The following is a 221,207-nucleotide window of genomic DNA, read 5'->3' on the forward strand; positions in this document are numbered from 1 at the left end:
AAACTATACTAAAATATAATTATAAGATATTTCCAAATAAATGCATGATATTCCTCTTTATTAACGCAAAAATAAGGCAATGTATTTCAAACACAGGTAAGCTTCATGTATTATTATTTTAAAATATCAGTGTAAAGGCTTATTCAAGTTATTTATTAACTTGTATAAGAACATTAAGTTGTGAGATGGTATTCAACAGGACAACATATATACATCATCTATACATGGTATGTTGGACATTCCATCAATTTCAATTTTTTGTTTTAATGGTTGCAAGTATTGAAACTCTTGATTGGTTAAGATATATATATTTTTGCAAATGGAGTTAAAGCTTCTTTACCTTACTCTGCAAGCCCAAAAATCTTATCTCAAAGAACACCAGAATTCTCAAAGGCTTTTTGCGTTTAACTCTAATAAGATTTGGTTCTAAGATCAAAGGTCATAAGCTAGGACAAAATCTTTTTTAAAAAATTAATTAATTTATTTATTTTTGCTGTGTTGGGTCTTCGTTTCTGTGCGAGGGCTTTCTCTAGTTGGCGGCGAGCGGGGGCCACTCTTCATCGCGGTGCGCGGGCCTCTCACTGTCGCGGCCTCTCTTGTTGCGGAGCACAAGCTCCAGAAGCGCAGGCTCAGCAGTTGTGGCTCACGGGCCTAGCTGCTCCGTGGCCTGTGGGATCTTCCCAGACCAGGGCTCGAACCCGTGTCCCCTGCATTGGCAGGCAGATCCTCAACCACTGTGCCACCTGGGAAGCCCCAAAATCTTTGATAGAGTTTATATCAGGAAGAAAAGGGTTATAGATCTGTGGTTCAGCTTTAATACAATCAAGATAGAAGTAACTTCTGAAGGAGTCCTCAGTAGTTCCTAGGTGTCCATAGATTTCTTTTTTTAGAAAAATTGATAGCCATCTCAGGGTAAAGCACCTTCTCCAGCATTTCAAAGTTTGGAAAGGATGTCAGTCTCTGTTCTGGTGTTCCCAATCAGCTGCTAATCCTAGAGAGCTTACAATTTTTTATTTTAAAGTAGAAACCATAATGGGCTTGAAATGAATGCTATATCTCATTCATCTGATTAAAAACTGCCAGGTGAGTCAGCACAAGGATAAATCATTCTTTTCAAGGTATTGAGTGTGGAATTTCTTTTCTTTCAGAAAAACTAAAGCAACTGTCTTTAATTCAAACAAGCCCTTAGGTCTTGTTCTCTGGGAAAGCCAGTGAACTATTTGGTAAAGATGGACTTCCTAACCCGGTCCTCTTATTGACACTCTTAAAAATGCAATGATTCAGAGGAATTATCAGAGGATGATGTTGATGACTTTTCTGATGGTTGGCAAAGCTTCTCCCAAGATTAGAAGAAAAGTTTTAATTCCTGGTGCATGTCTGTGTAAAAAAACAAGAAGTGATGACATCATGAGGTGCTTCCTATTCCATTAAGGTGGCAGTACCAGATATATTACCAAGCATTGCTGGGACCAGTCATGTAAGGAGTATAATGCTTTTTTTCCAGTTGAAGTTTTGTTTGGAAAAATAATTTTTAAAAAATAGAGCAATAAAACAACTTTTCACCATTTCCAACATGTCAACAGCCTTGATAGTTTCCAAAGAAACTCACAAAATAAGAATTCTTCTTCCAGGTGCATACTCAAGGGGAATGGTGAGGCTGTTAATTCCTCCATTGCTTGTTTCAAAATGTTAAGATATTTCCATAATTCTACAATGTATCAAAACATTTGACATTAGAACCTTTCCTAGATTTCTGTTGGTTTGAAACCTTGGAAGCTAACCAGGTGAAATTTGAAACTGGCCCCCATACATGGAGGGCAAGGAGAGACTAAACAAAGAGGCAGATGACTCCAGATTGGTAGGTGGAAGGTTTAATAAATAAGGGAACTTTACATGTGAGGCTTATCTTGGGTGGCTTCAAGACAAGTAGATTTCTGCACCTGCCTCCCCCCACCCCCTTTTTTTAAAGTGTATATGGAGGCCTTAACGGGGTGCAGTCACGTATTCAGTCCAGATGGTCTCAACAACACCTTACTTCTCAAGGCTGCATCCTTGAAAATGGCTCCCACTGTGGGAACAGTGGGCAGAATATATATTCCAAGGACAGGGGTGGGGTTGAGGAGCCTCTGATTGCTTGGGTCCATCTTGAGGGTCAACCAATGGTCATATTCTTGATTCATTGACCTCTTCCAACAATTTCTCTTCTGTTCCAGTCCAAAAACCAACTTGAACATTTTCAGTGCACATGGTTGAACTAAAGTCTCTCTTTAGTTTATAGGATGTTAGAGAAAAGAAATTTGTTAAATGGCAAATCCAAGTTTGGGGAGTATCCTAGCTCTTTGTCTTGAGATTTTCTTGCATGAAAAAGCCTGCTGTTTGCAAGAATTTTTAAAAATAAAAACACTGTGTTGGCACACAAACTATAAAAGAACTAATCGATAAACTGGACTTCATTCAGATTTAAAATTTCTGCCCTGCAAAAGACACTGTCAAGAGAATGAAAAGTTAAGCCACAAACTGGGAGAAAATATTTGCAAAAAAATATTTCCAGTAAAGGATTATAATCCAAAATATACAGGGAACCCCTAAAATTCCACAATAAGAAAACAAACAACCTGATTTTAAAATGGGCCAAAATCCTTAATAGACACCCCACCAGAGATCTATAGATGGCAAATAACATGTGAAAAGATGTTCTACATCATGTGTCATCAGGGAAATGCAGATTAAGACAATAATGACATACCATTACATACCTATTAGAATGGCCAAAATCCAGAACACTGACAATACCAAATGCTGGGGAAGGTGTGGAGCAACAACAGGAGCCCTCACTCATTCCCGGTAGGAATGCAAAATGGTAGAGCCACTCTGGAAGATAGTTTGATGGTTTCCTACAAAACCAAACATACTCTTACCACATGATCCAGCAATCACACTCCTTGGTATCTACCCAAGGAGAAGAAAATTATATTCTTATAAAAATCTGCACACAAGGGCTTCCCTGGTGGTGCAGTGGTTAAGAATCCGCCTGCCAATGCAGGGGACACGGGTTTGAGCCCTGGTCCGGGAAGATCCCACATGCTGCGGAGCAACTAAGCCCGTGCGCCACAACTACTAAGCCTGTGCTCTAGAGCCCGTGAGCCACAACTACTGAAGCCCACACGCCTAGAGCCCATGCTCCGCAACAAGAGAAGCCACCGCAAGGAGAAGCCCGCGCACCACAACAAAGAGTAGCCCCCGCTCGCCGCAACTAGAGAAAGCCTGCGCGCAACAACGAAGACCCAACGCAGCCAAAAATAAATAAATAAGTTAATTAATTAATTTAAAAAATCTGCACCCAATGTTTACAGCAACTTTATTCATAACTGCCAAAACTTGGAAGCAACCATGATGTCCTTCAGTAGGTGAATGGATAAATAAACCATGATACATCCAGACAACAGAAGATTATTCGGTGCTCAAAAGAAATGAGCTATCAAGCCATGAAAAGACATAGAAGAAACTTAAATCCATATTACTAAGTGAGAGAAAACAATCTGAAAAGACTGAATACTGTATGATTCAAACTAAATGATACTCTGGAAACGGCAAAACTATAGAGACAGTAAAATGGTCAGTGGTTGTCACGGATTTGGGGGAGGGAGGGATGAATAGGAGTGCAGAGGATTTTTAGGGCAGTGAAACTACTCTGTATGAAACTTTAGTGGTGTATACATGTCATTATAAATTTGTCCAAACCCATAGAATGTACAAGGGTGAACCCTGAACTATGGACTTCAGGTGATAATGTATCAATGTAGATTCATCAGTTGTAACAAATGTACCACTCTGATGCGGAATGTTGATAACGGGGCAGGCTTTGCATGTGGAGGGGCAGTGAGTATATGGGAAACTTCTGTACCTTCCATTCTATTTTGTGAACTTAAAACTACTCTAAAAATAGTCTATTAAAAAATAACACCACTGTAGCCTTTGTGTACCAACACATTAACTAATGCACAAGTGTCTGAGACAGGAACAGTATAGTCATGTGTGGTCTTATTGTGGGTCTAATAATTCCCTTAAGTAGCGATGAGCGTAAATGATGTTTTAAGATACCTCCAACAACTGTAATATCATATGAAAATATCTGTGCTTTCCTTGGGTGATACTGATGTTGCAGATACTGAATAACAATACTGTGGTTTGTTGTCTACATTAATAATTAAAGGAAATGGAAATTTTCACTTAGAGGAAAGTGAAAATAAAGCTGTAGTTTTTTCCCATCTAAGTTCATGAACATCTGCCCTCAGGGATCTCAGCCATTTTTGTGTTTTTAAATTCCATCTATATGCTGATGAATAACTCCCACATTTGTTCACTTACTTGACATTTACACTTGGTTTGTAAGAATAGTTAGCATTTGTTGAGAGCTTACGATATGCTAGGGACTATTCTAAACATTTTACACTTACTAAGTCATTTACTTCTCAAAACAACACTAATCAGGTAAGTTCTGTTATTCTCATTTTACATAAAAATGTTCAATAGCTTGTCCAGGGTTTCCCGGCTACTGAGTGGCTGTGTGAAGAATGGAGCCCAGGCACTCTGCCTCCCAAACACGTACTCTTAGTCTCTAAGCAACCCTTCTCCTCATTGGCACCTTGAGCTCAAGTTGGGCAAATCAGGAGTATGGACCTTCTACCCCAGAGCAGAACCTCCTCCAGCCTTTCCACATCATAGTTAAGTGGCACCACCATCCACCAGGCACTAACACCCAAAACCTAGAGCATCCCAGACTTCCCTTACCCCGTGAATCCATTCCAAAAGTTAATAGCAGTGCTATCTCCAACCCATATCCAGGAATCTGCCCCTTTTTTAACAATTCCAGTACTGCCATTCTAGTTCCATCTTCACTATCTCCAGTCTAGACCACCACAATAGCATCCTAAACTGATCTTATTTCCATTCTTGTCTCCAATTTAATCCCTTAACATGTAGCAGCAACAGAGCATTTTCTGAAACATGAATCAGTCAAGTCACCCACCTCCACTTAAAGTTGGACAACTCCTTACTTGAGTCCTAAAAGCTTTTCTGATTTGCCCCTGCCTCTCTCTCCAAACTCATCTCGCGCCACCTTCCCCCCAATTTGCTATCACCAGCTACACTGGATTTTTGTTCCTTCCCAGTGTTTTTTTTCCTCACTCAACCTTCTTTGCTATTTATTTTCAAAGGGAGGGAAGAGGGCAATAGCGACAAATTACAAACCATCAGCACTTACTTGATCAGGAAATACTGTGGAATGTTTCATAATATAAAGTCAAGATTAACGGCTTTTTGTCTACTTTGAAGCATTTGTTTATTACCCTTTGGCAAAAGCTCAAAGGAGGCTGACTTGTTCTCAGTTCTGTACTAGAAAAAGTTTTCTCAGCTAGGATTACCCTACCATGTAGATAGTTATTTGAGGAAGGGAGGCTTAATAACTTTGTGTCTAAAAAAACCTGGGGGTTAATATAGCTTCCATATGTAAATTTATGTAGGGTTTTGGAAAAAAGAAGAATTACCAAGTGATTCAGCCCTCTGAGAACGCTGCTACCTTATTAAATCATTTTACCCAGTGCTGTGTTTTTCAAAATGGGCTGTCTCATTTTCCAGGGCTTTTAAACAAGTTATACTAAAAAAAACTGGGGGTCAATATAGCTTCCATATGTAAATTTATGTAGGGTTTTGGAAAAAAGAAGAATTACCAAGTGATTCAGCCCTCTGAGAACATTGCTACCTTATTAAATCATTTTACTCAGTGCTGTGTTTTTCAAAATGGTCTGTCTCATTTTCCAGGGCTTTTAAACAAGTTATACTTGTAAAAAGTTTATTTGTTTCTTTCAACTCATATATAATAAAAAGAAATAAGCATGCACAAGAAACTTCTGAGCCACGATACAGGGCTAATTTCTACTATCAGTCCATGTAGCTAGGTACCAATGTGGCTCATTCACTATTACTAATGTTATATTTTTCCAAAATTTGTTCAAGAAAAAGGTACTTGTACTGCTTGCTACAACTATCTAGAGTTCTTCTTTTACATGCCTTTTAATCAAATATTGCATAGTGGTTATAATGTCAGATCTTTTCCATCCTGTCAAATAACGAAATATGAAAATAAGAGAAATAAAGAGAAGAGAATACAAAACTCCCCTCCCTCCCTCTAAAAGCATGATTTACTGATAAAAATGTTTTCTTAATTAGAATTTTGGGGGGTTGCAAACAACCGTAACTGACTGGCAAACTACAGAGCTATGGAAATTTATAGGAAGAATATCTAAAACTTACATTATCATTGGGAAACCTGGGAAATCAAAATGTGGAAAACAGGAAGGAACTAAGGCATTTTCTAGGACTGCAAGGAAAGAACCTCTGAAACAGTGCTTGTGTGAACAATCTGGTCAGGTCACTTCCAAGGCAATAAACAAACTCCAGCATTCACACTCCTTTGTTCCTCTGCTTGAGATTCAAGTTCCAGGGAGAATCTGATTGGTCTACTCTAGGTCACCTCCCCCAACACCACACACACACACCTTGACTCAACAGACTATATCCAATTGGGAAGAGATCATTCCACAAAGGAGAAATTGGGATGATATAAAAAAGGGAGAAATAAGAGTGCCCCCCAAATAACAACTGCCTACTTCAAACAATGGACACAAAAATTCCCAAGGCAGCAATAACCAAAACCAAACCCACAGGCTTGCTCGAGAACAGAGGTTTAATTCTATCAGTAGGTTTTAGAGCCTCTTTACGCCTTAACATCTTTCTAGTTTCCTGACTTTTTATCTGAGAATGCTGCTGCTGACAGTGTCATCTTAATATAGGAAAGCGATTTTCAAGTCTAGTGAGTAAAGCCACTAGCTTTCCCAAAGCTGCCTACTCACTTGCTTGTACCTGCACATTTCAAGTAGCTGGAGAAAAAAATGCTACCATTCTCATTGATTGCACTTCAATTCAAGACCACCACCCTTGGCTCCCTGCAGTGACGATTTTTCCCTGGGCTATTGATTTTCCACCTCTTCTAGCTTATCTTGGCAGGCAGCCTCTGAAACGATCCGCAATTATCCCTATTCTTTCAGGAATCCACTCCAATCGGGATTTCACCCCCACCACTTTAACTAAAACCACTCTTATCAGTTTCCAATAAGCTCCACATTGTTCAATCCAAAGGTGATTCTCCCGTGCTCTTCTTGCTTGACATGGCAGGAACAATCGATGGTTATTACTTCTTCCCACAATACTCTCAAGTGATTTTTCTGCTGCCTCTGATCACTCCTCCCCAGTCAGCTTTGCTTGTTTTTCCTTATCTTTCCCATTACTAAATATTGGAGTTTCCCAAGGCGCAGGCTTCTGATGTTTTCATGTTTCCATCTATATTCTACTCTCTAGGTGATTGCATTTGGTCTCACTGTTTTTAAAATATATGCTCATCATTCTCAGATTGATATCTCCAACCTGGATTTCCCCTTGAACTTCAGATTCAAAACCAAACTTGCTATTTTACATCTCACTTGATGTCTAATAGGTCTTAAACTTGATATGTCCAAAATGAGCTCTTCATACGCTCACCCAAACCCACCCCTTCAACATTCTTCCCCTGCAGTTGACGGCCCCCGTACTTCTGGCTGTTGAGGCCCAAACCCTTGCAGTCATGTTAGACTCCTATTTTTCCTCTTACCCTCCATACTCCTTGTCAGCAAATCCTGTTAACTCAGCTCTCAAATATATCCATAATCTGACCACTTCCCACTACCAACACTGTTCCCATCCTGGTCCAAGTGACAATTATTCTTGCCTAGATCATTTGCACTAGCCATTTAATTGATCTTGCTGCGTTTGCCCTTGCCCCAGTGCAACAAAATAGCAGTTGGTGTTTCTTTGAAACCATAAGTTAAAGCATGCCACATTTCAGCTCAATATTCTACAGTGAATTCCCATCTCACTCAGAGTCAAATCCGTGATCCTCCATGACCTGCCCCTCTTCTCATTACTTCTCTGACCTCACATCTTATAGCACCTAGCTTGTTCTGGCCACTCCGGCCACTCTGGTTTTCCTGCCCCTTACACACCAGACACACTCCTTCCTCACTCATTGGCATTTGTTCTCCCAGTTGCCTAGAATGCTCTTCTCCCAGATGTCCACGTGGCTAAGCTACTCACTTCAGACATTCAGAACTTTACTCAAAATTCACTTTCTCCACGACAACTTCCTGTTCATCCTATCTAAAACTCCGTCACACCCTACACACACACATACACACACTATTCTTCCCTGCTTTATTTTTTTCTCTCTAGCATGTATTACTTCCTAAAATACTGTATATTTTACTCATTTATTTTGTTCATTGTCTGTTTCCACTAAAAATATAACAGAGAACAGAGATTTTTTTAAAAAAATTACTGCCATATTCTTAATGCCTAGTATACTGAATAATTGTTGAAGGCAAACTATTGTTTTGTAGGTACTTCATTGTGTTCACCATCTCTCACAATTAGGTGTAGGTTCAAAATCAGGCTCCAGCACACAGCTCATTTTCCAAGTCACTGAATTCCTTATTCATTCTAGTTCTGCAAGAATTATCACTTTTTCTTATGTTTAAATCGAAGGATCAACAAGTTAAAAACCTGTCTTGTTTTTCGTCATAAGGGCAGGCAGGACCATCTATATAATTGTGAGATCCCAAACAAAATGAAAATAGAGATTCCCCGTCATTCAAAAAGTATTAAGGATTTCAGGATGGTGACAGCAGAGGACTAAACCAAATGTGGGGCCCTATGAGACTACACAAGTCATATTCCCATGATGCTGGCCCTATAGGCAGGTTTTTGTTAGAGCTAGATTTTTTAAAAACTTACAAAAGAAGCACATAGATTGGTAGTTAGGATTCTCTTTTCATGTTTCCCCATGTCCATGTTCCATGATAAGTCTGTATTGCAAAGGTTTAAAGATTCTAAAGATGAATACAATTTAAATCATTAGTCACGTAAGCTATGTAACCACTTTTTGTGGTTCCAAGTTGATGTTTTAGTTATACAAATTTCCATCTAGTTATAATTATTTACTGTCACTTATGTTAATTTAAGATTAAAAATCTCACTGCTGCATTTTTCAGGACATCGATTTATCATATAAATACACACTATAATAGAAATGTTAAAGATCCTCATTCATTCAAGAAGAATTGAGTAAAAATCTATAAATGTAAATTACAGTGATTGGCTCTTTAAGAAATTTACGCATTACATGACAGGAAAGCAGGCTATTTGTTGAAATATCAGTTTTCCTAAAGCCAATTAGCCAAATGATCAGTTTGTTGAATGACTAATTTGCCAAGTTTGCTAAATTAAATGAATGCAGTTTAACATAAATATTTAGCACCTTGAACAAGACTATTTGATTTTGGTTACTGATGGTGAAATATATAGAAAAACTATACACACATTTTTCATATTACAATATGTACTATTCATATGTCATATTATATATGGATATGTGTATATATTATGTACATATACACATATATAAACGTATGTTTGTATATATATTTGTACATACGTACATATATAGCTAACTTGTTACAAGACCAGGTGTACAGGAAGTAAAAATATCTGGAAGGGACCATTTTAATCTAGAAGGGACCGTGTGGTTAGTACAAGTTAAGTAGAAAAATGAAATAAAACACAATAGGAATAACCATCTTATATATTATGCCATTTGCTGGTGGATGCCATTTGCTGATGGATATACTCGAAGAATTTTGTGAAACAATCTTAAAAATATCAAAAGTTTGGCAAAACAGAAATCAACATAAAAAGGTCCCTAATCGGGCTTCCCTGGTGGCGCAGTGGTCCGCCTGCCGATGCAGGGGACACGGGTTCGTGCCCTGGTCCGGGAAGATGCCACATGCCGCGGAGCGGCTGGGCCCGTGAGCCATGGCCACTGAGCCTGCGCGTCCGGAGCCTGTGCTCCGCAACGGGAGAGGCCACAACAGTGAGAGGCCCGTGTACTGCAAAAAAAAAAAAAAAAGGTCCCTAATCACTTTATTGATATATCCAAAACTTAAGGAAAGTTTTCCTTTTTGTTATAAATAATATAGATCCTTTCTTTAAAGAAAGTCTACCTATTTCAATAATTCCTGATTAGAAATCATAACTTCAGTATATGTCTGACAAGATTTTTCACCTACTTCTTTTCCATAATACTTTTGAATGACATTTTCTACTTTAATACTAAAAGAATCCTAAATATTCTTTTTAGTATCATTTAGCTTATGTCTTATATTCAATTTAAATTTATAAATTTAAAAGCATGTGCAAAAATCAGGATTTTGAATAAAATTGAATTCACTTTTTAGTGAAGTCATCTAAAATTTAATTTAGATTAATTTAACTTTAATTTGAAAGCACCAGAAATAAATCAAAATTAACCAAACAATTCCATATAGAAATTCCCACATTAATTTTTATTTTGATTATTGATATTGAAATATATACTTCTACATATTTCGCAGCTAATAACCTAAAGTGAATATTTTTGTTAAAGCTGCTTATTATTTCTCTACAACATTGCAATCTTTAAATTTAGTAAATTTGGCAAATAATGAGCAAATTGGCATTCAATTAGCTGATTTTCTGCTAATTGGTCTGCTTCTAGATAGCAGAGATCGGGAAGGGTGAAAAAAAAACCCTGCAGGTATACCAATTTCCAAAATAAGATGGAAGAGTAAAATATTAGAAGTGACTGGAGAAGCAGGAAGAAACCCAAGGCTATTAGGAGGGATGGAATATCAAGAAAGATGTCGACAGTGTCACATGCTACAGAGAGTTCCAAAAGAAGTAAGGAAGGTCAGGGTACCTTCGCTGGCACTGCGTTCAGTAGAGTGGTGACAGTCCGTTTGCACAAAATTATAAGACGACTATAATTAACTAAATCTAACAAAAAAAATTTAACCCCAATGAGGTAGATAAAACTTCTGAAGAGCAAGGACTTAATTTTATTTATTTCACTGATTTTAAGTTCTCTCTTTTATTTCTTCTCTCTTCCCGCCCAACCAGAGTTGTCAGACTTAGGAAATAAAAATACAGAATGCCGAATTAAATACGAATTTCAGATAAATAATGAATAGTTTTTAGTGTAAGGATGTCCTAAGCATTGCAAGCGTTCGCTAGAAGTCTGCCAAATAGGGGCCAGTGGCGGGCATAAGAGCCCTGGCTCTAGAGTCATTCTGCTTGAGTCCTCGCTGTACACTTAGGTATACAGCCTCGGGCAAGTTACTTAACCTTCGCCTCAGTCTACGGCTTGTAACGATGGGAATCATAATAATAGTAATAGTCATTTTGGAACTATTGTGGGTTGAAGTCTCTAAGGCGCGTGTTTGCGGACGTGCCCAGAGACCAATAAACCTTAGTATGATTGTCAATAAAAGGGAGAGCACGAAATTATATGAATGGGAAGGGGGAAACTGTGTGGGGTTTGCGTATTAGGTGGACTTTGAGGCTCACCTGGGGATGATTAATAACCAAGGCAGACCGGCAGAGGAAAGTGTACAGGTCCAGAAATGGCCGGGGAAGGGGAGGAGGGAAGAAGAAGAGAGAATGGAAGGAAGGAAGGAAGGGGGTGAGAGAAGGGGAAGGACGGGAGGGAGGATAGAAAAGACGAGATTGTCGGCAAACTTGCCTGTTGACCTCTCTCGCCAAGAAAGTGGGGCTCTTACACCTGCGGAGGCAGCCGTGGGGCGTTAGCAACCAACTCTGAGTGTGGAGGTTCCATGGTTACTGACGGGCCGGGGCCGGCTGCGTTCCCGGGTGAGGGGGGCGTGCGTCTGCGCGTAAAGCCAGGGGGCGCCCGGGCGGGCGGGGGCGGGGCAGCCCTGGGGCGGCCGAGTCCGCCTGCGCGCGTGGGACGCGGCGTGCGCGCTAGCCAGCAGAGCCGGGGCGCTGGCTGCGGCTGCGAGCGAGCGGCGGGCGTAGGCTCTGCGGAACTGGCGCCGCGATGGGACACCTGTGGCTCTGGGGGACGTGGGCCCTCTGGGGGCTGCTCCTGTGCGTCGCAGACCCCCGTACAGGTAACCCAGTTGGGACTCCAGGGAGGCAAGCCGGAGAGGTCCCTGTAGACACAACCCCCGCTGCCGGGGTCGCGGGAGAGGCTGCACCGTCTGGCACTGGCCCTGGGACGAGGCTGAGCGTGCGGCTGCATGGAGATCCTGGGGACTAGGTTAAGCTCTTGCCACGAGGGTTGCTGCTTGAATTATGGAACCTCACCCCCTCCATCCCTGGTCACTCAGTTGAAAAAGAGACGGAAATTTGGCTGGGGCTTGGGGACGCAACCCAACTCCTCCCTTTTCTCACTCTTCTTGGGTCCCTTCCCCTTTGAAGGGAGGACAGGGTCTCCCAGTAAGATAGGAATGGGTCTTTGTGGCGGGTGTCAGTCATTTCCAAGGGCAGCTGCCCAGGGCCTTCAAAGTAATACCCAAGAGAGGGCTGGGAAGAGACTGATAAGATAAGAAATTGGAGTTGTCCGTGGAGATAACGGGGAGGATGAACCTGAGATAGGTGAGGAACCGCGCTTCTACGAGATAGGATCCAGCTCCCTCGCTGGAGTTTCCTACTCTTGGCCGTGGGCTGCTCGAAGTTACAAATGTGCCTGCAGCATGAGCAGCCTTGCCAAAGACAGGCCCACAGCGCAGAGTCATTGGGTCTGGGGGGGGGTAGCCATCTTTATGCTGGAGAGCTTTTGCTATTGTAGGTGAAGTCCACACTAAACTTTTCTCAGGCAGGAATGAACTCAATCATAATTTCTTTACCTTTTTCTCATTCATCCGTTTCAAACAATTTAGGTGGCTTTTCTTTGTGTTCCCACTTAAATTTTTCCACCTATCCTGAGAATTTGTTACTGGATCTAATAATTACCAGATCTGTACAGTTTAAGCAGAAAATAAATCCTTTTAGCCATGATGTAACTTTGAGTTATTTTGAAGCATTAATTTCAGTTCACCAAAGAAGCTGCTCACTCACCCCTGTTTGCAGAGGCGCCTCTTTGTCTAGAAGTCTAGAGGTCTGTCTTTCCCGTAGTTGGTCCAGTCTAGCTAATTCATGTTTGCTCTCCCAGATGCAGCAGGAACACCCTTCTTTCAAGAAGCAGTGTGGATGAAATGCCCTTTCTTAGTCACGTGGCCCCTGTGCTCTCTTCTGTCACTCTGGGCTCCCTAAGCTGAGCTTTTGGAAAGTTGGGACTGTCACAGATTTTTAAATGCCCAGGAACCTAACACTGTTTGTTGAATGAATTAGTGACCTTTACATTAAGAACTCACTGTCATCAGAAGGCTAAAAAGGTCCCAGAACTGATCTTCCCTGAAGTCTTACTCTGTCACAGAAAACAATTACTTCTTAAAACACAACATTCCTTTTTTGTACCTGGACTATTCTTTCAATTTACCTGGCTTTGCATTTCTTATGGGCTTTGATAATGACCTATTTCTCCACAGAGCTATTTCTCCAGCGCTGTCTGCTGCTGTGTGGGCTGATAGCTGTAGTTACGGAACTGCAGCTAGCAGAGCACTACATGAAATTAAGGGTCTAATAAATGTTTTATAATATGATAGGTAAGAATAATGAAAATGATCATGTATTATTCCTCTTCTTTGTAGCATGTAAGACAGTGCTTTGCATAAAGCCAGTGAGTATTAACTAAGTTAATGACTGAACTCCCTGTCAAGTCACTGGTTAGTAATAGAACCAAAAATAAAACCTAGGTGTATTTACTTTCTGTCCTATAATCTCCATGATGTTTTTCTTACACCATAGTAATTTGTGGTGCAAAATTTGGTGCTTGAAATGAAGTACTTGATGCTTTTACTTCTATTGTACTTTAATATCTTTCAGATGGCTCTAAAATAATTCCCAAAGTCACAGAAATAATACCTAAATATGGCAGCATAAATGGAGCAACAAGACTGACTATCAAAGGAGAAGGTATTGTTGCCTCTTTTTTTTTCATCAGGGTTGAGGTATTTCAAAGGCTGTTTTACATTTAGAGATTTACAGTTTTTTTAAAAAATCCACTAGAGTTGCTTCTCCATTTGGCCAGAGGAGTGAAACTATCCTCTTTGACACCTAACAAAACCCCTGAAAGTCTCTATCAACCTGACCATCTGAATTTGTATCATAATTACTTGCTGAACTCCAAGGTCTGGAATATAATGATTGAATTGAAAGAAACATCTTTAACCCAACTCTGCAGTTACTTACTTTGTTCTTCATGGATCTAATAACATTTATCTTTATATTAAATATAACATTTTGGGGGGTTCTGGGAGTAGGATGTTAGTAGGAGGGTATGATAGAGAAATAGAATGGTAATGAATGGAGAAAGACAACTGAAAGCAAAGCTTTAGATCCCTTCTTCTGCCACCCAATCCTTATCATATGCTTCATCAAAACATGGGTTATGTATAACTCTCCTTCCCTCGTCTTGGGATGAAAACAAAGTAGGCAATTAGGGAATATATTTAATAAGCAACTGTTCCTAGGATTAAATAGAAATATGTGGTTCTTTTAGCCATTAGACCTTTACGATCTAAATGATAGTAGTATTCAGATGCTTACAAATTTTTGAAGGATGGGAAAGAAAAATTTTTTAAGAATATTAATAAAAACTATTATTTAGTCTTTAAAATAAGAAGAACAGTGAGAAGTTTTTGGAATCAGAAAATTGACAAAGCAAGATATTTAATAATTCTGTTGTATGTATTGAAATGTCTTTCAATACTTCTAAGTAAAATTTCTGTAGAATTTAATCTCAGTGATATACTTGAAATGGTTTGTGCCTCTAAATTGTGAACAGTATGTTTTGGATTAAAGTGTGTTTTTGTTTTTTTAGAGTTAGACACCTGGAGACAATGTGTTTGTTAAAGACTTTTTAAAATGTCTTTATCCATAGCTCCCTTATATTGTATATTGCTGTTAACATTTGGTTAGATAGTGTGTTTGAAAGCTATTGGGTTTCTAACAGAGATTTAAATGCCATGAGAGAAATGTCCAAAACAAACAAACAAACAAAAAAAGCAATAAAATTGCTCAGCTATTTCCTTCTGCCTCAAGACCTGCACTTTTTCTGATCCAGGAACCATGGCTTGAGTTTAGGTATATAAACTCAGAGCATCCCTAGTTAGAAATAGGAAAAAACAAAACAAACCATTCCATTCGTAAGGCATTTTGGAAGAACGTCCTTATTAACCTAGCTATAATCTTTGCTCTTTGGTAGACTTTCTGAGGCTCAGGAGTAATCCTCTTACTTAGGAAGCACAAAGTGTCACAGTGAATTTCTAGTTTTCCCATCAGTTTGTATTTCTGGATGCTTTTGGCAAAGAATTATAGAATAGTTAAATCCTATTTGAATTGCAGGTACCTGCACCCCACCCTGATGTGTCTTCCCTCTCCTTGCTTTAACCACACACTATAGGGACTGAAATTGTGATACCTTATGTCTTTCTAAGAGGCTGAGTCTAAATACTGTTTGGGGGGCCCATGATATATACAGAATGTGTGTAAAGTAATGATAATGAATTTACAAAACACACCAGACCTCCAAAGCTACATGAATGTGGTACTTGAACAAAGTTTATTTGGAGGAACTACATTCACATCATCCATCAGTGCTGTGTCTCACCCATACTCCATGTTTAGAATTGAATACAGAGATAATTTATTAATCACAGAAGAACACTTTCTAAATGGAATTGTAAATGCTAGATCACCTAAATGTTGGTCCCCTATGACTTTAAAATTTTTTATTTTTGTAAAGGCCACGATGAAAATGTAAAATAAATATTTGACTTGAGTTCTCTGAAATTCCACCCTCTGAAAGATCTATTGTTAATGTTTTTGTGTATTCAAATGACTTTTGTCTATTTTCACACCTAATGAAACTTTACAGGCAAAAATTTGCTACTGCATTACTTTGTTCTAAAGGCTATCTTCAGGAGCCAAAGGTAAAATTTTACAATTATGTAAATATTATGTATTATGTATAATTTTACAATTATGCTGCCCAAGTAAAAGTGTTTTGAGGGCTTCCCTGGTGGCGCAGTGGTTGAGAGTCCGCTTGCCGATGCAGGGGACACGGGTTCGTGCCCCGGTCCGGGAAGATCCCACATGCCACAGAGCGGCTGGGCCCGTGAGCCATGGCCGCTGAGCCTGCGCGTCCGGAGCCTGTGCTCCGCAACGGGAGACGCCACAACAGTGAGGGGCCCACGTACCGTAAAAACAAAAAACAAAAAAAAAGCGTTTTGAGCAGTGGCATGACCGTGGAAATCATTGTATTTCCTTCTAAGATGACTGATTGGATGAGGAGTGTTATCATTTTGATAAGTTCTGGAGTGTTTCTAACTTTATTGTGTTTATTACTTTATATTCATACTTTGTATTTCTCAATTGTCTTCTTTGATATTTATCTTTGTTAAAAAAAATCTGTGAGCCGGAAGGAATAACTTTTTACTTTTGGTTCTTTTTTTTCTAGCTATTTCCCTATTACAATGTCTAGCACATATATTGTTGTTTAACTGAAGTGGTGAGTTATGTAATTTTTACAATATTATGGAAAGCATATAGACTTTAGTCGGGTCCGACTGGCTTTCAGCTCCAACTTTGCCACTCCCACTAGGGGACTGGGACAAGTTTCTTCTCTAAGCCTCAGCTTCCTCATCCGTGAAATGGGATATTAATTCCTACCTGTTGGGTCTATTATGAATATTGAAAAGGATGATGTATCCAAGGCACCTATACATAATATCTGCTCCATAATTTAGAGCTATTTTATATTTATTATTCTTTTGCATTTATCTTATACAGATGGTTTCATTCTTTAGAAGTTATGCTCCATCACACTGCACCATCTTTTCCCATTGTTTTGAATGTTATAGCTTTTAAGTAGGTTTATACACTCTCAACCCTGCTTTTTTTTTTTTTTTTTTTTTTAACCAGAGAAACCCAAAACAGCCTGCATTGTACATGGCAACTGCTGGCTTTGACAACACATGCATTTTTCGTGATAGCAGCACAGGCTGCTATCAGGAGACCCAGGTTTGGGTGCCTGGCAAATTCTGTCTGCAGTTTTTCTGCAAAAGGAAAAAAATACATCAACATGTCAGGAATTTCCATCTGAAGCCTCGACCTTTTCTGTTTCCAGGGTACACCCATCCCTTCCTGTAATCTTTGTGCTTTGGAGTACTTCCAGAGTTATCTTCTTTATACCCAATTATTTATTTAGAATTATACTTTTAAATTAAAATTATTTTTTTAAAGGTGATTCCTTTCTATTGCTTTTTAACTCTTTGGAGCTAGCTGCAAAATTAGAAATACTTCTGTAGTTTTTTTTTTTTCACTAAAATTTATAATGAGAATATTTACAAATCTTATTGATTTGGTTCATATTTTCCTGTATATTTTACTCCCAGGAAATATATATATATATATGACATATATATCACGTATATATGAGACATATATATGTGTGTGTATATATACATACATACACATATAATATTAAAACAATTCCTAAGCTAAAAACAATATATATCATCTTTTGTTGGCATTATTTTTTTTAATTGGTTTTTTCTTAGGAATGCTGAAGAACAGATCTGCTGTTACCATATCACTGATGTGACATATGCCTAATAGGAAAACAAACACATGTATCACTTCCTGAGCCACGCTACAAGTAAAACTTTCTATTCTTTAGTTAGTTGCCAGCAGCCCTTCTGTGTATTCCAAACTCAACATGAACGCCAAAGATAAGCAGAAATTGGCAAAAGGAAAGAGTGGTTTTACAAATAGCTTGCTTTTCTGTGTTTTCATGTATCTTTTCACAATTCCATTTCAGCAGTAACTGCCTTCCTATATTCAATACAGCAAACTCAATGCAAATATGTTTCACATGTTAAATTGATATGTTTGTACTTTAGCCTATGCTGGATGAGTCCTGTTCGGTTAAGTTTTAAGCTTAGAATAAGAGAGCAGTGTTTATTAAAATCCCTATCTTTTGTTGAGTTTCTGCTTACTTCTTCTATGTATAAAGAATAGGAGAGGAGCTAAGGACATAGGGTCTGGAGGAAGTTACGTTGGATAACTGGAAATAGCTTTGTAATGTGCATTTTTAAATATTACTTTTCTCTGAATATCACAGGGGTGCCAAGCTGGCATCTACAACCTGGGTTCGAATCCTGGCCACCCACTTATTTGTTCTGTTATTTTTTAAAAAGCGATATTAATACTAATAATAACTATTTTGTGACTTATTATATAATAAGGATATATATTAATTGAGCTTTTAACCTGTGAGCCAGGTACCCTGTTAAGTACTATATATAAATTCTCATTTAGTCTTCCTGATAATTCCTGCTAAGTAGATTATTATGGTCATTTTCCTGGTGAGGAGACTAAGACTGAGAGAATTTATGTCTAAAACTAATGCTCAAGTTCATACAGCAAGGAATTCACTGGAGCTGGGATTCCAACCCAGGATGTCAGGGTCCAAATGCCCTTTCTTGTACACAACACTGTCACCTAACATGCAGTGTTAATCAGAGCTGTGGCACAGGGCTATGGCATTTGATGAACATTTGGCATAGCGAAGCCCTACTTCCAGTCCTGTGTTAATCCAGGCAGTATTCATGTTGTCTCATAGACTTTTGTAGAACACTGAAAATGTTCAGTAATTTAAAAAGCCACACCACAAACCTTTGGCAACCCCAGTTCAGCCACTTTAACTAGTAAAGGTTAATGTGAGCACGTGTTGTAGTGGTGATTGTTTTGTTGAAACATACTTGAAAACTACTGACAATTTAAGGTAAATACCTAATATTTATTTTTTTCTAACATTAATAATATAAATACTTAGGATTTAGAGTTTAGTGTACCTCTCTGGGTTAACCTTTTTTTCCTGCTGATTTTATTATTGTACTGTGGGACAATGTGATCTGTAGCTAATTAAGTTATGACAGTTACATAGCTTATACATTTACACTAATGACATGGATGCAGATCTTTTAGTGTAAAAGAAAATGTTTCATAATTTCAAAAATATTTTAGTCATCAATATGGCTATATTGGTTTCTTAATCTTTAGAATTTGTGATATTCAGAGAAAAATAGTATGTAAAAATGCACATATTTTTAGAACTCAGAATTTAGGGATTTTAGATTTTGAAGTAATCTGGGCAAAACATGTTTATTTACTAATTTGACTTTATTCAAAAAATATGTTATAACCTAGACAACTTTGTAGATTCACTGTGCATACTAGAATAGTATTAAGTACCTTTTTAACATTTTCATTAGAATACTTAATTTTAGGATTTAATCAATAGAACATTATCCGATTATCTTACTCATAGGTTTTATTTCTTGGGTTTATTTCAGAATTGAATGTGGTTTCAGCAATATAAAATACTTTAAAAATTATTTTATTGAAGTATAGCTGATTTATAATGTTGTGTTAATTTCTGCTGTGCAGTAGAGTGATGCAGTTATACATATATATGTATATATACATTGTTTTTCATATTCTTTTCCATTATGGTTTATCACAGCATATTGAATATAGTTCCCTGTGCTGTATGGTAGGACCTTGTTGTTAAAATACTTTTATGTGGCATAAAAATAATTGATGTTTACTTCCAAATCTAGTTTGAATTTTCATATATTTATAGTAAGATTAAAATAATCTTCTGCTCTGTTTCACATCATCCATTTCTCAGTTTCTGTTGGATCATACCCATCAGCATGCAAACATACTATTTCACCCACCTGAAAAAAAGCAAAAGCAAGATCATCAACTGTCCCCTTGGTCCACACCGCCCCCTTCAGCTACCCCATTTCTCTGCTCCCCTTTACAGTAAAACTCTTTTAAAGGTTACCAGTATTGGTACTCTTTACTTATTTTCCTCTGTCTTCTCTTGAACCCATGCCAAGCAGTCATTTGTACATTGCTCACTGAAACAGCACCTTCACCCCTGCCCCCAGTCTATTCTCACCCTGCCCCATTCTATTTTTGGAGCAGCAGCTTGTGAATCTTGAAAAGTATATAAGTTAGCTAATACCACTTCTCTGTTTTAAAGCCTCCAATGTTTCCACACTCATAAAGACAATCTAAATGCCTCCATTTCTAATCTCATCTCCTACTGTTTCTCCTGACTCATACTAATGCAACTACACTTGTTAAGTCTTGAATCCACAAACATGCTCCCACCACAGGGACTTGGAACACCCTGTTCTAACTAAAATGTATTTCCCATAGATATTCTCATGGCTTACTCCTTCTGAAAAGCTTCCATGACCATCTATGACAAGCGCCTTCTTGGCATCACCTCTGATATCATAAATGTTGCAAAGTATTCCCTGGGCTTTTAATTTACTTTCAATGTCAGCCTCCCTGGTAGGCAGAGCTGTGAGTAGTATACATCGTCAGTAACTTTATAAGGAGGAAAAGGTGGTCCAAGGTAAAGATATATATCAGCTCCTGGGCTGCGGCAGATGACTTGACTAGTACAAGATTGGAAAATCAGAAATGAGAAAGTCTTGGAAAGAGACTGGTGAATGCGCTCACGATAGCATGCAAATATATAGGTCTCAAGTTAATTTCCACAAGAGAGTATCCCCAGCAGAGTAAATGGAACAACTAGGTCGATTGGATGACTTGTTCAGGAGCTTCTCTCCTTGGCCACCTGAGTGCTTGTGCAATGGGCCTCTGAACAGAGGGCCATTGGTGAAGGCTGTGCATGGACCAACACCAGGGACTCCCTTTTACCAACACTAAGCTACCTACCGCTGTTGCGTAGCAGAGACCAATACTGACTCTCAATGGGGACTGTCCCTCAAGAAGTACACCCAGCCACTCAGAGACCAATACTGACTCTCAATGGGGACTGTCCCTCAAGAAGTACACCCAGCCACTCAGTGACAAGTCGACTGCATCACTCTCCTTCCCTCATTGACAAGCAGAGATTCACTGTTTCTGGAACTGACACCTATTCCAGATATGGGTTTTGCCTTCTCTTTCCACCATGCCTCTGCCAGCCTCATCTCCTGAGAGCACACAGAGTCTGAATTACTGCCATGAGATGCCATAAAACAGGGCCTCAGAACAAGGAACATATTTTATAGTGAAAAAGTAGTGATAATGGACACATGACCATGAACCCTGCATCACCCTGAAACATGTGGCCTAATAGAATGGTGGAACAGCCTACAAAAGGCAAGACTAAGAACCCAGCTTGGGAACAACATCCTGTGGAGTGGGACGCTGTGCTCCATCGTGTGCCACATGCACTGAGCCAATGGCAGATCCACACTGTTGTCTCCCAACAGATAGAATACATGGAGCTGGGAGTGAAGGGTTATTCCCTGTCATTGTCACCCAGTGATCCAAAAATTGAATCTGTGCTTTCTGTCCTTGCAATTTTAGGTTCTGCTGGATTCTGGGTCTGAGTTTCCAGATAGAGGATGATTCTGCCAGGGGTCCCAATATGGGTTCCACTGAACTGAAACTACCACTACTAACCGATCAGTTTGAATTGAGCAAACATAAGTAGTAGACTGGTAGAGATTGTCCATTCTGATGATTGTGAAGAGGGAGGGTTGCTTTCACCTAATGCAGTTAAGGAGAAGTATGTCTGGAATTCACGGTATTCCTGGAGCATCTCTTGGCTTCCATGTGCAGTGATAACTGAATAGGCATAGGTGGCAACCACAACCAAACACGGGCAAGGCAACTTTGGGCTCAGATCCTCAGGACAAAGGTTAGCATCATTCCATTAACTGAAGCGCTGGCTAATGGTTAGGGAAATTACAATGGGTGATAGAGAGGGGACATGCATATTAATTATAGCCTCAGGACCAGTTGTATTACTGTGGCCTGTTGCATGTCCCACTAACCCTCTTGTATTACATCTTTAGCAGAGCTCTTAGGTGGCCACTGCCTTGTAGACCTGACAATGGCTTGTACTTAAAAGTAGGGCCTGAGCATATCTGTATGGTACAAGGAATCAACTGTGTCAGATACCTTTCTTACTCAGCCTCATATCCTGGTTCCCACCTCTTATTCTAGCCACAGAAGTGGCAAAAAGTTCCCCATGTGCTTTGACTCCATCTGTGCTTCCAGCTCTAGCCTCCAGGTCCCACAGCATGTCTTTGTCCCAGGGCTTCTTTGATGCAGTGACTTGGGACGTTGGAACCCAGATGGCATATACCTATGTGCAGCCTGAAAGTGCAGGAAAAGCCATTTCCCCCACGGGGAGCTGTCAGCTAATGGGACAGGATTTGATGAATAAATGCTTCTTCCCATTGATTCTTTGCTTCTGAGAGGCAGTCTATATTTTCCTTAAAAGTCTTTTCCAGCAAGATTGAACCCCAGCTGTTTTCAGTGGTATCCAGGTTTTCTTCTTCAGGTTTTCTTCTTTCTTGTCCCTAAGAGATCACCACCCAAATAAACTATCTACTTGCAAGTCCTTACCTCACACTTTGCTTTATAGGTACTCAAGGTAAGGACCCCATGTCTTATAAAATTGTGTTCCCTTTGTCTCCTCTTTCTATGCCCTTTAGCCTGCTGTTTTCATAGTAGTTATCTCCACTAGACATAGCATCTGGTGGTATATATTTGTATATTGTCTGTTTCTCCACCCCTCCCCACCCTATTACTGGGATATAAGCCATTTGATTACAATGCACTTAACAACCTGACAAATAATAGGTTTTCAAGCATTGCTTTTATGAATAAATTAATTAAAGGCTAATTTTCATGTTTCCAAAGAGGATTACAATCATAGAGGTGAATATGAAATAGATTAATTGCTGACATCAGTACTATTTCTTATTATTTATTCAATGATTCAATACGAAATAAGTGTTGGATCTTTGAAAACAGAGTTCCATTAATAATAATTGAGTGCTTTCATTCTTCCAGGTTTTGCTCAAGCAAACCAGTTTAACTATGGAGTTGATAATGCTGAGTTGGGAAACACTGTGCAATTAGTTTCTTCTTTCCGATCAATTTCTTGTGATGTAGAAAAAGATTCAAGTCATTCAACTCAAATTACATGCTATACTAGGTATGTTTTAAAGTATCTTTAATAAAATCATTTTCATCATATCAGAACCACAGTTATGCATATTAGTATTATAATAGTTTTATCACTCTGGCTATTACAATAATGTTTTTCTGATTATCAGCTATTTTTTTCAACTATTATTTTTGATTTCATGATGTTTAGACTATTTTATACCTTTATTATATTCAGTTATAATACTCTTTCCATATATTGGCATGATCAAAATATATTCTAGGGCTTCCCTGGTGGCGCAGTGGTTGAGAGTCCGCCTGCCGATGCAGGGGACACGGGTTCGTGCCCCGGTTGGGGAAGATTCCACATGCCGCGGAGCGGCTGGGTCCGTGAGCCATGGCCGCTGAGCCTGTGCGTCCGGAGCCTCTGCTCCGCAACGGGAGAGGCCACAGCAGTGAGAGGCCCGCGTACCGCAAAAAAAAAAAAATACTATATCCTTTCCCAGGTTATTAGAGCTACTATCATTATTGATCTTTTTCAGAAGATAAATGGCCACTATTAAATTGTGATGATGCTCTTCAAAATATGAAAATTATGCCTTCCTGTCCAGTTTGATTAATTTTGTTCAGAATCTTGACATAGTCATTAAGATTAAAGATGATCATTTTGTAGATTGACATTTCAAGTTCTTTACTATCAGCTCAAATTGATGTTTGTTATTAGCAACTTAGGAGAAAAAAATTAATCATTGTAAATGGCAACTTTTAATACTGAGACGGGTAGCCCATATTTCAGAGGATTCCATCTACATTAGGGTGTTTTTCAGCTTACTTAGGGAGAAACATTATTAAAACTTTTTAAAAAGTAAAGCATAAAATAATTGTACCGAGATGATATGTTACTATTTTAAATGATTATTATTACACTTGTTTTCCTTTTCAGTAAGCACCAATGCATTAGTCAGAATAAGCATTAGCCTGAGGTCTATGATGTTAGAATTTGCAGTACAGAGTTCAGGATGGAGATCATCTTTCCATAATATAAAATTGAATTTAATTGTACAACAATTAGAATTTCAGATACTTTTGTTCAAAAATCACATATACATTAATGCTATACATTAAATAACAGAGCTTTGCATTCCTTATGAGTTCTTCATTTGCTTTCCAGAGCAATGCCAGAAGATTCCTACACTATTAGAGTCAGTGTGGATGGGGTTCCTATTGCAGAAAATAATATCTGCAAAGGTCACATCAACAGCTGGGCCTGCAGCTTCAATGTACGTGGCATCTCCTCTCTAACTTACGTATAATTGATCGTATGCTTTCTTTCTTGTGGAACTGGGTTTTTATTTTTTAATTTTACAGATTGTTATCTATTTCCACATTAAATAATTTACTAGCATGTAGCTAAGTTTAATTTCACCCACTGTTAATTATCTTCTATAGTAATGGAAGCTCTTTTATCATTTCGTGTTTACCTTTTTAAGTTAATTTTATTAATGAATTAAACTTGTATACTTCCAAACTATTTTCTTGTTCATACTATTTTTTCTCTTTCTCCATTTCTGCTCTTAGTCTGATTTTCCTTTTTCTGTTTTCATCAGACTCAGCTTCATTTTAAATAGAGACATAACTCTTTTCCCTTTCTTTGTACTTTCTAATGCAATGAGATAAGGTGTGACTGCATGCAGCACAGAGCCATTCAAAATTTAGTTACCCTAAATATAGGTGTTCACTATAATAAATTTTCTTCTAAGGACCATCGCATATATTTTAAAAAATTGTATTTATGCTTTAAGTTGTCAATTACCAAGTGCTGTAACGTTCCAATGTAAGATGAAATGCTGAGGAAATTAGTTATGACTTCTGTCCTCAAGAAGCGTCTACAGTTCCCAAATACATTGCCAAATATGAATCCCAAATATCTCTGGCTCCCTTCTCTCTCCTTAAATGTGGAGCCATCTTTCGTTTCCTAGAATAAAATGCCAAAATGGCTCCAAAGCAACCTAAATTCAACAAATCTCAAACTGGACTTCTCGTATTCCTCCTTAACCCTACTTTTTGTCTGGTATTTCTCACACATCTCAAGCTAGAAACCTGTTACATCCTTGGTTTCTCCCTTTCCTTCATCTTCAGCCCCAAACCATGATGATCCTACCCTGCAAATTAGCTCTAAAGTTCGTCGTCCCCTTATCTTCTTTCCTGACATGGCCTTGGTTTTGATTCTGGCCTTGTCATTTCTCACCCATTATCACTGTAGCCTGTTGGTCTCTCTGTCCTTCTTCATTACTGTTCACATGCAACATTCAAGACCATGCACGTTATTATTCCTTTCCCCTGTTCTAAAGAAGAAACATTATTTCTAATGTATGTACATATAATGTTTTATATGATTTATTGTGATATTTATAATAATAGTCTTCTTAATTAGAAATATATTTATAGCTATTTCTGAATAGTTAAAGTTTAACTATCAATATTCTCTATTTATTGATAATTCTTACAATGGAAGATGAGAATTTAGCACCTATATTCTTACATCTATTAACTTGTACTGTGTAACACAACTCGCAAGCTTAGCTTCAAGCAGCAATAATTTATATTGCTTATGTAGCCATGGATCAGCTGTGTGGTTCTTCTGTTCTGGGCAGAGCTAGACTGATCTCTGTTGGACTTGCTCGTGTGGCTGTGGTCAGCTGCGCATTAGGTAGGAGGCTTTGCTGCTCTCGGCTAGGTGCTTTCACATTTGGGAGGCCTCAGCTGGAACAGCTGAGCTGATTAGGCTTTGTTCTATATAGTGTCTGTACCCTCCAAAAGTAGCCCAGAGTTATTCATATGATGGAGGCAGGGATCCCTCAGGAGAGCAGAAGTATGCAGGGAGCCTTTAGCCCTAGGCTCAGAAATGCCACGCTCCTTGAACCACATTCTAATGGCTGAAACAAGTTCCAAGGCCAGTCCGTATTCAAGCCTCCATCTCTTGATGGGAAGAGCTGCAAAGACATTGCAGGTGAGGATACAGGGAGAGGAAAATTATAGCCATGTTTGAGATGAAACTGCTACCCCTTCCCACCTCCAACACACACAGATATCCTACCACTCCTTCTCTCAATTAGATTTGCCCCAGTTTTGGTTAGATCAATATTCATAACATGATTATGTCTGTATAAGTAATATTCATAGCTGAAACAAGTACTGTACTGTGACTACATTTCTCTCTCATACAGTATTTTGTTTTGCTTGGAGTTAATAACTGGGTTTTTATGTGTGTGTAGATATTTGCCTAGTTTTCTGTGTATCAAACTCTGCACCAGAAATATGACATTTTTTCAATGTATTTAAATCATTAGGTAATTTATCAAATCATCTTTGCCTAAAAGATATCACTCCTGAATTCTTCTGTGCTCCTTCTCCAGTCTGGACAGCCTGTTCTCTAGATGTGCTGCACAGCAGTCAATCATCATGGGGTCTCCCTTCACCAGCTTTCTGGGGACTTCCTGCCTCTCTCCCTCATGTCACTACTTGCTCCCTAAATCTTATGTCCTCCTTTTTCTTGATTTACTACTTCCTCATGTTAGTTGAGCAAAGTGTACTTAGAAAATAAACTCCTTCTACTAATAGGTTAAAATAAAATCCTTCCAATACTAAAACTTCCATGCTACTCTCACATTTGGTTGACAGTTTAGCTGGGTATAGAACTCTAGTTTGGAATTTTGAAATCATATCTCCATTATTTCTTGGTCCTGTGTCTTAAACAACCCATGGTGAAGGATCATCGTTTTAAAAATTTCCAGTCTGTTGTGGCTCAATATTATGTAAAATACAATAAAAATGTCACAGCAATGTCCAGTTGTTTTAAACGTCTCTAAGTGCTTACCCTTACTTATTGTTCTTATCAGGACCAATAACTTTTGCACACTTTTATTGGGTTGTTTAAAACCCTTTACAAAATTGCATACTTGTAGCATCTAATTCTCCTACTATCTTCTGATTTTATCTTTAATACTTTTTACCATTATCCTTGACTGCTGTTATTATTCAGGCTAATTATTCTTAATTTTCAGAACCTTCTCCCTCATTTTCTATTTTCTATAAAATCACTTGCTCTGCCATCTTCATTGATTCTTTTCTTTGTAGATGATGTATTAAATTGAAAATCTGTTTCTAATCTAGCTCCTCAAATAATAATAGTAACTAATATGTTGTTTAATATGCACTCTTCAGTTATTTTTTGCCACAGATGTAATTTATATGAGTACACTGTGGCTTAGAGAGATTGATTTACACACAACTTGGTAGTTCCTCTAGCTTTTCCCTTACTACCTCTAAAAATGATATTTTGCCCAAAGTCCATTTGACTAGGTATTATATTACTTATTACTTTTACATAGATTCTCCATTAACCATTTCTGAAGTGTGAAAGAATGAGTCTGAAGTCATTCTTAGCCTCAAATTTCAAAAATTTATCTCTTCTTGGAAGTCTGAAAGAAATCTGTCCTTTTACTTTAAGTATCTGGGCATCTTTCTTTTAGGTTATTCCTGAATGAGAATGGGGGGGGGACAACTGACATTTAGTGAGAGTCTAATTTGTGTTAGGTTATTTTGCTTATATAATTTTTGTATTCATGTAGAGGCCATCTTTTTCGCCACCAGCAACCTTCCTCCTCCAAAAAACTTCAGTTATTCCTTAAAAATACAGCCCATGTTTCTGTCCTCTTCTGTTTTTCTGAGGTACCCTTGTGTTTGTGCAGATGGACTGTTCTTGATCTATTTCTAGTTTGTTTTTCTCCTACATTATTTGTTTTTAGGTGTAGATGTTGATCTGCTTGTATCCCAGTTATTGAGGAAACTTTGTCTATCAGCTCTGCTTTTTGCCTGTTCAGAATTAATTTTGTTTTTCAAATTTCCCTTTTGTGGTAATTATTTCTCATTTTGTCTTTTAAAAAGAAGTTGGCATATGTTTACTTGAATAATAATAGCCAATGTGTCAGGTGGTGTTCTAAGTATATTTTGTATAACTCTAGAAAATTATCGTTAGCTTAGTTACTAAAGCTTACTCCGATGAACTCTTTCCAAGTTTTGCTTCTATGTTTTTGAAAAATGCTTTGTTATTTTTTCTTTATAATCTTAACCCAAAGTAGGCTTTCTTTAATTTTATTCCACCAAATTCTTAAAAGTCTTTACCAGAGAGCCTTATTACTGTGGTTTGACTTACACTGATAACAAAAGGATGATTGAATTTTAAAATTCCAAGTAGAAACACTTTGAAATGAAAGAGGATTTTTAGGGGGTAAGGAAAAGATTTTGAATAATCGGAGTAATATTCTGAACTTTATTTCTCATATATAAAAGGAATATTTTGACAGTCATATTATGGATATTGTTCAAATATAAATAATGTAAGAAGCCGAGATATTTCATAAAACTAGGACCAAAATAGAGATGACTGCTTATCAACAATATTATTTTACAGGCAAAAAGTTTCAGAACCCCAACAATAAGGAGCATCACACCTTTATCTGGAACTCCAGGTCTGTTATATGACAGCTGAAATATCTTTTTTGTTTATAATAGTTAATTAATTTTTAGTACATAAACTTATTATGATACCTAAAAATTTATAAATAGCATTTTCTGATTATAAAACAACTAAAAAAATTTTTTTAATGCTTTTTAATAGCTGCATCTGAATCTATTATAATGTATTAGACTTTCTCTCTATTGAGCATAAGTTTGCTTCCAGTGTTTATTATAATAGCTATAGTTATACCAGTTTATAATTCCAACAGGAATATATGAAAATGCCTTTTTCTATAACCTTAACAATTCGAGGTACTCATTTTATTTCAAGAATTTATGTGAAAAATTCTACTCCTATACCTTCTTCTAGGGCGCTGGCCCTGGCTCCACCCGCTCCAAGCCCAGTGGACACTGGGTGCTGGAAGGCAGGAGGCCTTTTCTCCTTTTCTTCTTTTTTTTAAAAAAGAATTTATGTGAAGAATATAGTTGGGTTTTTTTTGAATATTTCCAGTTCTTTGACTTGTGTAATTAATTTTGTATTTATTAACCATTTGTATCTCTTCTTTTTATAAATTATTGGTTCATCTCTCTTTTTAAGGCTAGTCATTTTTTTTCATATTAAGTTGCAAGAATTCTTTACATTTTAAGACTATTAACCATATATACGTCATATAGATGGGAAATATTTTTTGCATTTATTATTTGCTTTTAAAATTTATTAGTGATGTTTCTGTCATTCAGACACTTAATTTTTATTATCTAATCTGTAGATCTTAACCTTTGTTATTTCTCCCTTTATTTTTATGCTGTAGAAGATCCCACCATCCCGATTATACAAATATTATATAAATTTTCACTTATTTTTCAAGAGTTTGTATGGTTTTATTGTTTATATTTAATTTTTATTTCACCTAGAATTTATTTCACTTTTTGGCATAAGGTAGGGATCTTATTTACATTTTTTTCAAATAAATCACCCATGACCCAAGCAATATTTATTGAATAATTCATCCTATCTTCCACGAAACACCTCTTTAAGCTATAAATACTTATAGATATCTCTTTAATACTATAATTATTTGTTCATGGTTTATTGTATTAGAACTTTCAGAGCAATGCTAAACAATAGTAGTGAACACAAGATGTAAGGGTTTGGATACTTGTTTTATTGGGAAAACCTCTAAAGTTTTCATATTAAGTGTATGGGTATATGGATAGATAATCTTACACAGAGCTTTTTCTTTGTTTTGTTTTTAGGTACACTAATAACAATCCAGGGCAGAATCTTCACTGATGTCTATGGAAGTAATATAGCACTAAGCTCAAATGGGAAAAATGTTAGGATTTTAAGGTAAGTTTTCGATGTGGAAACGTATTCTTATAATTCATAAATGAGATATGATATCCCATGAATAATGGGTCCAATGATATTAAAAACCACTACAATGTGATGGGATTAACGAGTGGTTTTCAGCCATATTAGAGGAAGAAAAATAGACTGTTGTCATGATTCATTGACAAAGAAGCAATGGCCAGTATACCTTTCTCTTTTAGCATGACATAATTGCTTATTTTTCTATCATGGATTTTATTTATAGAAGGTACGTGGAAGCAAGTCCAATAGTAATTAAGCTAAAGTCACAGAACTTCATCACTGGAAAATTTTGTTACTTAATCTAACTGCCTCATTTTGTACCTATTAAACAAAAACCTCAGAAGCCTGGAAGTCCATCACTTAGTCAAGGTCAGGAGGAGAACACAAGTCTCCTAACAGGCAATTTGGCACTTTTTCTACTGCATGTCATGTATGGGACAGTGCTGAAATTAAAAACTGTCAATAGTTTATTAACAGGCTAGGATGTGAATCCTGGTTCCTCCATATACTAACTGTGGACCAGATGGTAACATTGGCTGGTTACCTAACATCAAAAAATACTAGTTTCCACCTTTTGGGTAGGAAACTAGCACTGTCACTAGAGTTAGCTTCCTCTAGCATAGGTGGGGTTATCTCAGTCCTGCCTTGAAAGACTGAAAGTCCTGTTCACTTCCTACAGAATCAGTATCATAGCTTTCAAGATGCTTCATGCTTACTGAATACATATGTAAAATGAATAAATGCATAAATAATAACTCAGACAGCACACATACACATACATATGCATATATAATTTTGTAAAACATGCAATTTGAAAGGTTTTACTAAATGAAATAAAGATAATTTATCTGGCATTCTGTGGAGTAGAACTCTCAGTTAAATCACATTTGTATGAATCTATAATATTCTAGAAATATTCATGTTGATCTTATAATAAAAGAACTACTAAAATAGAGAAACAAATATTTAACTTTTCATATGGACAGTTTAGTATAACTAAAGATTTTGTGTATTTCCATATAGTTGAGTGTTATGAATGTCTTTTTTAAAAATTGAAGTATAGTTGATTTATGTGTTAATTTCTGCTATACAGCAAAGGGACTCAGTTATACATATATATACATTCTTTTTTTATATTCTTTTCATTATGGTTTATCCCAGGACATTGAACATAGTTCCCTGTTACACAGTAGGACCTTGTTGTTCATTCATTCTATATGTAGTAGTTTGCATCTACTAACCCCAAACTCCCAGTCCATCCCTTCCCTACACCCCCTAGTGTTATGAATGTCTTATATTCCAATTCTTAATTTGGGTTCTCTAAGTCATCCTTTCCCTAATGATGGCAGAAAATAGAAAGTTTAACTTTCAAAGTGATTCCTTTTCTTTCTCTAATGTAGTTGAAATTTACTTCTGTTTAATACAAAGGAATGGATAAAAATTATTTCATGAAATCACAGCATCACAGTCAGAAGAGACCTCAGAGGAAGGCTACCCAGCCCCTATACTCTGGTAACCCTGAGATACTATATATAAATAGAAAAAAATTCACACACCTATTAATAGGAGGGACAAAGGTTTTAGAGCTGCATTTATCTCATTTCTACCACATTCATTGTGACACTGGGGCCCTCAAGGCATTTCACTGTGCCTGAATTCTGTTACTAGGAAACAATGGGCCGAGTCCTGGGCAGGACGTCAGGAGACCCAAGTACTCAAGCTGCTTTTGCTTCTCACAAGTCTTGTCAATTTGGCCAAATCTCCAAATTCAGACCGGGTGCAAATGATAGAGGACATACAAATGACTGAAGGACCTAGTGCCTACTAAGGCACTTTTGGTCTAAAAGATCAGATGAGAAAAAAAGTTAAATATATGTATTTAAGGCCAAATAGGTTAGTATTACCATAGAAAGGCAAACCCAGACCACTTTGGGAATTATGGGGTGCGGTTAAGAGCACACATTGGAGTAGGACTGTCTGGGTTTGAATTCCTGCTCTGTCCCTTACTGGCTGCAGGCTTGGGCAAACTACTTAACCTCCCTGCCTCAGTCTCTTCGTCTGTGAAATGGAAGGGTAATAGTTACTAACCCATAAGGTAGTTGCAAGGACTAAATGTGGTAAGTGCCTGTAAATGTTTGCTGCTAAATGTATTATTTAGTTGCAGTGAGGCAAGAAGTTAGAAAGAGAATATGAATTCATAAATCTCTAAAATGGTTACAGTAATTCAGTTTACTTCTTTACAACCTAATGTAATGATCAAATGAAAGAATTTGTGTGTATATTAAAAAGTTCAAAGTTCTCTGCAAATAGAAGTCCCTATTTTTTATAGTTGAGGTTTGTATCTGGCCTTATTTTGAGTATGGGATTTGCTGTCCCAGAAGCTGGGGGTTTGTTCTGATGGTGCAAAGAATGTGATAGCAGTCAGTTACCTGCAAGCCTCCGATCTCCTTGGGTTCTATCAGCCTTAAAGCAATGGGTCGACTTAGTCAGCTGGGGAAACGTGAAGGCAGATTTTCCTCTCAGCTTCTAATCCTTTGCAGCTTCTTGTTCCCATTTCATTGACACTGATGCTGTTAGACATCCTCTTCATCCAGTTACTTTGTGGGACCTCTGCTGTGGGCCTTGTTTAATTCTTATAGTATGAAACTTAACTAGAAAATTATATTTTGTATTTGAATAAATTGAACTTCAGGTGGAAGAGTCCCCATTATCTACATTTTCTATTCCCATAGTATTTATCACTTTCTAACACACCAAATATGTTATTATTATCATGTTTATTGTCATTCTCCCCAAGTTAGAATGTCAGTCCTATAAGGGCAGGGATCTTTGTTCTGTTCACTGATGTGTTCCAGTACCTAGAGCAAAAACTGTAGCATAATAAGTGGTCAAAAGATGTTTGTTGAGTGAATGAATGATGGATAATAATAAGTGATTGGGAAAAAAAATATAAGGTAGCAGTAAACTTGGTGGGAGGAGAGCATTTTGAAATAATGTATTAAACACAATTTGATCATTTCCAATAAAATATTTATACAGAGTTTATATTGGAGGAATGCCCTGTGAACTTCTCATACCACAATCTGATAATTTGTAAGTAATTCAAATAATTTTCTTTAGAAAAATAAATAGTAGATACAAACATACTAGATTTAAATAGTAATTTCTAGCAATATTGCATAGCTGAATGCTTTATAACAGTATAGATTGCAATATTTTTATAGTAAATTATCAATCATTTATATAGTTAGATGTAACCTGATATCTACTATCTCCCGTATAGTATGATATGAACTGCTTTTAGATTATTTTGAGAAAGATGTTTTGAGAAATACCTTTATCAAATAATTGTTTCACCTGGTAATGTTTTAAATTCTTTGAAAGGAATATCAATGGGGATAACCAAATTAATTACAAAATATTTAATTTTCAAATGAAGTTTTATTCAAATAACTTCAACCAAGACTGGGAACTATTTTCATTTTACAAAAATTTTTGTTGTAGCAACAGTTTCTATCCTGATATATATTCTGAAATTCGTAAGATGTTTTTAAGGGAAACACAATATTTTAAAACTTTAGTGTCAATATAATCTTTGAAATTAACATATATATTTTGTTAGGTATGGTCTAAAACTAGATCACCCAAATGGAGACGTGGGTTCTATGATTTGTAAGACGACTGGAACTTACATTGGTAAGTGTCAGTCGTCATTCTTCATTGTTCTCAGAAATGCCTATTTCCTTGTTTTGTATTCTCTTAGACCTCTCCTGTGGCCTCATCCCTTTTTTTTAAAATTAGCATTTCCTCTTTACCTTAGCTTCTTTTCAGTGTCATGTAAGCATGTATGAATTACCTTTTTCTAAGGTTGACATTGAAGTAAGCTTCTTCAAGTTTCTTTTTTCTTTTCTTCTGTCATCCAGATGATTCCATTACTAATTCACCTGTAGCTTTACTTTTACTCTGTTTTTTTCTCCTTGCTCTATGTACTTCAAACTCATAAACCTTTTAGTTATTGAATGAGCTTTATTCCTTCTGTCTCAGGACCTTTGCAAACTTCCCATCCTGAGAGTTTCAGATAAAATGTCATGTCTTCAAAAAACCCTGATCCCCAGCCTTACATTCTCAAAGTTCGTTCTCCTTCTGATTGATAGCTTTATCACAGTTTTTAGTTCTCTGTGTCATTGCTTTTGACTGACTGTATCCTCCACTTGGCAGTGTGCTCTTTGAGAAGAGCAAACTGTGTGCTCACCCTGCATCTCTCAACCCGAAGCTGAGTGTCTGACTCAATTAAGTAGCTGTTAAATGAATGAAAGAAAATTGAGGGCAATATGGTTACATATATATTCTTTTCTTCTCCTTCATTCATTATTATATTTTGTCAGGTTTTCCTGGTTATAACCTTGAGATATATTATTTTGTATATCTTAAAGTACTAGGTACTTTAAGATATTTCAGTTTTCATTTCTTTGAGGATTAGTAGACGGTTGCATAATTACAGTGTTAATTTTATATTTCTTTTCTTTGTTTTAAATCAGCTTTATAATACAGAGTTATTGTTCTCCTGTGATTGAGAATTTAATTGATTGCATATATTAATTAATTCCAGGTCATCACAATGTCAGCTTCATCTTGGATAGTGATTATGGAAGGTAGGTCATTTTGTAAATAATAATTTTCATAATTAATTCAACTGGGTAAATAAAATAAAAGTGTACGGGCTTCCCTGGTGGCGCAGTGGTTGAGAGTCCGCCTGCCGATGCAGGGGACGCGGGTTCGTGCCCTGGTCCGGGAGGATCCCACATGCCGCGGAGTGGCTGGGCCCGTGAGCCATGGCCGCTGAGCCTGCGCGTCCGGAGCCTGTGCTCCGCAACGGGAGAGGCCACAACAGTGAGAGGCCCACGTACCGCCAAAAAAAAAAAAAAAAAAAAGTGTACATTTACTTTGTGCTATATAGATCCCTAGATTAAAAAATTAATCACTTTCTTCCCCCAAATTAACATTTAAGGGATCTGTAACTCCTGTTCACTCATAATTTGTGCCTCAGACATGGCCTTCCAATTGTTGGGAAATCTAGCATTACCTAAAACAATAACTAAAAAAAATCTTTGATTGTGATATTATAAAGTATTATTTTATGTTTTGTCATCCTTCTTATTTAATTAAAATTGTTTTGATAGCTAAGTAATTAAATTTTGATTTGAACTAATGTAAGAATAAATAAAACCTCATGGTTAATATTACCTGATAATGGTTTTCTCTTAAAGTGTCAGGACAAATAGAGTTTTGAAAGATGGTAGTTATAGCTTTTAATTGTTCATTTTAACACCAATGTTAATAACTTATATTTATGATTTTTAGTAAAACTAGAACTTATTTCCAGATATCCTAATTTCAGTCAGAAAGACCATCACACGCTTACAGAAATATCAGAATATGCAAGTCTCAACACATGTTGCAAATGTCATATTATAGATAATAATAGTGAACATTTAGTAGCAGGCATGGTGTTAGGCACTTTACATATATTATCTAGTTTAATACTCCCAAAGAACCTATAAATTGAATGTTATCATCCACCCCATATTGCACACTGGGAAAATGAGGCTTAGGAACATTAAATAATTTGCCCAAGGATATTCAGCTGGTAGGAAGCAGAGCTAGAATGTGAACCCATGCAGTCTGACTCCAGGGCCTAAGCCTTTTATTCCAGTGCTCTGCCATGACTGATGGAGGGTTTCAGTCACAGAACCACATCTCATCAGTATTTAACATCCTGACTCAGGATTCTCTAACATGGTGGGATCACCCCACTCCTGGAGTATTTGCAAATGTGGGGGGGTGGCATTTGTTGGCAGTCCCACTAACTATAGCATGCTGATGGCCTTTTATGGGCAGGACCATGATGTGCCAAACCTAAATGAATTGTTCTTCCCAAAATGTCATAGCATCTTCCACTGGGAAAATGAGCTGGTTGATAGAAATCCAAATAAGTCACAGATTTAGCCATCCAGTCCTAATATGTCAGTAGTAGACCAATGATAAAATAGGTCTATTGATTTCTTTTTTGTCTCTGAAGAGAGACTCAGTGCTTAGAAGTTTGGAAAGAGTGGCAATATTGTAATCAGAGTAGATGTTATTCCTGTTCATTGTTTACAGACTGCAAGAGAAGGGTGAGATTTGGTCCCTGCATGTATGGAAATGCAGTTGAGTCGGTGAAACCAAATGCATTATCACTGTATTTAGGCATGAGCTAGTTCTAGACACCTAGAGGCAATGTGTTTATTACCAAGTTATAAACCTGGGCTGGACACTGTTTTTTTTAAATTGTGGGTCCCCAAAGCACAGGGACTGTATTTTCTTTTTAAAAAAAAATTTTAACAGTTTTTTGGGCTGTGCCACGCAGCTTGCAGGATCTTAATTCCACGACCAGGGATTGACCACAGGCCCTGGCAGTGAAAGCACCAAGTCCTAACCACTGGACCGCCAGAAAATTCCCACTGGACACTTCATTATAGAATAATATATACTGCTCTAAAACCGTGAAGAATATTATAATTCAAGATAAGCCAGAGTGGATGATATGTAAACGGTGCTAAGCTTTACCTTTATGATTTACATGGGGCAAATGACACAGTCCCATGACTTAACTGTGATTTGCTGCAAGGACATGGCCTACTTACATATAATTTGATAAGATTAGACAATAGGATTTTATTGAAAATACTAGAAAAATATGTCAGAAGCAACAATTACTCAGTTTTAAATTATTTCATGAACTATATATGGTTCTTTTATGCTCTCAATGTGTGACTTCTTAGTCCTGAGTCTGTATGAAAGGTACTAATTGCCAAATCCATCATGTCTCTCAGAGAAATAATTACCCAAAAATAGAACATTTGAGTGATCAAGCTTGAATGTGATTAATAAGTATACATAAGTCAATATGTGGCATTAACATGCCCCCAATTTTCAATTTTAAAAAGTCAGAAAATTTGCACATATATAGGCAAAAATATTGCATAAAATTGTTAATTCTGTGATCTTGACTTATAATCATTTTTTTCCTTTTTAAGCCAATGGATTTCCTTTTGTATTAGTGTCTCAGAATTTAAGAAATTGTGTTTCTATATAAAACAATCTTATGAATTTAAGATAACTGTTAAAAATATGACATTTACTACTTAGGAGCCTAGTTTTAAGATTACATGGCATTTAAAAACATTGTCATTTTATAAGTTATAAAATCCATATTTCACAAATTTCAGGAGTATTCCTGAATATCAGATGAACCAATTAGACAGTATTGTGGCACCCATTCTGTATTTCTTTTTTTTTTTGAAGTTTAGTTGATTTACAATGTTGTATGCATTCTGTATTTCTTTTAATAACCAACTTTCTCTCTTCTATTACCCCAAGTTCAAACAACAGCTGTTCCAAACTGATAAGGTTTAGATGAGGCTCGCTTAATTGAGAAATGCCTAGTCATTATCAATGAATTAGTGAAAATCACCTCAGTGTCATACCAAATAAATTACGTTCAAATTTTATTTCAGGAGGCAATTTTCCCACCAACTTAAAAAGCAGAGTTAATTTTTCAGATGCAGGATCTGACCCCAGACAACATTGTCGGAACTGGCATCATTTCAGATCTTTGAGAAATCAGCTGAAAAGCTCATAACATAAAATTATAAAATCTAGTATGAACTTCTTAAATAACTAATTTAGCATAAAATATTTTCAGGGACTCTTTAGCTTTGCAAATGCAAATTATAATGCCTGTGTTAGACTTATAGGGAGTTAACTCTTGGTCTCCACCACAAGATTTGCATTATCCTTTTAGATTCCAGTTCATTGTGTTATAATTAGGGTGAATGGGTTTAGGTCTTAATATTAGAATTTCTTAACTTTTCTAATTATGAATTTAACTGAGGTAATTAAGAGAACAGCATTTAATTTTAGGATCAGATTCCTTCCTTTCCTAATCCTCTAGACTATGGAAGTGCAAGTATGTATCTGTCAAAAATATAAATAGGTTCTGTGTTTATTAAGGGTGACTTAACTCTGGTGGACTGTTGTGAACTTGCTGTCATCCATTTGTATTCTCATGTAAGTTAGTGGCAAGAGAGGAGAACTGTGTAGTACCCAGGGCTCTGGACTCAAACTGCCTGAGCTCAAATTCTATTTCTGCTACTTACTGTCTTTGTGATCTTGACTAAGATAAAAATTCTCTGAGTTTTACCTACTTCATGGAATATGAAATTGAAAATTTAATAGCGTAATAAATTAAAAGCTTAAAAAATCTTAGCTTAAAAGCTTAAAAATCTTAGCATACCTGATAAGTGTTCAATAATGTTAGTTATTCTGACAGTAAATGGGTTATAAGAGCATAGAGCACTCTAGGGTGGTCATCAGTAGAGCCCAGCTTTTATGAAGGGCAGTCCTCCTGTCTGTTTATTTTTTATGTTAATATAAATTCTTACTTTATTGAAGTATAATTTGCATATAATAAATGTACATATTTTAAGTGTGCAGTTCAGTGAGTTCTGACAAATATATCTTCATGTATTTGTGTAATCAATAACTAAATCAGGATGTATAACAATTTTATCCTCCTGAAAAGTTCTTTCCTGCTCCTTTGTAAATTATATGATTTCTATCACTAAAGTAAAAAAAAAAAAAAAAGAAACAGTTTCCTAAAATAAAGGTCATTTTTAAAGCAAGAATTTTTACTTTTTTTAAACAGGAGTTTACCACAAAAAATGGCATATTTTGTTTCTTCTCTCAATAAAATTTCAATGTTTCAAACGTATGCAGGTATGTGACCTTTCTGTGTGTGGGGTGGGGGGCGGGAGAAGAGACATTTCATCAAATCAAATACAACAGTGACTGTAAAGTGTACTATGTTACGTAATTCTAAGAAAGGAAACACACCTAAGATGAGGAGTGAAATAGGAAGTCCTGACATTAAGCTACGATCCCGAAAACTACATTTCTGGTGTAAGGGTGATTGAGAAATACACTTATCACACTAAAAGAGACAGCAGGGAAACTTGTGCATCTCAACTTGGGCTGTTGATCAAGGGAGGAAAAAAAAATCTCTGCTGTCAATTGAAACCACAAACCAGCACTCTCTGAGATTTATGCTGTCAGTGTGGTCCAAAAGAATCCTCAAGCAGATCATAATTTATTTTAATTTAATGAGGTCTGAGGTTGGTAGTGCCCTTAGGCGAGTGTCAGAAGCAAACACAAACCCTTCTGGAAGAATTGTACTTCCTTCCAGGTCTGGGATGATTCAGATTTCAAAGATGTTCAAATGTGAAAAAAATGTATGTCTTGGAATCAATCAAATATGATCTATCAAAAAAAAATATGATCTATCCTGGCTTTTTCTAGAAACTTATTTAATGTGAAACTCCTATGTAAAAATACATAGAACTTTGATAGATTGAACTAATAAGGATAAATTTTAATAAGAATCTACCATATGTTATGCACTGGGCTATTTTACCAATATACCTAAGACTTCTATATATAAAGCCACAAGAATTCCAATCATAGTTAATATATTAGTATATGAAAAAAATATAAGATGTTGGCCCATAAATATAAGGATGATTCATTCTTCAAGAGCATAGAGAAGAGGCTGTTCTCTTTGCCTTCCTGTTTTCTTTTGGAACCAAACATCTACGCTCAGCCCAGGTTTTCCTTGTTCTCTGGATCCTTCTGTTACCAGTGTCTCTTTAGTACTAGTTACCACTAACGCCTGGTCCCCAGAAGATGTAGGTCTCTGTGAAAGCCATGTTTATAGTCCTCTTTGCAGGATTGCATCATTATTTTGTTTCAAAATAATGAAACACCTAATACTTTCATTTGGTAATCCAATACCTTCACTGTGTTATGTACTATGGCTAGGTAATTTGGAAAATTGGTAAAAATCAAACATTCGTGTTTATGTGTAATATTCATGACATTGTATTTCTTGTCCTTCCCCTCCCCCTCCCAGAGGTCACTAAGGTTTCACCTTCACAAGGAAGCATTCAAGGCGGCACCATGCTAACAATAAGTGGACGGTTCTTTGATGAGACAGATTTCCCAGTCCGAGTTTTTGTTGGAGGTAATTTTCATGATTTTTAATAAAAGAACCAATCCTTCCTTTTCTTTAATAACATCTAAGAAGAATAACAGTCTTTTCTTAATTAATGCTTAATTTAAAAGCTGTGTATTTTCAGATGGGCATTTGGTTCTGGGGCTTGATGCTTTTCCCACAGCAATTCTCCAGTGAGGACCACTCCTTGCAGCCTTTATATGACCAAGATTTGGGCTTTGAGGTCAGCACCGAAGGGCACTGCATGGCAGCATCATGGCTGCCATCAAAAAATTCCTCACCACACTTAGCGACACACGTACCCTCTATTTAATAGACTCTTAAATTACCTTTTTGAACTGTTATTATTTCTTAAAGGGTTAGGTAATTATGGGAAATTTAAAGTGGTATTTAGGGATACTCTCCTCATCCCCTTGTCATATACGGTGCCTTATCTGGACATCAGTAATTATAGATGATATTGGCCTTAGAAAGAGCATCAATTAATGTGTTATATGTTCACAGCTGCACATCAGGCTTGATTCTCTGGTTATGCATCACTTTTATATGTCTGGTCCAGATCTGTTCAGAGGTAGGGTGCTAGGCAGCTCAAATAGGAAGTTGGGGATGAATGTAACAGTGGGGGTCTTCCCACTCAGTTATAATGACCTTACCTACCTTGACGTGCAGGGGACAGGATGTCTGCCCATGCACCTGGCACGTAATTTTTCTGATAGAGCCCGCTGCTTAGGTACTTTCTGCTTTTAAGGAATCTGCTAATGAGCCAGCCAAGATGTGATTTCAAGAAAAGAAAGTCATAGAAAGCAACCTCGTGTAACATTCATATAATGTCTTTCCTATCCCCATGAATCCTTGCTGGCCACCTGCATAGGCCAAAAGATTTTAAACTTTCATATAATATGTTATTCTGATCAGATACTATATTTTAAATATTAGAAGCAGGGACATAAAATATTTTTAATATATATAATATGTTTTACGATCTGATATTATGATACAGCTGATATGCAAAGATAACATGTTAAATTTTTTTATATTTCATTGCCATTAATGTTACAGCCAGATTTGAGATTTTGAATCCTCAATAATTTCTTGAAAATAATGATCAGTTTTTGTATCTTTGCTCCAAACAAAATGGGTTAAGTTAGTTTAATACACTGTTAAAATGTACTGTTTTCTATTTCAATGATCTTGCATTCACAAAGCATTCAAAATAGTGAAAGGTTGTGTTGAAGTATCCATTTTCCAGGCCACCAAACAAAATGTGGCAAAGATACTTTCCTCCATTTCCCTTGCTTCACTGTGCATGGGTTATTTCCGTTTCAGTAAATAGTTAATGAGGGCTGACCTTACATGAGGCACTGTGAGGAATACATGGGGGTCTAAAACGTACACTCTTACTGAAGTCTAATTGTGCTTATGTGTAACAACTGTTATTTAGAATCTTGTCTGTTTTGGTTTCCATCTGTCTGTGGAAATACCACTTACAAGTTATTATTCCTTTTGTTTTCATTTGAAAAAGTTGGACAAAACCACCATTAACCTAAGAGGACCGGGATCATCTACTTTTGTAAATTCTGAACATCATTGATTTATTCAGAAACTTTCTCCAAGGAACAAAACATAAGGCTTTGCTTTGGACCCAGATAAAATATTTCACAGTGACATCATTTTATCAAATTTCGTATTTTGTTTCTCTGAAATTATGAAATATTCTAACTCAGACTTGTGAGATTTTGCCAGCAAAATGTAGCCTGTGGAAGTATGACAATTGATGAATGCTAAAGCTTTCATGGAGAATATGTAAAGGAAATTAAGACCCTTCAACTTTGCCTCTTGCTTTTGTAACTTAGCTTTAATTGAAAAAGCACTCCAAGATAGGCTGATGTGATTTTCATTCTGAAGCTCTGTAGTAACAGTTCTGCCCTTGCTTCTCTGTAGGTCAAGCCTGTGATATTTTGAATGTCACAGAAAACAGCATATGTTGCAAGACACCCCCTAAACCTGATATTCTTAAAACTGTATATCCAGGTAAGTCAACAAAAGAGAGAAGGACCATTTCTATATTTGCGTAAGAGGAATATTATTGACAGATATCTTTAGTGTCTTAGTCCGTTTAGGCTGTTATAACAGAATACCATAGACTGGGTAGCTTATAAACAACATTGATTTCTCACATTTCTGGAGGATAGGAGTCAAAGGTCAGAGCACTGGCAGATTGGGGATCTGGTGAGGACCTGCTTTCTCACAGATGAGGCCTTCTCAGGGCTAGGGAGAAGAGACCTCTGTGGGGTCTCTTTCATAAGGGCACTTATCCTATTCATTAGGCCCTACCTCCTAATACCGTCACATTGGGCATTAGGTTTCAACATCTGAGTTTTGAGGGGACCCAAACATTGAGCCCGTAACATAGTAACAAAAAATATTATTTGAATTTTTTAGAATTTGTAGTGAGAATTATAATAAATTTCTTTCTAGTTTTTTTCTTTATACTTTCTGGATTAGGAAATTTTTCTATTAATATAGCTGCATCAAGGCTGCACCAGTGTAGGTAAACCTGGCCTAAATTACTCAGATACCCTGTGAAAACTCTATTGATAGAGTATAAGGATGCCTTTATTTCAGATCAAATGATTATTACTACATTTTGGTACAGGCTACATGGAAAATTTTAAAATGCTTTATTCCTGGTTAAAAAATAAACGTCAGAGGTTAAATCCTTATTTGTCTAGAATGATTTAGGCATGATCACAGGGATGAGAGAAACGGAACACAAAATTCTTTTCAGATTTTCACCTGTGACCAGTGAAAGTGCACCTGATGGCCTTCATATCTGCAACTAGACCACCGTGATGCTGTGCATGTGTGTGCATGGATTCTGTATCTCATCCTGTGCACTCAGTGAAATCAGTTTATAATTGTGTCATTGATTGGTATTTGAAGCCAAGTAAATTCATTTTATTAACCTCTTAAATGTCCTTGTTTTGAACAATATTTAAAAATTGACCGGTTTAAGAGGAGAATTTTGATATTTATAATTGATTACTTTAAAGAAAGTTGTATATACCAGAGCATGCTGCTGCTATGAAAGGTTGAAGTGCTCAAGCTTTTCTCTCAGCAGACTCAGGGGAAGAGTAGTAGCCATTACTTTCCAGATTCAGGCACTCCAGACAAGCCTAAGGCTGCTGAACCAAGGCCTGAGCTGATTGTTGTTGTATTTTAAAGAAGAAAAATAAAAAGTGAGACGGCTCATTATGATTAGGAAAAAATTACACTGGCAAGTGTAAGTTCACTTTAATGAGAATGTTCTCTCTCTGATTCTGTCCAAGAAGGAGGAGAAATCCTAGAGCAAAAGTAATGTTGAAAAGAAGAAAAACAAATACTGACAGAAATGTTAAGGCCAATAGTGTCTGTTCTTTGAGCCATTAATTGAGTAACTTTTATTAGAGAGAATAATCAAGGTGAAGATTTTGTAATCAAATGGTCTGAATCTTGAAGTTTTGAGTCTTGACTATATAAAGCAACATCAGTCATATCAAAAATCATAATTATTATATTATTACTATCTTATGTAAAGCATTCACTAAGTACCAGGTATTTTACATATGTATGATATCTAATCCCTATAGTAGCCTTGTCAATCATAGTATTACTCTCATTTTACATATGTAGAATCTGAGGGACAGATATGTGAAACAATAAACTGCAGACTGTCGTAACAGCAGTCTATCCTCTGGGTACAGATACATGTAGAGATATGTGTAATTGTTTTGTTTACACACATGCTGTAAAAATGTGAATAGAAATAGAATACCTATAATCACCACCCAAGTAAAAGACATTGAGATACTGCATGAAAATTCTGATGAAAGCCTTCTTTTATTTTGTTATGTTCAGGTGGGAGAGGCCTAAAGCTTGAGGTATGGAATAGTAGCCGTCCAGTACATCTTGAAGAGATACTCGAATACAATGAAAAAACTCCAGGGTACATGGGTACCAGTTGGGTAGATTCAGCTTCCTATCTTTGGCCTATGGGACAAGATACATTTGTTGCACGCTTCAGTGGATTTTTGGTGGCTCCAGATTCTGATGTTTATAGATTCTACATCAAAGGTGATGACCGTTACGCTATCTATTTCAGCCAGACTGGACTTCCTGAAGATAAGGTAGGGAAGCCGCAGAACACTACTTGATATTATAGAAACACTATGATAACCTTTGTACATATCCCATTTATTCTACACCAAAACCAGTGCATATATTAACGAATTTATGTGGTGGGTTCTTGGCTATTTTAACACATGTGGTATTAACCATAAAGTTGTTAGAAAACCCATTGTCTAAAAGGAAATGCTTTACCATACCTAAGTTTTCTCTAACCAAAAAAGAAAACACATATGTTTCCTTTAAAATGGAAGATTATTTTTATTATGAAAGAATTATGGTCACACATAGGAAATTTGGAGAAGAGTACAAGTATTTCACTATCCTGCTAGATCTGTTTCACTATTACTTGGTCATGAGATTAAAGTCTATTATCTCCTTTTGTCTGTATTTTGTTTCTTACATAAATAGGATCACACATCCAATTTTATAGTCATTTTTGTCATGTATCAGTATTTTCACATAATATTAAATAATTTATATAACACCATTTTTGATGACTGAATAGTATGCTATTGCATGACTTTACTACCTTTCCCCATACTGATAAGTTTTTAACTTACTTCTGATTTTTTATGACCACAAATCTTACTCAATTGAACATTTGTGTTCATTAAATTATTCTGTATTTTATGTTATTTCTTTAGGACAGTTTCACAAATGTGAAACTAATGAATCAAATCATAAGAACATTTTATGAATCACTGTATATATGGCAAGGTTGTCTCCCAAACTGGATGAACAAGTTTAAATTCCTGCCTATAACACATGAATCCCAATTTTACCATAGCTTTTCAGCATGTTTCCTTTAAAGACAGTATAGTCATTTCTAATGGGAAGCCCAAAGTCTTCTCTTTCTAGTATGCAGACCCAATTAGTAATCTTTGGCATCTTTCAGACCTCCTTTTAATGATCTCATTTGGATTAAGTCCCTCAAAGTTCTCAGCAGAACAAAAGAATATTATATTTAACAATAACAACCTCCTCCCTGTATGGAACTTTAAATTTCCCATTTGCAGTTCTAATTGTGGAAAAGCTGTGTTCTGTGTGTGTTCATGGAATAGTGGAGTTGATGTTACTTAAGGGTGGAAGGGGTGAAGTGAGCTTTGATAATTTTTTAAAATACATTTCATCATGAAAAACAGATATTAGAAGAAAAATGTGAAATATTTTCACATTTTTCTGTTCATAAAAGTTCTAAGACTGACAGAAAAAATAAATGATAAATAAATGCTGAACAGGCTTATTAATAAGTTCTTTTCTCCCTCTCTCTCTCTCTCTCTGTCTCTCTCTGTCTTTTTGGGATAAGGTGAGGATTGCCTATCATTCTTCCAATGCCAACAGTTATTTTTCCAGCCCAACACAAAGATCAGATGACATTCATCTTCAAAAAGGAAAAGAGTAAGGTTTTTTCTTTTCTTTAAATTATTGTGTAATATTTAAAAACTATAATTTTATATATAAAAATATTTTCAATTTGTTTTATTGGTAGAAGTGATACTAGTTTATTGGTTTAATTTATAATTGGTCATTCTCTATAATTTGCTAAGTTTTGTTTCTATATTTTCAAGCATACTGGCATTCAGCTAACCAGGAAAATTTGAAATCTAAATTATTCCTGTTGCAGAAATTACAATTTTGTGAAATTTACTTAATCCTGCTTTAGTTTCTTATTAGGACCTTTCAGTCAATCCAGCCATCTAATTTCTCTTCTCCTATTTTCTGTATTGCTAGAGAAAAATCACAAAAACCACATGGATTTGTACCATAATTAATATATATTTAATATTCTCTTGATTTATTCCAGACCCTGGACCAGGTACTAGAAATTTAATACAAAGGATATTAAAATATATTCCCTGCCCTTAAGGAGTACTTATTTAGTGCTGAAAGGTCAATTCCAGGGAGAAAATGAGGATATTATTCAAATAGCTAATAATCCCATTCGAAAAGTCAATTCAGGATTCCTAGAAAACAGGGAGGTAAAAGACGATATATGCAAAATAGCTAAGTTACATGGAGAACATCAAAAGTTTCATTGAAATTTTCTTCCATTTACCATTTGTATCTGTTAGGTTTTGCTGCGTAAGAAACCATTCCCCCAAATTTAGTAGCTTAAAGCAACCCAGTTTTGTGATTAGCTAGGTAGTTCTTTTGATCCTGACTATTTAGTTGGTGATTAATGGTCCAGGATGGCCTCATTCACATATCAGGAGGCTCAGCTGTCCTGATGGGAACTGAGATATCTGGGATGTCTCACTTCACATGGTCTCTCATCTTCAAGGAGGCTAGCCCAGGCTTGTCACAGTGTCCCAGCAGTTAAGAGGGCAATTCCTAATGCACAGGTACTTTTTAAATTCTGCTTGTATCATATTTGCTAATATCCAATTGGCCAAAGCAAATGGCCAAACTTAGATTCAGTGGGTGAAGAAATGCACTTCACTTCTTGATGGGAGGAGTTGTTTTTTTTTTTTTTTCCATTTACCATGTCACCTTTACAGATATCGATTAGATTATGCTCATAGGCAGCACCATGAAGATGTGATGGAGCTGGACAGAGAGGGTTGGGATCAATGGTACCTGAGAGAAATCACACTAAGTGTTCTCACTAAAGTCTTAGGAATAATAAGCTTTCCATTGTTTTTCTCCTCCTCCTTCTATCACTTCTTTCTAAACTTAAGCATTTTCTTTTTTAACCAAGTTCCCTGGGCCAATTCAGAGTAAATGGAGTATCTCGTTAATACCTATTGCTCTTAAGTGTCAATACACCTTCAGGCTTTGCCTTGACCTTGGAAAATGAGTTCAGTTTACCTGCGTGGCAAGAGCACAGAGCTTGCATGAAGGTGACTTGTAATACATCTTGCCCCCGGTATCTGTGCGTCTGCAAACTAGCTTGAAATTTACACTGGCACTTATAATGATGGTTGTGTATTCTGAAATTGAGGCCACGCAGGATGGTTTATTGCACAGTGGTCCCTGGGACCTTTCCAAAGGTAGCTTGTCTTGCCAGTTCATTTTACTCAAATAATATAGCCTTATCTCTAAGTGCATATCGCTTTGGTCACCCCCTTTCTACTTTGAATCCTACCTCAGTGACTAACTTTTAAATAATTTTTCAATCTTTAAGTTCTTTTAGTCTCTGTTATTCATATGATCAAACAGAATAATAATATATATTTTATAGGATTTTGTGAATATTAAATATAATAATGTCTGTGAAGTGCTCAGTTTAGTGTCTAGCACATAGAAGGTGCCTTAAAATATTTTTAAGCTGCCAGTAAGGATACAGAATTTAATGGTTCTTCTCCGAATCCTGCTCCCTAATTAGTATTGCCCACCTTGATTTGACGGAGCTGGCAAACAGGTTCTCAGGGCAGCCAAAAGCCTGATGTAATCCTCCAGTATCAGTTCTATGAGGGAAATGACCCAGAGCCCCAGCATCCTTGCCAGATGGGAGGTAATAAATACCCCTCATTCACAGTCTTACATGAACTGTGGATACTTATTCTCCATTTACAAGAGTATCTGTTGAATGATGTGAGGCAATTTAAAGGAACTCCTAGCTGGCCTCTCCAACGATGGGAGCACTAGTTACACTGACAGAGATTTAGATAGGGAAGCAGTAGCTTTTCACTCACCTGTAACAGCTGATTAGTGAACACCTTATCCTGGATAGGCATTTGGATGATGGGCACGGGGCCTCAGGAATCAAGACTTCCAAAGTTAAGGTGTGAATCTCATCCAGCTTATTAGAGGGCCATCATCAATCTAATCAGTAAAAGTTTTCTGCGGCAGTGTGTTGTTTCCCAAGTTACAAGTGGAGGCAATATTTGAGGAACTTAGAGTAAGAACTTTCATCGATGACATACAACCACTCAGATACAAAATATATGGTATGTCTAGGTCTGCCTGACATTTTCTTACACACGTTAATGTATTTAACCTCTGTGTGTCCTCTGTTTTATGCCAGGAAGATTATGTTATAACCTACAATGTAATTTTGTTTTAAGATACTTGAAGATAGGGGATAGTATCTTTTTCAATAAATATTTATGGACAAAACTGAATGAATTCATCGTTCTCTTTATCTCTAATGCAGATATCTTACATAATTCATTTTCTTTTAGCAAACTGCTATGAAACTTAATATTTTAATAATTAAAATCAGGGATACTACAATATAAATCATTTAACAAGCAGATGTTTTATATCATATTGAAATTTTATTCATTGAAAGAAAAATTCATGACAAGTGCTCTGGAGAAAAAGTTACATTCTTTAGTTACACTATTTTCCAGATATTACATTGAAATCTTGCTGCAGGAGTACAGACTAAGTGCTTTTGTGGATGTTGGACTGTACCAGTATAGAAATGTCTATACTGAACAACAAACAGACGATGCAGTGAATGAAGAACAAGTGATCAAATCCCAGTCGACAATTGTCCAGGAAGTACAGGTTTGCTATGATTATAGATCCACTTTGTAGAAAGTAAATGCTCAAATATAGGAGCTCTATTTGGTTATTAATTTTACTAGGTAAGATACTGTTTTGGGGGAAAACAGTCATGGAAAATTACTGAATTGTGCCTTGGAATATCTGTAATTATAAACCAAAGAGTCTGTTATTTGATGACTTACACATTAAAATAGTTTATCATTTGCAATAAGATAGGGCAATGTAGAAGCATTGAATAGCTGACTTATGATGCTTTTAAAATGTATTTTTCCCTATAGTAAATATATGCTTTTTTAAATTGGGAAATAGGTTATAACATTGGAAAACTGGGAAACAACTAATGCAACCAATGAAGTGCAGAAGATCATGGTAACCGGCCCATGTGTGGAAGCTAATTTATGTTCACTTTACCAATATAGATTAATCTATAACAAGGAAAAAACTGGTAAGTTGTAAATAATAAGGGAGATTTTATTACTCTTCATGTATAGACAAAATTATAAAAAGGTATTTGCTCTAGTCAAATTCTACTGTCTGAAAAATATAGTTTTAATAGTATGCTAGACAAAGAGGCAAAAAAATATATCATGAAGAAAACTCTTCAGACTGGGATAGAAAATGGCATCAGTAAAAACAGCTTTCAGATATATACTATTATTTTCTTCTGTAAGGATCATGATAAATGCATATCTAAACACACATAAGGAATTTATGTATCCGTGACTCACAGGTGTTAAGTTAATAGGAATTAAGTTCATCATTATAGAGATAGGCATTTCAGTTTCTCAAAAGACCTATGAGACACTAATTTATCTGTTAATGAAGATATTGCATTTCTATATTTTATAAAAAACCCTGAAAAAATAATTTTGCTATTTCTGTTCATTGTTTCAATGAGTAAATATTGAAGAGTGCTTGCTGTTTGCCAAATACAATGCTTATTACTATGGGAATATTAAAACAAATATATTAAAATAAAATATGAGCCCTATCCTCAATAGATCACAGTCCAATTAAGCAGCCAATATTATTGAACTTGAATCAATTTCAGAATGTAATTTCGTTAAGTGATAACTGATGGTACAGACTATAGGTACTTAAAAAAATTCAAATATGAGACATCAGTGCTGGCTGTGATAGTGCAGAGATTTCAACTCTTTTTTTTTTTTTTTATTAAAACCCCTAATCATTTGACTTTAATTTTTTGTTAATTCATCGAAAAGTCTGGCTACCTGCTGACGCTTCTGACTTCATACTGCAATCAGCCTTGAATGACCTCTGGTCTATAAAACCGGATGCAGTTCAAGTAATAAGAACACAAAATCCTCAGAGCTATGTTTACATGGTAACCTTTATATCAACTAGAGGTAAGCATGTATTTCATTTTGCAATTCTGTAAAGTTTTTTCTAGGAAATAAGTTTGTATCCTGCGCAACTCCACTGAAAAAGGGAAAAGCTGCATAAAATGACGGGAAAGTAAATGCATATTCATAGCCCTGATCACCTCCAGGAGAAACAGAAATAAATGGTTAATTTTGTTCTACTGTAATTTAAATTCTAGTTGTACTTCAAGGAGTGTACCACTCCAGTGCATGAGGTATACACGCTATATACTACAAATACACTATAAGTATAGTAGCCTACTTTACATTTAGCAAAAATTAGTGAAGATATTAATTCTGGAAATGAAATTTAAGTGAATCAGTATTTCTCAGGAGACACTAGTCTGGCTAGATCTTGTTTGATAAAAGGATTCTCTGGTCATATCCCTGTGGGAAGCTCCTTGAAGGTTGATAGAGCTCATTATAGAATTTTAAAATCCCCAAGGACTCCGGCAATGAGCAACAAACAAAAACAACAATAAAAACAAAACAAGAAAAGCAGTGCACCTGTATTTAATACAGCATTTTCCAAAATTATTTGACTTCTTTATCCTTTTCAAGTAATGGCCATTAACTTCTTATTACGTTTTCAAGTCTTACAGTTTTTTTTCTTTTAAATTTTTCCAGTTTTTCTTCTGCAAATTTTATAGTTTATTTATTTATTTATTTATTTAATTTGTTTATTTTTGGCTGCGTTGGGTCTTTGTTGCTGTGTGCGGGCTTTCTCTAGTTGCGGTGAGCGGGGGCTACTCTTTGTTGCGGTGCGCGGGCTTCTCATTGCGGTGGCTTCTCCTGTTGCAGAGCACAGGCTCCAGGTGCACGGGCTTCAGCAGTTGTGGCTCGCAGGCTCCAGAGCGCAGGCTCAGTAGGTGGCACATTGGCTCAGTTGCTCTGCAGCATGTGGGATCTTCCCGGACCAGGGCTCGAACCCATGTCCCCTGCGTTGGCAGGCGGATTCTAAACACTGCACCACCAGGGAAGCCCTCAAGTCTTACAATTTCAAGTGTCACATTTTCAAGTCTTAAAGCCAAGTTTAGCAACCAATTTGGGTATTTGGGATATTTAGCTCATGAAATAGGTCCCTGAATATGTGTTTCCTTTCTTTGCACGGTCACTATTTTCCAATTCATATAAGTAAACTGTTACTTCAATGTTTGTGTCTCATTTTATGAAGTTGGTAATTTGATTGTTGAGCAGAGAGTAAAGAATTCTGTTTAACATGAATTGAAGTTCTAAAAATTTCCCAAAGGTTAGATTGTCAAAATGCTATCTAAAGAAGATATGGTTATCTTTGTTCTCTTAGAGAAAGTCAGTAGGATTCCACTGTTAAAGCATCCTCCCAAAGAAGAGAGACATGTGAGGACAAGGCCTTATTTCTTTCAGTGAGATTGTATAAACAAGGTTCGCAGGCATGGGGCTACTTCCTGGAATTCATCTTTGTACTCCATTTGTAACTAAAGAAAATAGCAATTTCCCAGGCTAGCCCTTTATACCAAGATGATGGTACCGGAAGAAAACTTAAATAATTCTTGGAATATTTTATTGCCCATTGATTTTTACCTCATGATCCCAATGGCAACTTTTGTTTATCTTACAAAACTTCTTTTTACGCTACAAAAACAGAACCTTAAATATATAGCACTTTATCTGCTGTTCTGCTGTTTCTACTATGGCTAAATATCAGATTCAAGGATCTGCATCTTCTCCATTCATCCTTTTTCTTGTGATAATACAATTCTAAATAAAACTAGTTTTGTTACCTCTGAGTTTCTATTATGGGTATATTGGTATTTAATTAATTAACTTCTTCAAATTCTGTTTGGTACTTCATTGCAGGAGACTTCGATCTGCTCAGTTATGAAGTATTTGAAGGGAACAATGTCACACTGGCTATTACAGAACAAACCAAAGGAAAACCCAGTTTGGACACATTCACACTGAATTGGGATGGGATCACTTCTAGGCCTCTTATGCCGCAGTCATCAGAAGCTGACGTACGCTCTGTGTTAGTTTTTTAAACAGAAAGCCACTTAAGCATCAGCCTTCTATAAAAACGCATTTTAAGGAGTAGTAATACATCTCCTCCTTGTCATGGTGGGTTGGAGCCAACTCATAGTGAGTGGAGAAGGGAGGAGATATCACAATGACAGAGGGAGTGAGAGGGGAGTTCTTGGATCTGTGCCAACAGCATCCAGGTGTCTGCATATGGGGCAGCTGCTCATGAGGAATGTTTGCTTGTGAATTACTGCATGTCAACAACTACCTGTGCAATGAGTTTGAGTTAATATTTGTTTGATGACTGAAGATTGTGCACTATTTCAAGTCCTTAATTCTAAATATCTGCGCGTTATCAGAGAAATATGGTATGGAAATTATGGACCTCATGAATGTGTGCCGGTTCCTATATAATCCAGTTATTATTTCTTAAATAATAGTAAGAGATTACAGTGTATGTATCTCTTCTTTTGAGAAACAATGCATTGGAGTATATATTTTTTCCAGTTAATTTTGCATTAATTGGGAAAACTATTCATTTGGAATCTGTTTAATTAGGTGCTAATTCATTTAGGTTTGCCTCATTGCTGTCTTTAAAAAGCTACTGAACCAATATGCCTCCCTTATGTAATAACTAAATAAGCTAAGATCAGCCAGTTGGATATAACTATTATCATTCTAAAATAAAAGTCTTGAAACAGTCATTGGATACTGAAATTATCACATATTAACTTGAAATTATTTAGGAAATGACCTCATAATTATGGCTAACATGGGAATTATGAAATTATTTTTTAATTAATTAGTAGAATTAGTAGTTAAATTAGTAATGTTCTAACTCTTCATAAAGAAGTTACTAAAGCTCATATTGTTAATTTAGTTTCAGGCAGCAGTGGAAGAAATGGTTAGCGCTAAGTGTCCACCACAAATTGCAAATTTTGAAGAAGGATTTGTTGTGAAATACTTCAGAGATTATGAAACTGATTTTAACCTGGTATGGAATATTTAATGAACTGTGAAATGGACCAGATAAGAAATCATATAAATGTTTGGAATTTTGTCATTTTTTGAATTAGCATTAATTCCTTTAACATTTAAAGTCAAGTTTCAAGTATAATTTTGTCATACATTTATTGGTAAGGTCTGTTCTAGCATCCTCCTGCATTATAAAATGACTCATTAGTAAAAGCACACCTGAATTTTCTTAATCAAGAGAAAGTAGGCAAGATGGGTAAATGTGAGATCTATAGGTTTTTTTGTTTGTTTTCTTCATTTAGATGCAGGGTATATTCTTTTTCCTCATTGGCTTCAGAGAATACCATTTGTAGTAGAGTGTTATACAGTAAATTGCTTCCCTTGCTTCTGGTCAGTTAGTACAATGCCTAGTCATTATTTACTTCTTGATGAAATACAAAGATTTTTCTTTGATGTACAATAAATTTAAAATATACTTAACTTCCTAATTCTTATTTTGAAGACTTGAGGAAGCCAGATATTCACCATTTCCAAATGAATACCATAGGAATAAGAAATATATAGGCTAGTTATTCAATTCAGATCAATACCCCAGAAATGAGTCCTTAAAAATATATATCATGTCATGCTTTATGCAAACAGATTTATTATTGAAGAAAAGGGAAAATCATTTAATGGGTTACGTTTTCAACCTGTTTCAATAAGTAGACATGTATTTGGGTTCTCCTATCCTGAATGTAGTACTTGCAGCCAAGGCAATTGAACAAGTAGTCTACATTATACTCCTTTTGTACTTCATCTCCCATCATCATCATCATCACAACACACATTCTTGGCTACACTTTACCTTGACTCTTTGAGTTTCCCAGCACCACTCTCTCACGTCCCCACTTCTCTGCACATATTTTACGCTCTCTCTGATGCCCCTTGGCTCCCTTTTCCTATTAAATTACTCCTGTTTATTCTTCAAGGCAATTCATTTGTTACTTCTGCGAGTCATCTGTTTTGATGCTTTTATGTGAGTTAGATGTCTCCTTTCAGCCTTGGTTTTATAATCCTTGGTTCCTTTGTCCCAAACTGGTAGGCTCCTGTGTGTAGGGATAGGGTTCTTCACTATTGGAACCCTGAAGATTAAACAAAAAACAAGCAAATGAACAAAGAAGTAAAACTGTGGCATGGAATGAACACAAAAAATCATTTGTGGAAGGAGTGAATAAATATCCTTAAGGAGTTCATAATATAAGGGGAAAGAGAGGACTTGGGAAATAGTCAAATACAGGTACGAGGGATTATATGAGTATGTATCTAAATGAGTGTTATAAGATGAGAGCCTTAGACTTTCAAAGAAGAGAGAAAACATTTCAAGTTAAAGCAGTTTGGGAAGCAGTGGGATCTGAGTTGAAACTTGAATGACTTAGGTGAAGATGTTGGGGAGTAAAGCAGGGCAATAAATCATGTTTTCATTTGAAATATTATTGTTTCTGTAGGAGCATATTAATAGAGGGCAAAAGACAGCTGAAACTGATGCTTACTGTGGTCGTTATTCCCTGAAAAACCCAGCTGTTCTTTTTGACTCAGCAGATGTTAAACCAAACAGACTACCATATGGAAACATTTTATTATTTCCTTATAATCAGGTAAGCTCAACAAAATTATATGCTAATTAAATTTGTAAAATACCTTGGTAATAAAATTTCATGAAGTTTTCAGAGAAGGAAAATTGCTTGTCATGTGAAGTCACATCACGTTGGGCAGGCACCATGCTTCAGTTCTGTGCTTGTGATTTCCTTGTCTGTTGATACTCAAAAAATGAAATTTTAAGAATATGTAGTACCGTGCACATGTATTCTGCTTTATCTTATAATTTCAGAAAAAAACATTATTTGCACACAAATGTAAATACTAAAACAATTTAAAATTATTATTATTATTATTCTCATTATTCCTTCATTAATTAAGAAGAAACAAATTAATTAATTAAGAAGAAACAAAAATAGATAGCCGTCATAAAGTGATCTAGGGTATCCAGTCATGGAAAAGTAAAGGAGGATCACGAGCAGAGGAGACGGCAGTTTTAGGATAGGTATCTAAGACTAGCAATCATAGATTTACCCTTTCTCTTGTTTTAAAATTCTCAACTTGTAGCACATGTTCTAAAGTTCTAAGTTCTAAATACATCTGGCATTTTAAAGGAGTTGTAGACCATTGAAATTAGTATTTAATAACTATTGTATGGTGACATCTCTAAATGTTCAGCTGCATTCACATCCTAGTTAATCTACCTGAATGTTTCTCTGTCTTCTCTGTGTGTAATGGAGTTTTAAATTCATTGAAGAGTTTAGTTAGAACTGGCCTTAATCCTTATATAGCTCCATGACTAGAGGGAGTGAATTATTTCCATTTTTTTAAGGAAATCATATCTAAGAAAACAATAAAAGAATTAATCATTAATTGTGAGGTCACATCAACTCCTTCCTCTTCTATAAAATCTTCCCCAGTTCTGCATCTCATTGTCTGAAATTAATCATTCCTTCCTCTGTGTTCTGATACATTTTGTATAAAAAATGCTCAATAGATATTTATTGGATTGGATTGAATTCATTTGAATTGCTACAAAACAATTTAATGGTAAAATATTGTTACTGATTTTTTTTAATATTTTCTGTGTAGTTATGTTTAGCATACAAAGGATTCTTGGCAAATTATATTGCTCTAAAATTTCAATACCAAGACACAAGCAAGATTACTAGAAGCACTGATACACAGTTTACATATAACTTTGCATATGGAAACAAGTAAGTTACACTATGAATTTGAAATTTTTAAATTATAGTATGTAACTATGAAGGTAAAATCTGTTTGTTTGTTTGTTTGTTTGTTTTTGAGAAATCGTGTGCACCATGGATCTAACTGCAATTTTTTCTGCCTTCTACATAAGCTTCCTAACAGAGACATTTGTGCCAAAAATAAATCTATAGATTATGAAAATAAAAATTGGTCTAGTGTCATCATCACCCATGACCATTTAAAAGATAAAACAGTGGTAAACTTTAGAATTTAAATTATATATTATTAAATCTAATAATGTTTCTAGATACTGAAGGAAGGTAGAAAGAAACTGCCTTAGCGCAAGATTATCATTAGACTTTGATCACTGAAAAACAAAATGAATGTGTAAATGGAGAAAATAAAATATTTTGATGAACATACCAAAGTTAAGGGAGAAAAGATATTCTTAAATACTTGGTTTGGTTGCCAAAAGTTAGACACATAAAAATGCAGATAGAGAAATATAATGCGAGAAACTAAATGAGTCTAGAGAAAGCTGTTTAATGACTGTGATTGTCATAACCTCAAGCACAATTTAGTTCTGCAAAATGATTTTTGGTTTCATTAATTATTATATCTTCTGAAATTTGTCAATCTTGACTTTGAATTTTCATGTACAATACACACAAAAATTTTACATACAATAAAACAATGACGACACATACACATACATACAACTTTTCTATTTTAAAAAGTATTCCTCGGGCTTCCCTGGTGGCACAGTGGTTGAGGGTCCGCCTGCCGATGCAGGGGACACGGGTTTGTGCCCTGATCCGGGAAGATCCCACATACCACGGAGTGGCTAGGCCCGTGAGCCATGGCCGCTGAGCCTGCACGTCCGGAGCCTGTGCTCCACAACAGGAGAGGCCACAACAGTGAGAGGCCCGTGTACCGCAAAGAAAAAAAAAAGAAAAAAAGTATTCCTCATAAATTTTAAAGTCATGCTTATTGAAGTGTAATTTACATAATGTCATAATTTACTCTAAGTGCATAATTCAGTAAGCATGACAGATGTATACAGTTATGTAATCATTACCCCAGTAAAGATATAGAACATTTCCTCTCCACAATTTTAGAAGGTTTTTTTTCATGTAAAGTTTATGTCATAAAATACCCATGGTATGATTTCCATGTCTTCAAAAATATTTCTAATACGTTTCTTGTGTGTTTTTTTTCTGTCATAGCTACATAAAAAATCTTCTGTATCCTGTATCAATCTATATAGTTTTCATTGTACTTTAATACATATCATTTAAGTTGCTGCCATTCTGTAATATAGAGAGAGGACTTTTCTATTCTCATCATAGGAGTGGGATTATGAACATTCAGAACTGCTGTGTATGGAGCAAGTGTGAGGCAGAGTCAGTGCCTCGGCTTAACTGTTCAGACAGAAGGGAAGAGAAAATGATCCAAAGTTAGAAATAGAACCAAATGATACCCATAAACAAAACAAAACAAAGACAAGAAATAACAGGTAAGATGATGAGGGAGATTAGAATAACTAGATGGAAAGAAAAGGCAGGTTTTTTCTTTTCTGGCTGCACTGCACGGCTTGTGGGATCTTAGTTCCCCAACCAGGGATCGAACCCGTGCTCTCTGCAGTGGAAGTACAAGTCCTAACCACTAGACCACCAGGGAATTCCTGAAAAGGTGGTGTTGATGGGGGAGTTTGCTTCTGGATGGAGAAACTACTTCCAACTCCGCAATTTCAAGCTTCCTGCTTTCTTGATCATCCCACCACTATTTTCAAAATGCAGGGACCAGCTTTCATTCCATACCTTTAGAAATGTGTATACTCCCAAACTCATAGAAATATGTTGGACTATAAGGGGAATCTTATTTGTTAAAGGTTTAAAAAACTTTTCAGATGGATCCCTCATGAGTTGGGGGAAAGGGGTAAAGTGGGGAGACAACCAGAGTTGGGGCCTGTAGATGCTCCCTCGGAGCTAGGTCCCTGAATTCCATCAGGAGAAAACAAGATGTGCCCACTGGGTCAGTGACAGAAGCAGTGACAGGCGATGGAACAGACAGGTGGGTGGGAGCACACAGAGCCTGTTGGAACTGTGGGACCTGGACGTGGATATCCTTAGATACATCCCCCTCCTGTGCCCCCAGCCCAGCTTTTTAACCTGAAATTTTAAAAGAAGTTTTGCCAGTGCTTATGACTTTCTCCCTGAAGAAGTGGAATGACCTCTTGTTAAGGGAAGAAGGGAAGTTATAGTCTTCAGCTTTCAAAATAAAATATTGTATTTGATGCATACCCCTCTGGCATCATACCCTGAACATGTGGCCCTAATGCCCTTCAGATTTTCTGATCAGTTGATAAAGTGAGGGCAACTGGGAACCGATTTTAAATATAGGTGTAGAATCTCTAACCATGAGGTAGGTAGCCATAGTTAAAATGTAGATACCCAAGAGATGTTTGTCAAAGAGAATATATTTAAGAAGAGTCTTTCCAAGAATTTTTCAGGACACATTAAAATTCTCCCACTGAATATTCCTTAGATTGTTGGAATAAGCATTAAAAGATACTTATTTGTGTTTTACCCCACGAATAAGATCTAGACATGCTTCCATAGGATGTAAAGAAAGAAAATTTTTTTACATACAGAGACAGAAAGTTCATCAGATACTGAAGTTTGGTAAACTTGGAGTGGACTTCAAAGGACAGAGAGCTGAGTGAGCTCTGTGTATGAAGTGGACAGTGTTGGCACGAACTATAAGAAGCTGCTCTCTGAGAAAGTTGCAGGACACTCTTGGGTTTTGTTTTCTAACAAAAACTTAAGAAGTCAAAACCGATTCCCCACCCACCGCCAATGAAAGAAAAGTAATCTTCCTGAATTAATGCTTTAAAAAAATGTCCTTTTCCTGGCAGTTCAGATTTCACCCTCCAGTGGCATCTGATTAAACAGTGTATGGCTCCTGTGTTTGCACTTTTGGCATGTTTTATACATTTGATCCATCTTTGTTTTCCACAGAAGATGAAGAGGAAGATAGGCAGAAAGAGAAGCAGAGACAGAGACAGAAAGAGACAGAGGAGTATTGAAGAAAGTGCTGATTCCCCCTCCCCATGCATAAATAGATCTTTTGAGGCTATTGCACAGTTTAATCCAATATATAAAATGGGATCGAAGTTAGCTCCTGGAATGAATGAAGTGAGTGGGAACAATTCTGCAATTCCCTAGGGTAATTGTTGACTCAGAAGAGGCCACAACTACTCTCTGTTGGCCATCACATAGGAAGAAACAATGCCAGGGGTTAAGACAGTCCTCTCCATGTTAATAGGCAAGGAGCATGGAAAGTCTATGCACAGAATGAACATATCCCACTGCCTCATACCCAGTTTGATTCAAATCGGGTAATCCCATGATGGATCATTATGAAGTGAAAGTCCTTCTTGAAGGGACATCCCTACGTGCCCAAATTGAACAATGGAATCACAATTTTAATTTTGATCACCACCACCTGTATGCATTTCACTCTTCTGTTGCAACAGGATTTTGGAAGATTTTACAGATCTCAATTCTTCCGTGTTAGTCAAACCATCACTTAACCATATCACTAAGTAGGTCCTTCCTTTAGCCTGCAGTTTTTCTGCTGTGCCGTAATTTGAAGATGCCCTACATTTGATGGAGCTAATGGGCTTCCTTTACCCTAAATGCTACAAGATCTTTCAACAAGAATATCATGAGTTTTAAAAGAGGTTGATTCTCTGATTAAAAACTATTACCAATCAAGGCAACGTAAACTCTCCTAGCTGGTATTTCTAGACCTGCTTTCATGTAGGTCAGACAGTCTACTTAGATCAACTAGGTGTGTTAGCATTAGTTTATTTTCAGTACATTGTTAGTGTCAAAAAGCATTGTTCTATAACCCTCCAGAACCAGTGATGTTTGTAGTTGTAAATCAAGCTTCAAAATCCCAGAAGTAAAATCTGGTTTTCCTTTGGAAAATGGAATTATCTAGCTACAAAAGCACCATGTGCTGTTTAAGTTTTGATATCATTTGTAGTCTCCATTTCTCTTATATAAAGGGTCCTGCTCAGTGTACCATTTTTTCTAAGTAGTTTTTAGAACTTCGGAATCATAATTAGTAGTAGAAGTGTACTTAGAGGCCCAAAATACTTTTTTTAATTTAAGGAGCACTTTAACTTACTGTAGTTATGCGTATAATTTTCTAAGATGCTGTCAGTCTAAGCTTTGATGCACTAGAGGTGGATCCCATGATGAGTTTGTAAACCATGAAGTTTCAAAATGAGAATAGAAGGTTCCCAAACTAGTCAGTTAATCAGTACAGTGGTAGCTGACGCAAAGATTATTGTTGAACTGTATTTAGTTATTTGAATGGCAGTATTTATCTCTTTATTGCAAACTCCTGTAACCAAATTGCTTATGTAATTTATGAGATTCCAATGCAGTTAATATTTAATGGAAACTCTGAATCTAAATTATACGTTTAAAAGGCACTCTGCAACCATTTGAATCTATAAATAACTTAGCACCTTTTGTCCCTTAGTTATAGGGGACAGTGCAACTCCACTGAGCTCTTCCAGAAGTATTATCAAGCTCCAGTTTTGCTTCTTAGTATTGGATTGAAATTGCTGCTCTGTCCCTGGCACCACTAAAATGGTTTGCTTCATTCTTGTGTCCTGTTTCTGTATGCTTTCCACCAAGGTGCATGCTCCTTAGCTTACTTACCTGTCACTACAGAATGTTATTTTACATGCCTATGTCTACTGCCAAGGTTACAAATAAAACCTATCTTTCACTGCCAATGTAAAGTTTCTGCTTGCTGTCCCTTGTGGCTGTTTTTTTGTGCTAATAAAGCTTGCTTATGGTCTTCTTGTGGGAAAAGAAAAACTTTTACTGTTCAAGATTTTAATGCTTTTTATAATGTATTTGTTTACATTGAACATTATAACTGATCTATACACCTAATTAAACAACCATATTTCAGCTGGACCTACACTTGTATAGACCTTCTGGATCTCATACAAACCAAATACACTGGGACCAGTTTTTCTCTTCAGAGGATTAGTTTGCAGAAAGCATCAGAATCACAGTCTTTCTATGTGGATATTGTATACATTGGACAGACATCTACAATTGCAGCATTGGATGGTATATTGTATCATTTCATATCTAAAACCTAAACCTTCTAAACCTACTTTGTACTAAAATCTTATTGTGGACGTTATTTATATTCTGTAGGTTAGATAGAAACATTAATCTCTAAATATTGTTATTCTTTCATCTCAATAATACTGTGGTTTAAATCATATTTTTTTTTAATGAATAGGACCAGGTGATTATTCTAAAGATAAATGCGTCCTTAATGTAAACTTTGTCATTAAAGCAGGAATTAGTTTTATAGTCCTGGATTCTGTTTACAGGTAAACTGTGGCAAACATTCTAATTTTGCCTTGTTTGATTTTTGAGAAATCAACTACCAAGATAGAGATCTGTTCCTGAAAGGCAACTGTTGACATTGACGTCTGTCTAGTAAGAATGAGCTGAAACTTTCCATGGACTTTATTATGATAATTAGTAAAACTGTAAATGAAAACTTTATTTCTCAGAGTTTTAGTATTTTTTCTAGTTATGTTAATAGACTCATATATGTGAGATATGCTAATAAAATAATAAAAATTAAACTGCAGTCTTTTTAAAAATCAGCCTAACTCCAAACAGTCACCTTAATAAGTGACTATTACCATATTTCAGAGGAGTTTTGGAATCCTTTCCTTTGGAACAGTTTTCAAGTGCAAGGTCATGATTCAACTGGCTAAAAACTAAATGTTACTGTACTTTGAGTCACTCTTTTTGAATCCGCTATCACCAGACCTACATTGTGATTGGTGGAGCACATAAGACAGCTGATCTGTGCTGAGATAAAGGTTGTAGTTCCTTAAGCAACATTCATTTAGCACCTACCATGTGGCAGGCAATATGTCTAGTACCAAAGAAAGAGCAGAGGACCAGGCAGTCCTGGTCCTGCCCTCATGGAACACACATCCTAGTGAGCACCACGTTCAGGGACCTACAACAGAGCAAAACTAACTGGCCCACAGAAGGCTGCATAGAACCCAGAGCTTGGTGGCTTTTCAGTATTTCGTTTTACCCAATGAGGCTCATATATCTAAAGACTTTAAAGCTTTATATTCTAGAAGTGAAGGTTTGCCAAGCTTCACAAACTACTTTCCTTAAGATCTTCTTTCTAAAATTTGATTTTAAACAGCTTATTCCATGACACATGGATATTATTTGATGCTTTTCTTTTTAGCAGCACAAGCTATGCAATTTTATCTCCCATTTACTTTGTTTATCTATGTTCTTTAGAAATGCCAAAGAGAAGACTTCCAGCATTAGCAAATAAAGGAATATTTTTAAAGCACTTTCAGGTGAATCAGACCAAAATTAATGGATCAAGTATGACCAACCAATATTCTGTCACCATGACATCATGTAATTGCAGTTATAATATACCCATGATGGCTGTGAGCTTTGGGCAGGTAAGCTTAGAATTTTATGAGTAGCTATTTTCAACTTACGAAACATTAGCCTTTACCTAGTAAACTTAAAACATTTTTTTTATGAAGAACTGACACACAGATTAGACATCTTTTAATAGAACAAGACAGTTATTCTAAGGATAAAATGAAGATTTAGAGGCTTGTTGAACTTGAGCATGAAAATTCACTTTAAACATTAAAAATTTTTTAACGAAATATATTGATGGGGAAAAAAGCAGGAGGAAATAGCCTTAAGAATCAGCTAGTCAGATTTAAGTAGAGTTTTCTCTGTTGAGGTAAAAGAAAAATTTGTGGGCTCTCCCAATAAAGATCTTTGAACAGAGATTATGAAAGAAAATTTGAGATTCTGCATATGTTTTAAAATTGTTTCTGTTATAAACACCATTTCTTTTTTATTTGTATGAAAATTGATACAAAGGGAAAGAGATGGTTTTCCATAATTCCAAAAGGATCTGGACAGTATTTTGTACTGTTTGGGTATAAGATCTGTATTAAATGTTACAATTATGAGGAGTATTCTTACATTTAATTTTTTACAAAAATATACAATTAGTTAATATAATTTCCTACAACAAACCAAAACCAAGTATAATAAGTTCAAGATTAAAGGTTAAATAATAATTAAATATTATAATTTGAGTCTCACAGAGAACTTTGTGTTAACAGTTTTATGATTAAAAAGACTGAAAAACTATAAGTGTTACACGAAAATTGCTTTTACCCTATCCAGGCCCAATGTTTTAGTCTTAGTATATTCAAGATAAATATCTTGTAAATGTTTTTCAGTCTCTTAGCTCTCTAACAAAATGTAATAACAAAATGTAATAACGTATGTGCACATATGTTAAATGTCCAGATTAATGAATTGTTTTAAAAACTGTAACTTTGAGATAATTGTAGATTTATGTGCAGTTGTAAGAAATAATACATAAATATTCCCATACCCTTCACCCATTATCCCCCAATGGTAACATTTATAACTATAGCATAATAGCACAGCCAGAAAATTGACATTGATACAATTTACCAAACTTATTCAGATGTTACCGGTTCTACATGCTTTCATTTGTGTGTGCCTGTGTATGTGTAGTTCTGTACAATTTTCATTGCGTGTGTAGATTCAGCTGACCACCACAGAACAGTTCCATCACAAGGATCCCTCATGATGCCCTTTTATGTAGCCACACCCACCTCCCTCCCTTCAGCACAGTCCTATGTCTGGCAACCACTAATGTCTCTATAATTTTGGCATTTAACAATGTTGTGGAAAAGGAATCAGACTTTGTATAATCATACTAGTATTTAGCCTTTTGAGATTGGCTTTTTTCACTCAGCATAATGCCCTTGAGACCCCTCCAAGTTGTTGTATGTATCAATAGTTTGTTCATTTTTGTTACTGAGTAACATTTAATGGGATGGATGCACCGTAGTCGATTAACCACTTACCCCTTGAAGGGCATCTGAGTTGTTTCCAGGTTTTGGGTGTTATGAATAAAGCTGCTATGAACATTTATCTGTAGGTTTCCATGTGATGTAAGTTTTCATTTTCTGGGTTAATTGCCCATCAGTGTAATTATGGGTTCATATGGTAAGCACATGTACAGATTTGTAAGAAACTATCGTACTCTTTACCAAAGTGGCCGCACCATTTTACATTCCCACCAGCAATGTATGAGTGACCCAGTGTCTGCACAAATTCGCCAGCATTTGGCGTTATCACTATTTTTTATTCTAGCCATTCTGATGGGGTATATACTGTTAGCTGATTTTGGTGTTAATGTGCATTTCCTAATGGCTAATGATGTTGAACACCCATATATCCTCTTCTGTGATATCTGTGATATCTTCTGCGCATTTTCTAATTGGACTATTTTCCTATTATTGAGTTTTTAAAGGTCTTTATATATCCTAGACATAAGTCCTTTGTCAGGTATGTGGTTTGCATATATTTTCTCCCAGTCTGTACCTTGCCTTTTCATCATCTTCATTAGGTCTTTCATAGAACAACACTCTTAATGAGATCCAGTTTATCAAGTTTTTCCTTTTGTGAATGGTGCTTTTGGTTTCAAGACAAAGAACTCTACTCTTATCCCTAAATCCTGAATATTTTTCTGTTTTTGTCCTGAAAGTTTTATAGTTACACATTTTACATTTAAGGCCGTGATCCATTCTGAGTTAACTTTTGTATAAGATGTGAAGTTTCAGGTCCAGGTTCATTTGTTTGCCTATCCCTCCAGTTGCTCTGGCACCATTTATTGAAAAAGGTATCCTTCCTCTGTTGAATTACCTTTGTACCTTTATCAAAAGTCAGTTGGGCATATTTGTGTGGATATATTTCTGGATTCTCAATTCTGTCCCATTGCTCTATGTGTCCATCCTTCCACCGATACCACACCCTTCTGGTCACTGTAGCTATGTAGTGAGCCTTAACATTCGGAAGAGTGATTCCTCTCACTTTACTCTTCTTGTGAAAAATTGTTTTAGCTATTCTAGGTCCTGTGTCTCTCCATAGAAATTTTGAAATAGGCTTGTTTATGTCTACAAAAATCTTGCTGACAATTTGATAAGAATTGCATTTAAACTTATAGATTGCATGCAGACCTATAGAGAGAATTGACACCTTTACCATGTTGAGTCTTCCAATCTATGAACACAGTATGTCTCTCCATTTATTTAGGTCTTCTTTGCTTTTTTCTTGTCCAACGTATTTTGGTCTTCTTTGATTACATCTTGCATTTTGCAATTTCAGGTCAGATTCAGTACATTTTGTTAGATTTGTATGTAAGTATTTCATTTTCTTTGAAGCCATTGTAATGGGTCTTGTATTAATTTCAGTTTCTGCATGCTTGTTGTTTATACATAAAAATGTGATTGGTTTTTGTCTATTGATCTTGTATCCTGCAATCTTGCTGAAGTCCATGAAGTTTTACAAAGTAAATGCACTCATGTAATCACTACCCAGATCAAGATAAAGAAAATCACTAGACACCCCCAAAGCTTTCTTTATGCCTTTTCTTTGTCATGAGATTACTTACCCCGCACCCTTAGATAACCACTATTTTGACTTCTACCACCATTAATTAGTTTTGCTTGTTTTTACTTTTTAAAAAATATTTATTAAATAGTAAAATATTCATTTATTTATTTATTTCCCTTATATTTTTGGCTGCATTGGGTCTTAGTTGCAGCACGCCAGATCTTTGTTGAGGCAGCAGGATCTTTGGTTACAGCATGAACTCTCTTCATTGTGGCACTCAGGCTTCTCTCTGGCTTCGGTGTGCGGATTTCTCTCTAGTTGTGGCGCAAGGGCTTCAGGGCACGTGAGCTCTGTAGTTTGTGGCTCGTGGGCTTTCTCTTTGAAGCGCACGAGCTCAATAGTTGTGGCGTGTGGGCTTAGTTGCCCAGTGTCATGTGGGATCCTAGTTCCCCGACTGGGATGGAACCCGCATCCCCTGCATTGGAAGGTGGATTCTTTACCACTGGACCACCAGGGAAGTCCCTGTTTTTACTCTTCATATTAATGAATAGTACAGTGTGTGCTCTTTTGCATCTTCTTTTATTTGATAATGTGAGGTTCATGCTGTTGCGTATAGCTAGCTATAGTTCGTTCTTTTTCATTGCTATACAATATTCCATGGTATTAATATACAACCATTTATCCTTTCTATTGATGGGCTTTTGCACTATTTCCAGTTTGGGGTTATTATAAATAAAGCTGCTCTGAACATTCTTGCATATGTCTTTTGGCACTTACGTTCACTCCTTTATGTGGGCAATAGAGCTTATAATTTTATTTTATTTTATTTTATTTATTTTAAATATTTACTTATTTGCTGCACCCGGTCTTAGTTGCTGCACATGGGATCTTCCTTGCCATGTGCAGGATCTTTCATTGGGCATGTGGTATCTAGTCTCCTGACTAGGGATCGAACCCAGGCCCCCTGCATTGAGAGCGCAGAGTCTTAACTGCCAGACCACCAGGGAAGTCCCCCAGAGCTTATAATTTTAAATTCCACAAAATTAGCAGGGATCAGAAGCAGGAGAATATCATCTTCACTCTTAGAGTTACAATCTATGAATTTTTATTGCACATGTTTCTTCTGTCAGTTGACTGACACTCAACATTAGACAGGTATTTCCTGAGTCTGGATCAGTCGCTGTATTGATCATATACTTCCTTTTATTGCTAGTTAGGTTTTCAAGCTTCCATATGTTATTTCTCCAAAAAGGTGTTTAATTTTTTGATAGCCAAGACCGTATCTCATGTTTCTTTGCCTTCCCATTGTGATTAGCATTGTACCTTGAACAGAATGCCTGCTCAATAAATATTTGTTCCTTGAGCGATGGTAGGTGCACTCTGAATTAGTGAGGTATTACTGTGGTTCCAGCTGACTGCTGCCCAGATGACTGAGTTGACTTGGGCCTCATTATCGCAGCTATATAGGTATAGCCTGTGTTGATTTATGTGACTCTCCTTAACGTTCTGAGGAGTCCTGAATACCTGAGGCTCATTTATGTCATGTCACAGGATTGTATGCCGGTGAAATAGAAATCTGGTTAGCCATTGTTACGTTTAATCATTTTATCAATATTTATTTTGGAAACTAGACAATCACAAACGAGACAGAGAATGAGTCTGTTTACAGAGGAAATAATTGGCCGGGGGAATCAAAGATTCGTATTCAAAGAGTTCAAGCAGCATCTCCACCTCTAAGTGGCAGCTTTGACATTCACGCTTACGGACATATTCTCAAAGGTATATGAAAAAAGTTCATAACTTTGGTCTATGTATCAGTGGGACTGTACTGATCTAGACAACCATCATAAACATTTTGGTGTATTTCTTTTTAATATTATTTCTCTATGTAATTTATAGAGCTGAGATTATGTCAGTAATGTAAAACTGAATTGTTCAGAAAAATGACATTTTCACATTTTCTTCATCACCTCACCAGATATACCAGGTTAAATTCCCAAAAGTTTGTTTCTGTTTTACGTCCATAGCTTACTGGTTATCTATAGAGTTAACTGATTTTTTTTTTTTAAATATTTGAGCCAAGGCTCAATGTCTGAGGTACATTACTCATGTAATTTTTGTTTCTCAGAAATATATAAATGTGTTGCCTAAGTAATATGCAGATTTCATTTTTTCTGTATTTGGAGGAGGACAGTTGGTTTACAAGTGATAAAACACATTTCATGTATGTTACGGGCGGCCATAGGTTTGTGAATTTTTGACTCCCGCTGTTTGCCGTCCTTCTGCGAGTGCAGGTATTCCCGCTGCTGCGTCAGCTGCAGATTTGCAGTTTGCTCTCCAGAGTCTAGAAGAAGTGGGACAAGTCTCAGTTACACGAGAGGGAAGCTGTGCTGGATACTCATGGCACGTCAAGTGGAGAAGCACATGTGGAAAGCAGAATCTGCTGCAGGTTCCCTTACTTTGCCTGGTTTCTGTTTTCTTCTATGTGTTCGTTGCTTATTTGCACCCTGCCTCATTCCAAAAAGAAATGGAGACTGTGTGTATTTTAAAACTGCAAGCTATAGCCTAAACAGTAATAAAAGGAAACAGAAGAAGATTGTTGTAAATTAAGTTGACCAGGCATTCTCTTTCATGGAGAGTAGCTGTTGGTGCTTTATTCCTGATCCCTTATGGGAGAATATGCCGGTTAGAAGACCTTTGACAGGGGCAGGAGGGGCACAGGCAGGGGCAGTCTCAGAACTAAATCTGGGTATATGTAAGAGGGGCCAAGCATAACCAGCGTCGCTGTCATTTAATTCTACCACTGTGCACTAGAGCTGTGTTCTAGGACCTTGGATACTTTTCTGGTTTCAAAGATGACCTTTTCAAGTTCGTAACAGAGCCACACCTTAAGAGCTCATCTAATTACTTTTGCTTAGAGTGTGGTTGGGGGCAGGGAGGGAAGTCAGGCTCAGAATATGTGACAGAGAAGGGTCTAGAAGAGACTGGGGGCTCAGATATCAAACATCAAAAATACGATGCTTTGTAGTGATGATGAGAGTGTGAGATGCACTCTCATCCTCATGCACTCTTGGTGAGACAGTAAATTAGTACGAGCTTTTGGAAGGATAATTTAATTGTATCTGAATATAGATACCTTATGATTCAGCAGTCTCAGCTGTGTTACTCTCTTCTACTGAAATAATAATACAAATATGAAATGAAATAGGCACAAAGTTAGTCACTGCAGCGTTATTTGTAATAGTAAAAAAACCTAGAAACCGAAATTCCCATCAATAGAAAAATGGTTGTTAAAATGATACAAACGGTGGAAATAAATACAGAACTCTACTTATAAAACCAATTTGGGTAAAACAGAGGTGCTGGGGGACAGGAGATTCAAAAAAAGGTATATAAACAATAAACATAGAATATAATGTACCATACATAGATTGTATAGATGTCATAAAGATATGGGGGTTATTTTAAGGAAACATATGGCCAGAAACTAGAATAAGAAAATTCTGCAACTGAGACAGCTCTAGTGACTGATCTCCTCTTGCTCCTCTGCTGATGCCTGCACACCTACTCCCTTCACTCTTTCCTGACCAGTCTCCTCTGCTTTATTCATCATTTCTGCTCCTGGTCACTTTGGCTCCCACAGGCCCAGCATGGAGACTCCTGTCTCTTTGCTAGACCCTGTATGCATCTGAGGGCTACCATATTGGCAGCATGATTTTGGAATGACCAAATTATACATATTGATCTGATTTGGTTTCATTTTTACCATTGGCAGAAAATATAACTCCGTGAGTGGATGAAAAACCAAGAGTAGTTTTGGTAGAGGCCAAAAATGCTAAAGGGGAGAAGTTGACTCTCGGGTGGAAAGCGGACTACATTTTTCAATTATTTAAGAACCATTTATCAAAATGGTCATATTCAGAAAGAGTATAGAATATTTTGAAAAAATCAAATTAAGTAAATTCATGTTCCTTAGACGTATTTTATCCTAAATATTCAAGTTAATTTTAGTCATTTAATTCAAGTTGTAATTGATGCAATATATGATACTGCAATGATGTTATCAGTTTTTTTCTTGGGTAGATTATGATCATTTTTGAATAGGCTTCTTTTTAAAAAATGTGATTAAATGGCTTTGAATTTTTTTCATCCTTTGGCTTTTCACTTTTAACCATGCTTAAACTTAAAAAGAAAAACTACTGTGATCATATTTATTATAACCTTTCTAGTAAAATAATCTCATCTAAAAATAGATCAATGATTCCAACATTTTTGGAGAAAAGGCTAACGTGATGGTTACAAGGATAAGGGAAGGTGGCTTATTCAGACGGCGCATACTGGGAGACCTACTTCGTACACCCAGCAAACGGCCACAGGTATTTTTGAAAGTTTCCTCGTGATGTAATTTTAAATGTATAACTATTTTGTAATACATTAAAGACCTGGTAAAAAGAAGAGATGACATCTTTATTTTTCATGTGACTATTTGTTAACAGATGATCAACTCAATGATATTATTTTGTGACTTTTGGGAAAATTATCTTCCTTATGATAAAAGATTTTAAGCTCTACTGTTAGTATTTGAAAATATATTCTTTCATTTAATCTTTATAGTAACTCTGTAATTATTAATGTTACCACTTACTGATGAGGAAATTAAATTGTATGGAGTTTAGGTGACTTTCCCAAGAGCAACCTTTATTTTTCTTCATAGCACTTATCACCCCCAGGGCATAATGTGCATTTTCTTTTTTTGTAAGTTTATAGCCTTATGCAAGGCTCTCTGTCCTACCTCCACTAGAATATAAGTTCAGTAACAGCAGGGATGTCATCTGTTTTGTTAAATGTGCTTGATACGTTTACAACTGTGCCTGACGTATAATGGACACATTCGCTGAATGAATCAATGAAGTGTCAAAACAGGAAAAGTATAAATAGAATAGACTAATTTTTGGAAACCAACAAACCAGCAAACAAGCAAATTTCCATTACTTTTTCTAAATCCTATGCATAGTCTATTTAAGCATGCTACTCTTGTTACCTCTGTGTTTCTTTATTTGAAGGTTGAAGTCTATGTTAATGAAATCCCAGCTAAATGTTCAGGTGACTGTGGGTTTACATGGGATCCCACAACTACTCCTCAAGTCTGGGCCATAAGCCCTTCCCAAGGTAATCTCTTGCTTTCAAACTTAGAGTATGGGGTGGAAGACAATTAGCAAAAATGTAAACTCTGATAATGATTTTTTTATATTCTAACTAAGGCAAGCAGACAGTTCTACATAGTGAAAAAAATCTATCAGATCAGAAAGCTATGGAAAGATCATTAATTATCTTTGCAAAAAATATCACTGTTGAAGTTGGACTCACTAGTATTCTGCTTCTCCAGTTTCACCAACTTCTAGGAGATATGGTACTAAAATGCCAGTAACAAGAGAGCTGCTGTTTAGTAAAAGAAAATAATTAGGTCCTAGATTTGAGAATAAGAGATAGAAAAATTATTGACAAGAACTCAGTCTAGGGGGACACATTTTAAAATACCCTCATAGTATGTGATTGCTTTAAAAAAAAAACAGATTATATTATGTCTGAACTCCCAAGGATTGAAATAAACAGCATGACCAAGGATTGTAAGGGGTGGCTTTTTTTCAGTCAGAAAGGTAAGCTCAGATACTATAATCATATATTTAGTCTTGTTGACTAGTATGAAAATTCACTTGCTAATTATAAATCAAACGAAAAGAAAAAACCCATTGAAATCTTTAAAATAGCACAACTTAGTGGTGAAAGAATATATTCTTCAGACTTTTTTATAATTCTAGTTCTCTCTAAGCACCATGCTCAGTGTTAGTCCCCTACGAACTTCCCCAGAGGCAATCACAATAATTAATTCTGTGTGTATTCTTCCATGCCATTTTATTTGTTTGATTTTTGTTTTGTTTTGTTTTGTTTTGTTTTTTGTGGTACGCGGGCCTCTCACTGTTGTGGCCTCTCTCGTTGTGGAGCACAGGCTCCGGACGCCCAGACTCAGCAGCCATGGCTCACAGGCCCAGCCACTCCATGGCATGTGGGATCTTCCCAGACCGGGGCATGAACCCATGTCCCCTGTATCGGCAGGCAGACTCTTAACCACTGCGCCACCAGGGAAGCCCCGTGCCATGTTAAATACCTTTTGTGTATAACACACATATGGTAATTTTGCTGGTTTTTTAAGTTTACAAATGAGCTATTACATTGTAAATATCATTTGCACCTTTTGTCATTCAGCATTCATTTTGAGAAATATTTATATGGTTTTATGTATATCTAATTCATCACTAAAATACTTCATGGATACACCAATTTATTTGTTCTTCTGTTGATGGACATTTACATCATTTACAAGTTTTTTGTTTTTACACATGACTCTATTGAGCTTTCTTGTACAAATCTACTATAACATACATGCTAGAGCTTTTTTAGGGTTTATACCTACATGTGAATTAATGGATATATGTGTATTCAGTTCATTAGGTGACCAAATTGCTCCCCAAAGTGGCTGTACCTCCAGGGGGTATGAGAGCACCATATTCCCCACATCTTTGCCAACACTTCATATGATGAGTTTCTAATTTTGGTCAATCTGACGAGTGTAAGAAGTTATCTCATCATTGCTTTAATGTTTTCTATTCCCTGATTAGTAATGCACAGGAATATCTTCTTGTTTGTTTCTTGGACATTTAGATTATTTCTTCTTCTGCAAATTGCTTGTTAACATCTTTTATCCACTTATCAGATTGTCATTTTTCTATCAACTTGCACTGTATATTGTATGTTATGTTTGCTGATCCTTTGCACACATATTCTCCCAGTATTTCACTTATGTTTTTTTTTAGTATCTTGTTCATGGATACATTTAAATCACTGATTTATTTTAATTTATATATCTTTTCCTTTATGGATAACCATGGCTTTTTGTATCTTATTTAAGAAATCCATCTCTACATTAACGTCATTAAGGTATTCGGTTATGTTTCTTCTAAAATTTTGAAGTTTTGTTTTTCATTCTTAGCTGTTTAAATCCATTTATAATCTGTGTTGTGTGTGATGTTATGGGGTCGGGTGACCGTGTCATTTATCGATCAAATCTGGATACCTTTAAGAGTGAATGGAGAACATTCAGTATAGGATGCTGGGCCAGCAAGTATAAACCTGGAATAGCCCAGGCACTTTAGGATGGGTATCATCCCAGATAAAGTAACCATATCCTATTTAAATTGGAAAGTGTCTACTACACTTATTGTACAGTTTATTCTCAGGAGTTTGTGATGGCGGTTCTGTCTTAGTCTAAGTTACCATATGGAAATGTCTGTTTAATTTCTTTGTCGTAAGAATGATTTTCCTTTCCTTACAACATTCTATACTTAGTCAGATAATTCTTTCCACTAATCCCTATAAACACACAGATTCAAAACACGAAGCACTGTGCAGTAATTCAATGGAAAAAATGTACCATTGCTAAATAAATGTCTTTTTTCCCTGCTTGTTTATAGGCATATTGTTTATATCTTTTAGAAGATAGGCTCACTTTTCTCTGAGAAATACCTGATTTCATAACAACAGATTCTATGTTTTGTCATTTTAATATTGTTATTTAAATTTGTCCTTTTCAGGGTCCTATGAAGAAAGCACAATTCTAACCGTATCAGGCTCGGGATTTTCTCCTAGTTCAACTGTATCGGTCTCAGTTGGACCAGCAGGTTGCTCTCTTCTTTCTGTGAATGGTAGATTCTTTTAAAATCATTATTTTTGAGTCTAATTGTTTTTCTCTAAGAGAAAGTAGAATCAAAGAGCAGTGTTATAATACTGATTTTCCTATAGAGTACCTTTGGGGTTATGAAATTGGCAAACTGCTCTGGATAAATACCTTACCTTTTTAATCTTTGGTTATGACTACAGACTAATTCTTTCACTGTGGTACAGTGTCTTTATCCCATAACAGTTGATTTTTGTTCTTTTTCCTCATAAAGTGATTACATGAAATCTTTCCTTCTTTAGTGTGTCTCTGGGACACAAAAATACATGAATTGCAGCTCTGATATTGCATGGTCCCCTCTGCCCATGCTTTGAAAATGCCTCATTAGTCATAGCAAGAGGACATAGCCATCTTCCTGGACTTCTAGTCCAAACTTCATAGTCCTCTATGTATTAATGTAGAATTTAAAGATCATATTTTCTATTTATGGAAAAATGAGGACCATAATTATTTGTCTCCCTAAAAATTCTCTTTCATAATCCTAGGTATTTTTATTAATTTTAATAAGTTGGAATTACATAAGCAAATTCACCTTCCATATCATTTTAGTTGTTTTTTGTTTTGTTTTATTTTGTTTGCGGTACGTGGGCCTCTCACCATTGTGGCCTCTCCCGTTGCGGAGCAGAGGCTCCGGACGCACAGGCTCAGCGGCCATGGCTCACGGGCCCAGCCGCTCCGCGGCATGTGGGATCTTCCCGGACCGGGGCACGAACCCGCGTCCCCTGCATCAGCAGGCGGACTCTCAACCACTGCGCCACCAGGGAAGCCCTAAGTTGTTTTTAATTTACATCTTCTATGCATTCTTGAGATCTAATAGTCAGTATTGCACCTGTATTATAAGTGCACATATGCTGTTCCAAATGAAGTGAAGACTGTTTTTCACTTAGTCTTTATCAGTTTTCTTGTTGAAACCTAATATTTTACTCAGTTTGGGACATAAACAATATATTGGACCAAAGTGTTTAGAATTATTCATATAAATGATCTTATAGGTTAGGATTTAAAATTCTTCTTATAGTAACTTTTTTGCCACAGTGTAGTACTCAGGAGCAAATTGTTTACTCCACTTTCATTATTATTTTACCTTACTCTTTTCTAGCCCTGTCTGATTCGTAACATGAGGTAGTTCGTAAAGGTTTTCCTCCCATTAATATATGAGTAGTCTTCCTTAGATATATTTCTTGGAGTATAAAAATGAAGGCCACTGTTTATATTTGAAAATATAAAATTTCAGTAATTTTATCTAACAAAAGCATTTCTTGACCATTTTCTTCTTCTTTTATCACAAGAAAATGAGATCAACTGCCAGATTCTGAATGGAAGTGCTGGACGTTTCCCAGTTGCTGTGTCCATAGCTGATGTTGGACTAGCACAGAATACAGAGGAGGAGGAATTACACTTCATTTATCAGAGTCAGATCTCACACATCTGGCCTGCTTCTGGAAGCCTAGCGGGTAATAGTTAATTGTTCCAAACAAAGAAAATTGCATACATTTCCATCATTTCATTGAACTGTTTCTAGAACAGGGTGAAGGGAGAGGACTCCAAACCTTCCTCATATAGAACAAAGGAGACTCCTCTTTTAGAAGGCACAGCGACTCAGTGGATGACTAATTCTTTCCTTATGAAGCACAAGTCAGGGTGACTGCTTCTACTTACGTCTTAGGTTATTGAATTAATATCATCAATTATTACGTGTCTATAACAAGCTCGTTAATTATGTCAAGATAAGATTTATTAGTTATTATTCTGCTTACCAGATGCTCCATTTATAATCACAGTCTCAGTGGAGCTACTAGACCCAGAAAAGGTTCCAGAAACAAATCAGGGAAAGGGATGCTGATGCAGAAGATGGAAAGAAAATAACACATTTTTCCTATCCTGCTTCATTTCCTTTGTGTTTGTTTGTTTGACCATGCTTAAGTGTGGATTTTGTGCTTTGGCCATGATCTTTTTGGTGTGTTCTGTTTATATATATTTATGTATATATATATATACATATACATATATATATATGTATATGTATATATATATGTTTTTTTTTGTTTGTTTGTTTGTTTGTTTTTTGCGGTACACTGGCCTCTCACTGCTATGGCCTCTCCCGTTGCGGAGCACAGGCTCCGGACACGCAGGCTCAGCGGCCATGGCTCACGGGCCCAGCCGCTCCGTGGCATGTGGAATCTTCCTTCCAGGACTGGGGCACGAACCCACGTCCCCTGCATCGGCAGGTGGACTCTCAACCACTGCGCCACCAGGGAAGCCCTGTTTTTATATTTTATGTTATTTTTATTTTGTTGGGATTTTTTCTTAGTTTTTCTTTTACTTAAAGGTATTAAAATTTGGGATTTTGTATGAGTCTTAATTCACTCTCATTTCCCACTGGTTGAGTAAATAGAAATAGCATAATTTCTCTTTAGGATGAAGACACAAAAACACATGTTAGTTGCAAATCTGTGTTATTTCATTAAATCACTTAGCGCAACCCCTTTACGGCTCCAGACTCCAGAGCTCAGACTCGGGTATGTGGTGATGATTCTATATATCTCGAGGCTGGTCCTTGATTTATTTGCCAACCTGTCTCTTGGATGATTAGACAATTCTTGAATGATGTTAGATGACTGCCAAAGTGTCTTTTTGTTATAGTTAATCTAATGTGTTTTTGTTGTCTGATTTTGTGTTTTTACTTATGAAGGTGGTACGCTTCTGACTCTATCTGGATTTGGCTTTAATGAAAATTCAAAGGTATTAGTCGGCAATGAAACCTGCAATGTAATTGAAGGGAATTTGAATAAGATAACCTGCAGAACACCAAAAGTAAGGCATCTGATTTCAGTCATTTTTCTTCTAAGTCGGAACTTGTATGAATTAAGGAACATCTCAGTAAAGGGTTAAACAAATGCCTTATTTACCTATAGCAAGTGCAGAGTTTCAGTTATGCTCTTTAACAATTATTTCGTCAACATTTTTTGCCGAGATCCAAATACCAAATATTATCTTCCACATTCTAGATACTTAACATCATTAAGGAAGACATACATATAAACCAATGTTAAATAGTGTGTTCCATTTGAAATGATAGAAGTAGACACAAAATGAAGATAAAATACAGCGGGGAGAGGGTGTCAGGAAGAGTTTCTTGGAAAAGTTGATGTCCTATCAGAGGTGGAAGGATGATGAATGGGAGTTGACAAGGTAAATCCAAGGATGAAAAAAATATAGCAGTAATAAATAGTCTAAAAAATTCAGGGAAGCCATTCTAGACATTTTGGGGTTTTTTTAAGGAATATATATTTTAAATATGTTAACGTTTCAGTTTGTTGGCAAAACACACACAGTATAAAGTTTCCCATGGAATATTACATCTCAGGACCAGTCATTGTTCTTTATTTTTTAAAATGGTGTTTAAATTTATACCAAGACTCTGTTTTACTTACTATGTGCAAAAGGAGTGAATTCAGTCACTAATATTTAAAAACATAGTAGATTAAGGGTGGGAATTATTATGTAGTTGATGTAGGAAAAGTGAATTTGAGCATGTGTTGGACTGAATGGTGGAGATGAGAATCTGGCGGATATAGTAAATTAAAGCTTTGTTTGAATTATGTCATTCAATTAAGCACTGAGTGTGCACTAAGTACTAGATGCTAGGAAAACGATTTTTCCTAATTGGGAATTGTATAGGTGCTATATTGGTGAAAGCACCAAATATTTTTCTTAGGTTTTAGTCTTGGATTCTGGAACTATGTCAGCAAAGTTTATAATAATGTCATTTGTCCATGAAGAGGAACAAAAATTACATTCAAGCCTATTTTAAGAGCAAAAAGCTCAAAACTTTAAGTATCGTATGCTTTATTAATTAGAGAATCACTTGTCCAGGGACTTCCCTGGTGGCGCAGCGGTTAAGAATCCACCTGCAAATGCAGGGGACACGGGTTCAAGCCCTGGTCCGGGAAGATCCCACATGCCGCGAAGCAACTAAGCCCATGTGCCACAACTACTGAGCCTGTGCTCTAGAGCCTGCAAGCCACAACTACTGAAGCCCGCACTCCTAGAACCCGTGCTCCACAACAAGAGAAGCCACTGCAATGAGAAGCCCGCGCACTGCAACAGAGAGTAGCCCCCCCTTGCTGCAACTAGAGAAAGCCTGCGTGCAGCAAGGAAGACCCAATGCAGCCATAAGTAAATAAATAAATAAATTTATTTTTTCAAAAAAAGAGAGAGAGGCTCACTTGTCCAGAATATCTGAACTATATTGCAGAACCCTGGGAAATCCGATACTATAAATGCATTTGAATTGATCATAAATACCCACAAAACCACTATATCATATAGCTTTATCTAAAGAATTCAAACATGCAACCTACATTTGACACCACAACTTTCTAAATATCTGATAGTTAACTCTGATTCATGACTTTGAGAAAAAAACATCTTTGGAAGTTTATTTTGAATAATTCTATTTGTTTTTAGCCATTGAATTTCTGTATCTCAACATTTAATATTTTCTAATTGTTTTATTGTTTTCCTCTTATTTCAGAGAATTGAGGGTACAGTTGATATATCAGTTATTACCAGTGGATTTCAAGCCATGGCAAAGAATGCTTATAGCTATAATTGTTTACAGACTCCAGTTATAACTGATTTTAGTCCCAAAGTACGGACAATACTGGGTAAGAAATTCTTCAATAAGATTAGTCATTTGATATATATGTATGTGTATACCATTTCTAAAAAAGCTTTTGAAGCAGTTTCTCTGCAGTTGTGTTTCTTAAAGCAAAACCTGTCACAGGTTTTCTTTTTTAACCATAAATTGGTCTGTTTATTATATCACTTTGAGCATGTGCAATAATAAGAAAAATATTAATTTTTAAAGTTCTTTGCCATATTTTTCCCTGTTAAACAATTAAACATGAATTTTATCTCCATGTGGCAGCTATCAACTCTTTCATTGATTTTCTTTTACCTCTGAAAGTGTTAGGATTTCCTAAATCCATTGAAACATAAGAGATGAGTTGCTTGACTTAATATTCAAATTTTGCGCTAGATAATACATTGACTCTTTTTGTAAAACTTTTCTTTTAAAATAATAGGAGAAGTTAATTTAACAATTAAGGGTTATAACTTTGGAAATGAACTCACACAAAACATGGAGGTCTATGTTGGAGGAAAATCCTGCCAGGTCCTTCACTGGAACTTCACAGATATTAGATGCCTTTTGCCCAAGTTGTCTCCTGGAAAACATGATATCTGTGTAGAAGTCAGAAACTGGGGTTTTGCGTCAACAAGGTATGGTAATGACCATAAACTTTGACAGAGCTGTGGAACACATGGTGCTAATATATTGAGATAGGAAGAGAAATAGTCATTAACCTTATAATATTTCAGTTGCTCTCTTCACCTTTCTACAATTCCTTTTGCAAAAGATTCTGAAAATTTCTCATAACATGCAGTATGATGCTTAGGTTTGAGACCAATACCATTCAGATTAGGTTGTAAGATTTCTCTGCAGAACTAGGTTTATGTATATGTCACATGACTTTCATTCATTCTGGAAATACTTATCAAGAAGTTACTGGGGGGCAGGCACTTTCTCAGTGCTGGATTTATAGTGGGGAATAAGAGGGTTGTGTCCCCCACCTTAATGGTGCCCACAATTTTGTTGGGGAGGCAGATTTCAAACATGATTACATCAATAACTGGATTATAAGTGAGAAAAAGGCTATGGATAAGAGGTCCCAGGTGCTACAAGAACATATAATAGAGCTAATTTTTCCTGAGGGACTGGGGACTGGAAAGAGTTCTCTGAAAAGGTGACAGGTAAGCCAAGAAACGGATGGGAGCTGCCAGGTGAAGGAGAGGGTGGAGAGAATCCTCCTCCAGCTCTGACTTTCCTTTAACTAGGTGTTTAGTATTTTCTTCCCTGAAGCTGCTTGTCAGCTGGTAAAATTTTAGTTCTGGCATAAGGAAGTTACTGGTTTAGAGCACTTAGAAAAAGAGAAAACTGGAATTTAGGGATTAAAAAAAAGGCAAGTAAAACTGATGACAGAGTAGAAGGAGAGATCATTGTAGAGGAGTCTTGTGGGAGGTGAAGAAAGAAGAGCAACAGTAAACATAAACTTCAGCACTACATCCCCTCTTAGATTCACAGGGCAGAGCTCACATGGTTCTAGAAGAGCTGTTGGCTTGTGCTTTGGCTTGATGATATAACGGGCAGAATTGACAGCATACAAAACTGGGTACTTGGGTGGTGGTTCAAAAACTACCAATTCAGTTATGATGAGGAAGTTAGATAAAAATTAACTCAAAGACTCATTTAAGTTATGGTGGGAGCTGGGATGTAGAAGTCAACTCTATATGTCGGGTCAGAAAAGCACTGTACATTTTGATGTCCTCCTAGCAGATACATTGTAACGAAGCAAAATAAATTAAAAACCCTCTCCTTGAAATAGTGGGAAGGGAGATCATGACAGGTTTTCAACAAATATAGAATGATAAATTCAAATTAATTGCACAAAACTTTACTTATATTAAATGTATGGAATTTCATTGCTATTCTTTTTTATAGATAATGCTGCCTTTATGGGGTTTTTTTGGGTTTTTTATGCCTTTATGTTTTATTCTAATAACTAGATAAAATATTTTAAAGGATTTCCTGTATTTCTTGTGACCTCAGTTCTCATAACCATATTTTTCCCACAGTATTTTAAGTTCTTCCATCTCAAATTCTCCTGCCATGGGATTTTCAGAAATGTTATTTTCATATTTAGGGAAACAACTATTATATATGTATATGATCCAACCAAATTGAGGTCATGATAATTATCAGATTATCTAGTTTGAGAAAGTAATGTTTTATTAAATATTCAAGTACTTCCTCTTAAATGAATTAGGTCCTAAGAAGAGTTTAACAACATGACCCCATGGAATGCTCATTGAAATATCTATTAATTTTTCTTTTACAGAGACAAATTAAATGCTTCTATACAGTATATTTTGCAAGTGACCAGCATGTTTCCACAGAAGGGCTCCTTATATGGTGGAACTGAAATCACTATAATGGGTTTGGGATTCAGCACAATACTAGCTGAGAACACTGTGCTTTTGGGTAAGAGTTTCATCCTCACAGGAGGGCTGTTATCATTTTTCTCATCTTAAATGATGTGCTGTAGGTGCTGTGTTATTACACAAATACTCTCAGTCATGGAAGCTTTGTTTTTCTATTAGCATGTAAAAGGTTAAGTATATTTGGTTAGGTGGTAAAAATAAACTAAATAACTGCTTTTGATTTCAATAAATAATTACCAAATGTTTAATGTGTATAAAACACTTTAAAAAAGGAGAGGTCTCTGTTCTAAAACTAGTCAGTACTCAAACATGATTGCTATCAGAAAAAAGTACCAAAGATCCTACTATGTAATGGGGAGCTTTTGTAGGGCCTTGACTATTTACTAATTATACTTCTTCTCTGTATTTCACAAAAACTATTTGAGAAAATGTTTTTTCCCCCATCCTTTTTCTTTCTAGGGTCCTTCCCTTGCAATGTGACAGCATCATCAGAAAATGTCATAAAATGTATTGTTCATTCAACAGGGAAAGTATTCAGGATTACCAACAGTGGGGAAGATTCAGGTATCAGACAACATTTATCTGCTGTAAATAATGGAGACATGTTACCTTGGAATTAATTTGATTTTTACTTATAATACTTCAAAGTATTCAGAGAATAATTATTGTTATTTCTTTGTATAAGTTGTTGATAGTCTGTCTAGAATTTATCCACTTGACATAGGGGGCCACATATAGAATGAATCAGCAAGCAGTAGACTTGAGTCTAGAAGGCTAGGCTTAGGATTTCCAAGTTCAGGAATTGCCACTTGGTTTTACTGCAGTATAGAACCTCCTGAATTACTATAGTTTGTTTTCCATTATGGGTTTCTAAATAAATATTCAAATAGAAATTATATAGATTTTTGCATGCCTCAATGCCTGAGAAAATTTTTGTGTTTAAAGAATTGATCAGAGGGCTTCCCTGGTGGCGCAGTGGTTGAGAGTCTGCCTGCCGATGCAGGGGACACAGGTTCGTGCCCCGGTCCGGGAAGATCCCACGTGCCGCGGAGCGGCTGGGCCCGTGAGCCACAACTACTGAGCCTGCGCATCTGGAGCCTGTGCTCCACAACGAGAGAGGCCGCGACAGTGAGAGGCCCGCGTATCACAAGAAAAAAAAAAAAAAAAAGAATTGATCAGAGCTTTTAAAAATATTCCATGTGACATTTCTGAACAACTTGTTTATTGACTCTGATTTTTTTCAAATTGCCTCTCGGTCATCAGTTTTGGAGTTGTGTGGTTTATCTTTTCCTTAGCTTCTCATTATGTTACTTTCCATTATTTCTGTTTATTTTTATTATGTGTTTAAAGTAGACATGTAAAAGTTTTACAATGTTAATTAAAAGGTTTTTTCACTCGTGGCTGTATAAAAAGGAAATATTTTCAAAGATAATTATTAAGAATTTGTACTCCTTTTCCTTTTTTCTTTAAAAATATGACTCAATTCTTGTTCCCAGTACACGGATTAGGTTATGCCTGGTCACCGTCCGTCTTAAATGTGTCTGTGGGAGACACAGTGACATGGCATTGGCAAGCACATCCATATCTCAGGGGAATAGGATATAGAGTTTTCTCTGTCTCCAGTCCTGGAAGTGTAATTTATGATGGCAAAGGATTTACCAATAGAAGAGAAAAATCTGCATCAGGTATGTTTCCGCTTTGTTGCGTTTTGCATCATGCTTCTTTTTCCCAGATATAATAAAAAGAAATTTGTTTAGATTTAAAATACTTTGGCATAAATAATATATACAAATACACAAAATGATTTAGCTGGCATTTTATTGCTATAGTAAAAATATTACAAATTTATAAAATATTCCAAATGAATGTCAGCAAGGTATTTTATACATCGGAGATGAGTTCTGATATCAGAAATATCTCTATTCATTCTGGAATAATCAACCAGAAAAATATATTGAAACAAGCAAAATACAAAGAAAATTGAAGTACGTGTTTTAATCATACCAATCTGATAGCAAGTATGAACTTCTGTTGATTGGAATCAGCTTTAAAATCAGTCTTTCTTCTAGGACAACTTAGCGTACAGTGTGCCTTTTAGACTGCCTGTTTTGTTCTACACATGTAGCAGTTTGAACTTTTTACTCATGAACACAAACTGTTTTTCATTGCATGTTGAGTTTTTCTTTAAGATTCTGTGAATTATGCCAGATTTAACATGGTTTCTCTAGAAAAATTAATGCTGGATCTTGCCTTCCTAGAATGTAATTTCATTATACAAGACAGTTCTTTTATAGACATTTTATAGTTGTTTTATAGTCATTTCCTTACTACTTCCTGTTGAAATATCACATGCATGAAAAATAAGAAACCTGTCGCCTGCATGCGCGTTTGAATGATTATTTCAAATTTCTTTTCAAAGATGCATTAATTGCTTGTATTTATTATGTGCAATCTCATTTTATGGTAGGTTCATTTTCTTACCAATTTACTTCACCTGGAATCCATTATTATAGCAGCGGGTATGTTGATGAGGCCCACTCCATTTTTCTCCAAGGAGTCATTAACGTTTTACCAGCTGAAACCAGGCACATTCCCCTGCACCTGTTTGTGGGTGGCACTGAAGCCACATATGCTCAGGGTAAGAAGGTTAAAGGTAGAAACCCTGTCACTTCGGTGACCCAGGGTATATGCAACCTTTCTGGAGTAGGAAGCAGATGACTGGAGCTAACTGTCTCTCACTAGCCGCATGACCCTGAATAGGTCGGGACTGCTCTGAGGCTAGAATTTATTCTATAAAATAAGGGGATCATGTTAATGTTGTCCTGTCAGTCTCCCAGAATCCTTATGTGCCTCAAATGAGATGTTAATGTGAAAAAGTTCTGATACTCTGTAAGTGCCTGAAAATATATTAAAATGTGAGATGATGTTGTTTTATTTTCCCCATAGGGTCTGGCCTTAGACAAATTGAAAAATAAATTAATTTTTTATTCACTCTTTACTGTATCATCTTTGTCCAGGTCTTTCTTTTAACTTTGAACCACCTGGGTCTCCTCTTGTTATTTGGGAAAAAAAGACTTACCAGAATATAAACCACCATCATCAAAATTAGAGTAATGCAGTCTGAAAACAATTCTTGTTTTAGAATTTTATCCATGACTTACAGGCAATTCTTTTGTCTAAAGGAGGACCCGTGAATTTGCACTTGGGAAGCTCTGTGACAGGCTGCCTGGCGACAGAACCCCTGTGTGGCCTGAACAGTACCGGGTTTGCACATTCAGATAGATTGCTCTTTGAGCTTTCAAGTTGTTTTTCACCATCTATAAGCAACATTAGTCCATCCATCGGAACACTAAATGAATTGATAACAATTACTGGACGTGGCTTCAGTAATCTCACATGTGCTGATAAGGTAAGAATATAAAGATCTCCTTTTTACCTCTGTCTACACAATAAAAGGAAGATGTTTCATCCGTAAACTCGTAGTTTAATTTATGACAGCTTAATTGTGATATAATTCACACACCATACAACTCGCCCATTTAACGTGTACAATTCAGAAGCTTTAGGTATGTTCGTAGACTTGTGCGTCCATCACCACAGTCAATTTTAGAACATTTTCTTTGCCCCAAAAAGGAACCCCACAGTCCTTAGATATTACCCCCAACCCCTCCGTACTTCCTGGCCCTAATCAACCACTAATTTTTCTGTCTCTGTGGATTTGCCTATTGTGAATATTCTTATAAATAGAATCATACAATATGTGGTCATTTGTGACTAGTTGTATTCACTAAGCATAATGTTTTCAAGGTTGATCCATGATGTACCATGTAGCAGTACTTCATTTCTTTTTATGACTGAATAATATTCCACTGCATAGTGTATACATTTTATTTATCCATTCATTAGTTCATGGACATTTGGGTTGCTTTCACCTTTTTGGCTATTATCAATAATGTAACTATGAACATTTGTGTATGATCATAATTTAGTTTAAGATTAATCCAAGATATGCCTTAATCAGCCCCCAAATTAATTTCATGAAAAAAAAAGTTTGCACTTGATCAATTTTTTTTTAATTGATTGATTGATTGATTGATTTTTTGGCTGCGTTGGGTCTTTGTTGCTGTGCACGGGCTTTTTCTAGTTGCGGAGAGCGGGGGCTACTCTTCGTTGCGGTGCACAGGCTTCTCATTGCGGTGGCCTCCCTTGTTGTGGAGCATGGGGCTCTAGGCATGCGGGCTTCAGTAGTTGTGGCTCGAGGGCTCTAGAGCTCAGGCTCAGTAGTTGTGGTACACAGGTTTAGTTACTCCACGGCATGTGGGGTCTTCCCGGACCAGGGCTCGAACCCATGTCCCCTCCATTGGCAGGCAGATTCTTAACCACTGCACCACCAGGGAAGTCCCCAATTTTTTAAATTTAGTTGTTGCTAATACAAAATTTAAGTTCACACTAGAGTAATGTATTGACTTGTTTTCATGTTCATTTTATTTTCAGGTTACAATTGGTAGCTATCCCTGTGTTGTAGAAGAAAGTAGTAATAATTCCATTGTGTGTCATATTGACCCTCAAAACTCAATGGATGTTGGCCTCAGGGAAATTGTCACAGTAACTGTCTACAATCTGGGCACTGCTATCAACACGCTGTCCAGTGAATTTGATAGGCGATTTGTACTTTTGCCAAACATCGACGTGGTATTACCAAATGCAGGGTCAACTACAGGAATGACAAAAGTGACCATAAAAGGCTCTGGATTTGCAGTTCCTTCTGCTGGTGTACAAGTCCTTATGGGTCATTTTCCATGTGAAGTTCTGTCAGTGAATTATACAGCCATTGAATGTGAAACATCTCCTGCTCCGCAGCAGCTTGTGAAAGTAAATCTTCTGATCCACGGAGTGCCTGCCCTGTGTCAAGGGAACTGCAGCTTTTCATACTTAGAAAGCATCACTGCTTTTGTAACAAGAATCTCCCCAAACACCATCAAAGGATCTGTAAAAGTTCTTATTGAAGGAGAAGGTTTTGGCACTATCTTGGAGGACGTTTCTGTTTTCATTGGAAACCAACAGTTTAGAGCAATCGATGTTAATGAAAATAACATCACTGTTCTTGTGACTCCTCTTCCGGCTGGAATTTATCCTCTTAGTGTTGTGGTGGGAATGAAAGGCTTAGCTCTGGGAAACCTTACTGTCAGCAGCCCCCCAGTAGCATCTGTCACACCAACTTCTGGAAGCATCGGTGGTGGCACTACTTTGATGATCACTGGAAATGGCTTCTATCCAGGCAACACCACAGTCACTGTTGGGGATGAACCTTGCCAAATTATTTCTGTCAATTCCAGTGAAGTCTACTGCCGTACCCCAGCAGGGACAGCTGGAAGGGTCAGTGTAAAGATCTCTGTGAATGCAGTCGCTTATCCACCTCTGTCATTTACGTATGCCTTGGAAGATACTCCACTTCTCAGAGGAGTTATCCCAAGTACAGGTAGGCCAATACCTGCTTTTTTGGTGTCTTGATATACTATGATCAGTAATATTTACTAGCATAGACTTGGAATAATGTTTACAAATGATTTTTAGGATGTGTTTTTAGACAAACCCTCTTAATCAATACATGGGATTTGAGTTCTGTGTAGTCTCTATTGTGTGATTATTTTTTGCACATTCTTGGGATAAAATTTTTGGCCAAATTCCCATTTCTGTTTTAAAACAAAATCCCCATTAACTTCACCTAAATTTCAAAATGAGGAAGAAATAGATGTATACCTGTGGACTAAAATTGGTCATTAATTTATGTCATTAATGTTAATATGACAGGAAATACCTGTTAAAATTCGTAAGTAGTTCATCTTATTAACATTGAGAATTTTTTAGAGTATCTTGTTTCCAGGAAACTACAATTGATTATTAACTTATTAACACAACAGAATTCCTTTTAAGGGGGTAATTGGCCCATTCAGGTGGAAAAAATATTATAAAATAGGATTTACTTAATTATTTAGTATGACTTGGTCTTCTGAGCTAAGAATAGATTGAGATGTCTTCCTGATCCTTTGTCATTATGTTATGCTGTTTCTGATCATCTTCAAGCTATTGGAATGCTTATCATCTATGTAATGATTTCTGAAGAGGCAGCTATAGTCTAATGGCTGAGAACATGGCCTTAATACCTGGATTCACACCTTGGTTCTTCTACTTTCCAGTGGTGAAACTTTGGACAAGTTTCTTAAAATATCAGTTTCCTTACACATGCACATACCTTCCTCATAAGGTTAAAAAATCTCATTCATATAATGCAACTTAAAAGTTTCCTTTAATAAAGAACTTATTAAGGGACTTCCCTGGTAGTGCAGTGGATAAGACTCCATGCTCCAATGCAGGGGGGCCCAGGTTTGATCCCTGGTCAGGGAACTAAATCCCACGTGCATGCCGCAACTAAGAGTTCATATGCCACAACCAAGGAGGCTGCCTGCCACAACTAAGGAGCCAGCGAGCTGCAACTAAGGAGGCTGTCGGCTGCAATTAAGACCCAGCGCAACCAAATAAATAAATAAATATTTCTTTAAAAATAAATAAAATAAAGAACTTATTAAGTGTTGGCCTTTTAAAAAAAGTCTTTGTTAATTGTTAATTTACAGTGCCAGGAAATGTATCAGGTTTGGGTAAGATGTATTCTGTGCCTTCAAGAAGTTTGCTATTGAAATTTTCTTTTAGACGTCAAGTTTTCTCATTTAGAATTTTAAAAAGCAAATATTAACAGTAGCAATGGCATACCTCCTCCCATATATTTGCAATCATTGCAAATGAAGAACATATTGGCATATGTTCCTTATTTCCATGAACCATTTCTGTCTCATCTCTCTTTGAATGTATCTTTCAAAACAGTGTATCTGAAGATAGATGAGACTTGTAGACAAGTGAGAACTGAGCTATTGGGTTGGCCAAAAAGTGCCTTCGGTTTTTAAGTAAAAATAAAAAGCACATTTTTCATTTTCACCAAGAACTTTATTGAACAACGTATTCACCCTTTTGTTCCAACTACTTTTGCCATTTTTCAGGCAACTCATAATTCCATCTTCCCAAAACGTTTTGTCTTTTTGAGCAAAGAACTGGTCCAGGTGCCTTTTACAGTCTTCCAGGGAATTGAAATTTTTTCCATTAAGAGAATTTTGTAAAGATCGAAATAAATGGAAATCCAAAGGTGCAATGTCTAGTGAATACAGCAGATGAATCAGAACTTCCCAGCCAAGCTGTAACAGTTTTTGCCTGGTCATCAAAGAAACATTTGGCCTTGCGTTATCCTGATGGAAAATTATGTGTTTTCTGTTGACTAATTCTGGATGCTTTTCATTGAGTGCTGCTTTCAGTTGGGCTAATTGGGAGCAGTACTTGTTGGAATTAATCGTTTGGTTTTCCAGAAGGAGCTCATAATAAAGGACTGCCTTCCATTCCAACCATATACACAACATCACCTTCTTTGGATGAAGACCGGCCTTTGGTGTGGTCGGTATTGGTTCATTTCACTTGCCCCACGATCTCTTCTGTTTCACATTATTGTACAGTATCCACTTTTCATCGCCCATCACAATTTGTTTTAAAAACAGAACGTTTCTGTGACGTTTCAGTAGACAACTGCATGTGCAAATATGGTCAAAAAGTTTTTTTTCGCTTAAGTGGAACCCAAACATCAAAGCGATGAACATAACCAAACTGGTGCAAATGATTTTCAACGCTTGATTTGGATATTTTGAGTATGTCGGCTGTCTATTTTGAGTATGTCGGCTGGTATAATGTTGATCTCAATTAATGTCTCAATTTGATCGCTATCAACTTCAACTGGTCTCCCCGACCACGGAGCGTTGTCCAGAGAGAAATCTCCAACACGAAACTTCGCAAACCACTTTTGACATGTTTGATCAGTCACAGCACCTTCTCCATACACTGCACAAATCTTTTTTTTGCGTTTCAGTTGGCATTTTTACCTTTCTTGAAATAATAAAGTATAATATGCCAAAAATGTTGCTTTTTTCTTCCATCTTCAATATTAAAATGGCTACACAAAAATTCACCAATTTTGATGTCTTTTTTAAAATGCACGCTGATATGACAGCTGTCACATACAGTCTAACAAAATTGTTTCAAATGAAGTTAAAGACAACTAAGTGCTACTAGAGCCATCTTACGGAAAAAAACATTCAAACCTTTTGGCCCACCCAATATTTTATTTACTGAAGAGGCAAGGTATACATCACACTTAGAACACTTCCATATGAAAGGTGAAAATACCAGAGAAGATTAAAAACTTCGGACCTGAAAACATTTTTTAATCTTGTATCTTAAAACTATTGGTAACATGAAAGATCTCAATATCTATGGTCTTTAAAATGGCAACTTACATTTCAGTGACACTTACTATGGTCAATTATGTAGTTATTTTTACTGTTACTACTTGAATTAAGAGCAAACTAATACGTGGTGACTCTGCATTTGTAACAAGTTATGTTGATTAATAACTATTCACTTATTATTTAGGTACGTAGGTCTGTGTTTGGATGCCCTGTGAAAAATTCCATGTGTGTAATGCCCTCAATGCTTTTTGTCAAAAGAAGGAAGGAAGAGAACAGAAGGATTGAGATACTTTATTCTATGTACATTTGTTCAAGGCATTAACATCAACATTCATCTTTAAGTCTTTAAATTAATTCCTTGTTTCTGTATTTACTATCTTATACCTAATTATTTATATATCATAATTTGTTTATCAAGTCATATATATTGAAAATATTTGAATTAAGAAAAATAGTCCATTCATCAGAAGAGTTGCAAATATCAGGAAAGTACCAAAAGTTTTAAAAAGTAAACCTCATCCCTAAATATGCTCTAACCCACCACCCACTGCTCAGGCATTCATTCATTCTCCAGACATTCTAGATCTTCTCTCTTTTCCATTAGCCTGAATTATTAGTAACTTACAACTTTCATCTGTAGAATGGACAGATGTGCTAGAAAATAATGAACATTGAGATAAATATCTTATAATCAAGATACCATAGGCTGCAATGAAATTATAGCCAAAATGTATGTGACATGACATGTACTGTTGGTATTTATATTAGTTTTAAAATACTGGATATTATTTTGTTTATGTAAGTACATGGGTATATCTTTAAATGCATGTGCAAGTATTGGAATTTAGGTATATATTTATATTTATATGGTTTGCTTTTTGTTTTTAAGGTCCTCCAGGGACTGAAATTCAGATCAATGGGTCAAATTTTGGTATTGATATCTTGGAAATTTCAGTGATGATAAATAACATTCAGTGTAATGTGACCATGGTCAATGATACTGTATTGCAATGCATTGCTGGAGATCATGCTGGTGGCACTTTTCCTGTTACGATGCATCATAAGACAAAAGGCTCTGCTGTGTCCACAGTTGTATTTGAGTACCCACTTACTATTCACAATATCCATCCAAGCCAAGGTAGGCATGAATGTACCAGAACCTAGAAATATTTTATATTGTTTCAGTAAGCATTTATTTAGAAAGAAACCTATTCTTCAAACCCTGCTAAAATGTGTAGTTCCTATAACACACTAACATATTTTTGTTTATGCATCAAATTAATAAGCATGCAAGGGTATCAATCATTTCAAAATATTTGTTTAATGCCTATATTTCTCTTGTGCTATATAATTTATTTAAAATTTAATATTATTGAAAATGTCCAGGTTTTATTTGGAAATTGTTTTTAAATCATGTTTAGATATCACTGGCCTGTAATTATGTCTATCTAAATAAGTATTTTTTTTCTGTTTGAAAATTATTTTAGTGGTTAAAAACCTTAAGCATAACCAATGTGCTTTTAACTAAAATGGTAACTTTACATTTGTGTTTTGACTACTCAAATTCTTTGTGACATTTCTTTTAAATAAAATTTTAGTTCCTGGAAGTAGTTCAAATAAATGACCAGATGTGACATTTACTCAGTGAAGGTTTTAAAAAACTACAATCAAAAGAGATTCTGTTGCACTAATATAATATAATATAATATAATATAAATAATTTCAGTTCTGCAAATCTTTTCATTTAATGAGACTTGCTTCCATTTCAGGTGTTAAAATAAAGTTAAATATATGTACAGAGGAGGTTATCTTTTCATTAACTTTGTCTTTCCCTTTTATATGTCTTCACTAGGGAGCTTCGGTGGTGGTCAAACCATGACTGTGACAGGCACTGGGTTTAATCCACAGAATTCAGTTGTATTAGTTTGTAGCTCCAAATGTGCAGTCAACAGACTGAAATCTAATCGCACAACATTATTATGTGAAGTTCCACCTAATAATGGTAAGTAGTCAGAAAAAAGAATGGAAGTCTTTGAGAACTGTCTAATTTTATAGAGATCAGTCTGAATTTCTTTTTTCAATTTTTTGTGTTCATTTGGGGCAATTGAATCACCTTTATGAATTTCCTGATTTTAAGCAATTGCTTCAGAATTTTGTTTTCTAGGCTTATAATATTTTCCAAGATTCATGACATTTGGGTTAAACTGAATTGTTTTTAGTAAACTGCAGTTTTTCAGTTTATCACATAAAGAGCATGCCAAATGGAGAACATGTTTTTAGTTCCTATTGGAGTATTAACTTTCCCTTAAAAGGGGGGATAGTATAATGGTTATGAGGGTGAACTCCGGTAATTCGTTGCCAAGATTCAAACGCAAGCTGTGTCTTTGGGCAAGTTATTCAAGCTCTCTGTGTCTTCGTTTCCTCTTCTGTAAAATGAAAATGATCACATTAGCCTACTTATTGTGAGGCTTGATAAGTTAATGTATGTGAAGTGGATAGAATGGTATCTGAAACATGATATGTGATTTGCTATTATTATTACTCTTATTTATTTTTACTTAGTGGTTAAAAGCCTGGGCTCTAAGGAGCCCCTAAATTTGTTTTGCCACTAACTGTCACCTCAGCTAAGTAACTTAACTCCTCTCTGTTTCAGTTTGTCCATCTATTGAATGGAGACAATATTAACCCTAGTTCAGTGGGTTACTGTGAAGTTTAAGTATCTGGTATTTTAAGTACACAGCAGATTTTCATTATCTAACAAAATTTAAGAAGAACTAAAGAGAATAATATAGATGAATAAAGGATACGGTTTATGGACAAACATTTTTTTAAAACATTAACAAAATGTGATGAAGCTTTTCTAAACATTTTTGCTTCTTCTGACTTCTTAAAGAATACTGAAGAAAATGTAACACTTTTGTGACTGGGCTTACTTATCATTTCAACATCAGAGTTGTATTCTGATTTTTTTTTAATGCAGTAATGCTATAAAGATTTGTCAAGGTTTGTTTACCTTAACAGTGGCTCCGCTTCTTTTTTCAGCGTTTTTGTATTGAGTTTTTGTAGCTTTTCTGTCTGTTACCTCGCTTTCAGCTGTCAGCGTGCTTGCTATTAGCCGTTCTTCCTTCCGTCCTCTCTAATTTGCAGTGTTGAATCCTCTAGCACTGGAAAACCAAACAGGCAGGTTTGTAGAATTGTCTACAATAAGAGGCTCTGAGGGAGGATCTAAGGGTTTTTCCCCTGTTGATAATGTGCGTGAATTTTGTGGTGTGTTTGACTATTGCTAGAGATCTTTATTACTTCACATAGAGCCTGTGAAAGTGACTTTGGGAAAAGGAAGATGTTATTAAAAATATTTGGGGGTTTTGGACGTGAATAAGGGCCTAATGGCAGAATCGAACTCAGTTTGATTCCTCTTATCATAGGCAGGGGACCCAAGCAAGCCTGTGAAGTGAGTGTGGTCAATGGGAAGAATTCATCTCAGTCCCCGACTCCTTTTATATACACCATGTCAATGACTCCACTCATCACTGAAATAGCTCCCAGGAGAGGCAGTACAGCAGGGGGCACCAGACTTACAGTCCTGGGATCAGGCTTCAGGTACTGTCTTCACGTGCATATACATCGGTGAATCTTTCCAGACTCCAGCCGTTATGCCTGCTTTCTCGTGCGCCAGGACAGTGTTTGAATATAGTCATGTAAAGTCCACCCACCTGCTCAAAAGCCACACTACATTTACTGACTACATACTCTGTGTCAGGAACCTTTCTACCCCATAGAAACTTCCTGCCTTACCTTCTTAGGAATTGTTTAATACCATTTTATGGCTAGAAGACTAAAATTAGAGAGGCTAAATAACTTTCCCCAGATCTTAGTAAGTAACATCACAAGTATAAGTCACCTTACTGTTAATGCTTTCCCCAGAATCTCATCTCCAACCATCATCTGCTTCATTGGCTCAATGAAACATCTCTTCATCCATTTCACTGTAACTGTTTAGGTTCCTTCTTCATAAACATATTCATTATTTTGGCTCAAATTTTATGTACTGCCCTATCATCATCCTTCAAGTACATTAAGTTTGACTTCAAAACCCCAGATCATTTAAATCATAGCGGGCAATGTTAATTCCTCAAGTACCCTATCTACCTTGGACTTGCATTTTTACATGGAGATTAAATTCCAAAGTCTGTGAATGTGACAAAAAATGTCACATAGGCAAGATAATCGCTGAAAGTGTCTTACATAGGTGCCTGTTTGGAGACCAATGTAGACTTTCTCAATAATTTGAACCCAAGCAGTTTTTCTCCAGCACTGCAGTACTTGCTAGTTTGTACAGTTTTATTTCCTGACCTCTTAATCTCTTTGTTTACTTTTTTCTCAACAAATATTTTGAAGTTTTACTACTGAAAAAAAGTGTCAGTCTGCACTTTGATAGCTCATAGGTAAGATCATTAGTTTTACAATAATGCGTATGAATAATAGGGTTTGACAATGGGACCTAGACATTTGAGAAAAACGCCAATGTTTTGTTTTCTTTTTTTTACTTTACAGTGAAAATATACAGGATGTTCTTGTTACCATAGCTGAAGCCAAATGTGATATTGAGTATTCCAACAAGACATATATCATCTGCATGACAAATGCCCACACTCCTTCAGGGTGGGCTCCAGTGCATGTCAACATCAGAAGCATCGGCATGGCCAAACTGGTAACAGTGCTGTTGGATAGAGTAGTCTCAGCAATAGAAAAACTAGCCTTATGGGAGGTGAAGTAATTGGTAATGGAGTTGCTGGGGTTTTTTTTGGCTGTGTTGGGTCTTTGTTGCTGCGCATGGGCTTTCTCTAGTTGTGGCAGGCGGGGGCTACTCTTCGTTGTGGCATGCGGGCTTCTCATTGTGGTGACTTCTCTTGTTGTGGAGCACAGGCTCTAGGCGTGTGGGCTTCAGTAGTTGTGGCACGTGGGCTCAGTAGTTGTGGCTCGTGGGCTCTAGAGCTCAGGCTCAGTAGTTGTGGTGCACGGGCTTAGTTGCTCCACGCCATGTGGGATCTTCCTGGTTCAGAGATTGAACCCGTGTCCCCTGCATTGGCAGGCGGATCCTTAACCACTGCGCCACCAGAGAAGTCCCATTAATGGACCCTTTACTTTGTTAATGTCTCCAAAAAATAACTAAGATGTGACTATAATAAATTTAAGGTAGGTTATTTTTTTTTTGCTTGTTACTAAAATTTTATTATTTCAGATTTCTAATTATTCTGGATTGCAGGGTAATTGGTAATAGCTTTTTTAGTTTTTTATTATTGTGAAATTAATCAACAGGCAGCTCTAACATATTTAAAGTAGGTTATACTTAATGAAAATGTTCATTGTTTTAGATTTCTTCATTTTGAGGAATTAAATGAAGAATTGTGATAAAACCTCTAAATTTTAAAGTCTCTCATTTCTATTACAGGATAATGCTGACTTCCTATATGTTGATGCTTGGTCCTCCAACTTCTCGTGGGGAGGAGCATCGCCCCCAGAGGAAGGCTCACTAGTTGTTATTACAAAAGGACAGACAATTTTGCTGGATCAGAATACCCCTATCCTGAAAATGTTGCTTATTCAGGGTAAATTTCTGAAAATCTGTTTATTAGACTCTGCCTGTGAAATGGTTCTGTGAAGTTAATTTAATCGAAATTCATGATTATGAACATCCATAGTTGTATCAGGTTTTGAATACAGAGTTTAGTACTGAGTTCTTTAAATTGAGTATTATTCCATTTGTGGTTATGAAATTTTTTATTGCGTTGCAACCAGAATCTTTTAATGAAATAGAATAGAAAATATCTGAGTGGGGGCTTCCCTGGTGGCGCAGTGGTTGAGAGTCTGCCTGCCGATGCAGGGGACACGGGTTCGTGCCCCGGTCAGGTAAGATCCCACATGCCGCGGAGCGGCTGGGCCCGTGAGCCATGGCCGCTGAGCCTGCGCGTCCAGAGCCTGTTTCTCCGCAATGGGAGAGGCCGCAGCAGTGAGAGACCCGCGTACCGCAAAAAAAAAAAAAAAAAAGAAAATATCTGAGTGTACTGCATCTTTTATATGGGTAAGCGTCTTTTAAAGTCAAGTGTTTCATGAAACTTTTGTTTCAATAACTGTGTGTGTGTGTGTGTGTGTGTGTGTGTGTGTATGTGTATGCCAATGAACATGGAGTGGATTACAACAGTAACAAGGTATTTCCCATTTAGAAAAACACTAGTATAGTGGGTCCTAGGGGTTATAAAAATCATAGAGCTTTGTTAAATTCTATACTAATGACCCCCCTGACTCCTCTTGGATGCCAGGTTGTGATTTAACCTTTGCCTGTGAACCTGCTTTCAACTGTTACACGAAGTTCTCTCTGCTTCTTAATATCCTATTTTTAATACAGCAAGCTAAATAACCAGAACTGTGACAATTGTGTGTAAAAGAAACAATAATTGGCGAGAGTAAAACACTTGAGGCTTTAGTATATAAACTTTGCCATAATGGTTTTAGCTGTTCATAGGCCTTTGCATTTTGTTTTTGTTTTAACTTCTGGGACGACAGCAGTGTTTCAGTTACTTGAAGTTATTAACTACTGAACCTTTGGACAGGTAAAGTTTCACTGTCCACAAATTTACATCAGTCTCTTAAAAAATGTATCTCAGCACATTCTTTAATAATGCTAATCAGGCTATAGCTGTTGCTAGTGCAAATTAGTGGATAAAAGTTCAGACCTAATGTTGGCATTACAATAGTTTATGAAAAGAGTTTTTCTTTTATTTTAATTTTTGATTCTTAATTTATATTTTGAGGTCCTGTGTTTATAGAACTAGAATTCATGTAGCTGCACTATTTAATAACATTTAAAATAACAAATGATCAAGGGGGAATAATCTGCCCTGGGGTTTGATTTCCTAGCAGCTCCCTGGGTCTTGTCTGAAGTTTTTTTTTTTTTTTTTTTTTTTTTTGCGGTGTGTGGGCCTCTCACTGCTGTGGCCTCTCCCGTTGCGGAGCACAGGCTCCGGATGCACAGGCTCAGCGGCCATGGCTCACGGGCCCAGCCGCTCCGCGGCATGTGGGATCTTCCCGGACCGGGGCACGAACCCGTGTCCCCTGCATCGGCAGGCGGACTCTCAACCACTGCGCCACCAGGGAAGCCTTTGTCTGAAGTTTTTATACTTCATGTTGCCAAAGAGCTGAAGTAAAGTGACATGCATGGTGACAGCAGATAGGAATAAGAAGTTAAATTTTAGTGTATAATTTAAGAAATAGCTTTTAATAAGACTATTCCTTGTGATATATTTCAAAATTGTATGGTTTTTAGGTGGAACTCTAATATTTGATGAAGCTGACATTGAACTTCAGGCAGAAAATATTCTAATTACAGATGGAGGCGTTCTTCAGGTATACGAGAGAACTTGATCTGTATTCATTGCTAACCTCTCCATTTCTTTTTAAAATATTATGTGTAAAATGGACAGTTAATTATGCTAAACTCTCACTAGTTTATCTTTGTGTAGGTCTCTGTTCTTAGCATAAAATCTTTTTTCTGGATTTTAAAAGTTCCCTAGAATACTTTTGTGCTTTTAATGGGAAGATAAAGCATATTTTCATAGAGCAGAATTGTAAATAGAGCAGAAAAAAAAATTAGCTCTGAGATGTGGCTAAAGTCAATCAGTGTACTTTCCAAAGGTCTGGCATCGTATATTTAGCTGACTGGAAAATGTAAGGTTTATCTTTTGGAGGAAAGATACTGAGAATGGAACAGTTGATTCTCAAAAGAGAGGGGAGAAAAGAAAACAATTTCCTTTTGAATGATTAGAGTTGTGGATAACGAGTTTCACTTTCTGAATGATGCTTGTGAAATCCCTTGCAGATTGGGACGGAAGCCTCCCCATTTCAGCACAAGGCGGTCATTACCTTGCATGGGCACCTGCGATCTCCTGAGCTCCCGGTATATGGCGCCAAGACGCTGGCTGTGCGGGAGGGAATCCTGGATCTGCATGGTATGGGCCGAAAGGATTCAAGGAACTGGTCCAGGAGAGACTAGCCAGGAAGCCAGAGATAATCCTCCTGATAACTCTCTTTAAATGAAACCTTGCCAAACTTCTCCTGTCTTTACGTGTTCCCTCTACCCCTCTTTATCTCTTCCCTCCTTTATCCAGGTTAGATCAACCCCTACAGACCACCAAGACTCACAACCAAGGTCACTCCTAGGACACCTTTCCTTCACATCCTTTGCCTAATTTAGCACTTGAAACAGTTCATACTGATTGTTTTCTTTATTCATCTATCTAAACAAAAAGGCATTAAGTCTAGAAGCAGAAATTATAACTTCTTATATTTGTATTTTAAAATGGGCTCTTTCTAAAATATAACTATAAATTTATATTTGCACTGTTCTATAACTATATGTACTGTGGAAAATTATCAGCAAATAAAAATGATTATGATCATGTTTGAGGTATCAGTGTAGCATTATTTAAAGGAAGCATGGTGTGAATCCTTTTTATATGAAGTCTTCTATATTGCAATAATCTACCTCTTTTATAAGTTTAGAATATATAAGGATGATACCCCATTATGATCATAAATGTCCTACATTATGCTAAATATATACACTAATAGAATTTTCAGAAATTTATACATTTCATTTGTCTCCAGATTATCAATTTAAGCAATTCCTATCAACAATGACAAAGATAATAGGCCTCTGCCCATTTTAACAGTAGTATCACACAATTTATATTGAGTTCATATAAAGATTATCATAAATGGGATATGTCATTGCAGAAGGATATTTAAAAACTTATAGACCTATACATGTTATTACAAACCTGATTATTACTTTTATAAAGCAAGCACTCTAAATGTTTCTTTTTTGAGAAAGGTATAAGATGCTAAGGTAAAGTGAACTTTCTCAAAATTGATTCAATCCAGGAAAAGATTAAAATGCATGAAACTCTCAATATCCAAGAAAACACATCTGAGGAAATTCTCGGTTTGTATGTTGGCTCCAGGTCTGCCTGTTCCTGTGATTTGGACTCATTTGGCTCATACTGCAAAGGCAGGGGAAAGGACTTTGATTTTACACGAAGCAGTAACGTGGAAACCAGGAGATGAGATTGTAATTGCAAGCACAGGACACAGGTATGATGTCTTCTGGACCCGCTAATTTTGATTTAGAATAGAGACTTTTTTAAACTATGTAAACAAGGGATGATTCAGAAGGTCCACAACTATTTAATTTAAATTTGAAACCTAGAATAAAGAAGCGTGAACAGCCAAATATGTATTTGACAAATATTAACATTGGGTTGACCCCCAGTGTGTTGAGTTTCCACTGACTGAATTTACCATGAGAAAAAGTATGAATATGTACTAATAAAAGATTTTAGTCATTTTCATGGTTAAGTTCCCATGTAAGATTTCGTTTGACAAAAGCATTCTGCTATTAAGTCAGTTGAAAACCTCTGAGTGAGAGCTTTAGCTAAGTGCATCAACGCATGCAAACATGTAAATGAGCTTCTTTGTTTGGCGCCACCAAATGACACGTTTGAAAGAAGCTAGTGAACTCTTTCTTATCTTACAGTCTTGGCAGTGGCTCCCATGGAGCAAAATTGTTAGTAATGATTGAATAAAAGGGAGGAAGGAAATTATAGTATGAGTGATGATTAACGTGACCTTTTACACGTCTGACATTTTACAATCGAGGCTGCTTATGACCCTTAATTTGTTTAATTATATATTTTAGCAAATAAGAAATAAAACGAACAAAACTAACACAGCTACACCAAGAATACTGGTGGGGAGAGGAAGCAAGAGGAGCCTTATTTTTGCTTTATTGTTCAAATTATAAGCAATAGCAAAATATAGTCGATGCTGATCAGGGAACAAATAGTAATTTATGACAAGAAACAGCTAAATTATGTTAAGGTCGTGACTCAGTATAGAATTAGAATTCAAGGTGGCATTTTGGGTTTGTCATTTTCCAAGTTAAAAATAGACTTGCAGACATTAGGAAGTGTTAAATATATACTTAGCTTTATAAGTGCCCTTTTTTTCTCTGCCCTTGGAATTGCATAATGGCAAAATTAAAGCAAAATGACAGGGCTTACAAATAGAATAGAAAGTCCTCATCTATAGCTTTTCTGGATGAAATAAAAGAGTAAGTTTAGAACTTAGTTTAGGGATATTTCATTTTAAGAAACAAGAATTGAGGAGTTTCCCATCAAATCTAACTCATTGTTCACTATTTAATTCATAAGTCCCATTTCAGAGTTTATAATGCAGGTGGTTAAGAATACTACTTCTAGGGACTTCCCTGGTGGCACAGTGGTTGAGAGTCCGCCTGCCGATGCAGGGGACGCGGGTTCGTGCCCCGGTCCGGGAAGATCCCACATGCCACAGAGCGGCTGGGCCCGTGAGCCATGGCCGCTGAGCCTGCGCGTCCGGAGCCTGTGCTCCGCAACGGGAGAGGCCACAACAGTGAGAGGCCCGCATACCGCAAAAAAAAAACAAAAAAAAAAACGAAAAGAGTACTACTTCTAAAGTCAGTCTGCCTGGGTCCAACCCCCGGCAATACCACTTACTAGGCCTGAGGTCATGTTATTTCACCTCTCTGTGCTTCTCTAAAATTGGAATGCTGTTAGTATGTATCTCAGAATTACTGTAAGGACTAAGTGAGTTAATATGTGTAAAACAGAGCAGAACTTGACTCAAAGTTAGTGCTAGATAAGTGTTAGATATTATTACAAAGGAAGAAAAGGTGCATTTAGGTGCATATAACATATAAAAATGCTTTTTTAGAACCTTCTTTTGTTTTTTCTGTTTTGTTTTTGTTTTTTTGGCTGCATTGGGTCTTCGTTGCTGCGTGCGGGCTTTCTCTAGTTGCAGCGAGGGGGGCTACTCTTCATTGCGGTGCACGGGCTTCTCATTGTGGTGGCTTCTCTTGTTGTGGAGCACGGGCTCTAGGCACACGGGCTTCAGTAGTTGTGGCACGTGGGCTCAGTAGTTGTCGCTCACGGGCCCTAGAGCTCAGGCTCAGTAGTTGAGGTGCACGGGCTTAGTTGCTCCACACCATGTGGGATCTTCCCGGACCAGGGATCGAACCCATGTCCCCTGCACTGGCAGGCAAATTCTAAACCACTGCACCATGAGGGAACTCCCTGGAACCTTCTTTTCTAAAGAAATCTCTGTTCATCTGAATTCAAGAGAATTCAGGAGAGGCCAGTCCAAATCACCTGAGGGATCTTGTACTATTGATACACCCTCTCTCAAGCATCCTTAACCTTCACCTCCCCCTGCCCTCTCACCCTACAATTCCTTCCCTGGGTCTTTTGGAATTATGGGTTTCCCCATCCACCCACCATCTTGGGAAAAAAAATAATAATAACTTTGGTCTCCTGTCTCTTGTAGCTTCTCTCTCTCTTTCTCTCTGTAAATTATTGAACTGCTTAAATATTATGCCCATTTCTTCCATTTCATTCTTGCTATCCATGTTTTCCCTTTAAATCCTACAGTCTAATTTTGATCCTCATAAAAACTTTCCTAGTGACCTTCTGACTATCATCATTCTTCACTTCCTGCACATCACCAGGTTCTTTTGGTCCTTCCCTTGAAATGCCTCTTCCACCAGCTTTCCATGCACTCAGTTTAATTTAGACTCTCAGCCCCTCACCCTGGAATATTCCACCATCTTCCTATTTGGGCTCCATTCCTCTACCTTCTTACCTCAGGAATTCATTCTGCATTGATTTATTCAGTCAGGGAAAAACTGTGATTGAATTGTGACACGTACTGGACCAAGTGCTCAGCATACAGAATGATTTAACGGGTGTCTTACCTAGAGGAGCAGACAGGTATGGGAAGGACAGAGAAGTAAATGGGTGGTAGGACTGCAGTGTGGTGACCGTGAGTGTTGATGGGGCCTCACGCAGAGCTTACTGGGAGTCCAGAAGAAGAGTTGGGAAAGGTGAGAGAGGTGCCTTTCAACGTGTTTCACATGCGACATTGTTATTTAAACTGGTAGTTAAAGGAGGAAAAAGATTTGCCAAGGGAGAGAGGAATCAAAAAGGAATGTCAGGAAGATACAGAGGTAACTCCTCTAAGGGCACCTCTGTCAACAGCACCAATGATGCTTTAGTAGATAATACACAATCAGCCATAGAAACACATGTCTCTCTGAAGTCAGGGGCACTTTCTGCTTGGTATCCCCAATACTTTGCTCTGTGCCTAGAAAACAGGATGGACACTCAATAAGTCTTTGTTGGAAGGACTCAGTACATGAATGTGTATATTATAGATTTGGCCAGTCCTTTTGCTGGAACTTGGTATGTGTTGAAGGAATTGGTAGAAATGAGAACTCCTGAGCTCACCTCAGTCATTTCTTTTCCCTGCTCAGGAACCTCCAATGGATTCCCTCTGTAAGGGTTTCTCAGTCTCAGCACTATTGACATTTTGGACCAGATAATTCTTTGTTGTGTATCATAGGACATTTGGGTACATCCTTGGCCACTACCTTCTAGTAGTAACATAGCACCCCGAACAAGTTGCGACAACCGAAAATGTGTCCAGGCATTACCAAATGTCCCCTGGAGGGATGAAAGCATCCCTGATTGACAACCACTGAGTGTGATCCTCAAAGTTATAAATGAATAGTACTTTTGAATACTTTATAGAATTAGTCCAGTTCTGTGAACAAGTATAGCACTTGGAAAATATTTATTTAATTGAAATGCATCTGTAAAATTTATTCAGTTACTCTAAGAAAGAGTAAAATACCGTCTTGGAATTCCTCTGCAGAATATTGTATGACATAAAAAGTTTTCCTGTTTTACAGATGAGTGTTCAGAATAGCATAAAACAAATACAGCAAAACACTGTTATGTTAATTTATATTAATTTTGAGAGTTTTTGGTTCAAATTTTTACAGACACAGCCAACAAGAGAATGAAAAAAGGACCATTGCATCTGTATCTGCTGGTGGCAGGAACATAACGCTAACTAATCCGCTGAATTACACACACTTAGGAATCACTGTCACCCTCCCTGATGGAACTCTGTTTGAAGCAAGGGCAGAAATTGGAATTCTTACAAGAAATATTTTAATAAGAGGATCTGACAACGTGGAGTGGAATAACAAAATTCCAGCATGCCCTGATGGATTTGACACAGGTAGTCTTAGCAGCCTTAGCGTGTCGCCTAAAATGTTTATAGACACTGCAAAAATATTCCCTGTGTGCAAAATCAGCCCCTGTTGACAACTAATGGACTTGGTTATGCTTTAGCAATAAATAATCCCCAAATCTTAGTGATTAAAAATGATAAAGGTTTATTTCTCATTGATGCTACACGTGTCCAATATGGGTCAACAGGGGGGCTCTGCTCATTGTTACTTTCCAGGGTCTAGGCTGATGGAGACTTAATCTCAACATGGGTTTCCATGATCTCTGAGACAGGAGGTGAGAAGGCTGGAGAGTTAAGCACCAGCAGTTTGTTACTTTGGTCCTGAAGTGACATGTGTCCCTTCTTCTCAGGTGTCAATAGTTGGAACTGGTTCCGTGGCTATAATTAACTTACAACAGTTCTCATATATATTATATACATATATGTATTTATAAAACTGTGTATAACCATATAAATGTATGTGTGTAGTTAAGAAGCACAGTGCATTTCACAAGTCTCTTTTAAATATTTTATGTAATCACCACTACCATTACAATCCCATAAGTACTTGAATAATAGCTGATACAGCTTAGATACAGCCTTTTCTTCGATGGGAAGCATAAGACAAAGCTTACTGATCAATGTCAAAAGACCTGCGTTCTGATTCCATTTCATCTGCGTGGTCTCACAATGTCCATTGTGAAACCTAGTTTCATCCTGTGTAAAATAAAAATACTTCCTGTTCTGCCAACCTACTATAGTTGTAAGAATTAAGTGAGATAATGCATGTTCTAATCTTGTACCAGTGTAAGATCGTATTAGCTATGTTAATCCCAAATCCTGGGGAAAATAAATTCAGCGATAATAAAACAAAATACCTGAGTACTTTAGGGGTTTCAAAGGTGAACAAGACAAGGCACTTACCTTCCTTACTATGCAGAGGAGGAGATAATGTGAACGCAAATAATTATGTTCCAGGGTGAGGTTAAAATTGTATGTGAATAAAAAGATATAATTAGGTATGAGAAACAGTCTTTATATAATTAGAGGATTTTGACACGGTTTTTCTTTACGATATCTTAAAAAATATTTTTAAAGGTGAATTTGCTACACAGACATGTGTCCAAGGAAGGTTTGGAGAAGAACTAGGAAGTGACCAGTTTGGTGGATGCATTATGTTTCATGCTCCGATACCTGGTGCTGACATGGTAACTGGAAGAATAGAATACGTAGAGGTAAGAGGCATTATCGTTAGCGCTTTGTCCAAAGTTTTCCATACAATGAATGTGAATTGAGCACCTGCTTTTTGCCAGATGCTACTTATAATCTGGTAGAGGAGACATAAACAGATGATTTTAATACATCCAATTATTCATTCACATAATCATGCCAAATTTTTGTTTCTCTGTTTTTATCACACCCCACATCAAATTCATTAACAAGGTCTATCCACTCTGCCCACAAAATACTGTATCCTGAATGTACTGTTTTTCTACCTTTTTCACCTGGTCCCTAACCCAAGCCACCATCACCTCTCACCTGGTCTACTGTGCCTTTCTCCTAACTGGTCTTCCTGCTTTCACCCTTTCTGCAGTGAAGTCTCCACACCACAGCCAAAGTCCAATTTTTAAATGTGAATCAGATCTTGCTACACACTGTTCAGAGCTCTTCAGTGGCTTCCTATTACACCTAAAACAAAAAGTCCAAGCCTTGGGCTTCCCTGGTGGCGCAGTGGTTGAAAGTCTGCCTGCCGATGCAGCGGACACGGGTTCGTGCCCCGGTACGGGAAGATCCCACATGCCGCGGAGCGGCTGGGCCCATGAGCCATGGCCGCTGAGCCTGCGCGTCCGGAGCCTATGCTCCACAACGGGAGAGGCCACAACAGTGAGAGGCCCACTTCAAATAAAAAAAAATTTAAAAAAATAAAAAAATAAAAAGTCCAAGCCTTTTCCAAAGGATCCACGTGATCTGACCCCCTGCTGGCCTCTATCTTGTGTGATCTACCCTTGGCGCCTGCCATGCCGGCCACATAGACCTCCCTGTGTCTCTTGCCCATGTCAGGCACACTCCTGTCTCAGGTTCTTTGCACTTGCTCTTCATCTTGCTTGGAATGCTCCTCCACCAGGTACTTAAATGGTTCACACTCATTTCAGTCAGGTCTCTTCTCAAATGTTATCTCTTCAGAGAGGATGTTCCTCACCACTTTTATTTGAAATAGCTGCCCAAACACCTGTTTTTCTTTATTAACTCATAACTCCTGATATATTTTTAATTTGTTTTTTATCTCTTCCTCTAGAACATAAACTCAGTTAGTTCAGATATCTTTGTCCTTCTGGTTTTCTGCTGATTCCTCTGTAGCTGGAACAGTACTTAGCCTATAGCAGATTCTCAATTGACTATTAACTGAACAAATAAAAGAATAAATATGCAAGTTATGCCCAAGAGATCAGGAGCTCCTCTGTATCTTATTCATATTCAGCCTATATAATCTGGGTTTAGCACAGTTTCTATCAAGTATTCAGTAAAAGGAAGGAATGGAGGAAGGATGGGAAGGAAGGTTAGTAAAATCCATAAATCCATTAAATTTGGAAGAGCTCACTCACCTGCAGTGAGGGTGGCAGAGTCAATGACTGCATACTGTAAAAAATAAACCTTCTCCTAGGTTATGTTACACACATGTAACATCTGGATATGGAGTGAGGTTGCCAGTGTCGATCTGTATAATAAATATTATTAATAGTTAATTTTTATTTTTAGATGAAGAATGAAAATAAATAAATGCCCTACCATTTATTTCCAAACCTTATGAGATCATATTACACACACACACACACACACACACACACACAGGCACACGCACATGCACACACACACACACACACAGAGGCATCTTCTGTATTAGCTTATTAGATCGTAGACCTATTGAAAATATAGCAGAGTGGTTAATAAGAGCACCAACTCTATAATTAGACCAGTGAGTTTAAATGAAACTTTGTGACCATGAACAAGATACTCTAAATTTCACTTTCTTCATCTGTAAAATGAAGCTTATGATAAGTGGCTACTTCCTAAGATTGTGGTAAAGACTGTGACCATGCATATAAGACATTTAGCAGAATATCTGGCACATGGTAAACATTCAAGAAATGTTTCTTCTTATTAAAAAAGAATCAAAGTGAAGGAGAAAAAGAAGTCTTTTACGAGGTATGTTGCTGAACACGAAAGTTTCATAACAGCAAGGTGAAAAGCAGAAGAGTCGAAGATGGTTTTTGTTCATTCATTCATTTGATAACAAGTATGGGCTGTTATAGATTGAATAGAACAAGGTGGGTTGGGGGTCAGACAACATTTTTAAATGATAAACAGGAATAATATGGGAGATATAAATGCATTAATAATAATTAATGTAAAAGTGGATATTCTTTTGAAACAAGAAGGTATGAGCCAGGCAAACTCTGAGTCTGTGTGTATCACTAAATAGCTGTGATTTCTGGGCTTGACAGATATTCCATGCTGGACAGGCATTCCGGTTGGGGCGATATCCAATACATTGGCACCTGCTTGGAGATTTACAGTTTAAATCTTATGTAAGAGGCTGTGCAATTCACCAGACCTATAACAGAGCTGTTGCTATCCATAACACACATCACCTTCTGGTTGAGAGGAATATTATATATGATATCAGGGGGGGAGCATTTTTTATAGAAGATGGTATTGAACATGGCAATATCCTGCAATACAACTTGGCAGTATTTGTACAGCAAAGTACTAGTCTTCTGAATGACGACGTGACTCCAGCTGCATTTTGGGTAACCAATCCAAACAACACCATACGACACAATGCAGCTGCTGGTGGCACTCACTTTGGCTTTTGGTACCGGATGAACAACCACCCTGATGGGCCATCTTATGACCGAAACATTTGCCAAAAAAGAGTTCCTCTTGGAGAATTCTTTAATAACACTGTTCATTCTCAAGGTTGGTTTGGACTGTGGATATTTGAAGACTATTTCCCCATGCAGACAGGATCTTGTACTTCCTCAGTGCCAGAGCCTGCAATATTTAATGCACTCACTACTTGGAATTGTCAAAAAGGAGCTGAATGGGTCAACGGGGGTGCACTTCAGTTTCATAACTTCGTGATGGTCAATAATTATGAGGCTGGAATTGAAACGAAGAGGATCCTGGCTCCTTACGTTGGAGGATGGGGTGAAGCCATTGGAGCAGTGATTAAAAATGCCAAAATAGTTGGTCATGTTGATGAACTGGGAATGGGGTCTGCATTTTGCACAATGAAAGGCCTGGTTCTCCCATTTAGTGAAGGGTTGACTGTATCTTCCGTACACTTCATGAACTTTGACCGTCCCAGCTGTGCAGCTTTGGGAGTGACGTCCATCACTGGCGTTTGTAATGAGAGATGTGGAGGCTGGAGTGCAAAATTCATTGACATCCAATATTCTCACACAACAAACAAGGCTGGCTTTCGATGGGAACATGAAGCGGTACTGATTGATGTTGATGGTTCACTTACAGGTAATGTGACGTTTTAATTTCTGATAAAATACTTTGGAAATATATTTTTTTGTTTGTGTTAACACAGAGAGTTGAATTGTCAAAGCAGACTCAGGTGAATCACAGATCTTAACTGGTGCCGAACTTTCCTAATGACTTAAGGATATAGGTCAACACTAGGCATAGATGAGATATCCTTTTCTAGCAAAGTCTCAAACGATCAGATGCAGCCTCCAAACATGTCCCTTTTCTCCTGCATTTGCACTTTGGTTTTGAATTAACAGCAAATTTTGAGCAGTATTTATGGAATATTGATCACAATAGGAAGCCATTTCATTTGAGAATGCCTCCATTTTGTACTCAGTTAATTACGCAGAGGAAACTGCTTTTACATGACTACCCAGATTCTCCAGCCAGTCATGCCCAATAAATGTATAAATTCCAGGTTTATTTACATAAGCAACAGACTGGCTGTATCCTGCTCAAGTACCTTAGAGGGAAGTAATAAGTCACAGGCCTGCTGTTGGCCTTTTTCTTTCCAATCTAAATTCTGAATTTGGAATTGATTCAAAGAATATGGGAACTCTAGTACAAAATTCAACATTCTTTGTAGGTTAAATCTTTTCTACCATTTTAAGTTCAGAGTAAGTCAAATCCTTTTGTAAATAATCATGGTTTCTAGAATTTAGCATTTTTATAAAATTTTAATGATAATGACTTGGCAAAATCAGATAGGAAGTGTGTGTGTGTGTGTGTGTGTGTGTGTGTATATATCATTCTGCATAATACTTTACAAGAGAGAGACAATTGACAAGTAAAGCTACAGATATTTGAAAGCCTTTGAAAGATGGAAGGTTCATCTCAATATTCAAACAGACTGAATTCTCAACTACAGTTGTTGACTTGTCTCCTGTTCTAACTGTGGCTTTAAGAGGGAGAACATTTAGATGGTTCTAATATTCAGAGCTTTGTGTGACCTTTATTCACTTACTTAATTCAGCTTAGATTCTTAAGTTTGTTGACAGTCCATTGGTTGAGAGCACAAGCTCTGTGGTCAAACTGCCTGGATTTGCATCCTTCCGTGTGTCCTTGACCAAGTTACTTATCCCACATCCCATCCCCTTCCTTGGCTCTCACGGGTGCTTCAGATCCCATTTTTCAGCTGCGTCCATGATAAGCTCCCTGACAGAAGAGTCCACTGCAAAGCCTTTGTAGAGGTCCCCTTACCCCATGCCAAAAAAAAACCCCAGGAACCTAGACTTTTAGATTGTATTTGTGGCACTATGGGTTATAGTAAATGTATGTTTTAGACAGTTTAGCTTTTTAGTTTTCTAACATGAAATAGGAAGTCAGCTGTTTGTGTTCATTTCCTAGGTCACAAAGGACACACCGTCATTCCACACAGCTCATTGCTGGACCCTTCTCACTGCAGTCAAGAAGCCGAGTGGAGCATAGGATTCCCTGGGTCTGTCTGTGACGCCTCGGTCAGCTTCCACCGGCTGGCATTCAACAAGCCTTCTCCGGTGTCTCTGCTTGAAAAGGATGTGGTTCTCTCAGACTCCTTCGGTAAGTAGAACACAGTCATTTAAACCACTCATTTAAATATGTTTTCCTCAATTTTCATCATCATCTTCTTGAGAACACTGGGAAAAGCATAATATTTATATCAGTCAGAAACCAGGCAGGAAACAAATATCACATCCCAAAATGGGCTTGTGAGGAGTATTGAATAAACGCCTGGACCAGCATGACATTCTGCTGATCAAGGAACCTCCAGCCAATGTTATGACAGACAGCAGGAAAGTTGACATAGCTTTAGGATCAAGACAGTAAAAATATACCATTTTTTCTGCCACTGAAAGCAAATTATTTTGATTATCTTTGCTGATTGAAATAGGATGGGGGGAGCATCTGCTAGGTCAATAGCTGCACAGAGACTGTTAATTTACTGATTTGTTTCAGTAAAGCTAATGTACCTGGAACACCAGATGGGCTTGACATCATTGCCTGACTAGATTGCATTAATTTACTGTCATTATTCATGATGCATCTGGCATATGCACCAGCCAGACAAGCAAGTCAAATGGGGATATAGTAGTAACCCTGATTCTCACATGTCTCAGATTTTTCACTGTGGCGTTAATATCTGCATTTTCCCCCCTCAAGGTTTTAGAATTGCTTTTCTTTTATCTTCGTAACAGAGTGGGGGAGCATGGTTCCTAGAGTGTTCACTCAGTCCTTCCTGCGTGATTTTCCCGCCCTCCATTAGGAATTCTTCCAGTTACTAAGTATAACTATTCTCATCACATCTGACCTGGCCTGCCCTGATTGGCTCAGATCTTTATATCATTCCATCCATCCATTCATCCACACATCCATCATCTGTCTGTGAATTATTAGTTAAAATATCTATCTACAATTAATCCACTCTCATATCACTGTTCTGACAGACTGCAGATTTTGGAAAATAGGAAAGGCATTGATGAACCAAACATTTGCTATCAGATGATTCTCAAATACAGTTTTCTACATTTTCTGCATAAATCTAAATGATGTAGCTTCTTGATGACAGCGTTCCCAAATTTCCACATTTAATCATATTTACAAGGTAGAAACTTGCAATTTGAAACTAAAATTATGTATCTCAATATAGGCCAAGTGAATTTTGAAAACGTGTAGCATAATTATACCAGCCATACTATAACTGCTAAAATTATAGCTGGGTCAAATCCATCAGGACATGCTGGGGTTTTGGTATTCCACTCCATGTCATCAGGTCCTCTTGGAAGGATATTTCTTGTGAGAATTTCAACTTCTGCCCTTCTTCCAAACAAAGTTCTATGCCTATTCCCACTATACATTTTGGAACTGGAGGAATAACCATAAGATGAGCCGGTGGCCTCAGTGGACCAGGCATGAGACTGAGGAAAGACTCATTCTAGGGCCTGGCCTTCATAAGCCGCCACTCCAGCTGGTAGACCATGGTGGCATTAGGGTGTCTGAGGGTTAGTATCAGTTCAGAGCCAGAAGCTAACAACTCTTGGAAGGTCTGGAGAGTCTCCTCTCCTTAGTATGCAGTAGCCTGATAAATGGCCACAGATTTCTCCCACTCAGTGGAGCTGCTTCCAGTCTGTGAATTGGCTTGGATCTAGGAAATAGGTAAGAGGTAGCAGATTTCCACTTGGGTAAGTTGAATTAGATTTCTGTCCTCCAAGATCTATATAACTTTTCCGTCTGCATATGCCAAAGGTCACCTTAGTATGCTACCCACTATTCTCCTGGCGGAGCCTCTTTGCATTGCAGTGACAGAGCCTCAAGAGGGCATGTTTCACCCAGCAAGCACTTTTAAGTCTTTGCAGTGTCAGTTCTGCCAATAGCAGAGGGACCAAAGAAATCACCCAGTATCCACAGAGCAGGGAAGTCTATACTGCCCTCAAGGAGGGGAGAGGAGTGGATATTTGCTGAATAATCCAAATTATCATGGTTCTTCTCATACTCTGCAGGTCTTTTTAAACTGTGAGTTTTTAGTGCCTCTGGTCATGGGCTTTTCAAAACTTAATGCTAATTCATAAGCCAAAGAATTTGTTCCTGGGCTTCCCTGGTGGCGCAGTGGTTGAGAGTCCGCCTGCCGATGCAGGGGACACGGGTTCGTGCCCCGGTCCGGGAAGATCCCACATGCCGCGGAGCGGCTAGGCCCGTGAGCCATGGCCGCTGAGCCTGCACGTCCGGAGCCTGTGCTCCGCAACGGGAGAGGCCACAACAGTGAGAGGCCCGCGAACCCAAAAAAAGAAAAAAAAAGAATTTGTTCCTCCTTTATATTGGAATTTGTTTTGCCTTATCCCCAAAGGAAAAGAATGACAGTTCATTTTGTAATCTTGCGCCTAGCTTCTTCCACCTAACTTTGTAAGGGAAGAGGTTGCAAATTTAACATAAAATTCAATCAGAGAAGAAAAGAAAGAGAGAAGGGAGAGGAAAGAACAGAAATAATTCATTAATCACAGATGTTTTTCTTTATATTGTGAGAGATCTTTTCAGATCTTCAACTGAAGTTGTCAGGCATTCTCTCAAATTAAATTTTTTTCCTATTACAGGTAGTTCAGGTTCCAAGTTCATCATTCACAAAATTTAGGGTATCATGGCCAGTGTTAGAGGTAGGTCTACTTTAGTCTAGTTCCTTAAGGGCTCTGAATCAAAGCTTTGTATTCATACTTGCTAGGCTGATTTTGATTAACACAACCCATATAGGAGAATCTAATAAAGTTCAGGACTTATATTTGCATATTTTGCAGATCAAGGATTCTGAAGAACTAAGTTCTTAAAAGAATAGAAATGGAATTATATTTTAGATCGATGTATTTTAAAAATTGCATTGATATATTTAAGCACTTTTGTCTTAGTGGTCATTATTGTCATCATAGTTCAGTTTTATTTTTCCCTAAGGAATAAAGGCTCCATCTCAATTCAGAACTCCAAGTGAGAAAGCATTTTATGTTTCAGTTAAGTGTGATATCGAACAGTGGGGCCTTCAGGTAAACAAAGACATTTAGAACATAAGTAATGAAATACTATACTGACCTCTTTAGAGACTTCCATAGACTAGAGTAATATTTACCTTTGCGCTTGTTCATAAGAGAAGGAATTTTCTACATGTAGAGATTACTGTGATTTGTTTTATGTTCTATAGGCACAAGCATTGTTCCCTTTCAGAAGAAACGACTGACTCATATGTCTGGATGGATGGCTCTGATTCCAAATGCAAAGCACATTAACTGGTATTTTAAAAGTGTAGATCACATAACCAACATTTCGTATACGTCAACATTCTATGGATTTAAGGTAAACAAAGAGTTGCATAATCCATCTTCTAATAATTTTGATTACATATTACTCTAAAGGAGCCCACACACTCATCCTTACACCAACTGTGAGGCCCAGAATGCCTTTGCCTCACATATTGACCTGGTAAAGTCTGCACACTTTCTATTACCCATCCTAAATCTCAGAAGCAAGCCAAAAAAAAAAAACCCCTCCTTTAAGAATCAGAAGTAAGCCATCTTTCTGCCACATCCCTGTAGTACTAAGCTTGTGCCCTGTTATTATTACCATGATAATAACTAACATTTATTCAGTGCTTATGATGTTTTGGGCACCAGTTAAAGGCTTTATTATTTGTATTCTGAAATATAGCAAATACAGAAAATAACAGGCCGAGTCCTATATTCCCACCACCTAGCTCTATCTGAATCTAACATTCTGTGACTATGTACTTCAGATTTTTTGAAGAAATAAACATTTTTAGGTGAAGTGGAAGTCCTCTGTATGGCTTACTCTGAAATCAATCTCCACTCTTCACTGCTAAGGGTCACCTGAATTGGGTGTTTTCATCCCTGTTCATATTCTTCTACTTGTACTATATATGGGCAGCAAAAAAAACAATACCTAGCACTGTTTCAAATGTTTTGAAACATTATAGAAATTAAATATTCTCTGAATGTATACATATATATATGTACGTGTATATATATATATATATATAGAGAGAGAGAGAGAGAGAGAGAGAGAGAGGGAAAGAAAGAAAGACTTTCATTGCCTTAGTGATAGAGTTAGCATTATTACCATAGACAGATAAAACGTTAATAAACAAAATACAAATGCAAGATGAAAACCAAACTAAAACCAAAAGTTAAGTTTTAATATGGGGTTAATTAATTAATGTCATCAAAATTAGCATATAAAACAAGTCACTTTTTTGCAAACTTTCATAGGAACAAGACTATGTAATCATATCTCATAACTTCACTCAAAATGCTGATACGTTTAATATCATTGATATGAGGAACGGCTCTTCAAATCCATTGAATTGGAATACTAGCAAGAATGGAGACTGGCACCTTGAAGCAAACACTAGTACTCTATATTACCTGGGTATGTATTCAATAGGCAAAAGTGATTGTTTTATCTATTGCTTCATCTAAAGGAGGAGAAAAATTGCTTAATGGGCAAATGTGTTATATAGTGCCTTGTATATAGCAGGATTCAATAACTGTTTGTTGAATTAAAGAATGGAGACTAAATTCACCCTGGAAGAGGCTTGAGTTGAATTAAGAACTTACATTTTATGTTTGGAGGTAGCACCAACACTCATAATTGGCCCCAACATTTATTTCACAAAATTAGAGGAAATGAGTACAATGAACTGTCATATATTTTGTTTCCATTTTTATTATTTAATTATTTTTGGAAAATAAAAATATTTAAGAGTACAGTTTAATCGAGTTCTAAAATATTTGTTTTTGTCAAGGTATTTTGACTCTGCTTCTTAATCAGACATGTGCATTTTGTCAGAATTTTTTCATACCTATTCCATACATTTGAATTATACCAAGTTACTCTCCAAAGAATATTTTCAAATTGCCATATTTTGTTTACATTCAAGTACTTTGATCATCATGTTAGTTTAAACTGCTTTTACTTCACTTTCAGTGTCAGGAAAAAATGACCTTCATCAGAGCCAGTCCATTTCTGGGACCCTGGATCCTGATGTGAAGGATGTTGTTATTAATTTCCAAGCTTACTGCTGTGTTCTCCAAGATTGCTTTCCTGTACATCCTCCATCAAGAAAACCAATTCCCAGGAAGCGACCAGCCACATATAAGTATACAGGCCTTTTGTTCGTTAATATACTTCAATAGTTCTTGACAGCATCCTTTTCATATGTCATCCTGGCTGAGACACTGGTGCCCTTCTCCTGCACAGTAGGTCCCAAAGTACTTCCACACTCATTGCTTCACTTGAGCCTTACAACCACCCTGATGACAAAATGGAAAAAAATCTCACAAAAATTATGTGTGAAAGTTACTGGGAATCTCATACTTGCAGAACGTTAGATCTGGATTTTTAGACCAACTCCCTTATTATATAGGTGAGAGAGCTGAAGCCTGAAGACATTAAGTGAATTACCTGAGATTGCAAACTTCCAACAGCACCAGAAACTATGTCCTCATTGATCCAATGCTTTCTTAGCAGGTGGCATCTCTTTCTCTAGAATAAGTAACTGTCTTTTTGTGTCTGTGTATGTGAGTGTTTTTATTTTTATTTATTTTTTTAAATAAATTTATTTATTTATGTTATTTATTTTTGGCTGTTTTGGGTCTTTGTTGCTGCATGGCAGGCTTTCTCTAGTTGTGGCAAGTGGGGGCTACTCTTCTTTGTGGTGTGCGGGCTTCTCATTGCAGTGGCTTCTCTTGTTGTGGAGCACGGGTTCTAGGCGCATGGGCTCAGTAGTTGTGGCTCACGGGCTCTAGAGTGCAGGCTCAGTAGTTGTGGCGCATGGACTTAGTTGCTTCGCAGCATGTGGGATCTTCCCGGACCAGGGATCGAACCCGGGCTGACTGCATTGGCAGGCAGATTCTTAACCACTGTGCCACCAGGGAAGTCCCTATTTTTTATTGAAGGATAGATGATTTACAGTGTTGTGTTAGTTTCTGGTGTACAGCAAAGTGATTCAGTTACATATACATACATTTTTCAGATTCTTTTCCATTATAGATTATTACAAGATATTGACTGGAGTTCCCTGTGCATACTTGTTTTTCTATTTTATATATGGTAGCTTGTATGTGACAATCCCAAACTCTTCACTTATCCCTCCCTACCCCCTTTCCCCTTTGGTAACCATAAGTTTGTTTTCTATGCCTGTGAGTCTGCTTCTGTTTTTTTTGTTTTCTTTTAATTTTTTAAAAATTTTGGCTGCGTGTGTCTTTGTTGCTGCACACAGGCTTTCCCTAGTTGCAGCAAGCGGGGGGCCACTCTTCGCTGCGGTGTGTAGGCTTCTCATTGCTGTGGCTTCTCTTGTTGCGGAGCACGGGCTTTAGGTGCACAGGCCTCAGCAGTTGTGGCACACGGGCTCAGTAGCTGTGGCTGGTGGGCTCTAGAGCGCAGGCTCAGCAGCTGTGGCACACGGGCCCAGCCGCTCCATGGCATGTGGGATCCTCCCAGACCAGGGCTCGAACCCGTGTCACCTGCATTGGCAGGCGGATTCTCCACCACTGTGCCACCAGGGAAGCCCTGCTTCTGTTTCATAAATAAGTTCATTTGTATCATATTTTAAATAGAATAACAGTCTTGGTCAAGTCTCATAATACAACTTATTTAATTTTATTTCAAATATTCAATTTCCTAAATATATATTAAGTCTTGTAGTTAAAAATAATTTTTCTGTCTTTGAAACTTATAAAGTCCTTTACCTTTATTTCTCATATGAAACATAACTTTCTACTTTATATTATAGTAATTACCATACATAATGGTACTAATACACAACAGTACTAGTCTTTAAGACCCTTAAAGGCATGATCCTGATTTGATGTATATTTGTGTCCCTTATGGGCAAATAATAACCATAAAAATAACGATGGTGATGATAAAAGTTAACAGTTAGTGGGCATGTAAGAGCCCACTCCTGTGCATCAAGTACAAATCAATATTATTTATTAAGTGAATTATGATTTCAGAATATACAGATTCTGCGATAACATTGCACAAAAGAATAATAATTGAATTTGTTTATATGTTCATTCAACCATTAAAAAATAACACCTGCTATGTGCCAGGCACTGTGCTGAGCTCTGAGATTCAGTTGTGAACAACATAGATGTGGTCCCTGCCCCCATAACACTCACATTCTGTCCGAAGAGACAGATGCCAACACAAGCAAACAAACAAAAAAGTAAACAGAAAATAAAGCACATGCGTTTGAGTTGTGATAGAGGTTGTACAGGGAATGGATAAGGGGCTGGGACAGAAGACAACATGGCAGGGGCCTCCTTTGGGTGGATGGTTAGGAAGAGCCTCTCAAAGGAGGGGATATTCTACCTGAGACCCAAAGGGTGAGTAAGAGCTGGCTGTGTGAAGGTTGGGTTCGAGGCCAAGGGGACAGCTTGGGCAGAGGCCCTGATGTGGGGACGAGTGCGGCATATCCAAGAACTGAGAGGAAATCTGCGTGGCTGGACCCTTGTGAGCAGGGGAGAGTGGCCTGGACATAGCATTGGAAATAGGTGGACATCAGACCATTCAGGTCATGCAGGCAGTTAGTGTTAAGAAATATGAGAAGCCTTTAAATGTTTCAGCTGATAAGTGACATTACATTTTGAAAAGGCCACTTTTACTACTCTGTGTAACAGAGGGACAGTAGAGAAAGCAGGGAGGCTCATAAAAAGAGTCTAGAGAACTTCAGAAGAAATATGGGCCATAAAGGTTATTGGCCAAAAAGCCCTAGATAGTCTAAGGTAGATAAAATTATTCAATATTTACTTAATAATTATTATGACTCATTAATAGATTTAGATTGGTCTAGACCAGGATGTGATAGAGGTATGTGTTGATACACTACATGTATATGTCATAGGATAGGTGTTTTTCCTCTCACAATATGAGCTCTGCTCGCTGGAAATAGCTATAATTGGAATTATTAATTGGTATTTTGCAAATAGCTATCAGTGAAAACAAACAGAATCTTGATCCAAAACTGGTACCTCAGGACTAGAATATACAGGTCTAGCTACACAACACACAAATGCCTAGTTTAAGAAGTACTGGGCTTTTTTGATCGTAACAGTGGGCAATTAGTAGAAGAATGTATAACATGTGGTATAGTGCTGCTGGGGATAAGAATGAAAGGCTTGAGAAAAGCTAGGTGAACTCAACTATTGAATCTGCACAATCCTGATCAATTTATTTATTTAGATAGTTACAACCTTTAAACAAACCTTCACTGAGATTGCATCATGAAAAATGTATTACTGTGAATCTAAATAATCCTAAATGATCGTTTAATTGCTAACCTCTCTTTTAAATCCATGAAGACAAAATTTTTGTGACAGGATTTTTGATCAACGGAGTTTTTAGTAATACAGCTCAGTAATTCAAATGTGTGATAAAAATATACTTTTAATGAAACAAACTGTATTGGTTATTTGTAAAATTCCTGCATTAGTATCATAGAATTTTGAAACATTTTTACTAGTTCAGGAGAGCAACCCCTGTGAACATTTGTAAATGGGAAAATGCAATCAACTTTATAATAACATTCTTTGTAACAATTTGCACTGAGATAGTTTCAAGCAGGCATAGTGATGGAAAGTGGAGACCGTCTCTCTTCCAACTGTGCTTTCCATATTTATTTCAATGTAACGTAACCTTCTTTCTGGTTATAGACCTGCCATCCTGCCCACAGCCCAGCGGCTTGCCCTCATTGACCCATCCTTGTCTATTCACAGACCATTCTTCCAGCCTTCCCTTCATAGAATCTAGGCAACTATATACCCTCCTGTCCCTTTCCCTATGAAATAGCGCCATATGTAAGGGTCTTTAAATGGACAAAGGATGCATTTTTCACTTTTCCACCATGTGAAATCTTATAAGGAAGTTAAGTTATTTACATTTTAGAGAAAATTAGGGTATCACAATAAGGATTTAGTAGGAGAAAATGTGATTCGGATTGTGGGTGGAAAGGAAGTTTTCTTCAATGGAGAAAAAACTATATATGTAATTGTGTGTGTTGAGTACCTTACTAATAGCGTACATTAGCTTGTCTATTTACTGAAATTACAAACTATCCAATTTGCATTCTGTCATCCCAAAAACATCTAGTATAGTGCTACACTCTAAGGAGATGCTCATTAAATATACAGAGATAAAACTTAATGGAAGTACTTCTTTTCTCTTTTCAGCTTATGGTCAAATGATTCTTTTTGGCAGTCATCTCGAGAAAATAATTACACCATACCTCACCCAGGAGCAAATGTTGTTATTCCTGAAGGTAAATGCATAAATGTAAATAAATAAAACGCTGTGTTTATACCACAATAGTTAGCAGTTAGGGTAGATACCTTTATGCAGCAAGAGAAAGAGAAAGAGAAAATGTGAAGAGATGGATTCAGTTGTTGTGTCCTGGATGTCAGACGTCGCTTCTGGGTTTTATGTGGATTTAAACCTGAATATTAAGAATAATGGATTTTCTGAGAGAGAGGAGAATTAGTCATTGTGTGGAAAAAGGCTCACCAACTTCAAAATTAGGACTCACTGATAGGGCTGTCAGTGTTTTATCTATAGGCTATAGTCTATGGATTATGTTATATTCCTTATATTAAAGTCTTGTTTTATAGGAACATGGATTGTGGCAGACACAGATATTCCACCAATGGAAAGACTCGTTATTTGGGGGGTTCTAGAATTGGAAGATAAACATAATGTGGGAGCTGCAGAGTCTTCTTATAGAAAAGTTGTTTTGAATGCTACCTACATATTACTGCAGGTAAGAGTGACAGTCTTATCATTTATACCCTTATTAGCCAAATGCTAAAATGTTGGAGATTTACTAAGCAAATTATAAGAAAGCATATGCACCTGCTGTGATTAAAACACAACTGGCTCTACCCCATGAAATGCAAGCCTAAGTTCAATATATTTCTGCTGTCCTTTAAATATTAATGACACATTCCTAAAGCAGTAATTATCATGCTACTTTTTAGTGTGAGGTTTGCTCCATTTCAATCCTTTAGAATATTTGTATTATTATTAGGTAAATTTAAACTCACAGCTTGCTGCAACTAACAGAGAATCCATTGGAGTTCTGAGGAAAAAAAATTAAAAGATTTCAAGCCTTTTTTTTAAGAAAGCAAACAGTATTTCTTAAAATGAATGGATGTAGGTGGGATTATGAAAACCAGGAGCAGACTAATAAAAATATTTCAGTTGTTTGGAATAATCACCTCATTCTCTCATAAATCTCAGATGGTCTTGAACATGTAATAGTTTAGTCAATTTAATTGTTCTGTCAGTCTTTTATTGGTGTTCATTTAAAAGAATAGCTTAACCAAAAAGGTATTAAGCACCACTAAAGAATAAGTGGGAGCCTTTCTTTCATAAAACTAGGCCTTTAATGCTTTAAAGGTGTTAGATACAGAGCTTAGAGGTAAATTAATGCTACAATTGAATCCTTACCTCACTGTTTAATAGTTTGGTAACAGGTTACGTTATCTGACTTCTTTCTGCATCAGTTTTCTCACCTATGAAATGAGAATAGTAATTCCAATTCATGGGTTTAGTGTAAAGGTTAAACGATATAAAATATGTAAAACCTTGCATGTTATGCCTGGCATAGAATCAGCAAGCATTTAGTAATAGCAATTTTTATTAATAGTGACGGCTCATGAATAACATAGCTTAGATATAAATAGGAGAGTATATTTTATATATGCCGCATTATTTTAAAGTACAGTGTGATCTGTTCAAACAGCACTAGTTTAGGTTTTAGGAGGTCTCAGTTTCAGGTCCAGTTCTGACAGTAAGTAGATGTTGAATTTGACCTTGGAAAAATCATTTAAACTGCCCATCCCAAAGTGGATGGGTTAAATTAAGGTCACTTCTAGTTACAGTACTGTTCTTTGTAAAACAAAAATTCATTCATTTTTACTAGGGGAGGCTGCCAGTCTTCCTAATTCCTTTCTTATGGGGAAATTTCTCCTGCTCAGTTTTGAAGTATTAACAATTTTCTGCTTCACTGCAGGGAGGTAGATTAATTGGTGGCTGGGAAGATAACCCTTTTAAAGGAGAATTACAGATTGTTCTTAGAGGGAATCATTCTACTCCAGAGTGGGCTCTTCCAGAAGGACCAAATCAAGGATCAAAGGTCCTAGGTATGTGTTTCCAGATACCAAAAGAGTCATATTAGTTTTGCAAATCTACTTTAAAACATGTAGCACTAAAAGACTTGTTATGAGTTCATGATGTTATGGTTTCAGAAGTTTTTACAGACATTGATTTGTAGTAACAGGTTATAAAAGTTGCTGAGGTTTTAAAAAATTAAATCATGTCACATTAAAATAGATACAGATGTGCATATTTCTAAAATGTAACTTATTGCAACACTAACATTAGTGAATCACTCCATATGTATATTGTTTCTCTAATCTGGTTTTCTTCGTAATCTTTCTTTTATATAAGCAAAAATATTTTTCATATTTTAGTACTTTTCCCCTAAAAGGTAACTTTCTTATGCATTATTCCTACACAGTATTAAAAATCTGTGGATCAGTTGGCTCTGCTGTTGATCTCGGGTGTTGAAGCAGGGTTTTGGTTCCCCGCCAGTGATAGAGGTCGTGTTGCAGTGGTGAGAGCACCAAATCCTAGCCACTACACCAGTGGTCAGTGACAAGGCCCTGGCCCTACGGCTTTACAGAAAAAGAATTCCCACAAAGACGGAAAGTAGTGAAACAAGTAAAGTGTTATTAAGAGAAAAAAAGAGTACAGTACTTTTGGATAGGCACACGGGTGAACTCAGAGAGAGAGTTGTACCCTCGTGGCAGTTTGAATCACTTTTATGGGGCATTTCTTCCCTGTTTCCTTTGACCAATCATTTTGATTTGCCTGGTTCAGAGTCCGTATTTGGTGTATCTCAGGATTTTCCCATGTGTGCGCGTGCATCTCTTAGCCAAGATGGATTCTACCAAAGAGGCCTATGGGTAGTAAGCATTAGTTGCCATCACTTAGAATCACTCCCTTTTGACCTCCAAGGAGCCTTTCTGCTCATGGGTAGTCGGGGAGGTCTCCTGACTTCAAGAATGAAGAATATGTGGTCTCTTATCTTCTATCTGGGCAGGACCCAGCCTCCTCTCTCAATTGTCCTGTTATTCCCACCGCGGAGTATCCGTCCACAAGGAATGAACTCAAACCATTTGTCCTGGGGGCCCTTATGTCTCCTGCCTCACTATCAGTTATCCAGGCACAACTGTTGCTAAGTTTTAATTTTCCGGTTGCATTTGTGTGGCTGTACATATTCCTATTCGAGCCTAGAAAGCAAAGGACCTGAGAGGGTTTAATTTGGTCCTAATAAATAACTGCTTTTATTAATACCACTGCACATTTATTTAAAAGACACATAAATGTGCTTCAGTTGCTCCGATGTACAATTTCTAAAACAGTGACAATAAAAAAGGGGATTAAAAAGTGGCTTAAAATTGAATTAGCTCCTGCGAGACAGACAAATTCAAATATTAAAGAAAAATTTCCTGAGGCAAACGAATTCAGTCTTAAAAAATTTTTGTTTGCTTTTATGTGTTTATTTTTTTATTTCAAAAATAACATTTCTAGCAACACAGAACCATATCAAGAGAAAACATACATCTTCTACTCTCCCCTTGAGGAAACTAACATTAGCAATTTTTACATGTGTTTTTCGTGCTTTTTATCTATGCCTGTATTCATATTACATAAAATGACTTGTGGTGCCTTATACAAAAACATGGTCAAACTAAATATATTACTGTGCAATTTTCTTAACATATTATGAATATCTTTCCAGATTGATACTTAACATGTAACACTCTTCATTTTTATAGCATATTACTACAGTATTAGTAATATATTCTAATTTACTCCTTCATTCTTATAATGATATACATTTGGATTAATTCTAGTTTTTCTAATATTTCCAAATATTGTTGTATTAAACATCCTCATTGATGTATCCTTGTATACTAATTCAATTTATAGAGACCAGATTCCTAGAAGTAGGGCAAAGGGCCAAAGCCTTCTTATATAGCCCTGAGCAGATAACCCCAATTCTTTCCATTCATTCTAAAATGTTCAGTCGCTTATTAAAATATATCTACTAACTGTTTCATTTTATACTAGCACGTAACTCAGTTCTATGCAGTGAATAAATAGGAGTGTGTTTTTCTCCGGTAGGGGTGTTTGGTGAGCTGGATCTTCATGGAATTCCACGTTCGATATATAAAACTAAGCTCTCAGAAACCGCAGAGGCAGGTTCCAAAGTCCTCTCTCTGATGGATGCTGTGGATTGGCAGGTAGAGGAATTACTATGTGGTGGAAAGTGAAAACACGCCATGGGTCAACTTAAGGTTTCTTCTTTATTCCAATGGACATTTATTTTGTCACATGATTAACCAGAAGAGAAATGTATGTTTTGCAATTAGCTTGCACTCAGAAAGCTGACTTGATAGCAGGCATTTAAAAATTGTGGTGTCAAAGGTTCTTCAGAACATATAAAGAACATTATGTATATATTAGTTATGAAAGGAAAATATGAAAGTTTGGGGGTAAAAAATAGTTATTTACAAATTCTTGCAAAACAGAAAAAAATTATTTTAAATACATTTTATTGTTATCTTGGTTATCTCTTTACTTCTAATTTGTGATTTTACATGTTAAGCATTTGGGAAGAAAACAAATCCTGATGCCCAGTGATATTCAAAACATGCCCAAGTTAAATAAGAGATTTTGGTAAAATATGAATGGTGGCAATTCCGATCTCTACTACACTCCCAGGCTTGCATAGGCCACAGACTCACATGTTTTACAAATACTCTTTTTAATGCAAAAGGGTCAAGGAAATGGATGGATTACTTTTCCGGGCTCTCAGATTTCAGCCAGTTCCTTTCTGCTGAGAATAAGCTATAAGGTCGCAGAACAAAGTGAGGCTTAGTCTGAGTAAATGAATACAAATCATCAAAACATATGGGGTTGGCTCTCTTAATGTAGTGTAAAATCAGTAAATAGAAGGAGGATTTATTGAGAGTTATTATAAGCTACTTACAATATATTCATATTTGTGATAGTTGAGGTGTGATTACTTTTTAAAAGGTGGTTAAATGATTTAAATATCCCTATTATTCATCCCATTATCATTTATTAGTATTTATCCAGTTAATATTTTCTGCATATTATTTATATAATTAATATTTAGCCTAATGTCAGACATTTTCTAGGCATAGAGGATTCATTTGTGAAGAAATTGGTCAAACTATAGGGGAAATTGCATTGAAGTGGGAGAGGCAAACACTAAATGAACAGATAAATGTGTGTTATTTCAGATTATAATCTTTGTGATGAAGGAAATAAAACAGGGATGATAGAGACTGTCATGGTAGAGGGTGGCAGATAACATTAAACAGAATAGCCAGAGAAAGCCTCTCTCAAGGGTATGACAGGGTTCAGGACATGCTATCCCAAAATATGAATAGTTTAAGGGAAGAAATTTCTGCACATGCAGGAAGGACTTTCTGGCTTTCCCCTGCAGCAGGTCACAAAACCTTCATGTGAGAGTTGCCCTCCTTATACCCAGAGGAAAGAGACATCCTCAGCTCTGAAGACAAAGTGACACAGAGAAGAATCTGAATGGCCAACCCTTGCTGTTTCTCCCAGTTTCCTACACTTAGCTCATACCCTATCACAATTTTCCTCTACTCTCCACTCTTCCATAAAAATGCTCAGGTTTAACCATTTCTTCAGGGCTTCATTTCCCGTGTCATGTAAAATTTATATTGAATAAATCTATATGCTTTTCTCTTGTTAATGACTTTTGTTACAGGGGTCCCAGCTGAGAACTTGGAAGGGTAGAGGAAAAAGTTCTTTTTCGTCCCCTGCAAGTACTTTTGAGCAGAGACTTGGTTGACAAAGAGGAGCTTGTCATATATGATATACAGAGATTCTAAGACTTGACCGTGCTCTGTCACTTATCTCTGCCTTTCTTACCCTTCAGGAATATCCAGTGATAGTTAACTGTGTAAAAAAAAAAAAAATCTGGGGGAAATTTTTTAAGTCTTAAGAGTATTATCCTGAGCAATTTTTAATAAAAATATGAATGTATTTGCTTTGATATATCTAATTTTAAAAATGTATATCACCTGTGATTTTATTAAGTGACTGAATTCAACTTAAGGAAATGTTGAGATAATTCAAAATATAGAATTCTTGCTATCAAACAAAAGCATATTTATTTTAGAGACCTAAATGTATGATTTGTTCTCGCTGATAATACCATGGTTGTAACCAATGTAAGTTAAATTAGAATTATTTAATAGTTATTAAGAAATATAAACCTATTTTTTAAAAATTGTTCTTGAATTTGGCACTTGAATTTTTCTAAGGAAGGAGAAGAGATTGTGATAACAACCACAAGCTATGATTTCCACCAGACTGAAATTAGAAGTATCGTTAAAATCCTGCATGATCACAAAATTCTCATTCTCAATGATACCCTTTCCTATACTCACTTTGGTAAGTGGCTGTTCTTTAACCAAATAGATATATAATTTAAATGTCTCGAAATATTCACAGTTTAGTGCTCTCCTCTGTAATTACAGTCATTTGATAAAACATCTCAGATTTTTAGAGGAGCATTTCACTTAGATTGGCACTGGTACCCAAAGGATGCTACTGTTTGTGTGTTGGCTGCAAAGAGTCCCTGCTGTGTGTATTAATTCATTCAGCAAATATTCAGCAGTGACCATTACATTCTATGGGATAAGGCTGACACTTTCTGTTTTAGGCAAGCTTCTAGAGATTCTTACGCACACTGAAATTTGAGCACCCTTGATCCAAGAGCATCTTTGTCCTGATTTGTTTCATTGACACAAGTGCGGTAACTGCACTTAGACAAGCTGCAGCAAAATGGTAAAACTCTTAATTCTCAAGGAAAGAAGGTATTAATCAGAATCAACTGAAGATGATCTTTCAACTTGTAGGATCAGGGCTTTCCCAGCACCCCAGCCTTTCCCCATTTCACATGCTACCTTCATCTGAATCCCAGGAAGTGGAAGCTGACAGGAGTGTAACGTTAGAAAAGCCATTCAGATACTTCTGATGCTCCTGAGAACTACAGCTAAGGTGGCATTATGCACTGGTGGATATCAGACCTGCATGAAAAAGAAACTTAAAAGAACTTTTTAAAGCAGTATTTTGATAGAAGCACGTGTCTGTCATTCTATATCACATATTTTTTCTTTAAATCAAAAGAAAAAGCTTTCTTTGAAGAACATTTTAATCGTAAAACAGTGTTTGAAGTTCAACAGTATAGATTCTTTCATTTAAAGTACCAAACACTTCTCTCTGCTTGAAATGTACCTGCTTGTCTTAAAGTTTTGGGTAAGACTTCTAGAAATGTAGAATGTAATTTAGGTTCTGTTTTTTTAATTTTTATTTATTTATTTTTGGCTGTGTTGGGTCTTTGCTGCTGCACGCTGGCTTTCTCCAGCTGCAGTGAGCAGGGGCCACTCTTCGTTGCGGCGTGCAGGCCTCTCACTACGGTGGCCTCTCCTGCTGCGGAGCACGGGCTCCAGGCATGTGGGCTTCAGTAGTTGTGGCACGGGGGCTCAGCAGCTGTGGCTCGCGGGCTCCAGAGCGCAGGCTCAGCCGCCGTGGCGCACTGGCCTAGTTGCTCCACAGCACGTGAGATCTTCCCGGAGCAGGGCTCAAACCCGCGTCCCCTGCATTGGCAGGCGGACTCCCAACCACTGCGCCATCAGGGAAGCCCCTAGGTTCTGTTTTAAAATTATTAAGATGTAAATGTACAGACTATGTTTGATATACTACTACATATTTATAAAGAATTGTAGTTGGTACAAAATATGTCACAGGAAAAGAGGAACAAACCAAGGTTTAGGCATCAGGAGAGGTAATACCTACGTATTGCTGACTGTCTACATGGCCCTGGGCAAGTTCATTTACTTCTCTATCTCATTTCCTCATCTGTTAAAATTACAGTAAGCTTCCCAACTTGTCTCAAAGAGTGTTTTTGTGTATAATTTGAAGTGTTTGCAAAATACCTATGAAGCAGTGAGTTTGTAAGTGCTGATTATAATAACCTTTTTGCTGTAAATAGGAGAAATACTTTTGATTATATTTATTTTATAAATAAAAAGGTATAATTTCCGACTGCCATCTGTGTACATTTAAGCGTGTAACTCTAATCAATTCATGTATTTGTGTTGACTTCTGGCATATTAGAAAGTTACGTGGTCTGTGAGCTGCAAAGAAACTAATAAAGACAGGTATTTCTTAGTGTTGGTAATAATCTAACTGTCCTTCCGCTGCAGCTGGAAGATACCTTGTTCCTGAAACCGGTCAGAGCTACACGTTAGCAGCTGATGTTGGGATACTGAATAGGAACATCAAAATACTTGGTGAGGATTATCCAGGTTGGCTGAAGGAATCTTTTGGTGCACGCATCCTAGTCAGCTCATTCACTGCAAATATGGTGACATTTAAAGGTTAGTACAAATTCAGTTTATTTTTCTAAATGAAATGTAGCAGGGTCTCTTCTGTGTTTAGTTCTTAAATAATCCTCACTCCTTTACAGGACCATTTGTGTTAAAAAACAAAATCCAACTGAGGAAATTTTAAAGATCTTACTGGCTTTATTCAAGGATTCATGAATCGGGCAGCATCCAATCTAGCTGATACAAAGGAGCGTCAAAGAGCTGTGCAAAATAAAAGACTTTTATAGGCAGAAGGGAGCGGGAACAAGGTAGTTCTACTAGGCAGAAAAGAGGATTGGTTATTGCAGGGTTACTTCCCGTGTGGGGGCAGAGTTTTATCAGGCAGATTACCTAACCAATGCTGATCAGGCAATTCGTGATGGACTGGTTTAAGGTTCCATTTCAGGAGAACTGAAACTGTAATTAAGTTTGTTTGATGATGGAGGGCTTAGCAAAAGTGACTCCATTTTGGGCCTGATGTCTTGTTTTTAACACATTGAAAAATAAAGGCTTGAGAGGGATTATGCAGTCAAGTACCACCCTCCAGAACCAAATTCCTAACATTATTCTACTAATTTTATCTTTATAGGCAAAATAATTATCAAATTAACAAGGACCTTAGGTAACAGCTAGCCCAACCTTGCCCTCAAACAGAAATCGTTTCATAACAAGCACACTGATCTGTTATTTTTGTTTGAAGGAAATTTTCAAATATATTTCAAAGATAGAGAAATGTATAATATAATGCTTATCATCACCAATTACCACAGGTATCAACTTTGGCCAGTCTTGTTTGATCTCTGAGCCCACCGACTTTCTTCAAGCCCACGGATTATTTTGAAGCAGCAAGCGTATATTTTTTAAGATACATTTGACATATAACATTGTGTAAGTTTAAGGTCTACAATGTGTTGATTTGATACACTTATATATTACAATATGATTACCACAGTAGCGTTAGCAACATCTCTATCATGTCATATAGTTATTATTTTTGTGTGTGTGTGGTGAAAACAATTAAGAGCTAGTCTCTTAGCAACTTTGAAGTTTATAATATGGTATTTTTACTGTATCCCTAAGTTGTACATTATATCTCCAGGACTTTTTATCTACTAGTTACAAGTTTATACCCTTAAACAGCTCCCTATTTCTCCCACCCCACAGGTCCTGATAACCACCTTTCTACTCTCTATTTTTATGAGTTCAGCTTTTTTAGATTCCACATATAAATGAGATCATACAGCATTTATCTTTCTGTCTCTGACTTATCTCACTTAGCATAATTCCTTCAAAGTCCATCCATGTTGTCCCAAATGACAGGATTTCCTTCTTTCTCACTCATGGCTGAATGATATGATATATGTATACACACAGTGGAATGTTTTAGATAGATAGATAGATAGGGAGGTATCTCACATCTTTATCCATTCATCCATTAATGGACATTTAGGTTGTTTCTATATCTTGGCTATTATGAATGAAGCAACCATGTATTACTTCATCTAGAAATATTTCAGTGTGTAAATCTAAAAGACTTCTTTAAAAACATCTCTAAGAATCAGATTTTAAAATGTTAGTAATAATGTCTAAACATCAAATGATTGTTCAGAATCCTCCAGTTCATTCCTTCTTTCCCTTCCTTCCTCCCTCCTTCCCGCCTCCCCTTTCCCCTCCCCCTCCTCTTTCCTTCTTTCTTTCCTTTCCTTCCTTCTTTCTCTTTCACTGTCTTTGTTCATCGGGGTCTAAATAAAATCCATGTTGCAATTGGTTATGAATCTTAAATCTCTAATTCATTTCTCTTTCCTTGCAATTTATTTATAAAAGAAGTTAAGTCATCTGTCCTATAGTGTTTCCAATAGTCTGAATTTAGTGATGCATCCCTAGAATTTAACTAGTCCCTGCCTCCCTTGTATTTTCTATGCATAAGTAGCAAATCTAGAACTGGCAAATTGACCAGACTGGGACTCAGTTTTTAGGCAATAATTCCTCATAGTTGGTTGTTATTTTTCCATTAATAGGCATATAATGTACGATTGTTTTTCCTTTTGTGATGTTAGCAGTTATTATCATTGCCTGGATCTATTGAATCACTGAGGTTCAAAATGGTGATATTTTAATTCTACTATTCCCTCCTCATTTATAATCTCAAATATTTCTCTAAAGAGAAGCTTCCCCAGACCACTGTTTGACTACCCTGAAGGATAGTTTAGATAGAAAAAATGTTTGATTCTTTCCTCTTATTAACTAGTTTTCAAAACAATGAGTTGGTTGCCAAGCATCCTCCAAAGGTAACAAGGGGTTTTTGTTTTGTTATGTTTTGTTATTAGTATCATTATTAGTTCCATGGATTTAAACATATTTGTTATGTTCTAATCCATTGTGAACGTTAACCTTATTGATACTGAAAATGCCCTCTCGTTGACCTTCAGAACCTTTTCATGTTGGTGCCTAAGCCCTCCTCCTTATGACGGTTTTTTTTAAATTACAAATTTATGTATGTATGTATTTATTTATTTATTTTTGGCCACGTTGGGTCTTCATTGCTGTGCACGGGGTTTCTCTAGTTGTGGCGAGCAGTGGCTACTCTTTGTTGCAGTGTGCGGGCTTCTCATTGTGGTGGCTTCTCTTGTTGTGGAGCATGGGCTCTAGGCACGTGGGCTTCAGTAGTTGTGGTGCGTGGGCTCAGTAGTGGTGGCACAGGGGCTTAGTTGCTCTGAGGCATGTGGGATCTTCCCAGACCAGGGATTGAACCCATGTCCCCTGCACTGGCAGGTGGATTCTTAACCACTGCGCCACCAGGGAAGTCCCTGACTGTTTTGGGTTTTTTTTTTTTTAGCTTCTTCACTTTCTGATATGACAAGCACATGTTGTAATTTTTTTTTTTTTTTTCTTGCTGAGACTGGGAGTAAGTTCTTCCTCCAAGTAACCCTGGTTCTTTTTATTGGAAGCTGGTGTTTCAATCTCACAATCTGGGTACCAGGAGTAATCCTCTATTCTTGACTTGAATTGTTTCAGCAGGAGCTCACTTGGTTACAATACTGCCTATTCCATTTTGCAACAGCTCTCATTTTAGAAAATCTTTATATTGAGCAAGCAGCTGTCCCACTATAACTTCTACCTATTGGTCATAATCTGCCAACAGAAGCTTAACTGATGAGGAGAATAGTAATGAGGATCATAAAGTAAGACAAGATTCCAGACACTGTGCTAAGCACTTAACACATATTATGTCATTCAGTCCTCATAGTATTATGGCATAAATATTGTCCTCTTTTTAAAGATAAAGAATTAGATGATTAGAGGGATGAAATTACTCTGATCTTGGATACTTAAAGTCCCATGATGGACCCTATTCACATGTCAACCTTTCCTTGCTCCAATAAATTATTTTGTGATGTAAGTAAAGAAAATGCATCTATGGCTTTTGTAGGTCCAGGGTCAGTAGCAATCATTTCTTCTCTGTATCTATCTTATTAATCTTATGTTCTCCACCATACACCTAATCGCTGGCTCATGGACTTCCAGACAGGCTTTTTCCTTCTAGTGTAAAATAACTCTTCTCCAATGTATTTTATTAGATATCAGATTTTGAAACAAGGAATACCCTCTACTGTATTTTTACCAGCCATGAATCTCTGTGCCTCAGTTTCCTTGTATAGAAGACAGGAATTATAAAAGTTCCTAAGTCACAGATGTTGTGTGAGAATTAAACCACACATTGCCTGTTAAGCACTTAGTACAGAGCTTGGCACAGAGTCATGGCTCATGGATTGTTATTGCTGTTCTTAATAATCTATGAAATTGCCTTTTGTCACTTCAGTGGCACTTATGACAAACCGATCAGCAGATACGTGGCAATGCATATTCTGGAAAAAATTATGTAAAGATTATGTCCTTAACAGCTCTTTAGAGCATCAAAATTGAAATGTCAGGTAAATTATAACTTGTGCCTCATGCCATGCATTCTCAACAGGGACTGTATCACTACCAATAGGTGAAAATTGACTCTTGGGGGAAAAAAAACCAGTTTGTGGTCCTCCAAAGGGCCTCCATACCTTGACAGATATGTAGTATATCAGTGGTATTAAAATGTCATGGAGAGGGAACGCTATTCAGAAAGAGAAATGTCTGAAAAGGTTCTTGTGAGGGGCAGTAAAAACACAAATTCAGAAACATTTCCTTATTTGGATTAAAAGGGCAAAGAAAAATGAATACAATTTTCATGAAAAAGATGAAAACAAATTTGTCATTTGGAAAATTACAAAAACTTTAGCAGTTTTTCAAAAATTTTTATTCAGCTTCAAGGAAAAAAAATGTGTAACTCTTTTCCCCACTAGGAAATGCAAGAATAAGTAATGTGGAATTTTATCACAGCGGTCAAGAGGGCTTCAGGGATAGCACGGATCCAAGATACGCTGTAACATTTCTTAACCTGGGAAAGGTTTGTACTTTATTTTAATTTTTGCATATACCCAAAATTAAGTATTTTGATTTTGATTTGATTTTCATTTAACTTTACTAAATGCCCATATCTTAGAATTGCTAAGACTATAATCAATATAATAAAACTTTCTTAGATGTATTTCCCATTAACATTTTTAGACTACAACAGTATTTGATGCCAACCATTTCATGCATTATTTAAGGTCAGTAAAAAAAAAAAAATGGAAAATGGAGCACAAAAGGTGAAAGAATTGAAGATCTATAATAGTATTTCACATCTCTACTTTACTTTACAATGGCCAAAAATATTTCCAAACAGTTACTATTAAACAAAGTGAGTGTTGCTTAAATTTTTCAAATGAAAAGCATATCTGTATATCCATGCCTTTGTCAAAAGTGGGAAAATAAATATGCTTAGAGGGCTGCTGATTTAAGAAAAAATGAGAAAGAGCATATTTCTTATATAGAATTTGAAAAAGAATAGATACATGTATAACTGAATCACTTTGCTGTACACCTGAAACTAACACAACATTGTTAATCAACTATGCTCCAAAATAAGATAAAAATATGAAAAGTAAATAAATAAAATAAGATTAAAAATATATATATTATGGAGGGGAGATAAATTGGGAGTCTGCGATTAATATATAACACTACTATACATAAAATAACAAGGACCTACTGTATAGCACAGGGAACTATACTCAATATTCTTGTAATAACCTATAATGGAAAAGAATCTGGAAAAGAATAGATATATATGTGTAACTGAATCACTTTGCTTACACTTGAAACTGACACAACGTGGTAAATCAACTATATGTCAATAAAGATAAATAAATAAAAATTTTAAATCATGTAGGTTTGGAATTGAAACCCCTAAACTACTCATTGACTGTTTCCTACAGATATTTGAATTGTAACCCCTGCCTTGAGTATCGACTTCCGTGGTTAAAAAAAAAAATCCCTGCTCATCATATAATAAACTGTTATGAAAAATAATTTTTAGTTCCTTAGCATTTTATAGGTAATGATAGAAATATAAATGCATAGAAAAGCACTTGAGAATTTTTAATTCACATTTAAAATAAGCATTTCTTTTTTGCTCTTTTTAATCATAAACCGAAGATATATGGAAATTTCCCAGCATTAAAAGGTCTGCTGGGAAGTCATCTTCTTTCATGGAATGTAAATTGAGTATTTTGTTTATCAAGATTTGTTTTCTGAAAATCACCTACTTCAAATTTTTTTCTTTAAATATCCTTTAACTTTGTTTTTAAAATGTTCACTGAATCCTGATGTTTTATAGATTCAAGAACGTGGCTCATCTTATATTCAAGGCTGTGCTTTTCACAGTGGCTTTTCCCCTGCAATTGGTGTATTTGGGACAGATGGATTGGACATAGATGATAACGTGATTCACTTTACAGTGGGGGAAGGTAATATGATAATATTTCGGTCCAATAACATGTCTTCTGAGACAGCCTTGTCTGCAAACTCTAGAGCCAGGGTGTCCAATTGATCTTTCTTCAAGAATGGAAATAAAGGGTCTATGTTTGTGCTAACATGGTAATTACTAAACTGCATGTGGCCATTCAACACTTGAAATGTGGCTAATGTGACTGAGAAACTGGGTTTTTAATTTTAATGTTACTTAATTATATTACTTTACATTTAAGTAGTCACATGTGGCTATCTATGGCTGTCATATTGGACAGTACAGCTCTAGAAGAATTATTTACCAGACCATGATCTTATGTGAGTTATTTAATCACCAATAGTTTAAATTACTGACTTTTAACATACTTCTCACATATAAAACAAAAAGATTATTCACAAATAAAGATAATTTTTAAAAAATATATATTTGATTTGATTTAGGGGGTTGTCCTTTCTTGAATATCAGTCTAAAGCATAATACAAATTCATTTAAGGTGTATAAAATTTGTGTGTATATTTGTTAAAATCTAAGGTGGAGCCTGTGAACCCACATATTTAACAAAAGATTTTAATTCAGGTAGTCTATTAAAGAGGTAGAGTGTAAAAGAGTTCAGAGGGTTCACTCTAAAATCAAAAGGGTTTGTTTGTCAGGTTCAAATGAGAAAACTAATTTCATGGAAGAAATGAAAGACATTCCCTATAGTACTCATTTGGGGGAATTTTCTTTTTTTCCAGGCATGAGAATATGGGGGGATGCCAACAGAGTCCGAGGAAACTTGGTTACACTTTCAGTTTGGCCAGGAACCTATCAGAACAGAAAAGACTTGAGCTCAACTCTCTGGCATGCAGCAATTGAGGTAGTGTGAACAAATTTAAAATTATAAGTAGACAAAATTATAATTTGTAATTCCCTTATTGAAGATTATAATTTCTGTAGAATTTGTAAATCTCAAAATGTCATTGAAAATGATTTCTTCCTTAGATAAAGATTGTGGATAAAGTGAGCTGATTAAAGGAGTGAATGAACTTTCTTTAAAGATGTTGTGAGCTCCAGTAGCCATTGGATTTTTCTCTGTGTTGACGTCCATTGGTTTAAATAGTTCTTATTTACTTGCTTCTCCAACATTAATTATTGCTTTCAAGTTCCATTACAGGGTCTCTCTGCTTCTAATTGACTGAATGCCTTACACATTTTACTACTTAACTCTGAATTTAAATGCAAAATTATAATGATAGACTATAAAATCTCTAAAATCCATTTCTCATCTAAAACTCTTATGATTCTATATGCAATGTTATTTACTCTTATCGGATATTACTAATTGGACCTTTCTTGTTTCCCGTGAAGTTTCTTCAATTACTATAGGTATTTATTTAGATGTAGAGTGAGATTGTAAGCAAGAAAATAGAAAGTACAGAGAGGATTTAGAGAAAAGATAGCTTCCTCTTGTTTTTATCTTACTTACTTATACCATAGGAAAGAAAAGGAATTTAAAAAGCTCTCTTTGAAAGATAGAGTAAGGATTGAATTTTGTTTTTGTACAACTATTAATAATTACCTTAAAGCAAAATCTGAAAGCCTGGAACTTAGTATACATTTATAAGGTAATAATGTTCTCTTTTTGTCTATTTATAGATGTTAGAATGTAATCAAATGTCAATTCCAAATCTTTAAAGTTATCTATATCTTTTGAAAGCCATTTTTTTTAGTTTTATGAATTCCATTTGACTCTATTTTTATCATAATCTTTAAAAATAAGGCTGTTTAACATGCTTTAAATAAGTGAGATTTGGACCGTTTTGCTGATTCTATGTAGGCAAGAACTAAACCTTCTGTGCTCCATACTTTTCATTTTCTACCACTCTGATTTGGCTCATAAAATAAATTTGTTTAGTAATTATCTACTTGTTCTAACCCAGTTTTTTATTATAGCAGATTTTCTTTAATGAATGCCTCTACTGAATTTTATGGTCCACTGTAATTGCCTTAGTTGTCTTTTTCTTAATAAATCAAATTGGTAACAGAATATAACCAAAAAAGAGTGATAAAATTTTTGTAGCCTTGTTATAATACTGGAATTTTGTCTATGGCTTGTTAGTATTCAACCACGTCCAGTGGATTCTGTGACAGAAATGAAAAGTAACCTCTTTAATGTACTTTTATAATGAAGTCTAAAGTATAGTATCTAGTGGTAGGTTTACACCAAGAAGCTAAGGTAATTTCAGTACTTCATTTGTATTATAAATTTGAATGGGGTGAATGTGAATTAAATTTTTACTCCTGGAAGTATCGTCATAATTAGTTTTCCAGTGTATGTTGCATACCTGCTCTCATTGCATAATTGTGTAAGAGCCTGACCCAAAGCATTTTCTTTATCGTTATACTAGATAAATAGAGGGACCAATACAGTCTTACAAAATAACGTAGTGGCTGGATTTGGAAGGGCAGGATATCGCATCAATGGTGAACCTTGCTCAAGTAAGTCTTTGGCATAGAGACACTAAAATTAGGAAATAACTTGTCCAAATTTGTTCGAAACAAATAATTATTGCTTGTGAGTTGAAAAGTAATATTGCTTCTTCCTGGGCACTGAAAGAACTCAACAAACTAAATTATTTCCATATAATATTGGGTTTAAAGAAAAAATTAAAACCAATTTTCTTCTCATCCTTCACCCCTTTCACCCTTCTCCAGCAGCCCCAGGATGCCACGCTCTTCCCTGGCCCTAGGACACTGCAGCCCCAGGTCCTCTCTTGAGACCCTGTCCCCATCCTCACCCTCCTGAGACCGGGCCTTGCTGCTCCCCAGGCCTCCCCTTCACAGTCACTGCCTCAGGGAGGTCCCTGAGCCCCAGGCTGAGGAAGGTGACCAGCCCTGTCCTTGTGATACCCTCATGTCCTTCTGTCCAATCCCATGCCACTAGCTGTGCCTGCCACAGCGTGTTTGCATTCCTGATCCCACTGGACATGAGCTCTTCCTTGACAAGGGTATCTTTATTCTATCCCTGTGACTGTAGAGGAGATGAGAAGGAAAGAGAAAATCAGAGGGATAACCAGGGAGACAGAGTGAGCCAGAGAGTGTAAGGGAGAAAAAGAGGAGGTAAAGTAGAGAATGGTGGACAGTTGGGTCTGATGGACTTGGGAAGACACAACAAGAGTGAGAGAGAGTAGTCCGGGCGAGAAGCAGTGGGATGAAAATAAACAAAAGGGATCAGCAGAGAGATGGGGGAGGACAGAATAGGATAAGGTGTGTTGACTAATAGTATCAAGGGAATAAAAGAAGGATAGATCCTTTAAAAACAGGCTTTTAAGATAACTATTTTCCATGTTTATGATCCAAAAACTCTTAACAACAACTTCAGTGCTTGTTTGATGGTACTGAACACTGATTATCTTATCCCACCATCACTTTCCCAAAAGCAACTTGTAAGCATAGAGATACATGCCTATAGGGATATGTCACTACTTCATGCTTCCGCTTTAAAGGAATACATGCTCACTATTCATATGATAAAGCCTGCAAGCATGAAAAAAATCAAAGGACATGAACAGAGGGTTCTCAGACACATTTCTATCAGATTAGTAAAAATCAAGAATTAACTGAACAACTGCTCTCCTGACAAGGCTGTAGGGAAATAGTAACATTTACACTTTGCTGGTTGAAGGACAAAATGATATAACCCCTACAAAGGGGAATCTGGCAATAGCTACCAAAATTATAGAGGCATTTACCTTTAACTCAGCATTTCTACTTCCTGTAATCTAACAGTTGCCTCTACAGCAGTTAGAAAAAGAGTTGTGAACAAGGTTATTCATCACAGCGTTGGCCTGTACTGGCAGAAAATGGAAAGCTACCCTGTGTCCAGTTCCTGTGGGCTAGTTGTATAAAGCCAAACACTGGAACACTGGGCCCCTCTAAAAAAAAGAAGGAGAAAAGATGCATACTAGGTATTAATATGGAGAAATCACCAGAACATTCTAAAATGATAAGTGGAGGTTACTTAGAAAGGGAACAAAAGAATATGTATGGTATATGCATTTACATAAAGAAACACTGAAAGTGTAAAAGCAAAAAGTCATTGAAGGTGAGTAGGAACAGGGTGACTGGTCACTTATTACTGTATAACTTTCTATAAACTCTTGACTTTTAAACCAGATAACTTAATTATTGAATCAAAAAAGTCAAAGAATGCTAGACCTGCTGGCTTTACCTCTTGGGAAACTTAGCTAAAGGAAATGGAATTTTCTCTGAAAAACGTATAGCCCTTCTACAGTTGATTTTTTCAATCTCTATAGGTATTTTTGAAATTCTTTGAATAAGCATTTTTTCTGTAAATTCAAAAATTGTTGGACTTCAGCTAACTTTTTTCTTGTACAAAGTACATTTTGAAGGAATAAAACAACTTCGCCACAGATATAACTGATTCCTCGATGTATGTTCTTTTTAAATATTTTAGTTCCCAACAGCTTAAAGTAGCTTTTCTTTGACTTAAATTTTTAAAATATAGGGCTTCCCTGGTGGCACAGTGGTTGAGAGTCCGCCTGCCGATGCAGGGGACACGGGTTCGTGCCCTGGTCCAAGAAGATCCCATATGCCGCAGAGCGGCTGGGCCCGTGAGCCATGGCCGCTGAGCCTGCGCGTCCGGAGCCTGTGCTCCGCAACGGGAGAGGCCACAACAGTGAGAGGCCCGCATACCACAAAATATGACCTGTGAATGTGAATATTTACTAATATGTATAATGCCACGTAATGCATTTTTCACTGAATATATTGATCTTCCTAAATAATCGGGAGTGTTTATAAGGAGCAACTGAAATATGAGGCGTCACAGAGGAACTGAGGGTTTAAGTTCCCGGAATGGGACATCAATTTACACAGTTCATCTCCCTAACAAGGGACAGGCTGGGATGCTGGGAAGGGAGCTCTGCCACACGTGGGTCCAAAGGTGGAGCCATCCTTGTCCATGGGGCTACATTGTGCAGAACCAAGGTGTAGCCATGCAGACAGCTTCTGAGGGAGGAAACAATAGAAACCAGGCTGACGACCATAGGTGAAATGTCAATCTCAAAGGACACTAGGAAGAGGGGAAAAGCAATCGAAGATGGAGGAAGTCAGATCCCAGGGAACTTGGACAAGAGAACTGGTACAAAGTACAATTTAGGAGGCAGTGCTGCTCTTTATGGGGAATCCTCAAATTTATGCATGGTTGGGACGAGTTTTTAAGGCCACTGATCTGATTTGTACATAAGTAAAACTTTCGTGAAAATCCACTTTAATTATCCTGTATATTAATAATGGGTATAGCTTCCATTTATTGAGGCACTTTATGTGGGTTATTTCATTTCATTTTGAAACAACCCTGAATTAGACATTATAATTTTTTATATATGAGGAAACTTAAGTTATAAAATGCTAAGCAACTTTCCCAAGATCATGCATACATTAATTCAAGAAGTATTTGATGAGCACCTACCTGTGCATTACTTTCTAGGCTCTAAGAATCTGGCCACGAAGGAGCTAGACAGTTTCTTCTTTCATGAAGCTTACGTTCTTATAGGAGAGAGGAGATGAATAATTCACAAATAAGTAGTAATTAAATATCAAAGTGAAAAAAATTTTAATTGCCATGTTAAGTGACTGAGGTGCTAACTATGAATCCGGTAGTCAGAGAAGGCCTTCTAAGGAAGTGACACTTAACTTGAAAATGGGCTGACCAGAAGGAACCCGTAACATTTATAGACAGCAAGTGGTATCATTGTGTTTTTCAAGTTTAGCCTTGTTTGAATTCAAACTTCATAATCTTTCTAAAGAAATTCATGTTTAATCAGATATAATAAGTTAAGGGTGCTAGCACAAAAGTAAACTTTTGCAAATGAATATACAATTATTCTGAGTAACATTGAAGAGACAAATTAGATAAGAGAAATACTAAATAGAATAAACTGTAAGTAGCTGAACCATACAAATATTTGATCATGTTATTAAAATTTGCATCAGACTCATATATTTAACTTTTAAAAGAATTTCAACTTTAACTGATACTGCTTATAACTCTATGACTTGATTCATAATGTTAATTTACTGGTTCCATATTTCCTTCAAAGGTCAGTCTTATTCTCTGGAAAAGTGGTTTGACAATGAAGCCCATGGAGGTTTATTTGGTATCTATATGAACCAAGATGGCCTTCCTGGATGCTGTCTTATACAGGGATTTACCATTTGGGCATGCTGGGATTACGGAATTTATTTTCAGGTAAATGGATCCCAAAACAGTGATTGTTTATTTTCTTTTATGATTATATTTCATACGATGTAACCTCCAAGTTCTGTTACAGACCACGGAGAGTGTGCGTATCTATAACGTGACCCTGGTTGACAATGGAATGGCCATTTCTTCAATGATTTACACGCCACCTGCTGTATCTCACAGAATTTCCAGTAAAACAGTGCAGATTAAGGTAAGAATTGAACGCAGCCACACAAAGCAGAAAGAGCAACTCTGACAAGGGTAGAATTCTTGAATACAGATGATTTTCTTGACCTCTTTGCCCTACTAGCCACACCTCCTGCCTCTGTGCTCATTGCCTTCTGCCAAGAAGCTCTCCGTCCTTCCCTCTCCCCACTCCTTCCCTCAGCTCTTCTTGCTTATCACCTGCTAATCTTGCCACAATTAGTTAAATTTTCACTATCTCTATGAAGTCTTTCCTGAACCAGCTTAGGTAGTTTTGACACTCCCTCCTCTTTTTGTTCCTACTTGCCTTGCACATATTCCTATCATGGAAACATAACATCTCTTTAAATATAATTATTTACATGCCTGTCTCCCCCCTCTGACTTTGAATGTTATCCACTTGGGGCAAAAATCACATCTTTTTTAACTTGGTTTAATGAATGATCCACTTCTCAAAGTTATACAGGTTGTGTTTTGCTACAGTGGCATTCATTACTATTCATTATTATGTTTTCTTTTAAGAAAAGTTATTATTAAAGCTTACTGTTTGAACTTTTTTTTAAAATAGAACTCATTAATTGTTGGAAGTAGCCCTGAATTTAATTGCTCTGATGTCCTAACTAATGATGATCCCAATATTGAACTTTCTGCTGCCCATCGAAGTTCCAGACCTCCCTCAGGTAAAGATTTTAGAACTTTTAATTTTGGGGTTCATATGAGTGCATATTCAAATTTCATTAACTTTCTTCTTTTTATAAAAGGTGGGAGAAGTGGGATTTGCTGGCCTACCTTTGCTTCAGCACATAACATGGCACCGCGGAAACCCCATGCAGGGATCATGAGTTACAATGCCATCAGTGGTCTTTTGGACATCTCAGGCAAGTTTAAACATAGTCTTTGAAAGTCTACTCAGTTAAGTTCTGTAAAGAATACGTAGAATATAACTAGTGATGTTTCATTGTTAGTTAAAAAAAATAATGATTAAATTAATCTGCTCAATACGACAAGCAAAGAAACCAGACATCAGAGTCAATTTCAAGAATAGTTCCCTGGCAACATTCATACATATAAAAGAACTGACATTTCATTTTCTTTTTAAAACAACAGAAAAAGCACTGGTCTAGTGATTTAATATTAATTAGTTTCTCTAAATCGTAAAGCCCTTTTATATAATTAGGGTTATATTTTATTAGAAGCTTTTATGACTGCAGAAATTTTAGTTCATAGAACTTAAATGTTTTGCCAAACTCCCACAGCTGCTGGCAGAACTAGGATCAGAATCAAGATCTCTTGACTTAAAATCTGCTGCTTTTTCACTGAACCAGGCTGCATCCTTAAAAATGTAAAATAATTAAAATAGATGTAGTAAACATACCAAGTATTTTCGCTTTGCCCCTTAAATACGCTGAGCCATTCTCTATTTCAGTTTAGCAAATCTCCCTTTCATGATAACTTTAACCAGTGTCACCTGAAAGAAAGCAGTTCAATAAATTAGACATCTAAGTTTTGACATATTATTTCTCATAACTTTAATTCCCAGAAATGCAGAACAAATTATCATTTTTTAGTGTTACTTGTAATGATACCCCTGCCAAAAATTATTTAACATGCTACATAGGTTTAGGACCAATAAAGGAGATCTACACAGGGAACAAACCGCATCTATTACTATAGTATTTTATTGATATTCATCTACAGGCTTATATTCATGTGTATACAATATTTTCTTAGGAGAAAATACAGTCAAGCAGGGTAGTATATAGCACATAACTAATTTAAGAATTTTTTGGACTCCCTTTTTGCTGTTTTCAGTTTTGAGTTACTGGATTTTAAGTGCAAAGGGGATCGTTTTTTGATCTAATTAGTTTTATCTTTTGGCCACATAATATATGCAATAAGACCAGGAGAGCAATAATATTTCAGTTAGCCTTTGCTGCATAACAAACCATCCCCCAAATTCAAAGCCTCTAAACAACCGTTTATGAGCTCATGATTCTGTAGATTGGCAATTTGGGTTTTGTTCAGCTCGGTGATTCTTCCGCTAATCTTACCTGGGATTATTCACTGAGCTGCCATCACTTTACAAGATGTGTAGGGGCTGGTTAGTCTGGGACAGTCTCACTTCTGTGTCTGGTGGCTGGTGCTGGCCCTTGATGGGGTAATGAGAGTGCCAAATGTCTCCTAGGCATATTCACATGCTGGTAATCACAGAATTCCCCAAGAACACCAAGAGAGAGTGAGCCCTAATATGCAAGCACTTTTCAGATCTGTTTATACTACAATTGCTCTTGTCCCATTGTCCAATGCAAATCACAGAGAAAATATGCCAAGCTCAGAGAAAATATGGGAGAGGACTACTCAGTGGTGTGGATACAGTCCACAAATAGTGGTGGACTTATCTGCCACATAAGGTAAGAGCTCCATGTTCAAGGTAATGTTAAATGATGTGTTTGGTGGAATATACATGAAATGAAACTGATTTTACCCTTTCTCTATAGGAAATAATTGTGTTTCTATTATTTATGTTTTAGGTTCCACATTTGTTGGATTTAAAAACGTTTGTTCAGGTGAAACTAATGTGATATTCATTACTAACCCTTTAAATGAGGATTTACAGCATCCAATCCATGTGAAGAACATACAGCTGGTTGACACTACTGAACAATCAAAAATATTTATACATAGACCCGATATAAGGTAAAATATATGATAACTCAGTTTCTTCTTTTCTGTCATCACAGTTTTCCATTGTTTTCTTCCCCTGCCATAGATCTGAGAAAGTTGCTAAATTTAAAGTAACTGTTTATGTCTATGAAATTTCAATCAGCATTATGAAAATTAAGAGTATTTAACATATCTGTGTCTTCAGGTAAGTTGAAGAAGCTAGGCCTTAATATGTATATTTTCTCATACTTTTTTTTCCCATGTATCGTACATAGCACCATCATTAAACATAAAAGATAGAGAATGGGTCAGAAGTATATTTGTACATTAATATCTCTCCATTAATAGTCATTAGGAATGAAAGTCATGTCTATCATTTCTTCCCTTTCCCTTCCCTCTTTTGTCTCCTTTTGCTTTACAAATATCTTATTATATGCACCCCAACATGTACTTGGAAATTAAATGGGAATCATTATAATCATTGTGACTAAAAATATGCAGAAACTTTGAACAGTGATTTTTTTTTCAATCACAGAGGTTAGTTGGTGTCAGGATATTTCTAGAAGCTGAACCACGTAGATTCTAAGTCTTGAAAGAATATAGCCAATAACTGCTACTCTTCAAAAAATTTAGATATAAGACAATATTGGAGGAAAGAAAGTTTCCATTAGAGCTCTTTGACCATTTTCAGTATAGAGAGAAGACAAGAAATAATGCTAATTAAATATGCATCTCTTCAGAGAAATGCAGTGTTTCATAAATAGTTTGACTTCATCTGATCTTATTTTGATGACAACCCCACACCCCCTCATTTAATAATTGTTGAACTGCAGTGTTTTTTGGCTCAGTAGAGCTTCTCCCCACTAGAAAGCTGTTACCTCCTATTTAGTTATCATTGAATCTTTCAGATTTAATATATAATTTTAACATCTACGTCATGAAGAAAATATTACATTTAAAAATATGTCTTTGAGTCCTGTGCTTTTATTGGGATACTGTTAGCACAATCCCAGATCTCTTTTACTGAGTAGCTCACCCAGTCCCCAGATGCTCTAAATGTTGGCCAATAATGACCTACATTTGCCTGCTTTTCCGGAAGATTGCTCTTAGCCAAACAGGAATAGCTGTGAGAGGCTAAAACTCTCCCTACCACTGCCTTCTTGTAGTCCACAAAAAATGACGAATTTATACAGGAGGACGGAAGGCCAGCCCCCTTGTCTCAAAGTGGAACAGCTCTGGGTGTAGTTCGTGATCAAGAGATTCTCCTGGGATCAGATTGAAGCTAGTCTATAGACCATAGTCATCTCCCTTTTCTTTCCCTTGCCCTATATGGCTTCTCTCCTTCCCTTTTCTCTCCTTCCCTTATTGAGGACTCCCTTAAAAACTCACTTGAACAAAAATCCACATCTCAGGCTCTGTTTCTTTGTAACCTGAAGTAAGACAGAGCCCTAAACCATAATGTAAGAGTGCCACTGGGCAGTCTATTCACAGACTTGCTCACAAAAACACTCTGCACACACTTGAACACAAAGAACACATGACCCACAGAAATATTTACTCAAATCATCTCCAAAACTAATACAGTAGAGTAAGGGATAAGTTATAGCTTCATGTCTTTCTTTGCAAAAATCTCAGATCTATTAGATAGTATTTTGCTGCTATAACTGTAGAATGAATTTCTGTTTCCCCATGGTGTATATCATATAGTGTAAGTATGCTGTATACTATATATAATATACAATGTATAGTACATTGCAAATTAAGCAGCCATTTTATTATTATAACCAGTTAACAGTCAACACTCCAGGTAGTTCAGAACGAAGGCAGAATACCATCTACGATTGAACTGCATGATGAGTTTATAGTATTTCATCTCTTACAGTTCAGGTGTCTACAGAATTGTTATTAAAATATATAGCATAAAAATCATAATTTAAGTATATCTGTTTGTATATATATATATATATATATAGGCAAAAGTCTACAAGAATATATACTAATCTGTAATTGGTGATGAGCCTAAGAGCTTATGATAGAAAGGCGAAGGGGACTGAACTTATATTAAGTATTTAGATTATTTTATAAAAAGCATATGATACATTTATAAATCTTACAGACCCATTAAAAAAAGAGAAAGAAGGGAAAAATATAAAGACTTCCCTGCTAACACAAGGATTTTGTATGTCTGCACAACTGAGTAATTTACCTGCTCTTTGGGCAACGTTAGTATATTTTGAGCAATGCACAAATATGAAATCTATCATTCGACAAAGTATGGAATAGCAAAATGGAATTCTAATTTTATTTCCCACAGGTACAATTTGTCCTTTTGAAATGTTAATGGTTCATAATAGTAGACCAAATCAACACAATGGAAAATCAGGCCTCATTACAATGCTAATTACATATGCTACTTGGTCCCACTTTGAATCCTTTCTGAAATAAGATTCAATCAATTAATTTTTTTGATACTCTTATCAAATGCGCAAGTATATTCAAATGCTCTCTAGAGACAGGGAGGTATACCAAATCTAAGTATTCATGCATTTCACCTTTTCTTCACAGTAAGGTGAATCCATCTGATTGTGTAGACATGGTTTGTGATGCCAAAAGGAAATCTTTTCTTAGAGATATGGATGGCTCCTTTCTGGGGAAATCTGGTTCAGTGATACCTGAAGCAGAATATGAATGGAATGGAAATAGCCAATTTGGAATTGGAGACTATAGAATTCCTAATGTGATGCTCACATTCCCAAATGGAAGTAGAATTCCTGTCACTGAGAAAGCACCTTATAAAGGTTTGTTGGATCTTATTCTGTTAGTCCTCTGGTTCATGAAACAAAATATATCTTTTATTTTTAATGACTGATGTACTCAACTAATTTATATTTTCTACTTATTAATGTTATGTAACAAGCAAAAGATAGTATGTGGAAGCTTTTGTAAGGAGATTCTGTTTCATTTCAAAATGTGTATTCCTATGTTTCTAGGAATCATTAGAGATTCAACCTGTAAGTACATTCCAGAATGGCAGAGCTATCGGTGCTTTGGGATGGAATATGCAATGATGGTTATTGAAAGCCTGGATTCCGACGCAGAAACTCGCAGACTCTCCCCAGTAGCTGTAGTGAGCAATGGTTATGTTGATCTCATTAATGGTAGGTATTCAATGTAAGCAAACTAGGGTTACTCAAGGCATTCACTATTTACTGCATTCATGGACGTGTCTCATAAATTATCTGTCACGTAAAACTAGTAAACATAGGGATTTCCTTGCCTTCTGTTTGTAAGATCTATGTGCAGGAGGGAGACTTGACTCTTCAGCAGTCCCCCACATTAGAAAGCCAGGACAATTACTCCAAATAGACCATTAGAAAAAGAAGAGGACATATGTATATGTATAACTGATTCACTTTGTTATAAAGCAGAAACTAACACACCATTGTAAAGCAATTATACTCCAATAAAGATGTTAAAAAAATAAAAAAATAAAATAAAATGCATTAATATCAAAAAAAAGAAAAGAATAAGAAGAGGAGGAAAGTTATTCCTTGAGTAATCTTTATAGGTATGAAGGTGGCATAAATATATTTAAGAAAAAATTGATCCAAGAGTCTGCAAAAAAAACAATTTTCTTTACATAAATTTAAAAAATGATAATATGATATTTGGAATACTTGAGAATGAATATTCTCAGCCTGCTTGTTTTTCATTCTCATGAATACTTGGAAGAATTAATGTTGAATCAGTGTGTTGTGGGGTTTTTTTGTTTGGTTGGCTTTGGTCTTTCTCATTCCTAATTCCTTTGACTGTCATGACTACCTTGTCAAGCTCCACAGTCTAGGTCTCTTCCATTCTGGTCCTTGGTGGCTGTAGCCCAAGGAGAGGCAATGGTCTCCGTGAGTCTTGTCATCCAAGACTTTTTGAATAAATAGGTGAACTTCTAAAAGTTACTGAAAACAGAGGCCAGGGACTCATTGTCTATTCCTGAAGTGCCACTGGGGGCTCAAAGATTAGTCCCTAGTCAGGCTTAGAGTCTTTGAAGTGCTGAAGAGGCACATAACCTGGATCGGAAAGGTCTGTCCTGACGATGTCACAACATGTACTAAAATATTCTAAGATTCCCAAAATAGTCAATACCCTACAAGTTCATTTCTTTTTAACTCGTTGAAGAGAATAGAAGGAACTAAATCAGAAGTGTCTCAAAGTTACATGATTTTAAGTCACTCCCCACTTCTGCCCCAACATGCAGTCTGCCTGGTTTCTATGACCTATGATCAACCCAATTTCAAATGCTGCCTTTCAGATCTTATAAAGCAGAGACTGTGGGAAGAATGTTAGACCAGTCGGTGAATAATGAAGATGTTTTCGAATTGCTCTGTTTTATATGGTGGAAAAAGGTTTCATTCTATTTTTTACATTTTCCTTTTCTGAAAGGCCATATGAGTTTTCCATTTACAATAGTGATATGACATTTCTCTTTTAAATAAATTTAAATTTTTAAGATGTCTCAATTTAATGAGAATGTAATTTAATGATAATGTAAACGATAGAAGCATGGCAAAAATTATGTAGGTGTTAGAAGGATTATTGAAGCTTGGGATGCACTATACTAGGTGGAAAGAAAAATTCCCAAGATAAAATTTGTACATACCACTCGAGTTTCCCTTTAAATTTTAGTACTCAATTTTATTTTTAAAATATGGCTTTTATCACTCTAAATTTTTCATTTTATACATAGAAATTTCTATTTTCAAAACCCACAATGAAGGTTTCTTCAAAAGTGGGATTTATATTTTGGATAATAAAGGATAGGTTATGCTCTACTTAAGCTTCAGAAGTTTATATTGGTTTAAAATTCAATCAAACTTCATTTATAAATATTAATAATAATTCCAAGCAAGCTAGGAAATTAAGCAAAGCTTATGAATAAATACATCAAGAAAATTCATCATTCCATGTCTCACTCACTGTTTTATACTTTAAAACTGAGTGAAATAGAGACGTTTTCTATAGCAGTCATGTTATATGTGTTCTGGAAATGTCTGGATTCAGGTGCAAAGCATCCACTTTCTTTTGGTTTTCTAGAAGGTTTAATGGAGTGTTATTTCTCAGATTGCTTCAGTTATTTAATGACGTTGACCCTCCAATAGTACCTATAATCACAGTCTTTAACAAAAATTTATTAATATAACAGTGGAGGAAGGTTAAAGGCAATAAAAAAACACAAAAGAGTTTGTTGAATTTACAAATTAATGAACAAATGAGTGAAGGACATAATTAATAAATCAGTGGTTCAGACATACAAATGTCCCTGTTTTCTGTGTACAGGCTTTATTTTTAACAAATTATCTCTGTTATAGCATAGTTCTCAGCAAAGAGTCTGAGAAAGTTGGTTCCCCACCCAAAGTCACATTTGTTAAACAGGAGAAAGCACCAAGCATTTTCTTCCTCTCCATGGGGCCTGGACTTAAATGATTATTAAAGTAGAGGTACAAGTAAATCTATTTCCTTCAATGACCTTCCAGCACAAATCCTCAACATAGACCCTTCTGACCCTGGGCAGTCTAAAAGTAAGGATAGTAGAGAGGGAGTTGCTTCCCTGCCTTCCTTTTTAAGGCAAGGTTTGAGAAATAGCTTAGATCACTGAATGGATGGGTGGATGGATAATGGCTGTAAATGCTGAACTTGACCACTGCAATTTATTTTTAATACAATTACTCTTCTGGCTTTGCACTAATAATATTCATAGCACAGAACATGAACTTTCATTTGTTTGGATGTAGGCCCACAGGATCATGGCTGGTGTGCCGGGTACACATGCCAGAGAAGATTGTCCCTGTTTCATAGCATCGTGGCTCTGGGCAAATCTTATGAGGTCTACTTCACTGGCACTAGTCCCCAGAATCTTCGACTGATGTTACTTAATGTTGACCATGACAAGGTAAGGCAAGATAGAAATTATTTCTTAAGAGTAATTGGTTTCAGGTGCACAGGCAAGTGATTGATTCAGTTATACTAATACATGTATCTATCTGAAACTAACACAACATTGTTAACTACACTCCAATATAAAATAAAATTTTTTTAAATAAAAAAAATTATTGATAGCTATGTGAAAAAATAAAACATAAAAATTATCTGTTTCATTTATTGACTGTCAAGAAATGCACTTTGTCATTCAGTAATTCTATGAAGATTATTTCTATTCAATTATTTGAAGTAATAAATTTTTTTAAATCTAAAAAAGAAAAAGAGTTATTGGTGTTATGTGCATATATTTCTATCTGCTAAGGACTTCATCTCCTTCCCTGTCCTCTGGAACATCGTCAGCCCTACAGCTCATTTTCAAGGACCAGTAGGGTACCATAAAAATACTGTGAGTCCAGACAGTTTTCATCAGCCTGAGAGCACATATGAATTCCAAACACCGCTCCCCATATGCACTTGTTTGTGCTTCTGCATTTGAGGGGTAACAGTGATTTCTGACTTGTGTGATTAGCAAGCACACCTGAACCTTTACATAAAAATAGCATGCATCTAAAACTGGTCACTCGGGATTATATTTTCATTCTTCCATGCTGCTATTATTATATATGTCAGAAATACACCTTTGGAATTTACTTCAGAGATCACAGCACATTATCTGAAGTATCTTCAATAATGTCAACTCTGCTATAAACGGAATTCAGCCTGGATGATTAACTTTATATACGCTATGTCAGTGGAAAAAGAGTATGAGGTCAAGCAGAAGTCTCATAATATAGATTTTCTTTTCTAAGAGTATGAGATTTGAAAGTCCCAGAGTAGAACGTGAAGAAAGGACACTGATAAGAGGAAGCAGAGAGAGGAGTAAGGAAAGGAGACACCTGAGAACGGCGATAGCAGTTCCATCCTCTCAGCTGCTCAAGATAAAACCTTGGAGTCAGTCTTTTTGTGTGTGTGTGTGGTACGCAGGCCTCCCACTGCTGTGGCCTCTCCCGTTGCGGAGCACAGGCTCCGGACACGCAGGCCCAGCGGCCATGGCTCACGGGCCCAGCTGCTCCGCGCCATGTGGGATCTTCCCGGACAGGGGCACGAACCCGTCTCCCCTGCATCAGCAGGCGGACTCTCGACCACTGCGCCACCAGGGAAGCCCTGGAATCACTCTTGATTCCTCTCTTTCTCTCACATTCCTCATCTAGTCCATCTGCAAATCCTGTTGAGTCTTCCTTCAAAATAACCAGAATCACCATCACGTCCAGCACTACCATCTGGTTTGAGCCAACATTATCTCTTCCCTGGATTAAGGCAGTTGCTTCCCAACTCCTCCTCCTGCTCTGCCTTTGTTCCCTCTGCTGTCTGTTCTCACCTCATTAGCCACCGAGATACCTTCAAGACATAAGTCAGAGCATGCCATTCCTATGCCCCAAACCCTGCAATAATTTCCCTGTTGGCCTTTGCACAAGAACCAGAGTCCTCACAATGGCCTACAAGGCACCCTGAGACTCTCCCCCAACCCTTAGCTCTCTGACTTCTTCTACTCCTCCAGCCATACTGGGCTCCTTGCTGTTCCTCAATATACCAGACATGCTATCACCGGGGCCTACGCTTCCAATGGTAGTCTGCCTGGAATATTCTACTCTGGGTGGCTGACTCCCCCACCTCGTCAACTCCCATTCTCCTCCGTAGGCCTACCCTGACCACCCCTCCCTGCCTGGCTCACCCAATTACTCAGACTCTGATCTACCTTTTCTTTTTTTCCATAGCACTTATCACCTTCTAACATGCTTCATACTTTAATTTTTATTTTTTCTTTTATTTATTGTCTCTCCTTATTCTAGAATGTAAGCTCAAATAGGGCAGAGACTTTTGAGAGTTCCTAAAATAGTGAATGAAAGAGAATATTTTTAATTTTAAAAATAAAAATGGTAACTCTGAAGTAACGTGACTGTTAATATTCTGAGCCTCTGCAAACAATCTCAAAAGAAGATTCCAAAACTACCTGTAGCTTATTAGATTCCTTATAAATTCCTCCCCACCTTTGCAAAAGCTAAGTCTCCTCACTTTATGATTATACCTGATAGCATGAAATGTGGGGAACGAACATGAAAAATGACCAAAATTTAATGAGGATAGTTTTTTGACTGACTTTTTTTTAGTCTTATTACCAAAATCAGAGATAAGCATTTTTTTCAACATTAAGTGCCTAATTGTGTGTGGTTGCATTGTACAGAGCACTGCTAACTCTCCTGTTTCCCCTGCCCCTAGAGTTGAAAGCCTGTATTGAACATTATCTTTTAAAGGAACCCTCTCTTTAATTTAGAGATTGTCCTCTAATATTTTTTTCTTACATTACATTCTTTTCTATGAATGGTTGAATGTAAATCTGTTTAAAATTTTTAACTCAATATGTATCCTGAATCCATAAAAGTTAGTTTTAATATTCTCCAGAAGCCATGTATAAAGGATATTTTTTAAGTGCTAAATTCTAAATATTCTGTTTCATTGTTCTCTTAAGATGCGAAAATGTTGTTTATTTTTAACAGGCTGTTCTGGTGGGAATTTTTTTCCCCACACGTCAACGTTTGGATGTCTATGTGAACAATTCATTGGTCTGCCCCCAGAATACAGTATGGAACTCCCAAAAGAAACACTGTGAACTTAATCGACATGTGTATACAGGTATTTCCTCAGAAAAATACAGCATACCTTGTATATGTATACTTAATTATGCATAACATTCTTTATAATGTTTCATTATAATATTTGTAGTTCCTTAGCCCTTGACAAATACAAGAGAAAATAAATTTTTACCCGTGGTCCACCAAACACTAAAATGTGTTCATTTATAACATGTGTGTCCTGAAAGATCACTCCAGATGGAATTCTTATCTATCTGCACACATGCAGATAAAAGTTTGTGCGTGTGACGGATATTCCTTTGCCTCCTGAGAACATTTACATTCTACACATTTAATTCACTTATTCCTGCGTACAGAAGAGATTTTTTTGCTTAAAATTTTCACCCTATCTCTGCTTTACTTCTGTTTCATAGAGGTCAGAACCTAAGTTCATTGGCAGTCACCAGAAGTATTGCCAAGAAAGCTAGCATAACCTTAGTTGAGCACCATGAGGTAAATATTATGACGTAAACTCTGGATTTAAAGGAAATATATGGAAGAAGCTAACTTACCCATTTACCAGTGTTGCAAGACCAGGATTTATCTCTATTCATTGAATTTTTTTTATTAAACAGGTACTAATAAGGCCAATCCATTCCTTTCCACATGTGCTACTTATCATCATTTTTTAGCTGTGCCCCATAATCTTGGCTAACGATTACATAAATGTGTGCTGTAGATCATAATATAAGCTTGACAGGAGAGTATGAATGGATACCCATATTTGTTACCGTCTGTGAAGCAAGTCCTACTTCTACTAATAATATGAACATCTGATATTTCCAGAGACATTACTATGTGTCAGGCACTGTTCTAAGTGCTTTGTATATAATAACTAACGGTTACTATATCCTAATAACTTTGAGGTAGGCGCAGATGAGTAAACTGAGACACAAGGGGGTGAAGTAGTTTGCCAAGCTTTCTGTCTTAGCTTGGGCCGCCATAACAAAATGCCGTAAACTAGATGGCTTAAAAACAAATTTCTTTTCTCATGGTTCTGGAGGCTGCTAGTACGAGATCAGGGTACCAGTATGGTCTGGTTCCAGTGAGAGCACCCCTCCTGACTTGCAGGTGGCTGCCTTCTCACTGTGTTCTCAGGTGGCAGAGATAGAAAGTGAGGGAGAGAGAGAGAGAGTGCTCTGGTGTCTCTTCTTATAAGGGCATTAATTCATCATGAAGTCCCCTCCCCACCCTCATGACTTCATCTAAACCTAATTATTTCGCCAAGGCCCCCATCTCCAAATACTGTGACATTGGGGGTTATGGCTACAGCACATGAATTTTGGGGGGGCACAGTTCAGTCCAGAGCAGTATCGAAGGTGGTAGGGGCAGAGCAAGGTACCGATCACAGAGAGTCTAGCTCTAGAACCCACGCACTTAGCTATTATGCTACATTGCCTCTTTAGAAGCTAAGAGAGTGTGTTATTTTTACGTACAAATGATTGCACGTATTTACAGCTTAATTTTCATAAATTTTAACTCTTTTTTTTAAAACGGTGCTTTTGGTACAAAGTACTCTATCGTTCAAGTCAAGAAAATAAAAATTATCTCAACAGGCAGAATTTAATACAAGGAACTGGGTACACAAGTCTGCAAAACAATACCACCACTGCCCTTTTAGAATTATTTTTTTCTGAAATAGCATTGCTTTTAGATAAACATTTTTCTTTGATACTTGGAATGGAAAATAATATCCCTGTATTATGAATCTATACATATCTTTTTAGATTACCCAAAATGTTTATTATTATCTATATCTCTGATTCCTTCCATTACTGTGAAGACATGAGAAAGTTAGCTTGGATAAGTGGTGTACGCACCTGTAACAGTAGCTTGAGAGCAGCTTCAATTTATAATACAAAAACACATTTTTCAGATTCACAGAATGTTCAAGCCAAATTGCATCTAGAACTTATACTAGAAGGTATTTCTTAAAATGTAGTAATAATGAAATGGCTTCTTAATGCCATTGCTATGAATATCTATTACATTAATAAGAAATTACCTCTTTTTTCTAAGATTCTAATTTCTTTTTCTTAGTAAGCCTCACCATGAAATGTGGTAAGAAGCTACATGTCACATTCCAGTCTTACTATACTGTCAGACTTTGGGCTCAATATGTGTTTGTGGATTTATTACTTCTTGGACGTTGTTTATACTCTGCCCTGAAATCAGTAATATTTATTCATTACATACATATATATGTATATATAATCTCAATCACTTTTACAAAATTCAGTGCCCTAGTAGAATTTGTTTTGTGTTGACCGTTTTCAGGCTGAAATGTAAACTTCTTTTATTGATGTAAAAGCCTTCTGAGATGTTTTAGTATATACTTCATTTGTATTATATACTTTTGTCCTTAGTAAAAATAGAAGCACTGAATCATCATTTTTCCTTAAGAGATAGCACTGCATAAACTAGATGGCTGTTAAACTTACATTTTTAAATTACCAGATGCCTTTGGTCAAGGCTTTAAAATTCTGAAAATGTAAATAGTGTTACAACATAGGCTCCTGGTTCATAATTAGATTTTATTTCTCATTTGTACGTGTCTATAGCTAATTGTTTTTTAAAATAAATTTCATTTATAATTATTAATGGTATTATTTTTAAAATTGACTTTAATTTTGCATGTCAGTTCTATAAGTGTTTTTGTTTCTAATATGCACATTTTCCTATGAAAGAATGATAATGTTGAACTTTTTCGAAATTTCCTAGATTTAAACAAATATTAAATACTGCATGGTAATTATGATAATGTAAATAAATTTAACTGTGCTATTTTGGCTTTTTTCGTTCCTAGAGCAATTCCTTCCTAACCTGAATTCCACTGTCCTTGGTGAAAACTACTTTGACAGAACGTACCAGATGCTTTACCTTTTGGTTAAAGGAACTATACCTGTTGAAATCCACACCACCTCAGTCATATATGTCTCTTTCCAATTACCTGCTGTAACAGAAGATGACTTTTACAGTTCTCATAATCTGGTTAGAAATCTTGCCTTGTTCCTAAAGATATCAAGTGACAAAATCCGTGTCAGCAAAGTAATACGAGGGGAGAGTCTGCGAAGGAAGAGATCCACGGGACTCACAGTTGAACTGGAGATTGGAGATTCTCCCCCTCAGTTCATAACCAGTGACACTACAGGTATGAAAAGTAGACATTTGAGACAGAGTAATGTAATTCAAAACCACATCCATAAATAACCCTATCAAGGCTTGGTAAACCGGGCCTCAGGAAATCCCACCAACCCCACATCCTGAACCCTATAAGGGCCTAGAGACCCTTCTCCCTGCTCTACTCCCAAACTATTTTTAATTATGAAGGAACTTCAACCTCTGTTTTGTTATTGTAGCAGTTAATTACTTCAAAAGAAGGATTTGACCTAACATAAAAGATCCTAGAGGTGACCTAAGGAAGTGACCTTATAGCTGAGAGATTAAGGGTGAAAGGAGCTGGTCAGTGAAAAGTGGGAGGTGAGAGGCTGGAGGCTGAGGAAGTAGTTGGTGAGTTTGGTACATTTGAAGAACTGGAATGGACCCAATATGTCTGCAGCAAAGGCATCAGGAAGGACAAGCTGCCAGAGACAAGGCTGAGAAGGAGGCAGATGCTAGGTTGTGGGAAACCACAAGAAGTTCTCCCCTTTGTAAGCGAAGAGAAGGACAGTGGATGTTTTCCTAAGGGACATAATAGACGATTCTGAGAGGTCGAGTGGTGGGTTAGATTTCCAGAGTAAAGCCACATATTTATACTAACAAGTGCAAATGTACCAGAATATGTTGTCTTTAATTTCTATGATTGACCTAATCAGCCTTACCAGCCATCACCCCTTTCTCTGTCCCTCACTCCTCATACCCTATTTCCTTTTTTAAAAAATTTATTTATTTATTTATTTTTGGCTGCATTGGGTCTTCGTTGCTGCGCGTGGGCTTTCTCTAGTTGTGACGAGCAGGGGCTACTCTTCGTTGCAGTTTGCGGGCTTCTCATTGAGGTGGCTTTTCTTGTTGCAGAGCACAGGCTCTAGGTGCATGGGCTTCAGTAGTTGTGGCATGTGGGCTCAGTAGTTGTGGCTCACAGGCTCTAGAGCACAGGCTCAGTATTTGTGGTGCACAGGCTTAGTTCCTCCACGGCATGTGGGATCTTCCCAGATCAGGAATCGAACCGGTGTCCCCTGCATTGGCAGGCGGATTCTTAACCACTGCGCCACCTGGGAAGTCCCTCATACCCTATTTTCTAGGTATCAGAGATAAAAATAAGCTCAGCTATCCCATCAGAGGAAATTTTGTTGGCTTAAATTATGATTTCCTTAAGGTGACTCAGTTTGGTTGGGCATTTGGGTAAATGTTCAACCCTTCAGATTTTCTTCCTCTCCATCTGTTCAAGTTGATATCTGAATACCAAGGGGCTTTCCTGACCTCAGGCCCTCTTGTTGCCCTCTTGTCTTCATAGTCTTTGCGACAACATAGGTGGTCTTCTCTGCTCTGTATCAGCCTCTCTTGTGGTGCAACTGAACTTTTCTGGCCTCTTGACATGGAATTGCATCCCCAGCTGCTAATTCCCAACTGTACCGTTGTCTCTAGTGGTCAAGCACAAGTACTCTCACCTAGGCATACCCCTCTCCAAGAAGACGAGATCTGGGTCTCTGTCAGAGGAATATTACCATCCAGCTAATGAAGCTTAAGATAAAAGACCCTTTACTTGTACAAGTCCTGAGAGGGGCTTTAACTTTCAAGGCCCTGGGAGAAGGGTCCACTTAATAATGTGGTCAAATAATTGACTATTACTATAAAAGTTGCACAAATAAGACTTGTTCATAAAGAGAGCCTCCACACTGTATAAATTTCAGACTCAGAAAATCCTGATCTACCCTATTCCTGTCCAGCATCTTTTTCATTAAACTCCCAGGCTCTCTTATGTGTAAACTTAGGTACTGGGTGAAGTTCTCATCTTCTGCCACTGGGGGTCATCACTCATTTCTCCAGGAGGTTTGCTTCTGAGCTTTAACCCCATGCATCTGCCACATTGCTGTTCTGGAATTCTACCAGTTAGGCAGGCAGTAGGTTCTTCCCTTGTGGCGATAAACCTGTGAAAAGTCTTGCGTGAATGGAATGAGGTGCTCATCAACTCTCTTTGTTGAAGGAAACAGGAAGCATAGGCTTGTGCTGCAACCAGATCTTACAGTGATGTTCCCTGCCCAGTCACAGGTTACTTTCCTTCGTCAAACTTGTATTTCCTTGTAGCTACAGAATCAGGGCTTTGGGCTCAACATAGTCTGTTAATTTAGTCTATGAGTTGTAGCAGGTCCATGCCATATATATAGATTGCTCACTGACCCTTAGAAATCCCTGGTAAACTCTTACTCAAACATAGTTTTGGAAGTTTTAGCCACAGCAATCAGAGAAGAAAAAGAAATAAAAAGAATACAAATCGGAAAAGAAGAAGTAAAGCTGTCACTGTTTGCAGATGACATGATACTATACATAGAGAATCCTAAAGATGCTACCAGAAAAATACTAGAGCTAATCAATGAATTTGGTAAAGTAGGATACAAAATTAATGCACAGAAATCTCTGGCATTCTTATACACTAATGATGAAAAATCTGAAAGTGAAATTAAGAAAATACTCCCATTTACAATTGCAACAAAAAGAATAAAATATCTAGGAATAAACCTACCTAAGGAGACAAAAGAACTGTATGCAGAAAATTATAAGACTCTGATGAAAGAAATTAAAGATGATATAAATAGATGGAGAGATATAGCATGTTCTTGGATTGGAAGAATCAACATTGTGAAGATGACTCTACTACCCAAAGCAATCTACAGATTCAATGCAATCCCTATCAAACTACCATTGGCATTTTTCACAGAACTAGAACAAAAAATTTCACAATTTGTATGGAAACACAAAAGACCCTAAATAGCCAAAGCAATCTTTTTTTTTTTTGCGGTACGCGGGCCTCTCACTGTTGTGGCCTCTCCCGTTGCGGAGCACAGGCTCCGGACGCACAGGCTCAGTGGCCATAGCTCACGGGCCCAGCCGCTCCGCGGCATGTGGAATCTTCCTGGACCGGGCCACGAACCCGTGTCCCCTGCATCGGCAGGTGGACTCTCAAGCACTGCGCCACCAGGGAAGCCCCCAAAGCAATCTTGAGAACGAAAAATGGAGCTGGAGGAGTCAGGCTCCCTGACTTCAGACTATACTACAAAGCTACAGTAATCAAGACAGTATGGTACTGGCACAAAAACAGAAATATAGATCAATGGAACAAGATAGAAAGCCCAGAGATAAACCCACGCACATATGGTCACCTTATCTTTGATAAAGGAGGCAGGAATGTACAGTGGAGAAAGGACAGCCTTTTCAATAAGTGGTGCTGGGAAAACTGGACAGGTACATGTAAAAGTATGAAATTAGAACACTCCCTATCACCATACACAAAAATAAACTCAAAATGGATTAAAAACCTGAATATAAGGCCAGACACTATCAAACTCTTAGAGGAAAACGTAGGCAGAACACTCTATGACATAAATCACAGCAAGATCCTTTTTGACCCACATCCTAGAGAAATGGAAATAAAAACAAAAGTAAACAAATGGGACCTAATGAAACTTCAAAGTTTTTGCACAGCGAAGGAAACCATAAACAAGACCAAAAGACAACCCTCAGTATGAGAGAAAATATTTGCAAATGAAGGAACTGACAAAAGATTAATCTCCAAAATTTACAAGCAGCTCATGCAGCTTAATAACAAAAAAACAAACAACCCAATCCAAAAATGGGCAGAAGACCTAAATAGACATTTCTCCAAAGAAGATATACAGATTGCCAACAAACACATGAAAGAATGCTCAACATCATTAATCATTAGAGAAATGCAAATCAAAACTACAATGAGATATCATCTCACACCAGTCAGAATGGACATCATCAAAAAATCTAGAAACAATAAATGCTGGAGAGGGTGTGGAGAAAAGGGAACACTCTTGCACTGTTGGTGGGAATGTAAATTGATACAGCCACTATGGAGAACAGTATGGAGGTTCCTTAAAAACCTACAAATAGAACAACCATACGACCCAGCAATCCCACTACTGGGCATATACCCTGAGAAAACCATAATTCAAAGAGTCATGTACCAAAATGTTCATTGCAGCTCTATTTACAATAGCCAGGACATGGAAGCAACCTAAGTGTCCATCAACAGATGAATGGATAAAGAAGTTGTGGCACATATATACAATGGAATATTACTCAGCCATAAAAAGAAGTGAAAGTGAGTTATTTGTAGTGAGGTGGATGGACCTAGAATCTGTCATACAGAGTGAAGTTAAGTCAGAAAGAGAAAAACAAATACCGTATGCTAACACATATATATGGAATCTAAGAAAAAAAAAAAGGTCATGAAGAACCTAGGGGCAAGACGGGAATGAAGACACAGACCTACTAGAGCATGGACTTGAGGATATGGGGAGGGGGAAGGGTAAGCTGTGACAAAGTGAGAGAGTGGCATGGACATATATACACTACCAAACGTAAAATAGATAGCTAGTGGGAAGCAGCCGCATGGTACAGGGATATCGGCTCGGTGCTTTGTGACCGCCTGGAGGGGTGGGATAGGGAGGGTGTGAGGGAGGGAGACGCAAGAGGGAAGAGATATGGAAACATATGTATATGTGTAACTGATTCACTTTGTTATAAAGCAGAAACTAACACACCATTGTAAAGCAATTATACCCCAATAAAGATGTTAAAAAAAAAAAAAAAAAGAAATCCCTGGTAAGCCCTTACATGTATTGGAGTCCAGTATTTACCACACTAGCCACTCAGATGTCCAAAGAAACTGTGATTTATTTCCTATATGTGATCTAAACTGCTTCACACACAACTTCTCCCACTCTCTACTCCCTTAAAGCAGTTTTTTCTTGTTAGATTTGTCCAGATATAGGCATAATACAGTCTAAGAACATGGAAATAGGGGCAGGAGGAAGGACAGATCAATGGCCTGTTTCCCAGACTTAGATTGAGGTAGGGTTTGAGGTCTTGAGGAGAGACCTACAACCTGGCAAGGGGTGACATCACAGCAAAGTATTGGGAAGTGGCAAGAAAGATGTGCATGTATTCATAGTAATACTCCTAACTCCCCACAGCCTTCACATGGTGTCAGGAGATCCAGAAGTTCCCAGATGTCCTAGAAAGCAGTTACTTAAGTACTGAGGGGACCTCTGGTTAAAGAGTCATGTCAGGAATAAGAGCTCTTCAAGTTAAGGTCTTTGGTTTCTAGAAGGCAGTTGGCAGAAATGGATGCCTTCACACATCCAATGGTCAGAGAGAACCTGTTAGTGCAGCCTGGTCAGACTGGCCACCCTGCACCGAAAACCAGTGAGGAGAGGTGGCAGTAGTAGTGTATGGACGTGAAGCTCCTTTGTACTGCTGCTACGTGAGCCCTCCTACCTGGGAAGCCATCTTGCAGGAGGAGAGTGTGTGGAGGGAGTGGCGGGGGGAGCCCGCTAGACTGCCATTTACCCCAAAGAGTCTGAATCAACCGAAGAGACCTTTCCAAGGGACAGGGACTGAAATTCCCCAAGGGTGTGATTTTCAAAGTGTCACGTGAAACCTGCTGCCCAAGAGCGTTGCCTCCTTCTTCCCGAGCGCACTAAGCTTCAGGGCTTAGCCTTCATGGAAGAAACTCAATGATTGAAGTCTGTAAGGCATGACTCTGGATGTAGAAGGTGCTAGAATCGTAGGAACAGTACACCAAAACATCCTGGCTGCGGTTTCTTAAACGATCACTCTGACTACACTGTATGGAACGGAGTGCAAGAGGGAGAGAATGGATACAAGAAAGCCAGTTTAAAAGCTGTTTTAGTATCTCTGCTGCTGATGGGTTAACTAGGATTTGCGCAGTGGAGGCAGATTTAGAAATTGAGAACTGATTAAATGGTGTGCAAGAGAGGTGAAGTAGAAGAAGGGTTCAAGCAAGAGTTCCAGGCTTCTGACAAAAGGAGTACAGCGTGTAGAGGTGTCCCTTCATAACATAAGGAGTGTTAGGGGGGCAGTAGGTTTAAGAGGAACTGCCAAGCTAGAAAAAGGGAACAGAAACTACCTACCATGTTAGAATTAACCTTGAAAATTGTCAATGTCCAGAGCAAATAACAATTTTTTGTTAGTAATTTAATGCTAACGTTAGCAACTGATTAAGTCATACTATAAATTCGATGATGTTAATTATCTTTCCATTCCACAATTAACATTCTATTTTTAAAAAGTGATATGCGATGATAGACATACATGATAGTACTTCACTTCTAAACAAAAGATGACATAGGAAAGTAGTTTTCTCAGCATGCTCTCACTCATTTTTCTTGAATTTATTTTATCTACCTTTGTTTTTTCTTTAATTCCAGCTTAAGAAACATATTCTACTGAGTTTTTTATTTTCCTGACCTCCTTAGTATGACTTAGGCATGTTTAGCTCATGTACAGTTAGAGACCTGTAAAATTCTATAATTTGGATGGAGCAAGCAGCACAAACAAAAACGAAAGTGAGATATTCTCACATGCTCCCACTATTCCATATTCTTATAATCCTCATGTCATAACACTGTTTCCTCATAGGTCACATGCTGTTATCTGAACTCCAAGAAACTGCTGCTTCTCTTGGACAAGCTGTAATTTTAGGAAAAACCAGTAGTATCCTTGGATTTAATATCTCTTCCATGTCTATTACCAGTCCTATCCCCAGCCCAAGTGATTCTGGCTGGATTAAGGTAAGAAAATGTGACTAGAAAAATGCATTTTAGCTATTTAAAACGTTGCTTATTTCTTATTTTAACTATTTTTCTATTTCAATACAATAATTTAGAGGACATGTCTTTCTAATTTATTGTTGATTTTTTTTTTACAGTATTACTAAAATGATAAAGTAGTTGAAAAAGGAGCATATCTTCTAAAAATTATGTATTGGTATAAAATGTGCTTTGCTTTGACTATTTACAACAATGCTTCATAAATTTGCTCTAGAGGAAATATTATAATAATATTGACTTAATGTATTAAACATACTTTTAAATAAACAATGATATAACATTTAGCCTGGCTAAGATGAGTTTGCTACTGAATGTAGTTTATCATGTGAAAACCACTTCATCACTCATGACCATTTACAGGTGGCTGCCCAACCGGTTGAAAGGTTTGCATTTCCTGTTCATCATGTGGCCTTTTTGTCCTCGCTGTCAGTGATCACTCAGCCGGTGGCAACACAGCTGGGACAGCCATTTTCTCAGCAACCTTCCGTAAAGGCAGTAGATTCTGATGTAAGTTATAACTCAAAGATTTATTTAAGTGGAAGAATTAAGCTATAAATTCTGGAGGGTGAACCGACTTCACTAATCCTGGTAGACTGGCAACCTAAGGATTGCACTGCGTTTTCAAACTTGGACTAATATCTATGACTATCACCTTTTACTGTTTTAAAAATGTTTCTTTTCAGTGAACTTGCTCCACTGCCCAAACTCTTTGTGCAGGAAAAGGAGCTTCTATAGATCTAAAATTTGAAATGAGGCATTAAAAAAAATAAAGTTCCAAATATCTTTCTTAAAAAAAGCATGGGAACAGGACAATTGTTATAATTCTCTACTATTGTTTTCTTTAGGGTAATTGTGTATCAGTTGGGATTACTTCACTGACTTTGAAGGCCGTACTAAAGGACTCCAGTAATAACCAAATCAGTGGTCTTAGTGGAAACACAACAATTCCATTTAGCAGCTGTTGGGCCAACTACACAGATCTTACTCTTCTTAGAACAGGCGAGTATACTATTTTGGTTCCTCACATATATACCCAACTTTGGGACAATTATAATTTGCTTTTAATGAGCAAAGCAGTCTATACTACACTGGTCAATAAATTATAGAAATCAAAATGTCTGGCTTACAAAAATACATTTAATATGCAAAACAAAGTGAAAAATAAAATAAGCAATTAAGGGAATTAAAACAGGTAACTTGGGCTTCCCTGGTGGTGCAATGATTAAGAATCTGCCTGCCAATACAGGGGACACGGGTTCGAGCCCTGGTCTGGGAAGATCCCACATGCCGCGGAGCAGCTAAACCCGTGTGCCACAGCTACTGAGCCTGTGCTCTAGAGCCCGCGAGCCACAACTACTGAGCCTGTGTGCCACAACTACTGAAGCCCGCGTGCCTAGAGCCCGTGCTCTGCAACAAGAGAAGCCACCATAATGAGAAGCCCACACACCACAACAAAGAGTAGCCCCTGCTCGCTGCAACTAGAGAAAGCCCGTGCGCAGCAACAAAGACCCACCACGGCCAAAGATAAATAAATAAAATAAAATAAACAGGTTAACTTGAGGATGTACATCAAAATTATATCATGATTCGTATTTTCTTCTTTATCCACGTGTGTACTTTTCTAAATTTTCTCACTATGTGTGTATTACATTTATAATAAGAAAACTTATATAGATTTTTCAAATTCAAGAAAAGAAAGGATAATATAGTGTCATATAATTTTAATGGCCCATGCAGGAGTTCAGAGTTGGGCTGGAAGGTGGGTTCTAGTCTTTCTGAAAGCCAATGCAAAGGAGAAAACATGAGCATTACCATGATTCACAGTCCTCTGCAGATAGACCAGTTGCTGTGGAGAATCACAACTTGCTCTGAGGTCAGAGCAGATGTCTCCTATGAGTTCTCATGAAGTATACTCGTGATATCGCCAACACGTAAATACGTGATATCTTCAACAGTAAATACAGTCATAACTTCCACAGTGAGGTTTCTTATATTATCTTCATGTGGATTGATGGCATAACTCCAACTGGTAAAAGCCTTTCTACCAAGGCAAAAATATGTCCACAAAACAGGTCTCTACTGATGATAGATTATTCAGTATCGAAAAGAATGAAATACACCGTGAGAGAAAACAGCCTTATGATGATGCTTACCCATGGAAGGCAGAAAAAGCAGGTCATCAAGGACAACACAGAGCCACTGGATCAACCTCCTCTGAAGTTCAAACAGTCCCCAGATTTAACAAATTTGACCTCATCATTAAATAGCTACAAACTGAAAAAAAAAGAGAAGAATGAAATAGACTCCTTGTACTGGAGACAGGCCTCCATTAATCTGTTTACCTCAACCTTTATAGGCCCTAACTCCTGCAAAAGTTTTATGGTGGTCCTCACTCTTCTAACCACTGTTATTTCAAACACACACACACTAAAGGTCAGAATAAAAGCCAAAGTAAAGAGTAAGAGAAGTTAAAGAATATCTAACAATAATCTGGGGGTTTTTTTTCCATAAGAACTAAATATCAAAAGCCAAAATCATTCCAAAAGAATTTTTTTCTTATTTGTTGTTTCCTCGTGCTTTGATGATGCCCTACACCAGAAAAGTTTGATCTGCCTACTGGGCAACAATATCTCAACCTAGAGTTTGATGGGAATCCAGTGGCAATGAGTTCAACATTGTGCTCTGGGACAAGTACCTGAAGTGTCCAGTAAGCCTGGTGACTAAGGACAGAGCCTAATTCGTTAACAGTCAGCCTAAATGGCGGTAGGACTGGGAGCCTTTTATGGGAAATGAGGAACTTGACAAGAACCCTGCCTGAGAGAAGGTTACCCACCTCCCCAGGAAGGTGGACTCAAGAGGTGCGCAGTGACAAAGACCCAACCTGAGGATCAAGGTCTCCAAACTACCACTTCCAAAGGCAATGTTCCACAGTAACGAGGGTCACTGGAGTGCTGAAGCAGTAATGTAGGTTTTGACGTTTTTATGATAACAAAATAGTGCTCTCCTTTTATCCAGTATATTTTCTTTAAGAGTTCAAAGCTTCCCTTGGAGTGTCTATCTTATTTGCTATGGAGAACAGTCATTGTTTCTAATTCCCTTCCTTCCTTCCTGCCTTCCTTCCTTCCTTCCTTCCTTCCTTATTTCTTGCTTTCTGTCTTGCTTTTTTTCCATCAAGTGTAGGGTTTCAGTTCTCTGGTTGTGTATAGTAAGGAAGGTCAAATATAGTCATCTCTTTATTATTTTTAAATCAATTAGCCGGTTTTTAGATTAACTGTAAAACTGCAGTAACAACAAAGCAAATGAATAAAGCGTCTTGTAACACTTTCTAGTAGGTATCCCACTTAATTACTGCACTGTGGGAAATCCCCTTGCAGATTAGGTGAGCCTGACCGTGTGGTACCACACCCTCTTCTACTTATAGCTCCATACAGAGCAAGGCAGGGGCCACTGGGTAGAGAAGGCATGGGTCTCACACAGAAAATAAAAATGTGAGAATTAGGTAAGAAAAAAGTGCAAGAAGAAAATAAACAGCTGAGACTGCATCTTTTGAGCAATCTGGATTCAAATAATATTACTAAAGGATAATAACATTGGGGACACGTTTATTTAGCGACCTATGTGATACACAGCGCTTGTTTCAGTTTCTAATGCTACTTAACAAACCAGCCCTAAATCTGATGGCTCAAAACAACAACGATTTCATTTGCTCACAATACCGAGGGTCAGGAATTTGGGATGGTTCACCTCTGTTGGATGATGTCTGGGCCTTCAGCTGGGATGGCTTGATTGGAGTCATGTCACTGAGGTTTTGATCTTGGATTTTGGCCGAGTTCTTCACTTCTCCTCCATGGAACGGCCTCTCCACTAGCCTACCTTGACATTCCTCACAATACTGCAGGAGAAAAAAACATAAAAACAAAGCAAAAATATCTAAATTCTTCACACATCAAAATCCTTAAGAAAATATATACCTGCCACAAAAATTCAGTTTTTTCAAACTGAAAAAAAGGAAAGACTTAAAAACACCATTGTCATGAATTGTAACAGTGGCAGAATATTCTACGGAACAAGGTCTATCCACCTTGAAAGTTACAGAACGCATTCCTATAGAAAGCACAATGTGGTCAATACATTCTCTCCTGAAAAAGAAAAGACGAATGAAAACAAATTATTTTTTTTTAAGATAATAGAAAAAAAACAGAAGAATGAAAACTTTGCAATTATGCCAAGTATTGCACCTTCTGCTCTGTATTGGTAACTACTTTTTTTTTTTTTGGCAGTTCATTTTATTTTTTTTTTTTTTTTTTACATCTTTATTGGAGTATAATTGTTTTACAATGTTGTGTTAGTTTCTGCTGTATAACAAACTGAATCAGCTACATGTATATATATATTCCCTCCCTCCCTATCCCACCCCTCTAGTTGGTCACAAAGCACGGAGCTGATCTCCCTGTGCTCTGCGGCTGCTTCCCACTAGCTATCTATTTTACAGTAACCACTATTAATGATAGCAGTAGTCCAAGAAGAAATTACGTCATGGAAAAATATATTGGTTAACTGATATTCAAAACTATGGGAAGATTTAACATATGGATTAAGAAATATTTAGATGAGTGTTTCACACTCTAAATATATCTAGCATGTGTTTCCTCAAGCTTGTCTACCTTGGGTAAAAGGAAAGGGATCACTATCTTGCAACACGAAAATAGCATCTGACTTAAAGCAAATGTGGAAAACAGTTAAAAATTGCTGAGTCTAAGTCGAGGGCATATGGGTGTTTGTGGTACCATGCTTTCAACTCTTACGTTTGAAGTTTTTCAAAATAAAAAGTTCGGTAACCATCCCCACCTACCCCAACTGAGGCTGCAGCTTCTTCACTCCTCAGTCAAGTGTATGGGGATCAGACAGAGGTTCAGCACCCTCACCTCCCTTCCGTACTGTCCTTCATTTCAAACAATCTCTGGGCACTAGGAAAGAACCCCTAAGAAGTAGGTACTGATGCTGCAGAGTCCTCATGCCCATAGTTGTTGGGCAGATAGAACTCTTCTGACTCTGAGACCCTCTCTACACTTGTTTATACTTTAATTTATTTGACTCAGTTTCCAAAAATACTTCGTTAAGGGTTACACAGTATTTGTAAGTCAATGAAAACCCAACTGGAATTGTTACGAAAACAAATAATAAAAGGAAGTCAGACACTGTGATGATTTTTTTTTTTGCCCTAGGAAAAAATTTTAAGATTGAATTTATCCTGGATGACGTCGTTCAGGTGGAGTCCAGGACTTTCAGCCTAGCCGCGCAGTCTGTCTCTAGCAGTGGCAGTAGCGGCAGCGGCGGTGGCAGTAGCGGCAGTAGCAGCAGCAACAGCAAAGTGTCTACTGTGGGCACAGCTGCCCAGATAGTGACTACAGTAGTTAGCTGTCTGGTGGGAAGAGTGTTACTCTTGGAAATATTTACGACTGCAGTTTTGATTTTGAACTGAATTCTCGGTAAGCACAGTTCACTTTTTCTATGTTTGTCTCCACATACTGAGGTACCAGAAAATGTTTACTAAATAAAGACTGAGTGCAGCATAGCACCACAGACAGAAAGACACGATCTCAGCCATGGAGAAAGTTAGAGCTTCAATGGTAGAGACAAGACCACCCTATGGAAATGTTATTCACACTGTAGGATGGCGTATAAGAGTGTGGGGGAATGAGAAATGCAGGTTACATCGGACTCTTTCAGTTGCAAAGGGCAGAAGCTCAGCTCCAATTGGTAGCTCCAAACTCAGCAATAAAGTGAACTCACTTAATTGAGAAGTCCAGAAGTAGTCTGATTTCTGCCACAGTGAGAACCAAGGGCTCAAATGACATCATCTAGAACCTGTGTCTCTCCGTCTCTCAACTCCATTCTTCTTGGTGGCAGATTCACTCCCAGGCAGACTCTTCATCAGGCGCCCCAACCCTCATGGTACAGGTACCACCAGCATCTTCATGTTTACAGTCTACTGGCCCAACAGCTAATCCAGAAAGAGCAAACCTCTTTCCCAGCACTTCCAGCAAAAGTCCCAAAGCTATGTCATTGACCTGGCTTGGGCCACATACCCATTCCTGAACCATTCGCTGTGGCCACGAGTTGCCGTGAATTTGAGATGGGGTAATAATTTAGAAGAATACTGAAGTATTTCAGTAGTAGAAGCCAAGACTAGATTTTAAATTTAAAAATAAAGAAGGTCAGGATGAAAGGAAACAATAAGGCTGGTTCTGGGAGTAGCAGAACAACTGGAGGCTGGGGCTTCAGGAAGAAATAATCCGTTCTTCCCTCCTCATGGTAGAAACTAATTAGAAACCAGCTGTCAAGGGAAAAGGACGGTTTGAAGAGACCCAGCCGTGGCCTCTTAAAGCTAATATAACAGGGTGGGTTTGGAGCTGAGGGACAAAAGGTAAAGACCAACACACAGTTACTGTATTTTAATGCCTGTTTTCCTGTCTCCAGAATTCTAATAAAAGTAAAACTTGTTGTCTATTTTATAATAGCGTGATAGGTATTGCTTAAGTTCATTTGGTTCTTCCCAGAAGCATTAAAATATAAGGTATAAGTACTCATTATATATTTGTTCATTTTGTGTTTCCTCATTAAATGCATTTTTTTCCTAATTATCTTCACTGACTTTCTTCCTACTCGTTCTTGACAACTTCGGGATTTTACAAAATTCAGAAAATTCTATTTTCAAGTCATCAGTAAATGATATTCTTCTTGGTGTTTTTTAGGACATTTTTTCCAGATAAAAAGTTAATCAACAGCTTCCCCTTTGCTACTAAATAATCTATCATTCTTCAGTTAAGACATAAGAAGACTTAAACACTATTGTCTTAGTCCCTTCAGGTTGCTATAACAAAATACCAAAGACCGAGTGGCTTAAAAACAACAGCGATTTATTTCTCACAGTTCTGGAGGCTGAAGTCTGAGGTCAGGGTGCCAGCATGGTCAAATGAGGCCCCTCTTCTGGGTTGCAGACTTGTCACTGTATCTTTACATGGTGCAAGGCGGGGGCTCTGTGGGGTTGCTTATAAAAATACTAATCCCACTCATGAGGGCTCTACCCTCAAGACCTAAGCACCTGTCAGAGGCTCTACCTCCGAATACCATCACATTGGACATTAGGCTTTAAAACATATGAATTTGGGGGTGGGGCATGTTCAAATCATAGCCCATTGATGAAATGAAATTATGGGTTTTTTATAACTTTGCGTTCTGAATTAACAGTATTTTACTTTTAAGAGAGTTATGAAATTACACTAAATAAAATGACAAAACTTGAATGTGAAAAATACAATATATAAGCACCACTATTCTCTCTCCATGGTTCCACACAAAAGCACATTAAATTGGTAAACTCTGAAATACTAAGTTTTGCCTTATTAACCATACCATGAAATATTAGAAAAAGTTAAAATTAATAAAACATACTTTAAAATCACACTATATTTTCTTAAAAATATTTGTATTGTTTTCGCTTTTCAGGAAGCGACTGAAGTGCTATTCTGAAGAACAGGTTGAAAACACAAATACAAGAACTGCTTATTTAAGAGGTATTTTGTTGCACAATAAAAAGTCTGTAGCATTTTCAAGAAAATATACTAAAAATATTTTTGTAATATATAAAATGTATTACTTAGTTTTAATCACAAAAATCAAATTTCTTCAAAATACAAATTTCTTTTGATTCCTTATGATCGTATGTACTTATTTCATCAAAAAAAAAAAACTTTTAGAAATTTTTGATGTGTAAGCAGATATACCACCTCCAAGTTGCTGTACCAACAAATCATGAAATACTTTAAATAGTTGAAAGAGCTTTCTAGTTTTGAGTTAACTTCTTTAGATCAGATTGGAAGCATTCTGAATTTTTGTATGTACCGGGGGATCTGCTTTTCTCTATCCATTCATAAGACTCTAATTTTCATAGATCTAAGCCATTTTCATTTCTAAGGATTTTGGAGAAATGAGATTGTTTTAGACAATCTCATTTCAGATTGTCTAAGTTGCTGTTTTTCAGATCCACAGGAGTCCCAGGAATTCTAGATTATCCTAGATTTCTGGGCCTGCCAACACTGGCCAGTCGTCTAAGAAGAGTTTCATTGGTGTCCCTTGTTTGAACAAGTCCAGACTCCTCTGCTTACCCCTCCTTCCCACTCAAAACTGTCACTACTAAGAGTGTGACCTCCTGCAACCCAAGGCTACACCAGAAGAGATACTTATTTTCAAGAGGATAAAATTAGGGAATGCAAAAAAAAAGCCACAAATTAATGTAGCTAAACTAACCAAAAGCTCTCATACTATAAAAATTGAAAAGAAAATTTGAAAAAGAAAAATTGAAATAGAAAAGTCTAAAGGAAATGCTATATTTAGAGGAATAACCCCAATCAAGGCTTTGTGGCCATGTCCTGAGCAAGTAGAGTTGGTATTCACAAAAGTTACCTTCCAGCAAGTGACACTCAGGAAGCATTTGGAACAGCTGAGAGAATTCAACGAAACCCAGAGCTTTTTCTACTGTGTACCGTTTCCTAGAATGCTCGCCCCAGGTCATTGTTAACCTTGCTTAACAGAAAATTATTAACATTTACCATGTAGTAAATCCAAATATCTTTGTAGATATTTGGCATTTTGTTCAGTCAAGCAAACATCTATTTAACATTTGCTAGATACCAGGCATTCTAGTGAGACTGCAAGGAATAAGATGCTGTCTTCACCTTCCAAGGATCTACAAGGTAGTTGAGGAAATAATGGTGGAAAAGGTGATACACAAAACACAGAGATACAGTATCGTATGTGAGAGAAAGAGACATAGGGTGCTGTAGGGGCACAGAGGAGGGGCACTTGGCTGGGGGTAGGAGCATCCTGTGAGGATGGAGATGGATGAGGGACAGATCGCAGAAGAATATGATGCCTGAGATGAGTGGTAAGGAATAAAGCATGAGATTAGCCAAGGAAGAGTGTCCTGACAGAAGGTGTGGGGGTAAGAACAAAGGCTGAAATACCATTAGATAGTGAGTTCCTTGAAGGCAGTAAGGCTCTTCCTTAGTAAGCATTTCTCTTGCCCTCTTACGAAATGTCTGGCACTAGTAGATGCAGACTCACTGTTGAGTGAATGAATGAAGCATGGAGCACGGGGAAATCAAGAAGCCATCCCCTTACTGGAGCACCAGTACACTCCCTTCAGTGGGAACAGCTTTCATGTCCAGAGAGCACGAATTAGACCACACCACTGGTTAATTGAGGACTCTCATACTTCCCTCCGTTCCAACCTCAGAGGTATGAGAAAGCTCTACCACTCAAATGGGGAGGAGGACAGAGAGACCCAACAAGAAAGACTTAAAAATCAAGTTTTCTAATGCAAATTAAGTTTACTCTCCATTTCAGGACATTTCCTTTCACTGAGAAAACTAAATTCCAAGAACTACAATTGTAGCATCTATGGAACAAATTCCTACATTCGGTTTCTGGGAGATGCAAAAATATTCTTCACATCTGAACACTGTGAAAGCCACAAAATTGGCCACTATCTGTAGTCCTTCCTTACCTCAAGTTTTAATTCAGTCCACTGGAAACTTTTTGTCAGAAATTTTCCATTGGGGCTTCCCTGGTGGCGCAGTGGTTGAGAGTCCGCCTGCCGATGCAGGGGACGCGGGTTCGTGCCCCGGTCCGGGAAGGAAGATTCCACATGCCGCGGAGCGGCTGGGCCCGTGAGCCATGGCCGCTGAGCCTGCGCGTCCGGAGCCTGTGCTCCGCAACGGGAGAGGCCACAACAGTGAGAGGCCCGCGTACCGCAAAAAAAAAAAAAAAAAATTCCATAGATTTTTAGTAAAGAACTTTTCAAACGTAACAGAGCAAGGGCTTGTGGGCCTGCAGCACAAAAAGCCAAATTCTGACAGGGGATGTTTGCTGCAAAGTAAGGATTTATTTGCAGGGTGCCAAGCAAAGAGAAAGGGCAGCTCAAAAGACTCCCAAACTTCCTGATGGCTTTCAAGCAAGTGTTAGGGGAGAGGGTCTTAGGATGCCTGATCAGCTCCAGGACATTCTGGCTCATTGGTTGGTGGGGAGGTGATGCTTCCGGAATCTCATTGGTCGGTGGCTCCAGTCAGTCTGGGGTGTATGTGCTTGTAGTCAGCACGTAGTCACCATCCTCCACTGGGTGGGGGGTGGGGGTCTTAGTTTTTACTAAACAACTCATAGATATGCATCTGATTGTTATTTATATTCCTTCAGCAGGAACTAGGAGTCGAGTCTTGTGACTCTTGTTCTAATCATCAACTGCTCCAGTCTGCTCTTTGGAACTTAGTAAAGGCCTAGGAGCCTAAAGCCTTTTTTCTGCAAATAAGAAATGGGGGACATGGAGGGACTTTTGTACCTGGGAAGGCCCCACAGGGTCCTGCTTGGTTTCAGTCCCCCTTTTTCTTTGATACTCCTCCATCCTGAGGGGAACAGGGATGGGACAAGAAAGGGAATAAGGTTTTAGATAGATTAACCATAAACTTCGCAGGGGAGCTCAGTTTTAAGGGGACTGGGTTTCACTAATACAAGTCATTTGAGAATAAAAGGAATTTCTAAATTTTTGCTTCTTAGCCACAGACTTTGTTAAAAAGTTCCTGATTTAACTTCTTTAGGTTTCTGGCTGTCTGCTTTTAAAATTTTTCTAAAGTTATTATAGTACATACCCATAATTATTTATGCCAGATAAATTACAATTTTAACTACTAGTTGGTTTTTTTTACAGCTTTATTGGAGTATAATTGCATTACAATGGTGTGTTAGTTTCTGCTTTATAACAAAGTGAATCAGTGACACATATACACATGTTCCCATATCTCTTCCCTCTTGCGTCTCCCTCCCTCCCACCCTCCCTATCCCACCCCTCCAGGTGGTCACAAAGCACCGAGCTGATCTCCCTGTGCTATGCGGCTGCTTCCCACTAGCTATCTATTTTACGTTTGGTATTAACTACTAGTTTTTAAAATGCCTAATTGTCAGAAATCCGTGGGCAATATGGCTTCGCATAGCCTTCATTCACAAGCTGGCCACTTTTTTTTAATAATGTTTCTCTGAACAATCCTGCCTTAGAAATTTGTGTTTAAATTTTTAAAAATACTTCTAAACGTAACAAGTGGGTATTTAGCTATTGAGCAAGTCATTTAAAAATACTTTGTGTGTTAGTACTGTTTCTCCAGGATCTGAAAGATTCATAAAGTAAATACGATGTTCCCATTTTGGTCAATATAAGGAAGAGAGAATAAAGAGGTAGTAAGAATATCTTCCTGTATTTCTGATAATAAGTAAAACATTTATGTCTTGTACTATTGTCTCTACTCTTTTCTCAGCTGCATCACCTTCTGATCATTGCAATGATTTCTAGGTGGTCTACCTACTTTTACCTCTTCTCCATTTTATCCTGAAGAGTGCTAGCTAAAATACTACTAGTACTACTACTAATAGTAATAACAATAACAATAATTAAAGATTTACCACATCTTTACTACACTGAGTGTTCTACGTGGACTCTTTCCTTACATTTATGCTATGAAGATATTATCCCCTTTTCCAGATGAGGAAACAATACATAAAAAGATTAAATTAAATGCCCCAGTTCACAGAGCTTTTAATGGTAAAGCTGGGATTCAAATCTAACTCCAGATCTCAGCTCCAACATTTAATTGCCTCCCACTTTTCCCCAAGCAGGAGAAAGTGTTTCACTGTGAAGAGAGTTTTCAGAAAAACATATTTAGGTCCAAATTCATGTTCAAATTCTAGTTTACATTTTACCACCTCTATGCCCTCAGGCAAGTTCTTAGTCTCCTTAATTTTCAGTATCTTCACCTATAAAATGTGGGAAATATCTACCTTGCAATGTGGTATTTGAGGACCGATTATCATATATAAGGCACCTAACCCAGTGCCCAACAGGTGGTAAGCTCTCAGTAAAAGGTAGCCACTCCTGTTATTGTTATAACCATAATGTTGCCTATATTATGTCATTCGCTGGCCCATAAACCATTAGGCTCCTTATTGTACCAGAACAGTACCTAACATGTAATGAACACAATGTGAGTGTTAATTATTAGAAACACTGGCCAGGTACAGGGCCACGAAGAACAAAGACTTTCTCAGCAGTGAGTGCAGCGAGAAATGACCAATTTGTGTACAGTGAGGTTTTTGTTTTGTTTTGTTTTGTTTGTGGTACGCGGGCTTCTCACGGTTGTGGCCTCTCCCATTGCGGAGCACAGGCTCCGGACGCACAGGCTCAGCGGCCATGGCTCACGGGCCCAGCCGCTTTGCGACATGTGGGATCTTCCTGGACCGGGGCACGAACCCGTGTCCCCTGCATCGGCAGGTGGACCACTGCGCCACCAGGGAAGCCCTGTATAGTGAGTTTTTATAAACAATATTGTGGCATATTCTAGGGACTTTCCTTAAAAGATGGCTATCATGCATCCCTTTGCCCTTCTGCATCCTTTCCTGTTTTTCCCGCCTAATGGAGCAAGACGTCTCCTTGCACCAGGAAAACAAATGCCAGCCCCTTTGGGAAGGGTATAGAGAACTCAGGTGAAAAGAGTTTGGGCCCCTGACCATACCAGCCTTTGCTGTTTCAGGGTTTCGTTGCTACTCTGCCAGCGTCCTAAGCCTAACTGATACATCTCCTGGTTTCATCCGATTCCTGAGGTGGCAAAACATGGAAGGAACAAGAGCATAGGGAATTCATCCTTTCTACGGGGGAAGGTGGGCAGAGGCAATGCCAGGGCAAGGAAATGGTTTCAAATAGCTCATACTTTTTTTTTTTTTTTTGGCTGTGTTGGGTCTTGGTTGCTGCACGAGGGCTTTCTCTAGTTGCGGTGAGCGGGGGCTACTCTTCGTTGCGGTGTGTGGGCTTCTCACTGCGGTGGCTTCTCTTGTTGTGGAGCACAGGCCCTAGGCGTGTGGGCTTCAGTATTTGCACCTCGCAGGTTCTAGAGCGTAGGCTCAGTAGTCATGGCGGCACGGGTTTATTTGCTCTGTATCATGTGGGATCTTCCCGGACCAGGGCTCGAATCCGTGTCCCCTGCATTGGCAGGCAGATTCTTAACCACTGCACCACCAGGGAAGTCCCAGCTCATACACTTTTGAAGTTATTATCTGTATCCTCCAAAACAGAGATGCTTAAACCTTGATCTGAATCCATGTGTATTTGGTTTGGGAAACCCATCAGAAACCATTGGAGGGGAACTTCTCAGGTGGCCCAGTGGTTAAGAATCCACCTGCCAACGCAGGGGACACGGGTTTGATCCCTGGTCCGGGAAGATCCCACATGCCGTGGAGCACCTAAGCCCATGTGCCACAACTACTGAGCCTGTGCTCTAGAGCCCACCAGCCACGACTACTGAGCCCACTTGCTGCAACTACTGAAGCCCGCGTGCCTAGAGCCTGTGCTCTGCAACAAGAGAAGCCACCGCAATGAGAAGCCCGCGCACCGCAACGAAGAGCAGTCCCGGCTCGCCGCAACTAGAGGAAGCCCGCACACAGAAACAAAGACCCGACACAGCCAAAAATAAATAACTAAATTTAAAAACATTAAAAAAAAAAAAAGAAACCCTTGGAGGGTCACACCCTTCTTCCATTCTCATCAGTGGACATTTTCAGCTTCCTCAGGTTGCCACCAGCTAACAAGAAGTGTTCAATCTCTAGTGAAAGAAACATAAAGATTTATCCCTGCCAACTTTGCCTCCCCAGAGAGTAGCTACAGGCACAATGTGTAAGACCAAAAAAGAAGGGGCCTGCTGTCAGCGTTATAGTAGGTATTGATACTCGAATACTTGTGGGCAGTCTGCCCAGCTACAAACCTCTTACCACACTAGTTGCAGGCTCTGATACACTACTCTAGTTATTATGATCAGATCATGCTAAAATTAGAAAGCTCTTTAGGAAAAACTGTTCTTCCAAGAATTCTGTTTACCCCTGACAAGCTGATTTTATTAGGGAAATTCCTTTCAGTTAAGGGCTGTGTGTTCTATTGATTCCTCTAACATGCTTAGCACACACTGTGCCCATGGTAAGTGTTGAGTAAACTGTTTAATTAAGCAAGTGAATAGACAGCATGATGAAACTTTTCCTCTATGAGATTTTTGAGATAAAGAAACCTTACCCAAAAAAGAAACCCAAAATATAACAGAAATTGCACTTTACCTTGACTTACTGCCTTAACATTTCAAATAACAGTGTATAAAATTCACACCCAGTTAGAGACCACTAGTTACGATTGCCATGGTAATGGGCTCTGTGCCTATGAGCAGAAAAAAATAATTCCTTTTGGGCAGGATACTTATGAGTGTGTCTGGCTATGTGGCAAGATATTTTCCTTTGGTTTTTCTTGAGAGTAATGTATGTATTTAAGCACATGATCCTTTATACACGTAAATTCTCCCTAGGAAGAGAGAAAATAAATAAGTTCTTTATACTGAAAACTTCTAGGATGATTATAATATGGATTTAATTCTCACTTATAAAGGGTTTAATTTCAAATAAAAATTAGAGCAAGGAATACATATTTCACTGTGAGGAGGTAATTTTCACTGTATGAAATGTACATCTTATGCAGACAAATACCTTTAACAAGAATTGCTGATATGTCTAATATTTTAAAGGGCCAGAGGTGGTCAGAGAATGATCCAAGAGCAGCACTTTGAAATTAAGAGATTAAAAAGCAACAGTCAAGGGACTTCCCCGGCGGTCCAGTGGGTAAGACTCCTTGCTTCCACTGCAGGGGCCGTGGGATCGATCCCTGGTCGGGGAACTAAGATCCCACAAACTGTGCAGCCAAAAAAAAAAAAAAAAAACCAAAAGCAAAAATCGAGACAGTATCCTCCTAAGTGAATTTGCATTAATGGACAACAACAAATCTCTATTCTGAACAGGAGCGTTAGCATGAAGAAGTATGTGCTTGAAAAATATTTCTATTAATCATGCAGTGACGTACTGAGCTGAACTAGAGGATCAAAGATCATTATGATAATCCTGGTGTGCTAAAATAATAGACACTGAGAAGAAAAAATGGACGAAATTTGGCAACAGATAGTATTTCGAGAAAAATATCCAGTGAGTAGTGAGAAACAGCATGAAGAGGGAAGGGTAGGGCTGTAGGTGCTTTTGTTCTAATAGCTGCTCTTTCACCCTATATCTTTAAAGCAAAGAGGCAAAGGAGGTGGGGGGTGAACTCAGAGCACAGCTTCAAAGTTGAGTGTTCCTTCCTCTTTTCCCCTTTTTAACGTGTTACTAATAAATATGTCTATTTCTGCTTGCTGATGACACAAAATTCACCTCTGTTTTCCTTAGAAGCACTATTCCTTGTTGTGAGCTAAAAGAAGATTCAGGGACTTGAAGAGGATAAACCTGTACATCTAAGAGCTTTCATTGATTTTATTGTTTTGTTTCCAACACATTTCCATGTACATTATGCCACTTACTTTGCCAAATAAATCCATAAGTCAGGAATTATTAGCCTGATTTTGCAGGTGAGAAAAGGCTCAAACTTGTTCAAGATCAAAGCCATAATGTCCATCATGCTATAGCTGAATGGAGTAGGCTTTCATTTTTGATTCAGTGTTGCTTTAAGTTTTCAATTCACATGTTAGTCATGTTATAAACTGTTATGTTATATTGGTTGAATGAATCATATTTACTGTTAGAAATAGTAAATGGCATTAGATTGCCAGGTCCGCTCAGATCAAGTCTACTTAACTCATAATATAGCTGAATTATATTATAGCTCTGATAACAATATGGGCAGTGCCAAGAGGTATTACACTGCTGAACCTCACTACTGAAACATAATAATGAAGAGTTCACCCCATTTTTTCATATGAATCCATTTCTGAAAATAAGACATGGATTATTTTTCTCCATTCCTATCCAGACATCTTCTAAAGGGACTTGGTTAACTCTTAATTATTCTTAAACCTTGAGTCTTCCTGTATTTAGCAATAAAAATTACTACTAATTGAAGATATGCTGTAGAAATAATGATGAAACATATTTATTTAAATCCTTCACAGAATGTTAATTTTCTTTTAATAGAAAAGAAATTAAAAAGCTGCTTCAGGGTTTTTGGTTTCTCTATTAAGCAATTGATCCTAACTATTAAATGGTGATTATGGATATTAAGAAATAAATTATGGTTTTCCATAACATTAAAATGTACTATTTTGAAAGCAAGCAAAATTCTCTAGAAAAGAAAGATCAATAAATCAATCCATTAAAATTATCACCAGATAATCCTTTGCTTTCAAATGTATCTGTTCAAAACTGTCACTCTATAAGCTACAAGGCTTTGTTTTGCTTGATCAAGAAATTAATGTGACTTTACGATCTGTATTCAACCGTGAACAGCTGCTTATCAATAAAAAGCCATTAATGTCCAAGTCAGAACAGCAGGTCTAAGATTGTGCTTAAGGAAAAAACCATCCCTTCAGTGAAAAGCCAGGGAACTGAGTTGGGAAAGACCTGGAAGCCCTGGGCTGTGTTTGCAAGGTCTGCCCTACCTCCCAGGCAGGGATGGGAGGTCAGTTGACAAGACACTACTCAGAGCCAGCTGGAGAATTCAGAACAAGGAAGCCTATCCAGGCTTTGAACTGGGAGAGTAAGTGGTGTGTTGGAAGCTGATAGAATGAAAATAATCAAGCTGGTGATTGGGGATTGGGCAGGCAAATCAGAAGACTTAAAGTGGGCAAAATGGTCCTGACACAGAGCAGGTATAATTAACTGTACCCCATGAAAAAGAGGCAATCCAAAAAGAAATATTTCATATATCAGGTTCTATCCCTTATGCCCCTCCCACTTGACATTTGGTGGTCCTCCTCCCCACTCCACCCAAGCCTTGGGCAGAGAACAGGACTGCAAATTGCACACTGCCAAGAGTGGTCCCCAAGCAAGACCCCAAATTATTGGCACTTATGATCCCCAATTGTGGGATTACTACTCAACAACTAAAGATGATTTTTATTTTTATTTTATTTTATTCTTTTTGCGTTACACGGGCCTCTCACTGTTGTGGCCTCTTCTGTTGCGGAGCACAGGCTCCGGACGCGCAGGCTCAGCGGCCATGGCTCACGGGTCTAGCCGCTCCGCGGCATGTGGGATCTTGCCGGACAGGGGCACGAACCCGTGTCCCCTGCATCGGGCAGGCGGACTCTCAACCACTGCGCCACCAGGGAAGCCCTAAAGATGATTTTTAAGTATTCTTTTATAGGTATTTTTAAAGTAAATTTTAAGTTTGCAGTCTTTAGCAAGCTTTCTGTTTGTTTTGTTGTTGCGCTGGAAAACAAGTATTCACTATTTGTTTCTGGAAAAATATGTACCTTTTGTTTCATTTGCAAATGGAAAATTTAATAAAGAAAACTGAGGAATAATTAAAAAAGAAAAGGAAGAAAAGACCATAGGGATATAATAAATAACTTGAAGCAAAGATACACATCACTAAGAAAAAGCATTTTGAAAACATGCTCATGTCAAGATGTAAACTAGCCTGGATTTTTGATTTTGGGAATCAAAAAAAAATTCTAGAAATTTTGAATTATTGGAACTTAGGCATTTGAAGAGTTTAAGGGCTAGAACAGGTGTTTAAGGGACTGTGGAGGGTCAAGTGGACTTAGGGAGCTGTAGTTACTGGGAATGATTTAGTAGTGATGTAGTACTAGTAGCAGGCAGTAACAGCTCTTATTTAAGAATGCTTGCTATGCACCAGGGTCTCTGCCCTAAGAGCTTTGTAAGCATTGGCCATGAAGTAGGCACTATTATGGCCACTTTACTGATGAGGAAACTGAAGTTTAGGGATATAATAACTTATCCAAGGTTACACAGAATAATTCCAGAGCAAAGTAATAAACATTCTTTTTCTTCCCCTCCTGAGGATAAACAAGTTAAATTATTAATAGAAATGTGGTATAGACTGGGGGAGGGGGAGGGGGTGGAGGTACTGGAAATTTAAGTGGGTAGGTAAGTGCTGGTCAGGGTGACAGAACGAAGGTAGTTGTAGCCAAAAAAGAGGTTAAAAAAAAAAAAAGGCTGGTTGAGGAACAATTTGCATGAACAGCTTTCAGTCTTTGACCAACATAAACTTCTAACCTCCCTCACCAGTCACTTTACAACAGTGGAGCAGATACTTTTCTGAGGGCCCCTTACCAACAATAGCAAAGGACCCTAGCCTTTTAACAGCATACAGGATGAAAAGAAACAAAAAACAATCAGGCTTCAAAGACAGAACCATAGAAAAAGAACACCTTAATTTGGAAGAGTGGCTAGCTCGGTAAGCCAGGAACAAATGCAGGGACACGGTGAAGTAACACTTTTTAACTTCCAGTTAAAGGAAATTCAATCAAAAATTACCAGCAGGAGCCTAAATTCTGAATTAAACTCAGCGCTTCGCACCCCTAAAGTTGTGGAATGATTGAGATCTGGCCAGATCCATCATTTTGAGACAGCTACGGCTCCCTCATTTTTTGCAATCTAAACACGTATTTCTCTTGGTCCCATCTGGTAGGGGGATTCTGTGGATTTAAGGAAAGGGGGCATGGTTGGAGCGGAGGCACTGTGTATAGAAACAAGAGCAACACGGGACGAGCCCAGACACTCAGCAAAAAAACAGTCTATATAGCCAGCAACGGTCACAAAAATCCTACTCCTGACCAAGCCCAGGCAGCTGCCACGCCGGCCTCCGCCACTCACCCCGCCCCCCAACGCTCATTGGCTCTCAGCCCCGACGCCGGACCCGCAGCCTCTCGCCTATTGGGCCAGACAGGACCTGGGGCGGGGTGCGGAAACAAGAGTTTGGGACTACTGAGAGCCGCCTTCGAGGGCTAAGGAGAGGCAGGAGGTGGGACTGGGGGAGGGTTTCCCGACGAGGGGGCGACTATGGCAGCTGCGCGGCGGCAGCGGCGGCTGAGACGGAGCGCGCGCCCTGCTTTGAATGAGCGGGGCTGGGACTGAACCGGCGGAGCGCAAGCTCGAGGAAGCGACCGGCAGCGCGCGTGCGCGCGCCCTGTGCGCGCGCGCAGCCCGCGGCAGCTCGGAGCCTCCGCCGGGCGGGCGGGGAGGGGGAGGGGCAGGTGAGTGTGTGCGGCTCGCGCGCCCTCGAGGGGCTTCCCTCCCCCACCCCCATCCCGATCCGGACCCGGGTCTTGGCGGGGGGGTGTCCTCTGCCCTTCCCCAGTTAGCCCTCGTCTCTGCCCGGCACTTCCCGCCCTCCCACCTTCCTTTTCGGCCCTCCACCCGGTTTCCCCCCACCGAGGCCGACTGCCACTCTATGGTACTGTTTCCGGGTCAGGCTGACCTCTGGGGTGAGGGAACCGCGACCCGGAGCGGGCCCCGGGCGTGCGGCTCTCACCATGCGGGCTCACGCGTGGGATACCGTGCTGCGGGGCTCCAACCGGAATTCCCGGGTCCCCAGATTCGTCCCCCACAGGGAAATTTGCCCGTTCTTCCTGCCCTTCCTCTACAGGCCTTGCTCCTTACCAAGCAGATTTTTCTAAAATCCAAGTCCCAGTCCACTTGGCACCCACTTGGAGCAATTGAGAGCGTTTTCACCAAACGCCGTACATATGGCGTCGGATTGTGCAACCTGAAAACGCTCCTGTTGTTTTTCGCATCTGTACAGTGGGTATGATTTTTTTTATCAGACAATTTCAAGTGGGTAATCTGAAGTTAAAACATTTTAGTTATGAAACTCGTTCCTTTTGAGCCTTTCAGGAGGCTTTCTCTGCCTTTGTAAGAGCCTCAGTGGTATTTGAGGGCCTGACTTTGAGTTGCCTTAGATGGTCCAGTGTTCGCCCGCTCTCACGTTCTACTTCTAGTTCCCCTTCTCTTGCCGCTACCGAACTTTGGTTTTTCAAATTTAAGTGAGGTCAGGTGGTTTTATTTTTGGAGCCTTGTGATATACCTTAACCTACTTCAGAGATTTACAAACTTAATTTGAGGATATTCTGTACTGTACTAGATTATATGGTGTTTCAAATTTTGGTATTAAAAACATTCAAAAATATAGTTTTAGAAATACAGCAATTAGTGACTTGTTTAGTGTGTACCAACATAGATTTCGGCTTGGCTTATTTAACAATTTGTGAGATAGTGACTCTACTGAAAAGATCTCGCCAGCAGTTTACATGGAATTACAGGGAGGAAGGATACATTTAATCTTTCAGTTTCTAATGCATTTTTTTTTAATTGTAGGTGAATCTTTTTCACTTGACACAGCCAAGCTGTCACTCCTGTTGACTTCCTAGAGATGTCATTTGTCCAAAAGCGCTGAGGGTAGGTTGCTTTATGGTTCTGAACCTTATTTCGGCTATATCTCAAGTTTTTGTATTTTTGTAGTAAGTTTTAAGGAAACTTTAACTTTAAAATTAGATTATATTAGTATTTCTCAGTTCTAGAAAGTATTTCGACAGAGTAAAAATGCAAGTAGCTTAAGATGTGTACTTCTCAGATTGGTGATCTAGAGAACGTTTCAAAAATCAACTGAGGCAATGAGTGTAAAATTTAAGAAGAGGTTTCTTAAATGGGATGTGGTGTGGGAAGAGCCTGGGCTTTGGGGTCAGTCTCTTTAACTTCTGGGTGAGTGAATGTGAACTTCACTCGCAGTTGAGCTTCATCTGTTAAATGGGAATAGTGAAACTCACCTCCTTTGTTTGTCTTTAGAATTCCAGTGAGGCCATAGAAGGTACATTGTCTAGAACTATACTGAGTGCTCAAGGAATGATAATTTCCCTTCCTTCAACAAATATTTGAGTACCTACAATGTGCTTAGCATTGGCTAAGACCTAGAAATACCAACTGAGCAAGACTGATGGGGCCCTGCCTCCCTAGTTTCTTGCATTGTCACTGGCTTGTGACAGTTGAGCAGCGTACACAGGGTTTCTGTGTACTGGGTCAGTAGTGTTTCCCATCACCTGGGGTAGTATCTGTTACATAGTAGGTGCTAAATATACGTGTGTGTGATACACACACACACACACACACACACACACAGAGAAATGAATTGGAACATTAAGTAAATATGGGTCCCAAAGAACTGATTCCTGCCTTTAAGTCAGTGTAATTGATAAAATCAAAAATGTTGCTTGATGGTTAACATGATTGCATTTTCCCCCATTTCAGTTGCAATTGGTTGGAAAATTTATCTTGGAAATTATAATACCATCACTGAATTACTAAAAATGTTTATTATTAGTGAGGTATTCTTGGCTTTTGAATTAAATAGACCTAGATTTGAATCTAGATCATTGGGTGTGGGAACATGGAAACATGAGCTTACTCTCTGCTTCAATTCTATGAAAAGAGAGCAATAACATCTACCTCATAAGATGGTTTTATGGTGAGATAATACTTAAGTAGTGCTTGGCACATAGTAGCTAGTCAGTGAATATTAGTTTTTCTCTTTTATTAATCACAAAAGCAACTTTTCCACAGAATGAGGATATTCTTAATTGCTAGGGAGAGAATTCTTTTCTGGTGTCAATAATAGTCCCACTTTCTGATTTACTATTGGAACAAAACTTTAAATTTTATTTTTAGTTACCATTAAAGTCATTCAATTTGACAAATACTTATTGAACAATGACACACAGCAATATTTGTGGCAGAGCGATGACCGTTGTTACCAAGCCTTTATATGAAACTTATTCTCAACTCTTCATTCATGTAAATCCTGAGACGGACTCTTTTCCCCAGTCCTTAAATATTAAACGTCTTCTCCCTTCAAAACATCCTGATAGAGTATCTCCTCAACTCTTTCCCCTTTTCTCCCTAATGCCACATGCTCTACGGTCTCTTTTCTAGCTCTTTTTTTGTTTATAATTTTTCTGAAAATTTAGGCTAAATCTTCATTTAAGGAAGTTTGCTTTCTTTTGGTTGAGAGTTTTATTTTTGACAAATTAGCTTTAAAATGAAGCTTTTGTTCATCACCTTAATTGTTCACATCATTCTGCTCGTACTGAAGCAATCAAACCTTTCTTTCACGTCTTATTTTGCAAGTAGTAACCGGAGGTAACAGATGAATAAGATCCTCATGGGAAGGATTGTACAGGATGAATACAGTATATAGAAATAACTATGGTACAAAATAGAAAATACAGGTGCAGTAAGAGAAAAATCCTGCAATTAAAAAGACTTTGCAATAGTTCAGCAAGAAATAATAAAGGCTTATGCTAGGGAGATTGCAGTGGAAATAGGGAAGAATATGGATAGTATTAGGAAATGGAATTAGGTCTTTTTGGCAGTTTGCATGTAAGGGGATAAGAGAAAGGAGGAGTCAAAAACGTTGCATTTTTTGAATCCTTTCAAATTGCTGTTTGGGGATGTTTTGGACAGAAATATTTTAGTTACTTGAACAGTGAAATTGTTAATATTTTCTTCGTTCAGTTTATTTTAGAGTCACGTTCTTTTCATCCTCTCAGTTAGTAGGCCAACTCCAGGCATAGGCATTCAGAAAATCATTCAACGCATATGGCGATACAACTTGCACATGTACAAAATGCATGAGCATTGCTAAGGGAGCCTTTTGGAACTCTTCTTACTGAAAAGAGTCTACTTGCCCTTTACACCCTTCTAACCCTAGAAGTAGAAAGTGTTTTGCCTTTCTTTAGAAGGGATTGGCAATAGTGGCTCTACAGAGCAGTTTAGGATCAGGTACTGCAAGAGTTAACTGCATTTTCCTTGCTTTCTGGTTTTGTTTCGCTTTTATTATTTTTGTTTTGTTTTGAACTTTCATATCAAGGTATAATACACAAGCAGTGTATACAGTAAAATAAACTGGTGTTGCCACCACTCAAATTGAGATACAGACCTTAGTTCCCTCATGCTTCTATACCACCCCCCCAATCAGAGGTGAACACCATCTTTTATTATGTAATTTTTAACCAGTCAGTGTAATATCTTACTAGTTGAGAAAATTATTACATGCTCTTTTCAAGACTTTAGGAGGTTATTGCTCATATCTAGTAATTGAAAGCAAAGCAGTGCTCTCTCCTTTAATCCACTTGAAATACTTTTTAAAATAGCATATTAGTACAGTGATGGTATATTTATCCAGGGAGATTTAAATATTTATGTTATATTTTAAATTTCATTGCTTATCTTATATCCATATAAGATAATTTTAAAATAAAAGTCAGCATCTCAGTTTTGCGTAGATGGAACATACAGCTATCTTTTTAATTTGGCTCCATGATCATTATTACTTAAGTTACATTTTATTCCCTTTTAAGTAAATATGTATAGAACTGAAGTCCAAATATACTGTTGATGTTTTCTTATTTTGGAAAAAAATATTAAATTATGTTTTCTTTTTTTGTTTTATGGAATCACTCTACTCCAAATATTGGTGTTAACCGACTATAATGATTGCTTGGAAACTTTCTACTGATGGCCTAGGAGTAGGATAAGTTTTAGTTGTGACTTTGTTATTGGTTTTTGCCTCACCTTGAACAGAAAAGTTAACTTCAGTGTATCTTAAGTCTGCTGGTTGAGAAAGCTAAGAAGTTGGATGATACATTGATATATTCAAATTATCCCAACATAAGAATCATGATTCTAAATGCTTACTCAGTAATTTTCCTCTTTTGACAGATGAAAGGCAAGGAAAAGCTAAAACATAAAATTCCATTGTCAGAAACATCATTCCTCTGTGTGTGTGTGTGTGTGTGTGTGTGTGTGTGTGTATACATACCTGTAATTTCTTGTGACTTGATTTAACATGTGATCTACTCTACCTCTATACTGGAAAAATAGCCATCTCTCATGAATTAACAAATTTTAGTTTCCTTTTACCTCTTGTGTATTTATTTTGAGTCTCTGAATGAGGAAACTTATGGTTACTTAATATATTTAACTCTAACTTATGCCAAAACTCATTTTAAGAAATATTTAAATTAGTGATTGTTAGCATAATATATGTAGTACATATATGGTATAGGTGACTAAAATGTGTAAAGAAATATTTGGAAATAATGACCATGTTTAAAACGCTAGCAAAATGATACCTGTTTTGCCATTTTTGAGAATTTTTTTTGTCCTCTTGTTGCCATGGCTTTAACTAGTTCCCAGTTCCTTAGCATTTCTTTTATATAAATCATATCTTTTGATTTAATCATAGGGAGGCAGTATGAGTGTGATCTTTTAGGACTCAATCATTAGACTACCTGGGTTCAGATTCCACTTTTGTAACTTAACAGCTCTGTGTCTTCGGGCAGCTTACTTAAACACTCTGTGCCTTGGTTTCCCTATCTAAAATAGGAATAAAATAGTACTTAGCTCCAGTCCTTCATAGGGTTGTTCTGAGCATTAAACGAGTTATTACATGTAAAGCACTAAGAAAGCTTGTATTAGAGTAAGAGTTAGCTATTATGGTATGTTGAAATGCTGCTGTGAAATCAGAGTTCCATTCCTAGAGAAATTCTGTAATACGTTTCTTGTCACTAATTGACTTAGTTTCCTACTGAAAATTGGCTCTCCATAGTTGCAACTAATCAATATAAAATAATGGTCTTAATGACTTCTTTTAAGATTCTAATCAGAATCTGAAAACTCATGACATAATACTGTTTTTTTAATGTCTTATTAGATTGTTTTTACTAGATTTTTGAGCTACAGTTGACACAAAATGAACTGCACATTTTTTAAATGTAAAATTTTATCAGTTTTGATTAATATATACACTCCTGTGAAACCATCACCACAATCAAAATAGTAAGTATATCCAGTACCTCCAGTACTCATGCTCCTTTGTACTCCATCCTTCCCACCCCTTCCTGCCCCATCTCAAGGCACCACTGATCTATTTTCTGTCACTAGAGATTTGTTTGTCTTTTCTAGAGCTTTTTTTTTTTAATAAATGGGATCATATAGTATATATTCTTTTTTTGTCTGGCTTCTTTTCATTCAGCTTAATTATTTTGAGATATATCCATGCTATTGCTTGCAGTAGTAGTTCATTCTTTTTTATTGTTGAGTAGTGTTCTATTATATGTATATACCACAATTTGTTTATCCATTCACCTGTTGATGTACATTTGGGTTGTTTCCAGTTTGGAGCTATTAAAAATAAAGCTGCTGGGCTTCCCTGCTGGCGCAGTGGTTGAGAGTCCGCCTGCCGATGCAGGGGATACGGGTTCGTGCCCCTGTCCGGGAAGATCCCACATGCCGCGGAGCGGCTAGGCCCGTGAGCCATGGCCGCTGAGCCTGCGCATCCGGAGCCTGTGCTCCGCAGCAGGAGGGGCCACGACAGTGAGAGACCCACGTACCGCAAAAAAAAAAAAAAATTAAAAATAAAATAAAGCTGCTATTCAAAAACAACACGTTTTTGAATGGGTGTATGGTTTCATTTATCTTGGGTGAATTCCTAAGAGTAGAATGGTTGGGTCATATGCTGCATGTTGGTTTAACTTTGTAAGAAACTGCCAACTGTTTTCCAAAATGGCTGTATCATTTTACCTTCCCACTACCAGTGTATGAGAGTTATGGTTGCTTCACATCCTTGGCGGTACTTGGTATTTTTAATTTGAGCCATTTTAACATGTGTGTAATGGTTTTTAAGTGTTTTTCTTTTTAACATCTTTATTGGAGTATAATTGTTATACAATGTTGTGTTAGTTTCTGCTGTATAACAAAGTGAAAAAAAAATGGAACGCTTCACGAATTTGCATGGCACCTTTGCGCAGGGACCGTGCTAATCTCTGTATCGTTCCAATTTTAGTATATGTGCTGCCAAAGCGAGCACTAAGTGTTGTTTTAATTTGCATTTCTCTGATGATTAATGATGTTGACCATTATTTCAATGTACTTATTTACCATTGTATATCTTCTTTGGTGAAGTGTCTATTCACACCTTTTGCCCAGTTTTTAAAAATTAAGTTGTTTTCTTACTGAGTTTTGAGAGGTTCTTATGTATTCCAGATACAAGTTCTTCATCAGATATATGCTTTGCAAAGATTTTCTTCCAGTCTGTGGCTTGTCTTTTTATTCCCTTAACAGTGTTTTTGAATTGTAGAAGTTTTAAATTTTGATGAAGCCCTGTTTATCCTTTTTTTTTATGGATTGTGCTTTTGGTGTCGTATCTAAAAAGATATTTGCCTAACCCAGGTCACAAAGATTTTGTCCAATTTTATTTTTCTAGAAGTTTTGTAGTTTTAGTTTTTGTTTTTTTTGTCTGCGTTGGGTCTTCATTGCTGCTCATAGCTTTCTCTAAGTGCAGCAAGCGAGGTCTACTCTTCTTTGTGGTGCTCAAGCTTCTCATTGTGGTGGCTTCTCTTGTTGCAGAGCACAGGCTCTAGGTGCGTGGACTTCAGTAGTTGTGGCATACAGGCTCCGTAGTTGTGGCTTGCGGGCTCTAGAGCACAGTCTCAGTAGTTGTGGCGCATGGGCTTAAGTTGCTCTGTGGCATGTGGGAGCTTCCTGGACCAGGGCTCGAACCCATGTCCCCTTCATTGGCAGGCAGATTCTTAACCACTGTGCCACCAGGGAAGTCCTAGTTTTAGATTTTATATTTATATCTGTGGTCCATTTTGAGTACTTTTTGTAAATGGTGTGAAATATGGATTGAAGGTTTTTGGGTTTTGGTGGCTTTTTTTGGCATATGGGTATCCAGTTTTTCCAGCACTATTAGTCAGAAAGACTGTCCCTTCTCCACTGAATGGCCTTCACATGTTCATAAATTTCAGTTGTTCATATTTTGTGGGTCTATTTCTATACCTTCCATTCTGTTCCATTGATCTATTTATCAGTCTTGACTCCAGTACTACATCATTTTGATTACTGTAGCTTTATAATGAATCTTGAAATCAGGTAGTATTAGCCCTTCTGCTTTGATTTTTTTCAACATTGTTTTGACCATTATAGGTCCTTTACGTTTCTATATGAATTTTAGAATTAACTTATCAAATTTTAGAGAAAAAAGCTTGCTGAGATTTTGATTGGGATTTCACTGAATCTGTAGTTCAATTTAGGGAGATTTGATATCTTAACAGTATCAAGTCTTTGAGCCATGAAAGATCTTTAAGTTAATAAGGGTCTTTTAATTTCTCTCATCAGTGTTTTATAGTTTCTGATAATAAGTCTTTCATTAGATTTCTCCCTAAGTACTTTATATTTTCTGTACTCCTATAATTTTTAAAAACTTTAGTTTGTGATCATTTGTTGCTAACATAAAAATACAGTTGATTATAGATTCCATTAAATTTTCTACATAGACTATAGATACAGTTTTACTTCTTCCTTTCCAGTCTGAATGCCTTTTATTTCCTTTTCTTGCTTGATTGCACTGGCCAGAACCTCTGCTACGGTGTTAAGCAGAAGTGACAAAAGCAGATGTGCTTATGTTGTTCATAATCTTAGGTGGGAAGTGTCCAGTTTTTCACCACTAAGTCTCATGTTACTATGGGTTTTTCATAGATGTCCTTGGTCAGGTTGAGAAAGTTCCCTTCTATTTCTAGTTGGTTGTTTTTAAGGAGTTTTGTGTCTGTTCATAAGCTACTGGTCTCTAGTTTTCTTTTCTGATAATGTCTTTGGTCTAGATTAGTGTCAGTGTAATGGTAGCCTCAAAGAGTGAGTTGACAAAAAATCCCTCTCCTTCAGTTTTCTGGCACTGTGTGTAGAATTGGTATTACTTCTTAAGTATTTGATAGAATTCATTCATGAAGCCATCTGGGCTTGGGGGATTTTTAACTACAAATTCAATTTCTTTAATAAATACAGAGATTTTCAGGTTATCTGTTTTTTCTTGCTGTGCTTTCATAACTTGTTTCTTTCAAGGAATTTGTCCATTTCATCTTGTCAAATATAGGCATAAAGTTACAATACTTTCTCAATATACTCTTCATATTTGTAGACTCTCTAGTAATGTCACCTCTCTTTTATGATATTGGCATAATTTGTTATTAGGGACATGTGTTTTGGGTTCTTAGGTACTTTTGATTAACTGACCCCTTTATCACTATGAAATGAACATTTTTATGTCTGCTAATATTATTTTCGCTAAAAATCTACTCTCTGACATTGAAGTAGTCAATTTAACTTTCTTTCAATTAGTGTTAGCATGGTATATTTTTCCGTCATCCTTTTGCTTTTAACCTATTTGTGTTTTTATACTTAAAGTACATTTTTTGCATCCTATCTAACAATCTCTGGCTTTAAATTTGCATTTAACGAGATTATTGCTCCAGTTGGGTTTAATTCTATCCTCTTGCTATTTGTTGTTCCATCTAATATTTGTTCCCCTTTACCTTGTTTTCTACTACCTTTTCTACTGAGTATTTTCTATCTTCTCTGTTGGCTTATTAGCTATAACTGGACTTTACCCCTCAGAGAATATGATTTAATTAATTTACTAGGGGTGGGCCCAGTTATCATTATTTCTTTAAATATGTGTGAACTACTGGACTAGATGATCTCTATAGTTCACTTCCAGTTTATTAGCTATGTGCCCATAAGTTATTTGACCTGTCTTAATTTCCTCCTCTACAAAATGGGTATGATAAAATGTATCTATCTAGAAGTTAAAAGTTTTATATATTTTGAATAGTATTAATATGTTCATATGATTCAAATTTCAAAAGGTACAGAAGACTCAGTATATACTGTTTTATACTTTTTTGATTTTTCATTTTTTAATAGAAAAATTATAAATAAGTTGTAAATAGATGATTTAAGTACAATTTAAAAAAACATTCTGAGAGTAGTTTGAAAAGGTTTTTTTTCCTCCCAACTATTCAAAACTCTTCAAAACTTTCTTGTCAATATGATTTACATTTTAATTTTTAAATTTACTGTGTTATATTTGTACTTTCTAAAGGAAAGTAAAAAATATGTCTGATTTTTACAGTTCATAGTAGGACTTTTCAGGTTGACTTCAGAACATGAGTATAGCTTATGAAATCACCTTAATGCATTTCTTTTGTGCTTTTTTCCACAGGTTTTGATTCCCACCATGGCTATCACACAGTTTCGGTTATTTAAAGTTTGTACCTGCCTAGCAGCAGTATTCTCATTCCTAAAGAGATTAATATGCAGGTAAAGAAATTTTATGTTCAAATTGACCTGGTTATCTTCTTGCTGATTTTAGATACCTTCATAACTACAAAAAGGCAGGACATACTATATTTAAGCTAAATATCTTGATTGCAATATTCATTTATTAATCTCTAGTATTTTTTATATTTTTTTCAGATTTTTATATATTTTTTCAGATCTAGAAAGTAGAGGTTCAGTTCTTCTCTTTCAAATTCTTACATCTTCCATTAAAATAACATTCTTTAGTACTATAGAATTTCAGAGATAAACAAACTAACTTTCATTGTTGTAATCATCAGAAAGTTTTTATGTACATAATTGTTTTATTATCAGGATATTTTAAGATGGTTAGGTGGAATTAGGCATAGGTATTTCTTTTTTTTTTTTTTTTTAATTTATTTTTGGCTGCATTGGGTCTTTGTTGCTGTGCGCAGGCTTTCTCTAGTTGCGGCGAGCGGGGACTACTCTTCTTTGTGGTGCACGGGCCACTCATTGCAGCGGCCTCTCCCGTTGCAGAGCACAGGCTCTAGGCACGCGGGCTTCAGTAGTTGTGGCTTGCAGGCTCTAGAGCGCAGGCTCAGTAGTTGTGGCACACGGACTTAATTGCTCTGCGGCATGTGGGATCCTCCGGAACCGGGGCTCAAGCCCCTGTCCCCTGCATTGGCAGGCAGATTCTTAACCACTGCGCCACCAGGGAAGCCCCCATGGGTATTTCTTTACATATTACATTATGAGTGTTATTTTTCTGTTAAAAAAAAAAAACAAAACACTTTAACAGAGAAACCCCAAACAGAATAGATTTTTTTTTTGTCTCTTAAATAATATTCCAGAATGTACAGGTAGTCCAGGGTAGATAAGTCCTTCTGCTTCAGTAAGTCATTCAGAGACTCAGATTCCTTCTATTTTGTCATACTACCGGACCCTAGAGCTATAGTTCCTAAACTGTATGCCAAGGTACTTCAGGGCTTGCATTACACTCATGGGGTACTGTAGGATACTTCAGATTTTCCAGCAAAACACAATGAATGTGATAGTGTCTATTAAACACTAAACAAACTGTTGGCTCAAGGTAGTTCACATTTGCAACATTAGATCCTGCAGTATGTTTTGATGATGTTCTTGAATATTTGAGATAAGTTTTTGTTTACTTGTATTTTGGGTAACCTATCTTGGCAAAGCTAGGTTGTAATTAAAAGCAAGTACTAAACCAAAATTAATATGGAACAGAAAATAAGGGTGAGTCCAAGGCTTGAGGAGCTGTGCAGTATCCAACAGGCACACACATTCCGTTAATAAGTAATTGTGGTTATTAAAGAGTGACATCAACATATTATTTTTTCTTTAAATTCATATGTATTTTTTTCTAATGGCTACTAAGCAGATAGGACATACATAAGTATTAAATTGTTTGGGCCTAACTACTTAATCAGTGGAATTGTTAGGTATTTCTTTTGGCCTAGAAGTACTGTGAAAGAAGTACCGACACAGTAAGAGCAGCATAGAATAAAAAAGGAAATGGAGGGCAATCAGCTCTTTTTTTTAGTGGATATGATTTAGAAGTTACACACAATTCTGTTCACAGCCTATTATCCAGAGCTTAGCCACCTAGCTGCAAGGGAGGCTAGGAAATGTAATCTCAAGCTAAATGGCCATTTTATAACTACTAAAACTCTGAAGATTAAGTGGCATTGAATTTATTGTTAGAAGTAGCATAGCCAGAAAAAAAACTAGGTTAAAGCAGGATGAGTGTGGGTATTAATGCCAGGAGGCTGGAGGTTAAAAAGAAGTAGTTGTGTTAACAGTGGTGATAAATTATAGGTGCTTTTCTCTTTGCATCTGTTATTTTCTAAAACTTTTGTTGAATATAGATTACTTTTAGTATAAGATACTGCATTTGATTTAAAAATATTAAGGACATTTTTGGTGTCACTATGAACTTCTCTTGTCAACGTAAATATGTTTAGGATTGATTGTATATTCAGTTTTAAAGAAAACTGACCCTTTGTTAGAATAAGCTTTTCTTGTCAGAAAGAACCTAGATCATGTGTTCTAAAATACCAGGTTTACATCATAAATTTAGTAGTAGACTGTATTACTTTTTTTCTTCATCCTTTAAACAAAGTATGATTTCTAAACTTAGCTGATTTTACCAACTAGTTCTAAGCAGATGCTTCATAGATTATTTGAAATGAAGCAAGTGACTAATCATTTATAATAGCTACCATTTTTTAATGTGTTATTAAAAAGCAGGCACAGTCTAGTGTCTAGCTATTTTAAATGTCAGTTAAATCCTTACAACAACCTTGCAAAGGTAGGTTTGAATACCTGCCTTTTACAGATGAGGATACTCAGGCCGAGAGATAGGTAATTCTAACTAGATTCATAATTAATAGAAGTAACATTGAAAACTATGGTTTACACAGATTCCATAGCCCATGCTCTTAACAACTCTGTGACAATACTTAATCTTCTTTAATATAGTACTTTTCCCACTAATCCTTAAAACTTGGGTACAGTTTATAGTTCAACCCAGTGATTTTCAAACTTCTTAATAGTTTAATAGTAATCTTAATGAGAAACCAACTATGTAAAGCAAAAGCCAGGCCACCCTGGTTAAAATAGCATAGGTATCTGAGAGCTTCACTTACAGAATTCACAGTACTCTTAGGAGCATGGTTTGAAATCAGTTTGTGTTTTTGTTTTTGGCTTTATATTCTTCCTGAGTTTGACTATAATTCTGAATCCTAAGCCAAAAAGCTGTTGGGTTATCCTGTCCAGTACTTTTAAAATATTTAAAAGATATTTGATACATGCCTTTTCTTTTCATATCTTAACAAATTTTTCTTTTCATATCTTAACAATTGTTAATTATTAAAATAAATAATTCAAAAATTGAAAAAGACCTTCTCTTATAAGCCTTAAGTTACTGTCCGTAGTGCTTTTACCCATGCTTGTTTTGGTAGTTTCTTGAAATAAATTATTTCATTTTTGTTTTAGATCTGGCAGAGGACGGAAGTTAAGTGGAGACCAAATAACTTTGCCAACTACAGTTGATTATTCATCCGTTCCTAAGCAGGTAATTTTTTTTTTGAATGTTGAATAAATGTTCCAGAACCATATTTTTCAAACTGGATTGCCGACCATTAGTATGTCATGAAATTAATTTGGTAGTCAGGGTCAGGATTTTTATTGTTGTTATTAAATTTTTTTATTCTAAAATTTTTATTTTGTTCTTTAAGATTTTCTGTTACTTTGCTGAGGATTTCTTTTTTTTTTAATTGGTTTTAATAGTGTTTGCTATTGCTTATTGAAGCATTTTTATAATAACTATTTTAAAGTCTTAGATAATTCCAACATTTATATCATCTTGGGGTTTGTGTCTGTTGATTGACTTTTTCCATTCAAGTTGAGATTTCTTCATTGTTCATTTGCAGGTTACTTCATGGTTATGTTGAATATTATGTTTGGGACTCTATCTTATTTAAATACTATAAAGAATGTTATTATTTATTATTTTATCAGGCAATAAACCTGGTTAAGGTTAGATTGCAAGTTCCAAGTCTCCTTCTGTGGGCTGTAGTTTTAATGTCAGTTCAATTTTTAAAGCAAAAAAATTTTCTTTTGTTTTGTTGTTTGTATTTTTTTAATGGGTAGAACAGAATGTCCAACTCATAGAATATTTCTTTTAAACTTTTCATCTAGTTTTGGTATGTGGTATAAAATTTGTATTTTCCCATTGGTCAAAAAAGTTTGAATAACCAATGTTTTAGAAAGCTCATTTTTCTAATAAATGATGAATTAAATTTAGACAGATGTTGAAGAGTGGACTTCCTGGGATGAAGATGCACCCACAAGTGTAAAGATTGAAGGAGGGAATGGGAATGTTGCAACACAGCAAAATGCTTTAGAACAACTGGAACCTGACTATTTTAAGGACATGACACCAACTATAAGGAAAACCCAGAAAGTATGTTAAAGATTTGTGCTTTTGGAGATAAAACTATTAAACCACTCTTCAGATTCCTATAATTAAAATTAGTATAATTGGTATTTGTTAGAAAGCCTATTTCTAATTAGCAATTGTGTTTTCTGTCATGTTAAAGAAGCTTATATATTCAAGTGACCTGGACACAGATCTAGTAAATTGTACCCCCAAGTCTTTTGAAATTGTGTCTAAGCATTTATAGAAATCCTACTGTATGTCAGATTCTAGACTCCAGTCTCTGCTATGGAGACTAAGCTGAATAAGATACAGTTCTAACCTTAAAAGATTAGTTCACAGTTTAGTGATGTCTACAAACTGATAAGTAGTTTCCATTGTTTATAACCATTATCAAACTGATGCAAGGCTCTGAGAACTTAGTGTAATTGTTGTGGGTTTGTGTAGTCATCCACACTTTATTTTATCCCTTTTGAGTTATATAGTTATACATGGACAATCACTTAAAGATGCAGGGAATTATTAGAAAAAGAACAATGGCTGAGTATTTTCCTTTCTTTTTATCAAAATAGTACATGTACATTTGAAAGTTGTTTCTAAATATCTTTCTTTCTTTCTTTCTTTCCTTTCTTTCTTCGTTGGGTCTTTGTTGCTGCGCGCCGGCTTTCTTAGTTGCGGCGCGCCGGCTTTCTTAGTTGCGGCGAGCCGGAACTCCTCTTCATTGCGGTGCACGGGCTTCTCATTGCGGTGGCTTCTCTTGTTGCGTAGCATTGGCTCTAGGTGCACGGGCTTCAGTAGTTGTGGCACACGGGCTTAGTTGCTCTGTGGCATGTGGGATCTTCCTGGACCAGGGCTCGAACCCATGTCCCCTGCATTGGCAGGCAGATTCCTAAGCACTGTGCCACCAGGAAAGTCCCTGAAAATTGTTTTTAAATCAAAGAATATAGAAGAGCTTATAATGAAAAGCAATAGGGCTTCCCTGGTGGCTCAGTGGTTGAGAGTGTGCCTGTCGACGCTGGGGACACAGTTCGTGCCCCGGTCCGGGAAGATCCCATATGCCGCGGAGTGGCTGGGCCCATGAGCCATGGCCGCGGAGCCCGTGCTCCGCAACGGAAGAGACCACAACGGTGAGAGGCCCGTGTACTGCAAAACAACAACAAAAAAGAAAATCAATAGACTTCTGCCCCATCATTCTTCATACCAGTTCTACTTTCTAAAAGCAGCCACCCGTAACTTTTTCTGTTTGGGCTTCTAGCATTTTTCATCATATCTGTATGTAGTATTCTTATATTGCTATGTCTTGATTTACCAATCACAGATATTGTCCACTGACTGCATACTATGGTAAACGGGGGTTTATTTCATATCCTCTTACCCCCTTTTCAAATACGGTAATGTTTTTATTCCAATCTACCTCATCAGTCATCCTGCTGTTTTCAAAAGAAAAAAATACTTAAAGTTCCATTGTTCTATCAAGCATAGAAAATATTTTTTATAAATATACTTATAAAATGAGGACATTATTTATTCCACAATTCTCTAATAGGGTTTTTCACCCTCTTCTACCTTCCAGCCAGTTTCATCTGTATGTTTATTTTTAGATTTTCAAGGCTGATAACATTTACATGCTGTAATCATAGTTGTTTTTGTTGAGTTGTCCAAATGCATTAAGTTATATATTTTTCAAGGAGTTTTAAGTGAATTTCTTAGTAGATGAGTACCTTTTATTTTGAAAGTCTATTTTGCTGCTCTTAATAGGAACTCAGTATATTGCAATAGTACCTGAATAAATTAGTTAGAATGAAAATACTTTTAAGCTACAAAACTAATACTACTGGCCTGAAAGAGTTAATGTATTCATAGATACCCACATACTTAGAGAACTGGTTATACTTCTGGTAGGATATGATACATGTTCTTGTTTAATACAGTGACTAAAAATGCCTAATTATATTTTGGGGGGTCCAGGGAAAGTAGGGAAAGCGGAAGAGGAAAATTTATTGTTTTAGAAAAAAGTGAAATATAGTTTTTCTTAGTATGCAACTGATTTGTGTGACAGTTGCCTAAGAATTTTGGTGCTCTATATAGACTTTAAAAAAAATTTTTTTACATTGTAAATTTTAAAAGAAGAAAGGTAGAACATATTTTAAATAATTATAAAATGCTTTGGTCAGTTAATTTGTCTGTGTTTATATAGTGATGTGTAAAATGTTCCTATAATTCTCTTTCAATTAATCTTTCAGATCATTATTAAGAAGAGAGAACCATTAAATTTTGGCATCCCAGATGGTAGCACAGGTTTCTCTAGTAGACTAGCAGCTACACAAGATATGCCTTTTATTCATCAATCTGTAAGTATGCTAATGGTATCTAGGCAAGAGCTTTTTTTAATTTCTATTTTCTTAAAAGAAGAAGAAAAAAATTAAAATGAATTGAACATAGTATTTGTATTTGTATGACTTTGAAACAGGTGTAGCAGATCAAGAGAGGTTACCAATCCTGTCCTTTTATGAGATTATAAATTATATCAGATATGAAGATCAGGGTCCATTGTACACATAAAAGAGACAAAAATGTTATTGAAAAATATGACCTTTACATTTTTAAGTCTTTTGTCATTTACAGACAGTTCTGGGTGTACTCTGATGCTTTCGCAAAAATGTTCCTATAAAAGGGTTTCATCTTCAAGGAATTCATGGAAAAGACTCTGACAAGTACAGGTTTCTGGTAACTGCCTATACTGCTGAACTGAATGAATAAGCATTTTCAGAACTCTGATGGAAAACTGATGAATTCATAAAAGTGCTAACAAAAGATCAAGATGGAAGAAAAAATTACATGGGACTGAGTGAACTGATGAGGATGATTATAATTTTTGTGACTTTCTGTTTGAATAAAAATAAAAAAATCCCACAAGGACTCAGAGGCAAAAGATATACAAATCAATTTTCACTGCAAAGTAAAGGACCTGTTACAGTGGAGTATTACTGGACTGAATGTCAATATTGTGACATAGTGTGAGTGTGTTTCGTGTTTGGTAATTGCAGTCGTTGCTTTTGTTGCGGTCATCCATTTGCAATGCTTGGTGTCAGTTTATTTATCTCTTGTAAAAATAAAATACAGTGTGTGTGTGTGTGTGTGTGTGAAAAAAAAATATGACCTTTAAAGAGATTACCACTAAAATTTAACCTTAATAGCAGGTTATTTTTAAGTAAGTTATGAATTGTTTCCCTAGTAGAGTATATTTACATTTAAAGTGTGGTTTAACTTAAAATAGATTTGACTTAAATACAACACTTCTATGGACAAAAGTAGTGAGGAAAGTATATAGCTGTGATTTTCAACCTTGGAGGCTATCAGAATCAACTTTGAACTTTTCTTTTCTTTTTTTTTTTGTTGATACAGAGATGTCACATTTAATTTATTAGAAACAAAGGGAAAAATCATTGTGGAAACTCTCCTATAAATGACTGAAATTCTTATATCAAACTAAGTCATTTTTTTATCTGGTGTTGATATGAGAAAACTCTTTTCTCAGTAGAAGTGCTCTATTTCTTAAATTAGCTCCATAAATCTATACATTCTTTCCAACTGATTAAGACAAGTTCACATTTGGAATATGAGGAGTCTGAAATGGAAGTCGAAGGTACTCAAAAGTATATATAAAGTACTTTCTAGACTAAAAGCTTTCCTTAGAACTGCGATATAAAAAGCAGTGACTAAATATATAAAACGATAGCCAGATTACCAATAAGTGTACATCTCAAACGCAAACCATTACTTTGCATTTAGGGAAGAAAAATATTAAATTCTTGCATCTTGCTTAATGTTCAATCTGCTTACGTAAGTAGATGTTGGTTTTTTGGGGTTTTTTGTTTTATTCAAATAGTCACAAAAACTAAAATCATCCTCATCAGTTCACTCAGTCCCATGTAATTAATTTTTTTTCATCTTGATCTTTTGTTAGCACTTTTATGAATTCATCAGTTTTCCATTAGAGTTCTGAAAATGCTTATTCATTCAGTTCAGCAGTATAGTCAGTTGCCAGAAACCTGTACTTGTCAGTCTCTTCCATGAATTCCTTGAAGATGAAACCCGTTTATAGGAACATTTTTGCAAAAGCATCAGAGTACACCCAGAACTGTCTGTAAATGACAGAAGACTTAAAAATGACCACTGTTAAAGATTTGATGAAAGTTCATGATAATACAATTGACAAGGAAATTTAGTTATTTCTGAGATATACATTTTAAAGTAACTAGGATTATGACTTATAACATTCTACCAGTACATATAAGATTTTTAGGAATTTCATGTAATGTCTGAAACATTTATATTAATATATTTCCATACAAATAACCCAAAGAAAGTTTAGTATTAGTTTTTGTTTTTAATAAATTTATTTATTTTTGGCTGTGTTGGGTCTTTGTTGCTGTGTGCAGGCTTTCTCTGGTTATGGTGAGTGAGGGCTACTCTTCGTTGCGGTGTGCAGGCTTCTCATTGCGGTGGCTTCTCTTGTTACGGAGCACAGGCTCTAAGCACGCACGCTTCAGTAGTTGTGACAAGTGGGCTCAGTAGTTGTGGCTTGTGGGCTCTAGAGCACAGGCTCAGTAGTTGTGGTGCACGGACTTAGTTGCTCCGCGGCATGTGGGATCTTCCTGGACCAGGGCACGAACCTGTGTCCCATGCATTGGCAGGCAGATTCTTAACCACTGTGCCACCATGGAAGCCCTTTTTTTAAAAAAAATTTTTAAATTTAATTTTATTTATTTTTTTATGCAGCAGGTTCTTATTAGTCACCAATTTTATACACATCAGTGTGTACATGTCAATCACAATCACCCAATTCAGCACACCACCATCCCCACCCCCCCACGGCTTTCCCCACTTGGTGTCCATACGTTTGTTCTCTACATCTGTGTCTCAACTTCTGCCCTGCAAACCGGTTCATCTGTACCATTTTTCTAGGTTCCACGTGCATGCATTAATATATGATATTTGTTTTTCTCTTTCTGACTTACTTCACTCTGTGTGACAGTCTCTAGTTCCATCCACGTGTCAACAAATGACTCAATTTTGTTCCTTTTTATGGCTGAGTAATATTCCATTGTATATATGTGCCACTACTTCTTTATCCATTTGTCTGTCGATGGGCATTTAGGTTGCTTCCATGACCTGGCTATTGTAAATAGTACTGCAATGAACATTGGGGTGCATGTGTCTTTTTGAATTATGGTTTTCTCTGGGTATATGCCCAGTAGTGGGATTGCTGGATCATATGGTATTCTATTTTTAGTTTTGTTTTTTTTTTTTTTTTTTTTTTTTTTGTGGTACGCGGGCCTCTCACCGTTGTGGCCTCTCCCGTTGCGGAGCACAGGCTCCGGACGCGCAGGCTCAGCGGCCATGGCTCACGGGCGCAACCGCTCCGCGGCATGTGGGATCCTCCCGGACCGGGGCACGAACCCACGTCCCCTGCATCGGCAGGCGGACTCTCAACCACTGCGCCACCAGGGAAGCCCTATTTTTAGTTTTTTAAGGAACCTCCATAATGTTCTCCATAGTGGCTGTATCAATTTACATTCCCACCAACAGTGCAAGAGGGTTCCCTTTTCTCCACATCCTCTCTAGCATTTGTTGTTTATAGATTTTCTGATGATGCCCATTCTAACTAGTGTGAGGTGATACCTCATTGTAGTTTTGATTTGCATTTCTCGAATAATTAGTGAGGTTGAGCAGCTTTTCATGTGCCTCTTGGGCATCTGTATGTCTTCTTTGGAGAAATGTCTATTTAGGTCTTCTGCCCATTTTTGGATTGGGTTGTTTGTTTCTTTAATATTGAGCTACATGAGCTGTTTATATATCTTGGAGATGAATCCTTTGTCCGTTGATTCGTTTGCAAATATTTTCTCCCATTCTGAAGGTTATCCTTTCGTGTTGTTTATGGTTTCCTTTGCTGTGCAAAAGCTTTGAAGTTTCATTAGGTCCCATTTGTTTATTTTTGTTTTTATTTCCATTACTCTAGGAGGTGGATCAAAAAAGATCTTGCTGTGATTTATGTCAAAGAGTGTTCTTCCTATGTTTTCCTCTAAGAGTTTTATAGTGTCTGGTCTTACATTTAGGTCTCAAATCCATTTTCAGTTTATTTTTGTGTATGGTGTTAGGGAGTGTTCTAATTTCATTCTTTTACATGTAGCTGTCCAGTTTTCCCAGCACCACTTATTGAAGAGACTGTCTTTTCTGCATTGTATATCCTTGCCTCCTCTGTAAAAGATTAGTTGACCATATGTGCCTGGGTTTATCTCTAGGCTTTCTATCTTGTTCCATTGATCTGCGTTTTTGTTTTTGTGCCAGTACCATATTGTCTTGATTACTGTAGCTTTGTAGTATAGTCAGAAGTCAGGGAGTCTGATTCCTCCAGCTCCGTTTTTTTCTCTCAAGACTGCTTTAGCTATTCGGCGTCTTTTGTGTCTCCATACAAATTTTAAGATGTTTTGTTCTAGTTCTGTAAAAAATGCCATTGGTAATTTGATCGGGTTTGCATTGAATCTGTAGATTGGGTAGTATAGTCATTTTCACAGTATTGATTCTTCCAATCCAAGAACATGGTATATCTCTCCATCTGTTGGTATCATCTTTAATTTCTTTCCTCAGTGTCTTATAGTTTTCTGCATACAGGTCTTTTGTCTCCCTAGGTAGGTTTATTCCTAGGTATTTTATTCTTTTTGTTGCAATGGTAAATGGGAGTGTTTCTTTAATTTCTCTTTCAGATTTTTCATCATTAGTGTATAGGAATGCAAGAGATTTCTGTGCATTAATTTTGTATCCTGCAACTTTATCAGATTCATTGATTAGCTCTAGTAGTTTTCTGGTGGCATTTTTAGGATTCTCCATGTATACTATCATGTCATCTGCAAACAGTGACAGTTTTACTTCTTTTCCAATTTGTATTCCTTTTATTTCTTTTTCTTCTCTGATTGCCGTGGTAGGACTTCCAAAACTATGTTGAATAATAGTGGTGCGAGTGGACATCCTTGTCTTGTTCCTGATCTTAGAGGAAATGCTTTCAGTTTTTCACCATTGAGAATGATGTTTGCTGTGGGTTTGTCGTATATGGCCTTTATTATGTTGAGGTAGGTTCCCTCTATACCCACTTTCTGGAGAGTTTTAATCATAAATGGGTGTTGAATTTTGTCAAAAGCTTTTTCTGCGTCTATTGAGTTGATCATATGGTTTTTATTCTTCAATTTGTTAATATGATGTATCACATTGATTGCTTTGCGTATATTGAAGAATCCTTACATCCCTTGGTTAAATCACTCTTGATCATGGTGTATGATCCTTTTAATGTGTTCTTGGATTCTGTTTGCTGGTATTTTGTTGAGGATTTTTGCATCTGTATTCATCTGTGATATTGGTCTGTAATTTTCTTTTTTTGTAGTATCTTTGTCTGGTTTTGGTATCAGGGTGATGATGGTGGCCTCATAAAATGAGTTTGGGAATGTTCCTTCCTCTGCAATTTTTTGGAAGAGTTTGGGAAAGATGGGTGTTAGCTTTTCTCTAAGTGTTTGATAGAATTCACTTGTGAAGCCATCTGGTCCTGGACTTTTGTTTGTTGGAAGACTTGTTTGTTTTTTTTTTGCGGTACATGGGCCTCTCACTGTTGTGGCCTCTCCCGTTGCGGAGCACAGGCTCTGGAGGCGCAGGCTCAGCAGCCATGGCTCGTGGGCCCAGCCACTCTGTGGCTTGTGGGATCTTCCCGGGCTGGGGCACGAACCCATGTCCCCTGCATCGGCAGGCGGACTCTCAACCACTGTGCCACCAGGGAAGCCCTGTTGGAAGATTTTTAATCACAGTTTCCATTTCATTACTTGTGATTGGTCTGTTCATATTTTCTATTTCTTCCTGGTTCAGTCTTGGAAGGTTATACCTTTCTAAGAATTTGTCCATTTCTTCCAGGTTGTCCATTTTATTGGCATACAGTTGCTTGTAGTAGTCTCTTGGGATGCTTTGTATTTCAGTGGTGTCTGTTGTAACTTCTCCTTTTTCATTTCTAATTTTATTGATTTGAGTCCTCTCCCTCTTTTTCTTGATGAGTCTGGCTAATGGTTTATCAATTTTATCTTCTCAAAGAATCAGCTTTTAGTTTTATTGATCTTTGCTATTGTTTTCTTTGTTTCTATTTCATTTATTTCTGCTCCGATCTTTATGATTTCTTTCCTTCTGCTCACTTTGGTTTTGTTTGTTCTTCTTTCTCTAGTTCCTTTAGGTGTAAGGTTAGATTGTTTATTTGAGATTTTTCTTGTTTCTTGAGGTAGACTTGTATAGGTATAAACTTCCCTCTTAGAACTGCTTTTGCTGCATCCCATAGGTTTTGGATCATCGTGTTTTCATTGTCATTTGTCTCTAGGTATTTTTTGATTTTCTCTTTGATTTCTTCAGTGACCTCTTGGTTATTTAGTAACGTATTGTTTAGCCTCCATGTGTTTGTGTTTTTTTACATTTTTTTCCCTGTAATTCATTTCTAATCTCATAGCGTTGTGGTCAGAAAAGATGCTTGATATGATTTCAATTTTCTTAAATTTGCTGAGGCTTGATTTGTGACCCAAGATGTGATCTATCCTGGAGAGTGTTCCGTGTGCACTTGAGAAGAATGTGTAATCTGCTATTTTTGGATGGAATATCCTATAAATATCAATTAAATCTATCTGGTCTGTTGTGTCATTTAAAGCTTCTGTTTCCTTATTTATTTTCATTTTGGATGATCTGTCCATTGGTGTAAGTGAAGTGTTTAAGACCCCCACTATTATTGTGTTACTGTCGATTTCCTCTTTAATAGCTGTTAGCAGTTGCCTTATGTATTGAGGTGCTCCTATGTTGGATGCATATATATTTATAATTGTTATATCTTCTTCTTGGATTGATCCTTCGATCATTATGTAGTGTTCTTCCTTGTCTCTTGTAACATTCTTTATTTTAATGTCTATTTTATCTGATATGAGTATTGTTACTCCAGCTTTCTTTTGATTTCCATTTGCATGGAATATCTTTTTCCATCCCCTCATTTTCAGTCTGTATGTGTCCCTAGGTCTGAAGTGGGTCTCTTGTAGACAGCATATAGATGGGTCTTGTTTTTGCATCCATTCAGCAAGCCTGTGTCTTTTGGTTGGAGCATTTAATCCATTCACATTTAAGGTAATTATCAATATGTATGTTCCTATGACCATTTTCTTAATTGTTTTGGGTTTGTTTTTGTAGGTCCTTTTCTTCTCTTGTGTTTCCCACTTAGAGAAGTTCCTTTAGCATTTGTTGTAGAGCTGGTTTGGTGGTGCTGAATTCTCTTAGCTTTTGCTTTTCTGTAAAGCTTTTGATTTCTCCATCGAATCTGAATGAGATCCTTGCCAGGTAGAGTAATCTTGGTTGTAGGTTCTTCCCTTTCATCACTTTAAGTATATCATGCCACTGTCTTCTGGCTTAGAGTTTCTGCTGAGAAATCAGCTGTTAACCTTACGGGAGTTCCCTTGTAGGTTATTTTGTCATTTTTCCCTTGCTGCTTGCAATAATTTTTCTTTGTCTTTAATTTTTGCCAATTTGATTACTATGTGTCTTGATGTGCTTCTCCTTGGGTTTATCCTGTATGGGACTCTGCGCTTCCTGGACTTGGGTGTCTATTTCCTTTCCCATGTTAGGGAAGTTTTCGACTATAATCTCTTCAGATATTTTCTTTGGTCCTTTCTCTCTCTCTTCTTCTTCTGGGAACCCTATAATGTGAATGTTGTTGCGTTTAATGTTGTCCCAGAGGTCTCTTAGGCTGTCATCATTTCTTTTCATTCTCTTTTCTTTATTCTGTTCCACAGCAGTGAATTCCACCATTCTGTCTTCCAGGTCACTTATCGGTTCTTCTGCCTCAGTTATTCTGCTATTGATTCCTTCTAGTGTAGTTTTCATTTCAGTTATTGTATTGTTCATCTCTGTTTGTTTGTTCTTTAATTCTTCTAGGTCTTTGTTAAACATTTCTTACACCTTCTCCATCTTTGCCTCCGTTCTTTTTCCGAGGTCCTGGATCATCTTCACTATCATTATTCTGAATCCTTTTTCTGGAAGGTTGCCTATCTCCACTTCATTTAGTCATTTTTCTGGGGGTTTATCTTGTTCCTTCATCTGGTACATAGCCCTCTGCCTTTTCATCTTGTCTCTTTCTGTGAATGTGTTTTTGTTCCACAGGCTGCAGGATTGTAGTTCTTCTTGCTTCTGCTGTCTGCCCTCTGGTGGATGAGGCTATCTAAGAGGCTTGTGTAAGTTTTTTGATGGGAGGGACTGGTGGTGGGTAGAGCTGACTGTTGCTCTGGTAGGCAGAGCTCAGTAAAACTTTAATCCGCTTGACGGTTGAAGAGTGTGGCCGGGTTCCCTCCCTGTTGGTTTTTTGGCCTGAGGCAACCCAACACTGGAGCCTACCTGGGCTCTTTGGTGGGGCTAATGACAGACTCTTGGAGGGTTCACGCCAAGGAGTACTTCCCAGAACTTCTGCTGCCAGTGTCCTTGTCCCCACGGTGACACACAGCCTCCCGCCACCTCTGCAGGAGACCCTCCAACACTAGCAGGTAGGTCTGGTTCAGTCTCCCCTTGGGTTCACTGCTCCTTCCCCTGTGTCCCGATGCACACACTACTTTGTGTGTGCCCTCCTAGAGTGCAGTCTCTGTTTCCCCCAGTCCTGTCAAAGTCCTGCAATCAGATCCCACTAGTCTTCAAAGTCTGATTCTCTAGGAGTTCCTTCTCCCGTTGCCGGACCCCCAGGTTGGGAAGCCTGACGTGGGGCTCAGAACCTTCACTCCAGTGGGTGGACTCCTGTGGTATAAGTGTTCTTCAGTCTGTGAGTCACCCACCCAGCAGTTATGGGATTTGATTTTACTGTGATTGCGCCCCTCCTACCGTCTCATTGTGACTTCTCCTTTGTCTTTGGATGTGGAGTATCTTTTTTGGTGAGTTCCAGTGTCTTCTTGTCGATGATTGTCCCTTTGAACTTTTTAAAACACATCACTGTCCAGACCCCTCCCAGACCCTAGCTTTTAAGTATGTTTTGATTGATTAATTATTGATTAGTAATTATTGACTGCTTGATTACATTAGCTATCCATTGTTGTATAACAACCCCACACTTAGTGGCTTGAACAACAATAAATATTTTTTTTATCTCATAGTTTCTGTGGATTAGGAATCCACAGAATTCCTAATTCTGTGATAGCTCTTTTTATACTAAGGATATTAACTCTTTTCTGTCATCGTTTACAATTTTCACTTTATTATCGGCTTTATAATTTAGTTTGGATGTTTTTGATGGGCAAATGTATTTAGTTTTTAATGTAGCAAATCTGTTAATTAAAACTTCTTTTTTACTTAGAAGACCGTCTCTACTAAAGGATCAGTTACTCTTTTTTTTATGGTCATAGTCATTTCACCTTTTTTGTATCTAAATGTTTTATACACTAAAAGTCAAACACCTCAGTGGAAAAATGGATAAATTTACAAATAAGAAATAGACATACCTGATAACATGAAGAAAAGTTTGATCTTATTAGTTCTCAAAGAAATTCAAAGTAAATTAACAAGACACCATTTAAAATCTTAACATATTAGCAAAGATAGAAAAGAAGGCAATTACCTACTCGTATTGACAAAAATACAAGGAAACAAGACTTCCACCTACTGCTGTCAGGAGAATAAGTTGGTATAACTTTTCAAGAGAGTCATTCAGTGACTTTGAAAATCCTTTTCTTTGATTTAGCTAGTTTGCTTTTAGAAATTTACATTAAACATACAATCAGAAATTTTTTAAAAAAATTTTTTAACAGTGGATTGTATCTCATTTATGGTTAAGAGCAGAAAATTCAACACTTTTTATTTCGGTTTTAGGTCTAAGTACTCAAAAGAGAATATAATAAATCTGTTCACAGCTTGGTGCCAGTTATTTTATGCATGTAATTATTTCCCCACCAACTAAACATTCTAGAATGAGCATTTTCATTGTTTGTGGAAGGAAAAAGTGAACTTTTAGAGGTCTGGCCTGGGGAATAGTAGAAGGTAGTGTGGCCAGCCTGATGGTATCAAGTAAGTAAGACAGGCAAAAGGAAGCACGATATAGAAGAAGTACTCCAATAAAGAGTAAAATTTGCCTGACTTGTCATTTTTGCCTGGGACCCAGACAGTAACTGCCACTGAAAAATCTAGAAAATTACTTGTGCTTAAATGGAGATGACTATGCTAGTTTGGAGACGTTGGTTCTTCCAGTTCATCTCCCCAGCACAGAGTAGTCCAGTCAAGCATCTCTAATCCAGCCTGGGATCAGTCTGTCTCTTCTCTTTCCTCCACCCCCCACTCCTTCTTCTTACTGAAAAGAGAGATAACAGAGAGAACAAATGTTCTATTCTTGTCTATTCCAAACTAAAGTAGGCAAAAAAAGAAAAGTTAATATAAAAGGAGTATCATTTAAAACATAAAATAGGAAGAAACCTGGACTTGCCAGGACTGTTGAGTATGGAAGGTCATGCGTCTCAGGAAATCCCTCAGTTCCAGGCACACCAGGGGCAATCATTTGAGCCTATATAGGATGTGTTAAGAAAGTGGAGAAGATACAGGGCAATGACAATGTCTGAGTTATGCTTTAAAAGATACTCTTCTTGGGCTTCCCTGGTTGCGCAGTGGTTAAGAATCCGCCTCCCAATGCAGGGCACATGGGTTCGAGCCCTGGTCCGGGAAGATCTCACGTGCCACAGAGCAGCTAAGCCCATGCACCACAACTGCTGAGCCTGTGCTGTAGAGCCCGCGAGCAACAACTACTGAAGCCCACGCACCTAGAGCCCATGCTTCGCAACAGGAGAAGTCATCACAATGAGAAGCCCACGCATCGCAACAAAGAGTGGTCCCCGCTCACTGCAACTAAGAAAGCCGCGCGCGCAGCAATGAAGACCCAACACAGCCAAAAAAATAAATAAATAATAATAATAATAAATTCTTTTAAACAAAAATACTGTCTTGACCACTGAGTGGAAAAAGGATGGCTCTTGACCATTGTAATTTTGCTTTGTTTTGTTTTATTGTAGCCTGAATTAGGTGACTTGGATACCTGGCAGGAAAATACCAATGCATGGGAAGAAGAAGAAGATGCGGCCTGGCAAGCGGAAGAAGTTCTGAGGTATTTGAGTAATATTTACACTGCAGTCTGAGTAGAAGAACTGGTTTTGTTCATGTCGCATTTAAGGTCAAGAAAGCTTATTCTGCCAAATGTTGTATTTTTCGTCATTCTCATTTGAACCTTGATAATATGGGATAGTTTTTTTTGTATTTCAGACTACATATGCTATTTTATATGATTAAAACCTCACAGAAACCAACAATTTAAAGCAATATAGATACAAAAGAATAATTTATTAATGGAGAATGAAACCTTTTACATATATACACCATATTGAACTATATGCTTTATACTTCATTCCCTATAAAATATATTTATCTCTTGAAATGTCCTGCCGTGAAATGTGAGTCACAACAATGTATGTTCTCTAGGTCAGAAGTTATACCTTTAGTTTTGTTTCCCCGTGGTCTGGCATAGTGCCAGCACTGCTCATTTGAATAGAGCAGTGAATAGCACTGCTGTTTGAAAATAACTTGTATTGTACTCTACATTTGTATGTGTACTTCAATTTATGTACTTGAAAGCCCTGAGGTAGATAACATAAGTCATATACTTACTGCCTGCTCTACAGAAAATATTATTCTGGAGGTTTTCAAGTTTGTTTTTGTTGGTTATGTTCCTATTTTTTTGTTTTTGTGAGCAGTGACTTAATTCTTGCTACTACCACATTAGGTCAAAAAGAAAATTTACCTTGAGAGAGTCTGTGACTATCATCACTGATGAAAACTCAGATATGTAAATGTATCTAAATTACTTTTGCATTTTTCAAGATGATAAAGTAAAATATAGCAATGTGTTTTTTTCAAATATGGCTTTTATAATTGGGATAGAAAATGAATTACTCTTTATTTGACTATCTTAACGAAACAACTGATTTCGTTTTTGTGTTGTCCTTTCCTGTCTTTACCAATAAATTATAATTACCTTGAACAACCAGCAGAGGGTGTAGTTAAATAACTGGGAGTTAAGGCTGACCTTTTTTTGATCTTGTCCTTACTGTTTTCAGCATTTTTTTTTTTAAACAGGAAGGGGTCACATTAGTAAATTTGTGAGAGTTTTAAATATTTAGTTCCTGCTTCATAATTATTCAGTATAAAGGAAATAGTTTTAAAATTGTAAACATTTATGTTGCATGGATTTCAAAAGTGTCACTTATTTTTTCATTTTTTATTTTTTACTCTGTTTCTTTTGGATAAATCATAGATACAGAAGTCTGGGTATTTTAGAACATTTTGGGGATTCTAGTGATGATTGGTGTCATCAACCACGAGGATGATAAAGGAAGGAGCTATTCATTTTGAATCCAGTAATCTTAATGCCAACACTGTAGAGTTTATGAGTTCACAAGTAGCTGAACATTCACTGTACAAAAACCTTCTCTTTTTCACCCTATCTTCTTGCACCCTGAACAAAACAAAACCAAAAAACTCAAACTTAGTGCTTTTGATATGACACCTTGGGAGAGGGATCCTATTAGTCAGTAATAGACATGTTTCTTGCTTCAGGTTGCATAAGTAGAGCCAAAAACACTTCCATATGTTGTTACCGCCCTCAGGATAACACTGAGAATTTTAAAAGTGTATCCATAATCCATAGCCTCTAACCTAGCCTGTTCCCCATTACCACTTTAAATACTGCCAGTACTATGATCAGTATCATTAAGGAAAAAGATTCTGGTACCTTGTGATTCCAGACATGTATCTGGACAGGAAAAATATATTTTGTCTGCATTAATGTCTAAGTTGCCTCTTGTACCAGAAATATTAATTGTTGATGTTTATATATCAGCTAGTAACTAGGTCAAAGCTCGATTATCTTACGTTTGTAACCTAGCCAGCCCTTTTTAATTCTTTTTCTCTTTCTTTTTTTGCCACAGACATTTTGATGTTTTTAGTGCAGATATCAGTTTTGCTTGAAAGTGAGCAGAGCTAGTGAAAAGTAGATTTTTTAAAACTATTCTTTTGAAATTTTAGTTAATTGATGGTGACGGTCAAAATGTTGCCCAAACTAAGGCTCTCTACTTTCTTGAATTTTGGTCATCCGTACCTCTGCTTACTCCCATTTGTAAGTATGATTGAGAAGTGTATATACATTTCACTCACTATAGCCAGCTTTGAGCTGTCCCATATATGGATAATCCACACTAGATTTTTCTCTATATAATCCACTGTTGCCTATCTGCTGCCCAGCTGTGCCCTACAGCTTCCTTCCTCAGCCTTGTGTGCTTCTTGACTTACTTTCTCATATCCTAAACCTTCAGACCCAGGACCAACTTCTATTCTTCTTTCTCCTATTTCATCACCACACTCCTACTCCCACTTCCCATACAAATCAATATGATAGAGCACTTAGATGTGGAATCTAAAATATGACACAAATGAACCTATCTACGAAACAGAAACAAACTCACAGACATAGAGAACAGACTTGTGGTTGCCGGGCGGGGGTGGGGGTGGATTGAGACTTGGAGGTTAGCAGATGCAAACTACCATATATAGAACGGATAAATGACAAGGTCCGACTGTATAGTATACAGACTATATTCAATATCCTGTGATAAACCATAATTGAAAAGAATATTTTTAAAAATGTATATATATGCATAAATGAATCACTTTACCATACAGTGGAAATTAACAGAACATTGTAAATCAACTCTACTTCAATTAAAAAAAATCAGTAAATATAGAGGGGTTTAGTGATTCTAGATCAGTGGAGTTAGGGAGGGACTGGGGGGAAGGTATTTCATAATGTGTAATTAGTAAATACCCACCATTCTGCCCCTTCATTAGTAGAGCTAGTCAAATCTTTAAATAGATTTCTAGCTTCTAGTTGGAAGTCATGTCTTAGGTTTCCATTTTCTCTTTGCTTTGTGCTCTGTACATCTGTGTTCTTGACATCCTTTAGCTGACTATTTTTAACTATTATAATAACAGAATATTTAATCCTAAATATCAGGCTTTTCTGAATGGTACCAAAAAGAAGGTGTGGTCCAATGGAAGTAGTGTTTTAGTGAAAATAATCTGAAGAAGAGGGATCAGGAGATGTGGGTTCTTAACCTTAATCTTATGATTTTGGACATTTCACTTAACCTGAATGCCCCATTTTAATTTTTTTTTTTTTTTTTTTTTGGCGATATGCGGGCCTCTCATGTTGTGGCCTCTCCTGTTGCGGAGCACAGGCTCCAGACGCGCAGGCTCAGCGGCCATGGCTCACGGGCCCAGCCGCTCCGCGGCATGTGGGATCTTCCTGGACCGGGCACGAACCCGTGTCCCCTGCATCGGCAGGCGGACTCTCAACCACTGCGCCACCAGGGAAGCCCCCATTTTACTTATTTTTAGACCAGAGATAATACCTTTTTTATTTTGTAAGTCATGTTCTAAAGATTAGAAAAATATATACTGTTTTTGAAAATCTTTGAAATTTCAAAGCAGTGAGAAGAATGAAGACTTTTTAAACTTAAATTTGATGATAATAAAAGGGCAGTGCTGTTTCTTTCTGGAATTTATTCGCCATTTTACCTGTGTAGTGTTTTCTAAAAGTAAAAATACAAATATGTTTCTTTTCAGGCAGCAGAAGATAGCAGACAGAGAAAAGAGAGCAGCAGAACAACAAAGGAAGAAAATGGAAAAGGAAGCACAGCGGCTAATGAAGAAGGAACAAAACAAAATTGGTGTGAAACTTTCATAACAAAATGTCCTTCAGATGCATAGTGCCAGTGGGAGAAATATGAGCTCCACAACCCAAGCAACATTTGTATGGAGCTAAGAGTATTTTCAGAATACAAATACTCTGCTTGATTTTGATGCATTCATCAGGCCATACAGGACACCAGGATTCTCTCAAAGTCCCTTGAACTCTTGGTGATTGAGACTCAAAGAACACAAAAGACTTGTGAGACAATATTTTCTTCAACATGTTCCAACTGTAAGACAATTGTTTGCTGTAGATAAATTATTACAAATGGAATATATCAGTACCTCTTCAAGCTAGTGTTTCTAGCTAATTAAATGGGTGTAAATTTTATGGTGGGAAAGAACTCTGCTGTCTATAATGCTTTCCTTCAATGTGCATAATGATAAAATAAATAATTTTAAATATTCTTTTGTTTCCATGATTACCTGACCTAAATCAGACAGACTTGCAGAGCTTTAACTTCTTATTTTTGTTGTCAGAAGCTGGTATTGGCACACATTTCCTTTAACTTGAACTGGTATTCGTTAGGGATCTGGTAATTTCAGTTTTCAAGAAAATGACATTAAATGCAATAATTTTATCTAGTACAAACATTTTGTACATCATTGTTTTCTTTTAGATGGTGGTGTTATACATATTTGTCATTTATATTACATGTATAAACATATTGAAAATCAGTTAAAATGGCAAATTTGTTTTACATTATTATAACTTGTGAGTTTTAAAAGCTAGTATTAGTAGTTTTTCCCTGTCATTGTAGATTTTAAGATGTTATGGTATCTTTAAGTACCTTAGTTCCTCCCCACCAAAAGGTATTAATTTACAAATGCATATAGCCTTCAGTTTTACTATTTCAAAGCTTTTAGATAATTTCTGTATCAGTTTTATATATCTGACATAATACAGGTTACCTATGTTGTTGACTAAGGTAACATTATTGATTTATTAAAACAAGATAGGAATAATAATACTTCTATTTTCAGATGTTGGCTAGCTCCAAAATAGTTTTCAGGAAATAGATATAGACTGTGTTCATAGGGAAAAATGTAGATTTGATAGTTTAAAATCTCATTAATTTTGTCTCCACAATTAAAATACATCCAGCCTGACCATCTATGGCTTTAGAATTTAATATTTTTACTTTCTTAAAAGTAAAAATATTACTTTTAAGAACATTTTGATGAACATTTTGTGGATTTTGAAAATGTCGTAAATACTCTGCAGGCCAAATACTGCTAATTTATTTGAATTAAAGTGATATTTCATGGTAAAATCACAAACTATACAATGAGCTAAGTTCTTACCCTAAGCTTCCAGACTAAATGCAATTTATTTTTTATTTTTAAAAAATTTTTATTGGAGTACAGTTGATTTACAGTGTGTTAGTTTCAGGTGTACAGCAAAGTAGAATCGGTTGAAATTTAACTTTGATAAAAAAACTTCCTGTTATAGCCCCAAGCTATATTTTCAGTTATGTTTATTAGAGAGTTTTTGCCAGTAAACTCCCAATTAAATAGAATTAGACTCAAATTTTTAATAAAAAATGAATTATCTTATGTCATTTTTATTTATTTTAGTTATTATAGGAATGCTACATGCTTTCTGTAAATTGGGGGTTCGAAAGGATAATTTCTCCTTTAGTACAATCAGTCTTACTGTTTTTCCCTCATAGTTTTTTTTTCTTTTTTTTCCCCCATAGTTATTGAAGTCTGCTTTGGTCATGATTTTCACGTGTGAGATTTTGGTTTTTGTTTGGTTTTTTATTTTTGTTTATTTAGAAATAAAGACTGGATAGAAATTATAGTCTGTATAGATTAATTAGGAAGAAAGATTTTTCTCATGGAAAGAATAGATAGAAATTCTTGAATTTTTTGACCTCTGTTGGTATGTAAACTAAACTCCTGTATTAAATTGGGTATATTGTTCCAAAAGAAGTCATGGAGTTAAATACATATGATAAATCTTTTAGTAGCAAACTGGCTCCTTTAGCTTCTAAATTTATGGTTTCTTAATTTTAGCAAAGGATTATCAGTTTTAGAAGCTTATTAGTAGAAGTGAAAAAGAAATATGGATAGGCATAGACAGAATTAGTGAAGTGCTACCCATCATCTGAATTGTGCATTTCATGTACTGAGATAACAAATAATCAAAAACATGTGAAACTTATTCTGTATTTTTTATATATATATTTCATGGTTTCTAGCCATCTCCTTTTATTAAGCTTTAGCTAGGGATATCCTCTAATTGAATCCTGGCTCTTTTTTAGTAGCATCTTTAATTGAGTCAATATTCAGCATCTGAATTCCTCAGTTTCAACATGTACTCGCCTCTGGCCAGGGCAGTGACTGTTCCTGGATGAAGATTGGTGGTTGGGAAGAAGGTGGTAGCTCTAGAAACTGGCATCTGGATTGATCTTCAACACCACTCTACAAGCTTACCACTAGAGTATAAATTTAACCACGGCCAATGTTCCAAAAAGCCTAAACTTTGTCAATACAGGTAGGTATACCTTGTTTTGTTGCACTTTGCTTTGTTGTGCTTTGCAGATACTGTATTTTTAACAAATTGAAGGTTTGTGGCAACCCTGTGTTGAGCAAGTTTATCAGCACCAATTTTCCAACAGCCTTTGCTCACTTCTTTACATTTTGGTATTTTCACAGTATTTCAAACTTTTTCATTATTGTATTTGTTATGGTGATCAGTGATTTTTAATTTACTATTGTTTTTGGGGTGTGAACCATACCCATATAAGATACGACAGTGAACTTAATTGATAAATGTTGTATGTGCTCTGCCTGCTTCACCAGCTAGCCCTTCCCCCGTCTTTGTCCCTCTCCTCCCACCTCCCTATTCCCTGAGACACAGCAATATTGAAACTAGGCAAATTTAAAACCCTACGATGGCCTCTAAGTGTTCAAAAGAAAGGAAGAGTCATACATCTCTTACTTTAAATCAAAAAGCTAGAAATGATTAAGTCGTGAGGAATGCATGTTGAAAGTTGAGATAGGCCCACACTAGGCCTCTTGTGCCGAACAGCCAAGTTGTGAATGTAAAGGAAAAGTTCTTGAAGGAAATTTAAAGTGCTACTCCAGGGAACATACAGATAAGAAAGCTTTATTGCTAACATGGAGAAAGTTTTAGTGGTCTGGATAAAAGATCAAACTACCCACAACATTCCTTTAATCCAGAAGCCTTATCCAGAGCGAGGCCCTAACTCTCTTCAATTCTGTGAGGGCTGAGAGGTGAGGCAGTGGTAGAAGAAAAGTTTGAAGCTAGCAGAGATTTGTCCATGAGGTCTAGGAAGAAGTTATTTCCCTAACAAATGTGCAAGGTTAAGCAGCAAGTGCTAATGTAGAAGTTGCAGAATGTCATCCAGGAGATCTAGCTAAGATTATTCATGAAGATGGCTGCAGTAAACAACAGATTTTCAATGTAGGTGAAACAGGTTTACTTGGGAAGAAGTTGCCATCTAGGACTTTCATATTTAGAGAGAAGTCAATGCCTGGCTTCAAATCTTCAAGAGACAGGCTGACTCTCTCGTTAGGGGCTAATGCAGCTGGTGACTTTAAGTTGAAGCCAGTGCTTATTTACCATTCCCCAAATCCTAGGATCTTCAAGAATTATGCTAAATCTACTCTGCCTGTGCTCTACAAATGGAACAACAAAGCATTGATAACAGCACGTCGGTTTACAATATGGTTTACTGAATATTTTAAGCCAACTGTTGAGACCTACTGCTCAAAAAAAAAAAAAGAAAAAGATTCCTTTCAAAATATTCCTGCTTATGGACAATGCTCCAGCTCTGATGGAGATGTACAATGAGAGTCATATTGTTTTCTAGCCTGCTAACACAGCATCCATTCTGCAGCTCATGCATCAAGGAGAAATTTCGATTTTCAAGTCTTATTATTTAAGAAATACATTTTGTAAGGCCATAGCTGCCATTGATAGTTATTCCTCAGGTGGATTGGGCAAAGTCAATTAAAAACCGTATGGAAAGGATTCACCATTCTAGATGCCATTAGGAGCATTCATGATTCATGGGGAAAGGTCAAAATATCAACATAAAAGCATTTGGGAGACGTTGCTTAAAACCCTCATGGATGACTTTAAGGGTTCAAGACTTCAGTGGAGGAAGTCACTGCAGATGTGGAAATAGCAAGAGAACTAGAATTAGAAGTGGAGCCTGAAGATGTGACTGAATTGCTGCAATCTCATGATAAAGCTAAATGGATCTGGAGTTACTTCTTACGGAAGAGCCAAAGAAAGTGGTTTCTTGAGATGGAATCTGCTCCTGGTAAAGATGCTGTGAAGGTTGTTGAAGTGGCAGCAAAGGATGTAGAATATCACATAAACTTAATTGATAAAGCAGCGCCAGGGTTTGGGAGGAGGGACTCCAATTTTGAGAAAAGTTCTACTGTGGGTGAAATGCTATCAAACAGCGCTGCATGCTACAGAGAAATAATTCCTAGAAAGGAAGAGTCAATCAGTGCATCAAATTTCATTGTTATCTTTAAGAAATTTTCACAGCCACCCCAGCCTTTAGCAACCACCAACCTAATCAGTCAGCAGCCATCAACATGGAGGCAAGACCCTCCACCAGAAAAAGATTATGACTCACTGAAGGCTCAGATGATGGTTAGCATATTTAGCAATAAAGTATTTTTAAGTTGAGGTATGTACACTTTTTTGACATAATGCTATTGCACACTTAATAGACTACAGTATAGTATAAACGTAACTTTTCTATGCACTGGGAAACCAACACATTCCTGTGACTTGGTTTGTTGCAGTATTTGCTTTGTTGTACTCATCTGGATGATGTATTTACTAAAGGCATGCTCTGGGCCACATAGAGCTAACATTTACATTTTCCTCAATCCTTTGTAGCTCAGCTTTGAGATAACCTACTGAAACGATTTTCACACCCCTTAGCCCCTTGTTCAGAGGAAATCTTTCATAAGTGTGTCGGCGAATACAGCAGTTACCAAGGTGGGTGCTTTTGGCTGAAGTCAAATTGGGAGGTTGGGGTGCTCTAGGGCCTGCAGATGGCTGCAGGCGAAGGAGCTTCTCCCCTCTCTTACAGGTGAATGGAGGGCTGAAGAAGATGGTGGATCCATTAAGAGCTCATTTTAGTAGCTAATAACTTAATCAACTTGTTTTTCCCATTATGCAGATTTTTAAAATTTAAGTTGTTCTCTCCTGATATCAAAGACAGCTTTTTTTTTCTTTGTGCAATTTACTTCCATTTTCTTTAATACAACCAAGGCTGTTTCAAGGTTACATCAACAGCTAGTAACTTTCTTTCACTTTGCTTTCTTTTTTAAAAATTATTATTTATTTATGTTTTATTTTGGCTGTTCCAGGTCTTAGTTGTGGCACGCAGAATCTTCCTTGCAGCCTGTGGGATCTTTAGTTTCGGCATGCCGACTTCTTAGTTGCAGCATATGGACTTCAGTTGCAGCATGCATGAGAGATCTAGTTCCGTGACCAGGGATCGAACCCGGGCCCCCTGCATTGGGAGCATGGAGTCTTACCCACTGGACCTCCAGGGAAGTCCCTCTTTTACTTTGCTTTCTTTTTTTTTTTTTCCTTAAATTTGTGTATTCATTTATTTTATTTTTGGCTGTGTTGGGTCTTCGTTGCTGTGTGTAGGCTTCTCATTGCCGTGGCTTCTCTTGTTGTGGAGCACGGGCTCTAGGCGCATGGGCTTCAGTAGTTGTGGCTCGTGGGCTCTAGAGCGCAGGCTCAGTAGTTGTGGCACACAGGCTTAGTTGCTCCGCGGCATGTGGGATCTTCCCAGACCAGGGCTCAAACCCGTGTCCCCTGCACTGGCAGGCAGATTCTTAACCACTGCGCCACCAGGGAAGTCCCTACTTTGCTTGCTATCTTTTATTTTCAGTGTCCCTTAGTCGTGGCCATTGGACTGCTCAGTAACTAGAGTAAGTTTTGAGAGTAGTTAATATGCTTTTTCACCAGAAGCCTCAATCTCCTAAGCTGGAAAGAGACACTATTCTAGAAGACCCCTCATCCTCCACCCCATACGACAGATTTCTACTCTTGCATAACTGCTGTCGCAACTGCTAATCCACAATCAGGAGTGTTACAGAGAAACTCACTAGAAGTCTTTGACCACCCAAGACAATCTCAGCCTTTCCCTTCAGGGAACTTCCATGGCTATTTTTGCAGGGACCTTGCCTATATACTGCTCTGATCACATCAATTTTGAGAGCTTCTCAGAGTTCTCCAGCTGCTGCAGAGATGGGGCAATATTAAACAAATCGCCTGTGATTGCAAATCTTTTGAATGGTGGTGGTGGTTTTAAGGGTTAACTGAGACTGAGTGTTCATTATAGTGCCTGGCAACATATATAAGTGCTCAACAACGGTAGTTGTGAGCCCCTGCACACACTTCCTTATGAGCCCCTGCACGCACTTTCTCATGGGATCCTGTGCACACCTCCCACCTCTCACCACACACTGATGTTGCAGCCCCTTCCCTGAGGAGAGTGGGAGAAGTTGACTGATCTTACAAAATTTTTACACACCTTTAAGTTGAACTGCAAGTTTAATAAGAAAGAGAATCAACATTGACTCCGTGGCTCGGCACCATCAGAGAATTTTAACTATCAGTGACTCCTCACATCCATTGAGGTGGACATTATCCCCACTTGACATGTAAGGAAACCAAAGCTTAGAAGGACAATTGTGTGCCAGCTTAATGGAAAGGAAAGTAGCAAGCTTTGAGAGCAGCTATATTAGTGTTTAATCAGCATTCTAAATGGACTGTGGTTTCCAAGGCCTATCTTCACTTGATGAAACTACGAGCTGCCAAAGAGTGAGCTTTTAGTCATTCCTCTCTGGTTCTCAAAGAGCTCAGTGATGTTACAAATGATAGTAGATAATGTGTTTCTAAGAATTTATTTAATAAACATGGAATAAATTAGCTTGGCTTTTATTTTCATATAAATAACAACTGTGGTTGAATGTCAATGCCATATAATTATGTATTTCCAGGTTACTCGGGTCAGATGTTATAATCAAGGCAAAATGAAGTGTGGTTTATATTCACACATTTGCATAGGCCAATTAGCTCACTTGATTGGGTCACATTTCAAATGAGGCCAAGGTCACAGGTTTCATACATGTGCAGACCAGTACTACACCCAGAGACCTTCCTGCTACAAATTGTGTCCCTGACCTTGTCCGGGTATCTTCCTAACACGTGTCTTCAGGATCTGGTTCAGAGAGTGATTGGCACAAAAAAAATCATCCCCGTGAACGGGAACTCAAAGGACATAGTCTGAGTTGGTGGTGTGTTGAGAGAAATTGCTATGGTTTCTTATTCTTGGGTCAATTTTGGCTCATTATAAGATATTAATATCTTCTGGTAATTGGTTTCATTTGTTAAAATATTCAGACCTTAATTTGAATCCTTAATTTATACAGCAATGCAGTTTCCAAACCTGTTGACTATTCCTGGGTAAAATGAGTGGTTACCTATTTTATGGAGAAAAGTGACATCATCATTAGATATACTGGCCCTTGAAATAAATGAAAAAAAATTTTTTTATTCGGTATTTTATTGTAGTGGTCAATAAAGTAAGCTGTGCATAAGAATAGAGATATGAAGTGTGCCCTATTTAAGTTTAAAGCACACAAGTGATTTTGATTCCTTTTTGAAGCTCTGCAGTGCATCCAGGCCTCTTTAGTTGCCTATCTGTCTTGATTCGAAGGAGCCCTTGTGGAGTAACGTGGTACCTGGGTGATCATCTTTAAGGCTTTTTTCCATGTACTGCTTTCAGTGTGAAAATTATTAAGACTGCTTTCAAGTTTTTCATTTTCTCCATACAAGCCAGAAATAATTCGCTGGTTCAGAAGAATTAAAGGTCAGTTTAAAATGCCAGCACCTATTGTTTAGAAAGTGAGGCTGGCAAACCATTTCAAACCCTGTGAGCTATTTGATTGAAAGGAAGAAGAGAAAGGATCTTTCTTACTGCACCATCAAATTAGAGAAATATTGCAGTTGTTAATAGTTTTCATATTCCAGTCCATTAAAGCTGCAGTCTAGCAAAAATTTAATTTTTCAGTTATTCAAATAGCTTTGATCAGAAATGCTACTTTCAAGGAACAAGGGTGAAAATATCTCTGAAGGTGGGCCAGATAAGATTACCATGGGAGGAACTCTAGGGCCACGAGGAGGAAAGCTCTGACGCCTGCCTTTAACAGCATTCACTAGAAAGCCTGGACTGTGGGTTTTACATCATCATTTCACATCCATAATCCCAGATGCTTCCATTGCCTCTGGAGATGGAGTGACTCTCCTCCCACTCAAATCAACAGAGCAGTGGCAAACAAAGTTTTGTGAGAAAAGGTTAGAAAACATCTCTATTAAGGATTAATTTGTTTAGGACAGTAGAAGATCGAGTCCTTCAGCATTATCCAGAGTACTTACTCTTCCAATGAACTGAGAGTTACCACATAGGAGATCTTACTTGAAGTGGCAGTTTTCAAAGAACCTGGTATATAGTGAACTGGTTTTTAAACTGTTCGCAGAGGTGACACTGGAACCACTGCAGGAGATGAGAGGGAGGCAAATGGGAGGTCTCCAGGCCTGGTGCCCTGTTCCAAACACTGCACTTTTATGTGTTTTGTGTATTGGGTTTTTTTATGTTGAAAATTTATTTTTGAGAGAGACACACCTTTTACAAAACTTAAATGCTGCTGAAATATTCCGATCTTCTAACACAAACTTTTGAGTAGCATTTAAACCTTTTTTAATTTTAAAATTCTTTGGAATCATTGTTATAACCATTAGTTACCACAATCATCGTGATTGAGGGAGAATCAGTAGTCGCAGCAGAGAATGTCTTCCAGTGGTTTGAAAATAATTACCTGATATAACCATGTTGTTTATATTCTATTTGGACCTTCCAATTGTTTTTTTTCTCCCAGGACCATTGGGAGTTTGTTGACATTCTTTCAAGATTTGATTTCTGTAAACTGCTATTTTTAATTGCCTAGGTTACTGCTTCATTGTACACATTTTGCCTGGTAAGACTGGGAATAAGTGAATTTTGTAAAAGTGCTCACTGAGCCAAAATGGAAGTCGGAACCTACCCCCAAACTTTCAGAGTCCTCAAGAGAAAAACATATTGGACCCAACCACGACTTAGGCAGGGCCTATGACAAATGCAAATCACAGACTTCTTTTTTCTCCTGCCACAAATGTCAGAAACACTTGGCATCTGAGTGTATTGCATTTTTTTCCCCTTTCTGAACAGCTCAACTTGGAAAGGTCAGCATATCCCTTTGGGAAAAATCTTTTCTCATAAATTGGAATGTTTGCACACATAACTGTAGGAAATGTTTAACATTTGCTTTGATGGGACAGCAATTTATTCAATAGAGTAGAATTGTTCTTCTTTTTCCATCTTCCTGCCTGTTTGTACATCACAGGCACCCAAATTACGGAAAGCAACTTTGAGGCAGTTCTTTCTATGGGATCAGATCCTCCTGTCCACAAAACCAGCCAACGCCTTGGGCTTCCGAAATGCAAGCTATGACCCATCTTTTATTTACTCTGAGGGACTCATTTGTGACAGACTTTGTTCTGAGTAAAAGCAGTAATTTTCCACAATACATATCGAAACCCTGGGAAAGAAGGAGAGGAAAAGGTGGGGGAAGGAGGCAGGGAGAAAAAGAAAAACAGAATAGCCACTGCCAGGGTCTCCTGTTTTACCTTCGCACAGATTTGTTTCCATGTGTATAACAAGTTACACTACACTGTGTCCACTGTTGCAAATGAGTTAACTTTCTTTGAATCTTCTGGTTTGAGTAAAAGAAAAGATACAGGTCATTAAGACAACAAAGCAAGTTGCTGTTTGGGATCAGCTGCCTCCAGTGTGGTAATCAACATAATCGTTTGCAGCTCACAGAGAATTCTTCACCAGCGCCCATCTTGCCATCCATCTTGAACTGATGAACAGTTCTGAGTTTATGTGGTTCTATTTGTTTCTGTAGCAACAAACGGATACCAAAAACACGCTTGTAATTTTTCTTAAAAATGCTTAATTTAGCAATGATGAAAAATAAACACAAGGAGGGAGTGTAAGGAAGATAGCAGTATCTAGGTGTTGGTCTGGGCTAGACTACAGGAAGGGACCTATGTCAGCATGGCTCATTAGTTTGGGAAGCTTCCGATTATTCACTTCCAGAAACAGCTTCCCTTCCATTTCAGCCAAGTCCCTCTGCTGCTGAGTGTGTGCTGTGTAAGAGCCCATATGTGTGCCTGAGGCACGTGTGTATCCCACGGAAGACACAGCCAATCTGAGACAGCCCACCTCGCTCCACGACTCCATCCTGTCCCTTTGTGTCTTCTCAAGGACTTCCCTCCTTCAATTAATTCTTTCTCTCCTAGATCATCAGTTTCTTTCTCTTCATTGGCTCAATCACAAAAGCCTACAAACATTATCTCCTCTCAATATTGAAAAATAAAACAGATCCTTGCAACGCATATCCCCTTGTAACTGCTACCCACTGCCCTACTCCCCATTCACGGTAAAACTTCAAAAAAAATTAGCTGCACACATTGATTTCCGCTTTCTCTCTTCCATTCACTCTCCAACCCACTCCAGTCTGGCTTCCATCCCCATTTTTGCAAAGAAAATGATCTTGACAGTCACTAAGACTTTGTTGTCAAAGCTAGTGGACATCTATCTGTTCTCATGTTACTCAACTTCCTAATAGGATTTCAATACAGTTGACCATTCTCTGCTCTTGGTTTTCAGAATATTGCAGTTATCTAGTTTTCCTCCTGCCTTTGGGCTGCCTCTCTCAGGCTGTTTTGTTGGTTCTACATCCTCCACCTCTATCTAGATGTAGAAGTGCCCTTGGACTCAGTCCCTGGCCTTCTTTTCCTCTTTACACTCTCCCTGGATGATTTCATCCATCCCATGGTTTTAAACAGTATGTAAATGCTGAAGAACCCCTGTTTCATAACCCTAGCCCTGATGACTCCTGTGATTTTCACATTCATACATGCAGTTACTCACTTGACATTTCCACATATTTAACAGACTTCTCAAATTTATTGTCCCAAACTAGCTTCTGTTGAACTTTTCCATTCTCAGTAAATGACACCACTGTTGACCCAGATGCTCAAGTCAAAAACCTGAGTGATCCTAAATTTCTCTCTTCCTTAAACCCTACCTCATCTCCTCCCCACATCCCATCTATCAGCAAATTGCATCAGTACTATTTTCAAGATCTATCTTTAATTATTCAACTTAATCTCTATATCCACTTCTACCTCCAAATTGTCGTCACTCATCTGGACTATTACAGTGGTCTTCCTGCTGCCACTCCTGCCTCCGTACAATACATCCTGCCCATAGCAGCCACAGAGTCAAAAAAAGAAAAAAAAAGAAAGAAAGGAAGAAATCCAGATTGTATCATTGTCCTGTATAAAGTCTGTTAATATTTCTCATTGCAGTGGGAATAAATTCAAACCAACCCTACCATGGTTTACCTGGCCCCATATGAACTAGCTTCTCTTCCACTTCTCCAGCCACCCCCGTGCCCCTCACTCTGCTCTAGCTACGCTGGTCTCCTTGATGCCCCTCTAACATGTCAAGCCCTTTTCTGCCTCAGGGTCTTTGCCTCTGTTCTTTTTGCAAAATTTTACCCCCCATATCTTCCCATAGCTGGCTCTTTATCATCCATTAGCACTAATGGTATTTCTTCGGACAGGTGTTCTGGCCTTTGTCCCCATCAGTCTTGGTCAAAGCATCTCATTCCCTTGGAAGCACTTACACTATCCAGAATTAATTTGTTCATTTGTTGGCATGTTCTGTGTCTTTCACAGACAGAATGTGAGTTCCCTGAAGGCAGAAGCCTTGTCTGTCTCCTTCGCTATTGACGACAGGCCTAGCGAAGTGCCTAACGTGTGAGCACCCAGTAAGTATTTGTTGGATGAATTCATTCAACAGCTATTTTTAGAACCCCTACAATATGCCACCTACTGTTCTAAGTGCTTGACATTTTTCTGTGAACGAAACAGAACACAGATCTCTGCCCTCAGAGACCTAGTATTTTAGTGGGGGAGATGGGCAATAAGCAAGACATAGTGACAATACAGTACGTTTAAAGGTGATAAGTGCTGTGGAAGAGGAGTTTCTGGGTGAAAACTTAGGATATTCCCCAGTCTCTTCCATTTGTGTGTAAAGTGGAAAAGTCATTTGCTTTGCAGACCCTTGAAATCTTGGCTTCTAGAGATGAAAGATGAGATCCTGAGCGATCTACCTCTTTAAGGCTCAGCTCCCTTATCTGTAAAGTAGAGTAATACCCATATCACAAGATCGGTGTGAGGAATAAAGTAATCCAGATTTAATACTGTCTCATCCCTTCCCAGCCACCCACTCTCACCCTGTTATTCCAAGGGGAGGACACATACGGTACAGCATTTTCTCCCTCTCTGAACCCCCAGCATGCTTTAAAACAAAATCAGC

The 221,207-nt window shown here is 37.3% G+C and overlaps 2 protein-coding genes, 1 non-coding gene and 1 pseudogene across 6 annotated transcripts; 3 read left to right on the top strand and 1 right to left on the bottom strand.

The window, feature by feature from the left end:
* Positions 1–12,019: 12,019 nt before the first annotated feature.
* Positions 12,020–166,453, top strand: PKHD1L1 (PKHD1 like 1). The gene is made up of 78 exons (XM_060127562.1): positions 12,020–12,092; positions 13,909–13,998; positions 22,984–23,128; positions 24,251–24,359; positions 28,553–28,610; positions 29,857–29,950; positions 33,014–33,067; positions 33,597–33,670; positions 34,584–34,626; positions 38,721–38,791; positions 39,981–40,091; positions 42,024–42,113; positions 43,980–44,248; positions 45,556–45,647; positions 48,545–48,704; positions 49,014–49,149; positions 49,928–50,071; positions 51,923–52,080; positions 52,962–53,075; positions 54,544–54,693; positions 55,727–55,851; positions 60,842–61,005; positions 62,224–62,396; positions 67,026–67,173; positions 67,689–67,843; positions 69,648–69,770; positions 70,458–70,563; positions 73,044–73,154; positions 74,476–74,640; positions 75,879–76,000; positions 77,724–77,856; positions 78,277–78,472; positions 80,149–80,291; positions 80,711–80,815; positions 81,748–81,936; positions 82,719–82,889; positions 83,434–83,660; positions 84,746–85,730; positions 89,483–89,731; positions 90,446–90,595; positions 92,019–92,193; positions 93,148–93,304; positions 94,046–94,202; positions 95,918–95,997; positions 96,470–96,599; positions 97,614–97,743; positions 101,528–101,769; positions 102,859–102,995; positions 105,264–106,293; positions 107,647–107,838; positions 110,957–111,108; positions 112,038–112,197; positions 112,756–112,927; positions 117,003–117,091; positions 117,438–117,586; positions 118,841–118,970; positions 121,021–121,139; positions 123,222–123,351; positions 125,169–125,342; positions 129,668–129,771; positions 131,086–131,215; positions 131,952–132,073; positions 133,605–133,695; positions 137,322–137,470; positions 137,553–137,675; positions 138,237–138,348; positions 138,430–138,546; positions 140,200–140,365; positions 142,898–143,130; positions 143,323–143,490; positions 146,119–146,276; positions 148,861–148,996; positions 151,802–152,146; positions 158,623–158,774; positions 159,174–159,320; positions 159,659–159,812; positions 164,039–164,302; positions 166,323–166,453. Exons 1-77 carry the CDS (start codon positions 12,020–12,022, stop codon positions 164,293–164,295), a joined length of 12,744 nt encoding a protein of 4,247 aa, XP_059983545.1. The 3' UTR covers positions 164,296–164,302; positions 166,323–166,453.
* LOC132508404 (suppressor of cytokine signaling 5-like) lies at positions 57,904–59,422 on the top strand (annotated as a pseudogene).
* Positions 166,454–177,730: 11,277 nt separating the features above from the next.
* On the top strand, positions 177,731–209,103 carry EBAG9 (estrogen receptor binding site associated antigen 9). 4 transcript variants are annotated; one of them, XM_060127411.1, is made up of 8 exons: positions 177,731–177,925; positions 179,046–179,126; positions 187,780–187,877; positions 190,875–190,953; positions 191,686–191,844; positions 194,061–194,168; positions 204,912–205,003; positions 208,573–209,103. In XM_060127411.1, exons 3-8 carry the CDS (start codon positions 187,795–187,797, stop codon positions 208,691–208,693), a joined length of 642 nt encoding a protein of 213 aa, XP_059983394.1. In that variant the 5' UTR covers positions 177,731–177,925; positions 179,046–179,126; positions 187,780–187,794; the 3' UTR covers positions 208,694–209,103. The 4 variants fall into 4 exon arrangements, with proteins under 4 accessions (XP_059983394.1, XP_059983392.1, XP_059983393.1 ...); XM_060127410.1 differs by lacking the exon at positions 177,731–177,925 and adding an exon at positions 178,329–178,476; XM_060127409.1 differs by lacking the exons at positions 177,731–177,925; positions 179,046–179,126 and adding an exon at positions 178,108–178,476.
* LOC132508453 (U6 spliceosomal RNA) lies at positions 184,487–184,590 on the bottom strand. Its single transcript, XR_009536592.1, has one exon. It is a non-coding gene; the product is annotated as a U6 spliceosomal RNA (small nuclear RNA).
* Positions 209,104–221,207: the final 12,104 nt, after the last annotated feature.

Source organism: Lagenorhynchus albirostris, chromosome 17, assembly GCF_949774975.1.
Source record: "Lagenorhynchus albirostris chromosome 17, mLagAlb1.1, whole genome shotgun sequence".
In the NCBI taxonomy this organism is placed as follows: domain Eukaryota; kingdom Metazoa; phylum Chordata; class Mammalia; order Artiodactyla; family Delphinidae; genus Lagenorhynchus; species Lagenorhynchus albirostris.

Bases quoted from the DNA above. Each gene is read 5' to 3' on its own strand.
- PKHD1L1 (XM_060127562.1), top strand. From the start codon at position 12,020: ATGGGACACCTGTGGCTCTGGGGGACGTGGGCCCTCTGGGGGCTGCTC. The intron at 49,150-49,927 runs GTAAGTTGTAAA...TTCATCGAAAAG, and splicing joins CTATAACAAGGAAAAAACTG to TCTGGCTACCTGCTGACGCT. The intron at 101,770-102,858 runs GTAGTCTTAGCA...ATATTTTTAAAG, and splicing joins CCCTGATGGATTTGACACAG to GTGAATTTGCTACACAGACA.
- EBAG9 (XM_060127409.1), top strand. From the start codon at position 178,123: ATGGTACTGTTTCCGGGTCAGGCTGACCTCTGGGGTGAGGGAACCGCG. The intron at 178,477-187,779 runs GTATGATTTTTT...TTTTTTCCACAG, and splicing joins TTTTCGCATCTGTACAGTGG to GTTTTGATTCCCACCATGGC. The intron at 190,954-191,685 runs GTAATTTTTTTT...AATTAAATTTAG, and splicing joins ATTCATCCGTTCCTAAGCAG to ACAGATGTTGAAGAGTGGAC.